This window comes from Girardinichthys multiradiatus, chromosome 22 (genome assembly GCF_021462225.1).
Source record: "Girardinichthys multiradiatus isolate DD_20200921_A chromosome 22, DD_fGirMul_XY1, whole genome shotgun sequence".
NCBI lineage: Eukaryota > Metazoa > Chordata > Actinopteri > Cyprinodontiformes > Goodeidae > Girardinichthys > Girardinichthys multiradiatus.
The window spans coordinates 37,192,638-37,480,652 of NC_061814.1; the positions used below are offsets into that span (position 1 = coordinate 37,192,638).

The 288,015-nt window shown below is 39.8% G+C and overlaps 5 protein-coding genes across 9 annotated transcripts in view; 1 reads left to right on the forward strand and 4 right to left on the reverse strand.

Moving 5' to 3' along the window:
• Positions 1-12,196: 12,196 nt before the first annotated feature.
• Positions 12,197-21,209, reverse strand: ogfrl1 (opioid growth factor receptor-like 1). Its single transcript, XM_047350656.1, has 7 exons — positions 20,849-21,209; positions 19,607-19,693; positions 19,402-19,480; positions 19,158-19,236; positions 17,138-17,204; positions 16,730-16,875; positions 12,197-15,943 (listed from the first exon to the last, which is right to left on the reverse strand). Exons 1-7 carry the CDS (start codon positions 21,032-21,034, stop codon positions 15,424-15,426), a joined length of 1,164 nt encoding a protein of 387 aa, XP_047206612.1. The 5' UTR covers positions 21,035-21,209; the 3' UTR covers positions 12,197-15,423.
• A 25,689-nt stretch (positions 21,210-46,898) lies between these two features.
• b3gat2 (beta-1,3-glucuronyltransferase 2 (glucuronosyltransferase S)) lies at positions 46,899-108,381 on the forward strand. The gene is made up of 4 exons (XM_047351537.1): positions 46,899-47,905; positions 86,680-86,824; positions 97,603-97,751; positions 107,858-108,381. Exons 1-4 carry the CDS (start codon positions 47,372-47,374, stop codon positions 107,942-107,944), a joined length of 915 nt encoding a protein of 304 aa, XP_047207493.1. The 5' UTR covers positions 46,899-47,371; the 3' UTR covers positions 107,945-108,381.
• A 1,327-nt stretch (positions 108,382-109,708) lies between these two features.
• smap1 (small ArfGAP 1) lies at positions 109,709-202,641 on the reverse strand. Of its 4 annotated transcripts, none has more exons than XM_047351536.1 (11): positions 202,360-202,641; positions 185,635-185,768; positions 184,206-184,291; positions 177,703-177,778; positions 169,129-169,191; positions 162,945-163,022; positions 139,390-139,453; positions 132,434-132,552; positions 123,670-123,847; positions 119,039-119,244; positions 109,709-114,064 (listed from the first exon to the last, which is right to left on the reverse strand). In XM_047351536.1, exons 1-11 carry the CDS (start codon positions 202,475-202,477, stop codon positions 113,936-113,938), a joined length of 1,251 nt encoding a protein of 416 aa, XP_047207492.1. In that variant the 5' UTR covers positions 202,478-202,641; the 3' UTR covers positions 109,709-113,935. The 4 variants fall into 4 exon arrangements, with proteins under 4 accessions (XP_047207492.1, XP_047207490.1, XP_047207491.1 ...); XM_047351534.1 differs by having other exon boundaries at positions 119,039-119,247; XM_047351535.1 differs by having other exon boundaries at positions 169,129-169,194.
• A 4,578-nt stretch (positions 202,642-207,219) lies between these two features.
• Positions 207,220-241,387, reverse strand: slc1a4 (solute carrier family 1 member 4). The gene is made up of 8 exons (XM_047351456.1): positions 239,857-241,387; positions 220,661-220,703; positions 218,509-218,574; positions 213,353-213,519; positions 213,028-213,261; positions 212,743-212,937; positions 211,248-211,382; positions 207,220-210,999 (listed from the first exon to the last, which is right to left on the reverse strand). Exons 1-8 carry the CDS (start codon positions 240,405-240,407, stop codon positions 210,765-210,767), a joined length of 1,626 nt encoding a protein of 541 aa, XP_047207412.1. The 5' UTR covers positions 240,408-241,387; the 3' UTR covers positions 207,220-210,764.
• Positions 241,388-249,842: 8,455 nt separating this feature from the next.
• Positions 249,843-288,015, reverse strand: part of sertad2b (SERTA domain containing 2b) — a 41,076-nt gene continuing 2,903 nt past the window's right edge. The window contains exons 1-2 of one of the 2 annotated variants that reach the window (XM_047351313.1): positions 265,999-266,651; positions 249,843-251,951 (exon numbers count right to left, since the gene is read on the reverse strand). In XM_047351313.1, coding sequence (XP_047207269.1) covers positions 250,691-251,947 — 1,257 coding nt within the window. In that variant the 5' untranslated portion in view covers positions 251,948-251,951; positions 265,999-266,651 and the 3' untranslated portion in view covers positions 249,843-250,690. Of the gene's footprint in view, positions 251,952-265,998; positions 266,652-288,015 lie in introns of those variants that run through there. The other variant, XM_047351314.1, reaches the window with a different exon arrangement.

Below are 288,015 nucleotides of genomic sequence, written 5' to 3' on the forward strand. Positions count from 1 at the left end.
CCAGCTCTTATTGTAGTCTCTCTTGAGTTTTATTAACTTTTCCCTGTACTACCTTTTTGAATACCTTCTCATTTCTCCTCGTCCCATGGCCAGTCAGTGAATTCTTCCTCTTTGCATGCCCTCTGAGCAAACAGTTGACATGTAAACAGTTCATGGCGTTTTGCCACTCTTTGCTGCAGTTCTCTAACAGTGAACATTGGAGATTTTCTACCTCCCTTACAATCCTCCTGGCTGTGTGTGGTGGCAAGATAAATTTGCGTCTTGCCAACTTTGCTTGGCTGATTAAAGATAAGAGCAAGTTTAGGTTAGGTTTCATATAGCCATTTCCAACATTGGTTTGCCTTCCTTCAAAGGCACGTTCCTTTGTCTTTCCCATTTTGAAGAATGTAGAGTGGAATGTAAATTATTTTTGCTTAATAAATATCAGTCTTGAGAAGATATAGAAATGTCCTTCTCATTTTGGTGTAATTGTTAACTCAGTTTTTGATAGATTATGAGACTCTTTGTGAGATTAATTAATTTATATATAATTCATTGCCTATTAGGGGTATATGTCAAAAACAATCATTTGTTAAGGAGATTTTTTTATCCGCCATTGAATAAATGTGCTGTTAAGGACATTTTTGTTCATTAATGCCACCATGAATGAAACAACAGGTTCAAACAATGACGTTCTGGTCATATTTTTCATCAATCGATAGGAGGGTCACATTGGAAGATAAAACTCTCCATCTCTTCCTCAATTTACACTGTAAATGACTGCATGACATTAACAAAGGCTGCAGCCATCAATAAAATATTGTAGGTGCAAACTCTGGAACCACAGCCTCCGAAACAAAGAAGAGAAATCAGAGTTGCTTCCCTGAAAAAAAGTACACTATTTAAAGGTTGGATTTTCCTAAAACTTTTAGTGGGAGACAGTGTGAGGTGCTACTGCAATAAAATATGACTTTATTGAATCGCTTTTTAGACCTATTTTTCCAGAAGTGCCTGTACTTATTCAGGTTGCTATATGACTAAAGCATTAAACATATAAAAGTACTCTGTTAACCCGTTTTATCGGCCATGACAGAAATTCCTTTGACAGTAATTGCAACCAAAAATATTTATTTACAAAATGAATGAATAAACATTGAAAATGCTATTAGAACAATAATTAAAGCATTCCATCAGCAGATGGATGAGTGTCCAAACAATGCTTGTAGAATCTCGTTTTGCTAGTAGAAATGAAGGATGCAGGGATTCAAGTCAACTCCAACAAACTGGTTTTAGAGGTTCTGGAAGGACTATCATAATTCAATTCAAAAATACTTTATTAATCCGAAAGGAAATTAAATGTTGTTGTAGCTCATTATGAGGGTTTCTTCAAAGAGCCGTTGTAGATGCTGATGGCTGTGGGCAGGAAGGATCTCCTGTAGCGCTCCATCTTACAGCAGATCTGAAGAAACCTCTGACTGAAGACACTCTGTTAAATCTGTAAATCTGAATTATCTAGATCTGCAAAGCAGCAAAAGATGACAAGCAAAAGAAGCCTTGCTGAACTGTGTGAACAGAAACATGCATACCTGCAAGTTCAGTTCTGACATTAAAGGCCTTGTTTGTTGTCATCATTATAGTTGGGTTTTATTGCTCTTAAAGTATAAATGAATAACTGCTAATAGCTGGAAAAGAGACCAATGCATTCATATTTCATGCAAAATATTGCCTGTTAATACCTGCTAATTAACCTGTTAATACTTCTATATAGGTGTTTCAACTTTATTATTATTTAACAGCTACTCTTTACACAACTGACTGAAAAAGAGCTGAATACATTTTCAATATAGATCCCTAAAAGTAGTTCGCCCTAATGTGCATTCTTAAAAAAATAACTAATTTAAGATTTAGGATCTAAGTAAGATACAAAAAAGTCAGATACTCTAAAAGCAATCATCTCCATTTTACACACTTTGCTCTTGCAAAATAAAATATTTTGCAAACATCAATAAGGAATGATGACTGATTGTAAGGTTACATGTTCTGTAAAAAAAACAATTGTCTTGTAAAAGGGATTTATTTTTCAGAAAGTAAAATAAGTCTGTTTTTCAGGTCAGGACCAGGACATTTGCATGTAAAAGACTAATCATAACAGGTTCCTGTTGTGTAAACTACAGAAAGCAGAAGTACACTTTTATATCTCTCTGTGAGTTTCTGTCACAATCGAGACTTCACTGGGAAAGCCCCAAAAACCGAAACTAAGAACAGCTGTGGCCTCCCGTCCAGACCAGAACGAAACACAGTGTTTATAAACCTTGGAGACTCAGGAGTTGTCCTGTATGTCATTGGAAGTGGAAGCTGTATGCAGTAGAACAACAAAGACAAGCATGCATCAAAATACAGCCCAACCTAATTCTGGCTTAAGTACTAAATGCTAAAGCATTTCAAAACCAGCAGCAGTTATGGACACATCAGAATAATGCATCTTTTACAATGCCAAATATACTAGCAAACTAAACCATGAGGGACCAGAGCACTTTCTACATCACAATCTCATTTAATCCTCCACAGGTTTACCATCTCTACCTCAACAGGTCTGAAATAATTTAATAAAGGTTTTAATTGTTCTGAAAAAATTGACAAAACTGAAAAAACAATGTGCAGTTTTATTTGGTGATTTGACTTAGGTTTTTAATACTATTTATCCTCAACTTTCTGTAAAGACATAAAAATGTTTTAGGAGTCAGTCAAATAACCTTAACCTGATAAGCCCTGAAGGGGTTTAGAGCAATTTCCACCTGAAATTACATACCTGAAATAAATCAAGTGTAGCTTCACAGTTATAAGGTTTACATGCAAACATTTGGTACCTGTGTAAAGGTAAGACATAAAAGAATATCTTTTAAGTGCAACCACTATTGTAACTGTTGCTATGTCTGATTTATTTGTGATTAAACAAAACAAAACAAAAAAATCAAAAACAGGCATCCCTCTGCTTGTTCAGAAGTTATTTATCTGACAAAACCAAGTGTGTCCTTTCAGAAAATTATAGGAGTTCACCATGGCACAATTTTAGTCCCATTTGTATCCTCTGTTTATCTAAATTAGCTGGGACAGATACTAATAGCAACCAAAATATATTTGAACGCTGATGATGCAGTTGTTTATACAGTGAAAGGCTCTTGAAATCATGCTGTAGAACCTTGGCTAGAAATGTTTCTGCGTAATTCTGCTGAAATCTAAACTGGTTTTAAATTTAAAGACATCTAAATTTAAAGAAGGAGTCACTGATGATGGCAATCGAATAATCAAGTGCATTTGATTTGCAGAACCTGAATGATACTTTCCCTCTAAAATCCTATGGAAGCAGTATTTGTACTCTGAGAGTATCAGGACTCTACCAATATAGTCACTTTATTTAGAAATCTGGCTAGATGAAATATTTGTCTTTGATGTTCATGTTGTTTTAAATCTTAAACCTTAATTGGATTGTTTTATTTGATCTGAAAAAACTGTTTTCCCTTTGCTACAAGAATGAAGTGTACAATATTATTCTTTCTCTGTTGTAGGACCATGGTACCATCCAGCAGGTCTTTTTAATTACGGAAAATACATGTGTTTGTTACTGGTAGTTTAAAAAAAATACAGATTCTCCACCACAGCTCTCCCCAAATTTCATGAAGTAGCAGAGAAAGTGCCTAGTGAGCAGAGTTTTCTGCAGATGTATGGAGCATGAAGTTGCGCTGTGCTGCACCTCCAAACTTCTGTTGCTGCAAACAGCTGGTCAGCTGGCTGAAAGAAGGCTAGGGTACTTTTCCCTTGCTTGCGAAAAAGGAAAGGAAATATTTTTGGTTGTACTCGTACTCGTCGTCTTCCGCTTATCCGGGACCGAGTCGCAGGGGCAGCAGACTGAGCAGAGACACCCAGACGTCCCTCTCCTCAGACACCTCCTCCAGCCCCTCCGGGGGGAACCCAAGGCGTTCCCAGGCCAGTCGAGAGACATAGTCCCTCCAGCGTGTCCTGGGCCGTCCCCTGGGCCTCCTCCCGGTGGAAGGTGCGTGGAACACCTCCCGAGGAAGGCGTCCAGGAGGCATCCGGTATAGATGCCCGAGCCACCTCAACTGGCTCCTCTTGATGTGGAGGAGCAGCAGCTCTACTCCGAGCCCCTCCCGGATGGCCGAGCTCCTCACCCTGTCTCTAAGGGAGTGCCCGGCCACCCTACGGAGGAAGCTCATTTTAGCCGCTTGTATCCGGGATCTCGTTCTTTCGGTCATGACCCAAAGTTCATGGCCAAAGGTGAGGCTAGGAACGTAGACCGACCGGTAAATTGAGAGCTTTGCTTTTCGGCTCAGCTCTCTCTTCACCACAACGGACCGGCACAGCGACCCCATTACTGTGGCAGCCGCACCGATCCGTTTGTCAATCTCCCGCTCTATTCTTCCCTCAGTTGTGAACAAGACCCCGGCATACTTGAGGCAGGAACTCCCCTCCAACCTGAAGAGGACAAGCCACCCTTTTCCAGTTGAGTACCATGGCCTCGGACTTGGAGGAGCTGATCTTCATCCCTGCTGCTTCACACTCGGCTGAGAAGCGCCACAGCGTATGCTGTAGGTCTTGGCTAGAGGGGGCCAGGAGGACCACGTCATCTGCAAAAAGAAGAGACAAAATCCACTGGTCCCCAAACCAGACCCCTTCCGGCCCTTGGCTGTGCCTAGAAATCCTGTCCATAAAAGTTATGAACAGGACCGGTGACAAAGGGCAGCCCTGCCAGAGTCCAACATGCACCGGGAACAGGTCCGACTTAGTGCCGGCAATGCGGACCAAACTCCTGCTCTGCTCGTACAGGGACCGGATAGCCCCTAATAAAGGGCCCCCGATTCCATACTCCTGGAGCACCCCCCACAGGGCATCACGAGGGACACAGTCGAATGCTTTCTCCAGGTCCACAAAACACAAGTGAACCGGTTGGGCAAACTCCCATGAACTCTCGAGTACCCTGTAGAGGGTATAGAGCTGGTCCAGTGTTCCACGGCCAGGACGAAAACCACACTGCTCCTCCTGAAGCTGAGGTTCGACTATCGGCGGGACTCTCCTCTCCAATATCCTGGCGTAGGCCTTACCAGAGAGGCTGAGGAGTGTGATCCCGCTGTAGTTGGAACACACCCTCCGGTCACCACCCCAGTCTGCCAGTCCAGAGGCACTGTCCCCGACCGCCACGCAATGTTGAAGAGGCGTGTCAACCATGACAGCCCCACAACATCCAGAGATTTGAGGTACTCAGGGCGGATCTCATCCGCCCTCGAAGCCTTGCCGCCGCGAAGCTGTTTGACCACCTGGGTGACTTCAGCCTGGGTGATGAAAGAGTCCAACCCTGAGTCCCCAGCCTCTGTTTATAGTGGGGGTGGGAGGCTGCTGACCACTGCTTCCCCCTCCTGAGGCATCGGACGGTTTGCCAGAATTGCTTCGATGCTAACCAGTAGCCCTTCTCCATGGCCTCACCGAACTCCTCCCAGGCCCAAGTTTTTGCCTCTGCCACAGCCCGGGCAGCTTGAGGCCAACCGCAGCATGGCCTCACGGTACCCGTCAGTCGCCTCGGGAGTCCCACAAGCCAACCACAGCCGATAGGACTCCTTCAGCTTGACAGCATCTCTTACTGCCGGTGTCCACCACCGGGTTCTGGGATTGCCGCCGCGACAGGCACTGCAGTCCTTACGGCCGCAGCTATGAGCAGCAGCATCGACAATAGATGCAGAGAACATGGTCCACTTGGACTCTATGTCTCCAACATCCCCCGGAATCTGGTCAAAGCTCTCCCGGAGGTGGGAGTTGAATACATCCCTGGCCGAGGGCTCCGTCAGGCGTTCCCTGCAGACCCTCACGATGCACTTGGGCCTGCCAAGTCTGTCCGGCTTTCTCCTCCTCCAGCGGATCCAACTCACCACCATGTAGGGATCCGTGGACAGCTCAGCCCCTCTCTTCATCCGAGTGCCCAAAACATGCGGCCGAAGGTCTGATGATACGACAACAAAGTCGATCATTGACCTCCTGCCTAGGGTGTCCTGGTGCCAAGTGCACTGATGGACACCCTTGTGTTTGAACATGGTGTTTATTATGGACAATCTGTGACTAGCACAGAAGTCCAATAACAAAACAACATTTGGATTCAGATCGGGGAGGCCATTCCTCCCAATCACGCCTCTCCAGGTGTCACTGTAGTTTCCCACGTGGGCGTTGAAGTCCCCCAGCAGAATAATGGAGTCCCCGGGAGGGGCACTATCCAGCACCCCCGACAGGGACACCAAGAAGGCCGGGTACTCCACACTACTGCTCGGCCCGTAGGCCGAGACGACAGTCAGTGACCTATCCCCAACCCGAAGGCGCAGGGATGCGACCCTCTCATCCACTGGGGTTAACCCCAACACGAGACGGCTGAGCTGGGGGGCAACAAGCAAACCCACACCAGCCCGCCGCCTCTCCCCGTGGGCCACTCCAGAGTAGGAGAGAGTCCAACCCCTCTCAAGGAGATGGGTTCCAGAGCCTACGCTGTGCGTGGAGGAGAGCCCGACTACTTCTAGTCGATATCTCTCGACCTCCCGCACAAGCTCAGGCTCCTTCCCCCCCAGCGAGTTGACATTCCACGTCCCTAGAGCCAGCCTAAGCATCCGGGGATCGGGCCGCTGAGGTCTCCACTTTCGTCCGCCACCCAATCCTCTTTGCACCGGTCCCTCACGGTTCCCCCTGCAGGTGGTGAGCCCACTGGGGGATGGCCTCGTGTCTCTCGTTCGGGCTTGGCCCGGCCGGGTCCCGCGAGGAGCAACCCAGCCACCAGGCGCTCTCCGGCGAGTCCCGACCCCAGGCCTGGCTCCAGGGTGGGACCCCAGCTCCGCCATTCCAGGTGATGTCACGTGCCTCAATATATTAGTCCTCATGAAGGACTCTTGAACCGCTCTTTGTCTGACCTGTCACCTAGAGCCTGTTTGCCATGGGAGACGCTACCAGGGGCATTTAAGCCCCAGACAACATAGCCTCTAGGATCATTTGAGCACTCAAAATGAGTGCTTTTTGGTTGTATAATTTAAATTTTTCTATTTTAAATCAGTGTAATTAGATCACTTTGTGCCTTTTGTCTTATTTTGTTGTGCAATTAGCATGATACTGTGAAACCATGGTATTTTTAAAATAGGCTGTCATATGGTAAAAATCTCACACTAAAAATAAACTGAACCCGGCAGATAATTCAGCTCTGTAAATAATCCAAGCTCATAACTGTCCTGTACACAAATCTTTAGGAAGCATCTCTTTGAATTAGAGAAGCAAAATGCATACGTTAATATGTACTGTAAAAACTTTGTTGGGTGCAACCGAACCAGCAGCTTTCTGGCTTTATCTTTCAAGCACATCATTAGCAAAAAGAATCAGTTCTCTTTCGAAAACCTGTTAAAACAAAACTGGGTCCTTAGACATGCTGCCTAAGGACATAATAGCTGGTAGTTAACCATCTCCATGTCATCCTTTCTATGAAAGAGAAGGAAAATTGTTTTTGAAGTGTCACTTTCAAAGCATAACAACATTCTGCAGACCCCTCCATGAGAAAATGGAGGACAAGAGACAGGAACCACATTGAGACGCCATCTGTTGTTGGCCAACACTGCAGAAAATGTGCCAAACTGCAGACGCAGACAGACGCATATAAACACCCACACTATAAGGAAAAAATGGTAAACAGGAGAGGAGCAGAGACAATCATAGCACAGCATATGGCAAAGCAGGACTTTAAAAAGATGAGAATATAAGTAATTAAAGCTGAAGTTTAAATTAACAAGTTGGGTAGTTGCTTGTAATTAAAAATAAGAATGCAACAACTATTATCAACCATTCTAAACAATATTACATAATGTATTATTCATTATTAGGGCTGTAAAAATATCTATAATATTTATTGATAGTTATTTTATTGTTAATGCAGAGGCTGTGAGCTGTGAGATTAATAGTTCACCAGAGAGCCGATAGGCCTTTTTTTAAAAGGTATTGTGATTTTTTTTTTTTAACACATGTACGCAGTAGATGAGATCTAAAGAAATAAAAAAGAAAAAACAACATATTTTAGTAGTATTTATTAATCCACTTAAGACTATTGATGCCAAACCGCTTCTAACTGTTGATGCGTGTTCCACACACACAGAGGATCGTATTGGAAACTATTTGAGCTGTCAGTGTCTGAACGACTTCCAGTTTTGATTTTACTGTTTTTGAAATAGAGATGGACCAGAATAAACTGCACTGAACCTTGTATTTTAGGTCAGTTTTAAACTCTGTTTTTGAAAATGGCAGCATCAACAGAATAATCTGCATACATGAGACTGGAAAGGTTACTATTACTATTATGCCCAATTATACCTACTGTTGCTACTTTGCTTTATATCTAAATTTATATCAGAATCAGAAAAGCTTTATTGCCAAGTACGTTTTTGGAGATACAAGGAATTTGTTTTGGCGTAGTCAGTGCAATACAATACAAATTAAACAGTATAAACATATCTACAATATAATATAAATATATGTGCACACTATTGTTATATGCTGTATTCAAACTAACAAGCTACTTGATTTAGGCACCAAGATGCAGCAAACATCTAGGTGCCACATATCACGGCTCACCTTCAGTGAAGCCCGTGCATTGACAGGTCAGGGTTGATTTGGCAGCAAATCTGCCACCAACACAGTATTAAGCAGGTGGTCAGATGTAAATTGGCACTCTACATGTTTTATACTTCCTGGCTGGCATTTTTTAGCAAGGCTCGATTAAAGGTTTCAGTAGCTGCGACCAAACTGAGCCACTGTTTTCGGAAGCTGATTGGCATCTTCCTGCTTGGTGTTAAAGTTTTTTTTTATGAACTGATTTCTTTGCAAGGTACAGTTCTGCAGTGTATTTATTCTTCAGAAGGTACAGCTCTGTCTTCCAGTCTTTTCTTTAAAAACCTTTATCCAATTATTCAGCTAGCAGATCAGCTGCAACAGATGTGTGTTCGGTCCTGGAAAATTGCACTGGATTTTTTTCTGGATTTCTGTCTTTCATCTCCCAAGGGGGTTGTTTAAGTGACCCACAAACTAAAACTTAAGCTTTAATGAAAGCTGTGAATTATTTCAAAAGCTGAAAATATGACTTCAATTATTCAATTAAATAGATTTTTCAGGAAAAATATTTCGTTCCAGTTGTGTTTATTCGCCTGTGTGTAAACATGGAAAAAACATGCACTGCAGAAGAATGTGTCTCCAATAGTATTTTGGTATTTTCACATTATATTTTGATTATGGGCTGCACAGTGATGCAGTGAATGCTAGGGATAGTCACAAATGGATGGATTTTTATTATTTTGTGTTGTGATTTATGGTTTTGTCCGATTTGGCAATCCATATACAGTTCATCTTTTACTTTTCAGATTCCTTTTGCTTGTGTTCTGTATTTTCAGTATTTTCATGTATTTAGATTCTGATTGGAGTTTTAGTCTTCAGGTTCTGCTTTTCTCTGTAGACTTTGGTTCATGTTTTATTTGGAAACCTGCCTTCATTGGGGCCTGGTCCTGTTTGCTCCCTGTTTTTCCTGTTGCTACGTTTCTTCATCACTTTTTGGTTGGTATCTTGATTCATTCTCGTGTTGGTTTGTGTTCTGTGTCTGGTTTGCATACTTTTTGATTTTTGTATTTATTCTTTAAATCATTCATTTTCCCGTAGCCCTTATATTCCTGCTTCTCGATGTTGCATTGCATCAGTTAATCACCCACCTGGCTCCGATTATGCTAATTACACCCTGAATATATATTTACTGTATTTTCTTTTCAGGTCTTTAGGTCTTTGTCAGATCGTTCGTTAAGTTAATATCTGCGCCTGCTATTGCTAAGGTCTTCTTGTTGCTTCTGCTGGGGACCTCTTGATTTTTGTGGTTTTGCTGTGAACTCTGGTTTTTGTCTCTCTTCTTCAGTTTTCATCGAAAACTTTCTATTTTATCTGCCTACCTATTTCAATCTAAATTAGATCTGATTAGATATCCATAAAATAAATGTTGGACACCTTAATATGAGTTAGACCTTTCAGCATCGTCTCATGTAGTCTATATTTATATTAATTCTGACTCATGATATCCGCCACATGCCAACAAGTCTTCTCTCAAACTGTGAAAGGCCTCCCTGCCATGCAGAAGTAAGCCAATATTTAAGTAAATCAGACTCACAGGTTCTAACTTCAAAATGATCAAGATTCTGATTAGTAGCCGTAAAATAAATCATGAGGCTTTGGCTGAAGAAGGTGTGGTTAAATAAATTTTGCACCCAAGACTTTGCTTGTCTGATTCTGAGGAGGTCCGTCGTCCCGGAAAAAGAAGAGAAGAGAGTTTTTGTTAGGCTGCAGATCCTAAGTCAAAAAGTTCAACCTTTTCTAAGATGCTACTGAAACGTTCTTCTCGGGGGCATCTGCAGCCATTTTCAACAAATTAGACTATTATTGAAAGTTAATTTATTTTAGTACCTCAATCAACTAAGTGAAACACATATTGCTTACTTATAGGTTATTTTCAAAAGGTACTTTTAATCTGACAAACAAGCCTCATCAAAACACAGTCTAATTAAATGAACATGACCATAAGTCTTTCAGACTGGAAGCTTTATGAGAATGAGATGTCTAAATTAAAATGTCCAACTTGATTGCTTCACATGAGTTGTCCTACAGGGTCATGATGTGCTGAACCTGATGGATGTAGCCAGCACATACAGTGTAGACAAGATGTATCCAGAACGTGTTGGCAGTACTTCGCTTTTTCCACATTTTATATGCTCATCTGTTTCCGTAAAGGCTCCCATAGAGTTGGGCGTACTGTGAGCGTTGCCGATGTTTGAGGTCTCATAGTTGAGCACACAAATTTCCTACATTTCTCAGATTTTCTGCCATGGTGTCATCAAACAAAGAGGAAGAGCTCAATTGCCTTGTGGCTTTGGAAAAACAAAAAGAAAAGAATATGGTATATAAGGCCATAAAACCAGACTAAGAACAAATACACCTGTCAGTGCAGCACAGAAGGTGGCAGTAACACGTGCATCCATCGACTGGTTGCTAAGAGCAGTGTGTCACATATAAAACAGTTCAATGTGGAAACTTTTTCCCACCAAGCAGTTTATTGTGACTCGGACATCCATCAGTAACTGGGTGGCTCTACTTCAGTTTCTAAGCTATGACTGTTTCAGGATTTTGTAACCAGAAATATTTTAAAAAAGAAAGAGTAGCCTTCTTTCAGCCACCTGATCGGCAGTGGTCGATAACAGGGAGAAAACTCTTGTCATTCTAACACTTCCTCTGGCATCTTAATAAAAGAACTATAAACCATAGGGACTGTATTTTAACACCTCTTAAAGCTATCAGTAATCAGCAGGTCATTTGTTTTCAATCATGTTAAATGTTTGTCTGCATGAGTGGAGTTCCTCTCATAGCCCCAAAACACACATTAGGTACTGTAGGAGTGTTTGTGTGAATAGTTGTCTTATATGTTTCCTTGTTGGCCCTGTGATGATACGTCCAGGGTCTTTCCTGCACCTCCAATAATGTCCACCTATTAATATACAAGCTCAGGTACCTGCAAGCAATCCCACAGTCTGGTTTATTTAAAAAAAGCTATGATTTCTCATAGTTTGAAAAAGTGGCAAAAATGTCCCTTCGAGGCTAAAGTGCTCTGACAAAGCATTAACCACTGGGTTTCAGCATGACTTCGTCTGGTGAAATTCTCCTTGCAGATGACCGCGCAACTTTTATATCATTTGTGTGGCAGCATACTGGGGCACCAACTGAAAAACAAACGGTGGAAGACAATTGCCTGCAACAAAACATGGCCATACACCTCGGTTAGCTAACAAAGCTATAGTTAGCATCCAAGCTGCAGCTCCTGAATTGGCACTAAAGTAAAGGTCTTTTTTTTTTATTATTTGATCTGTAAAAACAGAAACAAGACTGATTTTAATGGCAGTTTGACCTTAGGACTTCCTCAGACTAGCATGAAAAATTAAAGTCATGTTTAACCTGGAGTACATTATTCCACCCTGATTTTCTGTAAAACAGTTTCTGATTTTGTTTCAAAACTTTCATGTTTTTTTTAGGAAAAAGAAAAGGTGATTAATTTTTTTATCTCGATAGCTGAATGCATTGTTAAATATTTGGAATAACTTGTCCTCTATAGTAATTCTTGTTAAGTGGTTTATTCCCGCTGTACATTATTAACCATTGAATATATGATTACAATGCAAATAATAACTTAAATATCAAAATGCTGTACAAAATCAGGACATACAAGAAGTTGGTGTAGACACTACTTACAGCATACAGATATAAATAAAATCATACAAAAGAGGCACTTAAGAATATCAGAGAAACCTGCACACACACAATACTGTATGTTTACGTGTTCATTTCACAAAACGTTGACATATTGTGGAGTCCATGTTATCATACAATCTACCTAAAAAGGTACTTTTACAATTATATTAGATAGACTTGGCTGAAGAGTGATGTTGAAACCTTGTCAGCTGTTCGTAAAGGAAGAAAATTTGATTAAGTCAGGAAGAACAGCTTAACCCCCACCCCCTACAAAAATGCCTGTTTCACACCTTGCATGGCTTTTAGTTTCACAGATTTCTATCTATTGCAAGCAGAAAAAAAACGTTCATTAATTACATTAAACTTGCCTCTAAGGTAAACAACCTTAACATCTTAGAGGCCTTTACTGCAGGACTCTACATACTACTACCTTTTTCCAAGTTTAATTATTAGAATATTTGTGCAAGATTATTATTTATTTGAGAGAAATGAGCATCTGCAGCTCTACAAACTTAGCCCTAAAGGAGTCAACGTCAAATTCACAGGCTAAAAACATGGTCAAAATCTACGCATGAGGTTGGAGTTCACGGTTCCACATGAAGGTAAATTATGGCAAAGGCTACACAAGTTGAACAGGTGTTGAATTCATGATGTGAAACAGTTCAGGGAAACCTGTAGTGTATCGACTCAGGAAGACACAGATTGTCAAAAACATTAAACATACATGCCACCTGTTCGTTCACAACAACTTCACTCGCAATCCACTTTTACAGTATTTTTGTTTTTAATTAGGAACAGAAGGCTTAAAGATGACATTACAACCTCTAGAGCCTGCGCTAATAACATCTTTCTGTTGTTGCCAATGAAAACTGTAAAAAATAATTTCAATAAAAGTTCTGAGCTCGATCTAGGACGAGAAACAGCAACACAAACAAGAACTAACAGCATCCTCAACACTTATCCTCACCCTTAATAGACGTGTGTAAAAAACATTTACAGTATAAGTCAATTTTAATATAATATTTAATATAAGTACATTTGCAGAAAAATTAACTTTAAGGAAAAACTTAACTGGTACCGCACTTACTAGCACCTCCAACAACTCATATTATGTATTTTACTTTTCTCAAGCATCAATCCAAGACTTCCTGTTTACTCGGAGTTTAAATATGACGAACACAACGGACAATTTCTCTTAGCCACTATTCAAATGGGAAAGATAAGAGAACATGCTAATAAAGTCAGGCAGATGAAAGTCAGAATATGTCAACATGCCCAGACCTAAAGCCAGAGCAATAAGTAACAAGTTCAAAACAACTGGAACTGTGATAAAGAAGACTTGAAAAGGACCCGAGTTCATCACCAGCACACACTACAAAGCTCTCTGTTAGAGAACTGGAGCAAAGATCTGCCATCTTGGGAGGTTACCAAATTGCCATAGCAACCATTAGATGCCATCTACATGGCAACCAGTTGCTTGGGAACCAAAAAAAAAACGTTTCTGTCCTACCATCACAAATGTAAACTTGTGGAATTTGCCATTTGCTACTTGGAATTTAATTATAATTTTTTGCTATGGTCAGATGAGACTAAGATGAAGCGTTTCTGCAACAAACACTCCAGGTGGGTTTGAAATAAAACGGGATGACATCCTGAAAAAGACCCTCACACACATTGTCAAGTATGGTGGAGGATCTGTAATGCTTTGGGCTTTTCTCTCTTCCAAGGGCCTTAGGAAGCTTAAAGTTACAGTGCAATGCATCATGAAATACTGCACCATGTTTAAGAAAAACCTGTTGGGAGCTGCCAAAAGAGATATGGCCACAACAACAGAAAAATAAATAACTTCATTCAGACCATACTCCTAAATGAATAAATTTGGTACCCTTTGATCAAGTAAAAAACAATTATCTTATTGTGGGATTTTTTTCCCCACACTCAAGCCAAACGTTGGATATTTCTATATTTTAAAGTGTGACATTATGCTGCTGCTGCAACAAAAAAAACGTATTTGAGGGTTTTTACAAATCTTTACCAGAAATGACAATAAAGCATGGAGGGCGAAGTAATCCTGCATTCCATTAACCTCGGCAGTCGGAACTGGGAAGTCGGAGTTTACGTCATCTCCGAGTTGTAGAATTTCACACTTTCCTGCTTGGTTTTATTCGTATTGCTAGCAACTGTAACAGCAGTCTTATGATGATGACAAAAACACTTTTCTACGTAGTATTTCCTGCATGTTAAAAGCGTTAAAACATCTCGTCTTATAAACACTGAAAAGTTGTACGTGTACAAAGGGCTAAATGCTGCATAAATAATAAAGAACTGCTAAAAACAGTCAAAGTAAGAATGTTTTACAAATGATGAAAGTAGCAGCTATCTTGAATCCTGAGAGGCAAACTATATATAAACTGTGTTCCATGTCAGTGATATCTTTCATTAAAAAATGTGATTACACACTTGAAACTTTTTTTTAAAATAATTTAAGAACCCAATAAAGACCATATCGAGTTTTATACACATAAAATCTAGACCAAAAGGAGGGTGTACTTTCTTTTCACCGTGTCTGTATGTCACCACAAGCCTTTCGATTCCTAATTATTTTCCAAAAAATAACTAAAAGGTTTTATTTCTTACTCTTCAGCTGAAACAGTACAAATCACAGATTAGATACACATTTGTGTCTGCTATCAACACAAAAATGAGGCTTTAGGTCAATCTAAAAAAAAAATGGTTTCAAAGTATTGCTTACCAGTTACTCGTCTTTTCCCAAGATCAATAAATAAATCATTATGTAAGGCAAACATCCACCCTGTGTTTTTGTTTTTTTAAAAGTGCAGTCCTTTTGACAAAAGTTATTTAATCCTTCTCTCCACTGGTTTGGATGGTTTTGGAACATCGCTGAAAACAAAGATTAGCCTAACAAAGAAATTATAATCCTTATTATATGTAATCTGTTTTGCAATGAATTTCTAAGCCCTTAACCTGAATTGATTTTAATCCCATGTTTATAAGTTTAAGTATTTTTCATTGTTTTCAGGGTTTGAGTATCTTATATATAACACAGGCCAACTCCGCTTGAAAGGAACAAGCCTAGCTGAACTCACTCCTCTCTCTTCTCCCACTAATGAGCATCAGTGGCTCTTGCAATCCAGCCTCATAAGAACTAAGGTCGGGAAGGCCCTTTATACCTCCTCCAACCAGGTCCTGGCACAGTATGGCATCATGGGAAGACACATTGATCCTGCTACTTGCAGAGGCGGTATTATCCTCCACCCTCCTGTGTTGCTCCGGTGTGGGAGCAGGAGCTCTGATCCCACTGCTCCCAGCGCCGATGCTGCCACCAGCTCCCTTCTTAGGCGGCGGTCCCCAAAGGAAGGCGTGGGCAGGTCTGTAGTGCTGGCGAGCAAAATGGAGCAATCGGCGCCGCGTGGCCGGCAGGCGGATGGTGTAGACGAAGTACTCCAGCACGCTGTGCTGCATGTTAGGGAGGGTGCTGTTGCACAGCGACTCTTCCAGGAACAGGCGAACCAGCGGGGCCTTAAAGGCCTCGTAGCCAAGCTCACCCAAGGACTTCAGGATGCGAGTGATCCTTAGGTAGTTGTGGTGGGATCTGAAATTAAACAAAGCCGGAGGTGAAAATGAAAATTCTGATGGATTAAAACATGCAAATGGAGAGCATATTTCTTCCTGTTTGTTTATTGTTTCTTCAATAGAAGGTATGCCTGCCTCAGTGCTTCTGTTTTCAAATGTGTTCAAATGAGCCAATGATGGAGCTAATGCTGTTAATAACTTGGTGTACTGCTATCGTTTTCATTTCAGATAGAAAGTAATCCAGACTCAGTGCTTCTGTGTTCAAATGTGTCTCCTTCTGACTGACTGACTGAAAGTATTATAAATCAGAGTTAAAAGGATAACAAAATAAAAAGTCCATGAATGAATGGATGGTTAAAATGATGAACATGATATGTTGCATTATGTTAACTCGGCATCCTTTATCTAAAACCAGCATCAAGAGCGCTCTGGTTGCAGCGGTTCATTTTCAGAAATCCAGATATTTATCATGTAGATAAGGCTTCAGTATTTACTGGTGTTTTTAATGGTTGCTTGACCCTATTTGACCTTAATAAAACACATTTTCTCTCAGAGAGAATATGTTTCAAAGAACTAATAGCTGTGTGTTACAGTCCGTGAAACAACTTGTTGACTTAAAACATTACTGCTTCGCATTTGGCTGCTGATAGGGGAGCAATTAAGTTGCAGTGGAATTAGAATAATTACTTTCCTAAAAGACTGAAACGTGGCAAACTGCAAGCAAACAACAGGTTTTCCACACAAATTCAGCCATTTATCATCCAATGGCTGCTGCACAGTGTGCTATGTGCATGAGTGGGCTTACTCATTAAGGTGTTGGAAGCGTTCCTGCCAGTTGGGGGCCCGAGCGACGTTACCGCTTTTATCCAGCAGTTTGATGCCATAAAAATCCAACATCACGGAATAGGCCGCCAAGAACCTCCGCTTTGCTTCCCGAGTGCTTTGGAATTCCTAATGGGTTTAAAGACAGCAGGTAAGAGGAAAACAGTTCCTGTTCAAGAGCACCTTTCCTTTCCAGAAGGACAGTAATAGATAGATAAACACTAGACAGGGCAAAGGTTACTTTGTGTCACCTGCAACGTTGTTCTGTCTCTGACCAAATAAGCATGAATTAATGAAAAAGCAGATACTAGGGCAGAGATGACACATCATTTTATTTCAGAGCACCTTAATGAAACAAAACCCGGGTTCTAATGGTACACGTGCTACTTACTTTAATCTCATCCTGAGTCAGTTCATGTGCGTAGAAGTTGAGCCCTTGTTCTCTTAATGGGAACAGCCTGGGACACGAGGGGAAAGGAGAAGAAAATCCAGGTTAGAACAAATGGTGAGATGGCGATTACTTAGGGAATAATACTGATAATTAGTTGAAGTGCCACTTCTCAGCACTAGAATAGAATAGAATAGAACTTTATTCATCCCACACTGGGAAATTCCCTTGTAAACAACAGCACTTAAATATAAATCCACACAAGTACAGAAAAAATATTGGAATAATTTATAAAAAAGAGACCAAAATATAAGAGATTTAAAAAAATGCAGTATGTGCAGAAAAATGTTGACTTTTCTACACAGCTATATATGCATGATAATAAAACATTCCTTGTTAAGGTGGCTAGAGGAAGCTCATCTTTTAAAATAACAAATTCTAACATTCACGTCCCACAGATTAAACTACATTAATCCATAATCCCCCACTTATAAATTCTGAACCCTAATGTGAAGTAGATCATGTTAATTTATCCACTAGGTTCTTTTAAAATGACTTTTAAAATGTTAATAGGCGATATGATTCAGTTTTGTGCACAAAGGCGGTAGAATAAACCCATTCTTGAGTAGCGTGGACCATTTTGGAGAACCTTGAACTTAATCAAATTGTTACCTGACCTGACAAAGCACAGGTCAATGCAACAACATTAAACGGTTTTATTTTCAAGACCGAACAGCCGCTCCAAACTGAGATAATTTTAAGACAAACTTTTCTCATTCTAAAGTAAAAAGGTGTATTTCCGAACCTTTAAAACCAACTAACCGAGTTGTGTCTGCACACCTGGTTCTGTTGGCACCTTGCAGGAGCCTGCTGCCGGCAGGGAATGGGTCAAAGTAATGAAGCCGCAACATCAGCTTCCCTCTCCAAGCGCCTTACAGGTAACCATAGCAGAAATAACAGCACAGAAGCCGTTTTAAACTAAATTCAATATTTATTGGTTGGCTTATTTTATTTATTTTTACATCTGTTTGATTCTCTTTTTGGATTGTGTTCACAGATACTGTATATTGACATGGCTAAATTCCTACTAAAGCTACTCTCATTCATTTTAAATTTCTGTTGTCAGTTAGGAAAACAATCTGTTTCATTTGTATTTGGGAGCTGGAATCTTTGGGCTTCAGATTATAAAAGTCAATTTCAACAACCTCAAAGGTAGGTTTACAAAGACCTTCCTCCCTAACTTCTTTTAAAATCCAACATGGCTACAAAATGAAAAAGGAGAAGTGGCTTCTCATTAAGGCAGTCACCAATCATACTTCTGGTGACTGCCAACAGTACTACTCTTGTAGTGAAGTTAGCGTTACAGAGATTAGACAAATGCAGAGTAAAACATTATCTTCATCTGTTGCTAGCATGGTCATAAGCACAACAATTAGCAAATATAACTGGTTTTCAGCCACACAATTGGAACATGGTTAAGTTAACTGGAACATTATTCCCAGATCTAAATGACAAATTCAGAGGTAAATTGGATGCAGAATATAGTAGAACCACAAAGGGTGCTTACACGACTACTCATTTCACATTTGATGGTTAATGCATAGGCCTTTAATATTTTCAATAAGTTCCCTAAAAGATGTGAGCATTCTGAACAACAACAACAACCCAGTCATGCTACAGCGAATAACAAAATCCTGCCTGCCAGATGAAATATCTCTTCTTGACAAGTAATGGCTTGGTCCAAAAATGACTGTTTACAGCAGCTGTTCACTGCCAAACAGAACAGGGTTTAAGGTCGCCTGAGAGAGTCAGGATCAGGTTCAGAACTTCCACAATAAAAAACAGTCTCTTTAAATTTATGTAAATAACATCTGCACAGATGAAAATGTGCTCATTGTATCGCATTAATGCACAACACTAGTCAACGTTATGCAGAGTCTGTGAGGCTGCAGAGATGTTCTATATTGCATTAAGGGTTTGGGAAATGCTGCAGATTATTAACTTTTTGTACTTCCCTACTCACCACTGAATATAGGTGTGATTGTGCTCCAGTTTGTCATAGTCGCCTCTCCACTTTGAAAGAATCTCCTCAATGTAAATACCTAAAAAGAGAAAGAGGATTAGTAACTGTTGCACATGTTTATGCATCACTCATGTTTCTGCTGTGACCCCATGTCAGTCCACTAATCTGCTGGGCTTTTAACCTTTAACCAAACAAAATTCAATAGAGCCAGCATCACTTCAGGGCATACTGTTCAGGATCTTACCATCAGGTACCAGGGGGATCTTATTCATGTAGAAGCGCAGGTTTCGATACTCGTTGGGCTGTCGGGACTTTCTGTAGTTCTGTACAGACAAACGCGGAACGAACACATCAACACAGGATATCTACATGCATATGTATGTGTAGAAAGAAGAAAGGAAAATATGTTCTACACATTTTTGGGAACAGGCATGGGTGTATGAATGTACCGGATAGCTGTGACGGTATTTGTAGAGATCCCTGGCAGCATAAAAACTCCTCTTCATCTTAGGAGCAGACTCTGGGGAGTCAGTCAGCTGAATGAGGAAGATGAAAAGGAAGACAATGAATAAAGTAGACCAAATGAAAAAAGACAGTTAATAGAAAAAGGTTCAAATTGCAGGTCCAGAATAAAACACATAAATCATCCTGTGTGACAACAGATGGAGTGTAGCTCTTGTATGCCGGTCAAATGATTTAAAAGCATTTGCTCTCTTTTGAGGTCAAGTGCTGCCATCATTCATTCAATTCTCAACAGCAAAGGAGGCCAACTCACATCAGGGCCGCACTGCAGGCCCTACAAAGGGATCCTGCATGTTGATCATGCATGTATTTAACACACATGATCAACATGCATTAAATTAATTACTCATTTAATTGAAATCTGTTTATACACTGCAAATGTAAGACTGCAAATCATCAAGAAGGGACTTAAAAAAGACATGGTAGTATATTAAAGAGACTGTCAACCCATACCTGACATAATATACATAATATAAAGATATTAAAAAAAGGTTTGGTATTTAGCAAACAGAAATGATTCCAGTCATTCATATATATATATATATATATATATATACATATATACAGTATCAAGTGTTAGTTGCATAGTTGCTGCCATTAACTTGCTTTTCCCATGTAAAGCCAGTGGCACAGTGTCAATGTTTCGGTCCCCCGGCAGGTTAAGGCAGGTAACCACTTAATCTGAGGCAGGTTCTGGAGGTCTCTACCTGTGAAGACTGTCTTTTTGCTCTCCACAGTCACTCTATGCTTTAATTGTTTGAGATGAAAATTCAGTGCTGCTGGTTGCCTTAGACAACATTCTACTGCAATCGCATGTTCCGGTGAATCTGTATTGAACTGTATTGTACATGCATGCATATTTGGACGGTAAAGTGCCTTGAAGCTATATAAATTACTTGAATATAAGCCGTATCCCAGTGCAAGCACAAGTCTAAGCAACCTTTAGAAACAAAGAAGCCACACTGATTGTTCCTCACTGACTGAGATGATCACTCTATGACTGCCCAACTAGTACCACGGTTACATTTAAATTATTATTTTGCCAATTGAAGTTTGCCCTCAGCTTGGCCTTGTCAGAAGACAGTGCACTGCTGACGGGACACACGGTACCGCGTCGTAACCCTCCTATAACCCCTCCGTCTGTCAGCGCATTCATCGCCTCCATGTACCTGCAGAGCAGCGTCGCCGCTGTGTCCCGCGGCCCGCTCGCTCTCCGCCGGGCTGACGGAGTCGGACATGCCGCTGTCATCTTCAACCATTGCCTCATCGCACTCCGAGTCCGATCCCCACGTCGAGTCGCATTCCTCAACGGTGCTCGGCTCCTTGAAACGCCAGCTGCCCACCAGGTTTCCCATTTACAACACATGCAACTTCTGCCCTCTGTTATTGCCCTTCTGTCTGGACAGGACGCTACATCGTTGTGTTCGCTGCTGCCTCGGTTCAGGAGCTTCAGTGCGGAGCTTTTAAACGGCACAAAAAGGGGGAAATTCCACATCAGCAGCTATGATGCGCGTTTCGGTATGGGGGGTGATTAGTGTCGCTGAGAGGAAGGAGGAGGTCTTAAAGCCACAGACATCACCAACCGATGTGTGAGAGAGAGGGCCAAGAAAAACAAATAGGTTCTAGTGTATGGAGCACTACAAGGCAGAAATCCAATAAATAGGACATTAAATATGTATTTATTATGTGAGAATTTAAGGAATTTTGAAATAAATACAATAAATGTGTGATATATATTTATTTGTGTATCTTGATACTCATTTAATAAATTCAGGTTTCCATTACTGACCTTCACATGTAATAAATTATACGTGGTTTTAACAATCACCCGACCTCGCTAACAGCAACTCATTGAAAGAAAATCTGATTAATTCTAATAAGTGGTCAAAAAATTTATTATATTTTTGTATAAATATATACATCAACAAAAACAATAATAACAACTGAATCAACATTAGCTCATAAAAGACCAGGCAGAAGAAAACCTATAAATTCCTGCCCATTTCACTTTTTACATATAATCAAGATCTATCCATTCCTTGCACAACAAAGTAATGTACAACTCTTTCCACATTAGATAGTACAATTAAAGACACATTTGCCTATACACCATTTCAGGTTATTGACAGTTTGGCTCACAATCAAAACCAGAAAGTATAACTTACCTCCTTGTGTCACCCCTCTGATTGATCTGTGGACTACTGAAGATAAGGCTTTTAAACCTTAAAACACTGTACCAACTATACAGCATAGTGGTGGCAGCATCATGCTGTGAGACTGTTTCACTGCCACTGGCATTGCACATAGTGGATAGAATGATGAATGAGGAGGACTACTCCTTCAACTTGATTTTAAATCAGCAGCTAAATTGTTAACTTAAACACAACTGGATCTAACAAGATAATGATTCATACCACTTGTCAAAACTGGTTTTGGAATGGAGAAATCAGGCTAACATTAATCCTGTTGAGTAACATCAACGCAATTGATATGTTGTGGACTATGCTTAAAAGAAAGGTCCAGGGCATGAAACCAGCTAATTTAAGAAAACTCTACCATGTCCACCATCAAGAGAGGTCAAATATCCAGGCAGAATTATGCCAAAAGCTTGTTGATGGCTGCAAAAAGCACATGGTTGAGGGGTACTTTGCTAAAAGACGTCTATACCCACTTATCCTTGCAGGGTTTTGGGAGGGTTTTTGCGTATCTCCATTGATCATTCATCAAGACTCAGGATTCAACCTTGACAGGTCACCAGTCTTTCACAGGGCAACACTGAGACACACAGAACAAATAACCCTGCACACACACACACACACACACACACACACGCACGCACTTTTACACAATTAACGTAACCGTCATGTTTTTAGACTGTAGTAGGAAGCTGGAGTACCTGGAGAGAACCATAGCATGCATGGGGAGAACATGACAACGCTATTCAAAAAGACCCCGGGCCAGGACTTAAACCCAGGACTTTCTTGCTGCAGGGCAACAGTGCTACCAACTACGCCAAAGGGCAGCCTGCTAAAAAACATGAAACCAAATATTAGTGGGGGTGTATGTATATATTTTAGGCTTTCAGAATATTTTTGACCCTGTGCAATCTAGAGCAAAAGCAACAGTAAATTCAAGATTATGCAACAAGCTCTTATTCTTAAAAATCATTGAAGTTGTTTGTTGTTCAATCATTTCACCCAGAAAAAAAGGATGCTTCAAATGCATCATTAAAAGCCTAATATCAATGTGACATTCATGGCCACAACGATTAGAAGTAAACATCTGACTGACACTGTGTCCTTGAAGTCATAAAGATAAACACAGCTTGGGGTGTTCCATATCAAACACATTGTGTGTTAGTAGTTGTATGTCACAATAACTACGCATGAAGGGATAGTTTATTAAAAGTAAGATTCTGTTAAAAGGTTTTAAACAGCTAATATTGAAAACTAATTCATCTTTATCATGTAAAAATCCAACTTATTAAGCTTTGGAGCCTAAAGCTGACAGCAAGTCCAAGAAGGTTCAAAACCAAAAATGGATTACTACCATTTCAATTAACAGAAAATCTGAAAAATGTCACAGCAGATATTGAAATGTAATTATAATTTCTTTCTGCCAGATTGCTACTCTGACCAGAAACACTTATTCTGTTCTCAGCAGGCGCTCTACTGGGAAAGTCAATCGTGTTGCACCAACTGCTGCCTTAATTTCTAGTGTAAATAATCATGGGCCTCCATATAAATACCCATCTAATACAAACATGACGATGGTTTATAGATTCATAAAACAGTGTTAACAGAAAGAGCTGTGTTTTGAGATAGTAATTAAACATTTCTTAAAATTGTGTACAGCAATCTTTAACACTTTAAAATTACTTAAAGTTGTAAGAATTCCTTCTGGATGCTTTCTCTACCTGAAAGGGACACTAGAGCAGAACCTAAAACCTCTCTAGTGACAATCTCTTTTGAGCTGGGCCTCTTTAGATCCCTTAGAGAAAAACTGGACGGTCTTACTGGAGAGATGTCTAACTAGAGGATCAGGTTCTCCATAACCCAACTTCAGTGAAAGTCAGTGGATTTCTGGATAGAAATCAGACTTTTTGAATTAACCTTGAAAAGCACACCAGAGCTCAGCCTAGCTAACAGTTTTTCTGCTGTTGAGCCTGTATTTTGGCTAACCAGTACGCTAGAATGAGGGCCCATCTGTAGGTGAGACTGTGGTGCTTGGCAGAATGAACAAAACCTGTAACATTGACATGACTTTGACCATACGGTCTGTCTGGCTCCCCTGCTGCGGTTTCAGAAGCTGCTGTGATGAGAGAAACTAAGTCAGAAACTGACGTCAGGGTAAAAACTTTGTTCTAGAAAGAAAAGTCAGAAACTTGCGGGAAATCAAGTGAAACTTGGGATTGAGATAGTCGAGACTTGATTAACCCTAGAGTGTGATCAAAGTAGTTTCTGTTGTGTGAGCAAATACAGGAAATGGAGCTTTAGCAGTTTTGTTTTTGTGACAGGATAGAAAATTTGATCTGATGACACTTAGACACAGTAGAGTGCAGTAAATTTTCCTGACATGCTTCACATTTATCGACAGGTTTTCTTTTTTCATTTTTACAAATGGTGGTTTTGAGAAGTGTCTATGGCTTTGTTGTGAAATTCAGAATGTCTTTCATTTAATTAGATGGCAAATAGTGTGGATGTTTTGCTTCCAATAATCTATAGCAAAAGTAATCTATTTATACAGTTGTACTAGAGTGCTTACTTATCAGATCAAGAGGTCACTGGGTTGTGTTGCTTTAGGAAACAAATAATATTGCTTTAGTTTTGATGGAGAAATGGAGAAAGCTCCAAAGATTTGGGTGCACCTAAGAAAACCCGTGCACTAACCTAATCATCAGTTTGTTGTGCTTACTCTTTGTTTCTAATACAACTGGTTTCAGAAATTCTGCTTAGTGAAATAATTTTTTTTTTTGGTCAAGTGAAACTAGCTGTTAAAATAAGCTCTGACAGGAAGGCAACAATTCACAAGGTGTAACAACTTAAGAGGTCAGTTAAATGCAACAAAGGGTTTAGTAAACATTATATGTAGATATTAAGTAAGCATTTTTTAAAACATGTCCTATAGGCTTTGTTTTTTCAAGGTAGTCCTTTCCTAAGGTAAATTTATTGAACAAATGCAGCTTGTCCAATTATACAGTGTAGAAACACTATTCAAAGTTTAAATGGGCCATAAAAAGTTTAACTATAACTGGATGAACTGGCATTTAGGCATCTTTTATGTCTTTTACACAGAGACTAGTTTAAGTTTTATGATTTGTCTTTAGATTTTACTACAGAATATTCAGCTTAGATAGTGATATTATAGACTTTAGACTTTAAGCCTGTGAAAGACGTAAAAACATCTTGAAATATGCAGGTCCAGTGCCGTTTACTATTTTATCTTTATTTATTTAATCTCTGCATCCTTAAGTGACAGGATTAATATGATCTTTGTTATATTCCTCAGACAGAAAAAGGCTAATCTATGGACCACCTTTATGTTTATAACAAATGAAAGACTCAAAATTGTATCCAATATTTTTGACAATATTTCAGCAGTGAATCACAGTCATCTAGAGAAATAGTTAAATTATCATTCTGTTGTTTTAGTTTAGCTGGTCCAATTTCCATTTATATTTTGGATGCATTTAGTAGGAGGACTTTTTGAGGAATCAAACTCTTTACAGCGCTCACACAAGTCTAGAAATTTCTGAGCCATTTTGTAAAGCAACAGGCATGTGCAGCTGTAAATTATCTGCATAAAAATGAAAGGTTACCCCAGATGATCGAAGAATCTAACCTCATAATGCCAAACACAAAGAAAATAGTAGTGGACCCAATACAGATCCCTGAGGTACTCCATGGCTACTGAGAACAGAATGTCTTATTATACATTACACGGTGAGATCTTTCTAACAGGTAAGATCTTAACCACTAAAGCTCCTAACCTGAGATACCAAAATAAATCTGAAGTCTTTCAAGCAAAGTACCGTGGTCTACTGTATCAAAAGCAGACGTAAGATGCAGCATCAATAAAACAGATGCAGACCCTACAGCCAGTAGTTAATCATTCATCACTATTGTGCAGTTAAGATGTTAAATGGCTGAATATCTAAGCTGCAACCACTTTCCCATCAACGTTTGATAAAAATGGAATAGGTCTATAGTTCGTTAAGCAGTCAGCATCCAGGCAAGGCTTCTTCAGTAACTGTTTAACTACAACATTATTAAAACAGCCTGGGGAAAGTGAAGAACTCAAAATATACAAGACATAGGAATTCAAAGTAGACCATAGCTCTTAAAAAGGCAAGATGGAAGTGGATCCATGGAGCAACTTGTGCTTCAACCCTCCATAACAACCTTTGTGAAAGTGGACAGAAAAATGGGCTTGAACCCTCTCAAAGTTAGCCCTGCATTAATCAGTGTCCAAAATTCAAAACCTGAATTAATGTTGAAAAAACAAAAGGAACCAAAGTTCCAAAAATAATTCAAGCTAATAATAAAAGTTGTTTAAAATGGCAATATTGTGGTTAAAAGTTGTTAAATCTAAGGGATACATTATCTTCAGCTTGGCTTGTTTTAATGAATAATTAATCAATATGTAATATGTCATGTTTTTCAGTTCTTTTGAAAATAAAGTTATCTAATTTTAAGATTTGACAAGGACAGGATACGTATTAAAATGTCTTTATGAGTAAAATGTATAAAATGAGAGGATTACTTATATTTTAGCATGATTTTAAGCAATTAAGCAACTACAGATAAAGTCTCTTAATTCTAATGTATAATGTATCAGAAGATAATTAAAAAGATTTGGTCTTTACCGGCTTCTAACATCTAGCTGTTAGGGTCATTTATGACACAATGATGAAGTCAAATTGCAAAAGGTTTTGTGTCGAAACTAAGTACTGCCTTGATGCTTCCATATGATTTAAGATGGCAAATAACAGCAAGGTGCTGTGAGTCAAATGCATTGATTAATTTATTAGAGTTATCACCTCTATGAAAGACACATTTAGTCAGTTTGCTGGTCTGCCTCAAAGTGCAAAACTCCTAAACTCCATCTCAGACTCTTCAGGCCACAACTAGCATGTTACATGTTAAAGTTCATCGTAGAACAATTAGAAAAAGACTAAATAAGTATGGGTTATTTGAAGGAGATGAACATAAAAGTCTCTTCTTTCTCTAAAATAACTGTGACAACATTACTTGTGTGATTTTTTTTTTTTGTTTAATTGTGATGTTGCATCTGAATGAACCACAAGACTAATGAAACAATGTCCTTTGGACAGATGATATAATATAAGATGTTTGGCCGTTATGCAGGGAGTATATCAAAGAATATTGAGTCAAACATGAGGCTATCTGTCCGTCAGCTTAAGCTTGGCCCAACAGGACAATGATCCCAAACACAGCAGCAACTCTGCAACAGAACGACTAAAAAAGAGAAATCAAAGAAGTATATGTTGTTGCTGCAACAGGTGGGTGTGCAAGTTGTTGAAATAAGGGGTTTATTTAGTTTTTGCACACACAGCTTAGTGTGAAATCTTTTGTGTGTATTACAGTTGAGGTTAAATCATTTTGGAACCTGGTAAAGACAAGATAATTTTTACCCTGTCCTGATTCATAAAGAACTACCAGTGAAAGAGGGTGTACTTTCTTTTTCCCATGACTGTATGTGTGAGGATTAAGGCATGAGTTTGCTTCTATTAAAGAGTAATATCAGACAATTGTGTTTATTTCTGAACTCTTACATTGTATCATGCTGAACCAAATTAGATCAGGTCAAGTTGAAATTGGTTTTAGACACACATTTTAAACCTACCTTGTTTGGAGATAAATATGTCATTATTTCACATGGGATGGTTTTGTACATTTCACAATTTCAGATACACAACAATATTATTATATTATTTATGACTACACGTTTTACAGTAAACACACAGTTGTAACTTATTACATAGTTCGGAATGGATCTCTGAAATGTTTTTAGAATAACCCATATTTCACTTTTCAAACAGAAGCTTCAGTGTCCATATTCTATTTAATTCGGTTTATTTATATAGCGATAATGCACTACACATATACACAAATATAAACCACATCATGTCAGATTCTACAAATCGATTATGTTGGGTACCCCAAGGTTCTGGTTTGGGCCCATGTCTTTTCTGCTGAAAACAGTCATATTAATAAATTAGAGTATCTGTTCCAATGAGGCTCATTTGTCCGATTAAAAGTGCCTTTTGAAAAGCTTTAGGCATGTGTTAAACTAACTTTTTATTAGGGCCAAATTTCTGTATTAAAAAAATTTCATTAGTTGTACGTGGAAAACCATCTTAATTAACAGAAATAAAGGCTTTAAAACATCAGTCGATTGATGTGTCGATCACATCAGTCAATACAAAACTCTGCAGCAAGACCTCTCCTGGAGAATGAGCCTGCTTTGTTTTTACCTTGTCCCGAGAGTCTTGACTCATTTACAAAACAGACAACACTACAAAATCTTTTAAAATATATTGTAAATCTCTTTAACTCTATTGTAATAATTTTTTACTGTCTTCCTGAAGCACTTTTGTGATTTTGTTTCTGTGAAAGATCCTACATAAATATAGTTTACTTACTTACAAAACTGCTTATTTGATGCCACACTGTTGGGTACCCAGAAGTGAATAAATGCAATTATTAGGGGTTTGTTTAAGAAAAAGAAAATGGACATGCTTTGGTAAAGATTTTAGTTTGGAATACACATTTAACTCATGGTTTGTTGAAGAAAAGCTTTTCCCTTCTGTTTTTCATGTTACAATTACCCTGTTTAACACAAGGAGGCACTGTTTTCACGTAATACTGCCAGCCCCTGGCCAAACTGTGTGTTTATGCTGTGATTGTACCTAGGTTTCAGCACATTATCAGTTAAAAATCAAAGTTTTTGCAGTTAAAAATCAAGCAATATTCACTTTATACAACACCAACAAGGCACCTGAAGACTGTTAACTAAAAAAGCAAACAGCTCTAGTTTATATCCAATTTATTTCCTTTGTAGTAATCCAGTCAGAAACCTGTGTGTGTGTGTGTGTGTGTGTGTGTGTGTGTGTGTGTGTGTGTGTGTGTGTGTGTGTGTGTGTGTGAAAATCAACTTACACAGTATCTGGTGAGGCGAGCAAAAAAAGAGGCTTTTTGAACCTTATGAGTCACAGATCATAATTTAGCCTTTTTCCATCATGTGTCTTTGGGGTGGAAACTTCATTAGCTTTGTGTTATTGTTGCTATTTTATTGCCTTAAACCCTTTTTGTTTTGAGGGCTTTTGTATACATTTTCAGATTTATTATTCTAGATTGTGTCTAAATCATCAAGAAATGTCACTTGAAATATCCCACTCTTTTTTGTTTTGTTATTTCTGTCTGACTGAGAATATAAAATCCATTATGCTCTATTTGCCATAAACATTTCCATAAACAGCCACTTGGATTTTAGATGGAATGTTAATAGTATTTGCAAACTGTAAAAATGGCAAACTGCACACCCCCCACATCTGAATTTCTCCCCTTTCCCTTACTCCAAAACCAATACAACTCTACTTCAAGTGTCTTCTAATTACGTGATGCAAGTTTACCCCAACCTTGTAAAAAGCCTTTTGTGGGCGACATTTTCTACAAGCTTGTGATTCTAATAATTTACATAAAGCTGTCAATGATTTTTTTTTCCAACTATAGCATTCATAAAATCTGACTCTAGCACAGAGACCAGCACCAGAAATGACGGAAGATAATGATTTGGCATCATTGAATTAAACTATTAACATCACACAACAACTAGTAAATGTTTTGGATATTTTTCAATTAAAATAGAAAAAAAAAAAGCTTTTAAATTTGCTACTCAGGAATGATCAATCAACCGTCTAGCAAAGTGTAGGCACATTCTAACATCAAATAACCACAAATTATTCAAAATAATAAAAGAAATACTACAATTTTATTAAAAACTTACTACACATTATTTATGCAAGCATTTCTACTCCAACAGTGGAGGAATGGTTTTGCTAGGTAGTTAACATTACACACTAATGTACGTTGAAGGCTAAATATAATGATGATATAAAGAAGCAAAGAAAAAATTATCAATAAATAGGAAAATGTTCCTTAGCCGTCTGTTTGATTTTATTAGCATAATAATAGAGCCAATGTTAACATTAACTACCTAAAGTAGGTTTGTGATTTGAGGTGAAGGTGGTGGTGAGTTATATTGATATTGATAATGGTTTATTATTACTGTAATGTTTCAACTCTGTCAGAAAACAATAATGTATAGGGTTAGGATCAGGGTCAAATAATGTATACTGTTTTCTCACCTGATTCAGTGAATCTCTTTTGATTACGATGCATAGAAGACCATTAATTTATTTGACTTACTAATTTTGAAGCATAATGCCAAGAAAAGCAAGGCTATAAAGCATAAATATATCCTGTTTTCTTATTTTAATTTTATAAATAAATTTGGCAATGGATGCCCTTTTTGACTTGAGCAGGTTTTTACCACTGACAATTATTTTGATATGAATAATTACTAAAAACACTAGATGAAACCAGTCCAAATTTTAACAACCTGCCCAAAGCAATTTTTTTTCCAGCTCTACATGTTCAAAAGAAGCCCAAGGGGGTGAAACCAGTCCAATCTGGCAAATTGCACAGCACTACACAGTTTACCCCAATTCCATAAAAAAACATTAATGAACGACAACAATAAACATGCTAGAGCATAACGTGAATGCATGATGATGCCCCCTTCACATTTCTGCCTGCCCCCTCATATATGCATGCCTAGAACCGGCCCTGGCTTGTAACAAAAACACATATTGACATTCCATGAAGCCAGAGTGGGTAGAATACGCCCTGATGTTGTATTTCTAAAGGGTTTGTTTATTATGCTAATGGCACTTCACGTTGTCAACAATTCAAGGTTAGTTAAACAGCAGTTTGTTTGGCTGCTGGGCACACTCAAGAAGCTCTCCTGTCTTGGCACAGTTACAGACATCAGTGTCACTGCAGAGACTGTGAGACGTGGAGTGTTTTTGTCCAAGCTGAGTGCAAAGATAAAATCATGCCGTTATGTACCTCAGACAAGGTGTACCTTTAGATACTCCTCCATGGTTTTCATATGCCCACTTCAGGGGCTCCTGGCAGCCGTTCTGTCACTTTCAGAGCCAGTCTCTACAGCTGCTCCTGGATGAAAGTCATCCAACTGCTCTGTGTGTGTGTGTTTGTTTGTTTGCTTTTCACACCTCTGAACTGTATTGCCTCCATAACTTAAAAAAAAAAACAATAAATCAGCTTAGATTGCGTCAGTGCTCTCTGAAAGAGAGCAAATAAACAAGATTAATATCAAAGGAAGTAGGAAAGGGAATGAGACAGAACGGGGAGGGGGAGAAGATGAGCCTAAAAATCAACAAAAAGAAAAAGAAGATCAATAGTAGAGAGAGAGAGATGGGTAAACAGGCGACAGCCAAAAATATCTTTATAGCAGTTTTATCTCCATCTGGAAAAAAGGAAGAAAACTTTTAGAGGAAATACATTTTTTACAATTGAAGTAAATGTATCACTCTTCCTGCCTTCTGTATGAAGTTTACTCCATGCTGTTCATATCATAAGATACTGTATGCATATGTAGAATCTCAATATAAATACTTTTTTGTAGATAGGTGGATGGCTTCAATCAACAGGAGCTCTTACAATTTCTTGGAAGAGTTTAGTGTTCTTTATGTGCCTGCGTAGATTTGCTGTAGTTTCTTCCACCAATTCAAGCACGCATTTAATGCAATTAATGCAATTAATGCATTTAATGCATTTTAGATTGTTTAGGTAATATTCACAGCCCTGGAACTCTTTCACTTTTTGTCATCTTACAATCACAAATCTCATTGTATTTTATTAGGTTTTAATGTGATATAACAACACAAATTAGTGCTTACCTGTGAAGTGGAAGGAAGATATTAGGATTTTACGTTTTTTTGCAAAATTCGAAAAGTCTGCTATGCTTTTGTGTTCAGTACTTTTTGCCTGAATTCACCCAAACCAATTTTGTACCAACACCAACAGGCCAGGCAAGGAGAATATTAATAGGAGAAGTAATCAGAAGGGCAATGTTAACTGTGGAGGAACTGCAAGGATCCACAGTTCAGGTGTGAGATTCAAATGACAGAAGAACTATTAGTTGTGTCCCCCAGAAATCTGGCCTATTTAGAAAAATGGCAATAAGAAAGTAAGAATTGAAAGACATTTGGAAGAATTCCTGTTTGCAGGGAACATGAGAAATAAGATTTGCTTCTCTCCCTACATGCAAAACACAAAATGGGATGGAAAACTAATGCCTCACATCAACTTTAATGCACCATTCCCTCAGGGAAACAGGGTGGTAGCACTATCGTGTTATAGGGAGGCTTTTTTCCAGCACCAATTGTGAAACTGGTCAAAATATATTTGACTCGACATGTGGGGCAGCGCTTCACCTTCCAGCAAAACATCAAACCTAAACATACAGCTACAAATGTAAAAAACTAAACAAAACAAGCAAAAACATATAGCTAGAGCTACAATACAATGGTTTAAATCAAATTATATTCATGTGTTAGAATGTCCTAGCGTATATTCACAGATGCTCTTCATGCAAGATGAATAAACTTAAGGTATTTTTCTAAAAGTGCAAAGCTGTTAGAGACCTACCTCAACAGACAAGCAGCAGTAATTGCAGTACGGTGGTTTAGACTCAGAGGCTCAGTACAAATTCAACACATTTTTTTTAAAGACTTTTTAAAACCATGTATCATTTTTCCTTCTACTTCACAATAAAATCAAAATAAATTACACTGAATTTTGTGGCCTGACAAAATGCTTCTAATGGTTGAAATGTTATGAATAGATTTACAAGGCTCTGTAAATCAGGTTGTTGGTGTGAGCTCCAGTGGGTTTATCTGTCTGGTTTGTCATGTTAGCACTTTGATGGACTGTAGAGCTGCCCAAGATCCCCTGTCTAGACTCCAGACGTCTGAACAGCTTATCTACATCCCAGCAAAATGCTCACGTCCCACTAGAGAGGGAAACTATGATTAGAGTTTTCATATATCAGACACTGATCGAGCGAATCAAAGCAAATGTGTGTTGAAATGAAACTGGCATTGTACAAACTGATAGAGTACCAAGATGCCTGTTCACGGTCCCAAGGACACAAAGATCCTCTTTTCAGCCAAATTGTACAGAAGTCCAAACACCAGACTTAGATAGTTCCCAGATCATGCCTGAAAACACTGAATTTACTGTCTTCTCACAGCTTAGAAAATTATTTTGTTCTCATGACATTGTTTATACAATACTTAGGAGGGTTTTACTATTTCATAACTGCATTTGTACAACAATCATTAAAATGCGGCATGAAACATATAAAGCATCAATAATCTGATGCAAAACAAGAGCAACATCATTAAATATAGAAAACAGCAACACATTCTGGCAAAGCATCTAAAGCAAATAGAAGCAATGGGCCAGTTTGAATGTAATTTAGTACAGAAGCGGATCAGTAAATGGTTCCAGGTGCTGGCAGGTCTAGACGGAGCTCCAGAGGGCAGACGTGGTGGTATCACCCATGGGACAATAGTCTTACAGGCAGTTTCCAGGGTATCCGACAGTCCGTCACACAGTTAGCCAACCAAATATTGCTCTCAGATGTTTCATGTAGTTTTCCTTAGACTTAGATCTTGTTGCACATTCATGTTAGTAACTATAATAAATTCTATATGTATGTATCTTAAAGGAAACTGATTTCAGGAATGGGCCAAAGAGATGAATGTTACAAAACTGTTTAACTGTTTTATTAGTATTTTAATGGTTTTAATTTGATAATTTTTTTCTTGGTCAGTCCTTTAGCATGGTGGATCTAATCACAAAACCATCAACAACTGGATTTTGTGTTGACATGAGTTGAATTAAATTAAAATTGAATTGCAGATTCTGATGAACAAAAAAGAAAGCAAATAGGAAAACTCCCAGCTGCCTTCTTCAAAAGTCAATTTCTCCAGAGCTGACTTTCTTATGGCTCTGGGTCTGAAACAATCTCACGTTTTGAGGGTCCTTTTGTGTGACTGGGCTTTGTTAAAAAGCCTGAAAATTGAAAGATTATTAAAAGTGTCAAGGAATGCAAAAGAAGAAGCTCCTCCATGAAAATTTGAGAGATAAAATTAAAATGAACTCATACCTTGGGGGTTAATTATTTGATCCAATGGAGATTCTATATATGTGTGCTAACATGGAAAGAATTAAACAGTTACATTTTTTATAGAAATTTGATCTTACCTACCTACCTAGCTATTTATCTATTAAAGGATGTCAGGGACAAAATATTAGATCTGCATATGGCTGGACTGGGCTACAATGTCATCAGCAGGAGGCTTAGTGAGAAAGTCACAACTGGTACCGTTATTTTGGAAATGAAATAAATATAATATATCAATGTCAGTCTCACTTCAATGTACTTTTTTCATCATGTAAAGCCCTTTAAATTGTCTTGTTGCTGAAATGTGCTATGTAAATAAACTTGCATTGCCTTGCCGAAATGCAGCAAAAATCTGTGAGGGGCTAATATGTTTTTCAGGGCACTATATTTATACTATCTGTAACCAGACTTTTCTGTATAGAAACATTTTAGTTGTATCACAGTCTTAGCAGAAGTTTGACATCAACTATCAAAGCAATCTGTTTAAAATGTCATGGCAGATGAGCTGGGATCTGCTTCTTCCTGCTGGTAGTGCTACCTTGTGTTATGTGCTGCCCTTGCTTCTGCTTGAAAGGATGGAGAAAGGAGGAAAATGCTGATTGCTGTTACTGTGAAATCATTTTCTGTTCTTTTATCCTGGGTTTGGCAGATTTTTCCAGTCTTCAGATTACTTTTCCACTCTAATTCAATACAATCACTTCAGGTCCACAGTTTAAAAATTGTTGACTGAATCATTTATTAACCTAAAGCGTACTGTCATTCTGCTTATTCTGTTAAACCATAAAAAAAATGACAGAAGGCTGTATTTGTCCATTTCTGTTTCCTTGTGTAACAGATACGACACAGGCTCTGTATTTTTTGCAACACATCATTAAATATGAAGACAGTAAATGTCAGATTGTTTCTGTGATTGACACCTAAATGTCAAAACCATTTCTCTGTCTGCATTATGAACTATAAATTCAGTCAAATACATTCTGAATCAGATCCATCATTTAGATTCATATTTAAGAGAATGTCAGGAGTCAGATGACGGATCAGTCGAACATCTAACAGAGAATTAAACTCTTGACTTTTTTGAAAGCTGATGCCATCAAATGTCAAGCCTTGCCTCTGGACTGCGTCTCATTCGAGATCAGAGAGTGGATCATAACTTAGCAGCCTGCAGAGGAGCTGGACTGAATCTTATTTCTATGCTAATGGTGTTGACAAATGTATTGTGATGGCGCTGCCATATTTTAGTGGATCTGAATAGCGCCCCTGAATTGAATTGTATTGTAAATTATCATAAAATTGCATTTTCAGCTGTGATTTATGTGCACCGGGAAGCCGGTGTGCCCCAGTTAGTTGGTCGTGGCATTTCTGCAGCTGCTCCAACTTCGAGGACTGTGGGATGATTCTCCAGCTACTAACATCCATTTTCACCAATCCTCCTCTGCTTGATTTCCTCCTCATGCCCCCTTCTTTTTCATTCGTTTATTCTTCCTGTTGTAGTTGCTTTTATTCAGTCATTCCCTGCCTTTTACTCTCTCAGTTCCCCTGCTGGCAGTGCTTCCACTTTCTCCTTTGTAGTTTCCATCTTCAGTCATCTGTCTCAGCATCATTTGAAGACGGGTAGCAGTGAGGATTGTACAGTGGATCTGCATCCTTCAGGGCATCATGAACGGCACATGTTCTTCTTTCATTCTCAGTTTTTCTCTCTATCTCAGCACTTTGCCCAGACACATCCTGCTCTGGTGTGACCTGTGTTGGGCAAAACAGGAGCTAATCCAGTTAGTACCAAAGGTGCATTTAGATAAATTAGAATACCATTGAACAGGCATTTTTCTTTTCTGTATTTTAATTCAAAAAGTTAAACTCATATATTATATAGATTCATTACACAGAGTGATAAATTCTAAGCTTTTATTTCTGTTAATTTTGATAATTCTATATACAGCTAAAAAAACGAATTTACTTTCCTAGAAAATGTAAATATTAAATGGGGCCAAAACAGATTTTTAATGCAGATAAGTTGGCCCACTGAGAGGTACTTTTTCATGTACATGCACATGATGAAAGTCTATTCTTAATTTATAAATTCCATTTTGCTGATGGATCCACTGTCACTTACTGCATCAATGCAGCGTGACATGGAGGCAATCAGCAGGTGGTTCTGCTGAGGTGTAATGGAAACCCAGGTTGCTTTGGTAGCAGCCTTCAGCCTTTTTTTGCAGAAAGGATTGGATTGAATATTTTACTGTCTACATGTGCAAACTAGTAAAGATATGTCCCAAAAGAGTTGAAGCTGTAAGCAAAAGGTGGTTCTACAAAAGGCCATTTCCACTACAAGTTCCTTGATTTGTTTTCTCCAGAACCATATGTCTACCTTAGCTGTTTTTGTGGGTGTTTCAAACAGGGGGTCCTTGTCCTGTATGAGTGCTGCTGCAATCAGTTTACACACCAGATTCTGGAGAACCCGACTATGGAAATGCATCCAGAAAAACTTAACTAAAAATAATTAAATTAACAGACAAATCTCAGATCGTTTCAGAGCAGTTTTGGTTTAAAAACCACATATTACTACTCTAAACTGTGAGAAAATGTGTTGGTGAATTTTTTGCAAGTGAATTTTAAATAAACTGTGCATATCCCCGCATCTGGAAAGAAAAGAAAAATGGAGAGCTCTGATTGGGAATACAAATCAGTTAGTAGCAAAGGTGATAACTTTTGTCAATGTTATAGTAGTAAAGCTCTGAAACTGAATTAATCACAGAAGATGTTCGTTATTATCGACAACCCTTTAATAATTAAGGCCTGGGAAATGTGTCTTATGGCAACACAGCTGCATGTATGCTCCCTTCAATTTAAAATCAGTGACTGATCAGCAATCCTGGGGAGTTCTGTTTGATTTATTCTGTCCCTCAGAACATAAATGATGAAATATATTCTAACTTTACCAGTTGAAATCTTCTAAAAAAGGTTTTGATGACTTGCTCTTTCCACTTACATTAAAAAAATAGATTTTTAAGTCCATGCCTTCTTTAATTAAATATTTTCACTAAGTTACTCGATGTATTTCTTTACAAAGTAAAAACTTTGTAAAGCCCTGTGGTATTCAGGACGAGTGGTTGGATTTAAATGTGTTTGCAGAAAAAAAACTCGACTCCTGCCGTTTAATTTCAAGTTAACAGAAAACATAAATTGCAGATGAGTTTAAGCTGAGAGGAAGAATGTTGGGAATAGTCAGCCAATGAGAAATTCTTTGCATCCTCTCATCACGAAGCTTCGGGGTCCATCCAAAAAGTCAGACATCCGTTTTGGGGCAATTTTCTGGGCAGATTTTTAGCTGTCTTTTTCCGATATTGTCCTGGTTCTTGGTGAAACCAAAAACTGCACAGAAATACAACTGTTTTAAATGTTTGTTTGTAAAAACTTTAGATGTAATTTTCTCCTGTTGGGACCCACAGCCATTAAACTCGGTACGAACTCTTCTGGAACATTTCTAAATAAAGTGCATTAACCTTCTTCCGGCACAGCCAGGAAATGGAATAACTGCAGACTTCCTGTGACGCCACTACCCAAATAAAAGCACAGCTGTTGCTACATCCGCCCTCTTCCACACGGCCTTCAAAAGGGACCGGATAGGGGAGACAAGTGCGCTGATGTCTCTTTGCTGGCAAACAGACATAAACTCTTCAACTGGATCCAAGGATGTCATACGATCATCAATCATATGCAAAGATAAGTACGAATGAAATACTGTCTGTGTATCCGGTATTTTCATTCATGAGCGGGGGTAATTAAGGTACAAGCATTGCTTGACTTTCTCTCCGAGCCCTGCAGAAGCAAACGGTGTTCGAGAGACGCCCCTGCAAAGACACGGTCTCCGTGTTAACCCATGTGGTCAGCGGACAGGACTATTTTAGTGCTAGTAGAATATCTGCAGCACACGTGCCCTGTTTGTGTTCTTTGTATGTTTTTAAAGTTAAGACAAACTTTATTTAAAGGTTGACTTTAAACACAGAAGATTGCTCATAACGCGCCGTCCGCACTTATGCATTTTAACTCTTTTATTAACGGTATCTTAAAAGCATGTGTTGATTCTGGTGCTAAGCTATTAGCTTCTTTTGTTAGTTCAACTGCTAACAGCTAAGAACACGTGTTTGCTACTAAAGAGTATTTAATAGAAAGGTTGTTAGTTTTCAAGCTAGTGAATAATAGTCCTTAAACATCACTTACTAGATTTGATAACTAAGTAAACACCATTAAGCCCCATTTCTCCAGAAAAATTTGGCTCGTTTCCAAAATACTCCCTTAATAATATTTCTTTAAATATTATTTCAATAAATAAAGGCAGCTAATTAGACACCGTTGAGAAATGGTCATCCAGACGGTTGGTTTTATTCAGCAGATCATTATTTAAAACATTATTTTATTAAAATAATATTTTATCTGACCTTGCGTTGTGAATGGTTGTCTAAATGTTGCTGATTATTGCCTAAGTTAGTTCCAAGACTAACGTAACTTAATTTCCAGATTCTTCAAGATAATCCTTGGTTCTCAAACATAAACATTGCATGATAATGTTGCATCACTCTTTTGGTCATAATTTTCAATCATCTTTAATCAACTTGTTTATATTGTACATAGCCCATTAATCTTCCCTATTTTTTAATTCTGCTTGGTAGTTTAGTTGGATTGTTTTAACATAGTAAAGAGTTTGTTATTTGAAATATGTTTGACTTTGAGTTGACTTATTTTTGTTAATAAATTCTTGTATTTTAAGAAATTGTGTGAATTCATTCCATATATGTGCAGAGTTTATGCTGTTCAATAATGTCAGAGCTCATCTCACACCTTTCTATTTTGTCCTAATACCATCGCCTTACTGGGCTGGTATTCACAGGACAATCCTTAACAGACCAAAATATTATTTGATAAAATATTAAAATATTAATATTAAATAATATTCTCAGATTCATAATCACAACACTCTCATGGTGCAGTTATGCACTAATTTGTCTATCACTAAAATCCCAAAAACCTTCACCGAAGGTGGTGGCTGTAATGTGAGAAGGGGCTGTTATTACTAAACCCTAAAGTCATGCTGCGTTCCGTGTCAGAACTCAGATCTGTTGGAATCCAGGCCGGTTTTCCCTTTTATTTGCGGGATTAGTAAAATAACAATGTGTAAAAAAGCATTAAAATGTTACAAACAGTCAGGAAAAATGTTACAAGTAAATCTGGTTCCAGGAGTCCTTTATCATTCAGCCTTGGTGGAGGTCATGGAGTCTCAGAGTGAATTTACCTGCTGATCTTCATTAGCTCAGGTCTTATTTTACACTTTAAAGTCAGACCACTGCACCATGATGCCCCCAGAGCACTGAAATATTAGCATGAAATAATTCCCTCACTACACGTCAGTTTTAATAACCGTAATGCATGATGTTTAAAAGGTTTCAATGTTCACTGAATTATTTAAACAAAAACAAAAAAACAGTTTAATTTTAGGATGATTTTTGTCATTATTGTTTTTTTATCTTAGCTATGCTCATTTCAGTTCATTCAGCTGTTCAGTCATCCCTGTAGAAAGTCAGGGTTTTTTACTGCCTCTGCATGGAGCAGCATTGCTAATCCGAACAAGGTGAGTGGGAAGACAGTTTGACATCTGACTGACGGGAATGACGGCATGACAGGAGGTGCAGATGGAAAAAGATTTCCACAAAGTTTGACGCTAAAGACAGGAGGTGAACATGATGAGTACAACCTCTGACAAAAGCAGTTAGCACAGTTATGGCCAGAACTGTTGCCATTGACACAAGGGTGTTATATTTTTTTCACATTTCAATGGAAAAGTGAAGAACAGATCAAATATTTAAAGAGTTTATCAAGGCTTTTATTAACAAAACTTCACTCTGATGTACTCTACATAAGCTTCTGGAGCAAAACCTGACTCACCCGAGCCATTTTGTTCTTATTAGTGCTTATTAGTTTGTTGGCTTCTGTTTGAGAACTGATCCCAGAGTCCCACTGTGGTCAAGATTTGAACATTTTCCAACTCAAAAGCCTAAATTTAAAATTTCCAAATGTTGTTACCACTTCCACCTTGTGACCACCAGTGCTCCACCGGTGCTCCATCATGCTAAAAGATGCACAGAGAATTACCAAACTGTTCCTGGACTGTTGGAAGACGTTGCTCAGGGAGGACGTTTCCCAGTCTTCATTCATGTCAGTGTTCTTGGACAGAAATGAGATCACTCCCTTGGAAAAAAAAAAGGAGCTCTGCACATGGTTTGCATTAGGATGCTTTGCTGTCTCATGGTGTCTCTCACTTTTTCTTCTTGTGATGGCTACCCCAAAACGTTGACTTTGTTGTTGCTTATCAACTTTGTAAGAAATTTTGCAGTATGATTAGGGTCATTGTCCATTCAGAAGACACATTTATGGCCAAGCTTTAACTTTCTGGCTGGGAAATGTTGCTTCAATATTTCCACATAATGTTCTTTCCACATGATGCCATCTAATTGGTGAAGTATAGAAGACCCTTCTGCTGCAAAAGACTGCCTCAACATGATGTTGCCAACCCAGTACTTCGGATGGTGTTCTCAGGCTTGAAGATTCCCACTTTTTCCTCCAAATGTAACAAAGGTCATAATACATGAACATTTTAATTTAATTTTCATCAAACCACAGCACGTCTCCAAAAATGAAGGGTAATAAAGCGCTTTGCAATGAATTATGCTGCAACCGATCACACTACAATAATTTAAAAACTGTGAGAACTATCAGGACAAAAGTTAAAGCTGCAAAGTTTGCAAAAAAAATTTGTGTTGCTTTCTGAACCTTTTGCCTTGTTAAGAGTTTGTTGAACTGTTCACTACCTGGTTAAAGACTATCCATTATATTCATTCAAAGCACTCTTCACTGTTGGCTGCTGATATCAGAAGCAATTTCAGCCAAAACGATCTTCATTTAAACCAACATCTCACCTGATGCATCATCCTAATTTCCAAATTACCACGTGGGAGCAGATGGAAGAACGTGCAATCAAGTTTGATAAAGCATGACAATGTAATATCGGACTAGAGCCCATTAAGCCCCCTGCTATCGTCACACCAGCCTACTAAAAGTGATTTATCACTGAATAAGCCCATTATTTGGTTTTCACCCAAATCACTGAGCATGAGATTGATTATGCTTCCAGAAGTTATTTTGCTTGAAGGCAATGTAAAACCCTATGAGTGTCATTAAGCCAAACATATTGCAAAAAGTAATGTTGCTATTAATTGCTGCCCCCTTCTAAAAAAATCCTTACACTGGAAAAAAAGATTCACTGACTATCTGGTCTTTCCAATCGATGGTGCTTTCATTCTGTGGAATTATGAGCTTGTTTTTCTGCGATTAAGTTTGGTGTGAACAAACTCTATTAGCATAGCTCAGAGATTTCTTCTCCCTTTTCCTCCCAACAGATCCCTTGATCCGTGTTGTGTGCATAATTACCCATCAATGATTAGCTTCTCGGCTGAAGAGCAGAACATGACTAAGAGAGAAAGCTTCGCTGCCTAAACGGTGTCAAACACCCGTAGATGGATTTCTGACTTTATTGTCATGCTATTGTATTTAGATTAAACTAATCTCAGTGGTGTAAATCATGAATCTTTTCCCAAATTACATCCTTAATTATTTATTTTAATGCACGGGCAGCAAGTTCAACTTAGTAGCATGAATGCAGTCACAGGTTTTGCTTTGAGTATACAGGAATCAGACTCAGAATATACTTTATTGTACTTGTCACATTGTGCATTGAGTTTAGCTATTGCTGATTGAAAGAAACTGTTTTTGAATCTGTTTGTCCTTGCTTTAATTGAGTGGTAACATCAGCCTGAGGGTACCAGCGCGACCCAGGTGAGAAGTGTCCTTTATGATGTTTTGGCCTTTTCAGAAACAGCGAGAGCTGTGAAGTTCTTCAAGTGTTGGGAGAGGGCAGCCAACGATTTTTTGGGCAGCGTCATTGACCCTCTAGAGCGTTTTTCTCTGAGCCACAGTACAGCTGGTGTACCGCACAAATGCAGTAGGTCGTTTTGCTCTCAACAGAGCAATGATAAAAGGAAACCAGTTGTCTATGTGTGATGTTATTTCTCCTAAGCAGCCTCAGAAAGTGCAGTCTCTACTGGGCCTTTTTCAGCAGCTCAGAGGTGTTCACGTTCCATGTCAAGTTCTCCTCAATGTGGACTCTTAGGAAGCCGAAGTCAGCTACCCTGTCACACTCTGTGCTGATGATCCGTTCTCTTTTTCCTATAGTCCGCTATTATCTCCTTGGTCTTGGAGATGTAAAGCAGCAAGTTGTTCTCCGTGGACCACGCTGTCAGCAGCTCCACCTTGTCCCCAGAGACAGACTGCTTTCCCCCAGAAATGAGCCCCACCACTGTGGTGTGATCTGCAAACTTGACAATGGTGTTGTGGTGAGCGGGTGTGCAGTCGAAGGTGTAGAGAGTATACAGCAGGGAGTCCCCCCTCCTCTGCTTTTATCAGAGACTTGTTAAAATGAAGCAGGCTATTCTGGTGACATAGTTGTTTATGTGCTGACATGCCTGTGGACAGCTATGTAAAAATGCTGGTTAGAAATAGAGCAAAAATCCTTTCCATTTGATTGCTGCATGAATGTTTATGCTTTGAATTACAGTTTTTGTAATGAACCATCACCCTTCACACTGTAAATTACAGGAAAACGTGCCTTGACACAGTGCTTTAAGTCCCCGTAGGGTGCTGGTTTATTAGTTCTCTGGTCTCAGATATTTCTTCTGAGTTCTTCCTCCTCAGCCTTATAAAGTTCTGCTTTATGGATTCAAATTCATATGGGAGACTTTACAATCACCTCTTTTGTCCTGGGTGGACATTGAGTTATGCACTGAGACTCAAGGTTGACGTTCCAAATAAAACACGTTTTCATTTTTAGGCAACCTTTGTTTGGATTCTTAAATTGGGGTTGCTTGTTTTCTTATTTTGAAAATTGTATAAATGTTGTATAAATGTATAACTATTGTTAGCAATAAACCAGAAAGGAAAATGGCATGTAGTGATGAATTTGAGGACCCAGATATTTAGAACTGAAGCAAATACAAATAATCTACAAGCCACAGGAAAAAAGCCTAACACTAACATGGGAATCTAGACCAAAATTCACAGAGAACAGAAACACAAAAATAAGCAAGACAATTCAATTCAATTCAACTCAGTTTTACTCATATAGCGCCAATTCACAACACATGTTGTCTCAAGGCACTTCACAAAAGTCAGGTTCATACATTCCAATTAATCCTAATCATTGAACAGTGCAGTCAGATTCAGTTATTTATTCAAATTGGATAAAAGGTTTTCCTGTCTAAGGAAACCTAGCAGATTGCATCCAGTCAGTGACTTGTAGCATTCACTCCTCCTGGATGAGCATGTAGCGACAGTGGACAGTCACTGGCGTTGATTTTGCAGCAATCCCTCATACTGAGCATGTACGTAGCGACAGTGGAGAGGAAAAACTCCCTTTTAACAGGAAGAAACCTCCAGCAGAACCAGGCTCAGTGTGAGCGGCCATCTGCCACGACCGACTGGGGGTTTGAGAGAACAGAGCAGAGACACAAAGAGAACAAAGAAGCACTGATCCAGGAGTACTTAATGGATGTAGCTCCATTAGTTGTTTCACCTAGAAAGAAAGAACAGATAAACTCTGAGCCAGTTTTCAAGATTAGAGTCTGAAAGAGAGCATATAGAGTTAGTTACAGTTAAGCTCAGTCAATCGCCATGTCTAGGAGAGAGAAAGGGTTAAACACTAAAAGACAGGGCTATGTGGATCATCGGTAGAGGGTGAGCATTAAGTTGTTGCCAGCAGAAGCTCGGACAATTCCCTCTCCAGAAAGGTGTCACAGGCAGACACAGAGCCAGGCCAGGAGTAGCTTCTAGAAAGAGAAAAGAGAGAACAAAGTTAAAAGCTGAAATAACAGCAAATAATGCAAAATTGGAGAGTAGTGGGAGAATGTAGCAAAGAGGGTGAAAGTGGTCATTATGTCCTCCAGCAGCCTAAGCCTATAGCAGCATAACTACACAGATAGTTTCAGTTCAGATTATTTAGTTAAACGGCGCTTATTTACAACAATGTTGTCTCAAGGCACCCCACAAAGGGTCCCACTGATGGTCATTGTTATACTAAAAACCACAAGGATTGGGATACCTCTCTCTGTCAGACTGATTATAACCATTGGAAAAGAGAACCATAACCTCAACCATAACTGAGCCGGTTTAGGCTAAACCTGACTCCCCCTTACTCCAACTAACAGGAGGGAGGAAGGCTCCCTCCCTGATAAACTAAGCCACTCTAACTATAAGCTTTATCAAAAAGGAAAGTTTTAAGCCTAGCCTTAAAAGTAGACAGGGTGTCTGCCTCATGGACTAAAACTGGGAGCTGGTTCCAGAGGAGAGGAGCCTGATAACTAAAGGATCTGCCTCCCATTCTACTTCTAGAGACTCTAGGAACCACCAGTAAACCTGCAGTCTGAGAACGAAGTGCCCTGTTAGGAACATATGGACCAATCATATGTCTGATGTATGATGGAGCTAGATCATGAAGGGCTTTATATTTGAGGAGGAGAATTTTAAATTCTATTCTGGATTTAACAGGGAGCCAATGAAGGGAAGCTAAAATAGGAGAAATATGATCTCTCTTTTTAATTTTCATCAGAACTCTTGGTGCAGCATTTTGAATCAGCTGAAGGCTTTTAACTGCATGTTGTGGACATCCTGATAGTAAAGAATTACAATAGTCCAGCCTTGAAGTAACAAATGCATGGACTAGTTTTTCAGCGTCACTCCTGGATAAGATATTTCTAATTTTGGCAATGTTCCGGAGATGAAAGAAGGAAATCCTAGAAACCTGTTTAATATAGGATTTAAATGACATGTCCAGGTCAAAAGCAACACCAAGGCTCTTCACTTTATTACCGGAGGTCAATTTAATGCCATCCAGGTTAAGTGATTGACTAAGCAGTTTCTTTTTTAAAGACTCCGGTCCAAAGACAACAACTTCTGTTTTGTCTGAATTTAGAAGCAACAAATTCAAAGTCATCCAAGTTTTTATATCTTCAAGACATACTTGTAGTATATCTAACTGGTTGGGTTCATTAGGATTTATGGATAAGTAAAGCTGAGTATCATCAGCGTAACAGTGAAGATTTATCCTATGCTGCCTGATAATTTGACCTATTGGAAGCATATATATATATATAGTAAAGAGAATTGGCCCAAGTACTGAACCCTGTGGTACTCCACAATTAACCCTGGAGTTTAAAGATGATTTATCATTTACATGAACAAACTGGAATCTGTCGGACAGATAAGATTTAAACCAGGCTAGCGCTTTTCCCCTGATCCCTACAGCATATTCCAGCCTGACTGAAACTCTTCAAAGAGGTCATTGCTGTGTAAATGCTCACACATTTGATTAGCAACAATTTTCTCAAGAATTTTAGATAAGAATGGAAGATTGGATATAGGTCTGTAATTTTTCAAGTCATCTCGATCAAGCGAAGGTTTCTTAAGTAAAGGTTTAATTACAGCTAACTTAAAAGCCTGTGGTACATATCCATTTACTAAAGATAGATTAATCATATCTAAAATGGGGCTGGTAATCAGAGGGAACACTTCCTTAAATAATTTGGTTGGGATTGGGTCTAACATACAAGTTGAAGGTTTAGATGAAGCTAATATTTCTGAAAACTCAGGAAGCTTCACAGGATCAAAACAGTCCAAACACAAATCAGGTTCTGCAGTTATTTCCAATGCTGTCTCACTTGCTGAGGATGAAGTAATCATCTTCGGGAGTATGTCAAAGATTTTCTTTTTAATAGAATAAATGTTATTTAAGAAGAATCCTATAAAGTCATGGCTGCTAAGAGCTAATGGAATGGATGGCTCAACAGAGCTATGACTCTGTGTAAGTTTAGCAACTGTACTAAAGAGAAACCTAGGATTATTCTTGTTCTCTTCTATTAATGATGAGAAATAAGCTGTTCTAGCTTGGTGAAGTGTCTTTTTATACAACAGTAGGCTATTTTTCCAGATTAAGTAGGAATCCTCTAGGTGTGTAGAACGCCATTTTCTCTCCAATTTTCTAACATTGTGCTTTAAAGTACGCAGCTCTGAATTAAACCAAGGAGCCTGCCTCCTATGAATAATTACCTTCTTTTTCAAGGGGGCTGCATTGTCTAATGCACCACGCAATGATGAAGAAACAATATGAACAAAAGAATCAATTTGTGAAGGGGAGGAAACAAAATTGTTGCCCTCCACTGTGCTTTTCAGTGATAATGAGGAAATTAAAAGTGGAACAGATTCTTTAAAGGTTGTTACAGCATCGCCTGATAATGATCTACTGTAATGAAATTTTCTTTCAGGTGTGGAGTACTCGGTTAAATTAAACTCAAAGGTTATTAAGAAATGGTCAGACAGGACAGGGTTATGAGAAAATATTGTTATGTCTTTACACTCAACACAAAGGAATGATCCTAAATACCAAATGACAATAACAATCCCTGGACAAACTGAACATGAAAAGCAAAGAGTGACAAATCCCAAAATAAAGAAAAGACAAAACGAGTTCCAAAGATCATGACGCAAAAGTGATAATAAAGACAACATATGCCTATTTAAAAGTCCCTTGGATTTATTTGTAACACACAGGTCCCCATATCAGATCCTTCTGTTTGTGTTTAATAATTTATCCTCGACAAGTGTAGCCTGAGCGGCACATATTCCTCTCTCTGTCTCTCTATCACCTGCCTGAACTCTCAGTGGTCACTGAAGCTCTCTTCCTGTTCTTTCTCTCTCTCCTCTCTCTCTCTCTCTCTCATCCTCCCTCGCCTACTTCGCTCCAGTATCCCAGCTCCCTCTCCTCTGCACCTGCTCCTCCCCTACTGCCTTGCTTATTATCATCAAGCTCGGAGCTGCGCTCCGTCCTCGCCAAGTGATGCTCCTTGGTGGCGCACATCGGTGCTTAATTAATGCAGGGAGCACCGGCGCGGTTTGTTTTCCTCCTCGGGAAAACGCGCACTGAGCGGTGGCCGAACATGAGAATTTAATAGGGATTATGAGGGAGTGAGCCAGAGGAGGGAAAGACGACGAGGAGGCGCAGAGGTCCCATCAGAAAGCGGTGAAGGACTTGGAGCAAGAGGGGGAGGAGGAAAGAGGACTCCGGGAAAGCGGGACGTAAAGGATGGTTTATAAGCTTTACGTAGTTTGATCAGGATTTTGTCTGTGCGTCGGAGTTCAAATTTGATTTGCAGAAAAGGCATCTTGGAGTTCTCTGGATCATTTCTGTTAGTGATGGAGTGAGAAACAAAGCGCACTGTAAGTTAAGATCCGCCATGAAATCAGTGTTTTTTAGTCGTTTCTTCATCCTCTTGCCCTGGGTCCTTATTGTCATCATAATGATCGACATTGACAGTAAAAGGGCAATCCGGGCTCCAACAGCTGGGCGGACCGTCAGAGCGCAGCGGAGCCCACGGGGCGGCTCACCGGGAGCCGGTGGCGCCCAGAACCAGTCATTGCTCCCCATCATCTACGCCATCACCCCCACGTACAGTCGGCCGGTGCAGAAAGCGGAGCTGACCCGACTGGCCCACGCTTTCCGCCAGGTTCCCCGGCTTCATTGGATTGTCGTGGAGGACTCGACCTCACGCACCGACCTGGTGACGCGCTTCCTGGCCCGGTGCGGTGTGCCATACACGCATCTGCACATGTTCACTCCCCGCAGGTTCAAGCGCGCCGGGATGCCACGCGCCACCGAGCAGAGGAACGCGGCTCTCGCGTGGCTCCGGCAGCACCGCGGCAGACGCGACTCCGGGGTGGTTTTTTTCGCGGATGACGATAACACGTACAGCCTGGAGCTGTTCGCAGAGGTAACCTCGTACCTGCGTTTATTCCCTTATCTTCAACTTTCATCATCCATCATCAGAGAGGGGTTGGAAAAGTAGTGACACCTTCCATAGCTGAGTATTGATTCAGGATAAACTGTGACTTTCACTGGAATAAAAAAAAAAAATCTAAATGCATTTACAGGTACAAGTACCTGTCAGTAAATTAGAATATCATTCAAAAGTTAATTTGTGTGTGTTTATATTTAAAAAGTGAAACTTCTTTTACTGAATCATTTCACCAAATTTACATTTTCAGCAGTTTAAATCTGTAATTTTATAATTGTGGCTCACAGACAAAATCTAGGAAATTAAAATTTTTCCTATGACTAAAATAAATACAGAAATGTTATTTTGTGGCCATGTCATAGGAAAGACTGTTGACTTGACAGTTGTCCTGCAGACAGTCATTGAAGAGGGAAAAGACGTATTTCTGAAGAAGCTGGCTGTTTACATAGTGTTATATCCATACATATTTATAGGAAGTTCAGTGGAAGGAAAAAATGTGATGAAAAATGTGCACAAGCAACAGAGATAACCACAACCTTGCCAGAATTGTGAAGCCAGTCTAAGAAGAAAAAAGCTCAACTTCTGCTAGGTGGTCCAAGTTTCTCTTTTCAAATAAAGGTAAAATTGAGCTTTTATTTTGAAATTAAGGCCCAAGAGCCTGGAGAGAAGTGGAAAGGTATAGAATCTGAGTTGCTTGAGATCCAGTTTGAATTTTCCATCTTTAGTTATGTTTTGGGGAGCTATGTCATCTGCTGGTGTTTTTCCACTGCATTTAAACAAGTCCAAAGTCAGAGCAGCCATCAAGCTTTATGGAGGTTTATTTTTCAGCCGGACTTGGAACCTGCCCATGGCTACAAATAACAATACATGCTTTAATGACCATAGTATCACCGTGCTTGATTCGACAGCAAACTGGCCTGACATAAACCCCACAAAGAGGCTAGAGATCCACAGGCTGATCACCTCCATATCACGCTGCATTGATGCACTGTTGCTCTGTGCAGAAATGCAAGTAATTCCACACTTTTCTAGCTGTTATGTTCAGCATGTGTTAATGTATATAGTGACTACAAGCAGAAGCTATCAGATAAAACCGAATTTTGAGTAAAAGCTAAGAATGGTTGGCTCCATAGCTTTCATTTTTCCTGCAGTGTTAAGCATGTTGGGAATCTGTATAATTTACTGCATGGGCCCTGTCTGAGTAAACCACACTGCGAACTGTTAGGCATGCTTCCTGTGATGCTGATGGTATTTCAGGGGAAGGCTGCAGAACTGTTTACTGACGGACCCTCTGTAAAGCTGTTTCCTAATAAAGCAGTATGTTCAGAGGGAGAAATGGCTGATGGATTTACAGTAAATGTATGAGAAGTTACTGTCAGACAAAGATGTTGGAGGGATGAGGCCCACAGGAGCGCCTAGGTGCTAATCTTTGTCTCAGATGCAGCGTGTCTGTGGTGTTTTCTGTAATCTGCTGGCCATTGCTGAACTAATAAGATATTTTGTTTCCATCTTTTACAGTGAGATTCTTCGAAAGTTGAAATTATATGACTTTTAGTCATGCTGACAGTTTTGGATTGAATAAAATAATTTCTGACCATTTCATAATCATTAATTCCAGGTCACAGAGATTATGTAAACCCTGAATACAAATATCATGGTGTCACCAGGCTTCCCATTGATTTACAATTTCAACATTCCATATTTTGCATGACATACATTTTTTTTTTCCAGTATTTTTTATAACATTCTAGTCTATTCTAGACATTGGCCTAGCTGGGTTTTATTATCTGTATCTTCCACAAATCATGGAACATACTGGGTTCCAGTTCAGTGTGGTGTAGAGATATATTTCACCACTTTCTGGCTAGTTGTGTTTCAAAATCTGAACCTCTTCAACTTGAAAAATCCAGAATGGAAAATACTAAATTAAACACAGATTCTTAAAATTTCAGCATGTGACCTGTGATAACATTATTTTTTATTTTTTATTGTTTCTAAAAACCAAATAGTTGTTTCAACGCTTTATTTGTTTGGCATCTTAACCAGACCCCGTCTATGAGACCACTGCTCCAGTTTAAAATCCTCATCTAAGACAAGGTAGAAGTAGTGAAAAATCCCTGTTTCGATTCTTTAATTATCATGTATTGGACTGTATTGGAGTTGTTATGTTTGAAAACAAAGATGAAGGATGCCGTCTAAATATAGATTCTTTAAAAAAGCCCTTTACTGGGGTGGTGCTTGGTGTTGTGATAGAGTGGTTGCCTCGCATACAGCAGCTATTACTCCTCAACACAAACCTCTGGGGTTCGAGATTTCTGCTGCACGTCTTCCCTCTTCTCTCTCTGCCAATTTCCTGTCTGAAAACTGTCATGAAAGGTAACTAGCACCACAAGATCTTTAAAACAAGCAAATTTACTTTTCAAAATTTCTGAAAATCTTCTACATATCAGATATTGAATAAATTCTGGAAACTCAAACATTTCATGAATACTCAGTATTATTTTTTCCATACTTATCCACACTTGAAAAATGCTAAAAATATATAATTAACCATTTATTTCCTATTTCAAATTTTAACACTAAAGGTCAAGCAAAAATGCTGTATATAATAAACGCCCACTAAATTTGATAGAAGCTTTTATGCCCTCCTTTTTGCAGTTCCACCCTTTGTAGAGAAACATTGGATGTCCAACAACCCATTTTATTGCTTCAATCAGTCGGGCTGTGTGGTCCGGTAGAAACTCCTATAGTTTCTACAACCTGACTGTCTGTGTTTGTTGTGACCTGAAATATTTCCAAACTGCTGAATTTGTCTGTTTTGTAAGCAAAAATAAAAAAATTTGCTGACCCACAGCAAAGTGCAGCATTATGTGTGGGAGGGGTAATGTTGCCTTATATCATGATCTATACAGATGAGGAAACTTCATTCCAATGCTAGCATCATATTTAATGGACTTTACACCACTGGAATGAGATAACAGAACATTTTAGCTGTTTTGAAACTAACTTTTTCAAAACGCTGTTTACCTTGATACCAACGTCCCGCCCTGCATAATTAATCCCAACACTGGATATTAACCCCTGAGGCATCACATGGGCTAAAATAACGGAGAATCTTGACTTACACTAAACCACACCGACCAGTATGTTGTGCTTTCAGTCGACAAAGCTCCTTACCTTTAGGTAATGAGGTGGGGTCTTAAAGCTGCATCAGATGCAACAAAACAATCTTCAAGCTCTCATGGATGTATAATCTGGAAGAATGGGGTTGATTGCTGATTGCTCCTTGCTCTGATTGCTGCCTTTCAGTGAAAGCTGCCTTTGAATCTGAAACAGCTTTCATCATTCTGATCTACACTTACTGAGATTTCTTTCTTTTTTTTTTAGTTAAATAGGCTTTTAAAGTTAATTTGTTACTCGTGCTACCCTTTTTATATCCTTTTGTTGCCTGTTGCAGAGGTAAAAAAGCACAGATGAATTCAGATGCAGTTGTCTCTATTGTCTGTTCCCTGAGTTGAGGATTTAAAAAGACTACATGTTTTTTTAATCCCAGTCTTCAATACTTTATAACACAGGGTAACCATAACCCTATGTAAATTTTTTTTTAAATATTAATGCACTAACCAAACAGTAGCATCAATAATTTCTAATCAGTTCACTTTGAGACTGTTGTGTGTTTTGGTCTAAGACAAAAATTATAAAAACTTTAGGTAAATCAGTTTATATTGTGTTTTATTCATTATGCATCATGTTTAACAAGACCGTGCTAAGTGAACATGTGGTGAAGATAACATCACTTTTACTCTGGTGTCCTCTGGCAGCAGTAGAGATCATGGGGCGATAAACATGGATTAATTTAATCAAATACAGGGCACTTTACAAAACAAATCGTTCCAATTCATATCCGGTGATTTATTCAATTCAATTCAATTTGGTTTTATTTATATAGCGCCAATTCACAACACATGTTGTCTCAAGGCACTTCACAAAGTCAGGTTAATACATTCCAATTAATCCTAACCATTGAACAGTGCAGTCAGAGTTAGTTATTTATTCAAATTGGATAAAAAGTTTTTCTATCTAAGGAAACCCAGCAGATTGCATCCAGTCAGTGACTTGCAGCATTCCCTCCTCCTGGATGAGCATGTAGAGACAGTGGACAGTCACTGGCGTTGACTTTGCAGCAATCCCTCATACTGAGCATGTACAGGTCCTTCTCAAAATATTAGCGTATTGTGATAAAGTTCATTATTTTCCATAATGTAATGATGAAAATTTAACATTCATATATTTTAGATTCATTGCACACTAACTGAAATATTTCAGGTCTTTTATATTCTTAATACGGATGATTTTGGCATACAGCTCATGAAAACCCAAAATTCCTATCTCACAAAATTAGCATATTTCATCCGACCAATAAAAGAAAAGTGTTCTTAATACAAAAAACGTCAACCTTCAAATAATCATGTACAGTTATGCACTCAATACTTGGGTCGGGAATCCTTTGGCAGAAATGACTGCTTCAATGCGGCGTGGCATGGAGGCAATCAGCCTGTGGCACTGCTGAGGTCTTATGGAGGCCCAGGATGCTTCGATAGCGGCCTTTAGCTCATCCAGAGTGTTGGGTCTTGAGTCTCTCAACGTTCTCTTCACAATATCCCACAGATTCTCTATGGGGTTCAGGTCAGAAGAGTTGGCAGGCCAATTGAGCACAGTGATACCATGGTCAGTAAACCATTTACCAGTGGTTTTGGCACTGTGAGCAGATGCCAGGTCGTGCTGAAAAACGAAATCTTCATCTCAATAAAGCTTTTCAGCAGATGGAAGCATGAAGTGCTCCAAAATCTCCTGATAGCTAGCTGCATTGACCCTGCCCTTGATAAAACACAGTGGACCAACACCAGCAGCTGACACGGCACCCCAGACCATCACTGACTGTGGGTACTTGACACTGGACTTCTGGCATTTTGGCATTTCCTTCTCCCCAGTCTTCCTCCGGACTCTGGCACCTTGATTTCCGAATGACATGCAGAATTTGCTTTCATCCGAAAAAAGTACTTTGGACCACTGAGCAACAGTCCAGTGCTGTTTCTCTGTAGCCCAGGTCAGGCGCTTCTGCCGCTGTTTCTGGTTCAAAAGTGGCTTGACCTGGGGAATGCGGCACCTGTAGCCCATTTCCTGCACACGCCTGTGCACGGTGGCTCTGGATGTTTCTACTCCAGACTCAGTCCACTGCTTCCGCAGGTCCCCCAAGGTCTGGAATCGGCCCTTCTGCCACACTTTTTCCTTCCCACAGACTTCCCATTGAGGTGCCTTGATACAGCACTCTGGGAACAGCCTATTCGTTCAGAAATTTCTTTCTGTGTCTTACCCTCTTGCTTGAGGGTGTCAATAGTGGCCTTCTGGACAGCAGTCAGGTCGGGGTTTTGAGTGATGAACCAGGCTGGGAGTTTTAAAGACCTCAGGAATCTTTTGCAGGTGTTTAGAGTTAACACGTTGATTCAGATGATTAGGTTCATAGCTCGTTTAGAGACCCTTTTAATGATATGCTAATTTTGTGAGATAGGAATTTTGGGTTTTCATGAGCTGTATGCCAAAATCATCCGTATTAAGACAATAAAAGACCTGAAATATTTCAGTTAGTGTGCAATGAATCTAAAATATATGAATGTTAAATTTTCATCATTACATTATGGAAAATAATGAACTTTATCTCAATATGCTAATATTTTGAGAAGGACCTGTATGTAGAGACAGTGGACAGTCACTGGCGTCGACTTTGCAGCAATCCCTCATACTGAGCATGCATGTAGCGACAGTGGAGAGGAAAAACTCCCTTTTAACAGGAAGAAACCTCCAGCAGAACCAGGCTCAGTGTGAGCGGCCATCTGCCACGACCGATTGTGGGTTTGAGAGAACAGAGCAGAGACACAAAAAGAACACAGAAGCACTGATCCAGGAGTACTTTCTATGGGAAGGAAAAGTAAATGTTAATGGATGTAGCTCCTTTAGTCGTTTCACCTACAAAGAAAGAACAGATAAACTATGAGCCAGTTTTCAAGATTAGAGTCTGAAAGAGAGCATATAGAGTTAGTTACAGTTAAGCTCAGTCAATTTCCATGTCTAGGAGAGAGAAAGGGTTAAACACTAAAAGACAGGGCTATGTGGATCATCGGTAGAGGGTGAGCATTAAATTGTTGCCAGCAGAAGCTCGGACGATTCCCCTCTCCAGAAAGGTATCACAGGCAGACACAGAGCCAGGCCAGGTGTAGCTTCTAGGAAGAGAATAGAGAGAACAAAGTTAAAAGCTGAAATAACAGCAAATAATGCAAAATTGGAGAGTAGTGTGAGAATGTAGCAAAGAGGGTGAAAGTGGTCGTTATGTCCTCCAGCAGCCTAAGCCTATAGCAGCTTAACTACACAGATAGTTTCAGTTCAGATTATTTATGATCTGGTTGTGTCAAATTCAGTTAAAATCAAAATTCCTTCCAATAAAATTGATCAGATTTAAGTACACCTTTATCCTAGTTATAATATGGTCACATTCAGATGATTATGTAATGATGTTGGCAATAAAGTTACTATATTTGTAAGGAAGAGAGCCAATTGTATCTGGTTTTTGATTTTGCAGCAATCCCTCCTTCTGAACAAGCATGGGGCAATAAGTACAAGCAGCAATCTGATGCTAACTGGCCACGGGTTAAGAGGAAAGAAAGAAAACATGCAAAAAACATAGGCGCACTGTAACCTGGGGTACTTTCTATTGGGAAGGAAACAAAATATTGGACTCTGTTATTAACATCCAGGTAAAAGACATAGCCAAATACAGAAACACTGCGGCAGAAGTACCGTATATGGGAAAGACAAACAAAGAATATGCAGAGCTAAAGGCAGAAATTTCTGTGTCAGTGACCTTATCCAGTGCTTTAACTATCAATAACTTGGAGATTTATCTCATGTAAAAACTATAGGCTTGTGTGGACAGTGTTTGTGACATTCCTATGCTGCTGGTTTAAATGAACTCAATTAAAAAACAATTCCTTGTATATTTCTCATACAGTTAAGCAGTTAAGTTTGTTTTGTCATGTTATAAAGGAAGTTTATGAGAAAAAATGTCACATGCGTGTTGGAGTTATCCATTTTGGTGGCACAGTGGAACATGCACAGTTCAACAGACGTCACAGCTCTGACGTCACCGGGATTATAAACCTGCCAAGGGGGAAAGTTTCGTTGCCATTTCCAGCGTGTCTCACAGGACAGCGCAAGGAGACGCATATCTGGAGAGACAAAAGCTCACAGGCGAACTTTTGCTCCACAAGGCCATTGCCAGAAGAGCTTGAAAGCTGGAAATCTGTCTGATACACAAAAGTCAGCAGATTTATTTGCTGATCGAAGACCCCGCTGACACCCGGCGCAGGTGAAAACCTACAGAGGTTTAATTTCCAAGGAGATGAGTTTCCTCCTTGTTGATTCAGTCTACTAAACGGTTCTTCATATTTTCCCCTCTTGGACGGATGAGAAGTTTTTTTTTCTTGATTTGATCACGGACGGGTGATCTCCCCCCCCTCATTTTTCTTCAGACCTGATCCCATCCTCAACCGGCGGAGAGGAGAAATCAACATCAAAATAATTTCATTATTTTTATATTAACCGGACAGGTGCATTTAGAGGTCTGGGCAGGATGAGGTATAGTGAAGGTGATTTAGAATCACCAGTAGTTAATCTAAGGTATTAACTTGTTGCATGCGATACTGATTGAAGTGTTTTATGCTGAGTGGTGTTTTGATTTGCTGTGCAAGCACTGGTGAATCGTGCGTGGTCAGGGATGTGCACAGATAGACACGAGGTGGTGCTAGAGCACCTGCCTTTTTATCCTATGGACAAAAAGTGCCCTCCTTAAATCTTTTTTTTTTTTACAGTGTATAGTGTGGGGCCCAAGGTAAAATTTCTGAATTTAAAGGTCTTTAATACCAGTGCCCCACGTTTTGAAATTTTGATCGACAACTACCTCCCCTCCCCCCTCACCAGCACACGTCTGTGTCCCACCTCGTGTGTCTCTCAGCGGAGACGGGCTGCGTGCAGAGCGGAGAGGTGGACGTGCGCTGGTGCAGCTTACCTCTTCTCTCCTCCCTTCCGCCGTCAGATAGAGCCCTGCCCTGCAGACAGGCCGGCTAACCATCCAGGTAACAAACAAAACAAATATACTTGCTTCCTAAACTTCGGATTAAAAAATTAAAACTTGCCACCATTTTATATAAACAGAACAGGCCAATAAATGGCATACATTTACCAGCTACAGGGGTTGGACAATGAAACTGAAACACCTGTCATTTTAGTGTGGGAGGTTTCATGGCTAAATTGGACCAGCCTGGTAGCCAGTCTTCATTGATTGCACATTGCACCAGTAAGAGCAGAGTGTGAAGGTTCAATTAGCAGGGTAAGAGCACAGTTTTGCTCAAAATATTGAAATGCACACAACATTATGGGTGACATACCAGAGTTCAAAAGAGGACAAATTGTTGGTACAAATTGTGCGCATCTGTGACCAAGACAGCAAGTCTTTGTGATGTATCAAGAGCCACGGTATCCAGGGTAATGTCACCATACCACCAAGAAGGACGAACCACATCCAACAGGATTAACTGTGGACGCAAGAGGAAGCTGTCTGAAAGGGATGTTCGGGTGCTAACCCAGATTGTATCCAAAAAACATAAAACCACGGCTGTCCAAATCACGGCAGAATTAAATGTGCACCTCAACTCTCCTGTTTCCACCAGAACTGTCCATAGGGAGCTCCACAGGGTCAATATACACGGCCGGGCTGCTATAGCCAAACCTTTGGTCACTCATGCCAATGCCAAACGTCGGTTTCAATGGTGCAAGGAGCGCAAATCTTGGGCTGTGGACAACGTGAAACATGTATTGTTCTCTGATGAGTCCACCTTTACTGTTTTCCCCACATCCGGGAGAGTTACGGTGTGGAGAAGCCCCAAAGAAGTGTACCACCCAGACTGTTGCATGCCCAGAGTGAAGCATGGGGGTGGATCAGTGATGGTTTGGGCTGCCATATCATGGCATTCCCTTGAGGACCATGTGCATCCAATGGTTCAAACATTGTACCCTGAAGGCGGTGCCATGTATCAGGATGACAATGCACCAATACACACAGGAAGACTGGTGAAAGATTGGTTTGATGAACATGAAAGTGAAGTTGAACATCTCCCATGGCCTGCATAATCACCAAATCTAAATATTATTGAGCCACTTTGGGGTGTTTTGGAGGAACGAGTCAGGAAACGTTTTCCTCCACCAGTATCACGTAGTGACCGGGCCACTATCCTGCAAGAAGAATGGCTTAAAATCCCTCTGACCATTGTGCAGGACTTGTATATGTCATTCCCAAGACAAATTGACGCTGTATTGGCCACAAAAGGAGGCCCTACACCATACTAATAAATTATTGTGGTCTAAAACCAGGTGTTTCAGTTTCATTGTCCAACCCCTGCATGTGTTCTATGGCTGCCGCTAGGCGCCAGGAGGATGTCTGCGATTTAACTCTTAAATTAGAAGAAATAAATAAATTCAAATCTATCTCATAGATGTATGTATTACATTTGCTATAATGGTCGCTGATGACTTCTGTTTGACTCATGCTATTTTTAAATTGCAAATACGGCCAAATGAGCTGGTTAACATTGCAATTCATACACTACTAAAATACCTTTAATAAAGTTCAGTAAATGTGGGGCATATAGGCTAAGTTGTATTTTCTACTTCTGCGTGTGTAAAAATGATGATGTGATGAGAGTATTTTAATTTCTAAATAGCAGACATCCTATCAGTTCTCAGGACTTGTAATCTCATTCATTTTTATTCTCTAAGAATAATTTCTGTCATATATCACACTGGCTACATGCAGAAGTATAGATGATTCTTCTTATGATCATATTCTCTGCTGTTGGTTTCATTTTGACTATAAAGATTTTGTAACTTATTTTCTGGGTATAGTTGATTTACACTGGAGAATGGTCACTGACTACTCACATTTCTGAAGATAACTCCTTTAGTGTGACCTACCTGGTAAATTTGGGAGTGTAACCTGCTTTGCTACAACATACAGTTATCTGGTGCAGAAGACATTTTGTGATAAAAGTACAGAATGATATATTCAAGACAAACACGTTGTGCTCAGTGTGTAAAAAGAAAAAAAAAAGAAGGATAACGTAAGTTTCAAATTTGACTCTGGAAGTTCAGGTTGTGAATCAGTAATCTAACTTTAAATTATTCTATGATCATTTTGTTGCCTTATTAATTTAAAGAATTTTGTAAAATGCATTCTTGTTTTGAGTTTTTTTCCTAGGTGGTCATTTCCCTACATCCCATAGGACAGCTTGTTTTGTGGGTGCTTAGTAATACATATAGATTATGTTCATGCTGTGCCTGTAATAAATCTCACACTACAAACGCAACCAGCAACTCCATGTGCCGCACAAGGTGCCCTTTTTTCCCCTCTTGAGCACCTGCCCCCCAAAATGTCTGTGCGTGGTTAATGTTTTGTCCGGCTGATCCCAAATCAGCCAGGAGTTAGAAGTTGGACTTTTAAAAGTTTTTCATTCAAAGCAACTGCGGTCTGTACCTCGTGGTCTGACCCCTCTTTTGTTCCAGTTTTATTACTGGAGTTTTTCCACTGAGTTCCCGCCTCAGAGTTTTATGACTCTTTGTTCGAGATTTGGGGCAATCAGCTGTATGGCTAAAGGGGCGTGGCCCCACCATTTTATCAGCTGATCGCTGCAATCGAGACATCAATACCCCAGGAGGATTTATCTTTCCATTTAACCCAAATTACACATTTTGTCCATAAAACTGCTGGTTTGATCTTCATAGACACTAAATGCGCATATATATTTTTCTTTTATTATTATTGTTAGGTAGTCATTTTTATCCATTTGTGTAGAATAGTGCTTGTCAGTTAGGTGAAGGGTTTTTGGACCAGATTAATGGTATATCAGGATTTTTTGGCTTCAATAAATCTTCATATATATAATTAAGAGAAGAGTTTGTGTTTATTTCGTGCAAGAGTGATTTATCTGTCAAAACAAGGTTGAAGTTCCCCTACCTTCGGTGGAGCGGTTGAATAAACTGTGACATTGTGTGGTTTTGGTTAATAATTTATAAATTATTAATGTTGAATAGCTAATTGTAATTATTAAAGAGCTTTGAGCCCATAATCACAACACCAGAGGACATCTATGATTTCTATTTGTAAGTAATGATTTTTGGTTAAGAAATTAATTTTTTTCAAATTATGATTTTAAATTATAATTCTTGATAAAGATTAATTAATCAATAATTATAATTATTACATGTGTTAATGATTTCTGATGTAAGTCATTTAAAAGTGTTGCGATTAATATTGTTCATAGATTTTCATTTCACACAATGAACCAAACCTTCACAAAATGACATCCTGGGTTAAATTCTTTGATCACAATTTCTGCCTCAACCATCCAGCCATCACCTGCAAGGTCATAACTGATCAATAAATCCAGTCAATTAAAGTCCAGCTTACCTGGAACCCTGCTGCTTCCCTGAATGCAACCCTTGGGTAAAACTCCTCATCACCTTGCACTCACAGAAAGCTGCAGCCTAGCCTACTGTGACAGAGAGTGGTGTTAAATGTGGTGGCTGTGGCTTAGTTTAAAGAGCATCTGTTTAATTTGTTGATAGCACAGTGTCTCCTCTGTGTCCTCCTTCCTATTTCATTACCCTGCTCCTGTGTGGAGGTAATGGCTTGTCATAGAATGATAATAGGCTGTCACATGGCAGTAATAACTTGCAGAAACTGTTTGGCAGCCTGTGGAATGATGAGAGTAACTTTTTTCACAGTAGGAGGAAACTTCACATTAGAAGCCCTTACATCATTTTTTGAAGAAAAGTGCTAGGGAAAACATTCAAGGAGCTAAGCTACTAAATTAGCATGACTACTCGTAAGTCATTGAGTCTTTATTAGCAGTGGCAGCTGTTGTTGTTTTTTTAAAAATGTGTGTCTTGTTAACCCATGACTATGGTGAATGTTAGGGCCCATTCTCACTGAACCATTCTCAATGAACATCCTGCTGAGATTAGCATGTGGATAATCTTTGCACAGTCTTTTATGAAGAATCCTTCTTTGCACAAAGATCTCCAGAGACTCCAGAGGAGTCCCCAGAACCGATGCAGCCTTCTTTATTAGCTTGTCAGCTTCTTTACGTCCCTGGTTCTGATGCTGCCACCCCAGCAGACGAAGGCAGAAGAGATCACACTCTCCACAACAGACTTATTGTTATGATTTTGGCACGTCTGCTCTACCCTGTCTCCCTGGCTGCAATCAGCAGATTAGAAGCACCTGGTGTCTTCCCTGATATATACCGACTCTGACAAGCAGACGGTGCCAGATTTTTGAAAGCCATTCGTGTGAGTAGATATCCAGCGTTCCTTCCTGTCTGATCATTGTTCTTGACCTTGCCTTGCCTTTTGGATTTATGCCTCTGCCTGCTCCCTGTCGGACTATTTGGATTTTGGTTGTCGACCTTGTTTCCTGCATCTGGTTTATGCCTCTGCCTGCCCCTTGCCTGACACCTCTTGTTCCTATCGTTGACCCTGTTTCTGTCCTTGGATTATTGAGCCAGCCTAGCCCTCGGATTATTCAGCCTCGAGTCACTTCTTACCTGTGCTGTGGAGATCACTGCCTGCCGCCCACTGAGGTTTCCCCTCTGGGTTTCAAGTTCCACTCAAGACAAAAGCAGGTTAGTGGCTTTTCTGATCCCTGCAAAATCTGGAGAGACTACAAGTCACTAATCCCTCTTTCTGCCTCAGTGATTCCTGAAAGCTGTGAGGAGTGTTACCTGTGTGACGTTTTCCTGTGGCTGAATAAACCTTTTAAACTTTCAGTACTGTGTCTGGCTGAATCTTGGGTCTGCCTTTTTCTGATTCATAGCAGAAAAATCTGGCCAAAAATGGACCCATTGCCAGCACAACAGTGGCGCACCCACGTTGATGAGACCCTTTCCTGGTTAGGTTCCGGCTTGGAGGAAATAATTTCCACATTACGTTCTGGCAATCTTGTCTCCGAGCCGCCACCGTCACAAAAGGAGCCACGCCTATCTCCGCCTGAGATGTTCAGGGGAGACCCAGACCAGTGTCGAACTTTCCTAACTCAGTGTGAAATTCATTTTGACCTTCAGCCGTCATCCTTTCCCACTGAACGTTCTAAGGTGGCTTTTGTTATATCTCTGCTGGCAGGAAGGGCGAAGCAGTGGGGGACCGCTGAATGGCAGAACAGGTCTGCATCTTGTACCTTCTATGAAACTTTTTCCAAGGAACTCATTCGAGTTTTTAACCCTGTTCTTCCAAGTCGTGAAGCTGCAAGAGGCTTACTGTCCCTCCAACAGGGTGATCAGTCTGTCTCGTCTTATATAATTGACTTTCATTTGTTGGCCGCAGATAGCCGTTGGAATGAGGCAGCACAGATGGATGCATTCATGAAAGAATTAAACGCAGACATCAAGGATGAGTTAGCAACCCGTGACTACCCCTCTTCCCTGAAACAACTCGAGGACCTGGCTGCTCGCATTGACATTCGGCTGGCAGAGAGAGGGAGGGGGAAGCGACATGAGGAGGGTCACTCCTCATTAACTCAGGGTCCTGCACTCTGGCATGAGAGAAGGAGTCGGTCATCTCTCACTGAGGAAAATGAGGATTGTGAGCCCATGCAGTTGGGCAGAACCAATATTACCCCTGAAGAGAAGGATCGTCGGAGAAGATTCAAGCTCTGTTTTTATTGTGGAGAGAAGGGACATTTAGCACTCAGTTGTCCATTAAAAAGGACAGGCTCAGCAGAGGAAGGGAGTTTTCTACTGAGCCGAAGTCAGCTAACTGCCTCCTCCTTCTTGTTTCCTGCTCATTTTCAAACCTCTTCCATGTCTCTCCAGGGGGCCGTGTTTATTGATTCAGGAGCAGACACTGAATTCATGGATGAAGCATTCGCCAATGAGAACAACATAAAGCTCATTCCGTCAGTTGACACACGTAAAGTGCTAGCATTGGATGGTCACAGCATGAACAATTCACACCTCGGGACGGAGGAGATTACCTTAACAGTTGGAGGTAATCATCAAGAGAATGTAACCTTCATGATCATAAATTCAACTGAACTTCCTGTTGTTCTAGGGGCCTCCTGGTTGCAGAAACACAACCCTCACATTGACTGGAAGAGAAAATAAGTTCTGGGTTGGTCTGAGTCATGTTCCGCTGACTGCCTTTTGTCTGCTGCTACAGAGGTCATTGTGGAGAATGAGGTTGAGGAGACCTATCTGGATTTATCCAAGGTACCTCAAGAATACCATGATCTAAAGGATTATTTAATAAGATTAAGGCCAAGAACGCTCTGGCTCATGCTGTTCATTCGGCTCGTCATGACTGTGATCTGCTCAGAGAGCAGTATGAGGAAGAGCAGGAGGCCAAAGCTGAGCTGCAGCATGCTATGTCCAAGGCTAACAGCGAAGTGGCTCAGTGGAGAACCATGTATGAAACTGATGCCATTCAGCGCACTGAGGAGCTCGAGGAGGCCAAGAAAAAGCTTGCCCATCGTCTTCAGGATGCGGAAGAGTCCATCGAGGCCGTGAATGTGAAATGTGCCTCTCTGGAGAAGACCAAATAGAGGCTACAGGGTGAAGTGGAGGTCTTGATGATTGACGTGGAGAGAGCGAATGCTCTGACTGCAAACCTGGACAAGAAGCAGAGGAACTTTGACAAGGTTCTTGCAGAGTGGAAGCAGAAGTATGAAGAGAGTCAGGTGGAGCTGGAAGGAGCTCTGAAGGAGGCGCGTGCTTTGAACACAGAGATGTTCAAAATGAAAAACTCCTATGAAGAAGCTCTGGGCCACCTGGAGACCCTGAAGAGGGAGAACAAGAACCTGCAACAGGAAATAAGTGATTTGACTGAGCATATTAGTGAAACAGGAAAGACAATTCATGAACTGGAGAAGGGTAAGAAAACTGCAGAGAATGAGGTCAGGAGCAGGAACGATGCCCTGAGGTGCCAAAGAATATGGAGAAAGGCCAGGAGGTCGATGATCAGAATGTCACTGATTCAGTCAAGAACGGCCAACCGGAGACGGACCCCTGCCCCTAAGTACCAGGTGGGGCAGAAAGTTTGGCTCTCCGCCAAGGACCTACCATTAAGGGTAGAATCCCGGAAGTTGGCACCCTGATTTGTTAGACCTTTCCCAATTTCCAAGATCTTCAACCCTGTCGCTGTACGGCTGAGATTACCCAACTCCATGAGGATTCACCCCACGTTCCACGTTTCTCAGGTCAAGCCCTTCGTGGAGCCCCGACTTGGGGCTGCCCTCTGCCTGCCCCTTGCCTGACGCCTCTTGTTCCGATCGTTGACCCTGTTTCTGTCCTTGGATTATTGAGCCAGCCTAGCCCTCGGATTATTCAGCCTCGAGTCACTTCTTACCTGTGCTGTGGAGATCACCGCCTGCCGCCCACTGAGGTTTCCCTGCTGGGTTTCAAGTTCCATTCAAGACAAAAGCAGGTTAGTGGCTTTTCTGATCCCTGCAAAATCTGGAGAGACTACAAGTCACTAATCCCTCTTTCTGCCTCAGTGATTCCTGAAAGCTGTGAGGAGTGTTACCTGTGTGACGTTTTCCTGTGGCTGAATAAACCTTTTAAACTTTCAGTACTGTGTCTGGCTGAATCTTGGGTCTGCCTTTTTCTGATTCATAGCACTTATAGAAGAAATGCAAACACTGAAGGACCTAAGCTTCCTCAAGAAGTACAGTCTGCTCTGTCCCTTCTTGTAGATGGCTTCACAGTTGCATCTCCACACCAGTCTATTGTTCAGTTGAACACCGAGGTATTTATACTCCTCCACCACCTCCACTTCTTCTCCCTTGATGGAAATAGTGTTTTACCTATTCTTGTTTCTCTTAAAATTTACAATCATCCCCTTTGTTTTATTAACGTTCAAGATGAGATTATTGTTCAATTCAAATATTTTGGAAATGTATTTGTACTTTGTATTCCTACTCAGTATTTACAGTATTTTACTATTTGTACTGCAGAACTGAAAGATTACCAACACAAGGTGGATGGGAATGTTTTCTGAACTCCTGAAACTGCAGTTATAGACATGGTCCTAAAACATTACGGCAAATACAAAGATAATTGAAAACAATTAATTATTTCAAAATATTGATGGGATAGGTTTTATAAAGATTGGACCATGTCTTGTGCAGAAATAATCTGAGGATGAAGCAAGTTTACAGGGTACCATTTGAAAGCAATTCAGAAAGAATCAAAGAATTGGGATATATCTATGTGCAAGTAGGTTCTATACAATCTCACAATTGACGTAAACCTTCAACACTATAAATCGTTGATTACGTATTTCAGTATTGTAATCTTGTGCTTCATAAAAGTGACCATTATGAGTCCATTTCTGACATTGTCATGGGTGCTTCAGCAAGTCCTTGAGCTAGAGGTGGCTGCAGTGGAGCACCATTTCATCTTCATTGGTGAAGCTGGATTTAACCTCACAAAAAGACAGAGAAGGGGAAGGAATATCATCCTACATAACATACTCATTCCACCAGATCAGCTAGATGGCCCAGTGCTGCTCAGGTATTTTGTCAATTGGGACAACGTAGGTTTCCACCAGGCTGGACTGGTTTGTAAGTGGTTCACTGTCCACCCACGATTTTTACTTGTTTATCTCCCTCCATATTCTCCATTTTTCAATCCTTAAAGGAATTGTTTGCTACATGGAGATAGAAATTATATGACAGGAATCCGCAAACACGTTTGCCCCTTCTCCAAGCTTTGGCAGATCCATGTGGAGATGTAGCCGTTGATGCTTTTCATTGCTAGATTCACCATGAGAGGCGATATTTCCCCCACTGATTGGCCAGGGAAAACGTTGCTCGTGACGTGGATGAGGTGCTGTGGCCAGACCCCAACAAACAAGAGGATGCAACATTGTTTGTTGTTTGCTGTTACCACATGTACACTAAATTTCAGGTTTTTCGTATGTGTAGCACCATGTACTTTGTGTTGGTTGAATGTAATTTTTTATGTAGGAAAAATAAAATGTACTGTACAATCTGAGATAAAAACTGAGATAAACTATTTATGTGTATTCTGAATTTGCGAGTATAAAAAAATGATGTAAAAAGTATACAACACATGTATGTACTGTCTGCAACAAGTGTTATACTGAAGAGAAATCATGATTTGTGATTTCCATTCATAGTGTTTTACACTGAGCTCATCAGTGTTCAAATGGTTCTTATAAATGTTTATTCATTTAATGGTTAGTGTGTGTCATTTATGAACAAAATAGCATTCTGAGAGGAATTCCTATTGTTTTGAAAGTAAAGTTTCATTTTGTAGTGGAATTGAGGGGTTTTGAAGGTTGTGTGTGTGTGTTTTGAGTTGTGTGTAGAGTTCTGACAATATAAGGCATGTTTTCAGGGAATGTGTGTAAACGTTCAAGAAAAACTTTAAGTCAGTATCCTAATTGGGTGATTAACTTTATTAATCCCAGATTCAATGCAGCATCAAAGTAGGCAGAGTACACTGACTACACTATAGTAACCTGTGTTTGCATGACCTTCAACCATTTGAGTATTTGTGTGTGTGTGTGTGTGTGTGTGTGTGTTCCTGTCTTGGCATCACAGTGAGAACTATTTTCCCGATTTCACCATCAAATTGAGGACCGTTTGTACCAAAGTGAGGACATTTTGCTGGTCCTCACGACCTATTTTGCTAACGGTTAGGTTTAGGACTGAGGTGTGAATTGACTTTAGGTTAAGGTTAGGGTTAGGCATGCACTGGTAATGGTTAGGTTTAGGGTTATTGTCAGGGTTAGGTCATAGAAAGGGTTGAAAATGACAGAAAATCAATGGAAGTCCATGGGAGTCAACACATGGTCCTCACTACATATAGCAAAACAAGAGTGTGTGTGTGTGTGTGTGTGTGAGTGTGTTTGTGTGTGTTGGGTGAGCATATGTGTCCCCAATTCTGGTTGGGGACAGTATAGCTCAATCTTCATTCGGTGTGACAGGGGTGTTACTGTATGAGGTACTACTACATAATGCTTTGGTCAGTTTTTGTCTGGAAATAATGCCGTCACTTAATTGTTGCAAAAATAAATGCTTCCCTATGCCAACTGAGTAAAAGGAATCTGAGCCTCAGTGAGGAAAGAGCTATCAAGCATGTAATTACATATTTTAATCACAATAAATCCCAAATGTATTTACTACTGTAATCTGTTAAAATTTTAATCAACTCTGCAACTAGGTTAGGGTGGATGTGGACACAATATCATTCAATAAATTGAGTTACCTACTGAATAGGCCTTGAGGGAACAGTATGAGGCCTTTATTGCATGCAGTGCACAGCTCTTATTTTCTTTGTGTTGAGTCTGTGTGGATGTTACCAAATCCTTCCTGCAGCTATAAAGCCATAGGGAGCAACTAGAATTCTTACAATCAGCTATAAAGTGTGTAGAATATAAGTTAGGCACAAAATGTTCACTGCCTTGGAAGTGCAAATAATACCCAATTTGATGATGAATTACAGTGCTGACCCAATATCCCACTTAAACAACAGCCTGGTGTCTCTTAGTTTTTAGAGACTGTTGTGCTGGAATGTAGCGATCTCCAAACAAGTTCAGTTATATGGAAATTAATCATTTCCATGGATTTTTGTTTAGGTGCTTCAAAACTAGTCTGTTGCATGTTGCCTATATTAAACCTCTTGGCATTTAAAAGGTGCTTGACTTGCATGTCCAGCTATAAAAGGTGAACTTTACCTGCTTTTTTCTAAGCTTTGCAAAAAATGTGATGCCTTCAGGGTATTGAAAAGGATCATTCTTAAAATGTATATATAAAACCCCAGAAATTATTAATATAAGCTTATTGTGCTTATTTAAAAACAATAATAGTTACAGCTGTTAAAAAGGAATCACATTTTACATCAGTTACTTTGTATTGTTATAGCAACACAGACATCGTCTGTCATTTGCCTTTGGAATTAATTTGAATTTGATTCACAGATACACAAATCAAGAGTGAAAGAATATCTGAAAACAGTCCCAACCTAGCTGACAATTGACTGATTGGGTAAGAAAAACATTATGGCCCATGCCATGCTGGAACTTCAGGGTAATTTTCCAGGAATTTTAGTCAGTGTATCTCAGAGGTTACTCTAAGGGCTATGCCATATTAGGCAGGTCCTAACCAGGTATCTTTTATTAAAGTAACCTGTAAGTAACCAGGCAATGTACTCTGTAGTTTCTGGTAAGCACCAGGTTACCTGGTTACTCTCTGAAAATTCAATGTTCCGAAAAAGTACTATGATTTACGAAACACTATCCGGTAAATTGTAGAAAGTACCAGAAAGTAATCTGTAAGTCCAGCAAAGGAATCAGTAAATTATGAAAAGTATCTTTAACATCTGGGAAAATAAAAGTTTTAGAAAGTGCTAGGCACTAAACTGTAATGTCTTATGAAGGATCCTGTAATTTCTTGGAAAGTACCCTGAAAGTTCAAGGGGAGTGCCATTTATATTACAGAAATGTACCATGAATTTTGGGAATGTACCATGTAAATTTAAGTATCCTCTGAATTCAGTTATTATAAACTACCACCTTTTAAAAAGCAAATCATTTCTCACGTCTGGAAAGCCAATTTGCAAATGAGGAACTCAGCCGCAGTGCAGTTATCCTCATTCTGGATTGCTGATTACTTCCAAGCTACTGCCCAGGCTGTTTGCTTCGAAAGCTCACTCCAGGCCACCACAAAGCAATGAGCAAATGTGTTGCAACCATTCCTGGTTTTCCTATATATGAAATAGCACTGGTACGCTGCAAATGTTTAAAAGGCCTCTGTGTTCCTGCTCTCTCTGCTGCAGACGAGTCAGTGAGCAAACAGATGCATGTGTAATTTCTGCACATTAGTCAAGTCTCAGTTTGGCATGGTCTATCATGCACGCAGCTCGTTCCATCTAAGCTGCCTTGCAGCAGTTAATAGAGTGGCAGAAAATACAGCAGTGCTCATTTAATACCACCCATGCAATTACACTTTGATTGGCCCTTACCACAGTTTGTGCTGCTGACTGCAGAGGGTTTTGGATACATGCTCTAAGTAGTCTGTGTTAGCCACCTTACCAAGGTAGTTTAAATCTCAATGTTTTGCTTTATTTAAAAATGTATTTTATTACATTTTGGCTAAATTAAATGATTCCTAAAAAATTCGATGAGTTAGATTAGATTAGTTAGATCGTGCATAAGATACCCACAACCCTGTGATTTTGCTTTGAACAACTTTGGTGTCAGAATATATCAGCAAAAGCCTGAACTGTAATTGAACAAGTAGAGTTTTGATGTGATTGTTTTTTATTTTACAGTAAAATAATATCCTGCCTCATTTTATTTAACTCTGAATGTAACTTCATTTGATACTGATTTTACCGAAAGTAAAAGGCATATTATACAGTTACCATGGATTTAAAATCTTTCAAATACTTTAACCAAATTTCTGTCATCAACAGTTATGATAAGAAAAAAATAAACACATCCTCTTTCAGTTGTATGATTTACATATCAGGACACAATAAAATGATTTCTAAACAATCTTCAGGGTTCTTTTGGCATGTTAAAAGCTAAAGTTCATGACAGGACAATTAGAGAAAGTGGGATCAGGTGTGTCTAGTTAGAAAAGGTTGAAAAGAGAAAGCCTCTTCCAGGAAATCAAGGTATATTAGCATCAAAGGGAAAGACAAATGGAAACAAGCTGATACACACAAGAGGAAAAATGTAAAAATAATAAAATAAGAATAAGAGACTGTACAGTAAGGGTAAATTTACAACACAAGAAAAACAATACTGTACATAATTAAAAATAGCATATTCAGATTAAAAGAAATGTGCAACTGAGTAGGATATAGGACTTTTTAAAAGAAGTGGAAAGACTGCAAATAACAACAGGAAGGCAAACACCTATTGTGTTTATGTTTGTTGGGAGCATTGAGGGTGATAACATCTGACAGCTTCTGGGAGGAAGGACCTGCAGTAACGTTCTTTTGTGCACCTAGGATGCAGCAGTCTGTCTCTGAAGGAGCTCTCAAGTTCTGCAACAGTTTCATGCATGGGGGGGAGACATTGTCCAACGGTGATGTTACATGTGTTAGAGTCCTTTTGTCTCCCACCACATGCAACCACTTCCTATCTGCTGTAGATCAGCTGCTGCTCCAACACTATGCATCTTTACTTTGGACTATCACATAAAATCGCTACAAAAACATTGAACTCTGTTGCTATAACTTTAAAACACATTTGCAAAGCACTGTACAATACTGGGGTGAACTTTTTTGCCATTACTGTTCTGACAGTCATACGTACTGTAGTTTCCTTTTTGTTAAAGTCCCTTTCAGGGTTCTCCTTTAAGCTCTCCTAATTTAAATCCCAATTAGGGAGAATCAGTCCCCCTCTTTCCTCTATGTAATTAAAAAAATGCCATTAACTATAACTTGTCTTTTTTTTTTTTTTTTTACACAAAATGTTCCTGTTCAGGTTCGGCAATATTTGCATTTCACTGGAATATCTTTCAGCTTCTTGGCACAGGCTCTTACACTTAGTTATGTAACAAGCAATCAGAAAAAATTAAACTGTTTCACTTTTGTTTCGTTCATATTTCCTAAAAACCAGGCTGCGGAAGTGGAGTGGTTTCCAGATGAAGGCAGCTGAGTTGTTCAGCAGCAGGAGTTTGTTAGCTGACGAACACTTTTGTCAGAGCTTCTCTGAATAAATGAATTCTCCCGGCTTTATAAGCTTCACAAAAGTCACCGTGACTTTTTTAGAGAGCAGCTACTGTGGCGAATGATCTTTTGCTCAAGTTTTATTCAGGGGCAATTTTCTTGGATGAAGTCATACTGGGTTCTAGGTTTCTCTTTCATGAGTCAACATGATCTGATGGCTTCTCTGCCCTTGTGATCAAGGTGGAGGTGATTTCTTTTTCTCATTAAACCAAACATTCTGATTATTATTGAAAAACGAAATGGACTAAAAAACATTTAGTGCTTGTTTAGGTTCCAAGAGTTCAGGCCCTTAGTGAACAGGATGAAGGTTGATGTGAAGAGAAGCAGAAAAAAAGGAGCACTTTAAAATGAAAAACTGGGTTTCTTCAAACCAAGATGAGCAATTATCATAAAGGTGGACAGAGAGAAGCAATGGGCTGTAATGTTAGGGAAGTGAAGCAGAAAGCAGAAGAACGAGTAAGAGAAGTGTTCCAGTTCAGAGCTGGAGGAAAATAACAGTAGGGAATAGTGCAGGGGTTATAGAAAGGCTAGGGGCGTTTAGGGGCCAGTGCAAATGCAAAAGTGCTGTTACACCTCAGCTCTGTGTTTTTTATGGGATCTTATAGAAAGATTTACATTCCTCAAACGTCTTCACGTTTTGCATTATCCTAACCACAAACTTAAACGTTTTTTATTGGGATTAGATGTGATAGACCAGTACAAAGTAGTGCACAGTTGTAAGGAGGTAGGAAAAAGATAGATGGTTTTACAATGTTTTGTTCTATAAATAAAAATCTGAAAAGGGTGGCATTTCTACTTAGCCCCCTTTACTCTGATACCTTTAAACAAAACATTTCAGTTTTCATCAAAAATCTCCTGAGTAGTAAATGTTCTCCACCTGTGTATAATTGACTCTGTGAATGCCTCAGAGGTTTGTTAGAGATCATGAGAGAACAAACAGCTGTGAAGATCCAAAGCTTAGGTGGGAGAATGTGTCATTTCAGCATCTATTAGTGGTGTACTCCATCCAAATACCTGGCCACCCGCCATGTAGGGGACACAATAAAGATGTGGAAGAAGGTGCTATAGTCCACCATAACATGGTAGTGGCAGCATCATGCTATAAGGATGGTTTTCTTCAACAGACACATGGTAGCTTGGCAAAGTAGATGTGAAGGTGAATGAAGCTAAATACAGGATAACCCCTAGAAGGAAACCTATTAGATGCTGCATGAAGACTCGAGACTGGGGCAGAGGTTCCTCTTCCAGCAGGACAAATTTAAACATATAACCAGAGCTGCAATGGAATGGTTTAGATCAAAGCATGTTCGTGTGTTAAAATGCCCCAGTCAAAGTCCAGACCCAAATCCAAACAAAATTCTGCAGGACAACCTGAAAATTGATGTTCACAGATGTTATCCATCCTATCTGATAGACTTTGAGCTATTTTGCAAGAATTTGTTGCTAAATCTTTCGTGCCCAAATGTGCAAAGATGGCACCCCAAAAGAGTTGCAGCTGTGAAAAAGTTTGTCAGGTATGAGTATTTCTGCAAGGCACTGCACACATCACTGAAACATCACTAAAGGATGATGGGAGTTCCTTCCTTCTATCTGGATCAGATGTCAGAGAACTGTTTGTATCATTATTGAATAAAATATCATGAGAAACAATTACAAAAACACATGTTATAATTTATTCTTAATCATCTTGTTCCCTCTTCGGCATTCCGCATATGTCTATTAAAGCCTCCATATCTTTATTAATTGAAGATACCAAAGTGTTAAAGCTCTCATTACTTTTTGGTACAATAATATTTGTTTTTTTCCATCGTGATCTTTAGTTAGAGCTGCAAACCGATACACTATCGCGTGAAAGTAATTACATCAAAGCATTGGGAATAAATTGATACATCAAACATAGTTTATAAGGAAACCCAGCGCTTTTTCAGCGTCATGTCAAGGAGTCATGTCTTGACTGATTAAGCATTTTAATACCTTATAAACCTTTTGCACAGGTCAAATGTAACAATTTATAGTAAGATTTTACCACAAAATGTTCAGCTCTGGTTGTGATCATGTCACACACTCGAGATTTTGACACAAATATAAAAGCAAAAAGCAAAAACCGAACAAAGTTTCACTTTAACATAACTGCAAACCAACTGCTTAACAGAACAAAACTAACTTAAACAACAAGAGGCAAAACTGGCTGATCAGAATGATCTGACACAAAGGGGAAACAAAATAAGCCAATCAAACTCAGTTAAAGTTACTAAGCACACATGACCTCAGGTAAATTAATAACTCATACATCAAAGAAACTAAATAACATTTTGAACACTCTGGATTTTCACAGACTGATGTGGTTCAATAACACATGATGTACAAAGTGTTACTCTGTGATGTCTGCATCACACGCTTGCATGACACATCTGTTCAGCCACCACTCATTGCAATCTATGAGCAGCTAAAAAATAAAAAACTGGAATTTTAGGAATGCAGTACATTTCCCTCAGTTTAAATAAATGTGCTAAAGGGCACCTTTCTCAGTAGCTGTCCTTTAGCTACAATGCGGGTGAATTTGTTAGGTCGAAATAATAATAATAATGGCATAATTCTATCATTAGTTGTGGGAATTATTCATTCTCCTACGTTACTTATACTGTACTTTACATTACATTTAATCTGTGATTTATTTTCTTGTTATTGTTTTTCCCAGACTGTTTAAGTTCACTAAATTGTAGGTTCTATGTGTGTTTATTTTTTTTAATATCCTAAATTTGAATACTCTCAGTTATCTAAAGAGAACATTCTGTCAGGGTTTGTTAGAGTTGTGTTGGACCAATTTGCAGATCAGAGTGAGGAAGTGGCAGGGTGAGTTAAAAAGCTAATTTTGAGCTGAGCAATAACTTGCATAACTTCTTTGAGAGGGATACAGGCAGGAAACACAAGCTTGGTTAGGAGCACAACAGGGACCGGACAGGTAGCAAGCAGTAGGATCTAGTGGTGAGACAAGAAAACCAGAAAGCATAAATGCTGAGGGAAGATGAGAATGGGGCAATGAACTAGGGGAGCTAATCCAGGAGAGAATCAAGAACAGCTGGTGGAGAAAGTAACTGAGGGAGAGTGACTAATTAACAAAGAGGAGATGGGAGTGCAGGGAGGTAACAGAAAACATCTAAGAAAACTGAAACAAGTAAGCAATGAGACTACCAAAAATAACATGAACAGGGAGAAAACAGATTTATAAGAAAATACAAACTAAAACATCTAACCTAAGAATCCAGAGAAGTAACACCAAAACAACATAATGAATCTAATAAACCTGAATGACCTGAAATAAAGCAAGTGAAGAACGTGACAGTGAAGGGAAAGTAAACAAAACTCAAAACTCCAAACACAGGCAGATTATGACACATTCAACAAGAACTTATTAGAGACAATCTCATATTTCAAGCCAAGTCACTGTTCTTTAAGGGTAATAGATGAATAGTTTTTATGTTTTAAATTTCAGTACAGATTATCATTTTTTCTATAAGTGAGCAGCCATACTGCCTACTGCCACAGGATCAGTCATTTTCTGTTTAATCTCAGAAAGTGAAACTTTATTTCACTCTTCCTCCAAAAAAAGGTGAGAATTGCCATGGCAACCAGTGACTTAGCATTTTCTGTCACTGGTTCTTATGCTAATATATTGCTTTATTATGTATGCGTTTCACTTTTTGAAATGAAGTATTGATATAGCAGCGACTTCAGGAGACAAACCAGCTGCTGAGGGGCTGAAGTTGGGCCGTTCCATGTCCGACGCGCTTGTCAAAAAAAACCACAAAAAAAAACCGGATCCTCTGAGGTCGAATGTAAATGCCTTTTAATTACGGTATTAAGGTAAAAATAAACAACTTAGAATAACGTGTCCAAAGAATATGACTTAACAAACACAAATCACAAAGATCTCTTTTGTTAGCAGTCAACAGAAATTACAGCGGCCCACACACCCCATCTCCTCTCTCCTGACACTCAGGCAGGTGGGTTAATATGCACAATCACCTGATCTTTGCCCATCTCCAGCTGACCCACACACTGACAAACAAACAGCTTACAAACCAGCCCAATTTCATTTATGGCCTCAAAATTCAAATAAACTAACTTATTAAGATTTACATGTTTTCTAATCTAATTTTGACCCAGAAAATAAAAGCTGTGGATACCAGTCACTCATATTACATCAAACACTTTTTAGCTTTAATCTCCTCTGTTAATCAAGTCCAAATTTATTCTGCGGTGACAGCCTGCAATGCAAAATTAAGTGAAGTAAAATAAAAGTGCACCTCACCCTGATCCACAATTAAAGGCTTCTCTTCTTAATTCTTCATCAGTTCATGCTGAACAGCCAGGTCCACCATAATGCATTGAGAACCAACCGACATGGCGCTGGGATTACAAACGCTCTTTGACGTGAATAAAAAATAATTTCATTCTCAACTGAGGGCAGTTAGCCTCGAAGTCCTGACAAATAACAGTGCCGGTGAGTTAAGGCCTGCTTCGTATTTACAAGTAAACAAAAGAAAAGCTTGGGGTGAAAAATACAGAACTGAGAGGATTCGCATTTTTCATTTGACTCACAGCCAGGACACTCAGTGCCTTGGTTTGGTCGGGTAATCAGCTCTGACTCCCTTCCCTGGAAACAAATAGGTGAGAAGTGAATTGTGTGTACACACAAAGACACTCCTAATGATGAAGTTTATGAAATCCATTACGGATGTTCTCCTTTCCTGCCTCCTTACCCAAGGAGAGAGAGCGTGAGAGCGAGAGGGAAAGACATCTCTGTGTTGTTTTCTCTGCGCGACGGGTTTTTGGGCGGTCGAGGCCGGTGTGATTTTAATCAAGTGTATTTTTATCTCTGCGATTTTAATATGCATGGCACAGGCAATCAGAGTCAAGGAGAGACGAAATGAGCAGGGAGAAAATGAATGAATCAAATTAGTGAGGATGAGGGAGGGCTATGAAACTGATGCAATGGTGCATGATATGTGTGCAGGCTGGAGATGTATGGGGCTTTTGTGAGAAATCAAAAATAGATTCACAGCAGGGTTGTGAAGAAGAATGTACAAGCTATACATCATCTATATCAAAGCTGTGCAAATACTTGAGCTGTACTTGTATATGCCACTGGCAGTGGTGCATTGCTCCAAGTGGAGGATATAATAAAGAGAAAGAGCTACTTCTAAATTCTTCACCTTCATCTCAAAGCAACAGCTTGATCAAATTTATACAGTTGGGTGCTCCAACATTACAAGAGTCACAGCTGTCATTAAAACTGGTTTAGGAATGGATAACACAGGCTAACATCAGGTTTCCTAAAATACTTTCTCAAAGCTCAGACGTTAACCCTGTTGAAAATCATTGGACTAAGCTTAAAAGTCTGGTCTTTGTCCAGAAACTGACCAATTTAAATATAATCCAGCGAACCTGGAAAAAAGCTGCCCACTATCCAGCCAAAATTATGCCAGTAGCTTGTTGATGGTTAAAAAAAGTATGTGGTTGAGGTGCGATTTGTTAGGAGACATTTGACCATGTTTCACTGCAGATGAATTTGTTTATTTGAGTCTGTATAAGTAGCTTTAACCCTGTGTGGATTAAATCCGTTGTAATTCAAAACTTGTGTACCTTGTTTTCTAAAACCATTGCAGTTGAATTTTCTACAAAATTTTTATGGCTTGCAGAGTTTCTGTACAAATAGTTTTTTCCTGAGAACGGAATTCACTCACTGCAGCTTCTTGACTGAAAAAATAAAGCACAGATGTACTATGTGGGGGGCCTTCACACCACAGGTGGATGTCTCATCAAGAGTGTTGGAAACACTGTGCAATAAGAGCTGCTATTAAAGTTTTTGGTTCCTTCAGGAAAAGATGTAGAGCTTGAAACTCCCAGGCTTTAAGAGGGTTCTTCATATTCTTAGAAAAGAGGCCTAATTTTATGTTCTGTAGGGTTCAAGTAACAAACAAGACTCTGTCGACGTTACTTGGGCATTAGAATTTTGTTGCTATCAACAGGAAAAGCATCAATGCCTTTTCTTACATCGTAAAAAAGAATATTTGTTTAAAATGTGTTTTTTCTAACCTCCCCATGAAGATGGGAGACAAAACTTACGCATTTCTGCTCAGAGAACAACAATCATATTGATTTCTGTGGTCCTCTCAGTTTTCCAGAATTGTTATAGCACTGCTGTTTGAAACTGCCTTCTGAAGTAGTACATAAAAAACAGGATTTTTACTTGTACTTATAACCCATTTTATTTAGAAATTTAGATCAGTGTTGCAGCTGGAAGCAGTGTGCAGCTTTAAAAAGCACAAGATAATAGCACCATCGGTTCATAAGGGAGACCCTCAGCTCCTGCTGCACAACTGGACTGAAAATAAAATGAATGTGGACAACAGCCAGGAAGCCGAGATGCCAAATTACTTGTTAGGATTTAGGCTTGGAAAGACGCTGCACATCTGCAGTCGGAGCTGCCAGGTGAGGATAAAGTGTGGAAGTTATTAAACAGCAAACTCCTGGAGGGAAAGGCATAATCGTTTTGAATATGTGCCATTGTCAACACCAATTTTGCTGGGCTTCCTCATGGGTGATCTGTTTACTGCAGCACAGTTCTTTTATTTAACCAGGAAAGGCCTACTGAGATAAAGAATCTCATCTAGAAACGTCTCGTGGCCAAGATGACTGCAGCTCAAAACAGCACTAAATAAAACACACACATTAACATCACAAAACATCAGCAGTGACCAAAAGTGTAAATAAAGAGTGAAAACTAGTCCGATCAAAGAAAATAATCACTCACAGTACTTACATCTATTTGTTCATAATCCTTCAATGAGTCTGATTTGGTCAAATGCGGTTGATTTTAGAGCTTCTACGAATGAGAGTAATAAAAGTAGCTGATAAAAGTCATTTTTAGACCCAAAAGTAAGACTAGTGTTAATTCCGAAGAAGCAATTGAGTTTCAGTGTTGGTTATTTTACCAGCTGTTTGATGTCTTTTAGACCTGAATTTAGATACTAAGTCCATCTGAGCCATAAAGAGTGTTGATTGAGGGAAGACTCAGAGAGTTTTGAGTTGGAGAACAACAGACATTTTGGTTTATAATGGCAAAAACTGCCCTGAACTATATCAAAAGATTGTTGAAGCTGAATAAGCGCCTAATAAAGTGTGGATCTAACAGAATATATTATTGAAATATACTGTATTACTAGTATGTAGTATCAAATTTTGTTTTTGACACTTCTTGATGAAGATTAAAATAACTAAGTGTGGCACAAGAACCGATCTCTGGGGAAGTCCTTTGGATACAGAAGGAAATCTATGGGAGATAACTTCAGCTTTCATAGATCATTTTAAAATTAACAAACATCTTCTGACAGCCCAATAAGCAATAAGGTCAATGAAAAGGAATGCACAGTGTTGCTTGCTCTCTAGAGCCTTAATAAAATCATGTACATTATTTGATTTTACATTTAAAGCTCCTATAGTTGTACTGTCTCCTTTTCTAAAACTAATGAGGCAGCTATAATAAAATATCCACAGCTATCCTGAAGTGCTGCAGTAGTGAAATATACACTGACTGACCTCTGTATAAGCTACACCTTGCTAGTACTGGGTTGGACCCTATTCTGCCTTTAAAACTGTCTCAAATCTACATGATAAATATCCATCAAGGTGTTTGAAACATTCCTCAGAAATGGTGGTTCATAATGACATGATAGCTTCATGCAGTTCCTTTACATCCATGGTTTAGGGTTACTTCACATCCAGCCCAAAGCAGATCTGTTAGACTGAGATCTGCTGGATATTGGGGCCACTGGAGTCCAGATAAATCATTTCAAAAAAACACTTTGAGATAATTTGAGCCTTGTGACATGGTGTATTATCCTGCTAAAACAGGACTTCAGAAGATGGGTACACTGTGGTCATTAGGAGATGTACATGTTAACAACAATACTTAGGCAGGCTGTCGCATTTAAACAATGCTCAGTTGGAGGTTCCAACTGGTACCATGTCCAGAAGCACAAATGCAATAAGTTACTGCAATGTTATTGGCTGATTCAGTATTTGTTTGCAAGCAATTGAACAGTGAAAGTAACGCGCTTCAGGTGTTTTCAGTGTTTCTGTCATAAGGTTTCAATGGTGTTGTTAATTACATCTTTGTATAACAAAAACACAGCGAGATGAAGTGAGAACAGTACTGCTGGTACATAAAATGCTTGCTTTATTATTCACGGTGCGCCCCCATACCATTCTGCAGTAAGTTCCAATTCATTTTCAAAGTAGTCCCAACTATACTGGGTCTAAACCAATCTTGTTGGTATCTACCTGTCTCCCTCATCTTCTAGTGTTCCTCTCACCAAAAGAAAACATTATGGCAGGATGAGCCTTCTCTGTTTAGATAAAGCTTGCTGTACTGAGTTTGTGCTGCAAACTTTTCTGCTGCCAGCAGTAATCTGCAGACGGCGGCATGAAAATCAGCGTGAGTTAAATGCAGTCGCCATGAGCAGGATAACGTTCCATCTGTTGAAACCCTGTCACCCCACAGCTCTGGCTGGCTCCCAGCAAGCATTGTGATGTTGATAACAAAGCCAAGATGCACTGGTTCACTGCTTCCTACACCAGGACCTTTACACTGCTATTAGTTCACAGCTATCAACAAAACCAGCTTAATAATTTTTTAAGCCCGGGTGATATTTTTCAATCGAACAATGCTGCAGATGATGGGCGGCTAACATCAAATGCATACCTGTGAAGCCTGGATCTCTTCCAGTAATAATGAAGAATGAGATATATAATGCAGCTAGCGGTAACAGGTCTCACTGATGCATTCTGACACCCCCCACCCACAGTTTTTATTTATCTCATTTTATGCAACCAGGTGATGCCTGCCGGCATTTATGTCAGACAGATGTATGGGCTGTCTAACGCACCTACAGTTTCCCTAGCAAGTTACATGCTGCATAAATACCGGTTAACTGTCTGAATCAAAGGTAAGGAAGAGAGGAAAGATGAACCAGAGGATTGAGTTTTATCTGAGGAGACCCATGATTAGTGGCTATAAGAGCTAGACCAAGAGTGGGGATTCTGTCTCATTTGACACATGGCAGCAAACTTACCCTCCAGGTGATACTTAAGTAAAAGATTTATTAAATTAATGCTGTTAAGGATGAGGGACGATGATGTACTAAACTGAATGAAATCGAAATGAGTCTGAATTCAACTGTAGATCTCTGTGGAAAAGTATTTTAACACTCTTACAAATTTCTTCATCTCAATCTGATTTATGCCCAGGCTTTGAATAGGCCACTCCAAAATCCTAAGCTCACAAACTGATGGCCAGAGATTTTCCTTCAGGATCTCTTGGCCTACTTCAGGTTGTCATATAGGTTGAGAAGGATGAATGGGTAAATGGTTGATGAAGAGGATGAGAATGGATAAAGGACAATAAGGGGATAAGGGAATAGTGTACAAAGCCTGTGATAAGGTGGTTGAAAAGGATGAGTGTGAAGAATTGCTAAAAATGGATGAGAGGGATAGAAAAGTGGGTGCAGAGACGAGTGTGGTACATGCTGCATTGGTGAGTCAGCTACCAGCGGGCTTGCTATATAACTAAAGACTTTACAGTATAAGCCCCCCTCTGCAGTCTAACTAATGGAATAAGGAGAAAGATATTAGTTAAATCTAAGAGCTTGCACAACATTTGCTCCGGCAAAAAAGCTCCGCCCCCAGTTTAAGCAGCATTCAGGAACAAGTGGTTATATGAGAATATAAAACAGCAGCTAAAATATAGGGAACTGTGACTTTGTGTTTATTCCGCTGTTAAAACTCGTTTTTTTGTTTTATTTTCTGTGGGACGTTTGACATTACACCACTTCTGATTTTTACTGTGTAAATGGATTTACCAGATTTGTTTTTCAGCAGTGAAGAAGTATGTCTTTTGTCCTTCATAAGTAAATAAAAAAATAATAGTAATAATAATAATTACAAAAAAAAAAAAAAAATAAGAAAAGAAAATTAGACCTAAGGACTAACTGCCAACTGAGTACAGTAAAACTCCTCGCAAAGCTTGACAAGAAGAAGGAAACCCAATCTTTAAGTCTTTCTTGTTTATTTTCTATTCTTTAGGTTTATGAAGACATGCAGCATATATTACTTACAAGTGTTGCATATATTTCTAAGTGAATTTGTACTTTTTGAGGCTTTGGATTTACAAACCATAAACTTCAATGTGTTTTAATGGGATTTTTTGTGATAGACCAATACAAAGCAGTTTATAAAGGTGACGTTGAATGGGAAATAATGCTTTTCAAAAATTATTTACAAAATACAAATATGAAAGGGATTTTAGGCCTCTTTTACCCTTTGATAAAGTGCAGCACAACCAGCTGCCCTGCAAAGTTGCCTAATTGGGTGTGTACTTTCATCTGACTATCAATGTAACTGTTCTGTGAAGCCCTCAGCGGGTTGCTGGAAAACAATGTTGAACAAACAGCATCAGAAAGAGCAGGGAATACAGTAAACAGGTCAGGGATAAGGTTGTGGGGAAGTTTAAAGAAGTGTTTGTCCCAACCATCCCCACTAAGAAATATGGATCAGGATGCTTTTCTTCAACACGGGATATGAATATGGAAACTGGTCAGAGTTGATGGGAAGAGTTAAATATAGGACAATTTGGGAAGAAAGCCAGTAAGAAGCTGTCAAAGATGTGGGACTGAGGTGAGAGTTCACACTCCAGAAAAACAAAAGCCCTAAACATTCAGCCATACTTACGCTGGTATAGATCAAAGCATTTTCATGTGCTTGAATGGAACAGTTAAAGTACAAATTAAGATCTAATTTAAAATCTGTGGGAATGACTTGGGAAAGCTGATCTTCACAGATGCTTTTGTGTCTAGATGTGCAAAGCTGGTAGAGACATACCCCAAAGAGACTTCAAGGTATGGTTGGAAAAAAAATAAGCACACCCTCTGGTCTTGTCTTCTGCGATGTAATTCAAATGCATTTGAATCTAACCTAAATCTAAAAAAAATACCAAAATCTCGCTGATTCCACCATGTGATTATTTTAGAAACAAAGATGAACCCAACTTAAAAAAGTTAAGAAAAAACTAAGTACAGGTCCTTCTCAAAATATTAGCAAATTGTGATAAAGTTCATTATTTTCCATAATGTCATGATGAAAATTTAACATTCATATATTTTAGATTCATTGCACACTAACTGAAATATTTCAGGTCTTTTATTGTCTTAATACGGATGATTTTGGCATACAGCTCATGAAAACCCACAATTCCTATCTCACAAAATTAGCATATCATTAAAAGGGTCTCTAAACGAGCTATGAACCTAATCATCTGAATCAACGAATTAACTCTAAACACCTGCAAAAGATTCCTGAGGCCTTTAAAACTCCCAGCCTGGTTCATCACTCAAAACCCCAATCATGGGTAAGACTGCCGACCTGACTGCTGTCCAGAAGGCCACTATTGACACCCTCAAGCAAGAGGGTAAGACACAGAAAGACATTTCTGAACGAATAGGCTGTTCCCAGAGTGCTGTATCAAGGCACCTCAGTGGGAAGTCTATGGGAAGGAAAAAGTGTGGCAGAAAACGCTGCACAACGAGAAGAGGTGACCGGACCCTGAGGAAGATTGTGGAGAAGGGCCGATTCCAGACCTTGGAGGACCTGCGGAAGCAGTGGACTGAGTCTGGAGTAGAAACATCCAGAGCCACCGTGCACAGGCGTGTGCAGGAAATGGGCTACAGGTGCCGCATTCCCCAGGTCAAGCCACTTTTGAACCAGAAACAGCGGCAGAAGCGCCTGACCTGGGCTACAGAGAAGCAGCACTGGTCTGTTGCTCAGTGGTCCAGAGTACTTTTTTTTCGGATGAAAGCAAATTCTGCATATCATTCGGAAATCAAGGTACCAGAGTCTGGAGGAAGACTGGGGAGAAGGAAATGCCAAAATGCCAGACGTCCAGTGTCAAGTACCCACAGTCAGTGACGGTCTGGGGTGCCGTGTCAGCAGCTGGTGTTGGTCCACTGTGTTTTATCAAGGGCGGGGTCAATGCAGCTAGCTATCAGGAGATTTTGGAGCACTTCATGCTTCCATCTGCTGAAAAGCTTTATGGAGATGAAGATTTCATTTTTCAGCACGACCTGGCACCTGCTCACAGTGCCAAAACCACTGGTAAATGGTTTACTGACCATGGTATCACTGTGCTCAATTGACCTGCCAACTCTCCTGACCTGAACCCCATAGAGAATCTGTGGGATATTGTGAAGAGAACGTTGAGAAACTCAAGACCCAACACTCTGGATGAGCTAAAGGCCGCTATCGAAGCATCCTGGGCCTCCATAAGACCTCAGCAGTGCCACAGGCTGATAGCCTCCATGCCACGCCGCATTGAAGCAGTCATTTCTGCAAAAGGATTCCCGACCAAGTATTGAGTGCATAACTACATGATTATTTGAAGGTTGACGTTTTTTGTATTAAAAACACTTTTCTTTTATTGGTCGGATGAAATATGCTAATTTTGTGAGATAGGAATTTTGGGTTTTCATGAGCTGTATGCCAAAATCATTCGTATTAAGACAATAAAAGACCTGAAATATTTCAGTTAGTGTGCAATGAATCTAAAATATATGAATGTTAAATTTTCATCATGACATTATGGAAAATAATGAACTTTATCACAATATGCTAATATTTTGAGAAGGACCTGTACATACAAAAAACTCTGAATATGTACACAATCAAACTACAGTTTAAAGGAGATCTTTTTACAGTGATTGACAATTGACGACTAAAGCGTTTCATATTAGTATATCCCTGGAAGATGCATTGTGTGATGGGAGTGTGGCTTTTACCAGGCTAAGCTGAGCCGAAGCCAAAATCATCTCCTGGTTTTCACAGTGAAAATTTGTTCTCTGTGCAAATCCAGTCAGAGTTTCTGAGCATGTTTGTATGCCCTCCGGCTCCATTCCAACACTCTAAGATTGTGTCAAACTGTGCTGGGCTGGGAAGAGAAGGCATTCAAAGCAGGGGATCATTAGCAGTCAAACTAGGACTTAAGCCAAAATAACGATCGTACTCAAGGAATGAGCTTGGCACACAGTCCTCCTTCCTTTCTTTCCTTTTGCTGCTTTCTCCTCTCTTCAACTTTGATCTTAAAAGACAGAGGAGCTGACGTCTTTGAAAAATGACCTAAAAGCAATAGAGAGTAAGGCAGGCAACAGCAAAAACAGGGACAAGGGGAAGGATTTTAGCACCACAAGGGACTTCGGTATTAACAGGGAAAAGGGTTCAAAGCTGTCAGTGATGCCCAGGGGCCCAAACAGCAGTGAGCAGTCAGGGTACGGAGCAGAGGAGGCTGAAAGAGGAGGAGATGTTGGAGAGGAAAAGGAGGTGTAGAAAATGAGAAGGAGGTAATGTCAGGCACTAACAAAATGTTCCATTTATCTGCTTCCTCTCACTCTGTTGAATGTAAAGATAAACTCACCACGCATCATGTTGTTTTTTTAGCAGATGAATGTGTAACAGTTATGATTTCTGACAGCGTGATATAAATAACTGGCAATTTCCTGGTCTTTATCATGGCTGTATCACAGCAGTGATTGGGCCTATTTCCAGCGCCTGAGAGCTTTTGTACTTGCTGGTTCCTGTCTGCAGGCAGTGAAACTTTCCCTCAGGTTAATGCCACCCTTGTAACTCAGTTTTTCACTGCTTTAAGAAGTATTCAGAGGAGAAAAGAGTGAATACCACACAAATCATAATGTTTATATAAAGTAAGTTTGTTATAATTGTGAAACTATACAGTTCCAATCAGATGTTTGCATATACCCAGCATGGCCATACATTTCTATTCATTTAGGATTTTGAATAATATATTTGCACAATTTTTGTTCGAGGGCGGAATAAATGTACAACCTACAACTTTGATAATGTTTTAAAAGAATAATTGGGTGCAAAAGTTTGAATTTATTGTGGATTTTATGTAGGGTCAATATTATACATAAAGGCTTAAATATATTCAATTCAATTTAAAAATACTTTATTAATCCCAAAGAGAAATTAAATGTTGTTGTAGCTCATATTATACAGGTTTCTTCAAGGAGCCGTTGTAGATGCGAATGGCTGAGATCTGAAGAAGCCTCTGACTGAAAACACGGAAGCCTGAGGATGCTCAGGGTTCTCCGTAATGTTCTTCATTTTATGAAGAATCCTTCATTGCACAATGATCTCCAGAGATTCCAGAGGAGTCTCCAGAACAGGACCAGCTTTGTTTATTAGCTTGTTGAGCTTTTTTAAGTCCTTGGCTCTGATGCTGCTTCCCCAGCAGACGATTGCAGAAGAGATCACCCTCTCCACAACAGACTTATAGAAGATATGGAGCATCTTTCTGCAAACACTGATGGTCCTAAGCTTCCTCAAGAAATACAGTCTGCTCTGAACCCTTCTTGTAGATGACCTTACAGTTGCATCTCCACTTCAGTCTGTTGTCCACTTGAACACCGAGGTCTTTATACATACACCTACTAATATTTAATCAAATAACAAGTTGCACCACAACACACCTTTTATATAATAATACATATATATCGATATATAAGGTATATATTGAGACAACATGTGTTGTGAATCGCCGCTATATAAATAAAACTGAATTGAATTGAATTCAATATCCTGAAACAGGTCTCTTGCACATTTTTGGCTGGACATTTGATTTTTCTTTTCTGACAGAATTGGTAATAAACAGTTACATTCTCTTTTCCCAGACCTGACCAAAGTTTTAGACGTAGCCCACAAATGTTCAAATTGTTGAGTTCAGGGCCTTGGAAACGCCATCCCAGAAGCTTAAGGTTTGCCTCCTTGTTCAATTCCAAAAACAGCTTGAATTTTTGTCTGAGATCATTGTTGGAACAACCAACTCTATCCAGGTTGCTGGTGCAGCTGTTGAATTGAAGAATTTAGAGGTAGTCCTTGTTATTTACATATAGTACATAGTAATGCAGCAGTACAGCTGGAAGCGAAACAGCCAAACAACACGACCCTGCCATCACCATGTGTACAGTTGATGGTGTTCTTTGAAAAGATCACATTGACTCCTCCAAAACATACTTCTTGTTATTGTGACCAGACAACTCAAAATATTTGTCTTCTGACTGTAAAACTTTTCTCCAGAAGGTGTTTATTTTGTCCACGTGGAGAGCGGCAAATTGGAGACGAGCATGAAAGGGTTTATTTTTGGAGCAGAGGCTTCCTTGAATTTGTGGACAGTAACACTGGTCTTCTGCTAGTTTCCACTTCATGCCTGGGTTCCTGGGTTTTTTCTGAACATTTGAACCAATTTTCTGTTATATAAGCACAGTTAGCCATGGTCTTATATAAGAAGACCAAGGTCTTCTTCTAGACCTTGGCAAAGTGCACACATCCACTTAACTTGTGGTTTCTCATAATTGTTGATAGTCTTGAGTTGACTCAAAATAGGCTTTCCCTATAGTTGTGCAAATCATGAATTCTTCTTAGATCTTTACTGAGTTCCATGGACTTTCCCATTGCCGTTAAGTGTTGGTCAGTCCAAATGCTGTTTTTTATGCTGCTAAAGAGAACCTACTAGTTGCAGACAATCATGATCACCAGACCCAGAAGTTAACAGGCCAATGCCTTGGCAAGGTAATGTAAAGTTAAAAGGCATTCTAGAACCTTGAAACCTCTGCTCTAATTAATCCCAAAGGTGTTCAAGGAGGTTGAGGTCAGGACTCTGTTAGGTTTCTCCACACAACCTTGTACACCTGCAGTCATGGAAGAGAATTTAACACCAGAATGAATTGATTTGGTGAAGTGACCCAATACTTTTGGCAATTTAGTGTATGTAAGATGGATCAATGGGTAGGACATGATAGCTTCATGCAGTGTTACACCAGCAAGGACATTTTAAAAAGACCTGTAGAAAATTAGTTGTTTTTAGGTGAGTTTTTTGTGTTTGCTACAATTGTCAAATACTCCATATTTTCATTTAGTCTAGTTGTCATATGTGTGGTTGGGTGGTCGCTCAGCACTGTAAATCTATATATTGTGCTTCATTTATACTTGGTGATGCAGTGCTGCTGTCTGATGTAGTTTTGTTCTGTCTCTTTGTCATGAGCAACAGCCTGAAGGCTGTTTGAGTGAGAGACGAGTTGCAGTGTCTAAACGACTGAACCACGAAGCTGCTCGGACTGGAAAATGGAATAACATACACGCACACATACATCCCTACACATATACACAATTCACTGTTTCCACACAGTCCAGCACACAGACCACCACCCACCCACCAAATTTGTATCTCTAGCTCTCTCCCCAGCTCATTTCATGTCGCGCTGCCTGTGGCTGTGTGCAAATTCACTCACTGTGCAAATGGACAGCAGATCTGCGCTATATAGTTTTATTTGGCCTCATATTCCTGCTGCACGAGAGTCTCTTTGTGCTACTCTCCAGAACGTTTCAGATTAAATTAAAGATCATTCATGCAAACTGATGCACAACAATTTATTTCAGGCTCACTGTCTGTCACTGTTTGGCCTCAGTGTTTTTAAAGCCTGTTTCATCCCCTTGGGTTGGATGGTGTGCAGAAGCTCTGACATTAAGCTTAGTTTGCCTCTTCAGAACATCCCTTTTACATTCAAATGAGGTCCAGCAAGAACCGAGGTCCTCTGTAACTGCTAAAGCAAGCCACTCCCACAGAAATGCACATAGATGGAAATATTATGCGCTGCTTTTTCTAAACAACCATAAGCAATCTGTCTTTATACATTTCAGGGCTGTACACTGAAAAGGCAGTTATAAAAACTGATTGCATCCAATCTTTTCTTCTTCCAGATGCGAAGTACTCATGGCGTGTCTATCTGGCCTGTGGGTTTCGTGGGTGGCCGATCATATGAGCGCCCCCTGGTGTCCGGGGGCAAAGTTGTTGGCTGGTACACTGGCTGGAGACCGGACAGACCCTTTGCCACTGACATGGCAGGTAAGAAGCAAACTGAAGGACTTATCAGACTGTTTTGGTGATGTTTGCTGCCTTCAGATACACTGTGAGAGACACACACAGGTGAGATGTAGCTCTGAACAAAGAACTGTGCCTCCAATCACCATGTGTTCAAGAGAAGAAGAAAGCACACATTCTTGAGTTTTACATAACAGGACAAAAAAACTAATTATTGAATTTTCGATATCTAACTTCAAATGGTCAAAATCTTAAAACAGATTTAACCCAGTCATAATTGTTTAAACAAATGTGAAGCCATACTGGAAAAGCTGTGGGTAAGAACACTATGTCCACATCCAGTGACTTATAGAGTCACCTTTTGCAGCAATAAGTCTCAGTACTCGTTTTCTGTCTGACTCATCTTACTCTCTTACATGGTTCTGGGGCAATTTTGACCCATGCAAATAACACTGCCTTAGTTCATTGAGAGTTTCCTAAAATTCACTTCTGCGCAGCTCTCTTTAGCGTCCCTTGGCAGCTATCATGTTGTTTGCAGTTAGAAGAGGCTTGGAAACATTTTTACCAAGCCACGCAGCATTTGAAATGGCAAACAGACCAGCCTTCAACATCATTGGCCCATAGCTTGCTCTTCTGAGTTCTCGGGACTCATTGACTGAACAGCTTATATCAGATTGAATATTTTGATTTGTTGCCCCACCGTCAAGGAAAAACAGAAACATACATTATTTTGTGCTCTCTCCTTCTGATTGTGCCCACACAAATCACACTGTTTTTCAATGGGCCACTGTTTTTTTTTTCATGGATTAATTTGCCATTAAATGAGATCTGATCATTCCAATTAAATGTTCCAACAGTTACTCCCCCACAGGGGAGCTGTTGCATAGCTGGATTTTTAGGTTTTTAGTCTGCTGCAGGATTCAAGAGCTTCGTTTGATAGAACGGTACTGATAAGTGACGGACTAAACAGTTTCCGGATACCAGATTATAAAAAATGCCACTCTTAGTTAACACACCTGGTGACATATATCTCTTGTATTAGAGTTTTCTGGTAACGTAGTATTTAGTAATATTCCATCAAACATTGAAATGATTAGAAAATATTTCAGCTTTTAATAAATTTTAAACTAATTATGATGTACTGCTCAGCACCATTAGCAGATGGTGTAGCAGAAAAACAAACAATAGTTTTGTTACTGAAATTACTGGATTCCTCACAGAATTTACATTTTACATTTCAGAGTAGCACATATACGACTGTCTGATACTCAGCGTTAAACTGTTTGCAAGGGAAATTTTAATCCATAAATGGATTTGTAGTTAAAAAATTGACTTAGGATTGGTTATTCACAATGTTGAACATATGCATTTCATTTCCCACCAAAACAGGACTTCAAATTTGGTGGAGGAACCTTTGTTGGCATGCACGGCAGCAGTGGGCACAGCTACCCAAAAAGCCAACCTTTTTGTTAACTAACCCATATTCCACTAATTAATGTATTAGCTTTTGTAACACTGAACTGTTACACAGATAAATAAATTAGCAGAAGCTAACATTAACTGCTAACCGCTAACCGCTAACGGCTACTGTCACTTCTTAATCTATGGGGTAAGATAACTGTCAAAATGTATGCGTCAGTGTCAACCCCTGTTAAACAAGAACAAAAAGAGGAAGTGGGTCTTCTGCTGTAATATTCTGCAGTATGTTTAAAATGTATCCTTAATCCTGAATCCTGAAATGATCCTGAATGCTTTAAATCAGTCATGCAGTCAGATTGGTCCTTTATGTTATTTAGTGACCTCACCCCAGTGCATTATGGGATGTGCATGGCGGGAAATGAGACGTCTGCGGTTGAGTTGATGTAATGACTGCCAATGTTGTTACTAAAAGTTAAAACTTCAAACATCGGGACCCTTTGTGCATACCAGAACTAGTTTAAAGCACAAAGAAAGACAATGATTTTTTAAAATCTTTTTGGAAACGGGTTCATATCCCTTCCTAGATTGCTGAGCAGCAACAGTTGCTTTTTAAGATTGAGGTATTCTTGCAGCATTTTGTTAACACACACCAGCAAACAGTCCAGCAGACTGCCAGAGGTGGTCCCACTTAAATTCTTTGTTAAAAGTAACAACAGAGTTTGTGGTTTTTCACATATTTTCCTTTTTGGCCTAATCGTCCTCACTAAAAGCATTTTTTGACAGTTTCATGTGTATTATAAATTTTTTTTTAAAATATGTCAAAGAAAGAAAAAGCCAATTTAGGGGCAATAAAAAGAGGATATAATTTTATTTATTGGCTTGACTGATTACCTAGTGGTGTTAAATTGCATTTTTTATTTTCCTTGCAGTCCTGTCAATCTTGTTTGTTTTTCCCCACAAATAAAAACAAATAGAGAGTGTAGCCAACTTTCATATTGGAAGAATTTTAATCAAACTCCTTGTGCTGACGTTACACACAGTTTTTATAAAACTTTATTAATTGTGTTGATGATTAAAGGAAAAAACAGAACAAACACACCAATCAATCTGTTTGCACCTCCTCTGTAAAAATCCAATCAGCATCCACACCCCTTTTGACCTTAGAGAAGGTAATTCAACACAGAGCAAATAATAACGGCGCATCTGTCACCTCTCAGTATTTCTCTTAACCCATTTAATCTGGGTTTATGCTTTTGCAGGAGATGGGTTTTGTTGAAAAAACAGAGTTAAAAATGTAGGGACATGACAGTGCGGCAGAGGTGGATTCAGGTGCCTTTTATGTGGTTTATGTGTTTCCAAACACGCATGCATGCAAGCACATGTTTGCCCTTGGGATTAGTTTACATGAGACCTCAGCATCAGGAGCAAGTCTCCGTTTCTCTCTCCACCAGCACGGCCCAAGATCCTATCCCTCCATCCACTTTTAAATCATCCCTAATCTCCACACAGACACGCTAACACTTGCTGTAATTGAGGCCCTTTATTTTACACTGCTTTGTGTAATTACATAATCAATTTGCTATGCAAAGATTTACTGCTGCAGATGTATTAAGATTTACCTTGTTTTTATTTTGCCCTTTAAATTCTGCAAAGACGACAATGGCTGCGCAGAGCAAACAGCCCAAACTTTATTTACTCCTACATTATTATTCATTGCATACAATGGGGTGTCTGCAGAGCGCTCAGCGAGTGCCAGTCCGTGTCTTAATAGTATTGTGTTATACAACGCTGCATTGTTAGCCGACCACTAAAGCCTCCCATCTACTGCTCTGTCTCATTTATCCAGACACAATGGAGCCGGCACAATTAGGGTGTGGAGTACTATTCACCCCAGGCTGTGTGTGCTTCTCTGACTGTGCACACACACACACACACACAGTAGAAGAGACACTAATACACACCTGCCGTCAATAGAATTGTGACAAGAGGAGTGGACTGATTTTTCCAGGATGCAGACATGAATATGCAGAATACATACAGTTAAATAAAAGCTTATTTTACTGCTGAATATGAAAGCATGTGTGAAGGTGGAGTAAAAACAAAGCACTGGCTGTTTGTGGGAACAGGCACTGCAACACAAAGAAGCGTGTACCTCTGTTGAAGTGGTACTTGTGCCTTGGGAGTGCTTTTAGGGATGGGGACATGAAAGTGTTTAACCCCGAGTAACCCCAGTGTTTACATCCCGATCCAGGGATGGTGAGACGGCAGGAGCAGAGAGCACGCCGGAGACTCAGTGTGCAGACTGTTATCGTACAAGAATTGACTAGGTGCAGAACTTAACAGAAAAACAACTTACATAGGACAAAATCACACGTCCAACAGTTTCAGCCCTTTGGATTTTTGGGTGAGATTCAGTTAAAGCAAAAAAAAGTAGTTGGCAAAAGTGTTCTTGCAGAAACTAGGGCCAATTATCATGCAGCCATGGTAAAAAGAAAATACACCCTCTTTCTATTGTAGTATTTTACGTAACAAGATTTTATTTAAAAATGAACTATTCTTCACCAGATTCTGAAATTATTTAAATCTAACCTCAAGTGTTCAAAAACAAACAAGTGATTCCACACAGTTATTATTTTGTAAATAACATTTAAGCCAAAATAGTAAAGCTGTGTGATAAACTATGCCCACCTGCGCTGCTTCCATGGGGCTTAAAGATGCAGTCAGATTCTGCTAATCAAATACTATGGATTAACTCATCATCATCATTCTAACCACCTCTAGAAAAACGGTACTTTTGGCAATTTGCTTTCCTGGACCATACGGACATGTGTTAACACAATGCCAGGATGGAAAGACAACAGCAATATGATGTAATTTGAGTCTGTCATTCTACTGAGAGAAAGATTCAGAAGTGGAAAATGTATATGATTTCTTCTAATCTTTTCAAGAACAGATTTCCAGACAAATTCACCCCAAGGCCAGGCTAATCAATGCTTAAAGAAATTGCAAAAACCCCCATAGCTCCCTGTGAGACTAAAGGCCACTGTTAGCAGGTTGAATGTCAAAGTTCTTGACAGAACAAATAAAAAAAGACTTAAGAAGTCTGGCTTGTTTGGGAGGGTTGAAGTATTCCTCCACCATGATGTGAGAGACTGTTGAAGTAATACAGACAAAACGTATTGAGAGTTTTGCTGCTAAACCTGGTACTACAAGATAAATAATTTGGTGCAGTAAGTGTTCTGACTGGCTTTCTCTTTACTCAGTAATTAATGGCAGTGTGGAATCTATTGTGTGCTTTTGTACACTTAAGAATAAATCTAATAAAATCTTTTTACTATAACTGCATATAATCCCCAAAGCCCATATTAGACTAAAACGAAAGCTGATAAGGCCAGAAGTCCTGCATCTTGCATTAGTTTGGGGTTTTGTCTCTTAATTGCTGTGGGTTTGTTTTCACTTGCCTCCAGTGTGAGGCCAGCATCTTTTCTCAGAGCAAGCTGTTGTTTTCTGTGACTGCTCTGATGGTGTTTAATTGAAAATCATTGATTTTTTCAGCTGGGCCATAGTGTTGAGACAGTGACTACTTTTAGTGACCATCACATCAGGAGAAATCCTTACCCTGGAACTTCTGCTAATTGTACAAATGCTGGAGAACATTTCAGGGTTTGTTTGTCTGTCCTTGGTCATGGTTGTATGGTATTTTATACTAGAAAGTGAACATAGCATCAGGAAAGCAAACACAGAACTGTTGTTCAGTGTGATAGGATCTATTGTCAACCTGTTGTCAGCAAGGTCAGTCATTGCTTGACTTAGGTCATTTTTTATTAAAAAAGGACTGGTGGGGCACTGGGGAAGTCTCCATCCCAGTCCTCTGTCTTTACTTTTTTGCTGGGACATATTATGGAGGTGTTCAAAAGCCTTCAACTTCTCACTTAATTTCTTACCTCCCATTAAGTCTATGGCCTACATGAGCTTTTTTCAGAATTGGCACTTCAAATCTAGTCACTACCAGGTAAATTCAAGTGAGACTGTGCAGTTATGATTAACACACCACCACTGTGTGAAAGTGCATTAAAGCTTAGGCTTATTTAACATTACATTAACATTATACGTTCATAATCCATATGTTTTTATTCTTTATTAAAAAAAAGGTTCATCATAAGATGCTTCAACACAATAATCATTATAGATAGATAGATAGATAGATAGATAGATAGATAGATAGATAGATAGATAGATAGATAGATAGATAGATAGATAGATAGATAGATAGATAGATAGATAGATAGATAGATAGATAGATAGATAGATAGATAGATAGATAGATAGATAGATAGATAGATAGATAGATAGATAGATAGATAGATAGATAGATAGATAGATAGAGAGAGAGAGAGAGAGAGAGAGAGAGAGACAGACAGACAGACAGACAGACAGACAGACAGACAGACAGACAGACAGACAGACAGACAGACAGACAGACAGACAGACAGACAGACAGACAGACAGACAGACAGACAGACAGACAGACAGACAGACAGACAGACAGACGTTTGTCTGTCTTTTCTTTTCTTCGGGTAAAGCAAGCAAGATATTTAACAATAAGGCCGAAGTTACTGACAAGAATTTAAAGAAAACAGATAAGAAATGGCAATTTGTGTCTAGTCTGTTGGATACTACTTACACTCAGTATTTACCAGCTGGGCACATTGAAAAACAGTGTGGTGAGTTTTTCTAAAGTCCAGTTTTTTTTTTTAGTTGGTCGTGTTATGCTGAATAAATTAGCTCTTTTGTATTTTACATCAGCTTCTAAACTGAAAATGTACCACAACGCAATGACTAAAAGCAGGTAGAGGAGACAGAAATGAAGACTGTTCTGTTGCTGTGCATGTAAATCTGGAGGATAACTGTGAGATCAGCCAGATCACTGAGGCCTGATCAGAAAGTAAAGCTTACTAGGATGTGCCAGGAAATATTATTACCATGACGATCACTTTACGGGTTCTTAAACATTCTTGTAATCCATAAGATGAAGTGGTATTCATACTCCTTGAATGTTTTTACATTTTGTCATGTTACAACCACAATTTATTTTTGCTGTTAGACCAAAACATTGAAAAGCACAAATGTGATAATTTCACTAAAAATCTGAAAAGTGTGGTGTGTTCATCTTTTGGGGTATGTCCCTTCCAGTTTTGCACTTCTAGAGAATGAAATTTATTTTCTGCAATCTAGATAAAACTCAGTCAGATTGAAGGGAGAGTGTCTGTTGACATCAGTTATAAAGTCTTGCAACAGTTTATGAACTGGATTTAGGTCTGAACTTTGACTGGGCCATTCTAACACATTGATATGCTTTGATCTAAACTGGTTTCGTTGTACCTCTGGCTGTATGTTAAGGGTCATTGTCCCGCTGTCTATGGCAGCCCCTAACAGGTGTTCTTCCAGCATTGGCCTGTATTTAGCTCATTAGTCTTCTTATCAACTCTTACAAGGTTCTCTCTCTCTCTCTGCTAAAGACATAGCTCTGATTCTGCCACCAACATGTTTCATGTAGGAATAGTATCTCCAGGTTGATGCATAGTATTTTTATAGTTTTCTGCCAAATCATGTAGGCCACAAAATTGAGTTATGTCCTTGTCTGACCTGGGTACCTTCTTCAACATGTCTGTTGTGCCCCTTACATAGATTGTTGTAAACTGTAAAGAGAATCTCTACAGATAATTTTAAACAGTGGGTTAGCTTCTTCTTACTCTTCCTAAAAGGCTATTCTTCTGGAGCGTGCAACCTCTAGTTGTCACCCAATTTCTGAACTTGAGCTGTGGATCCCTGCAGCTCCTCCAAAGTCTTTTGACCTATGAGGCCTTCACAGAACATTTGTTTTATACTGAATTTAAATCATACACAGATGGTTTATTTAGGGACATCAGAGTGAAAGGGGCTGAAATCAAATGCTTCACACAATTTTAACATTTTTGGGAGGGAAAATATATGAAAACCACTTGATGTTTTCCTCCTACTTCACAATTATGTAGTACTTTTAGTTGGTCTAACACATAAAATTCCAATAAAATACACTGAAATCTTTGGTTGTAATGTAACAAATTGTGAAAAAGGTTCAAAGGGGAATGACACAACCCCCATAGATATATAATTTTACCCCTTTTAATAACCATGTGCTGGTAAATACTGATCCTAAAACAGAATAATGTTTTATGCAGAGGTAGGCCTTCTTCTAAAATGTATTACAATATTTTATTTTTATGTCAAAAGGTATTAAAATATCAGTCTTTTTGGGTCCTATGGGTCAGATGGTGTTGGTCCAGTAATATGATAGGGAAGTTGCTTCAGTGTCTTGTTTGCTCACATGTTTTCAGATTAGCAGGGATTTGTTTCACAGCAGCTGCTTGCAGGTAAGAAGATGTTTATCTTGTAATTGCCCTCATATCTATTTGCTCCACTTGAGCTGCATCATATATCTCTTTGAAGAACCTGCAGTATTACACGCAGAGCTTTACAACCCTAAGACCAGCATGGCCTAATAACTCTTTGGGTGTTACATAAGTTTCCATGTTTGGATTTGTGTAGCTGGTGTCTAGGAGGGGGAATTTAGGCCATAAAATCTAACTTGTTAAGCTGTTTTGCTGATAAAATAACATCAAAAGGGGCACCAAGTCAAGTAATATTGGTCAGAAAAAATAGAACTCAGTAATCAATAACTATGTTTGAATAAATAATCGCTTTTTTTCTCTTTGCTGAAAATGTGTGGCTGTTAGGGACTGAAAAAATAATTTAACTATTTGGTTTTAAGTTTCATGGACTTACAGTTTAGATATTTTGGTGTTTTTCTGCAATTCTGCTTAGCTGAGGAGGAGAAAACACTGTTATGATGTGCAAGGACTTTACAAAAGTAAAGGCCTATTTTTTCTCTTTAGTTAATTTTGTAATTCTTGAGTGGCAGTTAAGTACCACTCAATGCTCAAGAGACTGAAAATAGTTATTTTTCCCTTTGCCTGACTGGTGATCAGCAAGGGAAATACAAAATAAACAATTTTTTCCTTTTCATTAAAAGCACATAAAACTCAAAACCCAAAAGTCAGATCTACCAGGAACCAGCATGCTCAATCAGTCCTCCCTTTGTCAAGGCTTGACCAGTAGCCGCTCCCCAGCAAACCCAACCCAACCCATTGCCCTGCAACACCCCACCCCCTCCTGGCCTGGTTCCAAGAAGGTGCTCCAGTTTTGCTATTCTGGGTGAGGTATGCAAATAACTGTGGTCGTCCTTCGTCAAGAACTTTGAATATCTCAGCCTGACACCTTCCCTGTTGACATTTGCAAGGGAGACCCTACGAGGGACTGAAGCCCTGAACTACATACAGCCAGGATCATACCGGTATACAAATCCCTCCATCACGTTAAGGTGACGATCTTACCACTACCAGGTTCTTGTATAAGCTTCAGTATCATCTTATTGCTATAAATATTCAGTCTATTTACCATTTATCAAAACTGTACCTTAAAAGCCTTAGTTTTCCCATCAGCTCTCTGTCAGCTTAGGCCTTTCATTTTAAACTCACCAGGTGGCTGACTGCATAGCTTTAAAGAAGTCCTTTGGGGTTTACTGTAAACAAATGTTGCTTCTGTTCACATCTAACAAGCTTTATGATGCATTGTGCGCATCCTCCGCCTGAAAAATGGATTTAATCACTCTTCTTCCTTATGAACCAAAGCTAATACTTCTTCGGCACCGGAAATCTTATTCATTTATTATCTTCTATTTGTCCTTCTGCTGTTCTTCTAGGGGTTCACCACAGTGCATCATCTGCCTCCATCTCCCCTTTGTTAAAAGTGTAATAGTTTCAAAATGTTTTAACATGTGCTGTCAAACTGAAATATTTTACTCTACAGACCGATGTATTTCCTACATATTCTAGTCTAAGACTGCTATTACATCTCAACATCTTTCTCAGGTGAACACACACTCACCGGCCGCTTTATTAGGTACACCTTGCTGGTACCAGATTGGAAACTCCTTTGCCTTCAGAACTGCCTTAATTCTTTGGGGCACAGATTCAACAAGGTGTCAGAAATATTCCTTTGGTGATTTTGGTCCACAATGATATGATAGCATCACACAGTTGCTGCAGATTTCTTAACTCCACAATCGTATGATGGATGCTTCACATCATAAAGGTGTTCTGTTGGACTGAGATCTGGTGAATATGAACAGGGAAATCATTGACATATTCAAGGAACCAGTTTGAGATAGATTAACATTTGATATATTATTCTACTAATGGCATCCATCAAAAGATGGGTACAATGTGGCCATAAGGGGATGGACAACAACACTCAGGTAGGCTGTGGCATTTAAACAATTCCCAGTTGCTACTAAAGAGCCAACAGGATACCAGAAAATATCGCCTCTCATTACACCAGCAGCAGCAGCTAGAAGTGTTGATATAAGGCAGGATGGATCCATGCCAAATTCTGACCCTACCACCTGATTGTTGCGACTGAAATAGCGAGTTGTCAGTCTTGGCAACATTTTTCCAATCTGTTACCATCCCACTTTGTTGAGGATGTGTCAAATGTAATGTTAGTTTCCTGCTCTTAGCTGCAGGAGCGGCTCCCGATGTGGTTGTCTGATGCTGGAAACACAACATCTTAACCAAAACATGAAAACTATGTCAGGATGGTCCTAAGAAGCAAAACATCACAGTGCCAAATGTTTGATGGAGGATAAATAGTTAAAAAAAACAATTGAAACTGTAACATGTGCTTCTGTATTACAATGGGGTGTCCATTTAGACCTGTTTAATCCCCACTCAGATTATTTTTAATATCTCTTCAGTGTGGAGAACAGTCTTTGTTCTGGTTAAACTGGGGAAAAGATATTTAAAAGTGAAGCATCACATGTGAAATTATGACATTAGGCCTCCGGGTTAGCCGACACATCTGATGTGTGAAGGACGAGTGTACATGTCAGCTCGTGCTAATACTTCCAAGGTTACGTTAGCCAGTGGATGTGGCCTAATTTTGGCTTTTCTCTTCCATTTGTTTCCTTTAACTGCAACTCTAATCTCACAATTTATTTCCTATGTACTTCAGATGTATTCCTGATGGTGTCTGATGATTTCTCCCCAGATATTTCCATGCCAGCTGCAACATTGGCATAGTCACCATTTGACTTTCTCATGCTTCACTCTCATCTAAACCTCAATTATCACAGGAGGATGCCAGACGTCATGCTGTAAATGAATTTCATATCCGATCCATCATAGCCTCTAAAAACATTAATGAACATCATTTTCTGCTGCGATCATAATCGATCTATGATATGCTTTTAATCCATGATGGCTGACCTCCTTGCTCTTTCTCAGGCTTTGCGGTGAATCTCCAGGTGATCCTTGCCAACCCACGGGCGCTGTTCAAGAGGCGGGGCTCCCAGCCAGGGATGCAGGAATCAGACTTCCTGAAGCAGATCACCAAGGTTTCCGAGCTGGAGCCCAAGGCAAACAACTGCACACGGGTCAGTAACCTCTGTTGCTGTGGCAACAGACTTTGAAAAGCACTTTTAAACTTGATGTATTAATGCAGGTCAGGAATCCTCATGCTGGCTGAGGTTCATGATGGAGTCAAAAAGCCATGTTGTCACAGAGTTTGGTGAACATTCCTCCAATAGGCAGATAAAGAGGACACCTTTTCATAAATTGTATTAATTATGTATATTACATAGAAATTAAAGAATATTTCTATGTAACGTATGTTTGCAGAAGCCTGTGTTTTACCTGAAGCATCAGTTATTATTACTGCTGTTGGATTCTCGAATAAGTGTCCGTCCTCATCAGGTAGCAGGAGAGGAATAAGTAGCTGAGGGCCTTGAACTCTTTTATTGTATTCAGTCTGCTAATTTATTGAACAGAGTGTTTCATTTGGACAGCTTTACTGTTTCATGTGTGCTAATATGATGTTAGCTGAACATTTGGTGCCAAAATTCAATCACAAAGTGTTTTTGTTATAACCTTTTTGATCTAATAAAGCTCTTTGCTGTAAATGAGTCAGCATCTGATCGCTCTTTTCAGTCATCTTGTAGCAATGTGAAAAACGGAAGGCAGAAACAACACTGGTGCCACTGCCAGAACTTCAGGTTTAACAATCCCATGCATGTGTCTGTATGGCTGCAGTCATAACAATGGCAGCAGTAACCAACCGGCATCTCTCCCCACTATTGACAGCACGAGTCATGCTATGAGCTACTTGCAGAGTCTAAACATAGACCTGCACTGGCTGAATTGGACTGAAATGGCACTGGGGCTCCATCAATTCTTGTTGTGCGCTCAGACAGCTTGGATCGATGCAGTTCATCTGAAGTCACCACAGGCCCTGTTGGCACTTGGCTTTATAAGGCCACTCATCCTCTTGACAGTCATCACAGAGCAGACTTAGAGGATTGTTTGTGAGAAATGGATCCCATTATGGTTTTTTCTTTCAAGCAACAAATGAGCCAAATGTGGTGGCTGCCTGCTGCTGCTGAAAATGTGTGCTGAAGCTAGGATATTAAAGAAAATGCTAGATTTTCATGATTCTTGATTGTTTATTTTAAGTCTTACTTCATATCCAAAGTAATAGCTAGCATTTTTACATAATCTTACTGATTTAAAAGAAAATTACATCCATGCCATTTCTGTTAAAAGGTTTGTCCTCAGGACCAAATACAAAGACAGTTACTGATCACAGCCCTCTAAATGTGGGTTCAAGTGGTCTTGATTTACAGAAATACATCTCTAAATGATTGTGACCCAGCGGATCTGTGTTTTTTTGTCATTACCATTAATTTAAAATCGACTTTACAGCTGCTTTTCATTAATTATTAGATTTATTTGATGTTATTTCTTCCTCAGCCATATTACATATCTTACACTCTAATACCACAGCTATAACCATACAGCTATTATTGCAATACGTTTTATGCTTTCAGAGCAAAGATGCATCAATAATGCAGGCAAGCTATGTTTTGTCCGTTAAGGAGGCATTTTGATAATCATTCATTCAGAATTCAGCTTCTAGGGGCTCGGTTACAGATTTAAAAGAAACGGGCTCACCTGGCTGCTGTTTTCTTGTCACGAGTCGGATTGAAGCAACCATTTTTTTATTTGTTAGGAGTTTCTGTGCCTGAAAAACCAAGAAGAACTTACAATTCCAGATTCAGTCCAGCATCAAAGTAGGCAGGCCACATTGATGTTATAGTTAACTGTATGACCTTCAATGGTCGAGAGTTTTGGTGGTTGGTGCATGGAGGTGTGTATGCAAGTGTGTGTGTGTGGGTGTGTGCGCGTGTGTGTGCGTGCATGTCTCTCTAACGTGTGTTCAGTCAGGGATCAATCCCTCACATTGTGACGCATTGTGTGGATGGGTTACGTGAGTTAATGATTCAGTTTATGACTGGGAGTGTGTGCGGGTGAGCAAATGTATAGAAATAAGTGTTTGTATTGTACGTGCTCAAGAGTGGACTGACATCTGTTACATCTGTATGGAAGTAAAATAATCTCATTTGAATCAGACATGTTTTAGATATTGAATTTATAACAGTGAATTTTTTATCCAGAAATTTGCCTGCAAATGTGTTGCTGCTTCTTCCGGTCATTTCAAAACAAGAGCATCTGCGGACAGGGTTGGGGCACTAGCTGTCATCAGGTCAGGTTTTTTTTTCATCTAATGGAACTGAGTGAAATGTTTGACTGACCTGATGATAGCTAGTGCCCCAACCCTGTCCGCAGATGCTCTTGTTTTGAAGTGACCGGAAGAAGCAGCAACACATTTGCGGGCGAATTTTTGCAGGTGAATTTCTGCAGGTGAATTTCTGCAGGTGAATTTTTTCAGGCAAATTCTTGCAGGTGAATTTTTGCTGGCAAATTTTAAGTCCAAAAAATAAATTCATGTACATAATTGCACAGGATAAAAATTCAGTGTTATAAATTCATTGTCTAAAAAATGTCTGATTCTAATGAGACTATTTTACTTCCATACACATTTCAGAAAGTCAAGCGTGGTGGTGGAAGTGTCACGGCCTGTGGCTGCTTTGCACCTCCAAGACCTGGATGATTTCTGTAACCATGAATTTTGCTCTCCAGCAGAAAAATCTCAAGCAGATGGAGACAGATGGCTGTGTTCAAAAACCCTCCAATGTGGCTGAACTTGGAAAAAGTCTGCAAAAAAGAGTGGACCAAAATTCCTCCATAGAGATGTAAAAGACTGATTTCCAGTAATAATTATCCCATTTGTTTTTCCCAAATATATAATGTATATGGTATATCTTGTACTGTTTCCACAAATAGAGTAAATGCTTCAAAAATCCAAAGTATGCTTCAAACTATTAGAACTGCTAGCTTGCTCTTACTTGAGCTGGAATTTCTACAGTTGTCATTTATTGCAATATGGAGGCTTAAAGGGTGATTCTGGTCAGAGAGTGACAGGAGAAGGGCAGGGAGAATATCATCCTGTGGACAGATTCTGACTCCAGCCACCTGCAGCAGCTGGTTCTCCGCCTGCTGCAGGTGGTCAGTGTGGCCACTTCACTGTGTATGTGTAGAACAGCTGAACCACAGCTAACAAAACAGAACAAAATGTGCAGGAGTAGCTGGTTTAAGAGAGGATCAGGGTTCACCAACCTGTTTCTGTCTCCATCTTGCCTTACCAACACCTTTCCTTTCCCAAATCTGCAAGAGGCTGCTGTTTTCACCAGATAGCACCAAACGGAAAAATCCAAATTTCCTGGTTCACCGTATGCGAGTAGGTCACACTGTAGCTCTGCAATTTCCTGTGTGGTTACAAGTAAACGTTTCCTGCTGGGAACAGAATAAAGACCCCCAGAGCTACTGGATCATCATTTCCAGCTGGCTGCTGCTGCTGAAAGCATCAGCATCATGGATGCCATGCTGCTGATACAAGCTAATACAGGCTAATAACAGAACGAGTCATTATCACACAGGAGGGCAGCATTTATCATTTCACAGATACAAAAGCACATCATTTGTGTAATTATTTAGGATAACATCTCTGATCATTATTTATTCAGATGGCCCAGCAGAACCACTGATTCTGAATCTTGTCCCAGCCAAAATAACAAATTATTTTACCTCATTCTGTCAGTTTTTAATGTCTATACACTTAATCCGTTAACATAACATCCATCAGTCATGTGTTAAAATATGCTATGTGGTACTTCCATTGATCAATAAAATACAATGAAATGTTCTATTAATATTAATAGACAGTTTGTGTCTCTGTCTAGGAGCCAGATTTTGCTCTGTGTTACAGTTGTGTTGTTCGTTAACTCTTCAACGTTCCTTTCTTTAATAACTGGGGATTTCTTTTCACAAATTTTCTGGATGGATGGATGGATGGATGGATGGATGGATGGATGGATGGATGGATGGATGGATGGATGGATGGATGGATGGATGGATGATACAAACCACCTAAGGATTTGCCAGTTTTGAAAACAAATGCTCTCTTGTTGCTTAACTTGTCCTTCTACCACTTGATTATCGTTTTTTCATGAAACCTCCAGAGATGTTTGAGCAAGCGCCTGTGGCTTTTTTCAGTCAGCACATCTATTTATATATGCTTAAGATGATAAATCAAATGAAAGGTTATGCTACAGATGATGACAAAATCTGAAGTTGTAGTTACTCTGCATTTTGCATATAAAAGAAGCAAGAAACAAAAGATCTAAATCAAGATTTTTCCATACTTATCCAGACCTTAAAACAGTTTTTTAAAATCAAATTTCATATTTTAACACAGTTTCCAAGCAATAGGAACCTTGACAAGGCTTCATGCCAATAACAATCCATGACTCAATTTCTTGAATTTAGGAGCCTTTTATGCCTAAATGATTTATAAATCAGTTACACGTATTAACAAAATAAAAAGTATTAACAAACAACACATATTAACAATATAAGAACAGAAAAACAGAGAGTAACAGAAAAAGTTTAAAAGTTCAGAAAAAGTTTTTGGTAAAATAAATAAAACCTGAGGAAATGAGAACTGACTCAGGATTTTTGGACAGTACTGTGTACCTGCTGTTACATAATTTAATAAACAGAGATAAAAATGTTAAAGTATAGCTTCAGGAAACCTCCTCTGATACAGCCCTCCAGGATACAAGGTTTCAAGCTTTCAGAGTGAACATTTCTGTGAAGTCACTTCTGAAGTGAAGATTAGTTCAGTCGCTGTCTGAACTCTGTTTCAGCTGCTTGATTGCAATAATGTGGCGCTGAATCCCGGTTACCTGCAGCTACAAAACTTTAGCTCCAGGATGTTTCTGCTCTGAGCTGCATATCCAGGATCAGATCAGAGCCTTTAGCCTGACCTTGACGATGTTAGGCAGTGATGCTCATCTGACGGCCAGGTCTGTCTCCGGGAGACGGCTGACAAGAGCCGTGATGTAGTTAGAGCAGGACAGTAATGGCACTAGACAGCAGTGACAGGACAAGAAAGGAGAGGGGCAGGCAGGAACAGATGGAGACAGATGATCCCACAGGAAGGACAGGAAATCGAGAGGTGCAGAAGTTTGTGCAGGGAAGAGAGGACAGAGAGGAAGGAGATAAGGAAAAGTAAAAAGACAGCTGAAGGAAAAAGTGGAGTGAAATTCTGCTGCTATGGGCTGAAAGACTACACTGCTGTTTGTTTCTCAGTTTGCAGCTAAACTTCATTTTAATTCCACTAAGCTAAATGGATCTGTGGCCACCAGTTGGTCGGGTTTGGGCGATCTGATCCTCAAAGCAGCTTGAGTGCATTTTCAAATTACAGATTAGATGTGTTTAATGTCTCAGGCCTTTAAGGGATATTTTACTTTATTGTAACTGAGGACAGGAGACTGAAAGCATTTTGTGGCTGAATCAGCAGTGATCACCCACGTTTAAAAAAATGCTTCTATTAAGAGACGTTGCGTGGCATACTAATTGAAAACTCTCTGATACGGGTACATTTCCAAATTAAATCAATTCTGCAAAGAAGAGAGGGCCAGAATTCCTCCACAGCAATGTAAAAGACCGGCTGCCAGTTGTTGCCACCAGTGGACGTAAAACTAGTTATTAATATTAGGCGGCAATTATTATTTTTAACATAGGTCCAAGTTATAATTATCTTATATTAAAATGTATCAATGATCTGAAAGATTTAAGTGTAGAAAAAAAGCAAAAACAGAGGAAATTTGTAAGCTTCAAATAGTTTTTCGCCCCACTGTTCAAGAGTAAGATTGAAGCTGCAAGTGCAATTTACCAGAATGTATGTCATCTTGAGAGGAAAAGGTTTTTCCTACAAAATCCTCCTTTGATGGGAAGTAAAAAGAGTGTCCTCTTTGCAAAAAAATGTCCGAGCTTTTTGTCTCCATGTCGCCTGAAGGTCTGAAGAGAAAGGGAGAGCAGGAGGGAAATGAGAGGTAAAAACGAGAGCAAAGCTAGGAGAAGAAAAGTGAATGTGATGAGTGGAGGAAGAAAGAGCAACGTGTGTGTGTGCGTGTGTGTGTGTGTGTGTGTGTGTGTGTGTGTGTGTGTGTGTGTGGGTGTGTGTGTGTGTGTGTGGGTGGGTGGGTGTGTGTTTGTGTGTGTGTGTGTGTGTGTGTGTGCAGGACGTTAGACCAGCGAGGTCTGACTGCAGAATCAGTGTGCAGACCCAATCACCGTTTCCTCCCACAGCGCTTTGGTAGCTGCTACATTAGCCTCATTAGAAATGCAAAGCAGGCCAATTAGGAGCAGAGTGTGCAGGAAGTGACACGTTCCACCTGACGAAGCCCACAGAACAGACAACATCAGTGTCCAAAGCCTGCAATAAATCACGCCTGTGTAAATCTCTGCACACTTTTATAGACTTCTTAGTTTTAGCTCAGAAAAAAAAGGGGGAAACTGCAGATTTTCATTTGAATCCAGTCTGAGTGAAATTCAGGAACACGTCAATCCACTGCGGCGTTTTCTCACCAATGTATTGCTGTGAAAACAGTTGCAAACAAGTGTAGTTAGTTTTTAGTTTGATCCATTTCAGGAGGTGTCAGACTGTTTCCCACTGGTGGATTCCTTCTGAGCACCAGATTCAACAGAAGGATACAATGCAGTCTGCGCTGTGCCTCTTTCATTTGACAGATCCGGAGTTTCATCATGGCGTCAGGGAGAGGGAGAATCGCTAATTTAAAAAATCATTCTCAGAGAAAAAAATATACAGCCATTCTCTGGGGGAATATATTAACTTCATGCCGATGCCAGACATCTTTCTGTCTCCTCAGGTGTGTCTCAGTAATATTAGCACTGAAACATGTCATTGTGGGAGATTTGGATCTTTCTGCCTGAAAGTCAGACTCTTTCTATACTTTGATCTCATAAAACTGTGGACACAGGAGGAATTTGGTTTCTCAGTGAACACAAAGATACAGATTTGAGAAATTATTGTAAAACAATCACTATTCTATTATCACACGTGTGTTGGGTCCAGTTCTGGTCAATGATCAGGCATAAAATGATGACTGCTAAGGGTGACGCTAATAACACTGATTATCTCTTTATTAACACTGAGTATCTCTTCTGTCACCTGTTAGTGGAGGAGATTTATCAGGCAGCGACAATTTGATCTCAAAGTTGACGTGTTAGAAGCAAGAAAAATTGGCAAGGTTAAGGATTTGAGTGGCCAGTATTTGTTAAAAGTGGTCTAAGAAAGGAACAATGATGAAACGGCGACAGGGTCATGGCCAAAGCTCACTGATATCATGGCCTGAGTGGCCCAGTGAGGTCAGATCCAATCAACCGTAACTCAAATTATTGACAAGGTTAATGCTGTTATTGTTAGAAAAATGTCAGGATACACAGTGCATCACATTTTGTTTTAAATGGGGGATGCATAACTGCGGAATAGTCAGGGTCCACCACCAAATGCTCCAACAGTGTGCCTTTTAGGGCATAGCATGTTCTGTAGCAGTGGAGTGTGCAACCCATTTACGGAAGGATACTGCATGTGTTCCCCTTCTCTCCAACCCACTTCCTGTCTGGCTTGTTTGGAAACAATAACAAAAATAAAAGCCAGAAAAAATCAATCTGCATGTTGGTGCACCTCAGCCGGGAGTGTATTATTTTTGTTATTATAAAAAAATGAATAAAAAACACATTCAGTTAAAACAAAATGTTTCCATACACTGTATAAAAAGACACAATATTTTATTCTTTTTTTCTAATGTTATTCCCACTTTCTAACATAAAATCAGGTTGAACATTTACCATTTCAGATCAGTTAGGATTACCAAAGTATTTATATTTGCTAAATGTCAGAATAATGAGAGCGAATATTACTTTAAAGTCTGGATATTACCTACACTATGATTACTATGCTTTTAAACCATTGCTAAAGCCCAGCTGATGATGCTGTGCCTTTGTAAATGTCTGATTTGGTCTGAGTTATTTTGGAACCATATTTGTAGATGTGTTTTAAGGCATAACTCAAACACACTGCTTCCTTGTGTCATGAAAATAATTGAAATCAACGAAGACATCAGGAAGAGCATTCTGGATCTCCACAAGCCTGATTCATGCTTTGGTATAATTTCCAGATGCCTAAAAGAGCCCGCTTCATCTGCTCAAACAATTATAGGCAAGCCTGAACAACATGGAAATGTTCAAGAAGGAGATGGGTTCTGTAAACCAGAGATAAACATGCAAAATGTGTGAATTAACCATCCCAACTGTGAAGTACGAGGGTGGTTGCATCATGTTGTGGGGGTGCTGAGCTGCAAGAGGGACAGGTGCCACTCACAAAATAAAGGGCATTGTAATGAAACATCATGTAGAAATATTGACACAATATCTCAAGACATCAGCCAGAAGGTTAAACCTTTGACCCAGGTGACCTACAAACCCGACTCAGTTACCCTGGTTCTGTCAGGAGGAATGGGCCAAAATTCCAGTGAGAAACTCAGTAAGAAGAGTATGGCAAGAAACACAAAACGTTGCCCCCATTCATACTTTTTAAAAGCAATTTTTTCAAATACCAAACAAATGTAACTGACTTTAATTACAGTTATTAAAATAACTCTCATTATTTTTGTATTTAGCAAATAGGAAATTTAGTAAAAGTTTAATGTCAGACAGTGAGAAAATAAAAGGTTATGTGTTTTGAAGCGAATGTAAATATCTAGTTTCAGATGTAAATCAATACTGGACTAGGAGCAGTGAACACGTTTAACAGAATGAGGTGCCATTTACTGCAAATATGGGTCATATCTGTTTATGAAAACAGACGTTTAGGTGAAAATCTGAAAGTTTGATTCATTACAGTGACTCAGAATTGATGTCATTGAACAAAAAAGGTTGGATTTAAGCAGGCACCCAAAGGTGTCAAAAGACCTTCAGATGTATTATGGACTTCAGGTTATGAGGTCTTTTCCAATCATTTACAGTCTGTAATTCCTTTAAACTTCTTATTATAAAAGCGTATAAAACAGATTTGAACAGACAATAGAAAAGGACAATAAAAAGCAAACATTGGGCTTTTGGTTGTTAACTGTTTTATGATTCTCTCTGAGCATTGTGGTTGATTTTGTTTTATTACCATATAAGTTTGCCACTTGCCCTGTTTGACTGGTTGTTCTTATTTATGGTAAACATGAAATAACAGCAGGTGAAACACATATATAGATTAATTCTACAAGGAGTGTTTTATTTCTGTTGATTTTGATAGTTATGCTTTGCAGCAAAAGAAAAACCCACATTTCTGCATCTCAGGAAACTGAAATATTATATAACATTTAAAAATATGTTGTAGACATGCTGGCCTACTGAAAGTTATGTCCATGTACTGTGCAGTACACTCCTCTTGTATGAATTACTGCATCTGTGCGGTGTGGCATGGAGGTGCTCAGCGTGTGACACTGCTGCAATGTTAAGGAAGCCCAGGTTGCTTTGATAGTGGCCTTCAGCTGGCCTGCATTGTTGGCTCTGGTTTTTCTCATCCTTCTCATGACACTACTCCATTATCTTTCTGGTTAAGGTATGTGAGAAAAGCTTTACTTTAGTGCCCTCCAAACTCTTAAATAGGCTTAGTTTAACCATTCCCTCACAGCTCCAGTAATCCCTTTTGTGTGCATCATTTTTTACCACACTTTTTCCTTGCATTCAACTTTCCATTGATGTGCCTGGATGGAGCACTCTAAACAGCCAGCATATTTAGTAATGATCCTTTGTGGGTTATCCTCCTTATAGGGGCCATCACTGACTGTCTGCTGGACAAATGTCTGGTTAGCAATCTTGCCAATGAAAGCGTAGGCCGTACAAAACATTTCTGTGTTCAAAATATTTTTTCCTTGGTTTTATATAATGAAGTTTTCTAACTAACTGGATTTTGGGTTTTTATTAACTATAAGTCATAATCATCAAAGGTAATAGGAATACACCAGAAATACATCAATTTGTGTGTGAGGAATATACACAAGTTTCACTTTACTCAATGAATTCAGTTACTGAAATAAACTCTTCAATGATATTCTAATTTATTAAGATGCACATGTATGCTGTTAAACCAGAAAGATGTTCAACCTATTTCTTCTCGGTTATTTCAACATTTTCTCATTGCCTTTTTTTATATCTCTTGTAGGTGCTGGTTTGGCACACTCGCACAGAGAAACCACACCTCGCAAATGAGCCCAAACTTAAAAAGGACAGCGTCGACATTGAGGTTTGATTGCAGCCGTGCGTCACACGTCAGCTGGAAGTGAGCAACAGCGATCTGCTTTCTGTCCTGAACGGGTGGACAGAATCTGTTGGGTGGACAAAGACTCTGAGGGTCTGCATGATTCATGACTCTTTGCTGTCCATCTGAATGTTGCTGTGGGAGAACTGGACTCATTTAAAAGAAGGGGAACATCTTGGATCATTCGTTTTCTTCCATCCACATCCTGCTGATGTAAACACAAACAAATAAATGTAGAACATTGTGCTGCTGAACTGAGAAGTGCCACGTGTGTCCCTTTGATTCATTGTCTTGTCAAACTAACCGTGGGATGATGATATAAAAAGGTATTTCAGATCATTTGTGACTGCTTATTTTACGACTGTGATTGTGGAAAGCTGGCGTTTTCTGTTTTTGAAGCACATGTTAATAAAATATGCTCAGTGACACCCCCTGGAGAATGAGTAATCACTACTCTGGGAAAATGTTCACTCAGTTGTTTTGATTCAGAACAAATACACACAAATAACACAAAATCATTTTTATTTAACAGCTGAGCCTTCTGGAAAATATTTATCACCATACGTACTTTGGAATGATTAAAAGTAGACAATGTCCATCTGTAGGGACAATAACAATCTGCATTACCTCTTCCACCTACCATCACTAACTGGAAATGTGCTGCTTTTCTTCAGCCAACCATCTTCATGTTATATTAGGATGACAACAAACAACGTACCACCATCCTTTCCTGTAGATTCAGGACTCATCACTAAAAAGTCAATTTTCATCTAGTCAACCTCCAACCTTGTTTTCTTCTGTTTCGGTGTTATGATGGTTCTAGTTCATCTAAAATGACTTTGGAGTTTGGTTTAAACTAACAGAGCTAGTTGTATGCTAGGTCTGTTAGTCTTGCAGTTCCTGTGGACATGCTGCATGTGTAAATTCCTGGCTGGAACTGGAGCACATTAAAAAGTCTGAATTCCCACCAGAAAACGTTCTCTCAATCCTCCCAAGTTTAATATGGCTGCCGCACATTTAAAACAAAGTCACATTTGCAGTAATAGGAACTTCTTTGCAATTCTGATTTTTTGAGTCTGATTAAATCAGTGACAAACAAAAACAGCACAAACTGTTTCATGTTGTGTTCAAATGTATAAATGCAGAGAGATACATTTTATTTGGCTCGTATAGCTAATATAAGAATTGGCACTGTACAGAAAATCCTTCTGGACTTCTACAACAGGAACATGGTTAAGTTTCTGTATTCAATGACGTTCCCAGAGCCAAGTTCTGAATTCTGAAGCAAATGTAATGAAGCATTTTCCATACTTATCCAGACCTGGCAAACATTTAAATCAAACAGCTTTTGTTTTTTCCAAACCATGCAGGACCTTGAATTTCTAACTAAATTTCCATCGGATGGTAGCAAAGGGAACCATCTCTAGTAACCTTAATTTTATCAAATCCCAACTGTCTCAAAGTGAGTGAGTGAGTGCATTTATTCCAATTTATGCCTGTTTTTTTAATTCTCCATCACACTACTCTGCAATTATAATTTTGAGTTAAAAGCTTCTCTTTATAGGGAAGTTAAAAAAAACAGTTTTATAAAAGGCAAAAACATACTTACTGCAAAAAGTAGTTAAATAGGATCAATACAAGGTGCTATAAATAGACTGGTTCTTTCATTAGTCAAGTGTTTACCACCAACATCTTCTAAGTCTTAGAGGGGCCTGGATGTTTGAAGTTTCTATAGGAAGTAAAAACAGAAAGAGATTTATGGTTCAAGAGCCTTTATTCAAATTGACCCTCTTGAAATTTAAAAGAACAAACAAGGAGCAAACAAAATTCAGCTGTAGAGTCAAAGGTCATCAGACAGAAACAAACACAGAACTCTTCCATTATATTGTTTATATTCACAGAATTCACAGTTTCTCTGTACTAGGCACCAGAAATCTTAACTGCACCGTAAATAAACCTGGAGGACTTTAATTTTATTGAAATGTTCACATGTCCACAGTTATTGCATGGCAGAAACGGACAGGAATCTGCATGTGCCTATTCTGTATGTACTGTACATCTTGGCTTTATAGATAATGATAGGACCCATCCAAGAGTTTCATATAGGTCCTTCTTTTCCAACCAATGTTCAGTCCAGCTCCCCAAAAACTCTCATTGTTCATCCAGGTTTATTTGTCACAAATTGATTTTTTTTTGTGCCGTACACGACAAAGCACCACAATAAAGATGGCAGAGGGCAGAATGATCACTTATGATGTCCTGTACTGGAGGATAAAACACTGAGTGTCACACTGGTCCTGAATATCAGAAACGTGGCAGCTGGAACAGCTGGATGTCAGTTGACAGATGATTGTCAGACTGCTTCTTGGCAACCATCTAAAAGGCAGGACCACAACACAGCAGGAGATTCACTCTCTGATCTGTAAATTAGGGTACAGAAATATTAAACAGCCTTGATTTGTAGCAGCGTTTGAATTTGCTGCAAGGAGTGTGTTGGGAAATGGCTCATTTCAACAACAACAAATTTCAACATCACAGATGAAGTAACCGGAAACACCCAGATGACCTGTGGACCGCTTAGCAGTTACTGCGGCTTAAAGGGTATTCACACTTTTAGAAGGTTTAAATGAACCAGCAGTTTAGGAAACAGAGGTGCAACAATAGGTCTGCAGGTAGAGAATGTCTGCTATGAGAATTCATGCCCTCCATACTGGGTGAAGATCATTGTTAGAGAAAAAATCAGCCAGAGCAGGGATGATCTTTGCATGGTCTTTGTGATGTGTTTCGGGGTGTATTAAGAGCTCATTGGGCTCTTAATACACCCCTGTATTGGGCTGTACAAAACTTTTGTGGTGGCAGCATACATGATACATGATTCACCAGTGCTGGCTACACTGACCTAATGCTCCAAGTGGATCATTGCAGCAGTCTGGACAGGGCTACTGCAACAGGCATCTCTCCAACTCTCATTATAAACGACAGGATTGTACCACGAGGTTTAAAAGAGCAATGCAATGTTAACAGCCCCAAAACCTGTGACATACAGCACCTTGCAAGATTAGTCACACCTCACAAACCTTTTCATATTTGTTCACCTTACATCTTCAGACTGCTACGCATAATACAGCAATGTTTTGGCAGACCAAAGTAGTGGGTAATTATGAAGTGGGACGAAAAGGATACATGATTTTCAACATTTATTTACTCCACACAAAAAAATATAAGAAATGTTTGTGTTTCTGCATTCATGTTCAGGCCCCCTCAGTCAACACTTTGTAGAACCACATTCTGATGCAGTTACAGCTGCAAGTCTTCAGGGATATTCTTTGCAAGCTAGCTTAAGCTCAGTCAGATTGAATGGAGAGCATCACTGAATATTAATTTTCAAGTCCCAGAACTGGATTTAGTTCTGGACTTTGACTGGGCCATTTGAACACATAACTATACTTTGTTTTAAACCATTCAATTGTAACTCTGGGTGCATATTTAGGGTTGTTGCCCTTCTGGAAGGTTGAACCACCGCCCCAGTCTCAAGTCTTTTGTAACCTTTCCTTCCAGTATTGCCCTGCATTTAGCTTTGTTTGTCTTCAACCAGGAGTGTCAGAGTAATGGCGCACATTATTTTGCTGCTGTTTCATAATTATGCACTACTTTGAGTCAGTCTATCACATAAAATCATATAAAATAGAATTAAGTTGGCAGTTGTAATATGAATATGTTTAAGGGGTGTGCATACTTTTCGAAGGCTCTATATACAGGAAGATTACAGTGCGCCATGTATAGCAGTGCCGTTTATGGTGAAATACAACATAGGATGGTGCATTATGCAAGTATTAATAGTATAGTAGGACCATGCTTGCTACAAATTTCCAAATTTGACACAACCCAGTACGATTCTAAAAATGTCTGTGGGTCATAGAGATCGGAGCGAGGGACTTCAACCTTTGTACAGGTGGTGCAAGAAAAATGATTAGCCCCACTCAGCTGACAATAAATTACGTAAATGATTATGATGAAAACTCTTGAACTCAAATGCAGGTACAGTGTGTTACTGTTTGAAACACAGCGGTACAGGGAGGAGTCAGGTTATATGTTCAAGAACTAGACTATAAACAGCCAGACTCAGTGACTGAAGCACAAAAAGCACCTTTTAATATTTTATCTATGCAACAAATGTGAAATATGTGAGTGAGATTTAGAGCTGCTGGTAGAAAATACTGGACAGCCTGCCTAGCAATTACCCTCCTTTTCAGTTTTTAAGTTAAATTACAATCTAGGGGAAAAGAAGGTTCCCGTTATTGTCAATACAGGCACTGGAGAAAGTGGAAAGCCCCTTCATTCAGAAGCTTGAAGCACGCTCCCAGCAGTCGTTTTCTGACTTTATTAGTTTCTTGCAACATTGTGGAGGAAATCTGGTGTGATTCATGAGGTTTGTAGGGATTCATTTCTGCACCTCTTGGTTCTTTTCTTTCCAGCCAGTTTGGGCCGAGTTTCAACTCATGGACTCAATGCCTCACATTTGACTCTAGAATGCTTTGGTATACAGGCAAGTTCCTGTTTGACTTATACAAGTGTCCTAGGTTCTATGATTGCCAAAAAATCCCATATCATCACCCCTTCACCACGGTGCTAGACAGTGAGGCCTTCCCTGTGCAGCTTAAAACTTAAATCTTAAACCGGGTTGACCAACTTCAGGGTCGCCAATGTTGGACATATTAATCCGCCAATGTTAATGAGTGGTCATCAGATCTCTTGAAAGACCAACAGTTAATCACAGAAGTAGGAAAAAAGTACATCCCATGTTCTTCAGCTCGTAGAACTACCTTTAGCAGCAATGACCTGAAGCAGGAGATTTCAGATGTCCTTCATCAGTCTCATCATCATTCTGGAGGACTCTTCGAGTCAGTGACTGCAAGGTTCTCAGGTCCTGTGGCTAATTAATAATTTACCCCTCAACCACTGTGCTTCATAGCTGGTATGATGTATTTGTGCTGATATGCTGTGTTTGGTTTCCTTCAACCATGTTGCGGTTTAACAAGCTAAACAGCTCATCTGTCCAAAACATGTTAGCCCCTTTTGTAGTTATGTTTAACATACAGTAGCTTTCCTCAGAGTTGCTAAAGTGAAAATCAAACTCAGTATTAAAGGACTGGTGATCTGTTCATGTGTCTTGTTGTTTTCTGCTCCACTATAAATTAACTGATATATTTGGGCCTTGGAGGATTTCCAGCCCTGCAACTGGAAACTGACCGCTATATAATCAGTGCAAACAGAGCCTGCAGTGGTTGTAATATTGCTTCACTTGAATGTTGTAGGGGCTTTTTTATTAGGGAAATGTTTACAATCTGTAACCTTCAGTGCAAAATAATTTCTAATGTATAAAACCTCACAAGAGGCACAGTCCACACCTAATTTACCCACACGGAGGGTCACATTATGAATGAATTAAACAGGGTTGTCAGGGTTTACTTTTTTTTAAAGCGCTCTGAAACGCAGGAGTTTTCCTTATGTTTTCATAGATTTTCATAGAAATACAGTACTGCTCAGACAAGTATCTGCTATGTGCTTCTGTTCGCTCCACAGAGAGGGTCAGGGGAGAGAGGGGAGAGGTCACATTGCAGAGGAAAGGGTGAGATGGGAAGCATAGACCAACAACAAGATATCCATATCTACTGTAGGTACTGAACCACGATTCATTAACTCTACGTTTCTGCAATTATAGAGGCTTATGTTAGCGTTGACTTAGCAGTTTCCTGCTTGTTACTCTGTTTTGTCTTTTTTCAGACAATACCAACAAAAGGAGAGAGATCAGAGGAGGAAAAGTTTTAAAGATGGGGAACACACAGCTGGCGGGCTTTCTTTCTTTTTTTTAGTTGTTAAATCATCATAAGTAGTCATACAGGACAATTAATGCGTCTATCTGACTTATTGCCAGATTTCCTCCTCTGGCAGGACCACCTCATCCTCTGGACTCTGTCCATGTTACTTCCACAGCTGAGTGCTGAGGGTCTGACCCGAAGCTGGTGCCGGAGATGTGGACAAACCGGTCGTAGGGGCGCCTGTCACCGGTTCTCCACCACTCAAAGCCATGTTGGACATCTGCTGTGTCATCTGAGTGGGACGAAACGTAGGGCGTTAAATTTCTTTATTCACTAGAGCAAACAGAGGTTGTTATTACACCAGAAGCAGGTTGACTCCTTTCCCAATTTGGTATGGACTGAACAAGGGCTGGTATGAGTAAGTAAAAATTACCACAATATACAAATATTAAGCCAAAATTTAAGACCAAAATGTATAAAATATACTAATCACTTTTATTCAGAAATTATACATATTATTATGAATATAAAGTATATTAAATGTCTTTGTTATTTGGATTTTAATTTAAATAAACAGAGACATATGGGTGGGTGTGTAGAAAGTGTGTTAAAATCTGGGTCAGCTGTTTTATAAACTCATGATAATGATTTATGAATACGTTTTTCAGCTAAATATATTATAAAAGTTGGCTGTTTTGAAAGACTTTTTTTTTTTTAAAGATATTTTTTCGGCACTAGTGGCCTTTATTTTTTTGACAGTAGGCAGACAGGAAAGAGGGGTAGAGAGAGGGGCAGACATTCGGCAAATGTCGCCGGGTCCAGGACTCGAACCCGGGACGGCCACTTTGAGGACTGCAGCCTCTGCATATGGTTGCGTGCTTAACCCCTACACCATCAGCACCGCGCCCAAAAGACTTTTTAACACATGTACACAATGGTGGGCAAAACATGCTGTAAACATCTTTTGAGATTAGTAGACGTTTCATGTAAACATGCTTATTACACAGAATATTTTGTCTTTTTGCCATTCTGCGCTTTATAAGGTAACACTGAGTCTGACAAGCTCACATTAGCTGGTTAATTTACCAGGTTATTGGGTGAATTAGCTAGCCTCCACTCTGCCGCTTGACAGGCATGCAAACTTTGGAAATTTCTCTGGCATTTGTTAAAGGAGTTTAACCCGTAAATGTGGTATAACTTGAGAACAAGGTTTTTATACAGATACAGTTTCAAAAACCTGAAATTGTCCCTGATTCCATTCCAACGGCTCAAAGAACCGTCATCGATATGCTGTAGAAATTTCTGGATTGACCAAAGTGTCCTCTGACTGTATGGAGCATAGAATACAGCAGTGCGCCCCTTCCCCACGTGTTGCTGTGCACTGCCGGTCAACTAACTGAAAGAAAGCTACCACACTTTCTCTTTGGTTAGAGGAAAGACAATTTTGGCGGTGTGGGAATATCTACAGCTCTGCAAAAATGTAGAGAATCAAAGCATAAAAACCAAAGAAGCGCCACCCATCACTCTTGATAATGCTGTTTTAAACCTACAGTTGGCAAGCTACAAGAAGCATGTCTGTTAATCAGCTGACTGCAGGTTCTACCTGAGCAGATAGCCTGACTAATTAAACAGCTAACATCAGCTTGCTGTACTTGTGTTACTACATAAAGATCAGTTGGTAAAAATGTGTAATAATTTGCCCTATGGGCACTGGAATGGATGTTTATTCTAAATAACTATCTATGTCAGTCAGTCAGTCATCTTCTACCGCTTCTTCCATAGTGGGCCTATATTTATAACTAAATAACTAAATAAATTAAAAAATAGATGTAATAAAGTCTTTTTTTAGCCACATTAGATGAATCAAATTCACCTGCAAGGCATCACAGTGCTCCACAACACATAAATCTTAATTTTTACTTTTCTGTTTAAAATAACTAAGATGTAATTATGTTGTAATGTAAATTTTTGTGTTATTATTGTAAAACTGCGGTATATTTACTGAGGATCATCAAACTTAAAGCAGCCCATACCTACCCCCTATTCAACCCTGCCCTCCTCCCACCTTTGTCTCTAACATCAATGTCCCCCCCCCCCCCCCTCCATAAAATATCCACCTAACATCCACCTTCCATTACGTCTTATCTATTATGAATGCGCCATGGTGCAGCCCTGCTCACTTATCAGGTCATCTGGGAGCTGTAGGTGATTTTGTGTGTGTGTTTGTGAGGGATAATCTACTTATGTGTTTTGTCTGAGGAAGTACACACAAATATCCACCCCTTGACGCATACCTGTACTCTTGTACGTGTAGTTTTGTGACAACTATACGTGTTTCTGTGCTGCTTCATCACAAAGGTGAGCATGCTGGTCAGAGAAAGCAAGTAAGAAATCTCTGTTTTGGCAGAGCTTTTGTCAAACCGCTGCACTATAAGTTTATGTAATCAAGATTTTAGCTGAGGCATTATTTACCAACAGCAGACTCTAAACTTGCTGAATATCTGCCATCTTTCATTAGGACACAAAGTGGACTGAAATGTTGCCAGTTAAATAATCCCTGCAGAATTAAGTAGGAATGTCATTTATTACTCTGAAAGTCTTTTTATAGGAGGCACATTATATAAATAATGTGCCTCCTTTTTATTCCACAACTCTAACTAAACATATGTCTCATTACAGCAGGCAATAAGGAGCTTCTCAAATTTAGTTTTTGTCAGTCTGTTTTAGGTTATCTTCTTTTCACAGCTGCCAACTCAGACAGCTCACTTCCAGCTAATGGACGGCAACCGGCTCTTTATCCAAGCCACTGAAGGATCTGATATAAATCCTCACTCCATGCTGACAGTCAGACAGTTTATCGTGCCAGTTTTAAATTGTCATTACTAAGATTATAACATTACTGTCATAAAAGGGTTTTAGTGTGGACCAAAGTGCAGACAAGAGCTGGTTTTAGCTTAATTTCCAGAGGTTTTCAAAAGAAACCAAACAAGGCACTGCAGATACAAACAAAGTCCTGATCCAAAAACTTACAAGAGGTTCTGCAAAAAACTCAGCACGAATACGTGGGTTGAGAACGGGGTATGACAAACACAAGGAACCAGCAACAAACAATGACACAAAACCAACTAATATACTGAGGGATAACAAAGGCAGATAATCAGAGAAAACAGGGAACAGGTGACAAGGAGGCAGGGAAGCAGAAGGAACAGGTGAAACAAATACAAAGGCTGAGGATGGGCAAAGTAACTAATAAACAATAAACAGAAACACAGACCAAGCAAACCTATAGACAAAGATAAATAATCAAATGGGGAATAAGAAAACTAGAATAATCATGACTAAAGTAAACAGAGAAACTAGAGGGAACATAGGAACAATAATAACAACCTAAGAACAAACAAAGAACCCATAAAGAAAACCTGAATACAAAAGTAAACAAACCTAACTACACTGACTGAAATAACTGGAAAGGAAACAGAAAATAAACTAGTAAACAAGAAGAGTCCAAAGGAACAAATAATAAAACACAATCAAACACAAAGATACTAAAGAGAAATAAAACTAGAGAATCCAGGGAAGACCAAGAACTATAATAATTACAATAATAATAAACCGTACAAAGTCGTAAGAAAACAACCATAAAAGAACTTAAGAAGTAAACACTAGGAGGTGGAAGAGGGAGAAAAGAAAACATGATACAAAAACCAAAAGAGAAACATCTAAGCAAAAGGTAAACAAACACAAAGCCATAAACAAAGTCCAAAAATGTCACTCCGTGACAATTACCACTGCTGCACCCAGCTAGTATTGTCTTGTTAAACAATTTCCCCATGCTGACTATCTCCTACCTGTTGCTGAATGTTAGGGTGGAACATAAACTGTTCTGAGATCAAGAATGTAACATTTTAGTCAGCTTTCCAATATAAAACATATATCCTTACTAATATTTGGTTAAATGCCCCTTAGCAAGCTTCCCCTCAACCACAGCCTCGAAGTTAAGGTCAGCACTGCAAGTTAGCCTGCTTTATCCAATCCAAATCCAGTCTGAATTTGTTTGGGATTATTGTCCTGTTGGAACACGCCATGATGTCCAAGTTTCAACCATCAGTTAGGGGTAGCGACCAGCATTAATCATCTAGCTGTCAATTTGAGGTGAAGTTGAAGAATTTAAAAGAAGTCCTCCAAGTTCATCGCTCTATCCACTTTGTGCAATGCACCACTACCAGAAAACAACCTCACAGCATGATGCTACCACCACCACCACGCTTGACTGTTTTCTGAGGTTTGAAAGCCACATCCTGACTCCAAACATGCTTCTTGGCCATACAGCTCATTTTTGTCTTGTCTGACTATAACACTTTTCCTCAGAAGACATTTGATTTATCCATGTGAGCACCTGCAAACTTCAGTCAGCTTGGTCGGTCCTCTCTTAGTGCAAATTGATACTTCTTGGGTTTTTCGAAAACATGCTAACCAGTTTCTCTGTATCTGAGTGTAACTTGACCTGCTAACACCAAAATGTAGCTTGGTTCACATGGTTAAAAGTTGGACACATTTTGGTGGTACAAAATAGACACATCAAGACTGGTTTTGGAACAGCTACAGTAGACTACTATTTAGTTTTTGGAAATCACAAATCTCAACCTTATTGAAAATATGTGGACAGGGAAGTATTTTTCTGGCCAGAAAACCAACCATTTTAAATCAACTGAAACACTTCTGTTTAAAAGAGTCAACTATGCATTAGAGGAAACATTACATTAATGCACAGTTTCTCAATGCTTTTATGGCTCGGCCCAACTGTAGTAATCAAAATATTTTTTGACTCTAAAGGTCAAAACAATAGTGTAAAAATCTACCATACTGTGGTCAAGATAAGGTATCACACCGTATTATGTGTTTTTCTGGTAAAAGATTTGCAGAGTGCAGCACACAATGCCACATTATAATGTCTAATAATAGGAAAAAGGACAAAAATTAGACTACAATTTTATGTTTTTAATTAAACAGGAGCCTCAACTGGATACATAAAGGTTAAAACAGCAGATTGGAGCCACTACTATGGAGTGGCTGAGGAGAAGTCCACCCCACACTGAGCTTCACAGAACAGGGAGGACAACATTACACAGCGCCATACATCACCTGCTAGGACAAGCATGGCCGAGCTGTGACACTGGATTTATGAGATTTAAGCTACTAAAAACAGCAAAGGTGTGCTTCCTAAGTCCACCACCAGACAGAGAAAAACGAGTGTCCTGAGTGTTACCTGGCTCATATTCCATTGTCCCTGCTGCTGCTGTCCCTGCGGCATGCTGTATACGTTCTGTCCTTGGTTATGTGGCATCCCTCCTGGTTGCTGCATGCCCAAGTAGACTCCATTCGGCAGAGTCATGCCAGACATCACCGGACCCCCACCCATCGCTGTCGTGGGTGGGACATTGAACGGCATCTGAGGCTGGCCCATGTACGCCCCTGCTGGAGCAAACAACATGAACACATACACGAGTGTGACCACCTCTATAAAAGCAGCAGTTATTGCAGTTTGCTGCTCTGGAGCAAGCAGGTGTCTAAGCTTAATGCCAAAGTAGAAAGATATCAGCAGTGACCTCAGTGAACATGTTAAATGCTATAACTGTAAACCTAGAAAGACACTGAAAGATCTGGCTGGTTTAGAGGGGTTCTCACTAAAAATAATAATGCAGCATGTATGTTTGCAAATTTGTACCTGAATGATGTTGGGACCCAAGGGTTACAACATTAAAGGCCCGTAAGAACTTTTCTGGAACTTTTAAAATAAATCACATTTACCTACTTTCAGCTCAGCCCAGGAAGAGGAGTCAGAGCTGAATCTCTAAACAAAAGCACTATCCCTACTTCCGCTCATTCTCAATCCAGCTGTGAGCACCACAGTTAATGGGGGAGACAAGCGCGTCAGCTGAAGGCCTTTAAACCCACGGGCAAGGTTAAGGCTTCTGCTTTGAAGAATCCTTTCTGAGGCTACAAAGGCAACAAGAAAGCCCCTGTCCCTAACTAAAGCGGTTTTCACCAAGTAAACACCAGTAAGAATCATTTATCCAGAAAGGTTGTTGGTTCCATTTAAAATATTTCCTTAAATATTATTTTAATATTCCCTTAATATTTGCACTAAATTAAGGCAGCAAATTAAACACCATTGAGAATAAAGTCACCCAGAAGGTTGGTTTTATTCAGCAAATCATTCTTTGAAATATTATTTTTTAATTATAATGTTTTATTAAAATAATGTTTTACCTGATCTTGCATTGTAAATGGTTGTTTGAAGGTATACTAATTATTGTCTAAGCTAGTTCCTAATAACCTAATTTCCAGATTTTTCAAGATAATCCTTGGTTTTCAAACATAAATAACATTGAATGCATCACTTTATTGGCCATTGTTTTTAACAATCTTTGATTCACTTGTTCATGTTGTATATAGTTCATCGGTCTTCCTTATTCTTTCATTTTGCTTGGTAGTTTTCGTTGGCTTGTTCTTGGATAGTAAAGACTTTGTTGATTGAAATGTTTGACTATGAGTTGAATAATTTATGTTGATAAATTCTTGTGTTTTAAGAAATTGTGTAAATTTATTCCACGTGTGTGCAGAGTTTTTCTGTTCAGTAATGCCAGGGCTTGGCTCAACCCTTTCTCTATTGTCATAATACCACCGCCTTTTGGGGTGGTATTCACTGGAATAGACTTAACAGACCGAATTATTATTCGATAAATTATTAAAAAATTTAATCAAAATAATAATACACTCATGAACTGCAATACCTCTAGGACACTCCAACTGGGACAGATGGAACCACAGTAGAGATGTTTGGTCAAAATGCACAAAAACCCAAACTGTCAAATAATACAAACCAAATACAAACTGTCAAGCACGGTGGTGGAGGGTTGATGATTTGGGCTTGTTTTGCAGCAACTGAGTCAACCATGAAGTCCTCAGTGTGAGAGTTCATAAGCACAACACTCAACACTTAGCCCAATCAAGCAATATTTTTAAAGTGCTGTGGGCCAAAACTGCTCCACAACAATGTGAGAGACCTATAAGGTCAGAGAGAAAGCAACTAATGGGGGTTATTGCAGCTAAAAGGTGGCTCTACAATCTATTGAATCACGGGGTATACTACACTTTTTTACACAGTTTTTCAAATTGGGCATTATTTTGCTTTAATAAATGACAGTGTTGAGTGTTTTTGTACACTGGAGATTAGATTAAAATACTTTAAGAACCTGACCAAGTTATTCTTTTTATGTCCCGATACATAAATCTTCTTGTTATTACTTTTATTATCTGATACAGGGTGGAAAAAGCAGCATAAACACTGCTTTATCTGCATTTCCATTCCTAATCATTTATCCATCCATGCAAGCATACAGCAGTATAATCAACACCTCACATGTGCGATCTTTACATGGTAATTCTGCTGACCCCTATCCTCCATCACACACACAACAAAACACAAACGCATTCCCACTCACTCATGTAATGTCTGCACTGTACGAACACCCACACACAGAATTGCTGCTGACACTTCAGTCCTCACATCTAATAAGTGCAAGAAGAATCCGCAGACACACTGCTCTGTTAGTACTTCCGCGGCGGGACTCTGCTGAATGCAGCAGGGAGTAGAGCTGGCAGCATTTCTGCACGCTGACCTTTCATCTTCCACCATCCTCCCTCATTTTCAACAAGCATCACTCCTGTGACGTGTGGGTGTAGCATTGTGTAGACATGCACCGCCTTTAGTTCACAGAATAAACACCTACATCCTTGCCGTGCCTCCTGGTGCATATCAATTGTGTGTCTATGAAGCTAGAAAAGGTCAAAATTCAGTGTGTCCTTTGACCTTTCAGTCTGGGAAATTAAATTACAGACATCTGACCGTTTATGGCAACTATAATAAAGAATAATCAGACTGGTCATGTATAGTAAGATTTTCCTAAACAGAGGCTTCTTTCTTCTGTCTCTTTAATCATGCATACGAAGAACGGCGCTGAGAATGTGTTCAAATAAAGTGACACTTTATGTCTCTAAATTTATAAGTTAATTGAAAATACATTGGAGCTGAAAAATCAATGATTATGGGCACAATATAGTCTCAGAAGTATATTTCATAGTGTCAAAAATAATAGACCCACTAGATAAAGTGCCAATAAAAGTGCGTTGTTCATGTAGTTCCTTCTTCTCGGCAAGCTGAGATAGAACCGGTTTTATTGTGCTCCACATGGTGCTTCGTAGAACTGGTTCCAGGCTTTAGCACGAGTTCAGCACTGAAACAAGTTTAGTCTCAGAAAGTGTGACTTTCTAGTTAAAGTTAAGCCACTCTGAAGTAAAATAACATAAAAAATCTGCTTTTAAACGAGGAAAATAAAGTCATCTTTTATCAGTATAGGAGGAGAAGTGAGTCTGGGGACAGAGATGACCATAAAAGAAGGTTGAGTTTGTGTCTGCAGAACCATTTTTTTATTGATTATGGTTTATTTGGATCATCATCTTGCTAAAAGACCCAATTACAACTCATTTTTTTCAGATGGCACCAGATTTTTATTTTAAGATCACGATGCCAAGCACTCTAATGAGGTTCCCAGGGAATTTAAAGAGCAAACGGGCCCAAAGCATCACACATCCTCCACCTAACATAACAGTGTGCTTGTCCAAATATTCATCCAACTGGAGAGTTTGTTGGAGGAAAACGTAGTCTCATCTGACCAAAGCACAGTTTTAATACATGGTGTGGTGGTAGGACAGAAAAATACATTGTCCTGACATGCCTCCCAAACAAACTCTTGGCATGTAAGTTGTGTTTAATGGTTGTCATGGAGACACAACTACCTTTCTATCCTCCTCACTGTGCATGGTGGTACCTTGGGTCCTCACCCAGTCCTACCAGTTGTTTGATACTGTTTATTTATTGCTCTGACTGTACATTGGAGCAGATTTAGGCCAGTAACTCTTTTTTTTGAAGCCACTTGCTGATTCATGTTCAATACACATGTGCCTTACATCAACAACATGCTCTCTTGTGCTTCCCATTTTGAAGAGCGAATGGGCCTTACATCAGAATAATTCCCCAGAGTAACTGGAAGTGATTCACATTTAAAAAAGGAAAACTATAAATTAAGAAACATTTTCTGTTACTTTTATTTTATAAGAAGTATCAGGGGTGCCAATAAATATGGCAAAAGTGGGTCTGTAAAAAAACATTATTTCTTAATGTGGAATTTCTTTCCCAAATTAATAAATTACCTCAAATTGGGTTTTTCTAAAGTTTTCATTGTGATATTTTGCTGCTGCACTAAAATATGAATTAATTTTAAGGCTTTGTGACATGTCTTTACCAGGGTAGCCTGGAGTGTAGGCCTGTGAGGTTGTTTGTGTTAAAAGTAACCAAACAGTACCTAAATAAAATCATGACTTTGGGAAATACTTCCATGTTTACCAATTAACAGGAAACCTGATCTGTTGACCTCAGTTAGATGCAAGTAGGGTTTTGGGTGACAACACGTCCATCTTTGGTATAAAACAAGGCTTATTACTGTATTATAGGTAGTTGATCACTGATAGGGTGATCTAAGAGAAGTCGAACAAAAGAAAACAGTACAATAGACCACAGCAGTGGATGGGAAGCTGAAAAATGGTTTTATTCCAGCAGCTTCCATATTCTTCTGTGGTCTGAAGTATTCTTTAACAGATCATATACTGAGTATATATATATACTGGATATAAATCTCGTAAAACTCGATGCACATGCATAAAATGGCTATGTTGAGCTTTGAGCTGCAGATAGAAAACAATAAAAGCCAGCTGCCTGAACCTGGATAACAACCAGTTATTAAAAATGGATGGTGGCTGTGTGAAAGCGGTTGATACCTGGTCCTGCAGCAGGCTGATGTTGGCTCTGTGGCTGACTGCCCACTGAACTGCTGCCATACAGAGACAGGATGGAGTCTTTAGATAACAGCTTCTTCTCCTCCACCTTTGTGGTGGTGGTGGTGGAGGAGGAGGAGGTGGGGGGTTGCCCTTGAGAAGGAGTTGCACTGGAACCTGACTGAAAAAAGAAGGTACAAAATAAAGATGTATACAATTTATAAAAATATAACAGGTAATTATATATATCAATGTCACATGTAAAGTTCAGTTAAAAAGAAAGTACACCCTGGATAATTAATATGCTTTAAAGTATCAGGACATATTAAAACGATCTGATCTATACCAGGTTGTTAGATAATTTAACTCTAATCTAATATAAATATGAAGGCATAATGGAAATGCTGCGTGTGAAAAACTAAGTACACCCAATGATTCAACAGCTTGTCGAACCACCTTTAGCAGCCGTAGATCTCCACAGTCATTTTCTGCCTGACTGTCAGCCTCTCAGATCATTTCAGAAGAATTCTGGTCCACTCACTAAATTCATGTTTTTATTCTTATTTTTTAGTTTTTAATGTATAGACCTGTGTTCTATACACTAAGTCCTGCCCAGGCTGTGACACAAGCCCACATCCTTAACCGTTGAAGGGTTTGTGCTGATATGCTATGTTTCATTTTCTTCCAGCTGTGCTTTGTGGTCAAACAGATGCAACTTTGCAAACCTAAGTTACGCTGCCATATTCTTCCAATCATTACAAAGTTAAACGTATTCAATTGTTTTCTAATACTCCTGTCCTGAACTTTAACATCAACTATAACTGAGATGGAGCTCTTAGATTTAGTTTTTGTTTTGCAATTTCTCCAAGCATTGCACTGTCTGACTTTGGAGTAATGGGACCCCCCCCCCCCCCCCCCCCTCTGGACACAGCAAGGGTGTACTTAATTTTTCTCATTCAATTTTTCCATTTTTAATTTATGTAGATTTCTATTTAGCTTTTTTTACACTTCAGGTTGAACTTAAATTAGCTTTAGCATCTGGTAAAAAACTGAAGGTGTACTTTTTTTTGTAATATGTGTCAACTTAGCTTTCCATACTTGGGGAGATCTGAATGTTTTCCTTATCTCTGCATGCTCTCAGCAGAGTTGTAAATATATTAATTAGCTAAATTTAACTTTTTCTGGATTAGGGCTGATCTCAGGTGAGCTCCGGAAATAACCGACACACGGCACAGTTTAACTGCATAAACCTGGGTTACAGGCAAGGAAGGACAGAAAAGACTAATGGACCAAGGAGAAAGAAACACCTGAATAAAGTGCAGCACAAAAATGAGAAAAGAGAGGAGAAGCCTTGTCACAGCTAAGTAAGATATATTATATTATTAGGCTGCTGCAAAGAGAGGCAGATATAAACTGAATCAAACACACATACAGTTACACACTCAAACATGTTCTAATTTATAAAATCACAAAAAAAAAGCGTACAGGCACATTAAGCCTAACCCCCAGCGCTGAAAGTATCCCAGGTGTGTTTGAGAAAGTTATAGGACGGGGATTGTAGGAGGTTGGAGGAGGCATCTGGGCCTTATGAGTAACACCAGGAGAGACAGGTTGATAAACAGCTGCTCCTGCAACACTCTCCCCGGTGAATAAATGCACTGAAATCAGTGTCACAAACACACTGCAAACATCCAAGAGTGCGTTGTCCTCCGCTGGTTAGCAGGCAGCGCTGCTCCCCTCTGTCTGTCCATCCAATGACAGGAGGAGGGAAGGAGATAAGAGGCGGTGGAAACGTACAGGGGAGGAAAAATAGAGACAGGAGGAAGACGTAATAAATGAGGGAAGTGTGGAGAGAAAAGATAAGTAAGAGGAAGCGATGAATGGTAGAGAAGAGGACAAGGATGAGCGAAGAGGAGCAAGAAGATGGAGTGTATGGACGGGCGTGGATGCTAAAACACACATGTGAGCACACACATGTTCTGAATTGTTTTGAATTTGCAACTTCTAGATGCTTCCCTTGTCTAAACATCTGAATCAAATTAATGGCTCGTAACCAGGCCTCTGCAGAGGGGAGTGACATTCAGCCATTTGATTCTGGTGTGTTGGAGAAGGGATGCATCTAAAGGTTGGCTGATTGTACCTCTCTAGGATTAAACCTAAAGCACTGCTACTTTAGGGTATTTCTGACTGCTTTCATGAGCTTGTTGTTAGTTCCAACATCAGGCCAAAGTGGCAGATTGGGATTGGACAATGCAAAATAGCAATAGGAACCCATTTCCATCAGGTGCTGGTATGGCCATCTGTGAGGAATCTTACGTCAGGAGACAGATACTAATAATTTTGGATAATCCTGCAAGTGCCTGATAGCACTTTTACTCCACTGATGATATTCTAGTTTCTAATCTAGAGGAGATAGCTACTTGCTGCTGGGAGTCTCAAATTATATCCAAAGTGGACCACTCCCTCTGACTGTTTTTTTATCATTTTAAATCTACTGTAATTTCAGACTATAATATGTTTTGCATCTTTCTCCTAAACAGCGATGTAAATGTCAAAGTGTACATTTGGAAAATAAAACGGTTCCAATTATTGACACCCTTATGTTACCTCATGAAGGTATGTAGAATCCTGCTCCTCTGAAAGCAGCTGTTTCAGACTAAACAAGTTCCAGCAGCCTTTCACTCCTTCCGCCATCTGTGACTGCCAGACACTCCAGGAGCATTAGCTGCTTCTGCAGTGAAAGAATGGCTGCACCATCAGAACATTCCTCACCAAAGCCAAGCAGGTGGCCCACAATGTAAGATGCACTGACACATCCTCCCAACCACGCTTCTAAAAGAGGCAAAACTCAAGCAGAGCACGTCACTTGAGCATCTTCGCTCATCTCCAACCTGCTCAGACCCGTTGACAGTAAAGAAAACGTATCCCCACACAAACATGCACTCTATCCACGTTGTGTGTGATGCCTTGCGGGGCTCCTAGCAGCACATTGTGTAATAGAAAACCTCTCCAACAAGGCTCCATTCTTCTCACCCTGTGTTTGTGCTGATGGGTGCAGGCGGAGCACTGAATTACTGCTCTGACAGCCTTTTCCTCACTGTCGCTATTCATAGACCTCTACAGCCAACACACACACAAACACACACCTATCTTTCTCTCCATGTTTTCCCATCATGGCTTGAAAATACTCATACACTCCCCTCTGATAGACCATCTGTGGCTTTAAAACCACGCTCTGTGTGTATCTGTGTGTGTGTCTGCTGCAGATTCTTTGCTAATTTATAAAAACAAAAGCAAAGCCCCGCTTTGGAGAAACCGAATTATGGCGTGCCAAAGAAGAACAGCGTAAAAAAAGAGACAAAAATAAATCCAAATAATTAAAACTTGAAGAAAGAGAAAAAAGAGACCACTGATCATCACCAGTTCAGCTTCTCTCTGCAACTTTCGTCTCTGCATTTTACTCCTGGCAGAATAGAGCGTGCAAAAAGGTCTCAGCGATCCTGTCTTTAGCAGGTGGTTCTGTTTCCTTTGTCGGGTTCTGAAGGTAAACTCTGCCTCCTCCATCATGTCACCTTCAGGGCTCTAGTCTGCAGCCAAAGCTGTGTAACAATGAAAATCGTCACTTTTCCAACGACTGGGGAAAAAAGACAAATTAAGATGCATCCCTTCAATATGAAATTATTAAATATAGCTATTCATATGAATATTATTATTATTATTATTATTATTAATGATGCATAAATATTTCAGAGCAGCCAGGTGCTGCAAATCAAGTGTGCTAGATTTATTGACTCAGCAACAGGAGTTTTTCAGGTTTTATGTTTTCTAGCTTGGAGCATGCATGTATGAATTAACACAAGGGCTGAGTAATATATCACATATTCATCGTTATTGTATGCAATATCAATATCAAGAACTGCTTGGCCGGCTAAATAAACAAGTAACACCCATTTGGACTCTCTGTGACACTAATATATCTTGTGTTTCTTAATATGGAAGAAATTGAGATGAAATAGATAGTAGAGATGAAAATTTGAATTAACTTTCTTTTCAGATAGACTACTGACTGTGTGGGGTAAATGTTTGCAATGAACCTAAAGCAGAAACACATTAAAACGGTGTGTCAAGGAATTGCTTATTTGTTGCAAGACATATGATCACTGCAGCATTCACCAACAATATCGCATGTTTAAAACCATGTAGAAATATGCATAAAAATGACAAAATCTTCCAATAAAATTATAAATGTTAAGATGGAGTGTACTTCAAATTGTATTTAGCATAAATACAATTTGTGTACAGTGTGTGTATGCATTTTTAACTCTGAGGTTTGAGAAAAAAATCACAAATTTAATTTATTTCTTTCAAACTCACTAACTAACTAAATAACAAAGTCAGGTTAGAAAGACATCAGCAGTATCCTTAGAGAAGCATTTGGTGCTAACCGTATTTGTGGAAAGGATTATAGGGTCATTTCAAATTATCTAAAATCAACTGTTATCCAAACTATTTCAAATCTAGAATTATACATGGAGAAAGATTATAAGAGATTGAAAACATCTGAAACAACAGCATGTCTCCCCGGACTGGACGTCCCAGCAAACTCGCCCCATGGTCAGGCCGTCCAATAAAAGCCAAGACTCTGAAGGCCTCGTTCAAAGTTAACATTCGTTATAGTACAATAAAAAAAAAAGGGTTGAAGCAGAAACCCTATTTTCTCAAACATGGCAGAACCACATAGATTGGGTAATTTGGATCTGAATGAACTGGCGAGACTTCTGGAAAGATCTCCTTTGGACCTCTAAGACCAAAGTAGACACATTTATGATTTGGGCTCCTGGTCACCTTGAAGTCATTGAGCCAAAAAGTGGGCCAAATTCCTTCACATCAATATGGGAGACCCATAAATCATACAGAAAACAAGAAAATAGAGTTATTTCTTCTTAATATACGGTATTAAATGATGTTGTAAACATCGTTTTCTTCAGGATTGTTTTCAGCTGTTAAACTACCACTTTTACAACAGCTCTAGAATTCAAAACAGGAAGAAACTGATGTTCTTGTTATCCATTAAGGCAGAGGAGCTGTCTTCAGCCCTTCATATCATTGCACATGAATGTTTTCCAACCCAAATCTCCTCATGATGAAACACAGGAACACTTCAGAAGCAGAGGGCTCTGCTAAGTGACATTTAGGACTCAGCCAGAGTCATGAAAGTTGATTTCTTTAACCCTGGCTGGAGTAGCATGATAAAACCCGTAACCTTGTACCTGTACCTGCATCAGCTGTTGGGTGCAATAAATTGGAGAACACTGGAGTAGGCAAAGCATGGCAAATAATCTTAAAACAGCTAGAACACCGCAAAAATAAAAATATAAAAAATAAAAATAATGCTCTGTTTTGGAATAGAGATTTTCCAAGTTATTCTAGAAGTCTTAACCGGATAGTTGGGATTTTTGGAAACAGGAGTCAGAGAAGTAGTCTTCGGCATGGCAGCACACAGGAGCCGTAGCAAAGTTAAGGCTAAAAAAAGAGGTTCTATTGCTGGAGTAACAAATAATTTTTGCTTACCATTATAGTCTTGTAAAAGAAACATCATAGATCCAGTCTGCAAGAAACGCAGTTTCTCCCGTTTTAGCCGACTATGCTCATTCCCATTTCTGTAACTTTGTGCTGATGGCTGCTGACATGTATTTAATCAGGTATTAAATGGGGAGTATGACCTGAGCCTGTATGCTAGTTTTTATCCTGTGTGGAGAAGAAAAAAATCCACAAAACCTTCAAACTTACCATGTATTTTCCTTTTGAATCATTGAAGTTGTTTGTTGTATAATCATTTTACACTAAAACAAATCTCTGTGATACGCTTTTCCCACAAATGCAGAAATTGAAAATAACACAAAGGAATTGAGCAGTAATTGACATGATAATGGGATTAAAGATGTGATAAAAGATAATTGTGACACAAAATAAGCATATGTTGATGTTACATTTTGCAAGTCTAAATTCGCCCAGAAATGACGTCAAAGGGGAAGTCTCTGGTTATTCATTGTGTAAGCATCAATGGTAAACTGTTCAGTTAGAAGCCAATATTTTATCAATGTTTGCTTTCCATAAATGTAATTGGATTTATCGTGAAAATTCAATGTCACAGACACCCCAAAATTAATAGCATTCATGGCAGAGACAAGAGGATGCAAACTTCCCCCAAGAAGGTTACATTAGGAGGCATCAAACATGTCCATAAAAAGAAGAGGATAATACATTTTTCTTGAAATGTCTGATCACTTCTGCTCCACCTGGTCACACAAACAAAAACATGTTCGTGAGTTTGTCTGTGAAAGAGAGGGAGCAGGAGGAGGACCGCAGAGGATAACACAAATCCGTCCCCGTCTACAAAACTGTAATCAGGTTTTTATAATTGACATGCACGCAGACGGCAAGGCGTTCCTTAGCCCCTGTTAATAGCTGCTGGAATCAGAGGGCTGCCAGGGCCCTCTTCCTTTAAATCCCCAGCTAATCAAACTGTATTGTTGTGATTAGCTGGGTGTGTGAAATGCTGCAGAGAATTATCCACCTGCTGACTCCAAAACTCAGCCCCCCCCCCCCCGTGTGCAAGCTTGTGTGTTAAAGCTGCGTCTTCTTGCTGCATGTGTACAAGAGGAATATGACTTGAAAGTCAAAATACCTGAGAAAACAAAGAATTAAGACGGCAATGACTGACGACTGGTTCAATTACCTCCAATGTGTTTTTCTCCCATCTGAGCAGAACCTATTAGTTTGTAAAAGTCATGGGTTACATACCAACAAACAGGGAAAGCTAACCTTCACACCGAGGCAGTGGCAATTACTAGCCCCTCCACACTGCGAGGCAACTCTGAGGTCTCTGCAAGAAATGTTGCAAGAAATGTCAGTAAAGTACACGTAACTGGAAAGGGCTCAGCAAGGAAAAAAATGAGGGAATTGATTTGTTAGAATGAAAAAGACTGACCTCTGTTTGTTTGACAATGCTTAATGCTATAAAGAAGAAACAATATTCACAGTATGACTATACGTTACTACAGTCAAGACGACTGTCTTCTTGTGTTAGCATTTATTACTTCTAAGAAAAGCGTACAAAATGTCCTCTCAGGCAGAAAACCGCAGTTCAGAAGGTAGCAGTTCTCTGGATTATCAAGGACTTTAAGGTGAGAAGTTCAGTTGCAGTGAAAAAGGTTTCAGAACATCCATGAGGGTCCAGTCATTTCTAACTTCTCCAGAGGAGGGTGCTATAAAACAATGTTGCTACTAGTGCAGAGCTTGCTGAGCAATGGCAGCAGGTGGGTGGGAGTGCATCTGCAGACACAGTGAGAAAAAGGGAAGCAAAAAAAACACTTCTTTGGAGATACATAGATGGACAACGGAGGACTGGAGCAAAATTGTTCACTGTGATAAAACCTTCTAATCTTCCAATTCTTCTGGGGAAGAAATGAGGGCTTCCAAGACTCCTGTGTGCTTACAACAGTGACACATCCTGAAACAATCCAGGAGGGAGGTTGCTTCTCATCCAAGGGACTGGGCTCCTTGGTGTAAACAAAGAGTGGGATCAAAACCTGCTCCGAGATAAACGATTTAGGAACAATCAGGTAATGTTCTGTAGACTTCTAATACATCAATCAGAAGATTAAAACTTTGCAACTATGGTCAGAAAACTCCTAATTTTCAAACCCCTTGAGTAATTCTAACCCTTAAAGTGTAAACTACAATAAAAGTCATGCATTTAACTTGTCACTAAATGTAAATTATTTTTCACTGCATTCGTTTTTCAGAACTAGTATCCATGATGCTGCATAAAGTCCTCCAACACATCCAAAGAACTAACGTCCAATCCAGATGCTCAACAGCACCATTCAACCAGTCCACAACGTTGCATATGAGATGCAATAACACACTGGTACTGTAAGAGTCCCTCTGACCAGACCGGACTTCCCAACAACAGCACCTTTGTGCTGCATTCAAGTACATCCTGTATCAAAACAACTGCAAAATGATTTAAGCCTTTTTTATTCTGAAAAGTTTTCAGAGTTTTCATAAAAAATCCCTAAACAACAATAATGACAATTTTCAAGTGGTTTTACTGTTGTATAATCCATCCATCCATCCATCCATTCATCCATCCATCCATCCATCCATCCATCCATCCATCCATCCATCCATCCATCCATCCATCCATCCATCCATCCATCCTTAAAGTTCAGTTCTATAGTGGCCACTTTTTCATTGTTTCCCTTGATTGAAGCGAATCCAAAATGGACTGTTATTTTTGTCACCGTCACACAGCTGTTTTAAGCCCATTTGTTTCATATTGTAAGTTTTATGTTAAAACAAATTTGGGTTTCATAGAAGGATGACCTTATGAGCAACTAGATACATGCTGTGACTGGTTTTGGTTCATGTCTGTCTCACCCAGCTCTTTACTGTTTGAGAAATCCACATGCTTCTTTGAAGGACATCGGTCAAATAAATTCAATGAAAAGGATTTTATGACCGTTCTCTTTGATGTTGATCCCCAGAGAGTGTGTGTCACCACGTACCAGAGACATGGCTGGTATGAATATGCTCGTGTGTGTGTGTGTTTGTCTCTGCAGACTCCCTTAGTTGCAGGCTGTCTGAGGTGATAAGCTGCTGATGAAAGTCTGTGTGTGTGTGTGTGTGTGTGTGTGTGTGTGTGTGTGTGTGTGTGTGTGTGTGTGTGTGTGTGTGTGTGTGTGTGTGTTATTTTAACCACCTGATCATGCTTTGTGTTGCTGGGGGGAAGAGGGTGGGAGACCATTGGTCCGAACAGATCCAATTCATTGCTGACGGGTGCCATTTGATCAGAGCCTTCCCCTTCTAAATCTGGAGCACCTAGAAGAAGAAGAACCAGGATTTAAATCTATGTTTTTGTTAACAAAAGAAGCATGTGCGTTCCAAAGCTACATGACGTCCAAGCAGACAGCTCAGAAAGAGGAATCCAAACACCTGGCAGAGTTAAAAAGAAAACTGATAAACGTTATTTGGGTTTAATCCCAACTACACTGGTTTTAGAGACTGTGGGAGGCCTCTGCACCAGGAATTATTTACTTATTACTTATTGTTCATTTCCAGCTGTTCATGAGCTTATTTCCGCATGGAGATTATCCATGACGACTTTAGCATTTGTTGCTGCGTACTGTTTTTCTTTGTCCCAGTTTGAGACAAAGCATCGCTCAGTCATTAGCAATAGGAAATTGTTGTGCATTAATTAAAAGGATTTTCTCAGGACACAGCCCGGAAATTAAAATTTTTAACTAACAATAAATTAATTTACGTTTGTTTTAGCCAATATGTGTCAATCTGCACAATATATCAAAGTGCATACACATTATGTGTTTATATTTCCCAGTAAGGCTGATGTTACCATATACCCAGTCTGATCTTGTAAGATGGTGGTTGCTGTGACTAGAACAAAGGAATGATTTACAAGGTGGTGGATCTGGTGGACCACGTATTGCATTTAAGACCTCGTCCTTTTAGAGCTAACAATACAGTTTGCTTCTGTTACCAGTATGGAGGATGTTTCCCTACTGGTGAAGTCTCACTTTGCTCATAAAGGGAAAAGAGAAGAATGTCCACTGTTTAAAAAAGAAAGCTAGTCAATTCTTCCTTGAGGAGAACTAACTCCTGTCGGGGAGGGGTCTTTTCCATTGAACATAAGAGCTTTTCAGGGAACTGATTGCTTACAATAACTTCTTGAATTGCAGGATTTGTCCTCACACATAGTGGACACTGGAGCAGGCCATTGCCTCAAGCACAGAGATGCGGGAAGGCCCACAACCCTTTTTCTCCATAGACTTCAATTAAGGTAAGAATGTACGGTGAGAAGCAGCACAATGCAGAGATTATGTAAAAATGTCTTTCAGAGCAAATCAGACTGCTCTGAAAGCAGAAATGTAAAAAGCACTAAATAATTAAGCTAATGGAAGTTCCTTTATGTTTCTTAATTCTGTTGTTTCTTTTTTTGCTTTAGCTTCTCAGACCCTAGCCATTTGAGGTGTTATGTATTTGGGAATAAAATGCATGTGCTAGAGTAGATGCTGTGGCAAAGTTTGAAGTTTTCACCATAAAGTAAAAACAAAAGATTTTGTCCCCACTACTATTTACTGTCTGCTGTGTGGACGGTACAATAAGGGTAGGCAGCGGAAAGATCATAAAAAAATCAAAAATGCCCTCAAACCTGCCTTTAATTATTCAAGCCCAAACAAATTAGCAAAATAGGTGCCTTAGTTTTCATAACCAAACAATCAAAACCCTCTTTAGGTTTTGGATCTAACACCCTTTTCCTTCAAAAAAATCTTTGTTTAAGTAAAATATTCCAAGCTCATATTATTGTTGAGCAGGTAAAAAATATGTTTTTGTGTGTTTTCAATCATATTTCTCTAGGTCCTCGAGTGTTTTTCACTTGCCAGTTTGGGCCATGTGACAAAAAGTTTGGACACCCCTGCGGTAATGTGTTGTGTGGTGGAATGGATTGTTGATGATATTTGCTAACAAACTGCCAACTCATACTGACTCAGGTGTCCAGTAGCTTTGTCAGCTCTATAAATGTTTGAGTTTATAGACGCTGCTGGCAATCTTCAGCCTCCAAACTGCCTCCAGCAGATCTCTGCACAGTGAACTCAAGCCCCTTCCTTATTGGAAGAAGCATCAGTTTCCTTGCACACGGATGGCCACAGGATCTTGAAAGAGCGTTGTAGGCATTTAGCTGCAGGACGCTGTCACATAAAGAACTTGGTCAGGAGGATGGCAGCTAAACTATTGGACTTAATTAAGCCCTGATTAAAAGAATAAGTAGTAAAAACTGCACTAGTGATAAAGACTTTACAGAGATCTAGCTGTAGGTGTCCTGAGACTGCAGTTAAACCAGACATAAATTCACCCTCACTCCTTTTCTACTAACACAAACTACAACTAGAGCATGAAATTTAGTTTTCACATTCTGCTGTGAAGGACTGAAGGAGCCCAGAAACGGGAGCAAAATCCCATCTGGTGACCAAAGTCTCTGGGTGGTGGCAGAGCCAAAAAGTCAGCGTTTAACCCACATATCCTGCAGATAAGATTCATCTTTTTGTTATGTCCCCAAATGAACATGTAGATACTAAAAACAGCAAAAAAGTATGAAAATAGAAAGTGCAAGCTCTGTAAAACATGCTTTGTTCAAACAGAAATTCTCTTGAGCATATGGGGACACAAGTGTATTCTTGTTTCCCCACTGACTGGTATTAAGAAGTCCAGACTGTGCCCAGGACACATTTATCACCTCAAGCTTCCAGCAGAAGCCGGTGCTGCTGACAGAAAACTGGCTGGGTGAGTAGATTTATGCTGAAGAAAGACAAATTATTATCCTTCTACTTGCATCCCCCAGCAGGAACTGAAATTCGTCAGGCTAGGTTATGGTCTTGCAGCCTTCAATAGTTCAGTGAGGGTGTGCCTGTGCCGACCGTAGCTCTAGATTTCTGTTCTCGGCTCTTTCTGTTCTGTAAAAGTGGTTCCCTGAATTATTGTTCCCTTCTTTTCTAAAGCTGCGGTCGGATTGTTTCCTATTTCTCCATGATTGCTGGTGTACTGGTATGGGTCTACCATAAATCTATCATTATGTTAGAAAATTAGGTGCATTTCACCAGGGGTCAGTCACATTTTTAAAGTATGTGTGTGGCTTTTGTGTGGCAGATGAAAGGTATATAATTCACAGTTACAATGCACCTGGAAGGGGCACACTATTTCTGCTATGGCATTAGTCTCTTCAAATACATTTTTATACTTAATGATTCCCTGGAAATCTGCAGATGAAAAGTACAAAAGATGAAAGTACAAAAAATAATTTCTGTGAGTGCCCTGAAGTGATCAAATAAATATTAGCGGAAATAAATCAGAAAGTAGGTCAGGCTAACATGACCTGGAGTCATTCCAATCATTTGGAAGTACAGTAAGTGGTACTTCCTGTACCTCAGAGCAGACAGAGCCTCTGCATAGCGGACCATCAGATTAAGCAATGTTATCATTGGATAAATGCTGTGTCATTTGTGTAGAACTTGTTAAATAGCTTTTTAACCCTAATTTTGAATCAGCCAATCATGTGGCAGCTACTCAATGCTCTTAGACACCTTTGATCGTGGCACGGTTTTTATTGGATTTGAATGCATGAACATCTCTAGGCTTTAGAGAAAATGGCCTAAAAAAGAAGTGAGTGGATAAAAATAGCTTGTCGATGTCAGGGTGAGCAGAGTGCTAGGAGATGGCAGAAAGGCAACAGTGGCTCAAATAACCAGCCGTTACCACTGAGGCACGAGGAATACCATTTCTGGACAAACAAGTTGAACCTAGAAGCAGACTAGCTACAGGAGAAGAAGGCCACACTAGGTGCCACTTCTGTCAACTAAGAGCAGGAGACTGAGGCCATAATTCACACTGGCTCAGCAAAGTTTGACAATAATAGATTAAAAAAAAATTTCTGGTCTAATGAGTCTTGATTTCAGCTACAACATTCAAATGGTAGCTGAAATGGCTTGAATCTACTTCGGGATTCACATAATGAAGGTGCCACCAACAAATCTGCAGCAGCTGTGTGATGGCATCTTGTAAATATGCACCAGAATATTCAAGGAGTGTTTCTGACACCTTGTTGAATCTATGTCATGAAGAATTAAGACGGTTTTAAAGGGGAAAAAAGGGCTTAATCGGGGAATAACAAGGTTGCGTCTCAACATCGTGCTGGAGAAGTTTCGGCATGTTCAAAACACCCATGACAGCCTAGCTTAGCCAAATTGTGTTTGCTACAGAGTCATATTTGTAGGCAGGTAATGTTGCAGTGTTATTAACTTTAAGCAGTGTGTCTTCCTGCACCATTGAAATGCAAGGCGGATACACAATAGTGGAACGGGGATATTAAGAACTGTTATGGACTATGGAGACTGGGTTGTTTAAAGGTCAGCGGTTTCAGTCAGTTATTACTAAAACATACTGAAAAACATGCTAATTTTTCTTTTACAGTAATCCCAGTACCCCTGACCTTAATATAGAAAAGGGGTCACACTGCTGCTGCTACATGATAGGTTGACTGCATTAAAATCCATGCATATTTCTGTGATAAAGTCTTTGAGGAGTTCCTTTTTATAAAAAGGTACAGCTTGTCATGAAATGCTCTAAATTTCATCTGTAGTAATTCGATTTGAACATTCAACCCTTCTGATGTTTAACGTTACTCCAGCTTCATCACTCTGGTTATATTCCCCAGAGAAATTTGAGAAGATTCATGGAAAACAACAACTAGAAGAAAATCCGAGTAAGAATGCTCCTCAGGGTAAATTTGGGCCCTGTATACATTTTCATGGCTGCACTGCTGCAAACCAGATTTAACTGCACCATCTGATACTCAAAGCAACCCAATCCAAGAGAGAGCAAGGTTTACTGACAACAAAGGAGTAGCATTACCTGAGAAATGGAGCAACAGAGGGATTGATGGAAGAGATGCTGAAGGCACACTGCCATGTATTTGACTTATTGATTATGTGTGAAATCTCATCCACCTGGTGTGGCTGGAAGAGGTGTAGGGTTGGTTATTTATAGAAATCTCTCTCCTCCATGCTGGGGTTGGGAATTTTTGATCAATGCTATGTCCACGGGGTTCTCTCCTCTGTCAGCGCCTCATCCGCTCCAACACAATGCAGCTCCGTAAAGGAGAACAACTGCATGTTAGAAATTCATGAAGAAGAAACCTTGAAGCAACCCTGTCTGTTTTCTCTGCACAGATGCTGTTCAGATTTAGATCAACTAGCATGGAGCACAATGCTGCAGTGGGTTACTGGCCAACACACACACACTCACACTGCAGCCAAAATGTTACAGGTTTGAATCCAGCTCGTGACATTTGCTGAATGTCAGTCCGCAGTGCTCTGTGTTGTAATGTTCTTCAGTAAAACACAAATACCATTAACATCCCAACACGCAGTTGACAGAGAACCATATGTTCTCTGGAATCTGATGAGTGAAAATGGTCAAACGGTTGGTGTGTCACTGTGACCAAATTTATTTTATTGAACTCCTGCAGGACACTGAATTATTTTCATTACAGACAATAAGCAAATTTTATCTCTAACTGCAGAATATAATCTGACTAAATTAAATTATCTGGCATTTATACAGTGGTGGGGGGAATGCTCACATTTAAAAACAAAATTATTGACATATCCGCTGTTAATACTTTTCACACACTCATGTTTAACCTCCTATAACATCTCACAAGGTTGGAGCACAAAGAGAGAGGGATCTTTGACCATTTCTCTTTGCACCATCTCTATAGATCTTCCAGAGTCCTGAATCCTGACTTTACTCTCCTCTATCCAGCTGATCCCAGTGGTTTTCTATAGGATATAAACATCTGGGGACTGAGGAGGCCATGAAAGAAGGTTGATTTCATGTCTGCTGATGCATTTCTGTGCTGATTTCGCCATGTTTTTGGAACAATGTCTAACTCTATCATCCCTATAAAAAAATATTATTATTTTCAGACACAGGCTGCAAAATTTATGTTTATGTATTCTGGTTTATGTATTCTGAAAGAGGATATGGATTACTACTTGAACCTTCCTAGATGCTCTGACCAGCTTAAAAAGGTAAACTATAAATTAAGCAGGGCTTTGTTTATATTTATTAGTATGATACTGATGATTTCATGAAAAAATATTTGAATTTCTCAAAATGGATTTGTTTCCCTACTAACAAAATTGACTAAAATAGATTTTTTTTTCAGTGTAATTATGCTTCTGCAATAAATTGTCATTCATTTTCAGGCTTTTTAATACAACTTTACCAGGGGCATCAGAGGATGCTGAGGGCACTTTTCTTAATGCTTTTAGCAGCCATTCAGATTTTCCTTTAAATTTCAGGTCAACCTCTTTTTGCATGCCCTGCGTATTAATGGATCGCCATCTTTCTTTCAGACTTTTGTGAATGTGGAATGTAAAAAGTAATAAAAATAAAAATATTTAACAAAGCTGGAGCTCTGCAGCAAGCAAAAGGAATTCATCTTCAACCAGTGAGGAGGAGGATGAGCAAATGTCTTACAACACCATGAGGAGAGGTCCAATTATCTGTAATAAGCGAAAAGATGTGGGTGTGAACAACATCATGCTACAGCTGGTAGTGCGGGGATCAGAGGAAATGTACTGAATCTGAGTTATGATGCAGCCCCATGTCTTGTAGCCATTTGAAGGCTCAACAGGCGGAGTGCTTATTTGCTTTCAACTGATGCTTCTGAGAGCTGCTCAATTAATGTTCTGACAGGAGTACACACTCCTGGTCTTTGCTGACTCAGAAGCATTTATCATCCTCCTCTGTCTCTTAACATCCCATGAACCGTTTAACAGCTAAAAAGTTAAATTGCCTCCATTTCTTGAAAACAATCCTGCAGCTTTTACAGTTTTTAACTCTGTGTCTACAGGTTTAAGATAAAGAAATGAAAGATTTCATCACTTTGTTGAAATTTTTAAAGCCTTTTCCTTAAATGTCCCACTTATTAAGCACCTTCAAATTCTTTGTCTACTGAGTTTAAGATCTGTTTTAGGAGGGTTAACAATCAAACTTTTTACTTCTAAAATGTTCCAGGAACAAGGCCTGGATTCAAAAGGAATGAAAAGGTTTTTATACCCTCAAACATCTGTGTCTTACCCAGGCCTAGGAGGTCTACAGTCGGCTCTGTGCTTTTGTTTGGGCTGACTCTGGAATCTGTTAGCTGAGAAAGACAGAAACACAACAGACACAAATCAGCACAACTTATTTTAACAAACATACTTTCATGGGATATTTATTAATACTCCAAATATGTAGACTGCATTGTTTCCCTTTATTATTCTACTAATGTGTTGCCACAACCACCCTTCAAGGTCATGTTAATTTTATTTTGTATACAGCGCCAGAACACTGCAGAAGTTATTTAAAGTTAGCTTTCTTATGAAACAGGATTATACAGTTTCCTTTTATTTAACAAACTAAATTATGATTCATATCTGATTTACAAAATCGAAAATGTAATTTCTGCTTTCTGTATAGCATGGCTGAGTTCTGCTCAAATGAATGCATTCACACATGCATGCCCAAAGCATCAGCAGATTATTGGTATCAAGGTAGAGCACGATTCAAAAGTTATGATTTCAGAACCACTAGAACTTTGACTCATACTGTTCTTCCAGGTTAAAATCCCTTTAACAAAAAGCCAGACAAAGTCTTGAAGTTACACCATTTATTCGTTGCTGTGTGGAGCAGATTCGCTCAGTCCTCACTATGGCAAGTCATTAAAACATTTAATAGCTAGGGAGGATCTTTAAACCAAATATCAATAAATTAATTGTTCCTAAAGTAAACGTAAATTTATAATGTCTACAACCATTCAACAATCAATGCTTCAGCTATCCTGAACATCAATCTGTCTAGAAAAAAGATGGGATTTTGAAATATCTCGAGCTTATTTCTTACCAGTAAACCTTTAACATCTTTAATAAAGAAATATTACTAGTAAAAATACTATGTTGACCAGGATGAATCACTGCTATCTAAAATGGAAATTTGAGATTCATTTGAAGTTTCTTTTGTGAATGTCAGCTTGTGAGACTCCCATAGAAGCGACAACATTCTGTGCAGTAAGCATGGTAATTTAAAAACCTCTACTAAACTCAGTGGTTCCCCTCAATATTTCATTTCCACTGAAAGAACCAGGGTACAAATCTGTCCTGGAAAACAACACTTTGGCAATTGATTTAAAATCAATCACAGTAACAAATTTCCATGAAGTGTGGTGTGACTTTACCTATCTTTTAAACCTTAACCGCAATGAGATAATCTGAGATTAATATAATTTTGGTCAGATTTGACTGTTTTAATCACAGTGATGATTGCTGTTGCAGTTTGCAGTAATCCTTACCCATAGACTGCTGAAGCACACACGCTCCTGCATTAGGAGGTCTGATCCAGATGTCATTTACATAAACAGCACGATCTTAGAACAACAGATAATATACACAGTACTAACCTCCAATGTAAAGTAAAAGGTTCTGGCAAATAAAGTTGTGGGGTTATGTAAGCTTTTGACCACAATTGCTTTAAATACCAAAAGGAAGGGGAGCATTTTACACAATTACATCATATGTAATATAAGTTTCTACTAATTCAGCTTTTATCTTTAATAAATATCACTTTTGGGTTCTACTAAATAGATCATAATAGCTATTTTCAGCTGAATCTCTAACTTTGTTTGTGTTTCTAAATGCCTTACAGAAGAAAACATTAGTGGGAGCCTAAGGCAACTGAAAGACTAACGAGTTAAGGAAAAAATAGAAAAGAATTGTAAAAAACAACAGTTGTGAAGGGAGAATATAAAAAGGTTCACACATAGTCTACGAGGGATCTAAAACACTGGTAACAAACCCAATTTCCCTCTGAACAAAAAGATCGATGGACCACATTAGCTTCAATGTCGTTTCCATCCAAGGCAATGAAAACAATTACCGTGTCCATGCCCAATCAACAATGCAGAGGCTGTGAACTGATGTGTGTTGGGGCTGCAGCACAGCTTCAACTGCAACGTGAACTGCAGCTGGAAGGTCATTTGTGGTTAGCACTAAATTGGAAGGTTTTTTGCTGCAGTATCAGAACAGGATAGGGCAACTTTAAAAATTTCAAATATATAGGAATAAAGCAGGAAGTAATCTAAAGCTGAATCTAGTAGCAAGGAGGAAGGGTATTTCGAGCTACACAGATGAAGATGTAAAAATAGGCTTTGATTGAAAGTTTCTATAGATTAGAACATTTCAAAGTAACTTAGTATAATAATTTTCTATAATAATTCAGCCTAAGCATACTGAATATGAAAGTTTAAGCAGTTTTTTTTTTTTTACTGTAAGATATTTAACTGTTAAAAATAAATCCTTGGCCTTGACCAGTGAAAAATATGAGAATGGAAATCACATCCACTGAACAAGGTCTCTATGCAGGGTCCACATTAGCATTGTAGCTGGAAATTACAGTAAGAAAAGCCTATTGAATTTGCTAATACTGTGGCTTAAAAAAGAATATAGGCTTTCGTACGCCTGTCGATTTAATTTACAGTTGACATAAATTTGACATCAGTCTTTCAGCGCTACATCCCACACAGCCACCGTGAAAAGAACATTCATTTGAGAAAATCCTGAATGACATTTTAATTGAAAACCTAAAATACTCTGCTGTAGTTTAAAAAAGATGTTGACAGATGTGCTGTAACATTTAAAGTCAGGGGGAAACTAAGTGCACCCTTGTAGCTTTGGTGATATTTAATAGAGAAAGTAGCATATAGGTGCTCATAAGTGAATATACTTGAAGCTGGAGTTTGGCAGGTTGCTGGTATGGAGCACACAGGTTTGTGTTAATACAATGCCAAGATGGAAAGACAACAGCAATAACAGAACTGGCAATTATTGATGCCCAACAATCTGGGAATGGTTATAATATTTATATGATTTTAAGATTAATAATAAAAGAAATGGTATGAAGCTAATGAATCCATCTCAGACTCTACAGGCTACAGTTAGCACGTTAAAGCTTATGCCAGGACAAATAGAGAGGTCCTGGCATGAGCTTTAACCAACAGAAAGGTTTCTGAAACCTTCAAGGGTTTCCAACAGAAAGTCTTTCCTCTTTAAAAAGAATATGTAAGCTGCAGAGCTGTGTCTGAATAAACTACTGGACTTCTGGAGAGATGTCTAAAAGCTTGTCTCAAACTGAAATCATCAACAGAACAAAGAACCTGAGAGCAGCCATCTGATCAGGATGCTTCCTGCTGCTTTCTAGTCGCCTCGCTTTGGAGGTTTTGAGGACACGTCCTGGTGACAAGATGCACCAAGGCAGACCAGAACGTCCTGGAGGGACTATAGATCCGTTTAGGTCTGGAAGCCTTTAAAGATCCCTTAGGGGGAAATAGACCGTTCAGCTAGAAGTGGGATGCCTGAGTTGTTACCTCTATTGTTGAATGAGCAGATGACAATGGAGGAATGCAATTGATGTAATTTCTTACACACTTAAACATTTTGACTCAGTTTTTCATAAAAAAAAGTTAAATGTCATGAAAACTTTATTGTTTGGGTCTGGCTTTACCTAATTTAAATGCTAAAACTGCACCGTAAGATTTTTGTTGAAATGCAAAACTTTAAAACAAAAAGGTTTAACTTTTTTACCAGTTTAGGTTATTTATTAGCTTTTAAAATTCTTTGCTAAATTAATCTGCAGAACGACATTTATCATTGTTTCTATGACTAAATACCAGAAAAGCAAGTAGAGATAGTAAAACTACTGTTCACTGTGTTATAACTCAATCTCCATTATATTCTTGTGTATGGCTGTGTTTAATTTCAGTAAGATCTGCAGGAAAATAAGAAGACAGACTCCCTCGGCAGCTGCATACATGAAGCTGTCTGGCTTCAATCTGTCTCATGCTTATTTATTCTCTTGTTGTCTCCAATCTAATCATATATTTGCTGCCCCTCCTAGCTTTGTCCTTTGTTGTTTTCATTTTCTCCTTCATTCCCAATAACTTATTTGCAGCCTTAATCTCCTGCTCATCTTTGTCGTACATTTTGTTTCTTTTCCTTTTTCTTTTTAAGTGTTATATGCTCTGGGTTTGTTCCATAATGTTGCTCTCATGCTTTTTCAGTACAAGGTCAGTTTTTTTTGTAGTTTTTTTACTCTAACCTGTGTGTTAAACATAGAACAGTAGAAACCTGAGTTGAGGTGACTTAAGGAGGCTGCAGGTTTGTAAACATTAGACATTAACATCACATTAATTTGGGACTTTTAATGATTTACTCAAACCCTTCTATTTACAAGATGGGGAACTTCAGTGCACTAAATGTAAAAATTGGATAAACAATTTTGAATATATTAAGGTTTTTTTTTCTAAACCACACAGGCTCAGAATAGTATTTACCAGCTCAAATATATTGGTAAAGGTCAGATCCACATCAGAAAACCACCCAACTCTTCTTTTATGTATTCTTTGCTAGGATGCATAGATTTGGCCAACAGAGTTGATTCAGATTCTGGTTAAATTGATTAATTTTTAAGCATGTGAAAACGTATTTTCATTTTAATATCTGTGAATACAAATCTCTTTCATGAAATTCCACTCCATCCATCCATTTATCCATCCATCCAATTTAAAGGAGACAGAGTCTTTTCTGTTATGGCTCCCAAACTTTGGAACGGACTGCCTTTAAACATCAGACAGGCATCTTCAGTCCCTATTTTTAAATCTCTTTTAAAAACACATCTTTTGTCAAAAGCATTTGACCAGTTGTAAGTTGACCCCTCTATTGTATTTTATTTGTTTTAAATATCTGTAGGATATCTTGTTTTATCTTTTTCTTATTTATTATTCTAGTATGTGCTAGAATAAAGCACTTTGGCAAACTTGCTGTTTTGAAACGTGCTTTATAAAAGTCAATTGGATTGGATCCATCCATCTCCTTTTATTCAGGACTCAGAGATTAAAGGTCCAAGAGGTAAACCCAGACATCACAGGGTTGACTGAGGTCATATTTAGGTAGCATGTAGCACTTAAACAAAACTACACTGGTACTATGAGTTGACAACTTGGCCAATAAAATGTTCTCCACACCATTATACCACCACCATCTGCCTAAACCCTAGAAAAAAAGCAGGATGGGTCCATGCTTTAATGTTCTGATCCTAATATCTAAATGTGGCAGCTGAAATTAAAACAAATTTAATGAGGCACAGTTTTCCAATCTGTCGTGCTTGAATGTAATGACTGTGTTTGAAGTGGAGGCTCAGTTTTCTGTTCTTAGCTGACAGGAGTGGCACCAGGTGTGGTCTTCTGCTGCTGTAGCCCATCTGTTTTAACCTTCCACTTCGGAAATGAGTTCAGAGATGGTTTTCATCATGACTTTGTTCTAATGAGACGTTATTTGAACAGATGCCTTTCAATCATCTTAAACCAATGTGCCCATTCTCCTCCGACATCAACAAGGCATTTTTATCCACCTAACTGATGCTTATTGGATATTTTCTCTTTTCCGGACCAGGCATGATTAAGCCAAGAGATCGTTATGCATGAAAACCCTAGCAGATCGGCAGTTTCCAAAATACTCACACAACAACCATGCCACATTCCAAGTCTTAAATCCCCTCTCTGCCCATTTCTGATGCTCGGTTTGAGCTTCCTTAAATCGTCTTCATCACGTCTTGGAGCCTAAATGCACTAAGTTGCTGCCATGTGATTGGCTGGTTGCCATTTATGTCAACAAACAAGGTGCACATTAAAGTAGCCGGTGAGCGTATAGTTCCTTTAGTATATTCTGGGTCTGCCCCAGAGTTTCCTCTCAGTAGGACATGTCCAGAAAAGGGAAAAGTTTGAAACATGGGAAAATAAATGGGAAGTCATTTTAGCAGCATCTGCTTCAGTGCCATTTCTTCAGTTTACTCCCCCCGTTGCTTCACTGTGCTGATCAGCTGCGTGGAATTCATAAATGCTAAATGTCATACCTCTGTGAGGATGTTCTCTGTTTTGCTGCTGAGATGTCAGCCTGTTTTGTTCACCTGATAAATTTTATATGCAAAAGATAAATGCCAAATTCACAACCTGCTGCTTTTTTATTTCACTCAGGTCTTTTCATAAGAGCCTTTACATAATTTGGACGAGACAGCTACCAGGTTAGATCGTGGGCCTGGCGTTTTGGATCCAATCATTATTTATATCCAGCATTAACACTACTGGCAGCTTACTTGGGATCCTTGAATATTTCTTTGTAACATTGGTTTCTCCTTATAAATGTCAATTCTATGGAATATAAGCAAAGCAACGACACAATGAAGCAATCCAAACTCAGTGAAAGGCTCCTTTACAAACTGTACATGTACAGACGATGTAAATATACATGCTGTAAGACAGAAAACCTTATATCATGTTGCCACCTGTAGTCAACTCATATAGTTAATTATAAGGCTCGCCAACACTCCATTTCTAAAATAAAGTCAAGAAGATCCAACTTTTCTTTCAGCGTTATAACATATGGTCATGGTAAACATCAATGACTCAATGAAGTCATGTAAAAAATAACTACACCCTATAATCCAATAGCTTGTAAAAACATATTTAGCAATGATAACTCTCCGTCGTCTTTTTCTATCCGACTTTATCACTCTTTCCCATTATTGTGGAGTAATTTTGGTCCACTTTTCTTTCCAGGGTTGCCTCAGTTCATTGAGGTTTTTTTAGTATAGCTCTCTTAAGGTCCCACCACAGCATTTGAATCAGGAGGGGTTTGGACCGGGACTGGACCATTGCAACACCTTGAATATTTTCTCTTTCAGTCATTCTGTGAAATAATTGCTGCTGGTTTGGGGATCATTGTCCTGTTGATGGCTCAGGTTGGGCGTCAGCTGTTCGACAGATAACGTCACATTTGACTTTAGAATATTTTGATATACAGATTAGTTTGCGGTCAACTAAATGGCTACAAGGTGCCTTGGTCTGTGACTTTAAAAGAAGCCCAAATAATCAGCTCTCCACCACTGTGCTTAGCCATTTGTATGAGGTTATTGTTTTTATGTAGCAACATGGTGCTATGCATAATGGCCAAACATTTCTGCTGTGTCTAAAGGCTTCATAAAACTTTACAAACCTAAGACTTAATGTCATATTCCCTTTTTCCTTCAAAATAATCAATTTTTGTTAGGTATTTTAACTGTTCTGTCAAACTGAGGACTGCGGTCTGAGATGGAGCCCTGGGGTTTTTGCATTCTTTCAGAATCTGACCTCGGGGTACATTTGCTGGGACTTTCACTCCCTGGATGATTGGTATTCATACTAAACGTTTCCCACTTGTCAATATATAATGATGAACTTTATAATATTGTAAAATTTCCTTTTAACCCTTCCTGTTTTGATTGCCAGCAACGGTTGCTTTTCTAGGGTCATTGTTGATGTAATTCCACCTTAGTATTGTGTTAGCATACACCTCTATGCTCCAAAGGTTCAAACTTAAATCTGTGGTGTAGGGAAGAGTGAGGTTTAAAAGACCCAATGAGGAGAAGATGGAGATTAGAGCAACCAGGATCGAAAACAAGGAAACAAAAGACTGGAGAGAACAACAGGCAAAAGCACAGACAGGGTGAGGACCGCTGACTGAAAGACTGATGATGAAGAAAGAAAGGAATGACAGCAGGACCAAAAGGAGGAGATGGAAGGCAGGAGGGTGTGAACGGAGTGAAAGAGTAAGCTGAAATTGCATTATCAATGCAGACTGAGGCAGACTGCGATCTATATACAGAGGTGTGTGTGTGTTACACCGCAGTTAAGTGTGCTGTACTGGTGCTGTTCTACATCACTCAGCAAAATCTGTCACTCAGTTGGTGACACACACACATACTTTCGAAAAGGTTTTGTCACAGAGGGTAGATCTTACACCCCTAAACATAAGCAATTCTTCCTCCCTTTTAAATCCATCTGACAGTCACTGAAACCTCAGTGCACTGATAGCACGCCAACACATGTAGGTCTACACACATGCATATCAGTGCTGCATTTGACACAGTGGACCATACCATACTGATGGACTGAATAAATAGATAGGATTGTCTGGTACTTGCTTGAAGGCTTAAGACTACTTTGTGTCATTTGGTACTTACAAATATGAGCAAACAAAGAACACATTTATTGGGGGTCCTCAAGGCTCCATTCTGGAGCCCATTTAATTCAAAGTCTACCTGCTTCCCTTAACTCCATGAATGGAGTATTAGAAAATTTCTTACCATGTAGACTGTATATGCTGACAACACACAAAGTTAGACTTACACTCCTCCATAATTTGTATAAGTGAATGGGTCACAATTTTCTCCAATTTATTGTAGAAAAGCAGAAGTCCTAAACAGTTCCAGTCCCAGTTCTTGGTCCCAAACATGCAAAATTACAGATTGGTCCATCGATCTATCCATCACTCCATTCATCCTTGGTTATCCTTGCAGGGTTGCTAGGGCAGGGCAGGACAACACAGAGTCACACAGGACAAACAACCATGCACAAACACTCATACCTAAACATAATTTAGAAAAACTGCAGTGGGGTGCTTGGAGTGGGGCTGTATGTGGAGCTTGCATTGTGTGGGTGTAGCTTCGTCTGCTTTTTGGGGATGGAGCTCACCTGTGGAGGTGTGAACCCAGGGCTGTGGGGAGGGGATTCATGGCATTCAGGTTCGGGGGCATGTGTTTGATATCTGTGTCCTGGTTGGTGGTGGCCTTGTGGAGAAATGTATGTAGGGGTTTATTGGGGATGGGGGGTTCGTGGGGTTAGGATCAGAATTTATTGAGGGGTTGGGGCTGTTTCATCCTGTAGCGGCTCTGGTTGGCGGGCTAGTTTGGACCATGTAGACCACTCTTTTTTACATGGCCTCCTCTCCGGATGAGGATGGGGGTCGTTGGGGACTGGGGTCGGGGCGGGGGGTCGGTGTCCGGGCCAGGGTCACTTAGGTTCAGGCACCAGCCCAGGCTAGCCCAGCACAGGTTCAGGTCCTGGGGCGGTCTGCCCGTCTTCACCCCCGGAAGGAAGGGGACCACCTCCTGTGTCTGGGGGGGCTTGTTGCCACTATAGGGTAACAGCACCTGGACCTGGGAGTATAGAGTATGTATGGGAAGTGTGAGTGACGTCCATTGATGTTTGTTTTTACGTTGGGTACGTGGGTGACAGTGTTTTTATGTGTACACATGAGGGTGGGAATGTGTGATTGTGACTCTGTGCCTCTTTTTTGTGTCAGGTTGGGTCTTGGACTGCTCCCTCTCCTGGATCAGTTTAGGCCCCCCATCAAATGTGGGGCCTATTTCCTCCCCGCTACACTACCTGCCAGTGGTTGGTGTCTCTGCTCGCTGGTGTACTTGTGGTTCTCGGTGACCGGGGCTGGATTCTTTGGTGTGTGCCGGCTCACTCCCGGTAGCTGCTTTGCAGGGCCTGGACCCCTGGCCTCTGTCAGGCCCCTGCTTGGGGAGTGATATGTCCCGGGGTCTCGGGTCTCTAGGTCCATGGCTGGATGTGCTCGGACGTAAACGGTTGCCGGTGGGCCCTGTGGGCTTGTCACTGCAGCTCCCTGGAGCTTCTGCACTGTGGCCGCTGGGTGGTTCCCTTGGGACTCTCCCCTGCTCTTTTCTGGGGGCGTTACGGTAGTCCCGGCGATGGTTCTCCTGAGGTTCCTGTGCTCTGGGGGGCCTTTGGATGTTTAAGGCTTGGATCCACTCCGTATCTGTCCTAGGTCTAGGGGGGCAGTTCTGTGGCTCCTCACACTCGCTATTGCATATTTTTATGGAGAAACCGTGTATACACAAGCACGCTCACACTCAGACCCACAGGTGTTTATATTCAAGTGTTAACAGATACACAAATGTTCTATATTGAGCCGCATTTACCACTAAAGTACTGTGTACTTTTGGTAAAAAAGCTGTTAATATGAACGTTTCTGCATGTGTAGAAGCAAGCAGGGTGTTATCTTGTATTCTCTTCATCCATTATTTTCTCCTTCTCTCCCCTTTTCCTTTTTGCCCCACCTCTCTCTCTTTCGTGCTTTTTATTTTTTCCCTTTTCGTTTCTGTCTCCGTGCCCATAACAATTGAAATAATCCCAAAGCAGTTTCTAATAAAGTTTCTTTTATAAATATCAAGCAGATCTTTAAAGCGTAGTGTTGGGACCCACAGCCATGGATTTCAAAATTAAACTCCGGTATGAACTCTTCTGGAAATTTTCAAAATAAAGTGCATTAACCTTCTTCCGGCACAGCCAGAAAATGGAATAACTGCTGACTTCCTGTGACACCACTACCCAAATAAAAACACAGCTGTTGCTAAATCCGCCCTCTTTCCACACGGCCTCTAGTGGGACCGGTCAGGGGAGGTCCAGCGCGCTGATGTCTCTTTGCTGGCAAACAGACATAAACTCTTCAACTGGATCCAAGGAAGCCATACGATCATCGATCATATGCAAAGAGAAGTACGAATGAAATAAAGTCTGTGTATCCGGTATTTTCATTCATGAACGGGGAAATTAAGGTGTAAGAGTTGCTTACTTTTTCCTCTGAGGCCTGTGAAGCAAATTGTCCCAGAGAAATTCCCTACAGAGACGCGCAGTCTCTATGAAGCCGAGCGGAGCGGTGTCCCAGTCTGGAAGGAAGACAACAGAGACCCCATCACCATGCAGTGGCGTTGGTGGACACAACGAGCAGTTCTTCGTTCTTCATCCACACCTGGAGGTTAGCGGGAAGCTAACCCTTTGTTCCCAGAGCACCTTTGTTAATAAATTCTTGTATTTTAAGAAATTGTGTGAATTCATTCCATATATGTGCAGAGTTTATGCTGTTCAATAATGTCAGAGCTCGTCTCACACCTTTCTATTTTGTCCTAATACCATCGCCTTACTGGGCTGGTATTCACAGGACAACCCTTAACAGACCGAAATATTATTTGATAAAATATTAAAATATTAATATTAAATAATAATCTCAGATTCATAATTCCAACAGTAGCTTTAAAGAAAGCATACACTTGTGAAAGTAAATCTGTTGGGCTTTTTCTTGCCACTCCCATTTGGACTGTGGGAGGAAGCTGGAGTATCTGGAGAGAACCCACGTATACATGGGAGGAACATGCAAACTCCATGCAGAAAGACCCTCCTGCTGCAAGGCAACAAAGCTACCAACTGAGACACTGTGCAACCTCAACTAAACTCAAGGAGGCTAAAAGTCGCTAAGTATGCAAGAAACCAAGGAGCTATTATAAACTCAGATTTAAATTTTAACAATCAAATAATGTTTATTAATGAATTAGCCCACCCTGTTTTAAAAGCACTGCCAGAATGAAAGTTTCCCTGCCAAAACAGCACACAGGAAAAAAAATCAATAAGAAGGCTGCAGATCATCCTAACAAACACAATGAAAACCTGAGATGTGCAGAAAGTGTTGCCTTCTTTAAACCAGAAGTGAAATAATTTTTACTGTAGTGTCCCCTTAAAGGTCGAAGATTATTTTATCAGTTTACTTTTATCACATCTTAGCTATTTATCTGTTAAAAAGGGGAACTGTTTCATTCCTTGTCATGTGAAGATTTGCTTTTCTATTTTTTATATATCATTTCTTGTGTTTGATGTAATTTCCTTTACCTGTGGTCTTTTTTGTTCCTGTAGCAGTTTGAATCCCTTCATGTAAACAGAGGTACACAAATAAACCTGCCTTACCTTTAAAGGCAATAAACTCAAGTAATGCTTGGAAATGCAAACTGGTACCTAAACCCATGCAGAGAGTTAACAGCCATCTTCAAACACACGTACTTGGGTGATTGCGGATGTTACGCCGCGGTCTAATGGCTAAAGCCTGGCGGCTGTGTTCAGGGAAAGAGTACTTAATCAAATAAAATACCGTCAACAAACACAAAAACTGACAAATGCTGCAATTTCATCAGGTGTTTTTAGAGGTGAATCTTATTTGTCACTAAGCAGGAGAGCATTCTGAGCGTTACCAATCTCGTTTAGGACGCGGTTCTGAGAATGACAGCCAGCCTCAGGTTCAGGATTAGCTGTTTGGATTTAATGCCCACCTGGGTCGGAGCAGAAAATCCAAAAATATTTTCAGATGCAAGGAACACACACAGCTGGATTTGCTGCTCCAGCCTTTCAGTCAAACACTATCCCTCGAGTTTTTAACTGAAGAAATCAAGGCTGTATAAGAATATGTGCATCCGTCACGTGTTATGGACAACTCTGCGATCACAAACTCCCAGTCTAAGCTGATTTGAACCGTGAAGGAGCCTGGCTGATGCACACATTGTTGCCACAAAATCAAAAATAACCATTTTTGGATAAAATTATTGGATTTATGGTTCTTTATGAATGCTTCACTGGTTTCACTATGTGCGTCACTTAAACATCCATCACAAACACAAATCTTGTGTGTCTATTCAGAAAGAGGAGAGTTGGCAGAGAACAGGAACAAAGCCCTCTGGATATGGGTCTAATAACAGGCAAAGAAGGACAATTAACCACCTGTAGCAAAAGATATAGAGGTGCAAGTGCATTTTCTGGTGTTCACTCTTCACAGTCTGAAGGATTCTGTTTTCCTGGTGGGCACATTAAAGTCCCACACACTGCTGGCTAGAAACGAATCCAGTTCAGTCTTTGAATTACTGATTATTTATGAGTCTTATGTGAGAAGAAATTGAAAATCAGCAGATCACATGGTTTAATTTATTTGATTAACAAACATTTCATCCAAGTACTGAAAATGGAAAGTTAAAAGGTAAGATCATAGTTATGTAAATAAAACCATTGATGGCCAAAAAATGCTTAGAGGTTGTCCTGACTGTAAAAATACCATATAGATTTATTCCATTTAATGTGTATCTGATGGCAAACATTGCAACCAAACAATAAATTGCTCAATTTAATACAACAAAAAATGTATTACATAACCCTTAGGGGTCCCTTCATTTTGCACTCCCCCTGTGACTGAGAAGTCTCAAAGACTGTCATAGAAATCTATTTCATATAAAATATTTTTTGTACAGTTTTTAAAAATATTTGTCATTATGAACTTAATTTCTCAACATATAAATGAAATAAGCATGGACTAACTTCCTCTGCCAGAGCAAATCCACCTTATGCATCAGCTTCCTCGTGGTTGCACTATTGATCCCATGACTGCACATGTGCGGTGCATGAAGTGTGTGTGACAGTAGGTGTGCCACTCTGTCACACAGAGCTGCTCCTTCGGCTGTCCTTCACACCATTCGACAACTAACTCCAGTCGACCGAGGATATTTTTTAGCTCTAGCAACTCCTTCTCCTGCTGCTGCTGTATGTGTGTGTGTTCTTAAGTCACACCCAATCTCATGAGTCCGGATGTACAGACCATCTAGCAGCAACACACTCCCCAAACTTGTAACACACACGTGAACAGAAGCACACGCTCTCTCCCTTCCACGTCCCTCAGCAACTATTGCGAGTGGCACTGTTGTCCATGAAAGAAAACAGCCGCTTGTTGTTTTTGATGATTTATTCATGGGTTGGTAGACAAAGACAACATGCAGCAGCAGCTGCAACTGGGTGACAGTAATTCAGTGTTTGCCACAGACACACGGAGAGTTAGAACACGGGAAGCGGAGTGAGGCAGCGGTGGGGACAAATGAAGGAGATATGGAGATGAAAGAGAGTGAAAACAACTGGAGAGATAATAAGAGTCCCTCCTTGAAAATCACCGAGTGTTTTGGTAAAGGCACAAGAGTGGAATACTCAGTGTCTCAGCACAGATTTCCCATCGCTGTCAAGGTTATTTAACTCAATTAAATAACTCTGACATCCAGTCTGAACAAATCTGACTTAAATAAATTTGCTTGACTTCATGTTTTCCTGGAGGATAAATATGACATGACCCACATGCAGATTTCTCTTCAACACTCTTGAAAATAGCAACAATAAGAGAACATGTGATTCAAGCAAGACATATGGGCACTGATATTTACAAGAACGTACATAGCAACTAATTTCGCTTCTATCTACATCCCCAATTCCAGTGAAGTTGGGACGCTGTGTAAAACGTAGATAAAAACAGAATACAATGATTTGCAAATCTTGTTCAGCAATTAAATCCACTACAAAGATGAGATATTTATTATTCAAACTAATGAACTTTATTGTTTTTTGCAAATATTCACTCATTTTGAACTTAATGCTTGCTACACTTTCCAAAAAAACTGGGACAGGTACATGTTTACCACTTTGTTTCATCACCTTTCCTTTCAACATCACTTCAGTGTTTGGGAACTGATGACACTAATTGTGCCACACATCTTCAATGGGGGACAGGTCTGTCCTGTAGCCTAGTACCAGAACTCTATTACTACGAAGCCACGCTGTTGTAACATGTTCAGAATGTGGCTTGACATTGTCTTGCTGAAATAAGCATAGATGTCCCTGAAAAAGACGTGGCTTAGATGGCAGAATATGTTGCTCTGAAACCTGTATGTACTTTCCAGCATGAACAGTACCTCCCCGACTCCCCATTTCATCCCAGATGCTGGCTTTTGAACTTGGCGCTGATAGCCATCCGGATAGTCCTCTTCCTCTTTGGCCCAGAGGACACGACGTCCATGATTTCCAAAAACTATTCAAATTGTGGACTCGTCAGACCACAGCACACTTTTCCACCTTGTATCAGTCCATCTCAGATGAGCTCGGTCCAGAGAAGCCGGCGGCGTTTCTGGGTGTTGTTGATTTAAGGCTTTAACTTTGCATGGCAGAGTTTTAACTTGCACTTTTGTAGATTTAGCGACAAACTGTGTTAACTGACAATGGTTTTCTGAAGTGATTCTGATCCCACCTGGTAATACAGGTGGGGTCAGAATCACTGACCCCCGGGTACAGAATGATGTCAGCTTTTAATGCGGTGCCTCATGAGGGGTCGAAGGTCACCGGTATCAAATCATGGTATCAGTCTTGCTGCTTATGTGCAGAGGTTTCTCTAGATTCTCTAAATCTTTTTTTGATATTATTATGGAGTGTAGATGCTGCAGTCTCTAAATTCCTTGTAATTGTATGTTTACAAATGTTGTTCTTAAACATTTGGGCTTTTGGACTCACGTAGTTGTTCACAAAGTAGTGAACATCCGTGCTTGTAAACGACTGAGCCTTTCAGGGACAATCACCTGTTTCCAATTAACATGTTTACCTGTGGAAAGTTCCAAACAGGTGTTTTTTGAGCATTTCTCAAATTTCCTGGTCTTTTGGTGCCCCCGTCCCAGCTTTTCTGGAACGTGCGGCATCAAATTCAAAATGAGTGAACATCTTGTCTTTGTAGTGTATTCAACTGCATATAGGTTGAAGAAGATTTGCAAATCATTGTATTCTGTTTTTATTTAAGTTTTTTTTTTACTGTTGCTCAGTGTAAGGAGTAGTCGTCTTGTGATCAGAAAGTTGTGGGTTTGATGCCAGCTTCCTCCTGCCACATGTAAATGTGCCCCTGGGCAAGACAATTAACCTCAAGTTGCCTTCCGATCTGCGTATCATTGTTTGAATGTGTGCACGTTTGTGAGTCCGACTGGGTAAATGTGGTTCTAGTGTAAAGGCGTTTGAGCAGTCGGGATGACTGGAAAGGCGCTATATAAGTTCAGTCCCTTTACCAGTTAGTCCAAAAGAAGAGAACAAAGGAGAGGACGGAAGACCTAAGGACGATCTACAGAGATTGTCCAAAATGAATAGTCAAAGATCCCAATCTGTCTATGCTCCAACCGAATGTAAGAATAACTGGTTTTTGGCAAGAGGAGTTACACAAAGACAAACAGCAGGGCTGTCAATGATTGTGGTGAACAATCATCTAAATAAGTATTTTCAGTTTTTTTATCTACTGTATATCTCTAGAAGTTTCTATCTGTCACCTTGCCAATGTTTTACATTTTTCAAAAAAAGGCTGTATCTACAACTTGGTTGCCGTCCAAATATTGCTACAGGCCAACATCTGAGCTGGCAGATAGCTGTGCAGCTCCCAATGTTCTCTTTTTATGTTCGGTGCAGTGGTGGCAACCGTAAAAGCAACAAAGGGGTCAATTCAATATAAGGTGGGTGATCAGAAAGTGCTGATGTTGTTCCAATCTTGGGCTTTTAGCTATAATTACAACAACTCCAAACAAGCAAGTAGCGTTAACAGCTTATTGATTGAGTGCACCTAATACGTTGCCATTGATGTACCATTTTGTTCATTGCAGGCTAAATAAAGCTTGGCAAATCAAGTTTTTACATGCAGAAAACGACACAGGTGGAGAATATCATTTTATCATAGTTTTCCACATATTGTGTAAATATAATCTCATTCAATGGGTAAAAAAAGATTGAACTTCTACATGTCCTTAAAAACAGCATCACCCTGAAAATAAAGCACAGGTGATTGTATACATTTTGTAGATTCCTTTAGCTTTCCATCTTTTTGAGTGCCAACACACCCTGCAAGATGCCAGCTTCCATTGCTGTGTTTAAATATTGCCTACAGACACTTGATTGGAAGTAAGAAGAAAAACAAAAGGTGAACTTTGGCAGTCCAAAGCCCTTGATATTCTACTTTCAGGGCCTACCTTACATCAGTATCTTGTTACTGTTGCCTCTAGGATTGATATTCACGCATATTTTATATCTGCAGCTAACTATTCTATTACAATCTGCTAAAGGATGGCTGAGTTGAAAAGTGAGCGGCACTGGTTAATTTCCACCTATAGGCGTAGCATCTCCCTGAGTTTGTACATATATGTACTTGTATAAATGTATCTATATACATTTATCCATCTCCATGCCCTTCAGCTGCAAATAAAGGGGAATGTGTTTAGTCTGAAAATGCCTTTGAGTGGATGGTGGAGGTCAATGTTCAAGAAGTTTACTATTGAGCAAAAGCCACAAAGAAAAATACCATCTGAATTACAAAAAGCATAAAAATAAACCAACATGGATTTCAATAAAGCTGCGTTTTAGATGTTTTTGAATGGCTCATTGGCATGCTGTGAAAGAACTCAGCAAATACTGAGGAGGTAAATCAACCATTTAAATCACGGGTCTGGAGCAGAAACTCATTAAAAACATGAAGGTTACTAGATCCTGAGGACCAGAATTTCCCACCTCTGCAATATACTGATAAACCTATTGAGAACCCTGAATTAACGCTTCCTTTATCTGGAGTAAAAATTGGTAAATGACATAATTCAAACCAAAGACAATGACTCAGTGCAAACAAATGCTTTTTGTTGTTTTAATTTTTATTTTTTGTTATTTAGGAGCAAGAACAATTATATTTCCCATATTTAGTAAAGCAGCACTGCAACCAGAAACTAAACACAAACACCTAAGTGTGGAGAGATCAATACTAATCTAATTTTCTGTATCATTGAACTCAATGAAACCCTGTTTTACGGAAAATAATTTCATTGGAATGACAACGTAATATGAATACTCAATCATTATTAACATGTGACTCTGGGTCACATAATGCATGTCTTGCTTCATCTTCCTTGATCTGTTGGCTCACCTTCAGTTCTACCATCTTATCAAGTGAAGACTGATGAGCTCCCCCTCAGAGATGAAGGCAGATCTGACACTGCTGCTATGACGGTAAAATAAGCAGAATCATTGTAAGGTGAAGCTACTGTCGGGGCTGAAATGAGGTAAGGGACAAGCACGAGGATGGTGAGTCAGAAAGGCAATGTCTCCAACTTCACTGGAGAGAAAGAGTTCAAATTTAGCACGCTTGATTATAGAAGCACAAAACAGGACATACTGTTGGCTGTTTTCTTACATTTTCATGATTTCATTAATGCTTATCAAAATGTCCTGGAGAAAGGTCAGAGTGTGAAACGATTACAGAAGCAAATTACAAAAAACCCAGGACCCCAATCTTAGACTCAGCAGGCCTGAATTAGCTTGTTAAATGTTAAAGTTCATGACCGGACAATTAGAAAAAGACTGAAACAAGGTGGTCTGGAGGAAAGCCAAAGAAGTCTGGAGGACAGCGGTGTTGATGAGGTCTGGAGGCCGCTTGCACAGGAGGTCTGGAAGCAGATGGTGGCGAAAGAGGTCTGGAAGGCGGCGGCGACGATGCACAGGGGAACGTTGTCTCAAGGTTGATGAGATAACTGTGAGAACCCTGTTAGGAGGCTGGTGAGGAGGCGTGAAAGGTCCAGGGTGCAGCTCAGGAGACAGGAACCTTTGGTGGGACTCAGAAGACTGGAACCCTTGCAGGAGTTCTGGAGACCACAACCTTCAGAGTAACCCTAGAGAATGGCAGTGGAAGTGCTGGAAACCTCTGAGATTTCTCTGCAGAATGGCGGTGGAACTGCTCAGATCCTCGGAAAAACACTGGAGAACCCTCGACAGAACTGCTGGAACCCTCGACAGAGCTCTGGAGAGCAGTATGGAAAGCCAGGCGAACTCTGGAGACCCTGAAAAGGTGATAGGACAGGATCATAGTACCTGCCATATTCTTTTCCGCCTAATGCCAGCAATACTGCCCTGATACAGAGTAATCATCTCCACTCCGGCTGCTGTGTCCTTTTTCTGGCTGAATCCTTCTGTCATGCTGTGGAGTTGTGAAGTAGGACCCAGGCGCAGAAACGTTGGATGAACATAATGATTAAATAAATAAATAGTTTTGGAGAACTTAAAGAGAAGCATAAGGAAAACCATAGCACAATAACAGGAGAAATAACAGGCATAATGAAGGGGAGTGTAAGGGGAGGATCCAGCAGAAAACACTGAGACTCAGTAGGTTTAGTGTAGAGACAGACATGGCAAACAGGTGTGAGCAATCAGGTGAAGATGTGAAACAGCGGAGGCAGAAGAAGGCAGAGGAACTGAGGGGGGAGGAGACTAATTGGCACAGAGGAGCTGAACAGAGAAAAATAATACCCTAGGGCAATCTAACAGAAATAAATCTAAAAGTACAAGAACACACCAATGAGCTAAGAACTAATACACAGGGGGAGTGTGCTAAAATGGCAACACCTAGAGTACGAAACAACAGGAAATTGAAGAAAACAGAAACATGAAGGAAACTCAAACACCTAACGATCATAACAAACACAGCAGATCAGAACAAACACTTCATACCAACTGTCAAGCATGATGGTGGAGTCAACCAAGACAGAATAGCTAAAAAGAATCCAATCAAGGTGCTTAACAATGGCCTAGTCAAAGTCCAGAGTTCAACCTGATTAAAATTATGAGTTGGGAAAACAGGGGAGCCTGCAAAAAGAATATCTATACCTGAAACCAACAAATTCAAGAAACTAATTGTCTGGTGCCACTGTAGACCCTCAGAAGCCTTACTGAGTCCATGCATCTGTGTATTATGACTTGGCTTTAGAGATGTGGGTATGATCAGGAATACTGATTAAAATGTGATGTTTCGGAGTAGGTTAGGTGTTAAAGAATGAACTACTAGCGGTTTGTCCCCATTTAATATAACAACACAATCTGTTGATGTGTGTTTCATCTTGTGCATGATCATCTTCTGTCTTGATAGTACAGTTACCGTAGGTCTCTGCGTAGGGGACAGGAAGAAGAGAAACTGCACACATGAAGAAGAAAAAAAAAAGGTTCGAAAGGCAAAAAGCATGGCTGTCAGCATGTTCCCCTCTGCACCAAAGATTAAACAGCTTTCAGCACGTCAACATGCAGTTGGACTAATACGTCTCTCCTTCTCTGTCTCTCCTTCGCACTGACACACACAATCCCACACACAAGGAACGTCCTCAAATATCTCCTTGACACCGGAGCTTTTCAATGGAGGGAGAACAGCTGATAAGACGGAGAGTAATGAATGGGAGACAAACAACTCACATCTCCGCCAGCACACATACAGTGCTGTGAAAACACTATGTGTCCTCTTCCAGTTCTTCTGTTTGTGCTTTTGTCACACTTTAATGTTTCAGTTTAACTAATTTTAATATCAGACAAATATAATCTGAGTAAGTACTCGCGCCAGGTTTAAGCTATCTTAACTAAACCGGCCTGGCGTGAAAAGATAATTAAATCATGAATAAACTGTGGTTAACATTTTTTGGATAAATTTCACAAACCACATTAACCAGGGCCTGAATATTGCCTGCTCAACAAAATCAGGAAATCATTAAAATAGAACCTGTCTGACCACATGATGTAGAACAAAAGATCTGGAAAAGCAACACATAATGCCTCGATGTAAGGAAAATTTAAGAACAGATGACAAAGTCAGTGACATCTGTTTGTCTCGAAGACCATTTCTAAGCCTTAGGGATTCCAGAGAACCACAGTAAGAGCATTATCCACACATGGAGAAAACATACAACACGGATGAATTTTTACAGGACTCTCCAGCCAACCAAATTTACTCCAAGAGCACACTGATTAGTCATCCAGGAGGTCACAAAATAACCCAGAACAACATCTGACCTGTCTCAGTTAAGGTTAAATTTTAACTATACGACAGAGGTTGGAAAAAAATGGCCTCAATGGCCTCAAAGAACCCATCTAACATTTGCCAAATAACATTTTTATTATCCCCACGATTCTTGGGAAGCAAAGTGTAACCTTCTGGAAGTGGATCCTGCTACATCTGATATAAAACTAAAACAGCAATTTAGAAAAAAAACAGTAAATATGGTGGTGATGGTGTGGTGGTTGGGTGCTGCTTTGCTGCCTAAGAAACTTGCCGACTTGCTGTTATTGACTGACCCATGAACTTTGTACTATCCCAGAAAATCTTGAAGAAGAATGCCAGTCCATCAGTTTGTGACCTTAACCTTAGATGCACCTGGGTAATGCAGCAGGGCAATGTTTCAAAGCACACCAGCAAATCCAGCTCTAAATGGTTAAAAACCTAAGGCTAAAAGTTAAGGTTTTGGATTGGCCTACTCAAAGTCAGAACCAAAATCTGATTGATGAAGGTGGAGCATTGCCAGGAATTCCCATCATGCAAGCAAAGTCCATCATCCCACAGCCCAAGACCCTATAGCTGTGCAGCGTTGCACATGTTAAGTAAGAGCAGATGGGTGCCAAAGCGGCCCCCTGCCTGGGACCGCCAGCCCCCAACTGGCCCAAGCCCTGTCCCACCCACACCACCAAAGCGGAGACATGACTAGGGACCCTCTAGAGTTCCCAGAAGCTGAAAGAGAAGCGGCAACTACTTCCAACGGGAGCAGTCCAGATCAACTTGGGCAAGCCGAGGGCACTCAGCACCCATCCAGCCACCCAGCACCCAGGGACCACACAGACCAGCTACAACCACAGGACTTAGCAGACCGCAGCTAAAGCCCCTGGCCCCTCAATCCTTCCCAAGCCGCCCATTCTAAGGTGGTAACTGAAACCAAACCCATCCCACCCCAACCATGCCCCCAGCACCACCCAGTCCACCAAGCCCTCACCACCATGGGCAACCAGCCAACCCACCAGGCTAGAGACACCTGGAAGGATTGTTGTTTGCATTTAAATGTATATTTTCATATATTCATTTAATCAGGGACAAAGTACAGAACAACAATAAACTCTAATTGAGTAAAGATGCACTGCAGTTTATTCTATCTTCTTAGCTAATTTCCATCTGCAGTCCCTGTGTCAAGTAAGAAAGAAAAAAAAATCAAGATAAATAAGTTGGTACTACAAAATAAAAAATAAAAATATCACACAGTTGTGTCTGACTCACACTGTCACCCTCAATCATCTACCCATTTAGCCACAAAAACTCCTGTCTAATTAATTTCAGCGAATAGAGGTAGTTAAAAAAAAACTAGGCTGGTACAGTTTTAGGTCAAGACAAAAACAGACAGACTGAAGAGACTTGTGACAAAATACCTGAGACAGTTATAAACAGGAAACAAAGGTTGGTTTATGCTCAGTGTGGATGGAGTTAGTGTAAGAAACAAACAATGACAGAGATATTAGGTGTTTTTGTCAGTTGGCACGCTTGAATGTAACCCATATTCTAGGTCTCCGCGGAACAAGAAAATACACACACACATACACACACACACACACACACATACAGAAAGCTACATTGCTGAAAGCAGAAACAATCCCTGTTCACTTCACAGGTCATGAAAATATTCTGGATTTACCAACCGTGACCCAAAAACACCTACCTTCACTGCCCTCCTCTCACTCTAATGATATATAACTACACACATACAATCGCTTTACATATACCAGTTTTAACAGGTGCTAATGAGCAGTCAATTAAAAGCAAACCACATTTTGTTTTCACCAGCAGTGACCTCACATCAGAAACTGCAGCTCATCCTGATGTCAACTAAAGCTCCTCTCAAACCCACATTGCTCATTTCCACCCATGATTTTGATGGCTGACAGTGGTTGACTTTCACTTACCTTTCCACCCATTTGCTGTCATATCTGCATATCTAGCTAAATTTAGCTAGATGTACCAGCAGCAATGTCTGTGCTTGTGAAGCTATCAGGCCAAGAAAAACAGTAACATGTCAGAAACCTGTTTAAAGCAAACTGAGGTCAACGCTACGGGATTTTTATGCCACTGTGCAAGATTGATGTGGGCAGAAACACTAAAGCATCTGCGAGCAACATGAATGTCTATGAGGACTTTCCGATGAGGATCCAGGTGGAGCAGCAGGTAGAGGAGCTAGGCCCTACTCTTGTCACACATCATCCATTCATAATGCATCAAATGCAGCAGCTCTTTTTGCTTTATTCTAGCTTACTGGTGCAAAATGTATGAAGCCAAATCACTGCCTACAGATTGCATCTCTTCTTTGTGTTGCTTACAGGCCAGACTTCATAATGAGCACTAAGTTTAAGATTACGATCAAAATCCCAAATGCATTAAATTTGTCAGGACCTGGAAGAAGGTTCGAGTTTAGCAGGTTTACTGAAAATAAGGAAAATACCCAAAAGTGCTTTGATTTGGATGTAATTTGGATGTAATTTACTGCCGATGTCTTTCCATCATGTTAACACATACCAGCAAGGGTCAGACAGGTAAACGGCAAAAACTCCAGCTTTTATAGAGGTGGTCACACTTGCTGATTATCAGCTAATCATGTGAATCTGATTAACATCACCTGGCTGCTGCTTTACCTCTTACCCCTACAGTGAAAGCAGTGAGAGAAGGAATCCAGACAGGATCGTTGGTGCATAACTGGTTTTTTTTCCAGTAAGTGTGTTTTTTTTCTAGTACATTGGTTGTTGTGATTGGGGAATTTGTAAAATTGCCATGTTCATATTTGCCTCTCTAAACATAACCAATGTGTTTGTGAGTCAGTGCCGTCACTGCAGGAAATAACCCAAAACAAATTGTGTTTTTTCTGTGATGTTGACAATAGGAGCACAGCCAATCATTTTTCTCTTACAGCTTTATGAAGGTATAATGTATATCTCATGCTGTTTCATGTTTGTTGATTTAATGGGAACTGCTTCTAAAGAAAAAAATCCCATGACATCAAGCTGCTGAGTTATGTCCAATAAAGCTAAAATGTGGCTGCAGCCATACAGTAAAATAAGAACCAAACAAATTTGTTATGAGCATTGTAAATCAAAATGTTAATGAAAACTGAACAGCTCTCCAGTTCCAACTTCCTCTATGTCTATATCACTTGGATTAGATCTGGATTATACTGTCTCTTACTCGTTGGCCCAATTGTTCAGTTTTACAGCTGACACTTTGTGTTTGTACCTTAGTGTTACTGTGTCTTTCCACTTTGTCTGCAACCTTTTCTTTCTTCTTCTCCTCTTTCTTCTTGTCACGCTCCTTCTGCAAGCAAGAAAGACAATGTCACCCACAAAAATTAGAAACAGTTGAAACTCAGGAAAAGCTAATTCAGATTTAACATCCCAAATCTAAAGAAAGATTAGGGTGGAAAACGTACAATTCACTGCTCACTACCTTGAAGTTTCATCTTATTGCAGAAGCAGCTGGAAAAATACTGAATCACTACTTTTTGAAGATGTTAAACCATTTTACTTTGAAACAAAACATGCATATAATATGAAAAGCTAAATATTCTTGTTTTTCTAAAATATAAACATTTTTGTTGTTGATTATGCTTTTTTTCAGAGGACAGATAGAAAACAAGTTCCAGAATCTAAAACTGGTGATTCATTGACAGCGGTTACACTATATAACATCAGAAATATCACTCCAAACTCCATTAAAAAAATGTGCCCATAACAAATAACCCACACTTCTGAAGCCATTTAAGAGCTGGAAACAAATACCCCAAACAAGCATAAAAACCTACCAAGACATGACTGACAGGCCATGCAAAGAGAACATTCATCAGAGAAGCAGCCAAAAAGGCTCATTTTGATTCTGAAGGAGCTTTAGAGGTCAACAGCTAACGTCCCTGCAGGACAATTATTAGATGTGAAAAACAACAAAAAAAAGCAATTGTTGAAAGAAAGCCACAAGAAGTCTCATTTACAGTTTACCACAAATCTTGTAGGTACACAGCAAACATGTGGAAGAAGGTGCTCTTACAAGATGAGATCAAATTTGCCCAACGGCAAATTGGAATAATTACAAGGCACATAACCCTGAAGACACCTTCCCTAGTGTGAAACACGCTAGTGGCACTATCATGATGTGGAGATGCTTTTCTACAGCAGGAATGGGGAAGGTGGTCATTTCATGGTAAAATGGGTGGAGCTGGGTGCAGGGTAAAACGCGCGACCAATATTCAGGGGCTTCAGCCCTCTACGCAGCTGTCATGGGTTTGATTCCCTGCCCAGGCGACCTTTGCTGCATGTCTTCCCCCTCTTTCCACCTCTTTCCTTTCAGCTTACTGTCAATTAAAGGCCACTAGTGCCACAAAAAACATTTTAAAAAAATTAATAAATTCATCTTTAATTGCAGAGGCAACATCTCACAATTAAAGTTTTAGAAAACCCCAATTTGGGTTCATTTATTCATTAAAAAAGGCCACTAGTGCCACAAAAAAAAAAAAATAAATAAACAAGATGGATGGATGGAGCTAAATGCAGAATAAAACTGCACACCACCCTTGAAATGGATATGAGAGGGTACAGATTGGGAAAAAACAAAAATTGTCATTTTAAGTTTGCTTCACAATTACGCCCTACTTTATGTTGGTTTATCACACAAAATTTCAATAAAATTATTAGAGGTTTGTGGTTGGAACATGACAAAATGTCAAAAGGTTCAAGGGACATGAATACTAAACATAATGGGCTTCAATAAATCTGAAAAAGGTTCAGATTATTTAGCATTTCATATGATTAAATTGCACTTTTTTAACATGATAGGATAATTTTCCTACAAAACTTTATCCTATTATCACACTAGTTTTAAAAATTACACCATCCATTCCACTCGGACCATAATTAATGTGCGATGTTTGATAGGAAAGCTGAATGAAGGCACTTTTCTTCATCATCACCCCATTTGATGTCCATTATAACGCTGTGTAGGAGGAAGCTGCCATCTCCATCATAAAGGCTTGCTGTGTATCATAGCTGGAAATAGATGCTTTTCCTTAATGTGATTTTAGTGCACTCACTGTGCAGATTTAATGTGCAGACATCAACCGAGAGGAGAAATGTGATGTAGTGTTTTCAGGTTAATGCTTCTGTATGCTATGTTTTGTGCAAATGAGGCTTTGTCGATTGCCAACAGGCTTTAGCTAATGATTGTCAGGAAGCCAAAGTGAAAGGATGCCGTTTAGAAAGCGTAGCCTATAATTTTGCCATTATGGCGACAGTAACTTTCTCCTCTCCATTTGCTTAGTTGTTGCTATTTATTTATGTGGAGACAGATATTTCTTGTGGGATCATGATAAACAGAACTATGTAAAGCTCAATATTTAAGAGGATGGAAATGAAATCAGACAACGAGGGAATCTGCTTTGACAGCATCAGATGCTATCATTGTTCATCTTTGAAGAATAAAAGGATAAAATAATAAAAGGTAAACAGGAAATTATGAAAACTTGCACAATGAGAAAGTCTCTGGTGGTACCATTGCTTGATTTTTAAATTCTGACAATAAATAATTTAAGCAGTTCCAAGAGGCAGCTACTGTGCAGTATAAAAGTATTTGCCCCCTGAAACATTTTTTGATTTAGCTTTTTTGTCACACTTGAATATTTCAGATCATGAAGAGAATTTTAATATCTGATAAAGGTAGCCTGAATAAATACAAAATGCAGTTCTTGATCCATCTAGGTCATACGTGGAAATGTAACTCCCTCCTAAACTTAAAAATTGGTTGTGCCACCCTTGGTGGTAATAACTGCCATTAAGTGTTTATGGTAATGGGTAGTGAGTTTTTTAAACCAGTGTGGAGTAAAACATGGGAAGAATCAGGAATTTATCGTGTTTATGACCTCTGGGATAAAGGGAAATTTAAATCATTTGAAGCTATTAAAACTCAATATAATTTGCCCAGAAGTAAATTCTAAAAATACCTTCAGGTCAGACATTATGTATACTCTAAAATGAATAAGCTTAGCCTTTCTGAAGACTTTAACTTAGTCAAGAAGGTACTTTTGGACAGCCAGAATCAAAACCACTTTGTCTCTACGTTTTACTCAATCCTACAACATCTTTCTGATGACAAGTTATCAAGTCTAAGATTGTCCTGGAAAACACTTCTGAAAGCAACAATTGACCCCAATGAATGGGAGGATATTATTTTGATGCCTTCCAAGATATCAGTATGTAAGAGATATAAAGAGATGCAGTATAATATCTTACATAAAGTTTATATATCTCCATACATGTACAGTAAATATACACCGGGGGGCCCTGCAAACTGCTTAAAGTGCAAATTACTCAAGGGAACTACAATTCATTGTCTTTGGGAATGTGAGAAGATTCAACAGTTCTGGCAGGCCGTGTGCATCGAGGTCAGCAGTATGATTGGACAACAGCTAAAGCCCGATCCATTATTGTGTCTGCTGGGACTTTTACCTGACTCATTACAAAAGTATAAGGACACAATAAACCTTCTCCTCATGGTGGCAAGGAAGGCGGTGATGACGAAGTAGGTGGGTGATGAGCCCCCATCACTTTTATTGTGGAAAAATATCACTTTGTATACAATCACTCTGGAAAAGCTGAGATTCTGTATCAACGGACAATATCATCTGTTTAAAACAAAATTTGGCAAGGTGCTGAAACGAATGCAGGTAGAGGTAAATGATCTATAGAAGAATAATACAGAAAGACTCATGAGTGCCATTGGATGTATTCTTGAGTTTGTGTGTTATTGCAATGGATCTGTATGTTGTTATTAATTGTACTAATTGGATTGTTATAATTATACCTAAAAAGCTTCAATAAAAAAAATAAAAAAAAAACAATATCGAGTAATATTGACCCTCGAGTTCGCGCGAATAATATTGACCTACTCTACTACAAATTGCTTTATTTCATTGGGGTGAGGTGAAGGTTCCTTCATAAATGGCCTGTTTACCCTCATGCCATAACTTCTCAATAGGATTTATGTCTTTTTTGGGGATATTCCGAGGTGTGCTTGTTGGTGTACTTAGTATCAATAGCCCCTTTGCCATTAAAGGGACTTTCAGCCATTAACCAGGATTTTGAAAGCCCTCTGAGCATTTCAACACAATTTTACCCAAGTAATTTAAATTTTTCAAGTTGACATTTTCCCTGATAAAAAGGTCCTGCTCTGGGGTTAGGACTCTCAGATTACCCTGGGATTGCTGAGGTGATCTGATGAACTGAAACATTTAAATTGGACAAAAAAACTGGTTAATATCCTCATAGTTTGCCAGCACTTTTGGTAACACATCTGTTAAAGAGTTTGAGCATATAATGTCCAAGGCTCTTTGCCCTGCTCCAGGTCTCTGACTCCATTAACTGGGAACTAATGATGCAAGCATTACCCAATTTGCTTGAGCAGCATTAGAAGGCCATTAGACTCCTATCTGATCATCACTAATAAAACAATGAAAATTGCGGCAGCGTTCACCCTTTCACAAATAATGTTGACTAACACCTCAGTGTTGCCTTTTTTAATCAGTTTCTGTCTATTTAGCCAGCAGAAATCACAGGAAAACTGACTATGTGCGGAAATGCAAAGGCTTTTGACTGACTGCCTTAATCTGCTTAGTGAATATGGAGTCGCTCATAGAGAGAGAAAGAAAAATTAAATCAACAGCCAAACAGCTAAAGGAGAAAGAAATGACAATAAAACAGCTAATTTTTGAAGGGGATAGACATCTGAACATAGCTGTTGCAGCTGGTAGCAACTACTTAAAATGACTACTTATAAACCAGCTGGTGTCACTGGTTGTTAAATCAAATCAGTTTCATAGCTCAAGTCAATCTGAAGCATGAATTATGCCTTTTCATTGAGTTAACTGATGGATAAACTGTAAATAAAGGGTTTCTTAAACAGTCTTATTGAGCCATCCCAGTGCCCGTACAAGTCACACATCCCTTACAGATGCAGGTTTTTTATAGTTATTTTACCCAGCTTTAAGATCAAGATAAACTTTATCAACCCCAAGGGGTAATTTGTTTTGCAGCTAGAAGAGAACAAATGCAAAGAAAAATACAAATACAACTGACAGAAAGAATAACCACAACATTCATTATACAGCTAGGATACAAACATAGGCTAGTACAGTCTCTGGACCTATCAGGTCAAATTATTATTGAGCCTGACACTAACAGGGAATGAACATTTGTACTTTTTTGTATTGCACTTTATTACCATGTGAGCAGATGGCAGTAACCTGTAATTACGGTACAGACCCAGTTTAAGTGAGCGAGGATAGCTTTAGTCTTCCTTGTGACTTGAATTAAACCGTTCTAACATAAATCTTAAAAGGTCGCTACCTTAAAATGCACATTTTGGAAAAGCCAGAAAATCTTCCCAGTTTGCCCTTCCTCTACATCATAAAAAAGCTGGTTATTTACATGAAGATTAAATGAGTAGGACTAGGGGTTAGTGTGACAGAGCAAGGGCTGAACTCTGAATCCCCTCTGGTCTAACTCTGTATGACAGAGTTAAGGCTCCTACAGAGCCAGACCGCGCAAACTTGAGGCGAACTCAATGCAGACGTCAACGGCATACACGTCCTTGGTGTCACACAATAAACTGCTCAGCAGGAAAACTCTTCACACATTACTGTTTTATATGTGACACTGAGCATTTAATAGAGCATATTTTTGATTTTAATTGTATAGAGGTGTAGAAAACTACAGTTTTAAATTAGTTCTCTCACTACTGCTTCCGCACAGTTGGTACTAATAAAAAATCTGGGCAGAAATATGAATTTATTCCAAGAGTCACCTCTGACATTATTTGTGACACAGTAGTTTGCCAAGGCAACACAACACACTGCTCTGAGCAACCAGTCGTGTTTCACTGACACTCTCTCCGCAACACTGGCAGGTGTACGACAGGTGGCTTGGTGGAGAAGAAACGGGTCAAGGCGCCCAACTAGTTGCTCAGACTTGCTGCAATGTGTCAGGAAGTATTCAAAGTGTTTCTTGTTGTCCACCATCTTCATGTCCTTCTCAAGCGTATTGTATTCTTTCTTTGCCTCTAGTCTGGTTTAATGGTCTTATATACCACCTACCTTTCTTTTGTTTTTCCAAAGCTGCAAGGCAAATTAGCTCTTCCTCCATATCCGATGACGCCATGGCAGAAAATGTGGGAAATTTAGGAATTTGTCATGACAAATGTAGGACATTGGTAAGCTCTACTATTAAATTTCAAACATCTGTGGACAGTGTGCGCAGAGTCTGCACTGCTCACTGCGTTCAGTACGGCAACTCTGTGGGAGCCTTAAGACTAAAGGTTTCTTCAACCGAACTTGAAAAAACCTTTGACGTAGCACAGTACATAACAAAGGAGAAACCCACACCTCTGATTTGGTCTTGTCAGCTTGGGAGGACGGCGAGGTGGAAGGAGCAGCTGCTTCAAGTTTCTGCTGGAAGACAGAGAATTGGCTGTTAGACATGAAGACGAGAAAATCATAAAAATGAGAAGAGACAGAACATTTAGATGAGCATGGCAAAGGGCATTGTGGGAAGGAAAAAGTGAGGCAGTGGGAGCACAGAGCTAATTAGGAATAAAGGAGGATTTTCTCTACAACAGCAGAACACTTCTCACACAGTAGAAAGAGTCCAGAGTCCTAAAGGTTTAGGCAGCCTTCATGAGCCCGTTGTTGACCCCTGAGAAAGACTATGAGCATGGCTGGATCTTTATTCTGCAGTGATGTGATGTTTTACCACGCAGTGGATTTCTGTGTTCATAACTGTTTAACAATTTGAAGTCAATCATTCTACAGACAGGAAGACTACAGATGGAAAACATTTAATCTTCCCAGGAGTTGACAGCAATCTCAATCCATGATCAGGGTGTTGAATGCTCAACAAATGACCCAGAAAACCTGCAGCTCTACCTCAGACTCTACAGGCCTTAGCCAGGACGTTAAATGTTAGACTTAAAGACAAGACGGTTAGAAAAAGACTGTTTGGATTGTCTTGAGGAGAAAGCACAAGCCTGGTCCATGACAAGCGTCTGAAGAGACGACAACCAGGGGCGAATGATGAGCCCACAGTGAAGGTAAAGCCACAAAAAGTGTTTGTTTAAGCTGCTGAATTCACTCTGACATGACACACATCTGTTTTCCCTGAGGAAGTGTTTGAGAAAGGTTTTAGACTGAGCTTGACTGATTAAGTTTGTATCTGTGTATGTTAATGTACGCACAAATCAACCTTTTTCAGTCACATTTAAGTGTGTAGATATTAGTATTCAGATGACTCAAATATAAACTGAATTACTCATACATAATACATAGTTATTAATATTATTACATTTTTGGTGAAGCATCTGATTAAAACTGATTTTTCATTCATGACTGAATTCCAACCCATGTTTCTATTTCCAGATCATGTTCATGTTGGACATCTGCATATTGTGGCTTTTTTATTTTTAACTATATAAATAATAAGAGCTTAATTTGCTTCAATCAGATGAAACTGATGACATAATTCGCATTTCTGTTCATATACAATTTGTGGTATGCAATTTATACAAAGGTTTACCACAGAAAGTAGCATTTTGGAGGAAAAATTGATGAAAATATTAAACTTTTCGTTATTCGTGGCAGCCCAAAACAACTGAGCTGAAAATGAAATTAATCTAGGTATTACAACGGCTATTGCAATGGCCTAGTCAAAGTTCAGACCTCAATCTGAATGAAATGTGGTGGGATTTAAAGAGATAGGTTTGAACCTCAGTGAAGTGAAGGGATGTAAACAAATGTACAGAAAGCAGTTTTTGAATCCTGAACAGAAAAATCATAACTGGAAGAAAAATAGAAACCCACACTCAGGCCTACAAGGACAGTATTGTGCAGAGATAGTTCCTTCCTATCCAATATCAGGCAAGAAAGCTAATTTTCTGGCTCTGCACAGACAGAGGCGGATGAATAAAGGATAAGGAGGAACAGCTAAAGACTTTAGGGAGGGACAGAAAGAACAAAGTAAGGAAAGGTTCATTTTCATTCCTCCATTTGCATGCACAGCGCTTTCATGTTCAGGACACTCAGGAGACTTCAAACCAAGTAAGAGAAAATCTCTGCTAATGCTTTCAACAGCGTAGTGCCAACAAAATCCGTCATAAAAGCAGGTGAGCAACAAAAAATGAAAGCACTACCATCATTACTGCCATTCTCAATCTGTTGCCGCGACCTGTTCTGATCCTCTCCCATCAGCCCCTTCAACGCAGAACTTCCTACAGCTCTTCCACTGACAGCTAACAGATTTAACTTAGAACTTCTGATGCAACCATGCCCTTGTGTGCATCTCACTCTTATTTATGCTTTACCGTCTGGATGTTTACTCCTTTTCTCCATGCATCGCAGGTTTCCCTGGAGATTTTTGTTTCGTCTAGCTTAAGCTTCTCCTCTCAGCTGCTGAACTTGTGATTTCAGAAGGCACTAAGAGTTATAATGTCTAAAGGATATGCAATAGAAAAACAGAACACAGCCATGCAAAAAGCAAAGCGTTTCATAGTATCTTCTAGAATGTGAGATAACTTGTAGACGCTAATGGGAAAAAAACTGTGTGAGCTTGGTTTATTCAAATATTTGCTTTTTTGTTCTCATTATTCAGTTTTAACAAACAAACTTGGCAAAGGTCCTAAACCATTTTTTTGCACTGCAAGCAATGGTAATTGTACTGATAGTGTGTCAATGACCTTTAATCCCAGGTGAGAAAAAGCTAAATGAAACTTATTTGGAATGAGTAAAACTATAATGAAAATTTTCGAGCCCCAATTATTTCTTTTTCTAGTACAAACTACACAAAAGAAATAAAACGAGGGCGGGGGTCTAGTTCTAGTCGTTTGAGAAGGAAAAAGTTGCAAAAGCAGCCAATGAGGCTTAATGTTTGCATTAAATTCATATCGTCTTCATGACTTTTGGTTTAGGGTGTTTTTCTCTCCACTGTCGCTACATGCATGTTCAGTATGAGGGATTGCTGCAAAGTCAACGCCAGTGACTTTCCACTGTCTCTACACGCTCATCCAGGAGGAGTGACCGCTACAAGTCTCTGACTGGATGCAATCTGCTGGGTGTCCTTAGAAAAACGTTTAACCAATTTGAATAAGAAAGTGAATTTCACTGCACAATTATTTGGAAAACCTGACTTAAAATCTATATGATTCAATTGAATTGACTTTGTAAAGTGCCTTGAGACAACATGTGTATATATAAATAAACTCATTTGAATTGGATAAATCTGTTGTGTCCCGCCCCCATTTGTGGAGAGTAAAATGTGCGGGAATGTGAGTTTTTGAATTTTGCTTTAATTTTGGAACCCTTTGCAGAAACGGCAGGAGCAGAAACATAAAACTCACACTGACATTAACTGCAAGGCCGACGTATCCGAGTTTGAAAAAATAACTCATTGCATCATTTTCTTTGATGTAAAAACAGCTCCTACATTCCTACACCAAAATAGTTAAAAAGCTTTATTATACTTTAGTCTTCAGAAATAGTTCTTATATAACATTGGGAATTTCCTAAAGACATGTTAATACTGTATTATGAATAATAGCTGTTTTTTTCTCAATGATTATGACCCATCAGCTCTAGGCAGGTAATTTTGGTTTGGATCAAAATAAAAAGCCAAATACCACAAACCAAAGGAAATGGACAAGAAAACACCCTAAATACTTTGCATTCCTGCTGAAAGTGCCCTAAACACGTAATATTCTTTATGCTAATTTCTGAATTTATTATACTGACTCTTCAGTTAGTCAAAGGATACTTTGCACTGCAGATTATGATAGAAGGATCTTTTCATGATAAGCAATATTCGAAGGTTTAGCAACTGCATGTCTTATAAAGTCAGACAAATGTCTTGAATCAGAAGCCAAAGTTAGAACACAAGGAGCAAAAAACTATAAAAGTCTAACTCTCTACTGCTGCAGATCAAAAATACAAAACACCTTTTGGCCTCTAATGCTAAAACCAGAAAAGATTTCCAAAAATAGAGGATCTAACAAACATCCCCTGCTCCTTTCGTCTCTAAACCACCACAGACAGAAAACTAATGCTGACTACTGAGGGCAGGACAGAGAAATGTTTTCATCTTTCTCCATTTACATTCCTCTCCCTTATCAACTGTTAAGGCATCAAAACACGGCTTCTTCTTGTTGCCTGTGGTGTGGAATTCAGAACATTTTCTACTCTCTTCGCTGATTCTGTTGAGGTCTTTCAGGGTTTTCCCCCTCCCCATTAAAGCCTCCTCCTCCTCCTCCTCTTTGGACTTCAGCGCTGCAGGAAATGTGAGCCAAGGTTTATACATGCAAAGACGGGCCACTGAGGACGATAAAGAGAAAGAAGCTGGAGGGTAAGAGGCACGAGTGAAGAGGATGGAGACTGCAGGGGAATGAGAAGAGTGCAGAGAACAAGAAGACTGTTGTGAGGTGGATAACAGAGGATGAACAGAGACTGAATAGATATTAGGACTTAAAAAGGAAAGTGGGTTTATGGACATAAGATCAGAGTGGATGCTGTGCTACCTTTCATAAGCTTTAAGCATTAAAACTGGATGTCATCTGAAGGCACTTTTACAAGAAAAACGGAGAAACACGCAATAAAACCAGTTCAAAGCAATACAAACAGACATACACATATATATATATATATATATATATATATACATATATATATATATATATATATATATATACACATACACACCACACACACACATATATATATATATACATATATATATATAGATATATATACATATATATATATATATATATATACACACATACACACACAGATATATATATATACATATATATATATATATATATATACATATATATATAATATATATATATATATGAGCAGATTAGACTAAATCACACAAAGTTTAGTTTGATTTTAAATATAATTAAATTATAAAAAAGTTATTGGTAAGTGTTCTATATAAGGAAGGGCAGCTAACTGCATCAAGTTTGCAGCAATCTGTTCAGACTGAGCGAATATGTAGCAACAGGTGGCCACGTAAATCCACCAACTCAACATTGGCTAGAGACAAATAAGACTAAATGGAAGTTGTGTTTCACAAACCCGGATGTAAACATGAACATCATTTTGTTTATAGCCACAATAATAGCTACAGTTAAGGGGAAAACTAGGTACACCCCATTATTCCTCAGCTAACTGAGTCACCTTTAGCAGCAACAACAAGCAGTTGTTTTCTGTCTAACTCTCAAATCAACGTGGAGGACCTGGAACAGCATTTGAATCAGGTGAGGGTTTGGACTTTGACTGGGCCACTGCAGCACATATGTTTTCAGTGATTCAGTTGCAGATCTGCTGGTGTGTTTGGGATCATTGTTCTGTTGATGAACCTAATTGAGCCAAGTTTCAGCTGTCATTGTCATACATAGGACGGAAAAATGTAAATATTGGTGATGTTGGGATGGGGTTAAGAAAATTAGAAACTTTTAAATGGGGAGAAAAAAGCTTTACATCTCTGTCCAGTAATCTGCCATTATCAAGCTTGCTGAGGACAACAGAAATATTATGTCACCACTGATATAAAATGCAAAGAAATGTGAACACTTCTGTGCACATCAGAGTGGGAGAGAGTTCAGAGTTGTTGAGCAAAAAAAACAAAGCAAAAAATAAACAGAAGAGCCCAGGCTGTGGACACAGCAGGCAGGACAGTCCTATGACTAACACAGACAAATAAGGCTGAGAATAAGCAAAGTCACCCCCCGAAGGCAACCTTGCTGCTCTCTTGTGACATTTTTAGGCCAATCAGTGGAGTCATCACAGAGGGTTTGCAAGATGCACGCTGATGTATCGTTGATTTGGCTTACACTGAAATAAAACCCACAACACACTCAGATACACCCCTACTAATCCACCCATGAAGGAACAATAAACCGACGCTACAGGGGCAGAAGAAAAGGATGAAAGGCCCTCACATACTTCAGCACGGACAGAGTTCTCTGAGCTTCATTTATCTGCTTTACTGTGACTCATCTGAAAACTGATGCATTGAAGCATAAAGCAAACATACATACAGAATAAAAATGTCTTTGTATTCTCAAAGCCCTAATATTCAATTGATTAATCAAAGACAAAGTATTTAAAATCAAAGGTACAGAACCTCTAATTCATATTTCTGAGGATGCATATTTGGCATCATTATCTGTCCTAGAGATCCAATCAGAACATCGGGTTCATAACTGGCATTAAAATCTTCCCTTCAGAAGTTCCCCTACTATTGTATTGGTATTTAGAACATGTCTATACCTTTTCCTTTTATCAAACAAAGTAAAACTCTTTATGTTATACATCATATTTATGTCATTTCTGTATCTACATGGTCTATGGGTAATCACAAATATGTTGATCAATATTTGAATCCCTGCTTTTTAAAATGATTATTCATTAGGATTTGACAATCTATTGCACTTGAAAAACAGTAAAATTGCCTTAAACATGAAGTTTTCCCTGATATTCTCTCGGTTTGGCTTTTAAGACTATGGTGCATTAAGAAACAGTCTCATGTTACAGCACAATGTTGAACACCTTTTACTCATCATACAAAGTTTTCTGTCAAAATAAAATTAAACAACCTAATTATTTTCTGTACTCAACAAAAAAGAACTGGACCCCCTGAGTGTTTATTCTGTTTTCAACACAAACTGCAGCTGAGAGTTACCGTAGTCCGCCCTCTTCTCTTCTCTCTTTCACCATCTGTGAGAAACCACTTAAAGTGATAATGAATTGTTTTTAATAATTAACTTGCATATAAAAGCAGAGCTGCCTGTGTGGGCAACAGAAACAGACCTGGATCACAGTCTGGCTGCTAGCGACGCCTCAGAGAAACACAGAGTAACAAGAGAGGAAGAGGAGGAGAAGCAGAAAATGAGAGAAAGATTTCTCTGTTGGTGTGCACCAGTGTCTCAGCCCTTGGTGAGTTTGATCTAAAGTGTTTCCAGTTATTGTCTTTAGGTTTTCTGGTTCCTTGCGGAGGCAAATCTGGCAGCAGGAAATACAATTATATTAGTGCGATACTCTTTGATACAATGCAGAAAAACATTTATATCATTTTTATTAGCTTTTAGTCATTTACTGTGGTTAGACACAACATGTTAAACAATCAGGCCATATTAAATCCTAGTCTTTTTTGTTAGGAGTCTATCAGCATCCCACATCTTGACTCCCCACTCTAATGTTTCCCAACTCTCACAGATTATGAGGACCTTCTTGTCCACAACGTTTCTCAGGTGACTCCACTGGTTTTCTGTCAGATTTAGATCTGGACTCTGCCTGTCATTTTTATGTAGATTTGGATACTTGGTTGTTTGCTAAAAAGCCCTTCATCTACAGTGTTTTAGTAAACATCTAAAACTGATCAAAACTTTGCAATTTTATCCTTCCTGATAAAAATCCAGTTAAAGAAAGCAACCACATAGAATGATGCTGCCACCACCATGTTTCACTGTGGTTATGGCGTTCTTCCGGCGATGCTTGGTGTTGTTGATCCACCAAAAATACAAGTACAGCTCAAAAAATTGTAATATTGTGGAAAAATGTTTGTCACTCATTTCAAAAAGTAAAACTCAGATATTATATAGAGTCATTACACAGAGTGAAATATTTCAAACCTTTAATTCTTATTTTTATCATAAAGGCTTACAGATAAAAACCCAGAATTCAGCATTTTTGAAAATCTTAATATTACACAAGATCAATAAAAAAGGATATTATAAACAAAAATGTGAGGCTTCCGAAAAATATGTTGATTTCTATTTATTCAATATTTGGTTGATTTTTGACACATGTAGAAAACAGCCAGCCCAAATATTGATGGCTGTCTACATTATACCATGTTATATAAATACCATGGAGCTGTGGATTGTTTTGTACCTTCTCCTGATCGATACCTTTGTGCAAGAAGATCCTTTGTGACATTTCTGCAAACTATGGCAACTATAGCAAAAGGATGCAAATGATCAAATGTCAGGACTGCTGAGCTTGATTACCAGTTAATCAGATGTAAAACCTATGGCAGCCGTGAACTCAAGAACACCAAAAGCTTAATCTGAACCCAAAATTGCTTCAACAAAGTATTAAATTAGAAGCTTACACACTTTTGCAACTTGGTAATTGTTATTTTAAAAATGTTCCTTCTGACATATTTGTTTGTTTCTAGTTGAATTGTACAGGGTGTGTTAAATTAAAGGTGGAAATGAATCATCATGCACAGGCAGCCCTTCAGTCTAAAACACACAGAAAAAGAAAGTCAGCAAACTCTAAAAAGACTAAAAACTGTTTTTAAAGGTTATCTTTGACTGTATTTGTAAAGTCTTTGCATCAGTTCTGGTTTTGGCTGTGCAGTAATTAGAGCTGAAAGGGCTTTCACTGCATTTACATGGTCATAAACCTAGAAAATGCCATTATTGTAATGGATCTAAAGACAAAACAGGTCAGCAGCAGCAAAAGAACCAAAAGCAAAGTCAGATGATGGCAAACATCAGCGCCAGAATGCATTCTTATAAGAAAAAAGACCAAAACAAAAAGTCTGTTTCAGCCGTTCACTATCCAATGTTAGTGTTTCAAGAATTTATGAACGATAAAGATTTATAAATATCAAGCTGTATATTTAGAGAGGGCTGGAAAAATATGTGGAAGTTAATCCCTGCTGAATGGGGTGGGATGTTTTCAACAAGGAGGAGACATAAAAGCTTAAGGGAAGGAAAAAGTTGTAATTTTGCATAAGGATGATTTCTGTCCTCTGCATATTCTATCCTCAACCCCCTCCCCACCCCGCATCGAACCCCCCAGCTAACAGGTTACATAAAAACAGCCTCCAAGCACTGTAGCTGTAACAATAACATGCACTGACTGAAAATGGAAAATACAACACGTGCTGGTGATACTCACTGAAGCTGCGGCCAAGGCCTCCTGGTCGTAGTACTTCTTCCTCTCATATTTGTCTCGGATGAAGACTTCCACAGCTCTAAAACTCTGAGTTAAGGACGGAATCTGAACAAAAGTCATCAAGTGCTAACAAAAGTTATCCGTTTTATATAAAAGCTGTCGAAGATTGCACATGAAAGATGTTCTGCACAGGAATGTCAAGAACAAGCTGCAGGAACTTCCAAACCAGAGCTGCATGAAACAAATGAGATCTTTCTGGTTTTTGCATGACTGGAAGAGAACAAATTCATCTGTCATTCTGTTGTAAGTACAGGCCTTCAGAGTTGAAACATAACACGGCTTCAGAAAAGTGCTAAAAGTCATATCTCAGACTTCTCATCTTTTCACAGAGATTTTAGTGCCAACCGAGTTCCTAATGACTAAAAAGAAACTGAGGTTCTGTTGAACATGACTTGGCTACACACAGTTAACATACAGCTATTAGTTTACATCCACTCATCCTAGGCATGGATGTATTATTACTTGGCTTTTAGTTATTTATTGGATCTATGTTATCAGGATGGAGGGGTTTTATACCCTTTTTTATGCATTGTCCACAAATTGTTTCAATTTGTGCTTGGGATCACTGTCCTGTTGGGACAACTTATTGTGTCTACGTTTTAACCTTCTAGCCGTTGAATTAAGTTTAAAATATCTCTAGGCAGTCCTAGTTTATTATTCCATCCATTTTGTGAAGTGTATCAGTAACGCTGGAAGCGCAAGAGACCCGCAGCAAGATGCAGCCACCACCATGCTTGACAGTTGCTACAGTGTTCTTAGGTTTGTCAAGTCTTTATTTCACAAAGCTGAAAAAATAAAAGAAGAATTGGCCTGGAAAGGGTAGGTCTATGTCTTTGTCTTCAGAGCCCCTGCCAGTATAGATCATTTCAGACCGGGTTGTTTTTTCTTTTTAAATGTTGCGGTTTTAGTTGTAGTGCTGAGAAAATTACAGGAGTTAAAGAGAAAAATAATCAACACTTTAAATGAAGACCTTTACACATACAGCATATGAATGATGTGATGAAATAAATCCTTTAAAATGTATGTTGTTGTTTTTCCCATAGCATACCTCTGAAACACATAAAAGAAAAACAAAACAAACTATAGCATCAAGAAACGTTTGGCCATGATTGTAACTTTGGTCTTTGACACATTAGCTGCTGTTTTAATCAGGGACTGCTTCATAAACCTGCAGCGCAATGCGGACCTGCTCCAGCTAAAATAATAAAAACAGGAAGAAATCAAAGCTAAACAGCTACAGATCAGAATCTGGGGATTTTCCATTGATTGGAACTGATCTATGATCAGCGGGTCAAACAGTAACCCAGATTTTTTTCAAAATTATTCCTAAACTCCCAAAGTAGGCAAGTCTATAAACTTATTAACTAACAATGTATAATTTGATGCATTGTGTTGAGTTCAATTAAACAAATCTTATAAAGGTTATAGATGTAGGCTTCTGTGCATAAAATGTTAATAATCTTGTAAATCCTTTATTTTCTGTTGGATTCAATATTAGTACATTTTCACAGAAGCTGCAGCTCGTTTATTTCTCATTTATGTTTTATAGTCCTTTGAATGAAAAAAGTCAAAATCAGCTGGTCAGATGTTAAATAAAAACAGAAAATCAGTTTGAAAGGTTTGGAAAAGCCCAATTGGTGCATCTCCAATGGATATACTGGAAAAATAAACATGCTGATAGAAACAGAACAGCTGATATTTAGGTTCTCCAGGTATGAAGCTCATCAGGTTTATTTTTGGAAACTTTTCATCATTTTTTAATTCAAACATGTAGTTTCAAAGTCAGTATGTTATGGTGATCAATCAGTTAAGAGTTTAAATATATTTAGTTATGAAACTGTTAACATTTGTAAAACTGCCACTGTAAACAAACTCTATATCACATATACAAGTGTGGATGCAAACCTTTAAGCTCCCACTATTCCACCCCACACCGTCACAGCACGAGCATTAATCTTAAACCTCTTATCTCCCCATTTCAGCAGCAATGCCTCCGTCAGATCAAGTAATAGACGTCAAAAGATTGAGGAGCAATGACCACCCACACAGGTGGAGCCAAGAGATAGAAGAGGCAGGCTGCTGGAGATGCATCTCAAACACGGCCTTTATTTATCCCAGTTGAGTGGAAACAGCAGAGCAGAGAGGATGCAACTCGCCGTGCTTCTCGGGAGGATAGTTGGATACTGTGAGCCAAATGACGGCACTGTTATGTGAGACACGACGTCTGGGTAATGTCTGATTAGGGTGGATGCTACACCAACAAGGAAGCAACAAAACATCCAAAACCAGATTTAGGGACTGATATATAAAAAGGCCCAATTGTTGATTTGACACATGAATCATATCTGGTTGCAAAGTTGACTGAAACATGTTATCATTCAGGATTTCTTTTATCAAACAGGGCCCAGTGCTAATCGGTCAATGCTTCATCATGGTAATTAGTGAAGTAATTTATACTTTTAAAAATTAATTACTACTTCTGAGGAAGACTGGGGGAATGGGAAATAAAAGAGGATCTTTTGGTGTGTAATTATCCGCATTTGAAATGTATTGTAATGGTTATATAATCGTAACTCTATGTGTGGAAAGGAATGTGATGTTTTTCCCTGATAGGGAAAAATAATTTCAAAAACGGAAAATGTTAAAGGAAGCTTTTAATCTGAAAGAGATGCATGTCAAATCTCCACTTTGGAAAGCATTTTTAAAAATCACAACTCTTCAAACTAAAAACATAATTTGCATGTGAAGAAGTAGTGCAGGAAACGTTTTGCCCAACATCCGTGTTATTGTGAATAAGGCCTCACTATCAGCCATCATGCAATGAATGGAGATCAGTGCACCACTCAGAGCTCTCAGCTGAACGTATAAACGCTGCTTGTGACTCAGTTTATAAAAGCTGTCAGGTTTTTAATACCATCAGCTGCTGGGAATAAATCCTGCTTGAGAAGGTGTTTGTAGCTCATGCTCGCAGCGCTGCTGATAAATACCAAGCAGAGACCAGTAATGGAGTGTGGATTGCGCAGAGCACACACAACATTTAAGTTGGAAATATTAACTTTTGGCATCTATGGTCAACCCAACAAGATCAGACTACAGGATGTTTTCACAACTACCATGTAAAAAAAAAAACTACAGCACTGGAATGATGCTGTTAACTCTTTCCCAGTTTTTGTTTGACGTTGATAGACCTAAAACTATGAAAGTTTTCATCTGATTGAGTTCAATGAAATGGGCAAGCGTTGCTTTTCTTTCCATATATTTGTCAGTTAAATCAGATAATACTACTGCATATGAAGAATATACCAGAGAATACTGACATGGACCTGGGGCCGGGCGTGTTGGTAATAATAAAAACAGGCATGGGTCAATTTTAGCTTTTCTGCCCTCTAGCTGAGCATAGACGAGAAAACGTTCATAATCAGACATGGACCCTGAATTTATTTTAGTTTATTTTGTGTTTTTTATGTTTATCAAGTTTGTTTAAGAGTTACAGCTGACAAGATACAAAAACACCTATAAATACACTGGTATTTCTATAAGAAATATATGTATTTAGTCTCAATATATATGAATATTTTACCTTTATAAGCTTATAATTTAACCTGTTTTTACTTTTCAAGTCCCATGAGCATGTTTGTTGTAATAAAAAGTTGTATGTTTTGTGGGGCCCAACATGTAAATATAGTAGTTATAAGAAAAACATATACCACATTATGTAGGAGTTGTGTTGAGAAAAATTACACCAAACAAGGATTTGCTTAACATTTTTGTATGTGAATTTAAATTATTCAGAAACTGCCAAAATAAGCTCAGACCATGAAGGGTTAAGACAACTATTTACAAGGGGGTGTCTGGGGTGAATATGTGGCCCTCAAGACTGGTTCGAGTGGCCCTCAACCCTATTTCAAGAATGGTACAAATTTAATAAAACAGCACAGGCGGTTGATAATTATGGACTTTTAGAAAGACAAAACAAAATCAAGGCAACATTTTTAGTGAATGAGGTCTTTCAGACAAATTAAAACCTTCTTAAACTGGGAAATGTTTCGTACAACACAAAGTATTCATATTTTGTCAAGTGAGCTTTTTGCTATTATTTCATGTAAACAGGAACGCAAACATCCAAACCTTTGACCTTTACTTAAAAGCAGACTTGGCCACTTCCACTTATTAAACTTTGCCTAACAAGAAAAAAATGGATAATCGACCCACACTGTGTTCTTGTTACTGGGAATGCACAAAAGGTCTAGACAGAGAAAATTTAAAACAACTGACCAAAAAGATTTATGCCATAAAATCCCTCTTTTGTTTTTTTTAAAGGCAAATGTGGGAGAACCTTTTTATTTTTTGTATACACGAAGATTTTTTTCTACAAAAAAAAGAAAATCAGACACTTTACTTTTTTATAGAAATTTTGTCAATTCAGTTTATTGCTGAGAAGGCAAAAATTATGATGTTACGGTAAAATTATTCTTTTCATTTTTTTATTTTAAAGAAATTCTCATTTTGGTGGCCTAACTAGTCATTTTTGGCCTGGGTGGCGAACATTCTGGATACAGCTGCTTTACTGGAACATTAAAGCCATATGTGGAATTAAATTGTCTCTTAACTGTAATCCTGGACAGAAAATATTTAAAAAGTAGGATAAATATTTACCTAAGGAGACGTTTTTAGTGACATCTTAATGTGACTCCAAGGTGGAGCTCTGGCTCTGAAAACCAAACCGGCTCTTAACAGGGAAAAAAAAAGTATTTTAATATATTGGGGTCCTGAGGATTCAGGAGTGTGTTAGCACAATGCCAAGGACGAAAGACCTCAGAAATGACCTTAGAGGAGCAACCTTTTACTCAGGATAAGGTACTCTAGTAAGGTGACCCTGCTGTCAAACACAAAACTTGGCTACATCGCCACAGGCCTCAGTTAGCAAGTTAAACGTTAGCGTCGATTAAATTACAGCGTGAAAAATATGAAATAAATACGACCTTTTTAAGGCTTCTGATTTTATGGAAATGTATACTATTATTAATTCTGCTCTGGATAGGAAATGCCTTTTGTTGTTTAAAATAAAAGAAATACTTGTTTTTATAAATAAATATTTTTATAATTCACAAGGTAAAAAGGAGTTAGCCGTCTAATGTTCTTGTATTTACTTATGATGAATACACAATGACTTGAACATGCAGGAATTCATCCACTCACCGTCTTTACCCGCATATCGCGGGGGGGCTGGTGCCTATATCCAGCAGTCATTGCATAAAACATGCAAACTCCATGCAGAAATACCCCATGCTGAGATTCGAACCAAGGAACTTTTTGCTGCAAGGCAACAGCGCTACCAGCTGTTCCACCGTGCAGCCTGATGCAGGATTTAAAAACAAAAATGGCAGGAATTCCATTTTTTATTTGCATTTATTGCCTTTCAGCTCAGAATATTGCGTTGAGCAGAAGCATAGAAGCACGCACAGAAATACACACATTAAGGCGGTCGCTCTGCTAATCCTGGGCCTGTTATCTGCACCTTTCAGCCAGCACTGCTGCTCTCAGAACAACTAATGGACTTCAAAAGAATGAAGAACGATGACCACCCGCACAAATGGGCCCTGCCAGATTCTGCATTAGAACCACATTTTGCACATAAGAGAATATTTATTTCAGTCTGCTGGTGGAAATATAAACAGATGCACCTACTGTTGTGTCTTATATCACAGAAAAGGAGAAACTGAAAAGCTGGTTTCATATCGCTGTGGACACAGAGTAAGCTGCTTTTTCTATCACCTCCAGCTGAGACGTCAGGGTCTTCAGGGTCACTGAAATTAGTGACTGAATCAAATGGAATCTTGTTTCTAGAAGGAGCAGTGTGTAGGAGGGAAAGAAGCAGCCAGGTGCTGCTATTCAAATCCAACAAAGATCCCAAACACAGCAGCATATCTACAACAGAATGGCTGAAAAAGAAAAGAATCAAGGTGCTGCAATGGTCCAGGCAAAGTTCAAACCTTAAACTGACCGAAATGTTGTGCAGAAGCAAATGTAGACGTAAATGAACTCCACAATGTGGTAAGGAGTCGATCAAAACTCCTCCACGATGATGTGAGAGACTAATACAGTCAGTCAGAAATTAAAATGAGAGTTATTGCTGCTAAAAGTACATCTAAAAGCCGTTCCTGGGCTGTACTTAGTTTTTCCACAAACAGGTTTTTCATTTCATTTCAATTTTTTTAATAAACAATGTTAGTGTGGAATATTGAACATGCTTTATGCTTTTAAAATGTGGTTAGGTTGTAATTATTTTTTTTTTAATCTATCTGTTGCACTGACATAAAAACCTGGAACAGAAAGAGGGTGTACTTTCTTTTTACCATGACTACATGTGAAGTGTTTTACTAAGGAAAATGTAATTTCCGTTATGGATGGGATCTACATTGTATGAAAGAGCAGCGAGAGGATACTGGTCTGTCTGTGGCCTTCTGAAGTTCTCTGGTAGGTGGGCCTCATACAGCTGGCGAGCTCTGGTGTTGCCCATGTCCACCATACTCTGCAAAAACAGAGAAAAAAATGACATAAAAATTACAATAAAGAGAAAAAACATCAACATAACAGGAAGGAAGGCAACTGGTAATAGAAGCAGCACCGTTCACAGCAGGGTCCTTCACGCATCACATTCGCATTCAGCTCATTTTGCCTGCTGTCTCCTTTGCATGCTTGCATGCACACAGTAAAGGACACACTGGCTGTATGCAACAAGGCTAAATTAAGAGGAGGGTGATGGATGGGGTGGTGATAGGAGAAACAGAGGCGACAGAGTCGGAATAATCAGGCATCCAGAATTAATTAGCCACTGAATACAGTGATTAACATTCTACGTCAGACCCTCTTCCACTCACACACAGCTGACAGAAAGAAGCAAAGCCAAATTACTTTAACACACACATGCACCAAACAGCTGAATCTATTAACGACTGAATGATTTAGAAAAGTACTGGCATGCTCATATAAGTCTGACAGACGCACACACAGGATATATTGTGTGGAACGTAATTAACGTGACATGCTACACACAAAGGGCAACTAATCACGTGTGAGGCTAGCAATACTACATCCACGTGTGTGTTTACATACGTGTTTTCTGGTATGCCAAGCTATGTGTGTGTAAGCAAACACTGGAATTTATACTAAAAGGCACAACCTCGGGACAGCAGGTGAACATACAGGACTAGGAATGGACATATGGACGTGTGACGGACTTTAGGTAAGGACAGAGTATCTGGTATCTTCAGTAAGCCCACATTCCAGTATTAAAATTGCATATAATATATATTAAGTGTCATTTAGTGCATTGAGTTTATTTTCCAATTTATTGAATATGGCAGTATATACGGACGCATGGACAGATGGATGGATGGTAAGGAATATCTGTGTGTAATGGCCATACTCATCCAGACCTGGAAAATACTTCTTAATATTGGGTAGGGATAACCCTTACCATTAAAAACATATTAAAAAAATTCTATCATAGAAGAACTTCCTTACAGTAGTTAATAATTGTTCCTCTCATTGTAGATGTGATTTAGCTGTGCTGCTTCAATAAAAGCGTTTCTTTAGGGCTTAAAGGCAAACTACTTGAGTCTTTTTCAAAGTACAGAAATCCATTTTTCTCCCAACTTCTTTCATTAAGTCCCCATTTCATCTGCTCCCCTTTCAGAAGTAAATACTCCACACTTCACAAACGAGAGAATAAGACAGTCAAAGTGTGTCGACTTTGTGCAAAAAACAGCATGCCACACTATAATGAAATTTAAGCAGTAAGAGCATATGGATTATCATTCATAGAGCATGTTATGGGTCAACTGTGTCAGATGTTGATGAGAGTCCATATACCTGGATCTGCTCAGGGGTCCACTGGTCCAGGTTGACAGATTTGACTCTAGAGATGTGGACGCCCAGGTTGCGATGGATGCCGGCGCAGCGGATACACATGAACACCCCCAGGTTCCATGATGCCCACCGAGGACCTTAAACAGAGATGAAACAGAAAGTAAACTTCCACTTCTTGCAGTATGAGGTTTCTAACTTAATAATATAATCTGATATTTATTCACAACAAAATGAGAGTTTAACAGGACTCTTTACAAAAGCTAACACATATTCTAAGAGTTTCTGAGAGTTATGGAGGTCATTTGTGCAACCAAACATGTTATTTTGACAGTTATTGAAATAAAAGATATGGCTCACCGCCCAGGGCGCTAAGGTCTAAAGGGGTGTAACCAAAAAAACATGAACGAGTTTTCTTTTGCTTATTGGCATGTCCAGTCCATGTGGAGAAAAGATAGGAAGTTATAGTACAGTTTACTATCGTTAACCTTTTTTTTCCATCATAAGAAATCGTGACAGCGAGAAAATGCATCATCATGATGGTTAGAAACCAAAAAGCTAAAAGCATTACTGGGATTGTTATTTATGCCATCTTGTCCACAGCTGGTTCCATGAGAAGAGCAACAAATATCATTATCTTAATAAATATTATTAAGTACAGTTATTGTGTGATGTTTAATTTTAAAACCAAATAGCAGTTGTGTCATGAAGTAGCTTATTCAATAACCAACAGGTTTTGTGATTGTGTGTCGTTATTACCATAAATACCAACATTATCGTGACAAACTTATAAGTCCATATTGTCCATCCCTAATAGGGAGTGGCACCTCATTATAACTATGCACATCACGGTGGATATAAATGCCAAAGTTCACAGCTTCCTGAATTTAATGGCTGTTTTGGTGTTTTAAGGTGTCCTCACTGCATTTAATCATCTCTAGTGCAGAATATTAAAATCTTGACTAGACAGACCTCAACAGGAATATCCTACGCTTCTACATCAAAACACAATGAAATCTACTTCAATCTGTTTATCTAGAGAAAAAGAGAAAGAGTGCCTGGTCAGGGAAGTGTGTGTGTGTGTGTTTTTTGTGGGGTGGCAGAAGATAGAGGTGTTCAGCCTGGGAGTCATGAATACAAGAACTACCACTACTCACAGCATGGATGAGTGAGCATCCATCTACTTTGAAGAAATATTAAATTGATAAATGTTAACATTTTCAACCTTAAAGTTGGTCTTAGAAGGTCAAGAAGAAAAGCTGCAGTCTACTGTCCCCACTCATGCAGCTCCTGAGCAAAGCACTCCTGTTGAAATTAGCTTATGCACCCCGATATAGAACTGAACTACTGTCAACACCCACAGCCACTGCACAGGACTTTAAAGAGGGACTGTTTGCCATTGATTAATCTCCTATAGCAGTTTAAAGGCACATGGGAGCTTTTTTATAGTGATCACAGACAGACTGGCGATATGTAATTTCAAGCAAAACATCCTGAAGTAGCTCAGATATTTACTTGTTTCAGTTAACATGTTTCAGTACTGGTAACCCACAACAGATTGTTGTAGGCAGGCTCACCAAACCTGGACAGCTAAAACCCAGATAACCTTTGGTCTGCTCTACTACGTAATGTGTATTCTAAAGCATGAAGAAACACTGTCTTAATCCTATAATCCAAATTACTTCGCAGAGGCAGGTTTAACAAGCTCGACACTAAGTTCAGGTCGCCTCTCCATTTACCGTACCCTATTCCAGAAGAGTACACATTGAACTGAGGCTGGTTTTGTTTTATAACATCCTTTAATTAAAAAGAGGCTTTATAAGAACTGCAGCTCTATAGACATAGTAGCACATGCATTTGACAACACACAGAAGAAGCTCAACTTAATATGTAAAAGAACCCACAAAACATGCAGAGCTGACTGCTATAATTTCCTCTCTTGAAAACTCATTTAACTACATTTTTTCTAAAAGAAGAGGTTAGTTTATCTTGAGAAATGTTAAAGAAGCTCTTTTTAATTTACCCTGAATAAATTACTCTAAAGTTCCCCTTCACTCAGAATTAGATTAAACTAATCTGTGGGATTTCCCTAAATATTTGCGAGTTTCTGTACTACCACCATCAGTTTCAGCCCTGAGGTGGAGGAAAAGGTTTCAGCATTTTTATCCACTTAGCAACATGAGACAATGAAGGTGAAGCTATTTTCTAAGCACACCTCTGTGCACCAATGAGCATACCGGCCTGCACACTATACCCAAGTTCAAATGATTGTGACCTGGAGAAATGCTCATTGAAGAGGCCTTGGTTAGTTACAGTCAACAGAAATCATGCACACAGAACCCCAAATGTTTGTGTTTGGACACCATTCATGTGACAAAAATCACTTTGAGGCTCTGTAAAAACGAAAAAAAAAAAAGAAACAGGCAGTCACTATTAGGGTCCATCAGCTGAACAGACTAAACTATCTCAATATTTCTCCACTCCCCTCTTTATCTGTAAATATGATATCAGGGCTTTTCTTTACCAGCCTGACAGACATGCAGCATTTAAACTGCAGCCCAAGACTTCTGCTAGTAACCAATGCAGCTGATCTGGGCACAATCTGGTGGTGAGGGTGCTTAATCCCCAGCTAGGAGATCTACTCCACTGCCAATCATAAAGAATCCTGTATGTAAGGCATCGAATAATCTCTAAGAGAATAAAAGCATCAACTGGATGCTGCAGCTAAATGGTGAAATCTTTTTTTTTTGGTAGCATGCAACCGGGGTGGAGGGGGGGTTGTCATGTGAATGCTAAAATCCCTGGACACTGCAAATTACTATCACATATTATCAGGAGTACCTTGCTGTTTTCTACAAAAAATAAAGAAGCCATGTGAACAGGATATTTTAATAATTTCACACTACAAACAGATTTCCATCCAAGACATTAAAGGGTTTCCTTTTTTAAATTTAAGCTGCAGGCATTCTCACTTTTACCTGATGAATTAAGCTGTAATTGAACAATGCTGTGATTGAAGACCAACAGCTTTACATTAAAGAAAAGTGCTTTAAGTTTGTTCAAACCTGCCAAGTGCTATGAATCTAAAACAAAAGACATAAATCTGCCCTATCATTCATTAATGTGCTACAATGCCAACCTTAAACACATTCTCTTACTGTGAAAGAGTTGACCTGAACTCCCAACAATTATCATGGCTGGAATCTGTGCAGTGGAAAGTTTTAAGTGAATTATTTAGGAAATAAAACTTACAGAACCTGAAAGTGTTAACTTAGCTTTGTGAAATCGGCTTGTTTTAGTGAAATAGGTTGAAACGGTTTCCAGTAAATCTGTCATTGAAATGCGACAACCACCATGCAGGAAGTGACAGAAAATTACCCAGGCTCATCCAAATCTCTATGGAGATGAACGGGAGATGGCACAGAAATGACAGAAATTATTTTAATGTGATGGCGACTAGAATCCCTCTACAGCACTCATGCTCTACTCCGGTACAGAACATAAGCTTACTTGTGACTTAAACACACAAAGTGCAACGGCTTGACTTTTATGGATCCAGGCTATATAATGGTGTCGCAGAAAGCCCAGTGGGCTGGCTGGGTTTACTAAGAGCATCAGTGTGCTAATGCAGTGGCACTAATTCGCCAGATCGCCTGAGAGGGCATTAAGGCGGCTGAATGAGAGTTAAGCCTAAAATCAAGCAGCTCAGCCGGTGTAAACTGGACTCTATCTGTTGGAAACCTATCAATAGCGTTGGGACCCCAGCCATGGGTTACAACATTAAAGGCCGGTATGAACTTTTCTCTATCGTTCACGTTAAATCCCAATAACCAGCTTCTAACTCAGCCCAGGAAGAGGAGGAGTCAGAGCTGAACAAAAACATGTTTCCCCTTCCGTTCGTTCACTCCGGCTGCGTACACCACAGCTAATGCAGAGACCAGACAGCGCATCAGCTGAAGGCCTTTAAACTCGCAGGTGAGCCTAAGGCCTACCTTTGAAGAATCCTTGGATCCAAAGTAACTACGAACCTTCGATCGAACCTCGGCCGATCGAAAGCAAATGCAAGTTAAGTATTGATCTGCTGCTCACATAATCCAGCACTCAGAAAGAACAGTCAAGCAATGCTGGTCTTATTCACTCCCTTTCTGTATGAGGCTACAGAAGCAACCAGAAAGCCCCTGTCCCTAATTGAAGCGGTTTCCCTGCCTGAAAGATTTCTGCGTCACGTCCAGGTAGCGAGAGTTACCCGCAACCCCGCAGCCACTGAAGAAGCCGCAACTGCCTTCGTCTTCCAGTTCGGCTGGAACAACCAGCATGTGGCAAAAGCTTGGACCAAATTATCTGAACCACTTTGGGAAAGCGTGGTACTAATCTCAGAAAGGTGATAGAAATGAAAAATGGTTTTGACAAATTATCCAAATAAAAAAAGAAAAAGACAAGAAAAAAATAAAATTTTACCTCACAGTATTGTTGTACATTTTTCCACACTTGTTTCAGTTAAAACTACTGTAGTTTAGCCCAATTCTACAGTACAAATGTGCTGCTCATTGAGGTTTTTATGAAAGTGAATGTCATATTTTCTGGTACCATAGGCCAAACGATGGAGCAAAGTCAAATAAAAAGAATAGGGCCTTTTCAAGAACAATGAGGAACACCATATGCTTCCTTAGGGATTGCTGCACAGTCAATGATGTAATCATTCAATGCAATCTGCAGGGGTATAAATATAGAAGTTTTTACTAACTGGCAGCCTGAATTTGACTGCAATGTATTGTAACTAGGATGGAGTGTATGCAAATTTCCCTTTTCTGATAAACAAAGGTTCAAAATATACATACATGCTTCAAAAAAACGGCCCGATTAATATTTATTAGAATTTCTGTTACGAAGTTGCAGCTTAACCAACCTCTTTTTGAAGCCAGAAAAAAAACTTTTGGCACAATTCTGGATGGATAATTGACCACTCTTCTTGACAGAATTAGTGGGGTTTATTTAAAATGGTTGGTTTCCTGCTTTTAGGCATTGTCCAATTTTTTATGTTGTTAGGATTGAAGACAGATTGTGGAAACACCGTTGCACATGTGGCTGCGCGTTTGGGATCATTGTCCAGTTGAAACACTCAAGTTTCAATTATCAAGTGCTTGATTTGGGGTGAAAGGGCAGAATTTAGCGATCCATTATTTTATTCATCTCGTTTCCTGTTATAGAGGAAGTGCCAGAGCATGATTCAGTCACCTCCATGCTTGACATTGATATAGTGTTTTTTGGTTTAATAGCAGAAGATGTAAGGGTTGTCCATATGGGCAGCTGCATTTATCAGGGTGTTTTCAGGTGTCTCGTCTGGAGCAAAGACATATTTCTTGGTTGGTGCCCTCTCGGACCTTGTAAGTGTAATTTAATTTGATTTAAATCAGTAGGTTTAGAGGAACAAACTTGGCGTTTAAGCAAGGAATAAAGATTTTCTCAAGCGTGGCCTTTGGGAAGACCATTCCAGAAGCCTAAAGTTAGCCTGTTCTCCATTCCAAAACCAGTGATGTGTGTGCTTTGGATCACTGTCCTGTTGAGCCAAATATCTCTTTAATCCATGTAGCTCAAAGTTAAGCATTTCAGAGCAGTACTGCAATCCAGTCAAACTGCATAAAGGTATCATACAACATGATTATTATAGTAGCCCATGCCTCCAACTCTGGAAATCAGGCATATTCATCTGTGCCTGCTGCAAATGATATCAGTTTAGGTACTCTGTGTTTCCATTTTTCAGATATTTGCTCTGCAATCACTATGCATACCTCACAACAAACACATCAGTACCCATTTGTAGACTTCCAACCTGATTAAACATGAAAAAAAGTTTTCGTCTGTCTCAAACACAAGTTCAACCTCTTTCATGTAGTTAAATGCATCCTGTATAAACCCTATGGCCAGACAGGCACCCTCTCATGGAGACCTATAGATAGATACCCATAAACATGACTCCTCCGGCATAGAACATGTAAATATTCGAACAAATTGATACACACTGACATGTTCCCCTACGGCACATGCATACAAAGTGAAACACGGACGGAGGCAGACAAAGCAAGCCATCCCAGCAGAGAGAGGCACAGACAGAGAAACACCCAAGAGCCTTGATGAGTGACAGCTGAGCTTTCAAACTGACAAGAAGAGAGCGCGGGGGGGACAGCTAGCCGAGCATGAAATTAAAGCCCCAACTGTCAACCTGAGGACAGTCAGCAGAACAACTGGAGGGCGGGTGTGGTCGGAGGTGTGTGACAGTGGCAGAGAGGAGGAGATGGTTGCTGCACTCTTTCACAGCCAACCCCTTTTAGCTGAGACAATGGGCTAAAAGTTGAAAGGCTTCAAGTGAACATTTATATAATGTTCAAAGTGTCACTGTCTGTCTGTCTGTTGATTGGAAGAGAAAATCTTACATATAGCAAAGTGCAGCCTAAACACTTTTCATACTAACTGTAAAGCACGGAGATGGAGGGGTGATGGTTTGGGGGCTTGTCTTAAAGGAAGCAGTTGATAAAGAATTTGAAGTCTCTTATTCTATAGAGAAAAAGATTATTTATCATCCCAGGAGTGTATATCCTGGAAAATTCTGGGCAAAGCTCAGAGAAATTCCCAAGAAAAACCAGGATCAACCTCTGTAGGCTTCGGTTAGCAGGTTTTATATCAAAGTATATGGCAGCACAGTTAGAATGAGTCTGAACAAGTGTGACTTGTCTGGACGGGCTGCCAGGAACGATGATCTTCTTACCCAAAATAATATGCCAGCACCACTTAGGCTTACAAAACTGCATAAAATTAACCTCAAGACTACAGGAACAATGTCGTTTGGACAGGTGAGACCAAGGTAGAGATGTTTGGTCATAATAAAAAGGACTATTTTTGGAGGATTAAAAAAACAACATTTAAGCAAAAATACCTCATACCCACTTTCATGCATGGTGTTGGAGGGGGTGATGATCTGGACTTGTTATGCAGCCATTGGACCTGGACCAAGACTTGGGTCATCTATGGATTAATGATTCCAAAACACTGCAATAAATCTACAACAGAATAACTGAAAGCCAAAGGGATCAAGGTGTTGCAGTGGCCCAGTCAAAGTACAGACTTCAACCTGACTGAATGTTGCAGCGAGACCTTAAGACAGCTGTGCAGAAACAACTGTCTGCAAACCTTTAGTGAAGTAAAGAAACACCCAAGACAAAATAATATAAATAAACGTTCTTTGGTGTGTAGTTTTGTACAATTAAAAAGGTAAAATTTTAATCCTTATAGAACCTTAAAATGTTGTTCGGTTATTATTTCTTGTCTGGGGTAAGCTGGAGAAATAGGGTACAAATTACCGGTGCCAACTTCAAACCTCCTCAGTCATTCAGGGTCTTCTTTTCCTGAACTTATAGCCATGATTCCAGTTGGTTTATTCAATATTTTTATAAAGAAACAAACACCTTGGATGTAAGATTTAACACAAGAACGTGTTATTTTCTTCTCTGCTTGTTGTCTGACACTCTCTGAAATCACCCCCCACACATATTTACAACATAAAATACAAAATTTTCATCATGTATGCCGAGAATTTGTAAAGGCATAACTCTGTTAACTGTAACGGTAACTTTTGCTAAGGCAACCGGGATGTTGCCTGTAAAAGCTGATGGGGATACGGACTACAAAAATAAACAAAATAAATGAATACTAATTGTTTTTATTTTTGGATGAACAATAGATATTTACAGTAAATAATTTGATAATATGGACTTAACCCAGCTTGACAGGGTTAAATACAATCAGTTCCTAGAAGATCTAAAACTATTTGCCCACACATACGGAAAAGTAATTTATTTAAGTAATTTAATCCAAAAAGTTAAACTCATATTTTAAATAGATTCAAATCTGCACTGAAAAGCCCATGACTTTGTTGGGGCTTATTTTGCATGTATTACTGCATCAATGCAGCTTTGCATGGAGGCTTGTGGCACCAGAGGTGTGAATGTAGACCAGGTTGGTTTAATGGCATCTTTCAGCTTATCTGCTTTGTTGGGTCTGATGCCTCTTAGGTAGACTAAATGTTCTCTGTGTTGTTTGGGTCAGGCCAGTTTTACCAAGCTCTTTAAGCAGTTATTGGTCCTTTGGCAGTGTGGTTAGGTGTCAAGTCACTCTAGAAAATGAAATCAGCACCTCCATAAAGCTTATCAGCAGAGGGAAGCATTAAGTTTTCTAAAATCTCCTGGTAGATGGATGCTCTGACTTTGCATTTGATAAAACCCAGTGGACCAACACCAGCAGATGACATGGCTTCCCAAATCATCACTGCCTGTGGTAACTTCACACTGGACCTCAAGCAGCTCGGGTTCTGTGCCTCTTCACTCCTCCTCCAGACTCTGGGACCTTGATTTCTGAATGAAATGCAGACTTCACGTCCAGTCCTTTTCCTCCTTAGCCCAGGTGAGGAGTGGCTTCACACGTGGAATGCAACAGATGTAGCCCATCTCCTGGAAACGTTTGTGTGGTGGTGATTAAATCTCTGAATCCAGCTGCAGTATGCAATTTATGAATCTCTCCCAAACTCTTGAAGGGGTTTTGCTTCACAATCCTCTCAAGGAAGCAGTTATCCCTACTGCTTTTGCACCTTTTTCAACCACACATTTTCATTCACTCAACTTTCCATTTAGAACACTTTGAACAACCAGTTTCTTTAGCAACACCCTTTTTTTTTTTGGCTTCTCCTACTTGTGGACTACATCAATGGCTGTTTGCTGGACAAATGTCAAGTCAGCAATCTTTCAAATGATTGTGCAGGCCATACCATCCCTTTGTTGCATTTAAACTTATTTTATTTAATATTTAAACATTCGGAAATACTGAAATCTGGGTTTTCATTCAGCCATGATCATCAAAATAACAGAAATAAATGCCTAAAACCCAACTATTTCTGTCCAGTGAATCTATATTATAAAATAAATGAATTACTGCAATAAATTCACTTTTCCAAAGATATTCTAACTTATTGAGAAGTGTTTTATTTTGTGTGTGTGTGTGTTTTCAGGTGGTCCTTCTGCTGGTTCTAGGGTTAAAATGTTTGATGCTAAAAGAGGCAAATCAATGTGTGTGGACAAATCCTCAATAATGCTGCAGCCTTCGCTTGTTCTGCGCCACAGAAACCAGTAAACCTGAGCACAGCTCTTATAAACCATTTAATACTGTGTTCTATTGAAAGCATCCATTCATCTCTTTATTAGCCTGCACTTTCCCATTATTTCTCCTATTAAGAAATATCAACTAATATTCTATTTACATCTAGGCAAAATAGCCCAGTTAAATTGTTTCTATTTTATTTTTTATGAGAAAACATTTATCTGAGTTCATAGAGGCTGGATGCTGCTGCAAGCCGGAAAATAAACCATGTGCTGAAATTCAGCTGTGTTCTCCTTTCTTGAAGGTTAACATCCTCCATTTGCTAATTAATACAAATTCCCTCACTGTAAATTACAGAACTGTAGCCTGGAAACCTGAGTGCTGGAGAACAGCAGAAGGGTAGAGGCATCAACACTCTGATGAGGGGGAAAGCACAGCAGCTCTGCGCTGCCCCCTGCAGCTTTCCTACGGGTATTTATAGTCCAGAGGGAGGAAGAGGAACGAGACAAATCTGCCTCACCAACAACAACAGCATCAATGTCCAGAAATGACGAATAAACAGAAGCAATTACAAGTTAAACAGCAAAACAGCCAGACAAAACTAATGAATATCTAATGGCTTGCTGTTCATGTTTTATAATTGATTTCCTAATGCATAAAGATGCCGGTAGACCAAACATTTAGGTGCAGCATTTATTCCTCAATCTGCTGAAAGCAAACTAAAAGGAAACAGCAGAAAGTGAAGGCAGTGTTCCACCTGCTGGTGATAAAGGGCTTTGCAGGACTTCGATTATGCAGCAGAATTACAATTAAACCCAAAATTATTCAAACCCCTGGCAGATTTTAGATCACTTTAATTATTAGTTGGGTATGAGACAGGCATCTCTCAAAAGAAAATAAAAAAGCTCCAAGCCTTTGAGGTTGGAAGGCCTCTTTGCTAAGACCCTAATCTTTAGCTCTCTCCAAAGATTCTAGTTGGGCTTCTGGCTGGGCCAGTCCAAAACATGAATATTACCTTATATCATTATTATCTATGTTATTATTAATAATACCTGAGCCTCTGATCATGAGACATGGACCAAGAGCAAAGGAACGAGATACTGGATACAAGTGCCTGAAATCAACTTCCTCAGCCATCTGATCAGGGTACCTTCTGGACACGACCATATAAATGTTTTCTAGGGGCGTTGGAGGTTTCTTGGAAGGAGACTCCAAGGTAGACGTAGTACTCTCTAGATGTACTACAAAGGTTCATTCTTGTACTCGAAAGTCCTATTTTCTGAGGTTTTCAGTCAGACGTACAAGAACACACTCTGAACTTGGAATTCGAACTGGGGAAGTCAGAGGTTTAGTATCCAATGAGAGTTCCTCTGTCATTTAACCAAAGGCACACATAGTACTGTACAATATCTATCAGTGAACATGTCCGTTTACTGTTGTTAACACATAATAAAGAGCCTAATTATGACTCCAGAATGAATATACTAAAAATGTTCAGGGTGAGATTACGCTTCTGCAATAAAATATGCATTTATTTAAAAGTGTGGAAGGTGCTGTATAAGTCACAGGGTCGGTCTTTGTATTTCACACATTTGACAGTAAATTGGTAGCAAGGATAGGTCGTCAAAGCAGTGAGAGGCCTGGAGGTACTTGCTAAGATCTGCTGAGCTTGCATGGACGAGGGAATCTGCCAGCTTGGAGATTTCATGGTTTCTATCTATAATGATGCTGACATCAAGCCAAGAACTGAGGCTGAGAGAGCATGTTAGTGTGTAGCACTAAATTCACATCGAGTCTGGGGACTCTATTAAGTAGACAAACACAATGAACAGAGAACAAAAGAGTGAAACAGATATGAGAGAGAATTTCATCTCTGTCACAGATACACATGGAGGGAAAAATGTAGGGTAGTGTGTGAAGAGAAGCACACAAAGGGTGAAATTACAGCTCAGAGGATAAGGTGAATCAGCACACCGCAGCAGCTGTGCAGCCGCACCCCCAACACGCTGCCTGGAACAGGCAGGGGATGCCACATGTACAAGCGGCGCTCGCTCCGAAGACTAAAACAACTGATCAGTGGCATCAGAGCTCTGCATTTGAGCAGTCAGTCAGGGATGAAGTGAATGTTTGATTTGAGAGTTAATGAAGTGTAATTCTCTGCCTCTGTTATGTTTGAGCTGAGCTGCATCCAGGGAAGACGTCCAGGTAAAGAATCCAAGAAGGAACCATTTAGAAGATGCATTAGCAATCTCATGTTTAGGTCAAAGGAAAAAAGACTTTTTCCTTTCTGATAAATGATAGAAAAACTGCATCCAAGGGAAATCAACCAAGGCCAAAACAGCTGCTGACCAAAAAGAACATAAAGGTCTGTCAAGCATTTGCCAAAATACATCTGAATGATCTCCAAGACTGTTGGGAAAATGTTCTGTGGACTAATGAGAAAACAGTGGAACGTGCATATAACTTACACAGCATTTCAGAAAACAAACAGCACACAGAGAGTCAAACACTGTGACAGTAGTGTGATGGTTTGGTGCTTCATTGCTGAGACTTGCAGTAATGCATAGAGCTGAATTGCTCAAAAAAGACTAAATGAAGGCTTGGCCCTATTTAAAGTCCAGAGTTAAATATGATTGGGCTGCTGTGATATGACTTTAAATATGACTGTTCATGCAGGAAAACCCACCAATGTGGGTAAATTAAAGCAATTCAGCAAAGAAAAGTGGGTCAAAATTCCTCCTTATGGATGTACAAGACCCCTTTATGGTAATCACAAAAAATGCAAGATGGCATGTGCAAAACACTGCTTTTTGTTATCTCTGTCTGATTTTAAAGTGTGTTTGACAATGTGAAAGATTTATGTAAAGCAACACTATTTTACAGCCTTGTAAATGTCAAAGCTAATAAGAGGACAATTATAAAAAGACTGAACAAGTATGAGTTGTTTGGAAAGGTGGAGAGACAAACCCTCTTCTCTCGTCGGGGAATATGTCAGCAAGACTGAACGGACCATAAGGCTTCTGGAACGACATCCAAGTTTCCAGTTTTCCCAGTAAAAATGAAAGGAGCTCCATCTCAGGCTCCACTGGGCTCAGTCAGCATGGTAAATGTTTGAATGGATTGCCAAAGGAAAGCCTGTTGTTTTTAATGGGACATGACAGCTGTGCTCATGTCTGCAAAGTTAAATCTGAACAAACCACAAAATTATTCAAGACCTTTGCTCTTCTATTTGCTTGAATGTCAGACAATGCAGCATCGATTTTATGTTACCGGTTAAGACAGCCAACCTCTGTGACATTTGCTGCAAAGGCGTCAACAAAAACTGGTTTCACCAGGATGTTTTATCCTTCTTATCCATAGATTTTATGAAAACAGCTGCAACATAGTGCAACATAATGAGACACAGTGTGGCAGGATGCTCCGGTTCTGAACAGAAGGAGAGATGCATCAAGCTGCAGGCTAATGAATCACTGACCAATACAGAGAACATGAGGCAGTAAATCAAATCTTAACACACGAAAGAAGTATTTAGTTTAGGAGCTCATTGCTACTCCAGAGAAGAAGCAACTGAATCTTTTATTTAAAATAAGACAAAAATAGTAAATCCAGTTTTTGAATACCTTAAAGTTTAGCATTACGTTTAAACCCAATCTTGATTATTGGCTTAACCAGAGCTTTCAAACAACTGAATGAAAAACCAAAGGACCAAAAACCAAAGGCTCCAGGAAGAATCAAGGGCTTTGCATAAAGATACCTCTGCTGAACACATTAGGTGGATTGCATTTGCAACAAATTAAATGGTCTAATTTGGACATAACTTATACAGTATACATATGCAGACTAGTGTCGAGGATGTACAAAATTCAGTTTGTAAGAAGATGGCATGTTTAGAGCTGCCATCAGAGAGAATTACCAACAGCCGCAAGAGAATCTGACAGTCAACAGTAAAGGCCAACAGACAGAAGATGTTGAAAAAGCTGCTTAAAACATCCTTACTAGATACTGACGGAGTTTAACAGTGGTGAAAATCTTAATTCTGCATGAGGTCCTGTGGTCTTAGTGGGCATTTTCTCACCATCTGAGGCATTCGGGTAAATATGGAACCAGCAGGTACATATAGTACCTTGCCACCAATATTAAAGCATTTTTTTAGGTATGGAGATGAGATTGGCACCGATACGGTAACCTTAATTTGCATTATTTTATGTTTAGACTCCAACATATTTGCACTCTTAAACTATACTCAAAATGGGTTTTGTACTTTATATGTTGTTAGTTGAGAAAGTATAATTGTTTTACTTTTAAACTACAATGTCCCACAATGCTGAAGAGAATTGTGGGTTTAGTTTGTGGAAAAACATCACTAATTATTAATGATGTTTTCATTTTTTCATTCTGTTTGTATTGAAACAGATGCCATCTTAAAAAACAGATTGTTAATTTGAGATTGTAACAGGATTACAATGTAAATCATTCCATAAAGATAAAGGATATAGATTAAGTTTTTGTCCATATCAACCAGGGACACTTTTCTTCAGCAGAAACAGGAAAGCAGGTCTGAGTTGGTGGGATGGATGGAGCCAAATACAGAGCAATCCTGGAAGAAAACCTGCTGATGGAGGTTCACCTTATAGAAGGACAATGACCCTAAACATACAGCCACTGATGGAGCACTTTTTAGACAACAGCAGACCATATTTCTTTGTCTGTGATTCATTTTTATTAAAACAGATAAGAGCACTAATTCATGATGAGGAACACATAAATCAGCATGAGCAGACAGATGACTAACACCAGCAAAACCACTGTTCCAGGGACACAGTTTACAAAACAACAACAATGCTAAAAGTGCCATTAAAACTCAAGCTAACAGCTTTCTAATTAAATATGCTGGGGAAACTACAAAAATCCCTCCAGAAAAAACAAAATAAAGTTCTGTGAGTTCTTTTTTTATTATTTTATTTAACAGCTGAACATTCTGACCTCGCAGAACATGGATCAAAAGAGCAATAACGGTCATTGTTGCAATTATCAGCTCATTTTATTTCAGACTAAGTGGAGGAAAACATTCTTGAATCATCAACCAAAACCAAATCACAATCAACACTCTGTGCCAGCTCCTCTGACTAGTCTGGCACCTTCAAATCTCTGAAAACTTCACAATATTGTTCTTCAGTCAGGTTCCCATCATTCTCATGCAGCAGTTATCAGATCAGCTTTAACGGATGAAGCCCAGGTCATGGACCTTTTTTTACATTTACAACCATAAATTTCACAACATTGAGTTGATCTGACCTTCATAAACAAAAGGTGGAACACTCTTTGCTTGGTGGACAGATGCATTATGTGGGCCAGTCGGTGTGGGTAGTTGGCACAAAAATATGTTAAGTTTGTGTGAGAGGTAAAGAAACAAATCAGTTGCAGTCCGTCTAAAATGTTTCAATCTTCTGAAAAGAATCTGGACCATATCAATCGCCGGTCTTTTAGCAATCGCGCAAAAATCTGATGAAAGCGGTCAGTGTGTACTGAAAGCCTGATTCACATCTGTAAAGACTGAGAGAATTTGGCTTGCCCTCATTGTGATTATGTTTGAGTCACCCGCTGGACCACCTGGGAGGAAGTGATGACGAGGCAGTGTGGGAGGAGTTTGTTGTTAAACTTAAATGTTAATCATTGGCCTGCAGGAACCGATCAGATGACCTATTAGAAGCACCACATTTTATAACATGATGAACTGCTGATTATGTAAATCCCAATAATAAAATCACACACACGGCCTGAAATTTATCATATTCTGCTGGTTTTACATTTTTATCTCTGCACAGAAATATTTATATGGGTGACCTGGTCGAACTGGGCATCCACTGCTCTCACTGGTGGATATCCCAGCTGATTCTCTACCCACCACCCACCTTGGGCACTGATTTCCCAACCAGGGAACAAACAGCATGCAACCATTGCCTATTTTGTCTTCTTTCCTTTTGTTGTGTATTTTCTACTTTAAAGGCAGATTCCTTTGAGTTTTGTGTCCTGATTTCTTCCTTTGGTCTAGCTGGATGCTTTCTCTTTTCTTCTTTTTCGTTGAATCTGCACTGAATTTTAAACCCAGCTAACTGAGAGCAATTATGTTTTTCTATATGCTGTGTTGTTTTACCTTCTCAAGGGATTCTAATAAACCTGTCTATTGGTTCAGCTCTTTTGTTGGGGCCATGTTTCCTGACACCAGCTTGAAGCAGGCACTGTCTTATAATGGTGGCTCATATGCGCCGATATTGGTTTAAATGTGCAAATTAAAGCGGTGATTCCATGTTTTTTTCCTCAACACTGAAACTATTCCATACATTTTTCCCCTAATTGATCTGAAAAGAGATGTCCCACTAATTAAAGCAATACCACAGGATTTGTCTGCTATGTTTGACAAAGCCAGAATATTTAGCTATTAATTTGCGACAAGATAAAACTGATCCCCCAAGATGTAGGATTCCTCATTCCCAGAAAACAGACAGAAAAAGAAGCAATAGGTACATCACTGACTCAGTGATTGCAGAGGAGGCGCGGTGATGACGCAAAAGAAACGTAATCTCACACAGAGGTAACCCTGATTTGACCGGTTTAAAATATATTGTACAGACTGACAATTTCATCCTTTCACACTTTGATGCATTTCCGCCACATAAGGTTATCTAGCAGGGTTTCATTCAAAACAACTTGGATTAAATGGGTATTTAGCTGATAACCACTAATTTAGTAAATGCGTTCAAATGTGTGCACAGTCTACACAATAATAACTCTTATTACATCTGATGTATGCCGAATTAATGAGGGGCCTCTATGCTTTTATCAAATGTATTTGATCAAGCTGTATTTTATGATGTTGTGCAAGAAAACGATAAAGTTTCGCTTTTTCTAATGGAGTCCGGTGAAGATGGTTGCAGCCCTGCAGGGACGCTGCTGCAGCACAGGATGCTGATGTGTTTTTGCTCCAACAGGACACAATCAGAGTGTCAAGATCGCCTCAAATTCCACGCTGCTACACGGGACACGCACGTTTTCCGCTCATTAATAACCCAGTCAAGGACACGACATCGATACTACAGCCTCAAGTTACCCATAGCGAACCCATTTACAACCGGAACAAAGAGGCGTTCAGGTTCATAATAAAAAAGTCATTTAAACTCCATATATCGGTGTGGAATGTGCATTTCATATACCTGTATATAAAAAATATCAAAAAAATAATTATCATTATTTAAAAAAATCTGATACCAGCTCAGAAATACAATTTGAATGAAAAACATTTCAATAACTAGTAACAGAACAAACACTGAGTATTTTATTTTGAAACTTCTCGGCGGAGGTTTTTTAATTTAATCCTACCTGGATATTAAAAAAGGCTTGACCTTTTTGTGTTGCAAGATTCAGACATTCAGCTGTTGAAATATGTCACCGAGAATTACAGGCTTATTAATATAAAACTAAGCTGAGGCATGCATGAGCGCATTGCTCTGCATGGGGAACTCAGGCTTGAACTCAGGTTCAAGCATTTCTCCATCCTCTCATTTATGCGCTCAGCTGTGTCCTGTTTACCTTTAGCCTCACAGTCTGCACAGTACTTGTTGTCCTCCTCTCTCAGCAGTTTGGTAAGGATGGCCTGATGCTGCTCGTTCAGTTTCTGGGCTTTTTCTCTTTCAGACCGGGTCGTCATCTCGCTTTCCGGAGCCGGGGGAGTCTGGAGGTGAGTCCTGCTGTATGAAGAGTCGCGGAGTCCTGGGTGCGGGTTAAGAAGGGAGGGACATCCTCATGATGGAGCCGTGCTGCTCTGCCACACTTTCCGGTTAGCTCTCAACCTGCAGGTTAGATGATGTTGAAGCATCATCCCTGCTGCGTTCAGGACTGTGGGAATTTCCATAGTGGTGTATGCTTCAAGTAGAGATTTAGTGGACAAGGAAATAATTTCGCTTTCGTTTTTCTGGATGGCATTTCAGCTAATGTTGCATCTCATCAGTCAAAATGTGCATTAGTTTAGTAGTTCAATGTACAAAAGTGAAACATTACACACATACTAATTTATTTGAAGCGTTTATTTCAGGAAGTTTTCATAATTCTGGATTTACAAGTAATGAAAAACAAAAACATCAGTTTATCAGATATTAGGATATTACATAAGACCAGTAAAAATTAATTTTTACAAATAATGTTAGGTTCCAGTCTTAACAATTACAGGAAGACTGGTGACCTGACAGCTGGACAGATGCACCTTCCTCAAAGAGCGTGCACTGTAAAAAAAGATTTTGCTAAGGGAAGATTGTCTATATTGTTGGGTCTGGTGTCTCTCCTCCTCCTCTTGATAATACATAATTTGTTGCGTTCAGGTCTGGCTAGTTTGCAGGCCAGTGATTCACAATGATACTTTGGTTATGAAACCAGGTATAAGTACCTACAGGTCCTTCTCAAAATATTAGCATATTGTGATAAAGTTCATTATTTTCCATAATGTCATGATGAAAATTTAACATTCATATATTTTAGATTCATTGCACACTAACTGAAATATTTCAGGTCTTTTATTGTCTTAATACGGATGATTTTGGCATACAGCTCATGAAAACCCAAAATTCCTATCTCACAAAATTAGCATATTTCATCCGACCAATAAAAGAAAAGTGTTTTTAATACAAAAAACGTCAACCTTCAAATAATCATGTACAGTTATGCACTCAATACTTGGTCGGGAATCCTTTTGCAGAAATGACTGCTTCAATGCGGCGTGGCATGGAGGCAATCAGCCTGTGGCACTGCTGAGGTCTTATGGAGGCCCAGGATGCTTCGATAGCAGCCTTTAGCTCATCCAGAGTGTTGGGTCTTGAGTCTCTCAACGTTCTCTTCACAATATCCCACAGATTCTCTATGGGGTTCAGGTCAGGAGAGTTGGCAGGCCAATTGAGCACAGTGATACCATGGTCAGTAAACCATTTACCAGTGGTTTTGGCACTGTGAGCAGGTGCCAGGTTGTGCTGAAACATGAAATCTTCATCTCCATAAAGCTTTTCAGCAGATGGAAGCATGAAGTGCTCCGAAATCTCCTGATAGCTAGCTGCGTTGACCCTGCCCTTGATAAAACACAGTGGACCAACACCAGCAGCTGACACGGCACCCCAGACCATCACTGACTGTGGGTACTTGACACTGGACTTCTGGCATTTTGGCATTTCCTTCTCCCCAGTCTTCCTCCAGACTCTGGCACCTTGATTTCCGAATGAAATGCAGAATTTCCTTTCATCCGAAAAAAGTACTTTGGACCACTGAGCAACAGTCCAGTGCTGCTTCTCTGTAGCCCAGGTCAGGCGCTTCTGCCGCTGTTTCTGGTTCAAAAGTGGCTTGACCTGGGGAATGCGGCACCTGTAGCCCATTTCCTGCACACGTCTGTGCACGGTGGCTCTGGATGTTTCTACTCCAGACTCAGTCCACTGCTTCCGCAGGTCCCCCAAGGTCTGGAATCGGCCCTTCTCCACAATCTTCCTCAGGGTCCGGTCACCTCTTCTCGTTGTGCAGCGTTTTCTGCCACACGTTTTCCTTCCCACAGACTTCCCACTGAGGCGCCTTGATACAGCACTCTGGGAACAGCCTATTCGTTCAGAAATTTCTTTCTGTGTCTTACCCTCTTGCTTGAGGGTGTCAATAGTGGCCTTCTGGACAGCAGTCAGGTCGGCAGTCTTACCCATGATTGGGGTTTTGAGTGATGAACCAGGCTGGGAGTTTTAAAGGCCTCTGGAATATTTTGCAGGTGTTTAGAGTTAACTCGTTGATTCAGATGATTAGGTTCATAGCTCGTTTAGAGACCCTTTTAATGATATGCTAATTTTGTGAGATAGGAATTTTGGGTTTTCATGAGCTGTATGCCAAAATCATCTGTATTAAGACAATAAAAGACCTGAAATATTTCAGTTAGTGTGCAATGAATCTAAAATATATGAATGTTAAATTTTCATCATGACATTATGGAAAATAATGAACTTTATCACAATATGCTAATATTTTGAGAAGGACCTGTATGCTAGTGTGGGTAGGGGCCAAGTCCTGCTGGGAAATGAAATCGGCATTTTCATAAAGCCTGTCTCCAGATATTGTGGCAAATGCCTCTGTTTTGGACTTCCAGTCAACCAACACCAGTAGATGAAACACCTCTGCAAATCATCACTGATTGTGGAAACTCCACACAGGACCTTAAGCTAATTGGATTATTTATATTTTATCTGCACTGTGGGATGTTGGACCCTTGAACTTTTCCTTTCACTCAACTTTCTGCTAATGTTTGAACTGCCTACTTGTTTAGCAAGGACCTTTTGCGGCTTTTCCCCTTTATGGAGGATGTCAATTATTTTCGGGTGGACAATCTTCAGTTGTATTTCTTATGATTGTGTAGTCGTAACATTTCTCTATTAAAAATCCTTTTTTTAATTTATCTTCTCTTTAAACCATTAATAAACACTAAAATACCTGAATTGAATTACTGAAATAATTCAACTTTCCAATTATATTTAAATTTATTGAGAAGCACGTATCTAGATTACCAGTTTGACCCTCAAAATAAATGATTTAATAAATACTCCACTCATCAGGGTCTCTCAAAAAAACATTTTAATGAAGACAGGCAGCAAGACTAACAGCAAACAGCTGTGCAATGTTAGACAACGACATGGCACAGGTAAAATAGCGGGTATATTAAATACTAAAAAAAAGAGCAAACATTACATACATTCTTACTGTTTAACAGGAAAAGTCTAAATATTATTTAGGCTATAAAGTGTATTCCAATGGTAGAAACATTGAAAACCGATGGAAAAGTGTACGGTGTTAAAAAAACGAAGTAAAAATGATTCATAAAAGTTAAACCAATCACAATAAATTATCAAATATATATGTATATGTATATATATATGAATATGAATTCCATCAGCTGTGGATACATGTGATCGTATCAGATGAAGTATACTTAAGAAATGCAGTCATATAACACAGCATGACGTTAATTGATCTGTGATATGTCTAATGACAGAAAGTTTTCAAACATTACTTAATTTGTTCGCTAAAGCAGCCATTTGTGACATTCTCACTAAATTTCACAGCTGAAGCATTCCCACCACATCACCAAGAGTCCAGAAGAAAAACCCCTCACATTGTAGTGGGCTTCACAGAACACATAATATCACACGAGCAAACACTGGATCAGAATCATCCCCAGCTACTTAGGTTAAATAACATGAATAAATAGGAAATGTTACCACTAATTTGCCTTGTGCCACAGTCTGTTTAGCATTTTCACATTACAGCCACTAGGGGGAAGCAGAAGCTTATTGGTCAGGTTTTACAGCTTTCAGAGAGGCTGTAGATTTGGCACAAGGTCCTACAACAACAGAACCAGTTTACCCCCTAAAATCAAAGAGAGCACCATGCAGGAATATGGGGCTCACCAAAGGCTAAACCTTAAAAACGCAGTGGTGACAACAACAGAGACCATTGTTCATTTAAAGAAGGATCAACCAATCACAGACAAATAAAAAATAGGCAGGAAGTCAGTAGACAAGCTTACTTTTCAATCAGGATTAACTTATAGGTAGAAAAATGACATTAGGATTATGTAACATAGATGCATTGAACCATTTTCACCATCATATGTGGTTTTAAAAACATACAAATATTAGATAGCATCCTATAACTGTCAGTGTAGGGTAATTGCATGAAACAAGCCTCTGAAACACCACTTGGAAGTGGAAAAAATCTAAAAGAAGGGTTAATAAAATTATGTGAAATCTGGTGTGTTCGTCCTGCATTTTTGTCCAGTGTTTGAGTGTAAACAAAGGGTGAGGCTTTTATTTTAGTGTGAGATATTGTTTAAACCAGCCACCTGTAATTTATCTAAACAAGTGAAGTATTTAAGTTTTATAGTGGAGTGGTAATGTGATGCCCAACAAAACAGGGTGAACCTCAAAACTACTTGATTAATGTTAGATGAGATCCTGCCAGTATTTCTTGGGAAACATAAACAGCTCTACAACATGCCTTCAAATGACCCTGCTAAAATTCTTTAGGGGAACAATTTAGGGTTGCACTTACAGGTTTTTGATCATTTGTATAACTTCTGGCTTATTTGGTGATTCAAGGATGTTTTAAGAATTAAAAATGTTCACTTTAGGCAGAAAACTATATTTCACACCTACCTGGACCCACAAAACTTTGCCTTCTTTTACCAAAAGTGCCACTTTCCAAAAAAACTAAATAAATAAATGTTGAAATATTTATGTAGACTTGAATTAAACTAATTTTAATGAATATGTTCCACATGCAATTACGTATTTACCAAATTAATTAAACATTTAAATTATTAGATTATTTAAATTATCACATATATTTATTTAACAACTTATGTACTGAATTTTGGCACTTTTGGCTCTCAATACCATCATAGCATCCATATTGAATTTAAAGGTGGCTGCCAAATACCAATTTTTACCAAGTAAAAATTGGTATTTAGTTACACAAAAGTTAGAAAAAGGTAGTAAAACTGCCTTTGTGTAACTGTGTACATTAGTACACTTTTTTCCCAGAGTCTGTAAATACATCACTATTCTCAAAATTTACACTCTATGTCTGGATAGATACATCCTGGATTTCAAGACGGGCAACATTTTTTAATCATCTCACTAGACATCTAGCGGCTTTGCAGATTTACAAAAGACCATTTTATAGTGATAGTTTTGACATCTGAAATATGTCTTTCAGAGGTATAGGTTTTACAGTGCTCTTGCTAGTTTTCTGTGTACCTGAAGAGTAAAAGTACAGATGGCAGCCATATTTAAATCTAAAATGACAGCCATAACAAGCGCCATTTTAGTATTGTTTACTTTCATAGACTCTACAAGCAAAGTTTCACCTTTTCAGCAAAATGTGAACAATTACAGTAAAACCGTTAGATGACTGTTAGGCATCAATTAATGTCCCAATATATGAAACCACATGCTTAGTTAGAAATGCTTGCAACTTATTTTAACGAAGTCCGTTGTGTCTGTCAGGAATGTTAACTAAATAAACTGTCAGCTAAAATAAGAATATTAACCTAAGCTAATTGTTAGCTGCATTTTAGCACTGCTTTAGCTGGCTAGCTAGCTAGCATACAGGTACAACTCCATTTCAAATTCCTTGCCAACATACTTTCCAAAAACATCTAGCAAAAAAGCTACCGGATATTTTATTAAATTAATCTAAAGATGAATTAAAGGTTAATCTAAAGATTAATTAAAGATTAATCTAAAGATTAATTTAAGTTCGAAGAGAAAATTAAGATGCTAACTTGTTAAATAGGAATTAACAGCAGCTCGTTGCAATACCAAGCTAGCTGTGCTGAGGTTAGTGTAGCCGTTATTTTTTAACCCACTAAAAGCTGAAAAACTGAGATATAAACCATGATTATATAAATAATACAATCTTCTGTTTACACAAGAATGAGCATTCAGGGGGATTTCAGTGATCTTTTTAACATGAGGCCATACATGTTTGACCATATTTAGCCAATGTTTCACTGATAATGTAGCATGAAGCATAACCGAAAGATAGGCCCAATACCTAATTGTTCATTTTCAGAGTTGATGCGTGACCAAGTATACTGTCACATGGCAGGTCTTGGAGCTCAATTGCAATTTTTTTTTTTTTTTACATGATGGTTCACACCATTTAATTGCAACCACCATCAAACTTAAGTCTAAATGGTTCACGACTCCAAAGCAACCCACATGCACAGAAATAGAATATTGCGTCACACAGCAGAACACTGTAAGTAAAAATGGATGCCGGTCTCTGTGTATAATTGTTTTAGCTAGTTGAGCAATGGGAGTCGACAATATTATGACCACATCATAACAAGACGAAGAAAGGTCAGAAAAAAGAGTTGAGAGTACAACTCTTAACAATGGCCTTTCGTGGAGCAGTGACTGCTATTTCTGTAGAGAAATCTGTGTGGATGCAAAGTTGGAGCCAGGACAATGAAGTGAAAGTCGGATGAAATCGCTCAGACTACAAAACCCTTTGAAAAGTATTAAAGACGTATCCAATTTAGTACCACATTTGGAAGTGGCACAATTCTGATTTTTTTGGAGGTGAAAAAATCGGAATTGGGCCGCTGAAAAAGTCAGAAATGGGTCTTGTATGGGCAAAACAAAAAATAAATTAAAAAAATAAAAAATTGGATTTGGGCCGCATTTGCCTGCTGTAACTGTCTGTCAACACAAGCCCAACTATCTTCTAAACATTGTAGGAAAAAATACCGTTCACAATTTGGAGTCACACAGCTTCAAACTCAACTCCACCTAATTACGGAACAGAGATTCTGTTATTTTCATCTGAAATAATCATCTCCATTTCCATCAGGCATGATCAATCGATGGAATGTATCATTTAGTTAAAACAATGTCAAGAATTTGTTCCTATTAGGTCAATGGTTGTTTTGTTTTTTTTTTGTTTTTTTTTTACTTTTTAATGATTAATAGAGAAAATTAACCCAGTAATGTTCAGAAAACAGAACACTAAAGGCTGTTAGCACCGTACACTACAGCAGGATTTCAAAGTGTACAGACTCCTGTTGAATTACCAAGTTTTTGTGATGTGAAAAACAGAATGAGACACATATCCTGTACAATTCACTGTAAAAATAATCTAATTTGTTAAAGGGAAAGAAAGAAAGAAAGAAGGTACAATTGGTCTGCACACCCTTAAACTAATCCTTTGCTTAATCAGTTTCAGCACTTTTGTTGATTTGTATGTATCTTCGAACTCACTGTGATACTGAAAAGTAAAATCCATCTTCATCTTTGCTTTTTAGCTACACCTGAAGGTGTATAGTTAGAAGTATTCATAACTTCATCCATTTTGACAAAAAAATAAACTCTGGAGCAAAGTAACCCCCGAGCATGATGCTGCCAACACCATGTTTGAGACTAGGTGGGGTGTTCTTTTAGTAGTGTGCTAGTCGATTTTTTGTGCTACACACATCTTGGAGAACTGTCACCCAAAGTTCATGCTTGTTTCATCAAACCATAACATATTCTCCCAAAAAGCCGTCCCCTATTTCTGCCAGTTACTGCCGACAGACTTCACTGTGCCATGGTGTACAAATATTTAATACTGTGGCATTTTTTGTCCCCTTCTCCTGACTGATACCTTTATATAATCAGATCCTTTTGCTTTTTTGAAAACTCTCTGCAAGCTGTGGCTTTAGCTAAAGGATGCAAATAGGCAAAGATCAAAAAAATACAACCATTGGAGATTGGTCTATAGTTCACTAGAATTGATAGCAGGTGTAACATCAAGACCACTGAAACAGAATCAAAAGGAACTTCAACAAATTAGAAGTTTCAAGGTGTTCACATTTATGCAACCAGGCAAATTGATTGTTTTTTTTTGTTTGTTTTATAATTTTCCTCCCATCATTTTTTGGTTTTAAATTGACTGGCACAGGATACATTACACTTTATGTGGGAAATGTGTTTAAATGAGTTATTAAGGTATAATTTTTACATAAACAAGCCTGGCATTTCAACAGGGTGGTGTGTACTTTTGAGAGCCACTATAAGTGTAACAAACAGATCTTCAACATTTATTGGAATGTTTCTGGCCTATTTTAGAGTTAAAGTGTACTTATGGGTGAAAATACTAAACAAAAATTAAATCACTAACAGTTTGAGTTTTTGATTAGAAAAATATTTCTGAATTGCATTATGTACTATCCTGAAGTTGAATCCTGGATGCAATGCAAACTCTTTATTTTACAGGCTATTTCTGAATTTTTCAAAGTTGCAAACTTTTCTATTTGTTTTTTTTTTTTTTTTGTTAGTTTAGTTATTGTTTTTTTAAAGACATCGGTTCACACTGATGCCCGATCAGCAGCAACATCATAAATCTCAGGCCAAATGGTCAGACGGTCAAGAAAGTAAAGTCTGAGTCTACAGGACAGACTCGATGGCTTCAGGCATGCCATCCAAGATTTTGGTTTGACGCATGACGAGCGGCGACGTCTCCTCCTCCGCCTGAACGTTGGCCACAGATTCAACCCTGACCTCTTCCAGCTCCTCTGCCACCTCCGGTTGGTGCTTCTTTGTTTCCAGCTGGTTGATGTGGTGGAGGATTCCTGCACCCAGAGCGTCGCCTTCCACGTTCACCACTGTGGTAGTACGATCCCTGAGTTCAAGGAGGAAATGGGAGTAAAGGAAACAAGTCATTTTATTTATAAGATTATATTAAAAACCTTTACCATGTCCTTGCTAATTATCAGGGCTTTTTGAAGTCAGATTCCTCTTTCAAGAGGAGAAAGTTGCTGCATAAAAAGAGTTGTTTTTCCTCTGAGAAAAGACTTGAAACTGTTTTCCCTGCCTTGTAATGTTGGCTGATTGTTTTCCAGTGTCAGACTGGGGGTTAACTTTACTCACACAATCCAGTCGACGGCCAGCATGAGGGACAGATCATTGGTTGGCAGGCCGATGGCCTCCAGGATAATGGCGATGGTGATGATGCCGCCGGCTGGGATGCCAGCGGCACCAACACTGGAGGCTGTGGCTGTTACCCTACAAGGGATCACAACATATAATGAAGCTGTTTCACAGCAGATTAAAAATGGTTACCAAAACAGTGCCACAAGTATCGTTACCCTTTTTCATTTTTTCACATTTTGTCCATTGTACGGTTTAAAAAATTCGGAAAACTGTGCTGGCATTTGTATTCTGACCTCTATTACTCGGACACCCCTAAGTAAAGTCCAGTGCAACCAACAAGTTACCTGATTATTAAATAGGGTCGACCTGTGTGTGATTTAATCTCAGTATAAATCCAGCTGTTCTGTGAAGGCCTCAGAGTTTTGTTGGAGAACATTAGTGAACACAAAGCATGATGAAGACCAAGGAACAAGGTGGTTGTCAAGGAGAAAGTGGCGGAGAAGTTTAAAGAAGGGTAGGTAATAATCCATCACCAAAAAAGGGAATGAGAATGACACAACTACTAACCTGCCAAGACATAACCATCCAACTATAGTGAAAGGTTAGCCAAGGGAAAATTCATCAGAAAAGATGCCAACAGTAACTCTAGGGGAGCTGCAAAGATCTGCAGCTCAGGTGGGACAATCTGTTAACTTGAAAACTACCAGTCATGCATTTCACAAATCTGGCCAATGTGAAAGAATGTGAAAGAAGTGCAAGAAGAAGCCATTGTTGAAAGAAAGTCAGTTTTCAACAAGCCATATTTGGACCACAGCAAACACGTGGAAGTAGCTGCTCTGGTCAGATGACTTTTCAGGCTACATGCAATATTCTGTGTTTGGAAGACTAAAACTGCATGTCACCCTGAAAACACCATCCCCAGAGTAACACATGGTGGTGGTAGCATCCTGCAGTGGGATTTTTATTTTTTTGAAGCAGGGAAAATAAAGTTGGTCAGAGGTGATGAGTGGATTGATGGACCTAAATAGCAGGCAGTTCTGGAAGAAAACCTATAAGAGGCTAAAAAAGACTTGAGACAGGGGTGGAGGTTTATCTTCCAACAGGACAAAGACTGTAAACATTTAGAGAGAGAGCTACAGTGGATAGGTTTAGATCAATGCATATTCATGTAGTGAAATGGCCCAGTCAATGTCCAGACCTAAGAACTAGTGTCAAGACCTGAAAACTGATGCTTACAGATGCTTTTCATCCACTCTGACGAAGCATGAGGTATTTTTTCAAAGAAGAATGGGCAAAAACTATAAAAACATTTTTGGAAACCATGTGTAATTTTTCTTCCAATTATGCACATCTTTGTGGTTGTCTATCACAAAAAATCCCAATAAAACAGTTTGGAGTTTGTAGTGTTAATGTGACAAAATATGAAAAAGTTCTAGGGGTGTTAACCCTTTTTTTGCAAAACGCTGCATTGTCAGTTCCTGATAAAGCTTACAAGATGGTGAAGATCTGTCCAGCATTCAGCTCAGTGTTGTTGAGCTGTGCGATGAAGACGGCAGCAATGCACTGGAAAATGGCTGCTCCATCCATGTTCACCGTAGCTCCAATCGGAAGGATGAAGCGGCTAATGCGTTTGTCCACACCATTATTTTCTTCCACACACTTTATCATTGAGGGAAGAGTTGCTGAACTAGTGAGGGAAAAAAACAGAATAAAATTATTGCCTGCATGATTATTGTTGTTGAGGAAGCCAAATACATTTGTCGCTATGCAAGAATACCTGGAGCAGGTGGCAAAGGCGGTGGTGAAGGGTGTGATGAGGCCTGAAAGGAAACTATAGGGGTTCTTTCGTGTGAAGGCAAAGTAAATGAGGGGAAGAACAATGCCCCCATGGATGATGTGGCCTAGGATTGAAGCAAATATGTATTTCCCCAAGCTTGTGACCAGAAGAACCACATCTTCCATTTCTACGATCTTACTCCCTACAAGAAACATGATGCCAAAGGGAATGTACCTAAGGAACAGACAAGAAATTACCGTGAAAGAAAATCCTGGTCACTTTTGATCAAGCATTTAACAGTCTGAAGGCATCTATCCATATTTACCACATGATCCAGGACACCAGCACCATGGTGGCCTCATTGAAGGCATTGAAGAAACGGATGAGTTCCTCTCCCTCCTCTCCAAGTATCCGCAGGGCCACACCAAACACCATAGCAAACAGCACCAGTCCAAGGATGTTCATGCCATCAGTTTCAGTTCCAATCGGCACCTAGAACGTCCAGAAATGTCACACTGTAAGAATCGGTACAAACTTAGCAGTTTCAGAAGATGCTGAATTGTAAACTGTATAGAGACTTTGATTACAAATCAACAGACAAGAAAATATTGTGATAAATTTATCTTTGAAAATTCATTAAGCCTCAGCAGTTTGGGATGTAAGTAGCGCTAAGTGGACATAGGTTGTATGCAAATCCTGAAGATTATAACAACTGCCAATCTTCTGTTGCCTCTGGAAGAACCAAGTAAACACCATGATCTAAAAGCTTGTAGAATCATCTTTATCATCACTCAGTCTCAGTGGTAGTTTTCTATATGACTTTACCAGTGTCTCACGTCACTGTGGAGGATTTCTGGTCTCTTCTTTTCAATGTTGCTTCAGCTACTGAGGATTTTTTTGTCACGTAAGGTCCCACTAGAATATTTCAGTCAGGTTTTGGTTTAATGTTTGACTGCATCATTGCAACACCTTGATTGCAACCATACACCCTTGACTGACTCCAAGAGGTCAAACATAATTGCAATTTAAGAAATACACTGGCCTTCTTAAGATAAGAAGTACATGTTATCTCAGACTGTTTTGTCTCAAGACGATTTAATTCAACCTATACTGTAACTCAAGACACCCCCACTTTTAATATATAAATATGCATTTATTTATAGTTAAGTATAGGTTTGACCCATCTCTATCTTGCAGTTTTTAAACTTCTCTTAATCTGGAGATGCTAAAAAAATGCTTTGAAAATGCTTTTTTCACAACTAGAAAAAAGGTTCCATGGATCACAATTTGTGTATTAATGAATATCTGGTCAGAACCCTGTAATCAGGTTCAGGTTTAGTAATTCTTTTAGGTTTTGAGTTAGAGATGATCAAATGCAATCCTAATATCTTAAACCTGAGAGAAACAGCCAAGTTAGTGGCGGTGAATCTGATGCCTTCTCCAGCGCAGCAGAAAAAGCCACAGAGCACAGCCATATTTTCTTACCAGCCTGACACTGTGCACAACACGGGGAACACTCACTGGACAGGCAAACAAGAAGAAAGGTCATTCAGGGTTCAACTAACCGGTAAATGTTCTTTTTTTTATTTTGAGTGCATGTGCCACCCCCTGACAGAAGGGTGCCCCGGGTCCCGAGCCATTTTGCCCATATCAAAAACTGATTGCAGGTACGATGCTAACTACTCCTAATATCTCGGCAAAACTCTACTTTAAAATATCTAAACAAGGCAGGTGGGAATTTTAGAAGTACACAGTTCAAGTTGGACCAAAGTGCTGGAATACAAATGGCAGGCATGGCAAAAACATGTATGTTGATCCAAAGCCGACCAGGACTGTTTCTTTAGTTCTGTAAACATGTTTCCCCAACAGCAGTTGTTCAGCCAGTCTAAGCCTGGGGAAGCCCAGCATGTGTGCCCCTCATTTATTGTAAAGTAAACTTGTTTAACAGGATAGCTTATACAATCAGCTGTAGTTTATACAACACGTCTCACTATTGAGAGAGCATGCATGGATTCACAGGTCTGGAGCAGCAGGAGGATTCAGTGAACTGGATGATGGATAACGAATATAGACAGCAACAAATCCTGAGCTCAATCCATTCACAGTGTGTTGAGCTCTCCCACAGCCTGACCAGCTCGGTCCAACACCACTGAGGAAGACAATCCACTGTTGGGATTATGATTATTGATTAATTAATATTTATCAATAATTATAATTGAAAATCATAATTTGAGAAAATAAATTTCTTAACCAAAAATCCTTATTTATGAATCGAAGCCAGAGATGTCCTCTGGTGTTGTAATTGTAGCCTAAAGCCCTTGATAATTACAACCGTTAAATACTCAGTAATAATTGATAACAATTACTAGATGTCACTGTTTAATAAACCGTTTCTGCCGAAACGTGGGGAACTTTGACCTTATTTTGACTGACAAATCACTCTTGCACAAAATAAACACAAACGTCTTCTCTTTATCTAAGTGAATATTTATTAAATCAACAGCCCTGATACAATCCGCTCTCCGATTCAATAATCTTCGCCTAATCAAACATGCAAAGTTCTACACAAAAAGGGGTAAAATATCTAACAAACAAATAAAACAAAACAGCAGTGGTGTATATGGAATCAAACCAGCAGTTATGGCAAACAAATGATAATGTGATGCGGAGCGAAGTTTTGGGAAGCGGCCCGCCAGAAAGTGTAGCTCAGCGGGACACGGGCGGTCATAAAACCCCAAAGCAAAGTTGTAAACTCAGCGGACACAAAGAATCATAAACCTTTTTGGCGGCAAACCAGTAAAACATGAAGTTGGAAACAAAGGAAACGGTAGAATTTCACCATGAGGTTATAACAGTCCAACTTTAAAATGTGCCCTGAGCTTTGCTCTCAGGTGTTACAACAACGCAGCAAAACACAAACAAACACAAATAAAGTTGAAAACTTACAAGCCTTCTTATTCATGTAAGCTTAATTCGCTTAGTTTTCTCGTTGGCCAACGGAGGAGAATGAATGAAATCCACGTGGGACTTCTTCTCCAGAGGGATGCACTTCAGTTGCTGGTTCGGTTTCCAGCGTGAAAAGCAATGGTGGACCGTCTCATACTGTGTTACACAGTTGACGGTGGCCTCAATAATAATAATAATAATAATATAATAATAATCATCTTTATTGGACATTGCACATGTACATTACAACAAAATTTGTCCTCTGCATTTAACCCATCCCTTATAGGGAGCAGTGGGCTGCCATTGTGCGGCGCCCGGGGAGTATTCTGGGGCTAAGGGTCTTGCTCAGGGACCCAGAGTGGTAATCTGTGGGATACGAACCTGGCCCCTTGTGTCCCCTCTGGAACACAAACCTCCTGTTCTAACTACTAGGCCACCACTCAAAGCGGCGACGCCCCATCCAATCAGCCGTAGTGGCCGCTGGGATTTGTAGTGGCGGACTGTCCTGGTATACAAAATGGCCGATGACGTTGGAAAGGCATAGTGACGTCCAGCAATGTGCAAATGGTCCAATATTCAGCAAACAAGTGGTCCAACATTCCCCCTTAGGTTCAAAGGGTGAGATGAATCGCAGTCTTTTAAGCTACTGGGACCATTCTGTTCTTAGCTGAACAATCAGTGATCCGTGGCGAAGCAAAACAAAAAACAACTGTCTCTGTGTTCCTCAAAAGCCTATGACTGGGCAGGATAGAGGTTAGCCTGGGCAGGGCTAAACTCTGACTCATACCTTTTTATGTTGTTCAATGAGAAAATACAAGACAATACATTCATATCATCATTACATTATTTTGGTCATCAGCTTTGGTAACCCAAATGGTCCAATATTCAGCAAACAAGTGGTCCAACACCACCATGACACCATCACCAATGCCAAGATTAGTTCCCCCAACTCTTACCCCCGTTGAGGGTGGATTATTGGGATTTCGAAAAACATTTTTGTTCCATCATTAGCAAATTAGATTAAACAGATAAATACCTTTTTTTATTTATAACCTACTACTAAGGCATTATTCCTCCTACATCAGTAGGATAACCAATATAAATACCTGCAAAACAGGCACCTCTGAGACAGACCCGTACTGCAAAAAAGGTGTAGTCACACTAAATGCTGCATTATGATAATTGGAACCATGGGAAAAACTAAGTACACCCTATGATGGAACACCTATTGTAGCAGCAATACCAACGGGCGTTGGTTACTGTTTGACTTTATCTGTTATCACTTCTTTCTGGAGGAATTTTTGTCTTTCTTTACAATGTTAATTCATTCACTGAGGTTTGCAGACATTTTTTTCCTGCACATTTTTCTTAAGGTCCCACTACAGCACTTTAATGGGGTTGAGGTGTGGACTTTGCCTGGATAGGTGCACCATAGAGACTCATATTCTTTTTAGACATTATGTTACAGATTTCCCTCTGAGTTTTGGGTCATTGTTCTATTGATGACCCAGTTTGGATTAAGCTTCAGCTGTCGGACAGATGACCTCACATATGATTGTAGAATGCAAAAACAAGCCCAAACCATAACCCCTCCTGGGGCATTTGTGCTTATCTGCCATCTTTGGTTTTCTCCAAATAAGGTGCTGTGCATCTCAGCTTCTCTCTAATTTGTCTAAAGGACATTGTTCCAGAAGTCTTGTGGTTCATTCAAATGTAACTTGGCAAACCTTTAAGCTGCCCTGCCTTTTTGTTTTTTGGCGAGTAGAGGCCAACTAAACTTTTTCTGTCTTTTTCTAAACATCCTGTACTAATCTTTAATATTTAGCATGCTAGATGGTGCCTGTAGAGTCTGAGATGGGGCTGTTAGTTTTTTTTTGTTTTTTTTTGCAACTTTGTTGAGCATTACATGATCTGACCTTGGGGGGAATTTCTGATGTCTTCCACAAGATTAACAATCATTTTAAATGTTTTCCACATGTGAATAACATTTCTCTCTGTAGAACGTGTTCTTCAAATTTTTCAGAAATTACATTTTAACGCATTTAATTAATTTCCAGAATCATCTGCTTCTCTGTGGTCTTTGCTGTTGTCCTTCTGTATGCCTGTATGCTTGAGATCAGCAAACTGTTCAAATACAGCTTTCTTTAGTTTAGCTTTGTTTTAATTTAATAAATAAGGACAAAATATGTCAAAGTTTACTTTTAGTGCATTTATATGTCAGGAACAAGTTCTACAATCAATTTGCAGCTTCAAGAAAAAAAAACCATAATCTGAAAATTACAACATTTAGGATGGCCATAAAAACATTTCACCATAAGCCTTGAACTTATTCTTTCTATATCAAGTCTTCCCTTGGTCAGGCACGTATTGCTTATTCAGTGAGTCTGCACCCATGGCTGAATCACGTACACACTCTGCAATCAAAGCATACAGAGATAACCGTTTGAAATGTGGGCACTGATGAGAGCCCCTTTTCTTTCAGACAAACAACACCTGACAATTTATGTTTAGGAAAAATGTGTTTTTTGTGCTTACCTTTTGATAGAGGGTTGTCCCATTGGTGTCGTTCCCCACAGCAACCGTTTTGTAGTCCGTGGCATACTATAACATAAAAAACATACTACTGATACATTTGTGCATCATAAGTCCATTTTCACTTAATGATTCCCAGACTCTAATAAAGGTCAATTCAAGAGTTAATGCACTGCGGCTTAGGTCATTGTCATACGTAAAATGCAGATGAATAAACAGAGACGTTACTTTATGCAAAAATAACAGATGGTTTTCTCTCTCCTTGGTAGAACACATAATGTGGGACTGAATTACACAAAAACACAGGGTTGGCACAGATTGTTCATGTAAATCCGCTTAATTCAAAGAAATTAGTTACAGAGTTCATTGCTTGGCCCAATTTTCTAGACAGGATAGAATGAATTTAAATGATTATGCTGATGACACTTTACTAAATGTACCCAATTTTAATTAACTCTACCAATTCTGCCAAAAATAGTGGTCAAATATCCAGCCAGAATTATGCCAGAAGCTTGTTGGTGGCTAAAACAAGTGAATAATGGAGGTGTAATTTGCTAAGCGACATTTAACTGAATAATATTCAGAGGTTGCATGTTTGAGCCTGTTAGCATTACTTTGACCCTGTGTGGATTAGAGAAAATTAAAAGATTCTAGCTTGGGCAGCCAATAGTTTTTCTTAAAACTCCTTTCAGTTGTATGTTGTTTAATCATCCGCCCATGGAAAAAGAACAATTTAAAACTGTGCATTTATTTTATATTATTGTTATTGTTGTTTTTATTGTTATTGACGGGACATTGCCGCTCAGAAATAGTTAAATCTTACAGCTTTTTGTAGCTTGTGGGGGGGTTGTTTGTGTAAATCGCACCTCTTCTTTGTTTTTGTGGTTTAACCCACATTTGGCCCCCTTCCATTAGGGCGCTACCACTGTAAAGACTCTGTGTGTGTGTGCGTATGTGTGTGTGTGTGTTCTTGTACTTGTTGCTGAGTGAGAACCATTTTTTGTATTTTTATTGCAAAGTGAGGACATTTTGACAAAGTGAGCACATTTTCCTGGTCCTCACTTTTTCAAATTCCGTTCTCGGGACAGGGGTTAGGTTTAGGACTAGGGTATGAATTGAGTTATTGTTAGGGTTAGGGTGAGTTATTAACTGGTTAGGGTTAGTGTTAGGGTCATGGTTAGGCACTAAAAATCAAGGAAAATGAACGGAAGTCAATGGAAGTAACCGAAAAGACCTCATAGAGATAGTAAAACACGTGTGTGTGTGTGTGTTTTTGTGTTCCTGTCTTGGCATCACAGTGAGAACCATTTTCCCGATTTCACCATCAAATTGAGGACCGTTTGTACCAAAGTGAGGACATTTTGCTGGTCCTCACGACCTATTTTGCTAACGGTTAGGTTTAGGACTAAGATGTGAATTGACTTTAGGTTAAGGTTAGGGTTAGGCATGAACTGGTAATGGTTAGGTTTAGGGTTATTGTCAGGGTTAGGGCAAAGAAAGGGTTGAAAATGACTGAAAATCAATGGAAGTCAATGGGAGTCAACACATGGTCCTCACTACATATAGCAAAACAAGAGTGTCTGTGTGTGTGTGTGTGTGTGTGTGTGTGTGTGTGTGTGTGTGTGTGTTGGTGGGATTTATTGAACTCTGTGAACTCTGTGCTTTTCTGGCCCTGCCACTTACTCATCAGTTTGAGTTTATAATTCACAGAGACAAATTCAGGGCTGACTTGAATGCGAAAGGTGCGAATGCTTTGACAGCTGTAATTGGATGCATTTTGCCTTGAGCGTGTTTGCTCAGTCATTTTGCGCCTTGCCTCCCTAAATATTGAATTTGCCTTGTTTTTATATAGCTTTAGCAAACAGCAAACATAATTCTAGGAAATGAAGCGGGCACTGTTCAAGAGTGGGTTGCTAGGCTAGCGGGAACGGAATGGTTTTACCATGGTAACGGTCGCTGGGGGGAAACAAGGGGGGTAAAAACCAAAAAAAAAAAGGTTTGCAGGAGCTGGGTCTTAGTCTTGCATTGTTGCAGTAAATGAATGTGGAGTGGCATCCACGTGGGACTCGGTGTAATAAATTAGGATGAACAATCAGAAGCAATAAAAACAGAGAGCAGGGATTTTCATCTTTAAAAAGGGTTGTGTGGCACTTACAGAACGGAAAGCAGCTGCCACCAAGTTGGATGGAAACAAATTTCTGAGGAAGAAGGAGAAAAACAAATTAGACATAGATAAAAGGAGAGCCATGGAGACGCGGTTTCTCCTGTTTCAATGGGTTTAATCAACCACAAGCTGAAGCTGCTGGAAAAGGAAAAGGCATCAGTGTTCCAAACTGACCCTGGATAAATGGGTCCAAACATTAGTTTTGCTGTCGAACACCCTAAAAACAGTCCCTTTTTCCATTATGCAGATTTTATTATTATTATTATTATTAATATTATTTAATCAGTCAGATGTCTTGAAACATTTGAAGCTGACTCCACATCGTGAGGAATCAGCTGAGCCGGTTTTTCAGGTACGTCACACTGGGAGACGACCTTGGATCAGACCCAGAACCCACTGGAGGGACTACAAATGCTATAAATGCTCCGGATGTACTGAGGACAGGTCAAAGCATGAAGGAGACAGGACCTTCAGTGTAACGCCACCTAAACTCTGTTGTTTTTAGATTTTCTGGCACTAGTGGCCTTTATTCACCAGAAGCCGGTAATTGAATTTGGTACAATTGCGTCGAGGTCTATAGCCTCTGCATGTGCTGCACTCACTCTACCCGTGAGCCATGCAGTGACCCTAATTAAATTTTTTAATTGTTTTACTATTTTGCTATATGTCCTTTCATTGTTTTTCACCTGATCTTTTCTTGTTACTTATTTGAGATGTGATGTTATAGACCAACACAAAGCAGTCTGTAACGAAAGTGGAAGAAAATTATACATGATTTTTGGTTTTTTACTCCCAAGTCCCTACAGGTATTCTGGGGTTTGTTTCTACCAGCTTTGCACATCTAGAGACCAATATTTTGTCCATTCTTCCCCACAAAATAACTCAAGCTCAGTCAGATCAGATAAAAAGCATACATTTTCAATCCTTGCCAAAGATTCCACAGTGCATTTAGGTTTGGACTTTGACTGGGCCATTCTGGCACATGAATGTGCTTTCTTCTTAATGAGTGGTGTCAAAACCTTTCGGAGATCTTTTTGGGGATGTGTAAATCATTGTAGAGCATGTCTTAGCTCATTAAAAGCAAGTCTAACAACTTCCTAAATATTTTGGTTAGATGCTTTTTTATTTTCTTGCTCTAGAAAAATGTTTTAGTCTATTCTGAGCAACAAGGTCCTGATATTTGTCATGGTTGCTGTATTTAACGAAGAACCCTAAATCTAAACCACATCACTGAAGCTCTGTCTTTATGTTTAAGGTTGTTATCCTGCTTTAAGCTGAGTCTCCACCCCAGCCTCAAGCCTTTTGTAGCCTCTAACAGGTTTTGTTGCAGGATTTTTTTCTTGTATTTAGCTCCTTTCATGTTCCCATAAACTCTGACCAGGTTCCTTGTGCATGCTGAAGAAAAACATCCCCACAGAATGATGCTGCCACTACCATGCTTCCCCATTTGGATGGTACGTTCATGTTAGTTTTCACTAATGTTCTCTAACAAACGTCAGAGGCAGACGCAGGACAGCTGTCTTCATACTGAGATTAAATCACAAACTGGTGGACTCTGTTTACTAATCAGGGGACTTTAGAACGCAATCTGTTGCTATAGATTTTATTTAGGATTATGGGGGTAAAGGGCACTGAATAAATATGCATGCCACACTTCAGTTTGCGGTGGAAGCCAGAGTACCTGGGGAAAACCCACGCACACTCGGGGAGAACAGGCCGGGGTTTGAACCCAGGACCTTCTTTTCAGGTGTGATTATTACAGTGATTGTCATTACCTCTTCACAACAATTATAGAGAACATTTAGTACTTCAAGCATATGAGGAGCAGTCAAAACACAAAGCAGATTTTACTGTTGTTTTCCTGACTGTGTCTAATGTTCCCACTGGGTTTATTATCAGGGCTATAAGAAACGCATACTGGGAGTAATGGAAACCTGGCTGTTTCCATTTGTGTGCAGTTTTTGTAACTGTATCTGCTGGGATTGCAACTTATTGTGCAAGGAAACAGACTTTTTGTTCATGTTTGTTTCCACAGTCGGTCCATAGCCAGGAGGCGTAGGTCAAAAAAGAGTCCAGTGAGCATTGTCCTCAGTCCTGGGCTGAATATTGATTCAGTTAATACATGTCATCAGCTGTTCAAACCTGCAACTCTTCTCTTTTACCTAACCCAGCAGAGGGTAAATGTAAACTTCCTGCAGGAACCCAGCTTAAGGCCAGGTTGCCCCTTATCACATGACTGTGGGTGTTTGGATTTCTAACGCTGAGAAACAGCATGTTTCCCACAGTGCAGTGAGATCCGTGAACAGATTATCGTTTTTTTGAAGCCATCAAATGTCAGTTTCCTGATTAGCCAAAGCTGAACATCGTATAATTTGATTTTCACTTCAAACCAGCAGGATCAAAGCTTACACTTACACCAGATGAAGTGGATCTGGCTTTTTCTGCCACCTCTTTAACCCACAGCTACAGTTTTACAAGATTTAGATTCAATCACTGCAAAAACTGAAAAAAATATCAAGTTGTTGGATTTTAAATTGAAAATGCTACCCTATTTGATAGAAATATGAAAAAAAATAACCTTTGGCAAAAATGCAATCACAGTTTTTAGAGGATGTTCATTCTGGATTTGCAAAATATACCTAATAAAATATTAAATGACTTCAATCAAGTCAAAATCTCCAATCAAGTAGATGAAAAAAATATGCAAATATCCTTAAATTTGTAGTTTTAAAAACATACAGCTGCACAAGTCTAACTCTGCACAAGGTAAGGATTTAACAGAGAGAGCTTGCAAACGGCTGGCTGACTGACAGCAAACATGGCCTCAACAACAGAGATGTCAGCTGAAACGGAGGGAAGGATTATAAAACTCCTTCAAGAAGGTAAATCAAGACCGAGTGAGGCAAGAGATGCTTGTTGTTCCCAGTCAGCTAGATCTAATGTTTGGATCGGGCCCAAACAAAATGTTCAGGTTGTACAAGGAAAACATCCAAGTCAACCAAGTAAGACATTAAAGTATCTGGGAGAAAACTCAAAGCAATCTGCCATGTATGGGAATGGGCCAGTTTCTGCATAAAGGTTTTAAAAAGTTAAGGTTTCCAAACCAATGAGATATTCCATTTTTCTGTTCCTGTGGTTCCTCCACCACATGTTAATAATCATCATCTTTATTGGTCATTGTACATTACAACAAAATTTGTCCTCTGCATTTAACCCATCCCTTACAGGGAGCAGTGGGCTGCCATTGTGAAGCACCCGGGGAGCATTCTGGGGCTAAGGGTCTTGCTCAGGGAGCCAGAGTGGTAATCTGTGGGATATGAACCTGGCCCCTTGTGTCCCCTCTGGAACACAAACCTCCTGTTCTAACCACTAGGCCACCACTCATGTTGGACACTGCTGATTATCTAGCTGAAAGAGAACTACTGTGTTAACATTAAAGACAGTTTCAGCCTGAAATATTTCCAGTCATTAAAAAGAAGACAGTCAATTGCATGAAAACCAAGAGAACGTCACCCTTAATCCTATTAAGGTCCTAATAAGGTAGCAATGTTTTAAAATTACAGTGGGTAAGCTATGAGCGGAGCAGAAAGCTCGACTGGTCAACCAGCTTTTTACACTTGTTTTACTTTTTCAGGAGCAGAACGGCAAAAAACAATAATATTGTGCAAAAAGCACTTAAAAACTAAATGTAGCAAGTATTTATTGTAGAATTTTGCTTTAATCTATGTATTAAAATTAAAACAGCAAATTAAGGTTATAAAAATCCTGCATGGAGTTTGCATGCCTGGGTTCTTTCCAGGTACTCCAGCTTTCTCCCACAGTCCAGAAACTGACCTTAAGTATGAGTGTGTGCGTGCATGATTGTCCTGTATGTCTCTGTGTTGGCATGTGAGTGAATGGTGACCTGTCCAGGGTTTACCCCACTACTGGAGATAGGCACCTGCTCTCCCGCAACCCTGCAAGCAGGTATAGAAATGGATGGATGGATGGATGGATGGATGGATGGACGGACAGACGGACCAACCACAGAGAGGCGTGGTACAATCTGGACAGGTCACCCGTCCATCGGGGGCAACACAAAGACAAACAACCGGACACACGCACGCACGCGCACACACACACACGCACACACACTCATACCTAAGACCCATTAAGAGAAACGTATTAACCCAATGAACGCACACATGCACGAGGAGAACATGCAAACTTCATGCAGAAAATCTGAACCCAGGACCTTCTTGATGCAAGGCAACAAGGCTAACAACGGTGAATATTTAGCCAAGATCACTGCCTTCCACATCTTTGTGTGAAGAGAGGATGTTGTTTTACTGTCAAAACCTGTTCACTGTGCTTTCTCAAGTTTCACAGATTGTGAAGGCTGCATTACTGGAAAAAGCCACTTCCAAACTCCACTCCTTGGTTCCAGGAGAAAACACTTGAAGTCCAGATGCTGGAACGGCCCATATCAGATCCTACACCGCTCTCAAGGTAGCAGAGCATGTTACCTGGCTCTATGCTACACTGCAAGGTGTTCACGGGAACACCACCTGAGCAGCATCCTGGTTCTGAACCCCCTGCCTGAATTTTCCATTACAGGTGCCACCGTTGCACCCCTGTAAAACATCAAGGTCAAACTAAAGCCATCATTGACAGCTAAGCGAACAGTGGCTGATTGGAGGAAAGTGGGATTCAGTGATGAATCCTGAAGCTGCATTGGCCAAAGGAGATGAAGAGGGAATGTTTGCTGTATGGGTGAAATAAAACCACCACATTTCAGAGTCAAGGATGATATGTAGCTGCATGTCAGGTGAAGGAGCTGAGCAGATAGAAGTTATTACCACTACCAGAAATTCACAGGTGGACATTTTCTCATTCTATCAATCCAAAGAAGGTCTGCTCTAACTCATTGAGAAGGCTGTCAGTCTGGATCACAACAGAACTGGACATTAATGAATAAAACTGGAAGAAATATTGGAAGGCTGAACTAAAGTTAGCTGAAGACGCAAACTGGTTTAGGTCTGAATGGAATCAATGTGATGAGACAATAACGAGAGAAAGCTTAAAAATCAGAAAGCTTCAAAACTAAAACTTGATGTGTCAACCGAGAGCTGCGCAAATCAGTCGGCTTCAGTCCAAACATACAAGAAAACTAATTATTCCATTAAATAGAGTCCAGTCCTTCTCTGAGTGAGTTAAGAGCCGGTTCGACCTGCCTGAGGAGTCCGGCTGGGAACTGGACACAGACCATCCATCTGCTGTGACGATAAGGCAGAAGTGCTGAGATCAGCAGTGTTCAGTTTGTTCTGCAGAGAGCTAAAATACACTTTCCTGCTGCAACAGCTGTCAGCCTTCACTCACTGTGTGGGAACGTATTATTAGGCCCACTGAAGGCCTCTGAGGAGGCTCATATTAATACCCTGAGGCCACCACAACAACTCAACTTACTCTTTCAACATTTAAATACAAACATTTACTTTAGTTGTCAGGTTTAATTATCAAAATCCACCAAATATCAAAATAAAAACTACAGACAGCATAAAAAGATAGACAACTGTGCTCCTCATAAATTTATAGTCTAAACTGCAAATTAAAGTCTTCTTCTGCATAACATGAAGTAAATCTTGTAAATCTACTATATGTTTCCATGTAAGGTACACATAGCTGCTTTTATATGTGTGGATTTCTGTGCATTTACAGCAGGACCATCCACAATTAATGTGTAAAATAAATAACTTATTTCAGCAGCATAATCGCACACTAGCAAAATTTGGAAATATCCTCCCTTGCAGGTTTTCTATAGGATTTACGTCTGGGGGACTGAGATGGCCGTGGAAGAAAGATGACTTTGTGACCTTTGAACCATTTCTGCATTGATCTGGCCAGGTGTTCTTCATTGTTATCCTAATGAAAGACCCATGTTCAGTTTTCTGGCCGAGTCCACCAGATATTCATCTAAAATGTCCTGATATTTCAAAAAGAGCATGATGCTGTGGTCTTACAACGTTCCCAGGGCATTATGGAAACAGGATAGCCCACAGCATCACACATGCTCCACCGCACTAAATAGTGGGTATGAGGAGCTTTTCCACTTTGAGTGTTTGCAGCTGAAAATCTCGGTCCTTGTCTCGTCTGACCAATGAGCACAGTTCCAGTTAAAGTCCAAATAGAGTTTAGCAAACCCAATATGTTTATGTTTGTGAAGTAGGACAGATGAGGCTTTTCCCTGGCATCTCTTACAAATAAGCAGATAGCTTGTAGATTGTGTCTAACGGTTGTTTTGAAGAGTTGGTGACACCAGGATGCCAATCTTGCTGCGGTTCTCAAAAATCAAACTCAAAGTGTCAACCAGTGTTGTGTTTACCAAAAAACACATTAAAAATAAGATCCTTGGGCTCTTTGTCAGCAGTTTGTCACAAGACTCAACTTATTCCTGTGTCTTTAAATGTATTGATGGAAAATACTAAAGGTAACACAGTTTAACAGGCAGAAAATAGGATTTTAACTGAGACGAAGTGATTCCTAAAGAAAACTTCAGCTGACACGACTCTCAGATGCTGTTTATCCAAAAGTTGTGTTCGGCATACTGGAATCCGGACGTAAAAAAGACCACAAAAAATGTTTATTCCTAAGAAATAGAATTTGAAAATAAGTGTGTCTGTCCACATTGTGTTTCCCTTTATATGTAAGACACGTAATATTTATTCCATAATTTATCCCAATTTGCGAAGGAAACCCAGCGATCTCGACAGCAGTAACCATCCAGAGTTTAACCTTCTCAGCCACTTTGAGCGAGTGCAAACGTTTTATCGGAGGACGTGACAGCTGTGCAGGGCTGAGAGCCCGTTCTTGATTTGAATTGCAAATCAAAGCAGTAATTGCACAACACGGATGGTTCCATTGATGAAAGAGGAGATTAGATAAAACACATGACGACGACCCCCCTCTGAATCCTGTGTGGAGATGGAGAGTGGAAGCGTTGACCCAATTACAGCCACTGCTGACATATAAACTTCGGGGTACCATGAACCACACATCAAGGGTCATTCAGGTGGATTTAATAGCTCAGTATGTACTTTAAGTGATTTAAAAGCTTCTACTCTTCCTCCATTTCTCTGCAGAATCAGTGGGCAGTATAATGATCTACAGTATGTGATACATGTGGTTGATAAAACATCAGAAAAACCCTTTCTGGGTCACCCCAATGTGTAGAGGCCCCCATATAGGCTATTCGTCCTTGAACAATGCCACCCCTGGACTTGGTTACTTTACCAAGATAGTTTGTGATGTATGAAACGTTTATTTAACTAACCAGAAATTATCATTTCAGTGCTCCATTTTTGTTGAGTCAGGTTAAAAAGCATAAGATTTAAGCCTGTCAAACATTAACTGTGTCATTTTACACAGAAGACAATCTAAAAATTTTAATAGTTATCTGAAAACACATTCAAAAGTGAGTTCATAAGTTAAATTACCTTAAAAAAGGGCCGCCTTAAAAAGTACACAATTTAAACCTAGATCTTTGCAACCTTCATGAAGACCCTATTCCACCTTAAAGGTCTGTAAGTACAGGTCAAACATGGACCAGATCATTTGACACTAAATAACTGTTAAAAGAATCAGAATCAGAATCAGCTTTATTGCCACGTTCGTACATACAAACAAGTAATTTGACTCCGGTACACTTTGCTCTTTTGTTCTGTTTTTGCATTACAGAATATACAATTTACAATGTACAATGCAATATTCTGCATTACAGAATATACAAATTTACAATTTACAATGTACAATATACACATATCTAATAAAAAAGGTGCATTTGCAACATCTGTATGCTGTTGTTCTGTACTCTATTGAATGTTCATCAGAGAAACAGCCTGGGGGAAGAAACTGTCTTTGTGGCGGCTGGTTTTAGCGAACAGTGCTCTGTAGCGGCGGCCTGAAGGTAAAACTCTAAACAGTTTATGTGCAGGGTATGTGGGGTCTGCAGAGATTTTGGCAGCTCTTTTCCTGACGCTAGACCTGTATAAGTCCTGGATGGAGGGAAAGTCAGCCCTGATTATTCTCTCTGCAGTCCTGATTATTTGTTGCAGTCTGCACCTGTCCAGTACAGTTATCGGCAAAAGCCTTTGTAACATCTTTGACAACACACTCCAACAAAGATTGGACTGGATGCACAGATAAATCCTGTCCTGATTTTACCTTTTCTATCCTTCAATTTTAATTTTTTCATTAGTAATGAACAAGCAAACAAGTTGTAAATGTACCTAATTCAATTCAATTAAAATTCAAAAATACTTTATTAATCCCAAAGGGAAATTAAATGTTGTTATAGCTCATTATGAAGGTTTCCTCAAAAAGCCGTTGTAGATGCTGATGGCTGTGGGCAGGAAGGATCTCCTGTAGCGCTCCGTCTTACAGCAGAACTGAAGAAGCCTCTGACTGAAGACACTCTGTTGTTGTAGGACAGTCTCATGAAGAGGATGCTCAGGGTTCTCCATAATGTTCTTCATTTTATGAAGAATCCGTCTTTGCACAATGATCTCCAGAGCTTCTAGAGGAGTCCCCAGAACAGAGCGAGCCTTGTTTATCAGCTTGTTGAGCTTTTTTAAGTCCCTGGCTCTGATGCTGCTTCCCCAGCAGATGATGGCGGAAGAGATCACACTCTCCACAATAATTTATAACTTTCCATAATTAAGCTAAGGGTCCAGTTTTCAGTGCTTCTCCGTGTGCCTTATATAAACAGGCATCCAGAGTATAAATTAAATTATTATATCAACACAATAATAACCTGCTAAGAAGTGCAAAGATTACATTAAAATTAATAATATCCAACTCTGGAGGTTCCTCCAGCTATTTCTTAGTGTTAGTATTCATTTATTTATATTTTCCTTCACATTAACACATTTGATTATGATTTCACTTTATTTGTAATGTTACTTTAAAACAGTTTGTTTGCTAATATGGGTGCACATATTAGGTAAACAACTGTTATGTTTGTTTAGATCATTAACTGTCTGTATTTATTTTTGCTGAGTTTTAAAGAATTGTCTGGAGGAGGGGACTTTGTATGATGCAACACCAGGAAGTGAAGGAATCCATCAGGGTGCTGGCAGTTGGTGGCAGTGGTGGGATCATCCAGTTAAGGACACTGGTAAATATATTCTCCTTCCTTATTTTTTCCCATTTGTTTAAAAAATAAAATAAAATGAAAGGAGCCAGAGGTGGTAAAGTCAAGTCAGCTCCTCCAGATAAAGGAAGGAAACATAGATAATGAGAATGAGGACGGTGGAGCTGTTGGTTCAACTGGTAAAGAGGATGGACAGGACAGAGAGCCAGCCATATCAGACTTGGCAAATATCCTTCAGGTCCACATCGGACAACAAAACAACAAGTTCGTGAGGTACGGTGGGAGAAAGAGATTACATGCACGGATCAAAGATTCAAGGCTCTCCAACATCAGTTTAGTCTGCTTCAAACAGAGGTCCGGGCCCGGTCCCCTTCAGGCTTGAGGCCTGTATTGCAAGACCCCGCCCAGTCCTCTGCAGATTTGAGGCCTGTTTCTCAGAAGAGGCCTCATGATGATTTGGATTTGGATAATTTATCACCATCTTCCTTCAAACCAGGTGACTCAGTTTCAATCCCTTCTTTCTATAAAGAGCCAAGAATGCAAAAGCTAGGTGTCGAAGATGACATTGAGCATTTCCTCATAACTTTTGAAAGAATAGCATGTTCCTGTTGATGGCCAAAAACTGACTAGGCATTTCATCTGATTCCACTCTTGACCGGTAAAGCCAGAAGTGCATATGTACATATGGATGTGGATGAATCAATGGACTACGATCATGTTAAAACTGCTATTTTACAGAAATATGAAATTAACAGTGAGACCTATTGTCAGAGGTTCTGCTCCCTCCATGTGAAACCAAATGAAACCCCCAAGAACTTTATGTGAGACTGAAAGAGCTTTATGGGAAATAGGTCCAACCCAGAGGTAAGACTGTGGAGGAAATTAATGAAGTTATTATTCTTGAACAATATTTCAGAAAGTTGTTTCCAGAACTCCAAGTTTGGATTAAGGAAGCAGAGGGAAGCAGAGTCGGTTTTCTTGGCAGAGACATTTGTGGCAGCCCATAGAAAGAATCAACCATGGGCTTTAAAAGCTGTGAGAAAGGATTCTTCCCCAACTCCAGGTAACACCAGTCCAGGGGGAATGTGAGCAAGCTGTCTGGAAACGAGAAATGTTTTTTTCCCACTCAAACAAAATCAATGGGGGGGGAAACATCTGTTGGTTGTGTGTGCAAGAAGGCAACACAAAACCAGTGTGTCCTCAAAATCATGTTTAACTCTCCCAGATGTGTTTTGTGCCCAGGGAGAGCCATGTACCAAACAGACAAAACCAGCCACTGATGGAGACCACTATGGAGATAGATGGGCAGAGGCTCAAAACCCTGATTGACACAGGAAGTACCCAATCACTTGTTCATCGCAGGTTTCACCATACATCTGCACCTCTGAGAAGATGCCAATTTGCTGTGTTAATGGAGATGAAAGACAATATCCGACAGCAGACATCTACATGAAGGTGCAAGGACAAGTGTATTTGTTCAATGTGGGCACCATGGACAAATGACCTTTTCCTTCTGTCTTGGGAAATGATAAATGTGCGTAATATGTGCAATGTTGCTGTGACATGATCTCAGTTGAAGGCCTCAAAGGAGGATGACCCCAGTCTAAAAGCACAGCCATTTTATGAGGCTGAGATTGAAGCGGGTCCAATCAAAGATTGGAAGTCTCGTAGGCAGCGTAAACAAGATAAGACAGTGTTTTCTGTGCCACCTGAACCTGAGGTACAGCTAGGCTTTGAAATCCCTGGTAATATTGTTGAGCTGCAGCACCAGGATAGATGTTTGGCTGACTTTATCAAGAGAGCTGAAGAAGGTGGAACTGCAGATCCATTATCCTTGCAGAATGGCATTCTTTATAGGCAACATGGAGTGAAACAACTTGTAGTACCCAAAACAGCTAGAGAAACTGTTTTAATTTTGGGTCATTCAATTCCCTGGACTAGCCACCTAGGGAAAAATAAAACAATAGCCTGCATCCAACAGCGTTTCTACTGGCCTGGATTATGTAAAGATGCTCTCAGCTTTTGAGTTGCCCCCAGTGCCAGAAAAACATCTTCTAGATTGGCGACAAGAGCCCCCCTTCAGCCTCTTCCCATCATAAGCATCCCATTCGAATGTTTGGGGATGGATGTTGTTGGCCCGGTGGAAAAGAGTAAATCCGGTAACTGATTTATGCTGGTCATTATTGATTATGCAATCAAGTACCCAGAAGTACTCCTTTTGAAATCTGTTAGGGCTAAGACTATTACAGCTTGCCTGGTTCAGTTTTTTGCACGAGTGGGGTTTCCCAAGAGATACTTACTGATCAAGGGACAAATTTCATGTCCAAGTTACTCAAGGATGTGTATAAACTGATTGGCATTATGGGACTAAGAAACAACCCTATATCACCCACAAACTGATGGTCTTACAGAGAGGTTTAACCAGAAACTTAAAAACATGCTTCTTAGGGATTTAAATAATGGGTAAACAAGGGGGACACAGCATGGTGTATCCTTCAGAAAGAGGGGGAACTGGAGAGTTTTCAAAAAATTAAAGACAAGTACAACTTGGACAAACACGAATTTTACAGATACCTACAACTGAGAGATTACTACAGGGCAGAAATCAGGGGGGACCCCTTTGTAGAAGCGAATGGAGTGATTCAAACTGTGATCAACTCATTCAATGGAAGGAAAATTAAAATCATATCTACTTTATATCAAAAATTGATGATCGGTAAACAATCAACCAAATACATAAAAGAAAAATGGGAATCGGAGCTTAACGTGACAATTACAGATCAAGATTGGGAGGATATGTGGAAGACACATCAGACAACCACCAGTTCGCGGATATGGAGGGAGTTTGGCTAGAAAAACCTGATATGATTTTTTAGCACACCTAAAGTCAAGAAAAGATATAAGGACACAGACACGACGTGTTGGAGGAATTGTGGAACAGTGGATGCAGACCACTCACACATATTTTGGAATTGTCCTAAAATTTGTACATTTTGGAAAGATTTACATGGAACGGTAATGAAGATATTGGGATATGATATCCCTATGAGTAGCATGTAACTAAATCTTTGTAATTTTAACAATATTAAAGAAAAGGTAAGAGTAAAGGATAGGTATTGTCGGGTCTGCTGTATGTTTTTGTCTGTGTTTTTTTACTCCTAGTAGGCGCTAGTGCTCAGCAGTGGTGGAGACAGGTGTTTTCCATCTCAGTGATTGAGTCCTGGAGTACTTAAGCAGGAAGCAGCCAGCATCTCGTCGCTCGAGTATTAGCCTCTGTGGTAGCTATTCAGCCAGCCTCGTATTACTTAAGTTTATGTGTACTTTGCGTTCGACAACGTTTAACTTGTTCTTTGTTCTTCTTAGTGAACTGAACCGGCGACTACCAAGAGATTACCCAGGCTGGCCCCGGTGGATTCGTTCAAACACTAACTACGCTTTCAAGGACTTCCAAGGATTATACCGGCGACTACCTGGAAGTTACCCAGGCTGGCCCCGCTGACTTTGTTTCGCACTAGCCTCGCTCCTGGGATCCACACACACCTACCCGACATCGAACTGTGGAACTTCCCTGGCTGGCTGCTTCCGGACCCGTATTCTCCAGAGACCATTCAACCTAAACTGTCCACCCTCCACCTCTCCGCTGACGCTTCGCCTGCACTCCTAGCTCTAACCCAAGTAACTAAGAAATCATCGGACTTACCATTGTCTCCATATTCACTTCTTCTCCAGTCCGAATCCCTCTCCTCCTGGCGGATTGCATACTCCCTCCTAGTAAGAGACATTTCACATTTAAGTTCCGGTTTCATTTACTGTGCCACTTACCTGTCGTTTTTCCTTACAGTTGCTCCTGCACACCATACCGATCCATTCTCCTTAAATAAACCTTTTTCAAACTTGTACCCGTTTCCCTTGAGCATGATTCTGCATTTGGGTCAGAGCCATACGTAACACTATGACAGAATACTCGAGCCAACCCGACCCAGCAGAGGCGCTCAAGTGAGCTCTTTCCAATCATACTCACCATATTCAGTCTCACGATTAGGGTACCAGCCACCTCTGTTCGGGGCTGACGAGGTCGACATGGCTGTACCCTCTGTTTGCCATCATGTTCACCGATGTGAACTGATGTGGAGACAAACAGTTCAGGTGCTCAATCGGACTGCGACCCAGAACAAACGTATCGCTGACCGCAAGAGACGGCCAGCTCCTGTTTATCAGCCAGGACAGTGTGTTTGGTTATCCTCCCGGGACATCCCTCTTGAGGCCATGTCAAAGAAGTTGTCACCTAGGTTTATTGGGACCTACGTTATTGAGTCCTTAGTCGGTCCCTCTGCCGTTCACCTCAGGTTGCCTTCCTCTTTACGAGTACACCCTACCTTCCATGTATCTCGGGTTAAGCTCGTAATAGACTGTGGTTCTTGCCCTCTGGCCGAACCCCCTCCGCCCACCCTGGACCGGTCGGGACACTCGGTTTGGACTGTTCGTCGCATCCTTGACTCCCGTCGGCATGGTCGGGGCTGGCAGTTTCTGGTGGATTGGGAGGGTTATAGTCCCGAGGATCATTCTTGGGTTCCTCGATCTTTTATGTGTGACCCCACTTTGATTTCTGATTTCTTTGCTTCCCATCCTTCTGTTTCTGGACCACCAGGTGGCAGTCGTTGAGGGGGGGGGGAGTATTAGCCTCTGTGGTAGCTACTCAGCCAGCCTCGTATTAATTAAGTTTATGTGTACTTTGCCTTCGACAACGTTTAACTTGTTCTTTGTTCTTCTTAGTGAACTGAACCGGCGAGTACCTGGAAGTTACCCAGGCTGGTCCCGGTGGCTTCGTTCAAACACTAACTACGTTTTCAAGAACCTTCCAAGGATTATACCAGCGACTACCTGGAAGTTACCCAGACAGGCCCCAGTGGCTTCGTTTCGCACTAGCCTTGCTCCTAGGATCTCCCCAGGAAAGATCTTCCACACACACCTACCCAACGTCGAACTCTGGAACTTCCCCGGCTGGCTGCTTCCGGACCTGGATTCTCCAGAGAGCATTCAACCCAACCTGTCCACCCTCCACCTCTCCACTGACGCTTCGCCTGCACTCCAAGCTCTAACCCAAGTAACTAAGAAATCATCGGACTTACCATTGTCTCCATATTAATTTCTTCTCCAGTCCAAATCCCTCTCCTCCTGGTGGATTGCTTACTCCCTCCTAGTAAGAGACATTGCACATTTAAGTTCCGGTTTCGTTTACTGTGCCACTTACCTGTCGTTTTTCTTTACAGTTGTTCCTGCACACCATACCGATCCATTCTCCTTAAATAAACCTTTTTCAAACTTGTACCTGTTTCCTTTGAGCGTGATTCTGCATGTGGGTCAGAGCCATACGTAACACTATGACAGCTATTTGATCAAGATAATGTTAATAGCAGGCAAGAAAGCTGTTACGAGGAAATGGGGAAAGGTGGATCCCCCTTGCCACGAGCGATAATAGAAGAAATCTATACAATGGAAAAATTGACACATCCCCTAAGATTACAACACAACAACAAATGGACAAAAAATGGATGAAATGGACATTATTTAAAACTGATGACCAAGACAGCGACCAAGGATAGGAAAAGAACATGACAAACAGGAATGGACAAGAAGATTATTAGAAGAATAGCTCCCAAGCACAAGTTTTTTTGTTTGTTTGGTTTTGGTTTTGTGTAACATTGAATGTGAATTTCTCATATTTGTTCTGTATGTAAGCAGTTTTGGAAAATGGCAATAAAAAGTTAAATGATAAAAAAAAAACATGCTTCATAAGTTCATCAGTGAAACTGGATCCAATTGGGATCGGTGGCTCCTTTATTTTTTGTTTGCATATAGGAGGTAACCCAAGCCTCTACAGGGTTTTCCCCCTTTGAGTTGCTCTTTAGGGTATTTAAAAAATACCCTATTAATGCTGTCAGATATGTTCTCCAGATGAGGGAGAAGTTGGAAAAGATGACCACATTGGCTCAGGAACATATGAGTGTCTCTCAGCCGAAGCAAAAAACCTGGTATGATCGAACTGCTCGAAAAAAGGCATTTTGAACCAGGTCAAAAAGTACTAGTACTGCTACCCACTGAGGACAGCAACTTTTTCGTCAGTGGCAATGGCCATATGAAGTAATTCAAGAATTTGGGCCCTACTACCTACAAAATCTGTACTCCAGATCAAAGACACAGTATCAGAGTTCTCCACATTAATATGTTGAAGGAGTGGTCTCAAGGCCTGAGGAGAAGCATGCTGTATTTCTCATCAGAAGTGTGGTAGATGAGGTGGAGGAACAGTACTTGCCCCTACCATCAGCTTCAGCTCTTGACCTGAGTTATCTTTCTCCTAAGCAGCAGTCACAGGTGAGAGCCCTCTGTAATGCCAATGTTGTACGTCTATAGTAATAGCTGGCAGGAGCATCTGGAACACCTCAAGGTTGTTTCTGAGCATCTTTATGCTGCGGGTCTAACTGTCAAATCAGCGAAATGCACCTTGGCCAAGAAGGAACTTGAATACCTGGGGTATGTCATTGGCAACAGAGTCATCAAGCTTAAGATTCAAAAGGTCCGAAGGATTCAATCATGCCCTTTGCTGCAAACCAGGACTCAACTGAAATTCTTTCTTGGGATGTCGGGTTGGTACCATAAATCTATTCCTAACTTCTCTGCCAGAGCTGCTGTGCTTACAGATTTGACCAGTCCTAAAAGACACAACCAGCTCCAGTGGTCAGAGGGAGCAAGCAAGGCATTTAAAGACATGCAATGTGCATTGAGTGGACATCCAGTGTTGCACTGCCCAGACTTTGACCAGCCCTTTGTTTTGCAAACTGATGCCGCTAATAGTGGGCTGGGCTCAGTGTTCCTTGAAGGGCTTCCAGAGAGACGTCACCCTATTGCTTTTGTAAGCAGAAAGCTACTCCCAATGGAAACCCGATACTCTATGTAGAATAGGAATGCCTAGCTTTTAAGCGGGCCTTGTATTCACTGAAATATTATCTTTAGAGGAGAAGCTTTATCCTAGATCATAAGGCTCTGAAGTGGCTTGAGAGGATGAAAGACTCAAACAGCAGAATAACCCGCTGGTACTTGGCGATGCAACCATTCCGGTTTGAGGTCAACCCCATTCCTGGGAAGCAGAACTCCACCACTGACTACCTATTACACTCACCCATGAAGTTTCCAGAGGAGGGGGAGTGTGTGGAAGTTCCTCCAGCTATTTCTCAGTGTTAGTATTCATTTATCTGTATTTTCTTTCACATTAGCACATTTGATTATTATTTCACTTTATTTGTGATATTACTTAAAAGCAGTTTATTTGATAATATTGGGTGCCCACATTTGGTAAACAACTGTTATGTTTTAAATCATTAACTGTCTGTATTTATTTTTTCCTACGTTTTAAAAAATTGTCTGGAGGAGAGGACTTTGTATGATGCAACACCAGGAAGTGGAGGAATCCATCAGGCTGCTGGCAGCAGGGGACTTGACTTTGTAGAAGCTGCTAAAGATCTCTAAATCCTATTGATTGAAAACATTGTGTTTATTTTTGTTTGTTATTTTGTGGTTTTAACATTTGTGTTGTAGTTATATTTTGTTGATTAGAATTGGTTCCTTCGATATATCTATTGTTAGTCTTAATGTCCCATCCCCCCCTTCTTGTTTCATGTAGGCTGGCCTCTGTATATATTCCAGTCTGTGTTCATTGGAGTTTTTTTTTTGTTACCTTTAATTAGGTTTGTCTTAGTTGACATTTCATTTTGGGCCCTTTTTCTAGATTCTTGAATTATTTGATGTTCCATTGACTTTTGTTAACTATTTTTTAGGGAAGAATTAAAAGGAGATTATTTTTTATACCTTTCTCCTTACTGCGTGGTCCCTGACATCAACAAGGAGGAGATTGTTCAAGTTAAGCAGACAGTCCATGTCATAAATTCCTGTATTTGTATTTCGCTTTCTGACCTAGACCTTTTTAAAGGTGGGGTAAATTACAAAAAACAAACTAAATTTTTAAAATCTCTTTTTTTATATACAGGTCCTTCTCAAAAACATAGCATATTGTGATAAAGTTCATTATTTTTCCATAATGTCATGATGAAAATTTAACATTCATATATTTTAGATTCATTGCACACTAACTGAAATATTTCAGGTCTTTTATTGTCTTAATACGGATGATTTTGGCATACAGCTCATGAAAACCCAAAATTCCTATCTTACAAAATTAGCATATTTCATCCGACCAATAAAAGAAAAGTGTTTTTAATACAAAAAACGTCAACCTTCAAATAATCATGTACAGTTATGCACTCAATACTTGGTCAGGAATCCTTTTGCAGAAATGACTGCTTCAATGCGGCGTGGCATGGAGGCAATCAGCCTGTGGCACTGCTGAGGTCTTATGGAGGCCCAGGATGCTTCGATAGCGGCCTTTAGCTCATCCAGAGTGTTGGGTCTTGAGTCTCTCAACGTTCTCTTCACAATATCCCACAGATTCTCTATGGGGTTCAGGTCAGGAGAGTTGGCAGGCCAATTGAGCACAGTGATACCATGGTCAGTAAACCATTTACCAGTGGTTTTGGCACTGTGAGCAGGTGCCAGGTCATGCTGAAAAATGAAATCTTCATCTCCATAAAGCTTTTCAGCAGATGGAAGCATGAAGTGCTCCAAAATCTCCTGATAGCTAGCTGCATTGACCCTGCCCTTGATAAAACACAGTGGACCAACACCAGCAGCTGACACGGCACCCCAGACCATCACTGACTGTGGGTACTTGACACTGGACTTCTGGCATTTTGGCATTTCCTTCTCCCCAGTCTTCCTCCAGACTCTGGCACCTTGATTTCCAAATTACATGTAGAATTTGCTTTCATCCGAAAAAAGTACTTTGGACCACTGAGCAACAGTCCAGTGCTGCTTCTCTGTAGCCCAGGTCAGGCGCTTCTGCCGCTGTTTCTGGTTCAAAAGTGGCTTGACCTGGGGAATGCGGCACCTGTAGCCCATTTCCTGCACACACCTGTGCACGGTGGCTCTGGATGTTTCTACTCCAGACTCAGTCCACTGCTTCCGCAGGTCCCCCAAGGTCTGGAATCGGCCCTTCTCCACAATCTTCCTCAGGGTCTGGTCACCTCTTCTCGTTGTGCAGCGTTTTCTGCCACACTTTTTTCCTTCCCACAGACTTCCCACTTAGGTGCCTTGATACAGCACTCTGGGAACAGCCTATTCGTTCAGAAATTTCTTTCTGTGTCTTACCCTCTTGCTTGAGGGTGTCCATAGTGGCCTTCTGGACAGCAGTCAGGTTGGCAGTCTTACCCATGATTGGGGTTTTGAGTGATGAACCAGGCTGGGAGTTTTAAAGGCCTCAGTAATCTTTTGCAGGTGTTTAGAGTTAACTTGTTGATTCAGATGATTAGGTTCATAGCTCGTTTAGAGACCCTTTTAATGATATGCTAATTTTGTGAGATAGGAATTTTGGGTTTTCATGAGCTGTATGCCAAAATCATCCGTATTAAGACAATAAAAGACCTGAAATATTTCAGTTAGTGTGCAATGAATCTAAAATATATGAATGTTAAATTTTCATCATGACATTATGGAAAATAATTAACTTTATCACAATATGCTAATATTTTGAGAAAGACCTGTATATATAAATAGAGGTTTTACAAATCACGGCCGATTTGTAGAATCTGAAGTCGGTGCAGACTGATCCAGTCCAGGTTCAAAAAGTCTGAATATTGTTTTAGACATGGACTGATTCAAGTTGGTTCAGATAAAAGATAAATACATCATACTAATTATCATTATTTATCTTGAGTTTTGAAAAATGTGTTCTCATTGCTTTGTCCTATATAGCTTTAACAGTAATTAATCATCTTATTTACTTAATGTCACATTGTTTCTAAATGTTTCTAAATTCGTAGCTCTACGCGTTCTTTTCTGTATATATTTTGTAATTAATGTAGAGGGGTTCACCACATCTATGACTGTAACACCCTAAAAACTGAAGTAGCCCTTCACACCCCCTCAGTGTGCAGTGGTGGGGTGGTCGTACCTGGCCAGATCCAGGAAGGAGTCGGTGGTCTCCTTGTCGCTGCTTACGCTCTCCAGCCCTAGGCTGTTGGTGTTCAGGGCTCCAGCGCCCACCCCCGGCTTGATGATGAAGGCCAGGGCCACCCCGATCCCCGAGGCGATCAGCGTGGTCACCAGAAAGTAGGCGACCGCGATTCCCCCCAGCTTGCCCAGGGAGCGGGTGTCCAGGCTGGCGGCGCCGGAAACCAGGCTGCAGACCACCAGCGGCAGGATGATCATCTTCAGCATCCGCAGCAGCATCTCTCCGGGGAAGGCGAAGTGGCTCATTTGCGCTTTGGTGAGGTTCATGCTGCGGACCAACATGCCAAGCCCAACGCCCATCAGAACGCCGGACACGGTGAGGATCACCAGCAGGTTCCTGCTCAGGAACCCCCCCAGTCTCTCCCCGAAGCCCCTCTTCTCCTCCTTCTGCTGCTCCTCCTCGCCGGGCTCCTGCTCGCTGTTCTCCAGCATCCGAGCGGTGGACGCGGAGCTGGGCATGGTGTGTCCGTTGATCTCGCTCTTTTTCTCCATGTTATTCTCTGAGCAGCGTGGGGAAGCTGAAGGCCGGCGACTGTTCACTCACGGGGTCGTCGGCTGAAAAGGCTGAGCGCAGAGGGGGTGCGGTCAGCCAATGGAGAGGGCGCAGCGATGCAAAAGCCAATGGAGCATGCGCACAAACCCCCCTTCTTTATGGTAACAGCACATGATGCAAGAGCGGAGAAGATTGCCAGGGCCTCACACCTTACTGTGATCTACAAGGATGGATGATAAGTGCAAAAAGTACAAAGAAGTACAAATGTGCAGTTTGCGTCAAAACGTGTAACCTACAAGTGTTTTATGCAAGGATTAAGATAAGCATCTAGTCTGTGCAGAAGGATCGACAGAAAGACTGTTGAATGGTGTTCTGAGCTCAAATGAATCCATGTTTCAGTGTTATGGCAAGCTGTTTTTGTAAATCTCCCATACCCTTGACCTCAGCCATAGTTTATGCCCACAAGTTTGCGACTATGTGCACTAGTAAGAGATTTTACTTGCACTAATTCAGAATTTCACTTCACTGGTTGAAAAAACACTATGAGCACTTTTTACCAACTAGTAGCACCTTTGTCCAACCTGTAAGAGCGGACGTTCTTCTAGACAGCCAAAGTCCTAACTAGTAGGTTTGTTGGCCATCTAGTCATCAACTTGACCGAACTAACTGGCTAGTATGTATCAGATAACCAGTCAGGACTTTTTAGCTGCACCTGTGAAGTAGTATGAGCAAAAAAGGCGTCAGTTGGCTGCTTCACTGATTAATGCTATCCCTGTCGGCCTCTCTGTTTAGGTGGACGGCCAGGTCTTGGCAGGATTGAACTTGTGAAATTATCTTTTCATTTTCCAGATTGAACATTGCTCTTTGAGGTGTTCAAGCTTGGCATTTCTTAATAGCCGAACCCTGCTTTAAACATCTCCTGACATTTACCAGCCTGGTGTGTTCCTTGGTCTTTATGGTGCTATTTGTCCACTAATGTCGTCCACCAAATTAAATGACTTTAGAATGCAATTGGTTGCACTGGCTTTCATAAAGGGCTATGAGAGTTAATGTAAATACATTTAGATTTACATTTTTTAGATTAGATTTTTATTTGTTAGTCTATCAAATAAAACCCCAATAAAGTAGATTAGAGTTTGTGGTTGTAATTGTGATGCGCAAAATGGAATGTAAATACTTTTGAATGTCGCTGTACATCACCTTTTACCACTCACACTTAACCTTTTAATTGAAGAATCACAGAAAAGAAGCAAGCAGTGTTGTCAGCACCACGTCCAGCGCTTTGGGCAGCCTAAAGGACGCTGTATCCTTTGTTCCTGCTCTCTTTTCATTCTTCTGACATTCAAAAGCCCCTCCTTTACATAAAGTAAACGAAATCAATGATATATTACTATAATAAGAAACTACTAACCCAAAGGGGGGGATCTTCTGTCCAGGAAGACTTACTGGACGCAGCGTGTGGATTAACTCTTCAATGTACTACAGGTACCTGCGATAGATTGGCAACCTGTCCAGGGTGTACCCCGTCTCTCGCCCGGAGACTACTAGAGATAGGGACCAGCCCCCCCTGACCCACTATGAAATAAGCGGTATAGAAGATGAATGAATGAATGAATGTACTACAGGTGTTTGAACGCAAGATGGCGCCATACTAAAACGGTTGGATTTTAAGGCTGCAGTGCTTTTCATGATGTTTTAGGGACAGATAACCATTTAATTCTTTTAGTTTCCCTGATTAAAATTCACATTTCAGACTTTAATTTAACATCATTTGGAGACATTTTAGTTGTAAAAATCACAACACTTACACAGAGGAACCGAATATCTGAGAACCAGAATAATTGAAACAAAGTAATGATAGTTAGAGTAAAACAGTTGTTTTTTGTGCTTTGTAATGGCTGAAGTCTGTAATTCCTAAAGATCCAGCAGATCCTGAGTATCTCCTCTCAATATGCTTTGCAGACCCTCTGCTGCAGCCTCCTTCAACTCCTGCTTGTTTTCAGTGTTTTTCAACATATGGAAACCATGCTTAGTTAGATTTAAATCAAATAACTGGTTTGGCTGTTCAAGAATTTAAGCTTTTAATATTTGAAATGTTTCTGTCTTACCTTAGTGGTATGTTTGGGGTCATTATCTTGTTGCAGGATTATGAAATCCAGAGAGTTTGGAACGTAAGCACATCAGATGTTTCAGTCCAACTCAGGTTTTGCAGCATCCACAGGCAGGTCCATCATCAGAAAGGAAAGCTGTTCCAGCACCTGCCACAGCTTTACAGGCCCAAACCATAACACCCCCACCACCTTGTTTTTAACAGGAGAGCTGCCCAGCTTTGGATCTTGGCAGCTTCTTTTTATTCTGTCAACTTTCTTCTGTTTATCACTCTGATATGGGCTAACCTTGGTCTGGTCTGAACAGAAAATGTTTTTTTCCAATATTCTGCAGGATTTTATAGTCCTTTTCCACAAACGTATCTGGTTTTATTGCTAACTGTATTTTTGTTGATGAACATTTCTGGACAATATAGCATGGAAGAACAGCACTTGATTAGAGCTTACTAGTCCCCTTAAAATGTTCTTCTATTTTTGCTCTTCATCACACTGATATGTTTAAGATAACCAAACAAATTTTAATATCAGACAACGATAACCTGAGTAAAAATAAAAAGCCAACCTGGTTGATGTGAAAATGTTCTCATGACATCATGAATTAACTGAGTAATCACATTTATTGAAAAGCTATGCATAGTTTCACTAACCACACCCAGGACCGATTACTGCCTGACTAATAGAATCAAGAAATCACATAAATAAAACCTGTCTGACAACAATATGAAGTAGTCCAAAATAACCTGAACAACCAACACATCGCGTCCTAATCAGAGCAAAATGAGAAACAAAGTCAATCACATATATCAGTCTGGGAAGGGTTACATTCTCACATTTGCCAACAAAAACCCATCCTGATAAACTTCAAGAGTTCAGGGAAAATATTCTGTGGACTGATGAGACAAAGCAGAACTTTCTGGGAGATGTGTGTCCGGCTATATCTGGCATAAATCTAACCCATTATTTCAGAAAAAGGAACATCATATTGACAGTAAAGCATGGTGGTGGTAGTGTTTTGGTCTGGAGCTGTTTTAGGACCCAGAAGAGTTGCTGTAATGGATGAAACAGTGAATTCTGCTCTCTAGCAGAAAACTCAAAAGGAAAACATCCGGCCATCGGGTTATGACAGATTCAAGTCGGTTAAGCAACTGGACAATGATCCGAAGTCCACAAGCAAGTCTAACTCTGAATGGCTCCAGAAAACAAAAACAAGGTTTAGCAGTAACAGGGTGATTTTCCAAATTTATATCCAATTGGAAAACTGTGGCATGACTTTAAATAGGCTGCTCAACCTGGAAAACCCTTCAATGTTCAGTCAGTCAGTCATTTTCTACCGCTTCTTTCATAGTGGGTCACGGGGAAGCTGGTGCCTATCTCCAGCAGTCTATGGGCAGGTGTACCCTGGACAGCTCGCCAGTCCATCGCAGGGCAACACACAAACACAAAGGACAAACAACCATGCACACACACATTCACACCTAAGGGCAATTTAGAGAGACCAATTAACCTAAAATGTCATGTTTTTGTACTGTGGGAGGAAGCCGGAGTACCCCGAGAGAACCCACGCGGCATGCATGCAGCAAAACCCCAGGTTGGGAGTTGAACCCGGGACCTTCTTGCTGCAAGACAAAAGTGCTACCAACTACACCACTATACAGCCCCGTCTAATGTCCATTAGTACTTTAAAATCATAATTTGAAAACTTAATTTGCTGCTCATCTTTCTCTTTCTCTGATATCAAAATTAGCTTGATCATCTGAAACATTTAAGTAAGACAATCTGTATTGGAGCAAATACATTTTCACTACATTGTAAAAGTGAATAATCTTTCTCTCTGTGGAATGATGGACATCAAATTATTTCTAAATGGCCCTTAAGTCCTTATCAGATTGGTGGGTAGCTATAATTGCTTCTCTAAGGTCATTAATGATGCCTTTCCCCCACCTATATTCTCCAGACCAGCAATGTACCAAAAAAAGGGGCTCACACTATGTCAAACCCTAGAAGTGAAGAAATGTATGTTTTGCTGTCTTTTTTCCAATCAATGCATAGGTAGACCTAATTTTGTTTTGGTTTTAGAACATTTGTTTACAGATGTTACCAAAGTTGTTACCAGTGTCTCATGGGTCCCTAAAATTAATCAAAAATAAATAGGGATGAACAACAACAACAAAGGTGAAATCTACTTTTGATTTTGACACATAATGTAAATGTGAAAAATCTGAAAAGGGCATTTTGTGTCATGATTGTAAAGGTTTGCTCCCCTAAAGAGAGCAGCAGTATCCTGACCAGAGCAGCAGAGAGAAGCAGCCTACTGGATCTCTGCCTCCATTACCGACTGTTGTCTGTGTTGTCCTGACTGACCTTAGCTGTGCCGTTGCTAAGTTGAGTTAAACTTTGCCTCCCTCCACAGACAGAGACAGCCTGTCCCCTTCCCCTCACAGCTGTGTGGCCTGAATGCTGGAAATAGCTGCCGGCCTGCAGAGCAGGAGCCACGGATGTTTAACAGAGGCTAATGTTGGCATTGTGGCGCTGTGAAGTGCATAACTGAGATTCATTAGGGAGAAACAATCACTATCCACTGCAAAGAAAAAAAGAGCTAAAGTTGATTTTAAAAAGGGATTACACAGGGTTTAGTCCAATCATTAATAAAAAGTTGCAAAAAATAAAATTAATTGAAGAATGTTGTGCTGATTTTATACATCTTCCTGTTCTGTTTCATGTCTATTAAAGGTTTGGTTGGGCTGGTTTTTCATATTAGATAAGTGTTTACATACCTGTTATTATTTCCATTTTTTCCATATTTTTGTTCATATTCTGTTATCTTTAGATGTACAAATATGCACAGTTTGGACACTTTTAATTATTCTACTCAGTTAAACCTTTCTGAGTAATCCACTTTTAACTGTGGTTTATTTTCCTAAATTTGCCCTTACTGTACAGTCACTTATTTCACATTTTAAACATATTTTTAGCTTTGTGTGAATTTGCATGAGTCCATTTACCTTTCACTTTGCTGCCGATACACCTAAATTATCCAATATTGTTCACTGCAGAACAATATTGGATAATTCTATTCTGTTCCTGTATGAAAATGGTTTTTTATATCTTATTTTCATTAATTTGTACATTGTAGATACAAAGTGAAGACCTGCAAACTGTGAAGCAAAAGTATATAGAATTATGTAGCAAACAAAAAAGTGTGAAATAACAAAACATATTTTATGTTCTAGATTCTTCAAAATAACTTAAATAATCATACTGAATACGGCTTTGCCTTCTTGACGTACTCTTGATGAGCTTCATGAGGTCCTCTCCTGAAATGGTTTGCCAACAGCCTTGAAGGAGATCCCAGAGGTAGGAATAAAAATAAAGACAAACCAGGAGACAATACGTTTTACACTTTATTGTATATTTTTATATATATTTATATATATAAAACTACAAAAGTAAGACCGTTCATAAACAGCTATCAAGCTGAACATTTTCTTTTCTACAGACCCACCAATACAGTGATCAGCTGATAATTTCTCACTCTGTGTTTGTTTTGTTGCATAGAAAAGGCACAGCTCTGAGGTCTGTAAGATACAGCCTGTGTTGAGGGAATCGGGCTCGGCCGCGGTGAGTCCTTGAGTGCCGCCACACGCTTGGACGCAATAAAACCGATTTGGTGACAAACACTGATTGAAAAGTCTTAGGAGATTGAATGTTGGTCATACTATGTACATTACTTTTGGCATGAAAGCATCCATGACAGGCTTTGGAGTCTTGACATCTGTAGGTTTGAGACCGTTTTCTTTAAATATTGCTGCATGAATGTGAACTATTTGCCGTTAACCAGAAATAGATGAACAAAAAAAAGGTACAAAAGATATAAAAAGTTGTGGCCACCCCCCAAAGAGAAACAAAAACCAGAACAACTCAACAAACCAACAGATAAACAAGATAAAATAACAACTTATGTATATAAAAAATGGCTTCCAACCAGTATTTCACACTCTGATACATTCCTATCTAAAGTACATTCCAAGCACACATTCTGTACACACATTTACAATCCATGTGTCCACTTCACATCAAAAATAAATATATTTACACAGGAAAGACAAAAAAAAAACAACCCTAAGATGAATAAATAATTTCAATGGAAATTAAACAAAAGCACTCCAAAAATTAAAACACACAGAAAGAAACAAGACACAGTCATCTGCAAACAGTATCTGTGGTGCTTGACTCAATCTGCTTTTGGGCAAATACTCCACCAGGGGACCATAATCTACACCGCCCTCCATCAGATGTGTCACTGATGTGATATTTGTTTACCACTTGATATAAGGGTTGTTTTCAACTGCTAGTTAATGGTTTTTAAGAAGAAATGAGTCCCTTTAATGTTTTGTGTACTCTCCCTTTAGAACATAGCTCTGATTGGCACTGACTTGGTACACCTCAGGCTGTTGCAGTTTTCAACTCCAGGTAGCTACACATAGTTGATGCTTAAGATTATCAGGTCTAAAATATGACCCTAGCTACATATTTTATACACTGTGTTTGAATACATAGCTAGTTTTGTACCCTCCTGTGTCACCTTTCTGCACAAACGGAGGTCATACTGGCTGCAATTATGACTGGGGGCTGTATTTTCCATCAATAGCAGAAAAGGTGCTGCGAAGGCCTGACAATATTCAAACGGTTATTATTGTTGTTATGCTGAATATTTGCCTTTTGGGGGGAAAAACGGCAAATCTTCAGCATAAATGCAAAATCTGGTGCACATTTGTAATAGTCCAAACAAAAAAATGTCACAGATGCATGGCAAAAAACAGAACAGGAAGGTAGCCATCTATTCTATTCTTATCGCCATCTATTGGCTATACACAGACAGTGCCGAAACAAACAGACTGACTCGTGTTTCTGCGAAATGACCACTTTCTAAGCTGCCTCTGGCACCAATCATGCACGGTAACTGGACAGTGATCTTAACTTTGATGCTCCAAATAAATCTGTGGTCATGTCCAGCTTATTTCAACTGCGACAGCTGGCCTTTGTGATTTCAATCCATGCTTTTATTACAACACGTTTAGATTACGCTGGGCTTGACAAAACTTTAGTGGCTTGACTACAGCTGGTCCAAAATACCACTGATCGATATCTAACTGGTACCAAAGAATGAGCGCACATTTCTCCTGTTTTAGCAGAAATCCACAGGCTACCAGTTTGCTTTTCCGGTTGATTATACAATTCTTTTATGTCTGCTTTTCATATCATGCCGGCTTTTCCACTTTTAACCCAGTTTGAGATGTTTGCTTTTGTGGTTTTGTTTGTTTCTGTGTATCTGCTCTCTATTTGACTTGTTTTATTGTATTTTGCTTGTAATGTTTGTTTCCTTTAAAGTTCTTATTTGGTTAGCTTTTTTAGGCTGTGATAAAGCATTTTGGCCAACTGAAGTGCTATTAAAATAGAGTTAAGTTTTATCGATTTAAGCTTTCAGACTACTTATACAGAAAAAATGCCCAGGATAGATGTTAATGCCAGGTCTGATCAGGGTCACAGACTCCATTGTTGTGTTGTTTTGGTGGCTTTTCAATGTATTGCCAGAGTCTGAAGATAAGCAAAGGTGGCGCTACCTGAAGTGGAAACTGAACTATGAAACGGGCTGCACTGTATCATTTTGTTCCACGTAAAGGAGAAGTGCCACAAGTGTTCAGAAATGTTGCTTCTTATATTTAGAATTTTAAACAGCAAGCATAAGCAGAAAACGCTGAACTATAAAATACACAAACTGGAATTACCGTAATATGTGATGGGCTGTTTGTAGTGCAACACATTATGGTTAGAATTATACTGCTTGTGCCCAAAACATTGTGTGTTATTTAATGTAACGCAGTGTGCTGCATGGCTGCAGCATCAGGTTAACACCGTGGTTTTGGTTTCCCCACTTCAGTGGAAATCAGAATTCAAATTTTTTACGTGACAGATTTAGCTCTCTCGCTATTGGCTGTATTTAAGAAAACAGTATTCAGCACTGCACCAAGTAAAGGAGCAGGACTACAAGGAGCTAGCATGTAAGGGCACATATTACTAACACATGTAAACATACCCTGTAGAAACAGGGAGTGTGAGTAATACTGTAAGCCTTGCTGTTTTTTTCACCTGTCAGTATTTTACCAAATCGCAATTATCTGTTTTCTGCAGACACAAAAAAATGCATCGACTCCATCTGACTTCGGTGCACTTCTCAGATCATCTACATCCAACTGGGACTGGGACTGCTTTTGCTTCAAATGTCAACACCCTGACCAGTGGGTGCAGCTCATTTGAATACCTCTGCAAATGGATAACTGGCTCATATAATCAAGCCCATGTAAAACAACAACCAGCAGTTATATATGACTGGCAATAGGGTAGGGCGACAAGGCAGGGAGGTACAGGGGCTGTGGAGGGGGCTAGAAAAACACAACAAAAAATAAAAACAGAGAAAGTCTTGCATTGAACTTGTAGACAACATGTGTACACAAACAGACACTCCCATATAGAAAAAGAAGCTTAAACAACAACCTGGTGATGTGTTTTAGAGCTACTCCTAAAGCGTTATTGCAGAGCCTGGCAAATGTGTCCGTCTATTGGGGTCCAAATGTGCCAGAATGTAATAAATAAACAAAAACAAACAAACACATATTATCCTTACCTATCAATGAAAGAGAGGGGCTAACAGCACTGTTTGGTCTGAAGTACACTTGCTGCACAGGTTAGCAAGGCACACTGTCTATATTCTAAAGAAAAATACTGAAATAATTATGTATGATTGTTCCCATATGACTTCCATATTTCATTATCTGTTCTTGAACGACTAAAGGAGCTACATCCACTAACATTTACTTTTCCTTCCCATAGAAAGTACTCCTGGATCAGTGCTTATTTGTTCTATTTGTGTCTCTGCTCTGTTCTCTCAAACCCCCAGTCGGTCGTGGCAGATGGCCGCTCACAGAGCCTGGTTCTGGTTCTGCTGGAGGTTTCTTCCTGTTAAAAGGGAGTTTTTCCTCTCCACTGTCTCTACATGCATGCTCAGTATGAGGGATTGCTGCAAAGTCAGTGACTGTCCAATGTCTCTACATGCTCATCCAGGAGGAGGGAATGCTGCAAGTCACTGACTGGATGCAATCTGCTGGGTTTCCTTAGATAGAAAAACTTTTTATCCACTTTGAATAAACTGAATCTGACTGCACTGTTCAATGGTTAGTTATTAATTGGAATGTATGTACCTGACTTTTGTGAAGTGGCTTGAGAAACTGAATTGACTTGAATTATGTGTTTAATAAATAACAGGCCAGATTCAAGATCATGAACATTTATTTATTTACTATTAATGTATTTGTACTTTAATATTTTAAAACACGGTATATATGAATAATTATCTAACCTGATTATTTATTTATTACATAGTGTCACTTTTAGCACCCCACTGACACCAATAAAACAATGTATTCCTTTTTAAATGCTTGTATTACAATTAAAACATTGTATCTGTAATAGGATAAAAAATTAAATAATCATTTGATCATGTAAAACTACCTCGACAAAAGTTTATTTAATACAATACAATAAATTAATAACGAACATCAACTGGCCTCTGTGGGCCGTTAAAGTGAGAAGAGCCGATAAAAATACTGTAAAAACAGGAACTAAAGAAGTGGTCATCTGAAAGGCACTCAGCTGCTAAAAGCCATAATTACAGTGTCTGTATGTTTAAGTCTGTTTTGTATTTCTGTACCTGTGAGGAGTGCATATCCCCACAAGGATTAAAAATAAAAATATTTACAGTAACTCTTCAAGGTTAAGGCTTAGCTTCAGGTAAAGGATTGGAAAGAGGAAATGAGGGAATTCATGAAGTTCCTCACAAGTATAGATATACAAAATTCTGCGTATGCTTTGTTTCCTCGTTACTTCACTTCCACACCTCAAAAGGCGAGCACAGTGCATGAACAGTGTTGTGTAGAAGTAGTAGTTGTCATAGTAGTACTAATTGACATCACCTTCGATGTTTACAATTACCGACCTTTAGAAGAAAGTCTTTTAAAAGAGAGAAAAACAGGAAAAACAAAAACGATCTCAAATTTTCCATCCAGTCTGTTCTCAGAGTCTAAGTGTTTCAAAGGTGGTGCTGGTGGGGTTCCGCTGAATCACGACCCCACCAGCACCTCCATGATGTGGTCCAGTTCTGTCAGATCAATTTTAAAAGGCTGATTGGCTGAAACCTGGGGGGCGGAGCCACTGTACGGCGACGCCAGCGTTTTCAGAAGGTCGTCTGCGTTCACCACCGGAGAAAGCTTGTTGAGGCTGCCGCTGCCACCACCTGCTGTGGCGCCCACGGCCCCCGCTGTGGTGCAGGGGTCAAAGTCGTACATGGACGTGTCGATATCGGCGAACAGGACATCGTCCAGCGCCAAGTCTGAGAGGAACCCCGAGGGGGATGAAGAAGACGGAGAGGATGAAGGTGAGGGAGAAATGTCTTCCAGGCTACCAGGGGAATGTGAGAGCAGAGCGTCTGTTTGTCGGAGTTCAGCACAGCGGCTCTCGACCAGGAAGACAGCAGCTGCCTCTGGTTTAGCACCCATTGTCCTGCAGTCTCTGGTAGAGCTTGTGGGTGCTGAGAACGGGGACTGGGTGGCTGTAGCGGGAGTGGGGGAGGTAGTTATGGTCATAGTATTAGCTGCTGCCGTCCTTGTAATGGCTGTGGGAGGACCCAACTCCATGTCACTAGGAGTGGATGAGAAACTGTCATTTGATAAGATAGGCACAGGAACACTTGAGGACACCTGGCTCATTAGTGCTGAAGATGGGGGCAACGGGGGTGGAGACAGAGGAGGAGTGGGTGGGGATGGGGTGCAAAATGCTGAATCGCCACCATCCTCTTCCAGCAGTGAGGCTGGAGTGAGGCAGGCTTCCAGAGGGGCGGAGCAGGCCTCTGCACGTTGGGATGCCTGGCAGTTGGGAGGCACCATTGGGTGGGGCGAAGGCGGAGGAGGAACTGGCATCAACAGTGTAGATGGCTGGGATACCTGCGCTGCTGCAGACAGGATGCCAAAAGACGGTGGCGCCTCGCAAAATCCCTCGTCCATGGGGTCGTCAGGGGGTGGCGAAGGTGGAAGGAACAGCGGCCGCAGGGAACCCTCCTGCTTGAGTTCCTCTTGGATGCGTCGGAGCATGTTGTTGATGAGGACGCGCCGCTCCAGGCTTGGTTCACCAAGGGGCCGCTGGCTGTAGAGCTTCATCAGGGAGATGTTGAAGATGGTCTGTCTCTGCAGGGTGTAGGACACCTTAGAAAGACCCTCAAAAGCATAGCCTACCCCCCCTCCCGCCACCGACGCCTCCAGCGTTTTGCCTTCCAGGCCCTCTTCATCCTCTTCCAACTTCCGCTTCGCACCTTTACAGAACATATATCTAGAAAACACAGAAAGCACAGGGGGAGAGGGGAAACGAGTTAATCGAGTGCTCAGGTAAGAAATGATTAAAGCCCAAATCTAGTCCAAAGACTACAACAATTTAAAATAATGTTAAAATTATGCGACCCACAAGCTCTTATTTTATCACTTGCTTCCAGCAGAGTAGAGGACAGTCCTCTCTGTTTCAGAGTGTAACTGCTGTGAAATAATTAAAGTTATGGTTGTAGAATACCAAGTTATAATCTCGCTTTGAGAAAAGCAAAGCATCTCCTTTGCCTTTCTCTGCTCTGACATAAAAACGACAAAAAAGAAGTAGTTTGAGTCTGCAAACATTGAAATATGTCACATTTCTCAGTAACTTCCAAAGTGACTTTACATAAGCTATAAAGTATAATCTCCATGACATAATCACTGGTTTTAGTTTTATTGCTATAAAATCTCACTTTTATATTTGTTCTCTCCCACACAGTCACAGGTCAAACAAAATTATGGTCAGTTTTATTACACTTTCTAAGCAGTACAACTCCTGCAGTAAGACGAGGGACACCCTCAGCGTCAGTTGATGTAAGGTACATAAACTGTTTTGTATCCCACAGTAGAAAGGGACACAAGAAATAAAAGGTTTCAGGGAATAACCTTATAGGTCCCAATGTCATTACTGCATGAATGGTGCCATGGGGAGCCTCTCCCTCTGCCACCCCTAGCCTCTACTAATGCACAACTTGTAAAAAGATAATTACATTTTCTGGTTTTGCACAGCTAAAAGGTAGACAGTGCAACATCATGTGGTGGAAATTTTCTCACAGAAACCAAACTTAACTTTGGGGAGGCAAGAAGCTGTAAAAGCGCAATTAGCATATTGCATTATTTGATCAAAGAACAAGAAAAATAGTAACATGAGCAGCTGCAGGGGGAACCTGACCACTGCATAATACAGCCCTACACACACACAGACACTGAGTTATGTAATGGCAGTGCTGCCTGCTGTAGCACAGGATCATAGGCCAGATTTAAAGCCCAGCCTTCCTCCACTCCTCTTTTCCTGATATTAGAGGAGCATGCTGACTTACTGAGTGGGGCAAAGTGGAGGTGAGGAGGGGGTCCTCAATGTGGTGGTGAATGGGGTGTAGTACGAGGGGGAGCCAACATCTTTCAGTAATCTGGGTGATCTTAGAAAACAACCCAGAAAAGAAGGAAGGAGCTGCTGCAGTGTGTTTGACTTTAATCCAGGCTGACAGGCTCATGCAGCCAGTCGCTGTCTACCCTCTGAATCACGGCGCATGCGTCTTCACACACACACACACACACACACACACACACACACACACACACACACACACACACACACACACACAGACACACACACACACACACAGGAAGTGGAAGCTGCAGGCCCAGTCACCACGACTGGTTGGTTGCCATGACAAACAAGAGTCAGCTGGGAATTCAAAGACATGACAATGAACGGGACAGGGTGGGGGGAGGAGGAGGAGGGAGGCGAGGCAGAAGAGTAGAGGAGGAAGATGAGGGGCGGGAGGAGGAAAAGCCAAAAAGCGGAAGCAGTGGAGTTGGTAAGAGCCTGACCTAGGAAGGTAGGAGGGAAATGAGCACTTCATCCAGTGGCTCTACTATCGGCAATGCACATAAACCCCCAATCAGATCTTTGACTAGGCCACTAAGATCCGTCGTTTCAGTAACCAAATGAAATATGAGCCAAATTCTATGATGTTCAAACAATTATCACAATAGCTTTTTCAACCATTTTAATTCATTCTGATGCAACAGCAATAAAACACACATTACTGTTCATCACATCTCATGTTTTTCTTCCATTTCCACAAAACTTCCATATTCATCCCACAGAAACAACAAAAAACGTACTAGAATATGTCAAACTTCATCAGACATAATGTTACAACTTTAAGTAGCAATACTTGTATGGTGTTTGCAAACTTCTTAGAGTACTGAGAAGCTCAGGGGTCAACAACTTTTACAACACTAAGAGCCATTTTTGCCCTCTCCCATTTAGAGTAACAAAAGCTAAGTGACCCTTAAAAATAAAAGAGCTTATTTTAGAATATTTACTATAGAAATTTGGTTTAGATTTTTTAATTAAAGACAAGTTTTTAGGTTTAACACATCTTCTTTAATTAAACGTTAAATATTTGTAGATTGACTTTAAAAGAAGCATGTACTTAGCAACCAATCTTGAATTTTTATACATATAGTAAATTAAGCTTTCCTTTATTACCTTTACATTTGAAGACATTGCTTAAATCTTTATCATTTTTGGCTGAAGTTATTAAGAGCCACATTAGAGGGTCTAAAGAGTCAGTTGCAGCTTAGGAGCAGCAGGTTGCAGACCCCTGCCCTAGACTATAATCAGATAACCTAGCCCTCATACTTCACAGTAAAAACACCATTTAGGGTTGAAACAGGTCACAGAAAGTTGGACTTTACCTGCATGAATTTGTATTTTGCTAGCATTCATGGGTTTTACACAATAACAGTTTGAGTTTTAGAAATGTAATAGATTTTAACCCAAGGAATGTTCAGCCAAGAGTCTAAATTTACTGCGAAATGTTCAGGAACCTTTTGATCTGACTTGCTTTCATGCTCATACTTTTATCTCCACCTGTGCAGGTTACACATAAAATTGTAGGCATGCTTTTCTGCTATCAAGTTACCCAACAGGGCAGTATGGACACCTACACTCTCAATTAATCACATTATGTTTCCTTTCTGGTTTTCCTCTACAGAACTGGAATTTAACACAAAACACTGAAGACACATGGAAATTTGCACATGTAGCCACCAGAAGGGTCCACCAGTTCAAGAAAGTTTGAATATAGTTTCCATACAGCGATTGCTTGATTGTTTGATGATTAAATTCCTGTTTGGTTATCTATGCGCTCCAGGTCAATTCATAGATTTGTACACCCATTTTGGACCCAAGCATTTTGTTCCCACATAGAAACAAAAGTGAAAAATTTTGTTGTAATTAATGTTTTCATAAATTATGCAGATAAATGGTCATAAAAATGCTTAACTCTCAAATATACTTCAAGTACATCTTCCATTCTGCGGACTTTCTATTACATACTGTTGTTTGGTTCTGAATGCCATTTGGGCCAGTTGAGTCTTACATTACCTTTCTATGCAAGCACACTGTAGCATACACAATTTAATCTTAAGCCAGGCCATGCTTTACTCCAACATTTCAAAACTACATCAGCATGCACATATGCAACACTGCTCAAGAATCAATGCAACTGCGGCCCAAACTTTGCAGCAGAGGTATTAACATTACACAACTCCAGACAATTGCTCTTTAAATGAATATTTTTTTGCCTGTTTTTCAAACTAATTCGGATCCACACTGTTTTGCTGCAATATGCTGCACAAGCAGGTGGTAATAATGTCGACATTAAACACATCAAAATTCATCTGACGCTGTTACGCCTTTGCCGTCAGTCATTAACGTCCTATGGTCACATTTGAAGTTTAAAGGAGACAGATGAGGAAAAAAAGTTTTATAATTATAAAGATGGCTTGATGTCGTGATCTCCAGCGCAGACGGTGATAACGGACATAACTGATACTTGAAATATCGTTTTTTATTATCTTCAGGTATCCAGTCTACAATAAGACACAATTTTATATATATTTTTTAACATCAACGTTCTCAACAAAAACCCTGTTTTGAGTGTGGGTGGTGGGAGAAGACGGAGCAAGAAAAACCTGTTTTCAAAATGTGGGCAGGGCCTTAATCTTATGCTACACTCTCCCGACATTTCACTCTGCATGGGATGCTGGATGCTTGAAACTGAAACATACAGCCTCTCTTCCTGTCTGATAAATCCGAGGGCAACTGTGGCTCAGTAAATCCAAAAATGGTCTGACCACCTGGTGACACTCATGGAGCACTGCAATTTTATTCTTCAAATGGTCAGTTGGTCCTTTAATATGAATTATAAATAAAAGGTGACAGAGGCTTCATAGGAAAGCACTAGACCCGGTTATGACGCAGCAGAACACTGTGAATTCCACACCTTTGGTCTTCTTATACACGCACAATTTAGAATGGTAGCAACGTGCATACTTCATACATACCAGGAGTGCCCCAATGTTTGAATTCCACTTTATTGTCCTCCTCAGAACACAGACTATCTTTTTCTTCCTGCCACTTTGTTCATTTTGTAGTTTTACACCCTTAAAGTCTTTACGTAGTGTGTCCCTTTCCAGGCCCATCCTTTCTCGCACCACCTAATTCTAGCTACCAACACTGTGAAAAACAAAAAAACAGATCATAAACAAGTGATAAAACATAGCATTAAACTATGACTGACCTTAAAATCCTACTTCATTACAGTTAAAGTAGGTTCCTAAAATGTTCTGCTACATTCTGCGGACGTGACAGAACTTGATGTTCCATTTCATTTTCTTATATTTAGACCCACGTAATACACACCTTTAAAAATGTCGGCATACATGGCAAGACACACACTGCAGTAAAATATGACAAGAATATGGATAATGTATATAATATGACTGGGGCTAAATGACCCCCCCCACTCAAGAGAAGAGCCAGCAATCACCATAGCAACCAGTGACTCAACAATTTCTCAGTCCTACTCTTTAATGGATTTTTATTTAATTCGTAAATCCGTAATCTAAAAAGTTAAAAATTTTGAACAGACTAAAGCGACCTCTACAAGGAGTCTGAACAAAACTGCCCTTAGTTCATCTCCAGTGTATTCACACCTGTATCCAAGTGCAATCAGGTTGCTGGATAATTTCTGGCATAAACAAGTTCTAAACGTCCTCAATTGTTCATTCCAACAATGTGACTGCTGCTGCTGCTTCAGGATCTATGAAGAAAATGGAGATTTAGAGAGGCGAGGAATCAAAAAGGTACTTTTAAAGCAGAATGTTGCTGTGTGACTGGGAGCTGCAGCAGCTGCGCATGTCTGCCTCACTGAGTCATGGCAGGCTGTTTAGACTCTCACACACAAGAGACACACAGTGCAGGGCTGACATACCAGAGCGCCCCACCCCTTACATTCCACTTCATTATCCTCCTCCCGTCTCTAACTGTCCTTTCCTTCTCAGCACTTTATTTCACCCCTTCGTTTTACCCTGCCTTTAAAGTCTTTAACATCCTCCAGGCCGATATTTAATTCTGGACCATTTCACTAATTTCCAGACAGTAATCCTGCACAAAAAGAAAAACAGATCGTAAAAGAGCGCGATAAAGCACACTAGTGGAGGAGGACTGTGCTCCAAGGTCATTTTGACTTAAAATCTTACTGTGTCACATTTAAAGTAGGGTGCTAAAACTTTCTGCAAGAATTTCCTTTAGAGAAATTCATTAAAAGAAAAAAACGTCAGCCTGCAATCCTGAAGATGCTTTTGTTTTCAAACTTGTTAGGACGTTACATGACTTGTTGGGTTTTTCAGCTTCTAAAGAAATAAAATGCCATTAGACAATAAAAGAAGGGTTACAAGAAGAGGTGCACCGATCTGGTTTTAACCGGCTCAAACCAATTTTTGGTGTGATTTAGAGCTGCCCCCAGCGAGGATCAGGTGCTTGACTGCTGTAAGAGCCATAAAAGGTGCAGATAATTAAAAAAATAAATCATATATCAAATATAAATAATATTTTATTTTTGCTTTCCAATAAATGTTTAGGCAAAAAAAAAAAAAAGACCGAGACACAATGCTAATTTAATAAAAAATATATCTAAATGTCATTTTTTATATTTATTTTACATTTACTATATTGATAATATTTTTACTACTTTTGCATAGCTAAGACTTGGGTAAACATATTTAAAATCACAAAAACAGTTCTTCCAAATGAATATTTATGTCAGTCAGTCAGTCATTTTCTACCGCTTATTCCATAGTGGGTCGTGGGGGAGCTGGTGCCTATCTCCAGCAGTCTACGGTTCACCCTGGACAGATCGCCAGTCCATCGCAGGGCAACACACAAACAACCATGCACACACTCATTCATACACCTAAGGTCAATTTAGAGTGACCAATTAACCTAACAGGCACGTCTTTGGACTGTGGGAGGAAGCCGGAGTACCTGGTGAGAACCCACGCATGCACGGGGAGAACATGCAAACTCCATGCAGAAAGACCCCAGGCCGGGAATTGAACCCAGGCTGCACGGTGGCGCAGTTGGTAGCACTGTTGCCTTGCAGCAAGAAGGTCCTGAATATTTATGTTGTAAAATATATTTAATATTTGATAATAAACACACTGGTCCACATTTATTTTTTATCTAACTCAAAAAATGAACCGTTGTTAACATAAAGCTGAAATTTTCCTGAAGAGGTTTCGGTTTTGTGATGAATATAATAAAAAGGTAAATTAATGAAAAGTATGTAAAAATAAATAAAACACCTTTAGTCCGCAGAGTGTTAATAATATTATCATAAAACTGATGACCTCACTGCTACATAAAAGTTATGAAACTGAAGGAAAAACAGGGAACTGATGCGTTTGTCCAAGAGTACAGAACTGTGATGCATAGAAATAGTCTTATAAACAATCCTTCAATCTCTATCTTTTGGCTGATTGTCAAACTTTTTTTTACACGATCCAGCCCTACCCCTTATCAAACCAAATTGACATTCCTCTGGTAGATATCGTTTATTGGAATCAGAAAACCACATTTCCTTACAGTGGACTATAGAGAAGAACACAGAAAATGACTGAATGTTCTGATGTTAAACTGGGTTCAAAATGTCCCCTTGGTGGGTACAAATTGATGAATGGTGAGTAGGAAATGTCCCCAAGCAGGCAGCACTATTTTGTACCGAAAACTGTTCAAGAAAACCAAAACAGCAGGTATGAAATGACGAAGGGCGGAACCAATGTTCATGTTTGTTTCACCTAAAGGTTATCATGACATCACAATCTTAAACCTAATCCAGAGAAAACCACGAATTAAACGCATGCTTGACTTTCTCGGCTTACTCTTCCTTTAGCAGAACATGGGTTAACAGCAGTTAACAAGAAATCAATAAAAGTGTCTAAGAAGTGTTACAAATTTGGAGGTAAGGTAAGGTGTGTGCATGCATGGTGAATGTTAGCTTGCCAACTAGGCCTGCAAACATGTTAGACATGTGGGTCCATGAAATTATTCCTGGAGCTGGTTGTATGTGTGTGTGTGTGTGTGTGAGAGAGAGAGAGAGAGCGTGTGTAGTGCAGTAGTGCAATGGTAGTGGACGGCCTCTGCAGTGATATTATGATCCTGTAACCGGATATGCTGGTTTCCATGCCTGAGCTGCACATCCACCCCTCCCCCTCACCTCCACCTTGGGCTATTTCAGGTTCTGTGGATGCACAAAGTACTAACACACAAACACACAAGCATGCATAAGTACACACGCTACACAGCTGCAGGTAGATGAAAGTGTCTTTCTGCTGACTGCATTTATCTCGACATTTGAACATGCATCCCAGGCAAACGGTTGGAGTCATGACTGTGTTTGTTGCTGCTATTTTTCCACTGTAGTGCACCCAGCTCTGCACATGAGGACGACAGTCTCCAACTCACCTCTATTAGGTTGTGTCTGCGTACATCTCTGTCTCTCTCTCTTACATGCACACCAAAAACACAATGTCGTACTAGTAAACACCTTCCAGACCAAACCCAGAGGAAGAGATGGTGCATTGTGACCGGACCCTACGCTCACCAACAGCTACACTTCCACACACAACTTAAGATACCGTTACACCATGACGACAGCTACCATTCTACCATTGCTGCTATAAATACAGATGTTTCCAGTTTAGCTCCATCCGCGGATTCATTATAACGGGTTTTGCAACATTTCTAAGTACACGTGCATATATCCCAATATTATACTTAATCGTCAACTTTTTGCTAGCAGTGTTTTTTCTCTCTTAGCAATTGCTGTTAATAAGACAGGCAAATGCCCCAACCAGGAAAATATACCACGAGTGTCACTTCCTAGCAGCTGTACTCCCCCAGGCACTGGCATACTCAGAAACCACAGACATGAAAGTGACACCATGACACAGTTCAACACGCACCACTCAGCAAATCAAGGTTCTGATACTTCTGATTGAAGACAAGCAAAGGAGATAGTCAGTTACGCACTGAAAGATGTTTATTTTGTCTTTTGAATCTGAAGTGTCTCAAGGACAACTGTGGAGCCACAGTTTGATAATATAACTTTAGGAATGATGGCTCAGACTGCAAGCAGCAGCACAATGTAAGACTATAGATCGTTTACTTTGGTCTGAATCGGTTGAGTTTGTTAACTTTTTTCTGGTGATTTGGTTCCTTTTCACACAAAGAAAACTCAGAACCAGAAGCTGTCGCTACAAACCACGCAGAAACGTTACGTCTTTTTATTGGTCAGATGTGTCTGTGGCGGGACAACCAAATGTAAATACAGGAAACAAATGCCGTGTTCTGAGCGAGTGGAAAACACTGAGCTATCAGTTTTTTCCTCAGTGCTATTTATAGCAAAACTATCAGAAAAGTATACGAATGATTTCGAGAAGATGTCCTAAAAGGTGCGTACTCTATGCTTTAAGAAAAAGACGCATCGTCATTGTTTATTAGTTTGTTTGCTCTACTGCAGCCCACAATGCAACACAAACCTGACTACGGGAAGGCGTTTGGATCAAGCGTGCAGCGTACATCTGGTAGCTGTGTCATATCGTGGTTGGGTCACATTCACACCATGAGCGAACTGCTCTAGAGCTCGTTTGGAGCCGTACCGAGACCACCTCCTCCAAACGGTCCTTATCATATTTTGGTCGCTTTCGTAGTGCGATTGCTGCATTCACATCTAGACAAACAAACTGCTCCAAGGGGGGAAACGAATCAGAGATTGCTTTAAATGGACTAAACACCTCAGGTGTGAGAACATCGTTTAATGTGTGGCGGGGTTCAAATAAACACAAATATTTTATCCTAATAATATTTTGGCTCAACTCAAGTACTGATGAGCAGTTAAATAAATAAAAAAATAATAAAATTGCACAATGCAAAGCAGGCACCAGTGAGGGTTCCCCCTGTGTTTGCAGCTCTGCTTACAAACACTGAACAGAGAGCAGCCAGCCAGGATTGTAGAGAGCGTTCATAGACGCCAACGGTGAAAACAGCGTTTATAAATAAGGCTGTTGATATTACCGCAGCTGTTTTCAGGGATGAAGGCACCTTTGTGTAGGTAAACCATCTTTGTGAACTACTGACCTGTCTTCCAGAAACTCAGAGTACAACCAAAGAAGGATCAACTTTTTACCAGAAGCCATGTTTTTAGCAACAGAATGACGTGGCATCAAGCTGGTTCTCTGGCTGCGGAAAACCAAGCTGGGTGTTTGATTGAAGCTGTTAAACACGGGCTCTAGGACCAATCCTGAATCAGCACCGGGACCATAAAAGGGTAAGAAGTGAATGAACAAATCTGGTTGAAGAAGTGAAAAGATGATGAGGGAAAGTGATTTCAGGATAAGCCAAGAAGAAAACACAAGCAATGGAGAAGGGTCTCTGCAGCTGCTTAACATTTTCTTTTTGATAATAACACAGGTGCAACATGTTGTAATATTGAATTTCTATCTCCCAGTGGTTCCACAAGTCGCCTGATAGAAGCAACAAGAAACATGACAAGAAAACTGCTGACAGTAGATCTAAAAAGGTTGCACACCTCTGTTAACCTTCTATGTGTTTGTGATGCAACAAATGAGGCCTAAAGTGAATATCTGGGACAACAGTGGCTTTACAAAAATCAGTGTCCATCCAAAATTTATGAAAAATGCTAAAAGGCCAACAGCAACACTGAAGGAGCTGCAGGAACATCCAACAAGTTCTGGTTATGTTCTACATGCAAAAACAATCTCCTGTAGTCTCCTGCTTGTCCTCTTTTCTTCAAGAGAACATCCAGGCCTGACTAAATCTTTTTAAAACCTTGTGGGAGGATGTATTGTGGCCTGATGAACCCATAGTGAACTTCAAAAGGTACTGTTCAAGAACAAAGGAACCCCGTTCACACAGTAAAACATGGTGGTGGCAGTATCATGCTGGGGGATATCTGTCTACAGATTGTGGTTGAAATTTGTGATCAGTCCTAAATAATATAATATTTGGTCTTGTGCCAAAACCTAAAGATGAAGAGGCGTTTTGGGTTTTCAGCATAGCATTGAGATTAAGCATAAATCCAAATCAACAAAAAATGGCTTCGACAGAAAAAACGTGAAGTTCTGGAGAGGCTCAGGAGGGTCAGTCGGTCAGTCATTTTCTACCGCTTATTCCATAGTGGGTCGCGGGGGAGCTGGTGCCTATCTCCAGCAGTCTACGGGCGAGAGGCAGGGTACACCCTGGACAAGTCGCCAGTCCATCGCAGGGCAACACACAAACAACCATGCACTCACTCATTCATACACCTAAGGACAATTTAGAGAGACCAGTTAACCTAACAGGCATGTCTTTGGACTGTGGGAGGAAGCCGGAGTACCCGGTGAAAACCCACGCATGCACGGGGAGAACATGCAAACTCCATGCAGAAAGACCCCCGGTGGGGAATCGCACCCAGGACCTTCTTGCTGCAAGGCAACAGTGCTACCAACTGCGCCACCGTGCAGCCCGGCTCAGGAGGGTCCAGAAACAAATTAGTCAGAGATTTGGTGAACTACTGCAAGTTAGAATGGGCAAATATGCCCAAGTCAAGCTGAAATTAAATAGAAGGGTGCTTAAACAATGTTTCATAAGGCACTATTTTATTCTTTAAATTCCCCCCAAGACAGAATTGTTAGTTGTAAGACCAGAAAAAATGACATTTTAGATTCAGTGTGTGATTAAAATAAAGTCTGCCATCACTTTAATTAGTGGATAAAACCATTAATATTTGCCTTTCATGAAAAGATTCCTGTTTCTCTGAAATTGGGGGAAGAGGGGAAAGAGGAGTCCCAACCAAAAATAAATAAGCACGAAGAACAGGAAGAAATGTCCATGTGTGTGTTCCCTCAAAGTGATCATAAATGGTCATATGACAGAGGTCAGCTGGCTATCAGGGAATTCACCACAAGCACTTACGTAATGACAGACCCGGTTGCAAAACACAGTCACCCTGTGCAGTATGCAGCATCTACCTGGAAAAGAAAGAGTTCAATGGCACGAGCTCCAGCGCAGGAGGGATGAACCTGTTCAGAAAGGTCACGGTGCTTTCAGCTAGCAGACATCTCAACACCTGATTTAACATTCTGGCTTTAAATGCATCACCTCATGTAAATCTAGCAGCTTTCTGTAGCCGATTCAGGGTATCCACAAGCCTTAATGCAGCGCCTCAAGTCCATATCAGTGACAGCGCAGTCTGTGTAGTGGTAGATATACCAAGGAAGGAGTGCAAAGGTCAGGGACAATGCCGGAGTAAAATGTCACTCATGTGAGCCATTTGTTCTTCTGTTTGCAGGTAAACTCTGCACCAATTTACTAGACAAACATGTCTTTAAGGTGAAGCTTTGGAAAAACATACATTTACACATGGACCAATCTTCTAAACGACCAAAACATCAGGAAACAACTAGAAAACAGACACAATCAACTGTTCTACACTTCTGATGACAACAAGGGTCACTTTTATGTAACTGCGCCCTCACTCCAAAGGTCAAACCTACATGTGCAATCAAAGCGTGCTTGTGCACATCCTAAATGGTCTGGTCCAGAGAGTCTTCGCTCACAAACTCCCTCCCAATCCCTCCCGTATGGACTCACTCTTAAGTCTATAAATAAAAGGCAGAAGAAGGGAGCAGATTTAGGTCATCAGACGTGCCTACACGCTGCCAATCGGGTTCTTCTCCCGCTGCCGAAGCACAGAGGGAGAAAGCTACCACAGTATTTTGGTAACGAGCCTCAGGAGCTACAGGAATATATACTACCAACATGTCTGGCCGCTGGTTATACAGCAGTACCCACCTTATTACTGCAGCGTTCAACTCCTTTGCAGGAGAATCAGCCTGAATAACACAGCAGTGTTGGAGGTGTTATCCATTCCATCACTTTATTTCTTAAATTTAATCCTAAATGTGCTAATCCAAGCCTGCGGCTGTGCTGCTGCCTAGTAGAGGCTTGCTCTTGCTGTGGAGCGTAGCAGGACACTAAGCGGATGGAAGCATTGAAATAACTGGCTCTGCACCATTCATGCACTGGGTAGGCTGAGTTTGCCCTCTCTTCCAAGCCCTGCACACGCCAGATGACCAGATCCAGCTGCAACTACAGTCATGTGGCTGTAATAAACACGATGCAAAGCTTTAAAAGCTGTCCGAAATTAACTAATAAAGTTGCCAAATCTGCGAAATTACATAAATTCTAGGCTGTGCATTGACCAAAAGGTGATCTGCAATAGTTTATGGATAAATATTACACATTTACATATTCCATGGTTAATAACATCATAAACTAGGATTGCTTTGATTAACTGTCAGAACTATAACAAAAAAAGCACCAAAGCACCAAAGCTTTCCATTACCCATCTCCTTCTACCACCTTTTATTAATTTGCTCATCCAAAAATTCATACCCCCACTTCTTACATCTCTCAAGACTGCAGTTTTCCCTGCTGCTTGTGAATCTCTTTACCCACACTTTTTCCTTCCACCTAACTTCCCACTAATACACTTTAGCACAGCCTGCCTTTTATAGTTAAAGCCTTTTATGGCTTACAATCCATGTGTAGGGCATCATTTATTGTCTGCTACCACTCCTTGTACAATAAAACTATATATTAATACATGACCTGGATATGTCTGTGTGTTGTGGCTCTTGAATCACTGACTCGAACTTCAGTTCATGCCTTGTGAATTTCCCCCCAACTCTTGAAATGGGCTTTCCTTCACAATCTCCTTAAGGTTGCCTGTGCATCTTTTTCAACCATACTTTTTTCTTCCACTCAACTTCCCAATAACATTTTTAGATTCAGCAATCTGTGAACTGACATGTTTTTTTAGCAATGGCCTTTTGTGGCTTACCCTCCTTGTGAAGGTTATCAATTACTGTTTGTTAGACAAATGTCAACTCAGCAGTCTTCTGTATGATTGTATAGGCCATAACATCTGTAGCACTCTGGGTGTTATAAAAATCTTTATTAAACAAGTTTAACTTTACAACTGTAATAACTAAGGTAAACTGATTTTTAAATCATGTTCTAATTTATTGAGATGCACTTGTATAACAACTCATCGCATGTTTCCACACCTCTGTTCACATCAAACAGCTCTCTGTGGTTTGAGATAAGCCTGTCCCGTGGGTCCTTGTCTGGACAAAGTAAGGAGGAGTACAAGAAACCTCTGGTATGACCTACATGATGCTTGTGGGTCATGGCACAGGAACAAGGAGTGAAAAAGAGGTGCTGTCACCAGGAGCTGGCCCCTGTGTTGTGGTGCAGATTACAAAACAGAGGCCCCTCCACTACAACAGCTACTGATAGTGGTATGTATGTGGAAGAGCAGCTCACTGAAGACCAAAATCACTCAGAAATACACATTTCTACCACCTCACATGAGCTTTGGACATATAAAAAAACATTTTTCTAACAGTTAATCTGTTTAAAAAAGTCAATTAAATGTTAATTAAATCTCGCTTAAATACATATATATGTGTATATATTTCATAGTACAGACTTTATTGGGTCATTTTATGACGTTTTTATTTCACTGTACACAGTATAAGCCATAAAAGTGAGGTCCAGTCATTGAGTGTATTTTGGGACAGACCAACTATCTTTTTTACCGTCTGTGGAAAGTTTATCAGGCACCTTTTCCCTGCAGTCCTAAACTAAGAAGCAGCAACTGGCCGCCCTGTGTCACAAACTGGAATCCACAGCGGATACACACACAGTAGCAAAACTTCACTACCTTACTGTACTGACACCGAAACACCAGCAGCCGCCGGGTCTCTATTATTCATTAGAAATAGGTTAACGCTCTCATGTCGGTGAGTTTTCCCCTCGGCGTGTTTAAATTCACTCCTTTTAAAGAGTTAAATGTAAAACAGGGTCTTACCTGATCCAGGTCCGCCGTGGGTACACAGAGAAACATGAGGGGGGTATTTAAACAATCCCGTCGGCAACAGAAAAACAATCGCTCCTCGCTCCTGGAGAGTGTGCCACACAATGGCGCTGATAGGAGGAGAAAACAGCCTCCGCTCACTGGAACGCTACCGCCTTCACGGCCTGTCGGAGTCACCTACAAGAAGGACGCGATTTTTTCACGCTTCCGCGATCATGATCCATCATATGGGAACTATGCGACGAGTATTATGAAGACGCTTGAGCATCAATATTTGAACCCTAAAACAAACATTAAAAGAAGTGTAATCTATTTAGAGGCTTTTTTTTTTTTTAAGTTGCTCTCCTCAATACCGGGAAAGAAAACGAACACGCAGCAATGAATCTGTAAATTAATAAAAAGTATATATTATATAATTTAGTCAAGCAATTGTTTGGAAACTTAATCGACTTTGGTTTGTTTCTGTCATGTTAGGATCTAGTTAGGTAAGCCGGGGAAGTTTACGAGGATCCCTTGAAGGCAGCAGGAGCTGAAACCGAGCAGCTGCCCCGAGAGCGGTCTGCTTGGCCCCGCCCATCTTCAGCGGCGTGTACGCGGACACGCACGCGCACGCTAACAAGCTCCGTAACTTCTGACTCTAAACTGTAAGATCGTAAGTGCCAAATTACTAAATTAATGAATAACTGAAAAAGTACTTATATGACATTTTATTAGTTTTATAAGTGTTATAATAAACACAACAAAAATCAATGAGTTAAAATGTAATTATTATAAATTACATAATAATTAATACTATTCAAATTAATATATTATAATCTAAACTATTGACTGGATTATTTAATGGTCTGTAAAGACTAAAAGTTCCATAATTCTGGATTTTTTTTTATTACTGCTACTAGGGATAATTTTAATAAAGTTGGAGATGTTGCATACAATAAATATAACTGATTAATACATCTATCCATAACTATTTACCTGTTTAAAATATTTTTAAATACATAATTAAATAAGAAAACAATCAATACAAACGTTTATTCTTTATACAATGAAAGCATACATAATAATTTCTGTATCAATTATATATATATTTTATTAATTAGATAATATATACAAAAGTATATAAATAAAATTAGATACAGAAATTATTTAAATGTTTTAATAATTAAAATACAAAATGTATTGAGTTATTCATTTTTTTGTTTGAAAAACTGAAAAATTTAAAAAATAAACAGGTTGGTAAAAATTGCAAATAGTTGCTAAAATATTATTAGAATCAAAAACATTAAACACATTTATTTATAATTATTTAAATGTGGAAACATTTTAATAAAAAAATATGTGGAATTTTGTTTTTCAAATTGATATTCGCCATTAAAAGCATGCATAATTATTTTGTTATTTGAATACTAGAGATATTTATATGAAATATTTTATAGTCCTGAGGTGTGTCTTACCTCTTTAAGTCAGTGGGCGGGGCTAACTCTGTTGTGGCAGTTAAGTAGCTGTGCTGATTAACCAATCAGATTTCTGGAGCCTATTTCACTCATCATTTTAGTCTTAAAAATTGTTGATGGACAGTAGCACAGGGATATGAATCATTTTAATATTATTTTAATATATAACGAATTCAAGTTTGAACAATGGTTTCCATCTTTATTTATTTGCATATTTTGTAAATTATTGACACAGGTAAATTTTTTTTTATTATTGTATTAGTTAAACTTCTTTTTAAATCACCAACAATCTTAAATTTTACTTTTTTTACCTATAATTTATTTAGTGGACAGTACTACCTTTGGTCCTTAAGTGAGAGGTGCTGTAATACACCACTCTATAGATATACATCAAGCAGTAGGAATATTTGTCTACTGCAACCACCTTAGAAGTTAGTTACCTGTTAAATGACCACACACCTAAACTCTAATTCATTCCCTTTATATTTCAGCGTTGATGGTTTTTCTTTCAACATAATTAAAAGGTCTCTTGAATTTGTCATGTCTTCCGTGTAAAACATTGTAGAAACATAAAAATGAACATTCGTGGCCATCAGAAGGTTCTGCCTCTCCCTTGGAGTAGAACCGATGCTCCACAGAGATTCAATCAGAATGCCTAACTGTATGCACAACACTGAAGGTAGTTTCTCCTACCTCTCTGCACAAATGATTTTCCGGATATACCAAGCAACAGAGAAAATTACTTTGCAACAGTCTTCCCAGTTGTCCCCTCTTATACATCCAGCTGAATTTCAGTTGGTTGTGATGTTCCTCTTGGACAGAAGTGACTCATTTGCTTCTCTTCTTGTCTAACAGTCTTCTCCTTTCTGTTTTTGCAATACATTTATATGCATCTGATCACTCTGTTTATTAATTAAAAATAATATGAACTGTCAGCACAGAAACTGGAACTGAAAAGTTTAATATATAAAATATTATCTAAGTACTGCAAGCGTAAAAACTTTGCAAAAACTCATCCATAGTTTTTGCATTGCTTATTTAATTTATTTGGTGATATTTTAAGTCTTACTAAGGTAAAAAGCAAAGGTACCTCAGCGTTGTATTACAGTTCAGTACTAAAGGTGTAAGTACTAAGTTACAACATGTTCACTGCCAATTTCTGCAGATCATTTATCTGGTTGTTGTTTTCCAGGAGGGTGATAAAACGTGCACTTTCATTTTTGTGCTTCCTTCTCCAATCCAATCAAATTGTAGAGTTTATGACCGCAACTGGACAGACAAAAGCAGACAATAATATTATGTTGTTTTAAACAACAGAGCTGTGAATGTGTGAGTATCTGTATCAAGCAAACTGAGTGAGACCTCGGCTGCAGTGTGGCCCATAGCCAGGCTAGCTTGGGTTGCGTCCACATGTTGTTTCTGCGAGTGAATGGAGATCCGATTTTAGGCCTGTCTTCATCTCTCTGGACTCCAAGTTGAATCATGAATGCCGAGTAGTGAGGAGGGATGGCTCTAAATAAAGATTTCAGGTCAAAAACAGGAAATGGCTCAGTGAGCAGGGAGGGCAGGGCCATAGCAACACCAACTGGAGAGCAGCATCAACAGATTCCCTCCCTCATTCTAGCCCTCTCTCTCCCCTCTGTCTATCTTTATTTCTTCCTTGCTCTTCTTTTACTTCCTGCTCTGAGCGGCAGCTACATCTAACCATACAGTTACTCACATTTCATATGCATTTATCCAAAGATGTTGCAAATACTACAGCCATTTTGGTTTGTCTTCATTTCCCTTTTTCATAGCATGAGTGTGAACCTGACTCACAGTAAGGTAACTGCTCTCACTCATTTTGGAGAGCATGAATCTACACGCTGCTTCCATCCATCACTGTGTTGCACCTTCAGGTGGTAATGTGCTGAATTGGAGTAGATGACTGTCATCTGAATTAGATCATCAAACATTCTGGTTTAATTTTTACTCACGGTGGCATCAAGCTGTGCTCTTTTTTCAGTCGTTTTTATAATCATGATCTATTAATGCATACAGACAGACTAGGTAAAATATGTCACCACCCAGTACAACTAACTCCTGAATGGGTTTCTGAGTTTGTCATAAGACTAAAGCCCTCCAATACACAAACTCACTGACAAAAACTGGTTATGCACAAAGAAGGGATGGTCGGATTAGAACGTAATGTTGTGGAATTTTCTTAACAAGTGGATAGAAGTTGACTCACAAGAAGAGAAAATCCGGACTTTGTCTTTATAAGTTTTATTCAAAGGCATTCAGCGTTTGAATGACTCTGTCACCGAGCAAGTCAGTTGAAACAGAGCCCCGAACAACATTTACACAAAGTATTTATACCAAACATGACAGTGTTATCTCAACTTCAAAGAGTCTGTGTTTTATGACCCCAGACCCTTCTCGGGTTCAGAGGTGACAAAGTTATCTAGGAACCCATCTGTCCTTCCCGAGACATCACCCTAAAGCATGAGTTTTAACCATTAAACTTCTGATAATGGCTTTACAGCTTCCTCCTCTAACACAGATGTTCTGAGAAGTGAGGTAACCTAAAGGTCATACACTTTGGAGCACTTAATAAAAGAATTTCCATTACAGTAATTTCATACACCTGCAGATAAGCGATGGGGGTTTAAATGAGCAGAAGTGGCTCTTTTTCACAATAATTGTGATATGACCAGAAAGATGTTAACTGACCTAAAATGTACATCTTGTGAAGATGAGAGTTTTTATAAATAAAGCTGGCCTCGCAGAATCAAATAAGTTGTGCACTGGAACTCAGCACGGTCCACGTGTACCACTGTTGATAAAATGCTAATTATGGGATCGTCGAGCCGAGGTCCTGCTGATTTATAGAGAACTGCCATCCAGCCATCATCTATGATGCCGCATAGGTCTGAATTCAGTGTGAGGTGGGTCAAACAATGAGTGCGCTTTGCTATGAGATTTTTTTTCCCCTGGCGGAAGCTATTAAAGACTCTGAAGAACCTACTGCTGCGATCAACTCTGTGTATATTCCTTTGTTTTTCTTTCCAATAGAAAGTACTCTATCCTCTCCACTGTTACCTAGCACTTGCGAGGATGATCTGAATCAGATTATGTTGCATTTTACCGGAATGGACTGATTTGAATTAATTCTGGACTGAATTTGATTCTATGTAACTGGATAAGAATTGGACCTGGTTGTATTTGGTATAGTATAAAAGTTTAAACAGAGAGAGACATCGTCATGTGCTGGAAGATTTGAGGTATGTGTGTGATGAGAATATTAACACCAATGGACTTGGGCGTGGCACAGAGGGCCAACATAGAAAGGAAGAAGGGGTGTGGGGGTGGGGGGTCGGGACAGGGAGCAGAGGCAGGGACGGGAAAGGATTCCAGCCAAAAAACACCCAGCTGCTTTCTTTCCCATTCTCTCTCCGTCTCCCTTTGTCTCTACCTCCTCCTATTCTCTCTCTTTGTCTCTTGACCAGTCTGTTTATTGGTGTCCATCTTTTACCCGTCTGCCCCATGCACAGCTGTTGCCTCTGGCACATACTCCCCCACTGGATGGATAATGAATTATACAAAATATCCATGACTAGCTCTTAATTTTCAACTACACTATATATTTCTGTTATATAGATCTGCATGAAGGCAAAAACAAAGCTACAAAGAGGGTGTTGGTGTCTACTTCAAATATCTACTCCATACTCTCCGTACACACACACACACATACAAAATGCACCATCTTCCATTGTTCCCATTAATGTTAAACTTCAAACAATTACTATGGGGGTAAAAAAGGTGAATTATACAGCATTGCAAACGTGTATTTGTATTTAGCCCCTCTTGAGTCAATACTTTGCAAAACCACCTTTTTCTGCAATTAAATCATGGAGTAGGGACGTGGAATGTCACTTCACTGGGGGGGAAGGAGTCTGAGCTTGTGGGGAGGTTGAGAGATATCGCCTTGGAATAGTCGGGCTCACCTCCACGCACAGCCTGGGCTCTGGAACCCAGCACCTTGAGAGAGGTTGGACTCTCCTCTACTCTGGAGTGGCCCGTGGGGAGAGGCAGGCTGCCAGGCTGTGTTTGCTTGTTGCCCCTCAGATTAGTCATCTTGTGTTGGGATTTACCCCAGTGAGTGAGAGGGTCGCATCCCTGCGCCTTTGGGTCCGGGAGAGGTTTCTAACTGTTGTATCAGCCTATGGGTTGAGCAGCGGCACGGAGTACCCGGCCTTCTTGGAGTCCCTGGCGGGGATGGTGGGCAGTGCCCCTCTCGGAGACTCCGTCATTCTGCTGGGTGACTTTAACACCCATGTGGTAAACAACAGTGACACCTGGAGGGGTGTGATATGGAGGAATGGCCTCCGGGATCTGAACTTGAGTGGTGTTTCGTTGTTAGACTTCTGTGCCAGATTGTCCATAATGAACACCATGTTCAGGCATAAGGGTGTTCATCAGTGCACTTGGCACCAGGACACCGCAGGCCGATAATCGACTTTGTAGTCGTGTCTTCTGAACTTTGACCGCATGTCTTGGACACCTGGGCGATGAGAGGGGTTGAGTTCACCACCAGGTGTCATCTACCAATGACACCTGGTGGTGAGCTGGATCCGCTGGCAGAGAAGGAAACCGGATAGACTCAGCAGGCCCAGTCGTGTGGTCGTATGGTGAGGGTTTGCTGGGAATGTCTGGTGGAGCACTCGGTCAGGGATTGTATTTAACTCCCACCTCCAGGAGAGCCTCAAGTAAAGGAGTCTAAGTATCTCAGGGTCTTGTTCACAAGTGAAGGAGAGTGGAGCAAAAGACCGACAGACGGACTGGTGCTGCCGCCGCAGTAATGGGGACACTGTGCCAGTCCAATTCATTCTCCCCTCACTCTTGAACAAGACACTGAGATACTTGAACTCCTCCACTTAAAGCAGGAGCTCCCTCCCCTCCAACCTGAAGAGGGTTTTCCATAATTCCCAATTAATGCAGTTATTCATCTAAATGATAAACATATCTATAATGCCAGCAGTAGCAACAGATGAAAGATCAGCTTAGAAAACCTTTGACACAATGTCTTTCTGTATGACATGAGGTATTAAAGTCTGATTTCACAATCCATATGCTTTTTGACTTCATATCTGTGCTTTCGTATACATGACATTTGTATATTTATTGTTTCCTTTCTGTGCAAAGAATCTAAGGACACAAGACACCCTAAGCACAAATGAAAAAGGCCTCTCAGTGCAAAACTGAGCGGAATTGATGAAGATTGCCTAAGAAATAAGAGCAAAAGCCAAATAGAAAGACACAGAAACAGAAAAAAAAGAAAGGGAGGGAGATGTGTTTATTCATGACCTGTAAGACGCCTACAGTGTCAGGTGACTTACAGGAAAGAAGCTGTTGTTTTCTTTCTCTTTCTCTCCACTGTCAGTATCATCTTTTCTGTCCTCTTCACCCACTTTTCTGTTCCATAAACCTCTCAGATGAATTGTTTTTGCCTCATCAGATTAATTAATCAGAGTGCAAATGTCAAATCGAGCTGGAACTAATGAATCAAAAATGTTTTAAGATCATAAATTATTTAGTTTGAAATAGATGTTTTCTATTTCTTTCGCAGGCATTATGAAAGACGATAACAACCATGTTAAGGACAGCGTTAAGTGTCCTGCTTTTTGCTTTACTGGATTTAGGTTTGACTTATGTGAAAAAGGTTTACTGCATACTTACAGAAATCCATAGAAAACTGGTGGACAAGACACATTGCAGTCTAACAAGTAACCATTAGCTGCACAGTACATAGAAAATAGATTCCCCTGTCTAATGCAGAAAAAAACTCAACATAAATCCTTAGTTCTAGTGATGTCAGTAATACTGGAAGTGAGCTTTAACAGAAGTAGTAATAGTAAATATATTCACAGTTATTGCCTGTTGCAGACTCACTGAGGTATCATTTCATGCGTGTGTGCATTCTTCACCCACGCACATCTTTGATGCCTTGCCTTCAGCAATAAAATCTGCAGGTTTTTTTTTTTTTTTAAATGCACAAGTTAAGCCGAAGTGCACCGAAAACTCTGTGAAGGGAGACACTGTTGGCCAAAACAGGAAATGTCATTAATCTTCGACAGAAAGCAAGCCGACTTCGAAGTCATGGAGCACAAGGAAGCAGTGGAAGCGAATCAACTTTAGAGATTAACTGGTTATCCGCCCTTCTTTTCTCAAGTTTTTCTAAGCACATGCAGACTATTTTCAAGCCGGTTGTTTGTGTGAGCCCTAAGAGAGCTTTTCGTACTTTTACAATGTATTTTGCATTAGAAATGCTAAGAAAAAAGAACAGAAAACAGAAATAAACTGATTAGGTCAACAGTAAGTCACCAGATATCTCTTTTTTGAGCTTTCTTTACAATACATCTTTACATTAAGTAGATTTTTTGAAATTGTCATTGCAGCTGCAGGTATAGCAACTGAGTAATATACTAATATTTCCTGTTCTATGAGGAACTCCTGAAATCACCATTTTCTTCTTGTGGTGGGGACACCTCCACTCTGAAGAGTCATACTGAAGAAAAAAAAAACAAATTTCTGAAAATGCAGCTATAACAAAAAGACAGGCATGGCTACTGATACCTGCTAGAACCAGAGGCTCAGAAAATGCTGTCACTGGTTGCTACCCACAATCAGACAGCCAAACCAAAACAGAGCGAAGAAAATAAGTCTCAAACAAACTTTCATCCACTTATCCTCAGTCCATGACCGCTTCTCTTTGACCCACAGGAACTTTGTTTTAGGTGTTAATTACGGTTCTAGTTTCTTTTTTATATTTTCCAGCAGCAGATTTCTTACAGCTCACTCACAAACATTCACTCCTGTTTCTGCCCATTTGTCCCTGCTTTTGGTGGTCACTTTCTATTTTCCAGCCAGATAGCTTTGGGGTTTCATGTCCTGACACTTTGATGTCTTCCTTGATCTACTTGAACCTTTTAGCACCTGAACATTTTGTTTGGACTTGCTCTAAACCTTAGACCTTACTGGCTGGGAACAACCAACTGTCATGATCCTTGGGTGTTCATTTTGTGTTTGTGTTCTCAGCCTTTCTGTTGTTTATTTATGTGTGTTATGTTAGCTCTTCCAATATTCAGTATTCATTATTGTTGGATAAGTGTTGCCTTATTAGTTCATTCCTTTAGGAATGGTTTACTAGTTTATTCTTGTGTCTCTTGTATATTTAGAATTACTCCTGTTAGATCTGTTAGATTTTTTCCACTGGGTTTCTTTCTATCTCAATCCAGCTCTACTCTCTCCCTCAGCTTCCCTGCTTTCCTTCTGCCTCAGCTGTTCCTTATTATCTCCTGATTGACTCACCTAGATCCTGTCATTTTCCACACCTCCCTCAGTATTTAAGCTCACTGGTTTTCTTATTTCATTTCTGGTTCCTGCAGGATGTTCTGTTCTACTGCTTGGTTTGTCACTACGTTACTCTGCTCATGTTCCATGTCCTGTTCTCCGTGTTTAAGACCTACCTCTAACTTTTCCTTATTTTTATTAAAATAACTCTGTTGTCATTCAGTCTGCACTTGGGTCCTTTACAAACCTACACAACCATGTCACCAACGTCTCTTCCCCTACTCCATGAGCATTTACCTTGCTGAAGGTTTTATAAGCCTTCTATTGTTTCACCTGATAGCTCTCTTACCAGGAACATCAGTCCTATCTTGTAACTGTAGACTCATTTGCAGAATTAGCCTTGTGCAGGTATTTGTTTTTGGAATACAAATTACAGGGGCTTCTAAGAAGATTTTGTGGTAAAAAATAATTGCCATGCTAAAAAGCCTCAATATTAATCTTTAAAGATGAACTAAACTCCAAATCAACTTTTTTTTTTTGCAGATAAACGGTATATACTAGGCCTTAACTGTGATATGTTAATGTTACTGTGCTATTTTTTTATTTCATGTAAACTTGGTTAATTTTGCAATATTTGTCCGAAAACCGCCTAAGTGCTACCCTCTTTGGGTTAAACAATGGCTACTGCAGTTAAATGTTCTTATTTGATCAAACGGTACAGCTTGGTACATGTTTACGTCACACACCTTGGTTCAGGTATAAATCTCATTCAAACACGCCTCAATAGTGAGCCAGCAGGTCAAACTGATAAACCTCATGCTTGCTGGGCTCATGTTTCAATTTACCAAATTAAGCTAGCTGCCACTTTCCCTCGTCTTCTGGACACTTGGCACTCCACGGCAGTGTGGATGGATTAAACTTGAACCGGGCAATTCTACCCTAAAGCTTCTATTGTTTTTGTGAAAAAATCAAACATCTCCAGTGCTTTCATAAAATTAGACAAGAATAAGAACTGCAACACATGGACCGGACTTGGGCAAATTTTTGTACACTGGTTACAGTTGATGAAACCTTTACTTCATTTCCGAAAAGAAAACATTAAATACTAAGACTTGTCTGGTTCTCGTGAGCTGGATGAATCGCGACATCCCCACAAATAACAAGATGAATTCAGATCATTTCTTTAACATTGAGTGATTATACAATTGTTCCCCCCATGCCATTAATTACAAAAAAGTTAATTTTTAAGTATATTTTAATAAAGCCAGTATGTTTTGCTAAGGACTGGCATAATTGCTTTTCTTTTTTTGAATTAAAGTAATTAAATCATGATTATCGCACATTTTTTAAAACTTTTGTTTTAAAATTTCAATTTTATAACCAAAATAAACTGAAGCTGTGGTAATTTTTACTTTAGGTAAGCACAGAGTCAGAATCTCCTACGAGTCCCTCCTATTCTGTTCACAGTATTGCTACTTCCTCTCTTACTGCTGCCCTCCTACACCAGGCCAGACTGGCTGAGTCAGCTCCGCTGCTCCATCACGATTCTGTCTGACACACTTTCCCTCCCCCCTGCCTTCCCTCATGAATCTCTTCATTCAGTCTGAGTTGCGGTTAAAACTGCTCTTTCTGTTTTCTCTGACTGTGCTCACTGCTTTTATACATCTCTCTCTGACGACGCATCAACATCCCCCAACATCAGAGACTCTGTGTCTTTCTCCGCTGGTTGAATCTCTTGGCCCCTGCTGTCCTGCTCTCGCCCCCTCCCTCCCTGCTGGCTGTCTTCAGGCCAGCAGAAGGGAAGTGAATGGCTTCAGCCCTCCCAGCTGGTCCTATCACCCAGCAACTCACAGCAAAACAAAAGAGCACACACACGCGCACACACACAGACAGCTTCACAGGCAGATGAGTTTCTGCATGCTCTCAGTCATTCGCAGACTGATATGCAGATGTACGCACCCCTACCCCCATCTTTGCCCTTCTGAATTTACATCAGTCCCCCAGCCAATCATTCGCCTTCAAGCCTCCCAGCACCCTTTCCAGACACCCGGCCCTTTGTCCACACTTCTCTCTGCCCATTCAATAAAGACATATGAACATGTGTTGGTCTGTGCATAAAGAAAAACCAAAAGCTCACACAGTAGATGCACAGTTTGTATTTGTGGTTAATGCCTGTTCGCATGTCCAGAAAAAGTCCAAATCATGCGGCAAAACAGCTTGATTATTTTTAATTCTGTAAGTAGTCTGTAGGAAGGTTTGGCTGCAGAAACCAGGATGTTTCTGCAGCTAAAGCCATGATATTCTGCAAACAGATCATCAGTGAGTGGACAGCACATTCCTGGATTCATCTCGAGAAGGAGACCTCTTCTGTCACTTTTTAAGGCGTGTTATAAAGGTTTTAAAGAACGACCTGCTGGCATCATCATTATTTTAAGTGATTACATCCAGTGTTTCTAAGCTTTGCACACCTGGAGATTGAAATGGTTGACCGTTCTTCTTTGCAAAGCCCAGAGATCAGTCATGTCAGGTGGAGAGGATCTATGAATATCAATTTTAAAGTTATGCCACAGATCCTCAATCAGTATTAGGTCTGAACTTTGACTGGGCCGTTCCAAAATATGAATACTCTTTGTTCTAAACTTTTCCATTTTTGCTTTTCCATTTTTGAATGTATGTTTAGGGTCGCTGTCCTGCAGGAATGGGAAACCTTTATCCCCGTCTCAAGTCTTTTCCGATGTTCTTCCAGGATTGCTCTGTATTTATACATCCATCTATACATGTCTCTGCTTAATAGCATCCCCACTTCATGATGGTACCACCACTATGTTTCCTCACTGACATGGTTTGTTTAGAGCAATGTTAGGGGTTAGTTTTCTGCCATATTTTGCATGTAGGTCAAAAGGTTTTTGTCTCATCTGATCAGAGGTTCTACTTCAATAGGTTTGCTGTGCCCCCCACATGGTGGGCAGAAAAATCCAAACAGGACTTTTTGTAACTCCTGTCCACAGATTCGCCCACCTGAGCTGTGAATCTCTGCAGCCTCTCCAGAGTTGCCTGCATCTCTGATTAATGTTCTCCTTCCCCGGCCTGTCAGTTTAGCAACATGGCCATGTCTAGGTAGATTTGCAGTTGTGCCATACGCTTTCTGATTTTGGAAGATGGACTAAACAGTGCTCCAAAAGATGTTTGGGATATTGATTTATAACCCAGCCTTCCTTTAACTTCATTTCAACTTTCTCCCTCACCTCTCTGCTTTGTTCCTTGGTCCTCATGACGCTATTAGCTCTCTTATGTTCTCTAACAAACTGTTGGGGTTTCACAGAAAGGCTCCATTTATACTGAATACACTTTTCAGACACTTTTTCAAAAAGCAGAGCGACAATTATGACACACCGACTACTTTGTGCTGGTCTATCAAATAAAATATGTGGTCATGCCACGATAAAGCGTCTCACAAAAACAGGCGGTGTGAATACTTTTCCGAGGCGCTGTATATAGAATCCAGTTAATTTCAAATCAATCCAGGACAAACTCAAACAGTTTAGACAGATAAATGACCTTCCCAAATCGGCTGCAACCTAGTATTGCTCACATGTGGAGGTATATTGGTGCTTGTATTAGGGCCGTAAACGTTTGTAACCCCCAGGATACATTGTTTTGTTACCACTGACAGCCTCAATTATGGTCTTGCACACATCATTCGGTCAGAAACCCAAACAATAATCTCACGAAATGCTACTTTGCACCTCTGACACAGATATCAGCACTTTGAATAGCTGCCAAACTGACACAGCAGCGTATAACTAAGTATATAATCATTAGGTCATAATCATGCAGCAGCTGTAAGCCAAATATCCCAAAATCAGTGCTAGCCTGTCAGATCTCTCTCACTCATTTAATAATTATCCTTGGCTGAGTTTATTTTTAATGTGAGAAACCTGAAGCTACCAAAGCAATAATTACTTCTAATAAAGGTCCACTGTTCTCTGAGCAACAGAAAGTGAGAGTGCTCTGTCATGAACTTAGACTTTGTGCACACTTATCTCCACCATCTGAGTTTCAGCAGTTAAACATCTCAGGAAAAGTCCCATAAACATGTGCAGACAAAGCGTTTATTCTAATGATTTATATCAAAATATCTGCACTTTTCACCTTGGCTGATGTTTGCAGCTGCCCACATGGACAAGCCAAAGACCTTCTGGAGAAAGGTTTTATGATTGCATGAGGCAAAGATTGAGCTGTTTGGCCACAATGAGAAGAAGCATGCTTACAGAGGTCAAGGCAAGGCTTTCAAAGCTAATAACATTGTATTAACTGTCAAGCAGGTGGTGGCAGCATCTTGGTGTGGGAATGTTTCAATACCAGTGGAGCTAGTGCATTGCGCAAAATAAATGGAATAAAAAAGGCAGACTACCTCCAACTTCTCAATCTTCTCCTCAGATTAACAGGTAGATGGTTAAAACCTGGACACAACTGGGTTTTCAAACAGGACATTGATCCCAAACACACATCACAACTGGTTTGGAATGAATAAAGCAGACTAACATGACATTCCTGGAATGGCCATTCCAAGGTTACAACCACAGTACTAAAATGTGTGGAGTATGATTGAAAGCCAGGTCCATGCCAGTAAAACAGAGGGTCAAATTTCCAACCAGAATTATGCTACAAGGTAAAACTTGCAAAGCGTAATTAACTAAATAATAGTAGGGGTGTATGTGCAGCTTTGACACAGTGTGGATTAAGGGAAATAAGTAATACATTCAAACGTTTGCATGCATTTAAATAAACATGCGTACTGAACAGAAAAACCTACTGAACTATTTGATGTTTTTTCTTTCTGAAAACTTCCTTTAGCATGCAGCATTTTAGGTGTTTGTTATACTCACCAGTTCCTCATCAGCAGAAGCTGATAGTGGTACTTATGTGATTGAAGCTACACGGTTATGCTAGGAGCTGCAGAGCACATGCTCAGTGTCAGCTGGGGGAAGTGTGTGGGAGGGGGTATTCCAGCAGAGTACATGACATAACTGACTACTACTCAGGTAGGGCAGGACTGACTCACTGTGCAGAGGGAGGTAACATGATAGCCTCCCCAAGATTTATCATCCGTGTGAATGACTTTATGTGCATCCATCTATCCATCCACCTATGCCTCATTTATTATTAATGTTTTAGGTTTTCCTTCGGCTTCTATCATGGTGCTTTTTCTACCAACGCTGCTTTAACCGACATCCGATCCCACTTCTAGATATGCATTTCAGCACACGCGCATGTTTGTACACTCAGCTAATGGGCCTTAGACCTGAACTTGTTTTGTCTTGTCTAGCCTGGATCTGTGAATGCAGCACAATACTTCCTCATCGCTGGACACTTAGTGTACTGTAACCACATCTGTACAATACGCTACAGGGTGCAAAGATCGATGGCTTTTTATGTTTCCAGTTCTTTCAGTCAGAAAAGGCAAACATTCTCAAGAGCTGAGGATCATACAGCTTTTCTGGCTGTTTTTAAACTCATTTTTAGGCCAGTTCTTGTGGCTGACTGTTAGGTAGACCCGTAGGACAGAGTTTTCCTTAAAAAATTACATAATTGTACAGAAAGATGATCTAACGACTTGGCCTAAAAATCTTCTATAGGCGACATAAATAATGCACAAGTCATGTCTCAGAGCCTGAGAGATGCATGATCATTCTGCTGAACAATCTACTGCATACCAAGCCTTTGACTAACAGCTTCTAGGGTATTACCACACTGTTGCAAAATTACCATTTTACGCTGGTAGCAATTGCATTTTTAGAGCATATATGTAAAGAAATAGGCACCCTCATGTTTCTTGTGTTTTTTATTAGGGATGCTCCTATCAGGCTTTTTGCTGCCGATTCCGATACCGATCACCCATGAGTTCCGATCATTGCCGATCACCGATCATATGTATTGGCAGTAAATTTTTCTATTTAGCTATAAGGGCTACTGGCTACATGATGTGGAAAAAAGGAACCATAGATTCACCTTAATTTAGATGAAAAATGTGTTTTTACTTACTTTTTCAAAATAAAAAATGCAAAAAACTTGTAGGCACAATGCAGCAAATATTTAGCGAAAAGGACAACTGAAAACCTGCTATCAGTAATGCAATCTTTAACAGAGTTAAGTCATTAAGCCTCTTGGCGAATAATGCAGTAAAAATAAATCTCACATTGCCTTAATCAAATTATGTCAAATAAAAAAGGAATTGTTCAAAGGCAAGTGCAGGTTGCATTCAAATAACTGTCATAAGTGCATGAGCAAACTGTTGTGGATTGTCAGAAAAAAAACTACATGTTTACCTTTCTTATAATTTACTAAACAAATCAATACTATGGGTCTGTTGCTTCATATATAAAATAAAATAGCCCATTTGCTACTCAAACAACATTAACATGGTCTTAAAGATCTTGAAACAGAAAAACAGCACAAGTAAAATTAAAGTGCATTTGCTTTGAACAGGCAAAATGTTGAACAGCATTTTTACATGCTAAAAGCCCATTACTTATTGGTAAGCATTGTGGGAAGGTTCTTTTTAATAAAGAGAAGCATCTCAGCTTTTTCAGTCATGAGTCTATTCCTGTGTTCGTCCACAATGTTGGATGCAGCACTGAATAAGCGCTCACTCTCCACACTTGTGCATGGTGCAGACAGGTAAGCTCTTGCTACTTTAGCAAGGTCTGGAAAACGTTCCTTATTAGTTTTCCAGTATTCCAATGATGATGCACTCCGAGAGATGGGTGGCTCTGAGAGGTAGATTATCATCTCTGATGGCGTTGGACTGTCGGTGTGAGCCTGCTGCGGGGTTTCTTCTGCCAGGATCTCACCGAATATTGAAGACAAAGATCCTGGTCGTGGCACTTTCTCTGCTGGCTCCCCTGTGCTGTTAGCTTCATGTTCTTGGTTTGGATCCCTCTGAGCGGCTTCTGTCATCAGACCAAGAAGCAGTCTGTGTGTTTTGGTCTTAAGTCCTTCAGAATAAAATCTGTCTTTGTACCTTTAGGGGAGGGGGTCACATTAATTTTCAGGCCAGTTGAGAATAAAAAATGTAACTATGTTGCTTTTATAATTTCTATAATGCTTTTTTAAATCCATCATTATTTTGATGATGATTAGCTCACCTTGGGTCTATGACTGTTGCCAAACTGTAGAGGGGCTCTTCTTCAATGTCAGCAAATCTTTTGGTGACAGCTTCCAGCAACGTGTCCTTAGTTATCTTCACACCATGATCTGCTGCAGTCTCTTTGGTCAGAAGACGCTTTAAAACCATCACAGAGGGTATGACATCAGCAGCAGATGCAGTTGATGAGCATATTTCCATAGTCAGCTCTTCAAAAGGTTCCAGCAGTGTTGTCATGTTTTCAATCAATTCCCACTGAGAAGATGTAAAGGTTGCAGGTAGCTCAAAGTCAGCAGCGTAAACGCCCAATACTCGTTTTTGCTCAAGGAGACTGTGGAGCATATAATAAGTGCTATTCCACCTAGTGCTGACATCTTGTTGCAGTCTTTTGGTGGGCTGGCCAAGTTGTTTCTGTACACTCTGAAGTCTTGCATACGCTAATGGGGAGTGCCTGAAGTGCCCCACAATGCGTCTCCCTTTGGCAATAATGTCACTTACACTGCGCTGTGACAGCACTGCCTCATGGATGGCCAGCTGCAGGGTGTGTGCCATACACCCCAAACTTGGTAAACCAGCATCTATCATAGCTTTCACCATGTTTCTGGCATTATCTCTCAGTATCACGTGTATCTTGTCTTTTGGAATATGCCACGTTTGAAACATTTTCTCAAATGTGGCGGCTAAAGCCACGGCAGTATGGGAACCAGAAAACTCCTGGGCATGCAGAACAGCTTTATGAAGTTGAAAATCCAAATCAATCCAGTGAGCTGTTAAACTTAGCATCGACACAGGACTGACGTCCGAGCTCCATATATCACTCGTGAAACTTAAAGAGGATGAGACGCCTTCTTTAAGGAGATGTTGGACGTGAGAGTACACTGTCTGGTGGAGCTCGGGCAGGGCTACATCTGTGAAGTACTTACGTCCCGGTAGCACGTAGCGGGGCTCCAAGTGTGAGAGCAGTCGGTGGAACCCAGTGTCTTCCACCACGGAGAAAGGCTGGTCATCTAGCCCGATGAATTCAATTATTTTTCGAGTTATTTCCTTAGCCTTCTGACTGCCACGCTCATACGAGTGTTGACAATGGTGGGCTGCGTTAACTGCCGTCTGACTGCTCCGGTTGTCTTCTTTTCATTCTCTGCAGTGAGCCTCGAAAACTCACCATACTCCGCCAAGTGCTTGTTCTTTAAATGTCGTATTAAATTTGTTGTGTTGAAGCATTTTGACGTGCTTCCCCCTCGAGGTATTTTACCATTGCATGTGTTGCAGGACGCAAACTTTACATCACTCTCACAGACCGTATAAAAGCTCCAAACAGCAGAGATATTTGTTCAGGATTTGCCGCCGCGCGCTTGCGCAGTTTGTAGGACATTGGGAGCTACACTAAACTGCAAAGTATGAGGTACATGTGATCGGGTTCTGTAATCGGCAATGAAAGGCATTGATCGGCACACGTCGATTACATACTTTTTAACGGAAATCGGCAGATAATGATCGGTGGCCGATCGATCGGAACACCACTGTTTTTTATACATATGGTATGTAGCAACTTTTAGTCGGTTAATGCCTGGTTCACACTTTTAGATTTTTATGCCGATTTTTTACTCGATCTTCCCCTTCCATGCCCCGATTATCGTGATGGCTCTTAAGATAATCTTTTGAGATATTCCTGCTGTGTGTGGTGTTAAGAGTGATCTAGTCCGCTCGGAAGATCGTCGGAACCGCTCCGACCTCAAATCAGGGATATTCAACATGTTGATTGTCTTGGCCCGATATCCACACAGCCTGTTGAAAATGACGTGTAGCCACTCAGAAAGCGAGGTGACGTAAACACGGAGAGGAATTACTCTGAACCCACGTTTGATCTTGAGAGGGTTTGCGAGATTTAGGAACAAGCTTGTTATACCTACAAGTTTTTATCGTCATGTGTGGGGTCTCTCAGGGTTTGAAAATCAGCTAACAATTTTAAAATCGGGCCGTGTGAACCAGACATAACCTTTGGCGTTCCACAAGGTTCTATTCTTGGTCCACTGTTGTTTTCTTTTTACGTCCTTCCATGAGCTGGCATCATTTACTCTTTCTCTGACTTCTCCTATCACATCTACATGGAGAACATGTAGTTGTATGTCTCTTAAGCACCACCACCCTAGAGTGCAAATTTTAACTCTGCTCAGTGAATGACCCTCCGGCTATCTTCTTGCAATAAAGAAAGAGACCCTGATCATAGCTCCTATTTAACTGCATTTCAAAAATCAAGAAGTCTAAGGGTAACATTTGATTCCTCTTTGACTCTTTGTGAGGCTTTGACTCACATCAGTTCTAGTTTTAGTTTCTGTTTCTTCTGAAAGAAACATTCTCAGTTATGACAAATGATATCCCGTGCATATCTATCGAAAATGATTCATGCATTCCTGTCATAGTGCTTAGATTAATGTAATGCTCTGTTTACCATTCTGGACAAACCATAAATTTTTCGGCTCTGATCCAAGCCGTTCCCAGTGAAATTACACTGCTCAAAAAAATAAAGGGAACACTTAAACAACACAATATAACTCCCAAGTAAATCAAACTTCGGTGAAATCAAACTGTCCACTTAGGAAGCAGTGGGTCAGTAATGGTGTGGGGTGGCATTTCTTTGAAGGGTTGCATGGCCCTACATGTGCTCGCCAGAGGTAGCTTGACTGCCATTAGGTACCGAGATGAGATCCTCAGACCCCTTGTGAGACCATATGCTGATGCGGTTGGCCCTGGGTTCCTCCTAATGCAGGACAATGCTAGACCTCATGTGGCTGGAGTGTGTCAGCAGTTCCTGCAAGATGAAGACATTGAAGCTATGGACTGGCCCGCCCGTTCCCCAGACCTGAATCCGATTGAGCACATCTGGGACATCATGTCTCGCTCCATCCACCAACGTCACGTTGCACCACTGACTGTCCAGGAGTTGGCGGATGCTTTAGTCCAGGTCTGGGAGGAGATCCCTCAGGAGACCATCCATCGTCTCATCAGGAGCATGACCAGGCGTTGTAGGGAGGTCATACAGGCACGTGGAGGTCACACACAATACTGAGCCTCATTTTGACTTGTTTTAAGGACATTATATCAAAGTTGGATCAGCCTGTAGTGTGTTTTTCCACTTTAATTTTGTGTGTGACTCCAAATCCAGTCCTCCATTGGTTAATAAATTTGATTTCCATTGATGATTTTTGTGTGATTTTGTTGTCAGCACATTCAACTTTGTACAGAACGAAGTATTTAATGAGAATATTTCATTCATTTAGATCTAGGATGTGTTATTTGAGTGTTCCCTTTATTATTTTGAGCAGTGTACTTCTAAAGTACTCACCTTTAGAGCTTTCTAAAACATTCTAATTAATAAGAAATGGGCTGAATAGTACTCAAAATAAAAGCTGGAGATCCTCCATAATTGATTTTGGGCGTTTCATTTTACGCCAACTCTCTTCACAAACTGCCTCCATAAGTTTAATTTTACCCCCGACATTTCTCAGCCGTACAAAACACAGCTACACGCCACCGAAATAAAAACACAGATAATCAGGAAAAGTGTTGAGAAAAATACAAATAATATGTATTCTGACGATCTTGGATCAATTCATTTTGGCATTATGTGACATCACCAGAGGCATGTCCACTTGGAAGCGTTTTTTTTTTCTTGAAACAGTTATTTTATGGCAATTGATGACTTACAACAAAGCAGCAAACAAAAGGAAATAGGGATCGTAGCATACAGTTTTATAGGTGATTAACTATATTTAAGGAGAAGTGGATCATATTTTACACAAAGACTGGCTAACTTTAAAGCCCTGTAGTTCAGTGACAGCTGATAGGACTCCCAGTGAAAGCAGCATAATACAGGATGAAGCATACAGAACCTCCACCTGCTGTTTAACAGACCATTTAGCTCCATCCACCCTTCAGATTCTTCCAGTCTCAGACCATTCAGACCACAAGGAACAGGTTCCCCTGAACCGCAGGTCCATGTTAATAAGCTTACTGCCGTTTCTACATGTTGAGAGACTGAGCAGAAGATCAGAAGCCCAGGTCCAGCAGATAACACTGCTTACCGTACAGGAGATGCTGAAGGAGATACCTGCCTGCTGCACAGGCTGGCAAAGTGCGATGGAGTAACTCCGGTCTTACTGAAGGATTACTGTGTGCCGATGCTATCATCACAACCACTCTCCCACTGTCTATTTATAGTCCACATAGCTCCCTCTCTTTCTCTGTATAATTCTCCACAGTGAAGGCCAAGTGCATTAAAAGGAGAAGGTCCATATAAGACAGAGAGAAATACGGCACCTGTTCTGTGTACGGAAAGCCAAAAAAAACCTAGAAATTGCCTAGTGTTGCATTTAAGGACATACTGAACCCTCCCCACTATACAAGTTGACTTCATCTTAAGGCTTTTTGCACATCTTTGCACCGCTGGAAAGATGTGCAAAAAGCCTTAAGATGAAGTCAACTTGTATAGTAATTGCATAATCTCACACTAAAATATGTAGGAAGTGGGTACTTGACACTGGACTTCTGGCATTTTGGCATTTCCTTCTCCCCAGTCTTCCTCCAGACTCTGGCACCTTGATTTCCGAATGACATGCAGAATTTGCTTTCATCCGAAAAAAGTACTTTGGACCACTGAGCAACAGTCCAGTGCTGCTTCTCTGTAGCCCAGGTCTGGGGAATGTGGCACCTGTAGCCCATTTCCTGCACACGCCTGTGCACGGTGGCTGTGGATGTTTCTACTCCACACTCAGTCCACTGCTTCCGCAGGTCCCCCAAGGTCTGGAATCGGCCCTTCTCCACAATCTTCCTCAAGGTCCGGTCACCTCTTCTCGTTGTGCAGCGTTTTCTGCCACACTTTTTCCTTCCCACAGACTTCCCAGTGAGGTGCCTTGATACAGCACTCTGGGAACAGCCTATTTGTTCAGAAATTTCTTTCTGTGTCTTACCCTCTTGCTTGAGGGTGTCAATAGTGGCCTTCTGGACAGCAGTCAGGTTGGCAGTCATTTATATTTAACTTATTTTGGGTACTTTTCTTCAGAGGGAGAAACCGCAAGAATTTACATCCATCCATCCACTCATCCATACATTGTCTTCCAATTATCCAAGATCGGGTCGCGGGGGTAATTTTAGGAAGGAAACCCAGGAATCCCTCCCCGTGCTCATTCTGATCCCAAGGCGTTTCCAGGCCAGATGGGATATGTAGTCCCTCCAGCGAGTTCTCCCAGTGGGACGTGCCCAGAAAACCTCCAAAGAGAGGTGCCCGGGATGCATCCTGATCAGATGCCATTGCAAGACTGCAACTTCTTGTAGGGATTATTAAATTGTATGTTCTTTTGTCTTTCCCATTTTAAAGAGTGTGTGAGAGAAATGGGCCTCTGTATCTAGTCATATTTATAGCGCGGGTAAACAGGATGTCACGAAAGTAGAGGTATTTTATCTGAATAATTAGAGTTAAGTGTTGCATAATTGATTTTTATTTTAAAAATACTTCCGTAGATATTATTTCCCACTGAATAAATGTATTGAAAGTGTAGTTTCTGGTCCAGCTCAAATATTTCCAGCATTGCAGCATTTGAAAATACAATGCATATTAGCACGTACAGGATCTAGACCGTTTGCTGTTATAAATAGCCTCTTGGGGCTACAGTGGCATACCTGTCATCCCAGAGAGCAGACAGGGACGTAAAATGCCAGACAGATGCTGATTTTGTCTGCCAGAGAAGTGTCTGAACAGGAAGCAGGGAGGACCCGCAGCACCTTAATCTGGATTAGCGGCTAAATTAGAAGCAAGGTTGCTCCTGTAATCCCACTGACAAAGGTTGATCAGCCCTGTGTATATCTCAATATATTTTAGTTCCTCAGCTCTCAGACAGGAATATTGGGGGGTATCTGGCTGGGAATATTAGAGCAGAGACGTCCAAGTTCTGATGCACATATCCATGTAAGTTTCAGCAACACTGCAACTGAAGATGCTTTTGTTGTATTTGTGTGTATGAATATTTAAGACCAATGACAATATATGCACACACACCACACCAACATGTTCATCCGGAGCAA

Excerpts from the sequence above, each read along its gene's own strand:
- ogfrl1 (XM_047350656.1), bottom strand. The coding sequence starts at position 21,034 with ATGGGAAACCTGGTGGGCAGCTGGCGTTTCAAGGAGCCGAGCACCGTT. Across the intron at positions 19,694-20,848 it reads GCGGCGACGCTGCTCTGCAG|CTGACTGACTCCCCAGAGTC; the intron begins GTACATGGAGGC and ends TTCCTCATTCAG. Across the intron at positions 19,237-19,401 it reads GATCCCCCTGGTACCTGATG|GTATTTACATTGAGGAGATT; the intron begins GTAAGATCCTGA and ends TTCTCTTTTTAG.
- b3gat2 (XM_047351537.1), top strand. The coding sequence starts at position 47,372 with ATGAAATCAGTGTTTTTTAGTCGTTTCTTCATCCTCTTGCCCTGGGTC. Across the intron at positions 47,906-86,679 it reads GCCTGGAGCTGTTCGCAGAG|ATGCGAAGTACTCATGGCGT; the intron begins GTAACCTCGTAC and ends TTCTTCTTCCAG. Across the intron at positions 86,825-97,602 it reads CTTTGCCACTGACATGGCAG|GCTTTGCGGTGAATCTCCAG; the intron begins GTAAGAAGCAAA and ends GCTCTTTCTCAG.
- smap1 (XM_047351533.1), bottom strand. The coding sequence starts at position 202,477 with ATGACGACCCGGTCTGAAAGAGAAAAAGCCCAGAAACTGAACGAGCAG. Across the intron at positions 185,769-202,359 it reads TGCAGACTGTGAGGCTAAAG|GTCCTCGGTGGGCATCATGG; the intron begins GTAAACAGGACA and ends TCTCTGTTTAAG. Across the intron at positions 184,292-185,634 it reads GGACCCCTGAGCAGATCCAG|AGTATGGTGGACATGGGCAA; the intron begins GTATATGGACTC and ends CTGTTTTTGCAG.
- slc1a4 (XM_047351456.1), bottom strand. The coding sequence starts at position 240,407 with ATGGAGAAAAAGAGCGAGATCAACGGACACACCATGCCCAGCTCCGCG. Across the intron at positions 220,704-239,856 it reads TCCTTCCTGGATCTGGCCAG|AAATTTGTTTCCATCCAACT; the intron begins GTACGACCACCC and ends CTTCTTCCTCAG. Across the intron at positions 211,383-212,742 it reads GGACAGATCTTCACCATCTT|GGTAACAGCCACAGCCTCCA; the intron begins GTAAGCTTTATC and ends GATCCCTTGTAG.